This window comes from Mus caroli, unplaced genomic scaffold, assembly GCF_978045245.1.
Source record: "Mus caroli unplaced genomic scaffold, Mus_caroli_1 scaffold_8, whole genome shotgun sequence".
Taxonomy (NCBI): Eukaryota; Metazoa; Chordata; class Mammalia; order Rodentia; family Muridae; genus Mus; species Mus caroli.
The window spans coordinates 94,749,718-95,038,075 of NW_028227263.1; positions in this window are offsets into that span (position 1 = coordinate 94,749,718).

Here is a 288,358-nt window from a genome sequence, read left to right on the forward strand (position 1 = left end):
TCAGCTACAGAAAGACATAAAAGTACTGACACAAATACATGAAGAATTTTTAAAGAAAGGAATATTGTTAAAGAGAGAAGAATATCAGTGTCTATGGAGAATAGCCAAGACTGAAACTTGGGCTACAATGTTTAAAAGCAGCCATGGCAGAATTGAGAGGTTGATATACATGAATCACAGAAAAAATATATAAGAATGATCTACAACTTGCACCAAGTAAAAGGGACACATAGAGAATGGGGTCCTTTTTTGTTTTTGTTTTCTGTTGGTCACATTTTAGAATCAGAATTCCACATAGGTGCAGGAATTAGTATACACAGCCATGTCTGGTATAATCACTTGTGACACATCTGTGGATTTTTGGGTTTACCTAAGTAATAGAGAATATGTCTGGGTGAAAAAGTGGCTTAGATATTTGTTCAAGCTGAATATTGTAGAAAAGATCTGAAATACCAATGTTGAAGAGTCTGAGTCAAGTTGATTGCAAAGAGGGCAGGCTGATTTCCTCTTAAAGCGCTAGACCAAGCTAGGCTACATAGTGTAAAGGGGAGGGAAGAGGAAGGAGGAATGGGAGAAGGAAAGAAGGAGGGAAGGAGGGAGGGAGGGACGGAAAAAGAGACAGACAGACAAACAGATGCAGAGTATGTGTATTCAGTGTATACTTGAGACACTATACTAGGCTCATGTGTTGATCCATAGGACATTTCCTTCAGTGGAGTCAAATGAAAGCCAGTCTCAGCATTGGTGTTAGACCTAAAGCAAGACACTGAGTGATCAAGACCTTGAGAAGAGTCAAAAAGAAAGAATTTGGGACACTATTTAAGGAATAACTGGTTTATAAAAGATTTATAAACACAGGTTTCTAAGCTTCCCTCAAGAGAACATGCAGGTAGCAAGGGCTCCAGCAGTCAGGTGGGTAACCAGTTTCCTTTCTATGAAGAGATAGAGTGTGAAAAGTCATGAAGTTATGACTAAGGCATCTCCATTTCTGGCTTCAAGAGAATGGAAAAATGCATACACTGGCATGGTTCTAAAATTCTGACAGTTTTTATTCCAAGGTCATGGAGAACAGCAAAACAGAACACTCTGTAGTAGAACACACCTGGGAAATCTTTACAAGGAGCATAAACTCATATTGTGTCCCATGTGTTTTGTGCAGCTTTAGAATGAGAAGGAGGAAAGCTATCATACTGTCATAGCTGCCAAGCCTTTTTAGTTGTGCTTGAGTGTGTTTTAAGGTCATTGCTTTGAAGTTTCAATAGTAAATCCTGAAGAGTTCTGAAAGTGACATAATTTTCAAGAGGAAAAAAAAAAGGAAGTTCAGCCAAGCAGATTTGCACACATTTGTGCTTTTGTATTTGAGGAAGTAGAGAGTCAACATTCTCACAGGCATCATTATTAAAAGAAGACACTGTCCAGATTTGAAGCCTAGAATTCTCCTAGGCTCCACGCCTCAAGCCTCCCATGGAAAATACAGCAAACCTCATATCCACACCTTACAGTTCTTATTTAAATAAGAACTTTCATAATTGTATGAAGGAAAATAATTCCTTTTAAAGAAAACTTAAAGGATGAGTAAATTAGAACAGTCATCAACTTGCATGCGGAGATGAGGAGTTTGTGTGTTATCATGGCAACACACAAATGTGCCCACAAATGTATGTGGACATGTGCATGTGGAGGCCTGAGGTTCACGATATGTGTCTTCCTTGATGTCTCATCAATTTATTTCTGGAGACAGGGACTGCCCTAAACTCAGAGAATATCACATTGGCTAGTCTGGCTAGCCTATGAGCTGCAGGGATGCACCAATATCTGCCTCAAAGAGCCCTGGGGTTGGAAAATTATTCTACCACACTCAGGTTTTTTGCACTCCAATATAGGATCAAAATCTACATTCTCATGCTTACATAGCAGCCACTTAACTGACTGAATCATCACTTCACTATGGTGCATCAATATTTTTCTATGAGATTTATGTTAATTTCATTGAACACATAACAGACTTGTGTGGTTGTGAGAAGTATGGGGAAGAATCACAGAATGAACATCACTGAGGTAACAGGAAAGCATCACTTGAGTAAGCAACTGCTATTTTGTGCTACTCATTTAGAGGACACAAAATTTCCAACACACTTAATCGTTCTTTGTGTGCCTGGGTGGACCCACTGCCAAACCCAAGTGAACTGAAATGACTATTTAACCTGTGGTGGGTACAAGATCCACCTAACAGATACATACTCTCCCAGCTTTAAAGGGATACTTACAAGTGATCACTGCATTTATGTGCTATATATGAAAACTCCAGTTTTACAAGCTTCTCACATCTCTTCTCTGTATAATCTTGAGCAGAACTTTGACCTTTGAAGAGGGATGAGTAGGTTAAACCAATTTCCAAGACATTAGCTGTTCCAACTCGAAGCTAGAATGGGAAAAGCTAGAAGGCCCATTGGAGTCATACATTCGACAGTAATGTAAAGGGATGAAGACCATTCACAAGAGGGGCCACTGTCAATTTCTCCATAATGGAAGGATCCCATCACTGGTCAGGCTCTTTTATAGGATGCTAATCTCACCAATGTTGGTGGGCTCATTAGCCAATTGGATTCCAAAGACTTTACTTAAGGCCCCCTTCTTGGTAAATTTGAGTCAATAAACTGATTATAGTTGTTGAACAAGCATTCAGAACTTTGTGGGCTAATCTATCCTTTAAAAGCAGCCATTTTGCAGACTTTACTGAACAAATATTTGAAGTCTCTTTCCTTACAGTCTCAGATATGCATAGGGTCTATATGTAGAATATCTAAGTTCGTGGTGCCTGTCATAGAAAATTGCAGTGAGCAGAGAGAGGAATTTAATCTCTATTTATTCATAGTCAGTGATCTGAGAAGACAGTAAAATAACACCCTAAAAACTACCTTCTTGCAAGGACGAGTCAGAAGGAGAGATGGATGGGGTTGCCATCCCACAGTCACACCTCTGACCCATAATTGTTTCTGTCTGAAAGAATTACAGGGATGGAAATGGAGTGTAGCCTGAGGAAAAGAAGGTTCAGAGACAGGCCCAAAGTGGAATCCAGCTCAAGGGGAGGTCCCAAAGCCTGACACTATTACTTAAGATATGGAATGCTCACAAAAAAGGAACTACCATGACTGTCCTCCAAAAGACCCAACAAGCAGCTGAAAGAGTCAGATGCAGTTATTTGCACCCAACCAATGGACAGAAGCAGCTGACCCCTATTGTTGAATTAGGGAAGGCTGAAAGAAGCTGAGGAGAAGGGTGATTCTATACGAGGATCAGTGGTCTTAATTAACCTGGACCCCTGAGACCTTTCAAACACTGGACCACCAAACAGACAGCCTACACCAGCTGATATGAGGCCCCCAACACACATTCAGTAGAGGACTTCCAGGTCTGTGTTCATTCAGAGATGATGCACCTAACCCTCAAGATACTGGAGGCCACAGGGAGTTTAGAGGTCAGGTAGGCTGAGGGGTGAGGGGCATCCATGTGGAGATGGGGTGGGGTGGACAGGAGGTATGGGATGTAGAGCAGTCAGAGAGTGGATGGGGAGGGACAGGGAATGGAATATGGAGTGTAAAAAGTGAATTACAAATAAAATTAAATAAATAAATAAATAAACAGAAAAAAAGCAAAAATATCCTACCTTCTCACAAAACATTTTAATAAGTTAAAATAGTTTAATGGACTAGTCAGTCATACCAATACATGAGTATTTTAACTATATAACTACTTTAAATTACATTGTACCATTTATATATCTATATTTTTTGTAACTAATCTATGATTGCAATGATTCCATGTGTCATCTTTAAAAAAGTAAAGCTGGAAAGAACCACAAGTAATAATGACACTGTGTATAATAATTGGATAAGCACACCAGGAACAGATGCTACGTTTATTTTATGTGCTATGTTTTGTATGTACAACAACTAATCAAATTATAGTTCATAATATGTAGATTTTGATCTGAGTTCAAGGAAATTGAATTACATAAAGATACAAAGACATTTCTTAACAAGCAGAGGCAGAATCTGTGTGCTAATTTCCATGTTGTTTTCTTTCAGTATTAGTGACAACCTGTTGTGCTCATATAACCCCACTAACCAGGCCTCTGTGTGAAGTTACCACAGAGAGAGCAAGAGGAACAGCTTCTGTATAGATAAAGCCTGAGCCTGGGCAATTGAGGTCATGAAACTAAGGAAGACTGTAGTACCAGTAAAAGTATAACTCAGGGACACCAGCTATGATGCTTTCCTTTAGACCCAGGTTTTGGAATATTCATTGTTTAGACATAGTCTCCCCCCCCACCTCTCTCTCTCTCTCTCTCTCTCTCTCTCTCTCTCTCTCTCTCTCTCTCTCTCTCTCTCTGTGTGTGTGTGTGTGTGTGTGTGTGTGTGTGTGTGTGTGTGTGTGTGTATGTATGTCCTAAAACTCTTCAGTTTAAATGAAAATGGCATTTCGTTTTACAGGATAACCTGCAAGGTGATAAGACTGAAAGCCTCTTTGTAAAACACAGAGGAGAGGAGAGAATTTTCACACTTCACAGGGAAAGTCTGAAGTCAAGTCTGAAGTTCAGAAGTCAAGTGATTCTCAGCAAATTCAGTGAGGATGGTAAGCAAGAGGTGTAAAGGGAGTGTGCATAGGGAGTGTGGGCTGGAAGCAGTTATCAAGCTTTTGAAGCCATCAAGAGAAAGGAAACAATCTTTTGATGTGGGATGCTCACAGAAATAAAGCACCTATCATCATGTCATCCTTTCAACAGTTGAGTGAAGTCAGTGGGTGGGAGAGAATTCAGATCTCCAGGTCTGTCTTTATGTAGTCAAGGTCCCTGTTGAAAGTCTAGAGACCCATATTCTGTCCTCTTCCACTTCAATTTTAAATTTTGAATTCAAATTCAGCTTGAATTTTTCTGAAAGCAAAGCAATGGTATGTATGCAACCATTATTTTAACAGGTATTTCATGGTAGAAAATTGGTTTAATATTTTTGCCTTAAATACTTATTATGACTCTACAGACAAAAATAGGAAAATGGAGGTGGGTCTATGCTACACATAAAACATAATCTCTTTTTCCTCCCAAATAGACAACTTGTAAAATGAGCTTGGAAAGTATCAGCCTGAGGAATCTCTCAGGGCATCCATTGGTATCAGTGAATAATGTATGGGGGAAATCTAAAGTATGCAATGTCTTAAAAAGTCAGTACTCATTTTCTTTTATGATAATCTTGATCATTTATATTTTATAGAATATTATTATAAATCCTTTCAGGATGTAAGTGGTTTATAAATTATAAATTAGGGCACTGGTACTGCTGGACATGAGCATCTTTATGCATCACAGTTTTGCTGTGGGTCATTAAGTTACAAGCCATATCTCTGAGTCACCCTGTTAAACTCTAAGTTCAAGGATTAAACTTAGTAAGCTCTATTGGTCAGGTCACTGATATGCACTAACTAGAACAAAAATTGGGTGTATACAAATGAACTACACATTTTCCTCTCCTTAAAAGTAGGCCAATCCAGATGTCCCACAACAGAGGAATGGATACAAAAAATGTGGTTCATTTACACTTTGGAATACTACTCAGCTATTAAGAATGAGGACTTTGCTGAAAGGACCCTGATATAGCTGTCTCTTGTGAGACTACGCCGGTGCCTGGCAAACACAGAAGTGGATGCTTACAGTCAGCTATTGGATGGATCACAGGGCCCCCAATGGAGGAGCTAGAGAAAGTACCCAAGGAGCTGAAGGGATCTGCAACCCTATAGGTGGAACAACAATATGAACTAACCAGTACCCCCCGGAGCTCGTGTCTCTAGCTGCATATGTAGCAGAAGATGGCCTAGTCGGCCATCACTGGAAAGAGAGGCCCCTTGGTCTTGCATACTTTATATGCCTCAGTACAGGGGAACTCCAGGGCCAAGAAGTGGGAGTGTGTGGGGAGGGGAGTGGGTGGGGAGGTTATGGGGGACTTTTGGGATAGCATTTGAAATGTAAATGAAGAAAACACCTAAATAAATAAATAAATAAATAAGAATGAGGACACCCTGAGTTTTGCAGGCAAACGGGTGGAACTAGAAAATATCATCCTGAGTGAGGTAAGTCAGACCCAAAAGGGTGTTTCTGGTATGTACTCACTAATAAGTGGATATTTGCAAAAAAAAAAAAGTACAGAATACCCAAGATAGAGTTCACAGAACACACAAAGGTGAACAAGGTGAAGAGCCCAAGTAAGGCTGTCTCAGTCCCACTTTGGAGGGAGAAGAAAGCAATGACAAGTGGGAGGGAGGGATGGACCTGGGAGGGAAAGGGAATGGGAAAAGGGAAAGAGAAGAACATGATCTGATATTGAGTGCGTAGAAAATTCTAAAGCCCAGATGGCCAACGGAAAGAATGGAAACAGGCAACCTCTAGAGGCAGGAGGTAAGAGGTTGGGGGACCCTTCCAGAAAGTACCAGAGACCTGGAAGGTGAGAGATTCTCAGGACTCCAAGGGAGGAACCTTAAATGAAATGCCCTACAGTGAGGAGGAAAAGAAACTTGTAGAGCCCACTTCCAGCAGAAAGACAGGGCATCAAGTGAGGAATGGAGTTGCCATCCTACAGTCAAAACTCTGACCCTTAATTGTTTTTGTCTGAAAAAACTGCATGGATAGAAATGGAGAGGAGTCTGATGAAAAGAAGGTCCAGGATAGTCCCAAAGTGGGATCCAGCTCAAGGGGAGGTCCAAAGGCCTGACACTATTACTGAGGCTATGGAGCATTCACAAAACGGTACCTATCATAATTGTCCTCAAGCAGCTGAAAGAGTCAGATGCAGATACTTGCACCCAACCAATGGACAGAAGCTGTTGACCTCTGTGGTTGAATTAGGGAAAAGCTGGAAGAAACTGAGGAGGAGGGTGACCCTGTAGGAGGATCAACAGTCTCAATTACCCTGGACACTGATAACTCTCAGACACTGAACCACCAACTAGGTAGCATGCACCAGCTGATATGAAGCCACCAACACATATGCAGCAGAAGATTGCCAGGTCTTAGTTCAGTTAGAGAAAATGCATCTAACCCTCAAGAAACTGGGGACCCCAGGGAGTTTAGAGGTCTGGTGGAGTGAAGAGTAAGGGAGGGGGATGTAGGGACATTATCATGGAGACAGGGGCTGTGGAGGAGATATGGGGTGTAGAACAGTCAGAGGGTGGACCAGGAGGGAAATAAAATCTGGATTGTAAAAAGATTAAAAATAAATAAAAATAAAATGCTAGTGTGGTGACGCATGCCTTTAATCCTAGCACTTTCGAGGCAGAGGCAGGTGGATTTCTGAGTTCGAGGTCAGCCTGGTCTACAAAGTGAGTTCCAGGACAGCCAGGACTATACAGAGAAACCCTGTCTCGAAAAACAAAACAAAACAAAACAAAACAAAACAAAACAAAACAAAACAAAACACAACAACAAAAAAAATGCTAGTTGATAAAGCAAAAGCAAAACCATTTAAAATGCACTGTTAGCAGCTCTTCCATCTCTCACCAAAAAAAGATGACTGTTGATGATTTCAACAAAAATAACTGGGCAGAAAAGAAATGGATTTGTTGAAAGAGTCTTGGAATCTGTCTTTTCAAAAGCTGTCATTTAACTATGTATGGAGACATGATCCTCTGCAGGGATTAAAGCAGTGCTGATCAGCAGCATCATGGTAAGGTTTAGCTCACGATCGAGACTATGCTGGGTTTCATTCTGGCTTTAGCCATTCTTCCCTCTATTGTCTTGTTTAAATGAGTTCATTTTCAGTTGGCTTGACTCAAATATAATATGAACATGGTCATATTGCCAACCTTGTAAGAATGAGATGCAAATTAACCTGAAAATGCAAAATGGATTTGACACAAATGGCATTAAATGTTTCACTTTATATATCTCTGTGTGTTTGATGTGAAAATTAAGTGTATTTTGTGTGACTTTACGCTTTTTGAGCATTCTTGCTTTCTAACAATAAGCTGCTTAACAGCTCCAATTGTCAGTTCAGAATCCCTGATGTAGTCATTTCAGATATATCTGGGGAATTCCTTTCTATTCTTTGAATTTCAGATTTGTTTATTTGAAAACTAAAGATAGACCCAGTAGATTGAATATACATGTGCTTTCATATACATACACATGAATAAGTATATACATGTAGCAATAATAAAGAAAAATCATGAATTTAGAAGAAGGATACAGAAACACAGAAGGGAGGGATGAGTGGGACTGACATAGGTACAGTGCTCCATTCTGAAACATAAAACTAAAATAAAATGTAACATTTCTGGAAGAATGTCAAAAAATTCAAAATCCATCAATAACCTATGACAGGGTTGTGAGCTTTGCTCAATTAATTCTTTGTCCCCTCTGTTCTATTTGCTAAATATAGTCATGAGGATTCATCGCTAATGACTTAACAAATAGAGCAGGTCAATGGAACTGGAAATGAACTCATATTATTTTCACATGAGCATAAAATTTGTCTTCCTTCATTAGAAATGTCCACCTGATGACTTTCTTGCACCCTAGTGTAAAATGGAGAATTCTTCTGTAGGATTCTAGTGATTTTTGATCTCAGCAAGTGCTAGACCACTGATGAATAAGAATTATTTTAAATTATAAGAGACCCAAAACAACACTTGGTGACCAGAACACTGCTGGTACAGGCTGGAGACCAAATCTTTCCTCTTTACCACAACAGGAACCACAGCTAGACTGCTGAGACATTTCCTCTCTGCAAAAGGCCAAAAGCTCTGCCTCCTTACTCAAGGAGCTCCTACCACATACAATCTGCACTTTTCCTCATTAATGTACAAACCATCTTTCTGATGACCTCACGGTTGTCTCTATCATTTCTAGAAAACAGGGAGACAAAGCAGGTATGTCTCATCAATCTTTCCCCCCTGTTAAGACACCTTCAGAAGTGATTCTGAAGACATAAGAAGTATGCTATGAATTCTTCAGAAATTGGACATGAGACAACTTGGTCAAGACTTTCCCAGAAGCTGGAGGTATGACATGTTCTGTCAAGACTCTTTCAGAAGATGAGGTATGACTGGACCACTGGTTCCTCATAAGCACCCTCATTTAAAACAGAAACATGGAAGACAAGAATGGTGGACCACTGATGGAGAAGCCATCCCTCCTCCTGAATAGATTGTCTTTCATGCTAGTGGCCAGTACAATAGGGACCTACAGCTGGCAAGCTCAACTATGTCTTTGACATTTATAGAATGATTTCCAAAATCCAAGCTAAGCCACAGTGTCCACATCTCTCTGCCTCATTTCCTGGCAAATGCACCTTGACATCCCTGCTCAAGCAGAAGCCATTTTTCAGGTTTTTGAGTGGCCTCCACCCACTTCTCTCTGAAACATACTCAAATTTCCGGAATCAGTGGAAAAGTCATGACTCAATAATTTTGAATTGACATATGCAGCCTTCTTTTCCTTTTCAATTTTTTATGATGGTTTGCCAATATGTTTTTCTGAGACTGGTGCAAATCGCACCATTATGTAGCAAGGACTTCTTTGAGGCTGGGATTGAATCACCCTTGGATTTTTTTTTTTCAAACCAAGATATCTAGTTAGCTCATAAGTTTGTTGGTATGACAAGGTTTCTATCATTATTATTATTATTATTATTATTATTATTATTATTATTATTATTATCTTTATTTCCATTTCAAATGTTAACCCCTTTCCTGGTTTCCCCTCTAAAAACACCCTATCCCCTCTTCCTCCCCTGCTCACCAACCCACCCACTCCTGCATCCTAGCCCTGGCATTCCCCTATAAGGTTTCTAACTTAGAACCATCTACTCTGTGCTGAGTTACCTTATCAAAAAGAACTTGTCCTGGCATTACTTACTCAGTACACCCATGGAAATGAGCAAGGATTGTAGAATTTTAGAAAGGCAAAAAAAAAGAAACAGATTTATCTAATTTTAGGAATTTCAAATATAATTGAGAATAAACATTGTGTTATGGATACTGTTGAAATTATAGTAGGTAGAAGGCTGTACAAAGCTCCAGTTAGTCAACCATGAAATAGCTCCATTTTAACTATTTTCTGGTGTGTGTGTGTGTGTGTGTGTGTATGTGAGTGTGTAATTGGTTCTTTGAGATGATCTATTTTATTATATTAACTCCATGTATTTGTACATATTTTACCATTTCTTCCTGACTCAATTTTTTTTTAAAATCTTGATATTTCTCCATTGGTCTATGTATTATTTATATATTTAATGCTCAATATTTGTGTCTTAGGGTCACTCAACTGTTTTTACTATTGATATCTAATTTTCCTCTATTCATTTTCCAGAAGCAGATGCTGTATATGTCTTTCTGGTTAAAATTTCAAAAGATATAGTTACATGCTTACTAAAAAAATAGATAATAAAACCACAAAACTGCTGACCTACCCCTTGCTACCAAACTTTCATATTTTCCCATTATAAGCATGTGATACATTAGTTAAAACTGCTATGCTCTACTGACCTGTGATAGTCATATTGCATTCAATATGTTATGCTCTGTACCTGTCACTTATTATATCACTCAGAATGGCTTTATGCCCCACAGTACTGTTGTGTATCAATTTTCCCTACCCTTCAAAAGAGTTTGTCAGTTAATGTTATTTTCAGTATTTCTATAGCACTTCATAGACCAAGCTGTCCTGGAATTTGGAGATTCACTTACCTCTGCTTGGATTAAAGCTATGTGTCACCATCACCTGGCTTTTGCATTTGTTTCATTTATTTGGTTGGTTGGTTCATGTTGATCAATTCTGTTGATTTCTATTTCTGGTTCAATTGGTTTTCTTCTCTAATTGTTTCCTCTATTGCTTTGGATTTAAGCTGTTGTGGTTCCATATAGTGGAAACACAGATGATTGATTTGAGAAGTCTTTTTTAAAACACTCAGACAGATGCAGACACCCACAGCCAAACAGTGGACATCTGTTCAATGCTCAGTATTTATGCCTTGGGGTCATTCAGTTGTTTTTCCTATTGATGTCTGGTTTTCTTATACCCATGTTCCAGAAGTAGATACTATATACTTCTTTCTGGTATAAATTTCGAAGATATAGGTCATGACCCCTAATAGGATCTGACTTGCTGAATAATTCCTGAATTTGAGAAAAAAAATGTATATTCCCAGCCACTTGATAGGTAGTGTGAATATTTTATATCAAAACCAATAGCTATAAATTATTTAGTAGCCAGTAGCTTTTAACTATATCATAGTTGAATGATAATGATAGTCTGTAGATGGTTAAGACCCAATTGACCAGTGGTCTTGTTGGTTAATTAGGTCTCTCCTCTTGATTATCTTGCTGCAATCTTTCTGACAGGGGTGTTTATACCTGAAATTCCATTGACAGATTTACCGACTTTTGTTGAAATTCCAGTTCTTGGACTCTATGCTGTCTGAAATCTTCTTGTTAGACAAGTTAAGAATTGTGCCACTGTTTATCATTTCATGATGCCTTGCTTCATCCCTGATAGCTGTTCTCTTTGATGTCTATTCTTTCTGAGAATGATATAGATACTTACGCATTCTTGTAATTGGGGATTGCAGCATTCATTTTTCCAGTGACATTTTGATATCTCTGCAGCTGTATTTAAATTGCCTTTCCTCAGAACAGACAGTTGAATCTTGTTTCATCATCAACTCTAACTATTATGTTTAGACTGTAGATGTTCAAAACAATGATTACGATAATTGGATGCAGCTCTATCCTTCCTCCTGCTTTTGTTGTCCTACATTTGCTCCCTTTTAATTTTGACTTGTCTACATGGACCTGTAATTTCCTTTATTCTTTTCATACCATATCAATTATATTATTTATATTGCATTTTATGACAGCTCTAGTATACATGATAAACTTTTCCTTGCTATCCAGGAATATGGTCCTTTTTAATAACATCCTATCTTCTTCCCTCCTGCCCACACTTCGTAACATTCCTGTCATTCATTTCATTTAGAAATAAGTATCTATGCATAAATTCATATATACAGACATGGCATTGATAGGCACATACAGACCGCATACATATACATATGAATGCACCCATACCCCATATCATAAACAGAGAACACACTACACATGTGCAGTGTGCACCACACAAATACCTATACTATACAGTAAACATACATATACACTTGTGTGTAGACATAGTTCACAAACATACACACATACTAGGCAAAGACATATAATACACCTAAATACACACAAACCACATAAGAACACAACACATTCAGATCAATGCATCCACGGGGAAACAGATTATTTCAGATAGCATCACATGAGCATGTCTACCCTTAAAGCAGGTAGTTCTATGAGGGCAGGCACATAGAAACTGATGAGAACATGGGGGCAGAGAATTTATGAATGGGTCAGTGTTATGAGATAGATCTAATGGGGTTGATGGGCCTTTCTTCAGTCTTAGAAAGCAATGAGAAGATTCCTTCTATGAAAGAACAGGCATCCTCATCTGCTGAGGTCTGATTCAGGAGCTCTCGACCACTGGAACTATAATATGCATATGCCTGTTGATTGTGGCAGTTGGTTTGCAGCATCCTGAAGGACCAGCCAAGGGAACACGTAATTTGACTTTTGCTTCTTAATTTAGTAATGTGGTTTCCAATATGTGAGTGACTACTCCTTTTGGAGTTTAATGAGGATTTCACAGAGGTGGCATATCAGATATCCTACATGTTAGATATTTATATTACAATTCAACAACAGGTGCAAAACTGCAGTTATGAAGTAGCAGGGGCAATAATTTTATGGTTGTGGGTCACCACAATATGAAAACCAGTATTGAAGAGGTGGAAGTTTGAGAACGACTGATTTAGGGAGTTCATCCAGTCTGATGAAAACCTGCAATCGTTGAGCTTCTAAGTCTGTGGTTTACAGTTCTACACTGTTATTAAGAGTATCCACAGGCCAGGTGTGGTGGCGCACGCCTTTAATCCCAGCACTCGGGAGGCAGAGGCAGCCTGGTCTACAGAGCGAGTTCCAGGACAGCCTGGGCTATACAGAGAAACCCTGTCTCTAAAACAAACAAACAAACAAACAAACAAACGAATATCCACAGGGTTGGGGAGCAGGGTGGGGGGAGAATATAGGGGATTTTGAGGATAGCATTTGAAATGTAAATGAAGAAAATATCTAATAAAAAAGAAAAACCTATTCTTTAAAAAAAAAGTATACAAAATAAAAGTTTTAAAGATTGTAAAAAAAAAAGGAATATCCACAGTTACCATGTTTCAGCATCTCTGTTGTTGTGTTCTCTCTTTATTTTACCTCAGCCTTTCTCATTATGTATGTTGTGGTTTAGGCAGTGTTCTGCAACAGTTTGTGTTTAGCCTCCCCCATTTATTATTAAGTTTTCAGAATTTCTAGAGATCATAGGCTTTCTGCTATTGATAGACGATAGAGTCCCTTTTCAGAAGCTCTCTTCATTTCTGGTGAAGTGTTTCAGTCTCCGATGTTGCCACCACACTGCTGTTAGTCTTTTCATGGGGTTCACTTTAGTCTATTAGATTTTGTATCCTGTTAATTATATTTGTATCAAATTACCACCTTGGGATTCCAAAAATCTTTATTATGTCTGGCTCGAATGTTAATTTGCTTAAATTGTGCTTTGCTGTCTTGGCTTGCCTCAAAATTTTACTGACTGTGAGACATGATAACTTAGATTAAAAACTACTTCACAGAGCTTGAAGTGAATTGGTGGGAAGGGGGTAAAGTGCTCTAATTCTCTCTTAAGACTCAGTACTCAGCCTATTCCCTAGACAGTAAACTTTATGAGTGTTTCTTGCCAAACCCCATGAATCATAGGAAAGTCATAGTGGCCTAGAGTTGAGTGTATCCCATCCTAAACATGTCTGCTGGGGCTCATAGACCTGCATATGTGTATATTTAATCTTACACATGACTGTCTAGGGCTCATAGACACGAAGATGATGGTCCCTTCTTGCACATAGCTGACTGGAGCTACTAGACCTGGGTATTTCCTTTCCATTTGTTCAGCTTGATTCTTACGGGGTCATAAAAGGTTGGGATTTGACTGACATTTCTCCTGAGGGCACATCAAGTTAAGGAGTACACTCTGACCTCTCCAATACCAGAATCAAAAGTGGATTTTTCAATGAATTTTGGTTTAGGAATCTGCCAGGTTCTGGACATATGTTTCATATTACTGTGGCCATTCACCTCCTCTTAAAGTCTGTATGACTGACTTTTCCTGAGGTGTTTTTGTTTGTTTTATGTGTTTTGTTTTTATTCCTTTTCAGGAAGGAATAAGGTGATTAAAAGTCTATATTACTATGAAATATTTTTATTTAATTCTTCTTTAAGAATTTCATATATGAGTACTCTATATGATTTTCACTCCTTCTCTTTCCCATTTTTACAGTGTGCTTCTTTTTAATGGAGAATTTCACACGTGAGAATAAAAAGTTTTGATTGTCTATCATTCCTTCCCCTCCAATTCTTCCCATATTCCCTTCCCTGCTCTTCCCATGTGTAATCCTTATCCTATTAGTGAGTGGGAAAATTGATAAGTTATCAAAAGACACTAGTGAGATTGTTAATGAGAAGAATGGGAAACAAATCTGCATGGTCTCTGTTCAGAGCAATATTGGTCTTTACAGAACTGCAGAATTATAAGGGCATTACACAGAGCACGTGTACATTTTCCAGGCATGTGACAGTCATATTACCACAGTTTAAATGACATACAACCAGACAATAGACACACATGCCTCCTTGCAGGTGATTTTTTGAGTCTTACTTGTCATAACTAACCAACATTCTAGTGATTAAAAATAATTTTCATTTTAAAACTTAATTTAATCTAATTTAATAATTAATACAATTTTAAAATAATAAAAAATTAATGATTAAAAATTTTATGATAGAAACTTGTCAGATTGTTGGGTTTATTTTAATTTTTCAAACTGTATGATAAAGCATTTAATAGCTGTGGTCATGTAATATAAATTCTAGCTCTTATTAATTTCTGAGGGTGACCATTTGGCCACTTAATGTCTCAGTTTCCTTTTGTGTAGTGTAGTGGTAATGCCAGTACTGTGGTGAAGTTTGTAGAGTGACTTGACACATACCACAAACTGGAGATTCGCAGCAGCAGCAGTGACTGTTGTCACAGTTGAATTTAGAGTAAAAGCAACTCAGTTTTGGCAGTGCTCATTCTTCGTGAATCTAGATCCCCTTCTGCCTTCCAGAGTACCACTTACAGACAACATCAGGCAAAGGAGATGCTTTAAGCTTCAGTTACTGAGATTTCTACAGAGACTTTTCTATTGTTCACTCATCAAAAGCCAGCAATTGCTTCTGCTGCCTCTGCATTGCTCTACATGCATAATTGTTGGTCAGCACAAAACATACTTCCTCTCTGTTTCTCTCCCTCTCTCTCTCTACGTGTCTTTCTCTCTGTCTCTGTCTCTCTCTGTCTCTCTGTCTCTCTGTCTCTCTGTCTCTCTCTCTGTTTGTGTGTTTGTGTGTGTGTGTGTGAGAGAGAAAGAGAGACAGAGACAGAGAGAGAAGAGAAGAGAGAGAGGAGCTTTTTGTTTTATTTTGATTTGATCTTAATGATTTTTTTCTTTTTGCTTTTTTGTTTGTCTCATTGCCATGGGTAAGCATAGATGTTTATAATTCAGTTGGAGATGGGATAGAAAATAGACTGGCTGCTTCAGTCTCTTCATATATGTAGAGTCTGTCTTGAGCTAGCAGGAGTAGCCAACAAAAGGTGAGGGGGCAATTTTGCACCACATCATATTTTATTTCTCCTGTCTTTCTTTCCTGAGTCAGTCATTGCCAGAGTTTGGACCTTTATCAAAGCAAGTCACTTTAATTTGTGTCCAAAGAATAAAAAGAAATTTTCTCCAAAATTAAAATTGGGGCACAGAAAATAATGTTTTCTACAAGAAAGTTATTTACAAATGTGAATCAAAAGAACAGTTGTACTTTTGAGATATGGAGACAGTCCATTTCTATCACCATTCACCTGAGGACTACATATTCCACTGGTTTTCAAAGATTCGTATTTGTTATTTTTATGAGTTATTTGTCTATATGGATTCCTGTGCACTGTATGTTTATAGTGCAAATGAAAGCTCAAAGAGCATGCCCAGTAACTCAGGACTGGAGTTACAGACAGATGTGAATGGCCTGTGGGTCCTGAGATCTGAACCCTTGTTCTCCATAAGAGCAGCAAGTACTCTGAACCACTAAGTCATCTCCACACTTCTGTGAAGATTTTGCCTTTCACCTACTTATAGGTATTAAATGTGTCTTTAAATTATTTTATTCTATTTTATTTTATGCATCATCATGAGTGTACCTAGAGACCCCAGAGTTCAGAAGAGCACATCAGATCCTCTGGAACTGGAGTTACATTGTTTATGAGATTCCATGGTTGCTAGGAACCACACTTGTGTCTTCTGCAAGAACAGTGTCCATTCTTAATCCTGCCCTATCTCCCCAGCCTCCAGATGTATTTTTAAATGAAATCATCATAGTGATGACAAAGACCCATTATTTTACTGTAACTAAATTTTTGCTTAAGTTCAATTAGGCCAAATTCACATTTTTAAACTCCTGAATATTTCATAGCAGATACAACATGACTGTGCATTCATGTTTTCCTCAGTACACATTTCTGAAGCATATGTTCAGTTTGGGAACTATGTCTTAAAATGAGAATTATGAAATAGCAAAGACATAGGTATATATTCAGAAGTGATTTTTTCATACAGATTAAGTAAATAATAATTTCAAATAGCATTCTTAAGATATAAGCAGGTGGATTTCTGACATTTTAAAAATAAAACAATATAAAAGAAATGAGCAATTAAGGGTTGTTATAATAGAGATTTCCAGCATGCATTAGCTGTCTAATTTACTATTCACAACTGTTATATAGTGTAGCTAAAATTACTTCTAATACATAATGAAGAAATGAGGCTCAGTCTACATAAATGGGACTAAGAGCTGAGACTGCACAAGCATATTTATTCTAAAGCCATCGCTTCACACACCTTTCCTCTGTTGCTTCTCCTGTAAGAAGAGGGCCTTGCAGGATGATTTCACATTTGCAAAACATAGCTTACCAGAACTATGATTCTGGAGAATTAAAATATGTCCCAGCACTTTGGGATTGAGATGGTGACAAAATAAAAGGTTCAGATACATGGGTATAATCACGGAGTGAGGAATGGTGAGAATTTGAAGAATCTGATGAGATCCTTCCAAGATCCACTGGGAGAGCAGCGTGACAACTACTCATAGTAAATCGGTGTGAGGATAGAGGCGAGAACTGAGTGGAAATGTATTAAGAAATATGGGTAGGTAGGGTGTGAGGACACAGTTCGTACAACGGATCAGGAAACCCAGTGTGGCTCCCAGGTGTGTAACTCAAGCAGCCAGACAGTATTAGCAGCACAGGCAGAGCACATGGAGAAAGTAGCTTTCCAAGCAACATGTCCACAGCCCTGAGGGTTTTAGGTCTGCGCTTCACCCACAGTAAATGGGTCCGAATTCAATGAGTGACATTTACAGACTTGTTAAAAGCACAAGCTATTCAGATCCATTTTCTAGGTAAGATCAAACACTAAATGGCTTCATGTCAGAGTGTAAAGAGAAGACCACATTCACTGATGTGCAATACAGTGGGAGGTATTCAGAGCACCTGGTGCTGGGGAACAATAAACTCCGAGAGGAGACAGAGAATTGAGGGGGAAAACAAGCTGAACAGTTTATTCCTGTAAGCCTCTCTTCTGATTTATGATTCTCTGTCAACATGAATTTCACCATTATATTCTCCACCAAACACACATCTAAAGCAAGAGTCTCTTCTGTATAAATGAGCGTTTATGTTTTGGTTACCCAGTGTTCTCTCTGGTCCCCAATAACGCTGCATGAGGTTAAGCTGTGAACCTCAACACTCCCTGCTGATAAAATGTAATTCCTTCCAATTCTCTTCCCTGTCTCAGACCCATATGTGCAACTGATTATGTAATTCTCAGACAGCTAGGAGGTTTCTCAAAATTAAACCCTGAGTGATTGTGTCACTTGTATTCATTTCCTCCCATGATTCTTCAGTTATTGTTGCAGCTCTGCTCTTCATTGCTCAGGACACTTTCAGGTCATCCCGTGCCTCTCCTTTATTCAGATATAAAATTGCCTCTGATTGAATTCTATGACCTGTCCTGAAAATCTGTTTGTATTTCAACTGGCTCCAGGATCAATGCTTCTGGATGAAATTATCATAGATTTCTACCTTGCATCCTATCTGAATGTTCTTCCATATTGTTTCTCACATAGTTGCAGAAGTCAATCTTCTCAGATGTGACAGCACACTGCTCCTTTAAAGAAACACTCCAGCCCCTTTTCCTTCTTTGCCCACAGATGACAGTATCACCAACACAATGTCCAAGTTGGTGTGGTTCCTACACCTAGTGGAATTTCTTTAATGTTCCTTGAGCCAGTCTTTTTTTTTTAACACTCTTTTTCCTTTCTTTTTAAATTATATATTTTCTTTATTACATTTCAAATGTTACCCCCTTTCCTAGTTTCCCCTCAGAAAATCTCCTATCCAATCCCCTCTCCTGCTCCCCAACCCAGCCACTCCCATTCCTGGTTCTGGTATTCCCCTATATTAGAGTGTAGAGCCTTCACAGGACCAAGGACCTCTCCTCCCATTGATGACTGACTAGGCCATTCTCGGCTACAAATATAGCTAGAGCCACAAGTTCCATCATGTGTTTTCTTTGATTGGTGGTATAGTTCCAAGGAGCTCTGAGGGTGCAGGTTAGTTAATATTGATGTTCCTCCTATGGGGCTTCAGACTCCTTCAGCTCCCTGGGTATTTCTCTGGCTCCTTCATTGAGAATCTTGTGCTCCATCCAATGGATGACTATGAGCATCCACTTCTGTATTTGACACGCACTGGCAGAGCCTCGAAGGAGACAGCTATATCAGGCTCCTATCAGCAGGCTCTTGTTGGCATCTGCCTAGTGTCTGGGTTTGGTGGTTGTTTATGGGGTGGATCCAAGGGAGGGGCAGTCTCTGGATGGACCTTCCTTCCATCTCAGCTCCTAAGAATGTGAATTGATCCATTCTTATTTTCTTGTACAAAGCTCAAGTCTAAGTGGATCAAGGAACTCCACATGAAACCAGAGACTCTGAAATTTATAGAGGAGAAAGTGGGGAAAAGCCTCGATGATATGGGCACAAGGGAAAATTCCTGAACAGAACAGCAATGGCTTGTGCTGTAAGATCAAGAATCAACAAATGGGGCCTCATAAAATTGCAAAGCTTCTGTAAGGCAAAAGACGTTGTCAATAAGACAAAAAGGCCACCAACAGATTGGGAAAGGATCTTCACCAATCCTAAATCTGATAGGGGACTAATATCCTTGAGTCAGTCTTGTCTCTTTGTCTGTCTTAACTCCTTCATACAGGACTGCAATTCCTGCTTCAGGGCCTTCCAGTAGGATAAGTCTGTCCACAATAATATTTCACAGCTACTAATGTTACTGTTCCTCCATATCCAATTAATTCATCAGGGGCCCAATTGAGGCATTCCAACTATCTACTCAAGACAAACACTCTCTCTTCCTTCTCTGCCTTAGCTTCTGTCTTAGCTTCTGATGTTACTTGAGCTGTTTAATAGTCATGCAACATAAGATGATGTGACATGCTCAGAGATCTGCATTACAAACAATTTCATCTTAGACAAAGACATCACGATGACTTCAGTGCCACTGGGCTATGTGATCTATGACACTAGCATCATAGGAGTGCTGGATCATTAAGGTAAATGGCACTGTGCAGCCCACAACTGCATTTTATTTGCTTTCATTACTTAGTTTATGGCACACTAGAATTTAAGAACCATGGAAGCAGGTTTATCATTTTTCGATGATAAACAGAAATAGAGAGCTACAGGAAATACATAATTTTTATACAGATGATAGGCTATTTGTTTTATACTTTAAAACTGACCTATAACTTTGAAATATGAATGAATCAGAACTTAATAATCAGATTTGTTTGGACTCAGAAAAATACATAAAGTTGAAATATACAAAATAGTCAATATTGGTTTTTATAACAGTTCAAGTAATACAGATAACATTTCCTCTAATTGCTGACTACTCTTCTTGAATTGTATGAGAGTTTATGAATATAATAAGTCAAGTTATTATACCTACTCTATGTAGTATTAGTAGTAATACACAGGTCTGATCTGCTGCATGTCTCAGCGTGAGCATGTTTACTACTGCACAAAGCTTAGGAGGGAAAGCTCTGGGCTCTGCTACACCATTGAAGCCTCATGAGAAGCAAGTCCTGGAAGAGCTTTGTGTAAAACGTTGTATAGATTTCAAAGGTTAAGTCATTATCTTCTACTGGCAGTGATGAACAGCAATATCAACCAACCAGACCCCCCAAAGCTCCCAGAGATTAAACCAACTACAAATGAGTACACATGGGGGGTGCATGGTGCTAGCTGCATATGTAGCACAGGACTGCCTTATCTATCATCAGTGTGAGGGGAGGCCCTTGATCCTATGGAGGCTCAATGACCCAGTGTAGAGGAATGCTAGGGAGCTGAGGTGGGAGTGGGTTCGTGGGAAGGAAGCTTCCTCATAGAAGCAGGGGAGAGAGGGGGTTTGTGGGGGGAAACTGGGAAGGGGGATAACATTTGAAATGTAAATAACCAAAATAACCAATAAAAATAATTTAAAAAAAAAAACCTATTGATCCATCTCTCACTTCACTGTCAGTATTTAATCTTTTTAAAATTGTTGAACAAATGTCTCCATTTGTTGTTGTTCATGAAAATTTAAAACAGAAACAAGAGGGGGAAATTTTTAAAGTGCTTACTTGTTATATATCTATTTCAGTTATTATGTATGAAATAACTGATGTTTATATATAATGTATGTACACATACATATATGCATATATCATATATATATATACATACAAATGTACATATATACACATATATAATATATAATAACATGTATATGTACATATACATAAAATAACTGATGTTTAAACATACATTGCATTTAATTATTTGTATAACGTGTTCTTTTTGTGGGTTTTGTACACATGTATATTGTGCTTATGGGGGGTAGACTAGATTCCGGATTCCCCTGGACCTAGAATTGTCTGTGCGCTGGGAACTGAACACTGGTCCTTTACAAGATCTGTAAGCCCTCTTATTGCTGAGGTTACATAATAAACACATTATAGTTTACCATAAAGGTGTCCTGTGTATATGATGTGTGCAACTGTATATAAGGTTCTCTGAAGATATTTGCCATCCTTTTCCTGAGAACCTCATTATCTTTCTATATATGACTTCCACAGAAGGTTCTGCCTCCCTGGCTGAGAATACAACTAGTGCAAATTCATATCCTCAAATCTCAAAATCCAACGGAAGCCAGCTCAGAAACACCTGTGGTCCCTTACAATTCAGGAGGTGTGCATCACTAAGTTCTTAAGTTACCCATGGGGAATCAGCCTCCTGTCACTCACAGTAGTAAGTGGCCTGAAAGGATAATCTTTTCTTCTTGTCTCATCCACTTCCTAAAGGTGCTACTTGCTTTTGAATCCTTGCCTCAGGCATACCTCTAAGCAACACAAGCTCAGACAACTACTGTTGAAATGTCTGTGTATCTTGCTATGCTTTCTGATGACCCTGATAGCTTTCTGGTTAGTGATCGATCACAGCTGCAATTTCCTCCACCTGGAGCTGCTTTCACTGTGTCGTTGTCCCCTTCATATATTGTAACATAATCAAGCTTGCTGATTCTTCTTCCTGGATTTGCGTGTCTGGGTTCCCAGAATTCTGTAGTAGCAAAAATTGCTCTGGGTGGAGGTAAACAGAAATGGGTCCCTTTGTTTTGGCCTGTAGCAAGGGGAAGAAGCCTAAACTCATCTCTGCACAGAGCACAGCAGGCTTGCGGACAAGCAGTGGGTACCCACAGGACCTGGAGAAGCACACTCACCCACTCCCAAGTGAAGACTTGTTTGTATTTGCTTATTGTTCTTCTTGATATAATTGCATCATCCCTGCTTCTCCTTTATCTAAAAGACAGACAATTATATGTTTATATTTTCAGTACATTCTTCACAGATAATTCTAAGGAATGTATTTGGCTTCAGAATTACAATAGTTAGTAGAAATTTTGTATAAGTTTGAAAACGCCAGAGAAAGAAATCTTATTAGTAACCACCCTAAAGCAATTATTCTTTAGGGGAGAAACAATTCTAAATTTTAGTTGAAATAAGTAAAGTAGTAAGGAGAATTTTATGGCCAGGTCTTTTCTAATAAACTTTGAAGGAAGTACTTCCTGTTGTTTTTCCTTTCCTTTCCTTTCCTTTCCTTTCCTTTCCTTTCCTTTCCTTTCCTTTCCTTTCCTTTCCTCTCCTCTCCTCTCCTCTCCTCTCCTCTCCTCTCCTCTCCTCTCCTCTCCTCTCCTCTCCTCTCCTCTCCTCTCCTCTCCTCTTCTCTTCTCTTCTCTTCTTTTATTGTTGTTGTTGTTGTTGTTGTTGTTGTTGTTGTTGTTAGGGTGGTGATAGCTGTGGTGGTAGAAAAACAATATCACAGGCCTCATCCGGCCGGATCAGCGCCTGGGTAGCTGGAGCACAGGGTTGCCTGACACCCACCAGCTACCCACGACCCCTGCCGCAGGGTTTTGGGACTGCTGGTGAGTGGAACACAGCTTCTGCTCCAGTCCAATCACGCGGGACCTGAGACTGCTCTGGTTGGGGAGAGAGAAATCCGGCCTACATAGGGCCACAAGCCTCATCCGGTCAGAAAAGCACCGGGGCAGCTGGGGCGCAGGGTCGGCTGACACTCGCCAGCTACCCACAACACCCGCCACAGGATCTTAAGACTTCTGGAGAGTGGAACACAGCTTCTGCTCCAATCCAATTGCGCGCGGGACCTGAGACTGCATTAGTTAGGGAAGCAGAAACCGGCCTGAGTAGGGCCACAGGCCTCATCCGGCCGGATCAGCGCAGGGGTAGCTGGAGCACAGGGTTGCCTGACAACCGCCAGCTACCCACGACCCCCGCCGCAGGATTTTGGGAATGCTGGTGAGTGGAACACAGCTTCTGCTCCAATCTTTAAACAGTGACAACGATAACAACTAACCCCAGAGATTACCAGATGGCGAAAGGTAAACGTAATAATCTTACTAACAGAAACCAAGACCACTCACCATTATCAGAACCCAGCACCCCCACTTCGCCCAGTCCAGGGCACCCCAACACACCGGAAAAGCTAGACACGGATCTAAAAGCATATCTCCTGATGATGATAGAGGACTTCAAGAAGGACTTTAATAACACACTTAAAGAAATGCAGGAGAACAATGCTAAACAGGCAGAAGACACTAAAGAGGAAGCACAAAAATCCCTTAAAGAATTGCAGGAGAACACTGCTAAAGAGTTACAAATATTAAAAATCAAAAAAAAAATAGAAAAACAATATCAGTTTTGGGAGAACTGTCTGGAAGCCAGGAAAGTGGAGCAGTGTTGGGTTTCCTACACCCTCTTCCTGACCTGTAAATATTCCTGGTATTTCTTTTAAGTCCTTTGAAAAAGCCATTTCTAGTAGACTACCATCCTGTCCTTTGACTGTAGAATTATAAGTTCTTTCTTGGAGACCCATGTCCAAATAGAGTCACGTGTGTTATTAGGACTTCAGATCTTGAGTTTAATGAAAAGATAATTCAGTCCCCATCATATATTTCTGATCTTAATAAGAAACTAAAATTGTAAATATCACTAACAGCTATAGAGAAGTTGAAGCTTCCAATAGAAAAGGGTAAAATCATAAAAGATTTGGGGACAGACAGTGTCATTCCTAATGTATGTACATATGTTTTGTTTTGTTGTTGTTGTTTTTTTTATGGGAGTCTGTGCACATGGGTATTGCTCCTATGAATTCCAGAAGGTATCTGATTCCCCTAGAGTTTGAGTGGTGTGGATGCTGGGAACTGAACTCAGGTCCTTTTCAAGATCTGTAAATCCTCTTAGTGCTTATGTTACATATACAATCACACTATAGTTTACCCTAAAGGAGTTCTGTTTGCATTGGTGTAAGGTGCTCTGAAAGATGAGACTCACATGACATCTTTTAGTAAAAAATAAGTTATAAAATATGCCTAGCCAGTGCCTTCATATGGTAACTTTTAATTTGCCCTTGTATGCTAATATCTTCTTTTGTGATGTAAATTTGAAGAAAGAAATAGTTTCCTAAAGAAAACTGTAGCATAGCAGTTAAGCATCTGACAAAACAAAATAAAAACCATTGAGCTGAGTAATGTTAGAGTCTAGTCTGAAAGTGCAACGCAGGCAGATCCACTCAGCCTCATGATATTGTAACAAAAGTGGAATGAACGCACACCCAGCAGTTGTCTTTAGAACTCTGGAAGATAAGACTGCAACCACAGAGCAAATTCAACTAAAAATACTACTGATAATATACATATTTAAGACTTGCTGGGGAAAGAAAATTTTCTGGCACAAAAGTAACTTTAATGTTCTTCTTAGCATTTTGAAACCTCTAATGTAAAGGAATTTATAAAACCCTTTGAATTTCACATGTGCCATGTTTTTCTGTACACAGTGTAATTTGCATTAGGACCAAGTATTCTGAAATCTCTGAGGCTAGAATGGGAAGAAATTCCACATTAACCTCCCAGATTATTTGATGAAATTAATGGAAGCAAAAGGTGGCTATGTACACTCCTTTGGTGCATTCAGTCAACATTGCTGGATCTATCCTAACAGGAGCTTTTCAGCCTTTATCCTTACCTGACAATCACATGAGACTAAAGAGTCATTGCTGTCAAGGAGATGGTACAAGTCCAGTGCTGAGGTGAAACATGGCTAGGGAAGTTTGTTGGGGATAGGGGAGGTGTCATAGGCAAGAAATGTTAAGAAATACTTGGATATAAGGTTCCATGATGCATATATCCAGAAGATGTCCCAACCAGTAAGAAGGACACATGCTCCACTATGTTCATAGCAGCCTTATTTATAATAGCCAGAAGCTGGAAAGAACCCAGATGCCCCTCACCAGAGGAATGGATACAGAAAATATGGTACATTTACATAATGGAGTACTACTCAGCTATTAAAAAGAATGAATTTATGAAATTCCTAGCCAAATGGATGGACCTGGAGGGCATCATCTTGAGTGAGGTAACACAATCACAAAGGAACTAACACAATATGTATTCACTGATAAGTGGATATTAGCCCAAAACTTAGGATACCCAAGATATAAGATACAATTTGCTAAACGCCTGAAACTCAAGAAGAATGAAGACCAAAGTATGGACACTGTGCCCCTTCTTAGAATTGGGAACAAAACACCCAGGGAAGGAGTTACAGAGACAAAGTTTGAAGCTGTGATGAAAGGATGGACCATCTAGAGACTGCCATATCCAGGGATCCAACCCATAATCAGCTTCCAAACGCTGACACCATTGCATACACTAGCAAGATTTTGCTGAAAGGACCCAGATATAGCTCTCTCTTGTGAAACTATGCCGGGGCCAAACAAACATAGAAGTGGATGCTCACTGTCAGCTATTGGATGGATCACAGGGCTCCCAATGGAGAAGCTAGAGAAAGTACCCAAGGAGCTAAAGGGATCTGCAACCCTATAGTTGGAACAACATTATGAACTAACCAGTACCCCGGAGCTCTTGTCTCTAGCTGCATATGTATCAAAAGATGGCCTAGTGGGCCATCACTGGAAAAAGAGGCCCATTGGACTTGCAAACTTTATATGCCCCAATATAGGGGAATGCCAGGGCCAAAAGAATGGGAATGGGTGGGTAGGGGAGTGGGGGGGGGGTATGGAGGACTTTTGAGATAGCATTGGAAATGTAATTGAGGAAAATACGTAATAAAAAAAAATAATAAGATTCCATGATGCTTGTGAGATGATAACATTCCATTGTCTGAATAGTGGTGTTCTCATTTTGTATTGTTAGAAAAAATTAAAGCCACAGCCAGGGAAAACATAAAAGGGGCAAGAAAAAACTAAACAAAACAAACAACAAGCTACCTCCCCCAAACAGAACAACAACAAAAAAATTCTAAGAAGCAGCTTGTGGGGTTGTGTGATCCTGAACCAAACATCAGGAGTCCCTGTCAGCTGGCTCCTTTATACCTTCTACATTGGTTATCACACTAGCTAAATTTTATGAAACATGTCCATTGACATCTTTAGTACTGCTTAGTCAAGAAGCTTTCATCTATAAGGAGGCTTCAGATTTGATTAATTTTGTACCTCACCAATTCTCACATGAGTATACCCATTAATTATTATAAAATATGTCCTCCAGCTAAAATTTCCTATCAATTCTCACACTTAGATACATTCACTTTTTCATGATCATTTGTTTATAAGCTTCAAATTAACAATACATTTGTTATTAAGGGAGTTCTATTTTATGGATGGGGGAGCTTTGAGTGCTTGTTACCTGACCATACTCCTAAAGTTAAAGAATCTATGGTTTTAACTTCCATCTGATTCCGTCATTACTTCAGGGAGGCAATCAAGATGAATTACAAAAAAAAAAAAAAAAAAAAAAAAAAGGAACTCTGTTAAATGCCCTAGTCTTGGATTTTCTGCAAACTCATTGTTTTCTTTGTAAACATTTACATATGAGTTTCCATCTTCATTTCCCAGTTTCTCTGCAATTACATAAAGATAAAACTATACATCTCTTTAAAACAGTGACAGTGTTTTGATGCACATGGAGAACTCTGATATGTGATATTGCCTATGAACAGCATTTGCCATAAGATACTGTGATGACAATGGGTGGGGCTGAAGCTGAGAATTTATTATTTATTGTAACACACTATTTCCAGGATTGGAACAGGGTACTCCTCCATGGGTGATGTTTCTATCCTTGGATGAAAACATTTGACTCAAAGCCTTCAAATATAACAGATTCATATGAGGAGGCTATTCTAACCCAAAGGAGTCTGTACCCTATCTCTGTTCTGTCTGCTGTCATCGCTTTAGCAACTCCAAATGTATCAAAATGTCCTCCACTAAACAAAGACATAAAATATTTCACTGGGTTTTGTCTTTTACCCATTTTCACTGCTTTTCTACTAAACTTATTTTAAATTAGGTATTTTCTTCATTTACATTTCCAGTGCTGTCCCAAAAGTCCCCCATACTCTCCCCCTGACTCCCCTACCCACCCACTCCCACTTCTTGGCCTTGGCGTTCCCCTATACTGAGGCATATAAAGTTTGCACAACCAATGGGCCTCTCTTTCCACCAATGGTTGACTAGGCCATCTTCTGATACATATGCAGCTAGAGACATGAGCTTTGGGGGGGTAATGGTTAGTTCATATTGTTTTTTTTTTATTTTTAATATTTTTATTACATATTTTCCTCAGTTACATTTCCAATGCTATCCCAAAAGTCCCCCATAGCGGCCCCCACTTCCCTACCCACCAATTCCCATTCTTTTGGCCCTGGCATTCCCCTATATTGGGGCATATAAAGTTTGCAAGTCCAATGGGACTCTCTTTCCAGTGATGGCCGACTAGACCATCTTTCAATACATATGCAGCTAGAGAAAAGAGCTCCAGGGTTCTGGTTAGTACATCATGTTGTTCCAACAATAGGGTTGCAGATCCCTTTAGCTCCTTGGGTACTTTCTCTAGCTTCTCCATTGGGAGCCCTGTGATACATCCAATAGCTGACTGTGAACATCCACTCCTGTGTTTGCTAGGCCCCAGCATCGTCTCACAAGACACAGCTATATTTGGGTCCTTTCAGCAAAATCTTGCTAGTGTATGCAATGGTGTCAGCGTTTAGAAGCTGCTTGTGGGATGGATCCCTGGAAACGGCAGTCTCTAAATGGTCCATCCTTTCATCACAGCTCCAAACTTTGTCTCTGTAACTCCTTCCGTGGGTGTTTTGTTCCCAATTCTAAGAAGGGGCACAGTGTCCACACTTTGGTCTTCATTCTTCTTGAGTTTCATGCGTTTAGCAAATTGTATCTTATATCATGGATATCCTAAGTTTTGGGCTAATATCCACTTATCAGTGAATACATATTGTGTGAGTTCTTTTGTGATTGTGTTACTTCACTCAAAATGATGCCCTCGAGGTCCATCCATTTGGCTAGGAATTTCATAAATTCATTCTTTTTAATAGCTGAGTAGTACTCCATTGTGTAAATGTACCATAATTTCTGTATCCATTCCTCTGTTGAGGGACATCTGGGTTCTTTCCAGCTTCTGGCTATTATAAATAGGGCTGCTATGAACATAGTGGAGCATGTGTCCTTCTTACTGGTTGGGACATCTTCTGGATATATGCCTAGAAGAGGTATTGCTGGATCCTCCGGTAGTACTATGTCCAATTTTCTAAGGAACCGCCAGACTGATTTCCAGAGTGGTTGTACAAGCTTGCAATCCCACCAACAATGGAGGAGTGTTCCTCTTTCTCCACATCCTCGCCAGCATCTGCTGTCACCTAAATTTTTGATCTTAGCCATTCTGACTGGTGTGAGGTGGAATCTCAGGGTTGTTTTAATTTGCGTTTCCCTGATGATTAAGGATGTTGAACATTTTTTCAGGTGCTTCTCTGCCATTCGGTATTCCTCAGGTAAGAATTCTTTGTTCAGTTCTGAGCCCCATTTTTTAATGGGGTAATTTGACTTTCTGGAGTCCACCTTCTTGAGTTCTTTATATATATTGGATATTAGTCCCTTATCTGATTTAGGATAGGTGAAGATCCTTTCCCAATCTGTTGGTGGTTTTTTTGTCCTATTGATGGTGTCTTTAGCCTTGCAGAAGCTTTGCAGTTTCATGAGGTCACACTTGTCAATTCTCGATCTTACAGCACAAGCCATTACTGTTCTATTCAAGAATTTTTCCCCTGTGCCCATATCTTCGAGGCTTTTCCCCACTTTCTCCTCTATAAGTTTCAGTGTCTCTGGTTTTATGTGAAGTTCCTTGATCCACTTAGACTTGACCTTAGTACAAGGAGATAGGAATGGATTGATTCGCATTCTTCTACATGTTAACAACCAGTTGTGCCAGCACAATTTGTTGAAAATGCTGTCTTTCTTCCACTGGATGTTTTTAGCTCCCTTGTCGAAGATCAAGTGACCATAGGTGTGTGGGTTCATTTCTGGGTCTTCAGTTCTATTCCATTGGTCTATTTGTCTGTCACTATACCAGTACCATGCTGTTTTTATCACAATTGCTCTGTAGTAAAGCTTTAGGTCCGGCATGGTGATTCCACCAGAGGTTCTTTTATTCTTGAGAAGAGTTTTTGCTATCCTAGGTTTTTTGTTATTCCAGATGAATTTGCAGATTGCACTTTCTAATTCGTTGATGAATTGATTTGGAATTTTGATGGGGATTGCATTGAATCTGTAGATTGCTTTTGGCAAGATAGCCATTTTTACAATGTTGATCCTGCCAATCCATGAGCATGGGAGATCTTTCCATCTTCTGAGATCTTCTATAATTTCTTTCTTCAGAGACTTGAAGTTTTTATTATACAGATCTTTCACTTCCTTAGTTAGAGTCATGCCAAGATATTTTATAATATTTGTGACTATTGAGAAGGGTGTTGTTTCCCTAATTTCTTTCTCAGCCTGTTTATTCTTTGTGTAGAGAAAGGCCATTGATTTGTTTGAGTTAATTTTATATCCAGCTACCTCACCGAAGCTGTTTATCAGGCTTAGGAGTTCTCTGGTGGAATTTTTAGGGTCACTTATATATACTATCATATCATCTGCAAAAAGTGATATTTTGACTTCATCTTTTCCAATTTGTATCCCTTTGATCTCCTTTTGTTGTCGAATTGCTCTGGCTAGGACTTCAAGTACAATATTGAATAGGTATGAAGAAAGTGGACAGCCTTGTCTACTCCCTGATTTTAGAGGGATTGCTTCAAGCTTCTCACCATTTACTTTGATGTTGGCTACTGGTTTGCTATAGATTGCTTTTATCATGTTTAGGTATGGGCCTTGAATTCCTGATCTTTCCAAGACTTTTATCATGAATGGGTGTTGGATCTTGTCAAATGCTTATTCCGCATCTAACGAGATGACCATGTGGTTTTTGTCTTTGAGTTTGTTTATATACTGGATTACGTTGATGGATTTCCGTATATTGAACCATCCCTGCATCCCTGGGATGAAACCTACTTGGTCAGGATGGATGATTGTTTTGATGTGTTCTTGGATTCGGTTAGCAAGAACTTTATTGAGGATTTTTGCATCAATATTCATAAGGGATATTGGTCTGAAGTTTTCTATCTTTGTTGGGTCTTTTTGTGGTTTAGGTATCAGAGTAATTGTGGCTTCATAGAATGAGTTGGGTAGAGTACCTTCTGTTTCTATTTTGTGGAATAGTTTGTGAAGAACTGGGATTAGATCTTCTTTGAAGGTCTGATAGAACTCTGCACTAAACCCATCTGGTCCTGGGCTTTTTTTAGTTGGGAGACTATTAATGACTGCTTCTATTTCTTTGGGGGATATAGGGCTGTTTAGATCATTAACCTGATCTTGATTCAACTTTGGTACCTGGTATCTGTCTAGGAACTTCTCCATTTCATCCAGGTTCTCCAGTTTTGTTGAGTATAGCCTTTGGTAGAAGGATCTGATGGTGTTTTGGATGTCCTCAGGATCTGTTGTTATGTCTCCTTTTTCATTTCTGATTTTGTTAATTAGGATGCTTTCCCTTTGCCCTCTAGTGAGTCTGGCTAAGGGTTTATCTATCTTGTTGATTTTCTCAAAGAACCAGCTCCGTGATTGGTTGATGCTTTGAATCGTTCTTCTTGTTTCTACTTGGTTGATTTCGCCCCTGAGTTTGATTATTTCCTGCTGTCTACTCCTCTTGGGTGAATTTGCTTCCTTTTGTTCTAGTGCTTTAGGTATGTTGTCAAGCTGCTAATGTGTGCTCTCTCTAGTTTCCTTTTGGAGGCACTTAGAGCTATGAGTTTTCCTCTTAGAAATGCTTTCATTGCGTCCCATAAGTTTGGGTATGTTGTGGCTTCATTTTCATTGAACTCTAAAAAGTCCTTAATTTCTTTCTTTATTCCTTCCTTGACCAAGGTATCATTGAGAAGAGTGTTGTTCAGTTTCAACGTGAAGGTTGGCTTTCTATTATTTATTTTGTTATTGAAGATCAGCCTTAGTCCATGGTGATCTGATAGGATGCATGGGACAATTTCAATATTTTTGTATCTGTTGAGGCCTGTTTTGTAACCAATTATGTGGTCAATTTTGGAGAAGGTACCATGAGGTGCTGAAAAGAAGTTATATCCTTTTGTTTTAGGATAGAATGTTCTGTAGATATCTGCCAGATCCATTTGATTAATAATTTCTGTTAGTTTCACTGTGTCCCTGTTTAGTTTCTGTTTCCATGATCTGTCCATTGGTGAAAATGGTGTGTTGAAGTCTCCCACTATTATTGTATGAGGTGCAATGTGTGCTTTGAGATTTACTAAAGTTTCTTTAATGAATGTGGCTGGCTTTGTATTTGGAGCATAGATATTCAGGATTGATACTTCCTCTTGGAATATTTTACCTTTGATGAGTATGAAGTGTCCCTCTCTGTCTTTTTTAATGACTTTGGGTTGGAAGTCAATCTTATCAGATATTAGAATGGCTACTCCAGCTTGTTTCTTCATACCATTTGCTTGGAAAATTGTTTTCCAGCCTTTCCTTCTGAGGTAGTGTCTATCTTTTTCTCTGAGATGAGATTCCTGTAAGCAGCAAAATGTTGGGTCTTGTTTGTGTAGCCAGTTTGTTAGTCTATCTCTTTTTATCGGGGAGTTGAGTCCATTGATATTAAGAGATATTAAGGAAAACTAATTGTTGTTTCCTGTTATTTTTGTTGTTAAAGTTGGCATTCTGTTCTTGTGGCTGTCTTCCTTTAGGTTTGTTGAGGGATTCCCTTCTTGTTGTTTCTAGGGCGTGGTTCCTGTCCTTGTATTGTTTTTTTTCTGTTATTATCCTTTGAAGGGCTGGATTCGTGGAGAGATAATGTGTGAATTTGGTTTTGTCGTGGAATACTTTGGTTTCTCCATCTATGTTAATTGAGAGTTTGGCTGGGTATAGTAGCCTGGGCTGGAATTTTTGTTCTTTTAGTGTCTGTATAACATCCGTCCAGGATCTTCTGGCTTTCATAGTCTCTGGTGAAAAATCTGGTGTAATTCTGGTAGGCTTGCCTTTATATGTTACTTGGCCTTTTTCTCTTACTGCTTTTAGTATTCTATCTTTATTTAAGCATTTGCTGTTCTGATTATTATGTGTCGGGAGGTATTTCTTTTCTGGTCCAGTCTATTTGGAGTTCTGTAGGCTTCTTGTATGTTCATGGGCATCTCTTTCTTTAGATTTGGGAAGTTTTCTTCTATAATTTTGTTGAAGATGTTTGCTGGTCCTTTGAGTTGAAAATCTTCATTCTCATCCACTCCTATTATCCGTAGGTTTGGTCTTCTCATTGTGTCCTGTATTTCTTGGATGTTTTGAGTTAGGATCTTTTTGCATTGTACATTTTCCTTGATTGTTGTGCCGATGTTCTCTATGGAATCTTCTGCACCTGAGATTCTCTCTTCCATCTCTTGTATTGTGTTGCTGATGCTGGTATCTATGGTTCCAGATTTCTTTCCTAAGGTTTCTATCTCCAGTGTTGCCTCATTTTGGGTTTTCTTTATTGTGTCTACTTCCCTTTTTAGGTCTAGTATGGTTTTGTTCATTTCCATCATCTGTTTGGATGTGTTTTCCTGTTTTTCTGTAAGGACTTCTACCTGTTTGATTATGTTATCCTGTTTTTCTTTAAGGATTTGTAACTCTTTAGCAGTGTTCTCCTGCAATTCTTTAAGGGATTTTTGTGCTTCCTCTTTACTGTCTTCTACCTGTTTACCAGTGTTCCTTTGTATTTCTTTAAGTGTGTTATTAAAGTCTTTCTTGAAGTCCTCTACCATCATCATGAGATATGCTTTTAGATCCGTGTCTAGCTTTTCCGGTGTGTTGGGGTGCCCTGGACTGGGTGAAGTGGGAGTGTTGGGTTCTGATGATGGTGAGTGGTCTTGGTTTCTGTTAGTAAGATTATTACGTTTACCTTTCACCATCTGGTAATCTCTGGGGTTAGTTGTTGTCGTTGTCACTGTTTAAAGATTGGAGCAGAAGCTGTGTTCCACTCACCAGCAGTCTCAAAATCCTGTGGCGGTTGTCGTGGGTAACTGGCGGGTGTCAGCCGACCCTGCGCTCTAGCTACCCAGGTGCTGTTCCGCCGGAAGAGGTCTGTGGTCCTACTCAGGCCGGTTTTCTACTTCCCTAACTAATGCAGTCTCAGGTCCCGCGCGCAATTGGATTGGAGCAGAAGCAGTGTTCCACTCAACAGAAGTCTTAAGATCCTGTGGCGGGTGTTGTGGGTAGCTGGCGAGTGTTAGCCGACCCTGTGCCCTAGCTACCCCTGCGCTTTTCTGACCGGAGAGGCTTGTGGCCCTATTCAGGCCGGATTTCTGCCTCCCCAACCAAAGCAGTCTCAGGTCCCGCGAGATTGGACTGGAGCAGAAGCTGTGTTCCACTCACCAGCAGTCTCAAAATCCTGTGGCGGGTGTCGTGGGTAGCTGGCAGGTGTCAGCCGACCCTGTGCTCTAGCTACCCTGGTGCTGGTCCGGCCGGAAGAGCTAGTTCATATTGTTGTTCCACCTATAGGGTTGCAGATCCCTTTAGCTCCTTGGGTACTTTCTCTAGCTCCTCCATTGGGGGCCCTGTGATCCATCCAATAGCTGACTGTGAGCATCCACTTCTGTGTTTGCTAGGCCCCGGCATAGTCTCATAAGAGACAGCTATATCAGGGTCCTTTCAGCAAAATCTTGCTAGTGTATGCAGTGGTGTCAGCATTTGGAGGCTGATTATGGGATGAATCCCCAGATATGGCAGTCTCTAGATGGGCCATCCTTTCGTCTTAGCTCCAAACTTTGTCTCTGGAAACTTTTTTTTTCAAGATTTATTTATTTTATGTAAGTACACTGTACCTGTCTTTAGACACACCAGAAGAGGGCATCAGATCTCCTTACAGTTAGTTATGAACCACCATGTGGTTGCTGGGATTTAAACTAAGAGCAATCTGTGCTCTTACCCAATGAGCCATCTTACCAGCCCCTCTAGGAAACTCTTTGACTTGTGGTCTCCTATTAGGGTTTTGCCATGAGAGTGAAGGACAAACCTGGGCTCCTACAGCTCCACACAGTGGCTTTCAAACACAAATCTGATTCCTTCATTCTACCCAGGGCCTCTATGCTGTCTTCTCATGCCTTCTGCTTCTATGGTTGAATTCAGTATAGGTGAGAATTTTAAGGGATCCCTAGAGCTACTCTGTACTCTATAAGAGCACTTGCAAGCTTTTGAAGTAAACTTGCAAGAGAACCTAGCTATAAACCAGTTATTTAGATGTTTTGGAGGTATCTATGTGTTCTGGTTGTGTTATGTCTAAAAAATAATATTATTATTTCAAATAAACAATACTAACATTGAGGAAATTCATCCTATTTTCAGATACTGTCTTCACAATTACTCAATATCAAACCAAAGATAAAGTTTTACCTTCTAAAATATTAATAATACTTAAAAGAATTGATATACATTCTAGATACTTGTGTGGTGGTCCTTTGAAATAAAAAGATAAAATTATCATGTGGTCCAGCTGTGCCACTTTGGGTAAGAACTTAGTAGGAAAAAATAAAATGCAACATTCTGAATCTTTTTGTTTCACTGAAACACTTTGCACAATAATGAATTTGCAGAATCAACCTTGGTGCCATAAAAGAAAGTGTAATCTGCATATGTGATTGAATACTATTCTAAGAATAATAATGGAACTCTGTCGTGTACAGGAAAAATGGATGACACTGTAGAACATCATGTTAGATGAAATAAACCAAACACATTAAGAAAACATTATCTATTTTTCCTACAGACAGGATCTATAGTTTTAATATACAAAAATAGGAGGGAACTACTTTGGAAGAAAATGAAGATAAGTGTAAAGCATTAATATCATCACAACAAACCATATGCATGACTGAAAATGCAGATATTAAACACATTTTGTACAATGAATATAAGTTAGAGCAGTGCTTCTTACTCTGAGGGTTGAAAACCCTTTGGAAAACTTTTTCCAAAAAACATTATAACAGTAGCACAATTACAATCATGAAGAAAGTAACAAAAGATAGTTTTGTGGCTGAAGGTTACCATAGCATGAAGAACTGTGTTAAAGAATCACACCATTAGGCAGATTGAAGACCACTAAGCTATTAAAAACGGAGGGAATTGTAAGAGTTGTTATAGGTACTGAAGTTGTTATAGGTTCTGGTTAGTGCTCCTCCACAGTATCTGTTGGTCAGAGTTCAGCCTCTTGGGGAGGCATACGCTGGGAGTTTGACTGTGCTTATTGTCATTACAACTGTGTGATGTGGGAACAATTGCTTCAATCCTGATAATCAGGAAAATAGAACCTAGGCAGTCAATAATTGAACAGATCTCACATTTTCTGATGGCTGTAGCTTGAAGACTGTAGAAGCTCATATCTGGGCACCAGCTGCCACTCTTTCAGGATGCTGATATCCTCACATTTGATCTCCTTGAAATATAACACTGTGACAATTTGCATGCTCGAATTTAGTAATTCAAACACATAGGAGTGAAGAATGCTAAAATACATTGTAGTAATAAAACCTAATCTCCATGCAGTTCCAATGTTAGATATTACAGACATTACCCCCCATTTATCATGCATGGTGTAGTTGCATGGACGGCTCTGTCATGGTGACTATTTACAGTTCTTATTATCTACATAATTAATGGTTGAGATTCCAATTACACTGATGTGATGGGCACCTAGAGACCCATTTCTTCCAGGATCCTTGGCCTTGACTTAAAAATCTGAAACAGACTATTCTCTCATTTCTCTAATGACTTTGTCACCTTACTATAAGCTTTAATTTTTGAAACATGAAATTCATTCTGTGTTCAGTCTGGCAAAGAAAGTGATGATCAAGAAGAATCAAATGTTCTGGGAATAAAATAACTCTGCTCCTAATAAGATCTCAAACAAATAACAAATGTAAAGCAGTTTTTGCCCCTTCAAAGTAACTTGTGTTATCTTTAAATATCTTGAAATAAACTTATTACTTAGGGATTTAATGCTTTTCTCTGTATATTGTCATTGTACATCTAGTCTCATACTTTCATAATTTATTTTATTCAGTTGTTACAATCTCTTTATAAACCATCATATCAGCTATTATCAAAGACTGGTTTAGAAGAGAGAAACAAAGAGAGAGACGGATAAAACAACAGACAGAAAAGAGTCAGAGACAGAGGCACACAGAAGTTAAAAACGTGCATTTGAAAAGTGAAAAAAGAAAATAAATATATACTGATTCTCGGAGGGCTGTCTTGATAGTTTTGACTTGCTTATGGTAAGACTCAGAAGTAAGGAAAGAAAATAATGAAACAAAAAGAAAAGAAAAGATAAAATTAACACAAGGCTGGGAATATAGTTCATTGCTAGAGCACCTGCTTATCATGCCTGAGGCCCAGTGATTGCAGTCTGGGAAATTTCAATCCATGACTGGTTGATCCTGAGCTTTTAAGAGTAAGGTCACATACTTTAGTGGAAGCATAATCAGAGAGAAACTGTTCACTTTATGCTCAGGATGCAAAAGAAAAAGAAGAGGAGACAGAGAGGAAGAAAGAAGATGAAAAGCAGAAGGAGGAAGAAGAGGAACAGGCAATGACTGGGTCCTAAAACCCTGTCTCAGAGGAAATCACTGTTAATTTATAGCTCACCAAGGACTTCCCACCTTGTGAAGGTTTTATCGTTTTCCAAAAGCGTGACTTTGTGACCAAGCTTTTAACACACAGACCTCTATGCTATATTCAGGTTCTGAATTATCATGGGTATAAAGTTGTGAAACTGAAACATTTAACAGAAGTTGAATCTGGAAAACTAGGATGTTCATAGAGTCTGACACACCAGCTGCTAAGGCATGCACATGTTATGGACACCCTGTTAAAGCTAGCAGTATGCTGCCATGCTCTCCATCCCATCAGTGCACAGTAAACTGGCTATCACAAGAACTCTGTGGTATTTGAATTGAGTGAACTTGATGCAGAAGAAAAATTGTTACTAATACATATTCCATGCCAGGGCCCACTTAGTGAGTTTAAAATCTATTTTCTTTTGCATTCTTTGCTAATTTCACGTATTGTATTTTGACTATACTCACTCCCTCCCCTGTCAGACTCAGCCTCAATTTTATACCCATCCAACTTTATGTCTTTGTTCTTTTTATATTGTTGTTTTTCTTTTTGCTTGTCTTTTAGTTTTGTTGGTGTTTGTTTTTCCAGTGATGAAGATGTTTTATAACAGTTTATAAACTGTAATATTTTGAGTTTTACACATATGTACTATGTGATTTATTATGATTATACTCATTTCCCCTTATCCTGTTGTATCCCTTTTCCTTTCCCTCTGAAATTCTTCCCAACTTGTCCATCAGGGGTTGAGGCACTGAAAATAAAGCCACTCAATCCTACAGCAACAATTAACAGTAATGGGCTCCGCAGAAACTTGCAGGGGCTTCCTCTACCTATGATAAAATGCTGATGGTCAGGGCCTTGTACTGGTATCTGTCTATCAATTGCTGCTATGAATTCATTACTGAAATTTTACTGCCATACTTGGATGCCAGTGTGGCATAGCCCTTTTCCTCATCTTCTGGATCTTATAGTTTTTCTTCATCTTTCATGATGTGCACTAGACTCTCTGGTATATGTGATATAGATGTCCCATTTAGGGGTGAATGCTTAACAGTCATTTATTCTTAGTGTTCTTTTCACACTAAGTATAACTTTCACACTATCATTCTCCCTTTTATTGAAAATATTTTTTTCTTTTGGAAGAAACTGTAATTCTTTAATTCACTTTAGACCCTGAACACAGCCCCTTTCCCGACTCTCTTCCCAGTCCCACCCACGCAAATCTACCCCATTACTCTTGCTGAGGGAAAGAGAAGCCACCCTTGAGTACCAACCCACCCCAGGGTTTCTACTGCCAGCAGGACTAGGCATGTTCTCTCCCCCTGAGGCCCCCAACCAGGCAATCCAGGTAAGGGGAAAGTGATCTAAGGACAGGTAGCAGAGTCAGAGAGAGTCCACACTCTACTTCTTAGGGGGTCCATAGAAAGACATTTGCTACAAATATGTACAGGGTGCTCCTGCATGCTCCCTGGTTGGTGTCCCAGGCTCTTTGAATACCCATGGTCCCAGGTGAGTTGAATCTGTGGGTCTTCTTGTGGTGTCCTTGACCACTCCAACTTGCTCACTTATTTCCCCACTCTTCCACAAGACTCCCTGCGGTCTTTCTGATGTTTGGCTGCAGGTCTTTGCATCTGTCTCTATCTACTGTTGGATGAATCCTCTCAGGAGACAGTTAAGCTAGGTTCCTGTCTGAAAGCATAGCAGAGTATCATTTATAGGGGCCATGGTTGGTTCTCTCACATGTACTGAGTCTCAAGTTGTGGCAGTCATTGATTATTTGATCCCTGAAACTCTGTTAAGTTTTTTTATTCCTACAAATCAAGATAAATTCTTCTATCTCCCAGTAAATCAGCTAGTCACCAGAGATGCCACCCCACAAATTTCCATTATCACTCCCAGCCTTCTCCAACCCCCACCCCATACATGATGTCCATCTCTGTTCCCCTCCTCATCTTGTCTACTATCCAGTTTCCTCATTCCATCCATCTTTGATAATTATTTACTTTCCACTTCTGAGTAAGAGCTCACATCCTCACTTGGGACCTCCTTATAACCCAGTTTATTTGGGTCTGTGTATTTTAGCATAGTTGTCCTCTAAGTATGACTAATGTCCACTTATAAGTGAATGCATATCATTCATGCCTTTCTATCTCTAAATTACCTCACTCAGCATTTTATTCTCAAGTAGCATCCATTTGCTTGCAAAATTCATAATGCTTTTGTTTTAAATAGCTGAATAGTATTCCACTGTATAGATGCATCACATTTTCTATATCCATTCTTCAGTTGAATGACAGCTAAGTAATTTCTAGTTCGGGCTACTATGAATAAAGCTGCTTTCAACATAGTTGAGCAAGTGTCCCTGTGGTATATTGGGGGATCTTTCGGATATATACCCAGGAGTGGTATAGCTGGGTCTTGTCATAGGTTTTTGAGAAACCACCAAATTGATTTCCAAAGTAGTTGTATATGTTTTCACTCCCACCCACAATGGAGGAGTGCTTCCCTTGCTCTACATCCTCTGCAGCATGTGCTATCACTTGACATTTTATTCTTAGCCATTCTTACCTGTATAAGATGGAATCTCAGAGTTGCTTTGGTTTGCATTTCCCTGATGACTATAGACATTGAGAATTACTTTAGGTGCTTCTTGGTCATTCAAAATTCTGCTGTTGAGACTGCTCTGTTTAGCTCTGTACCACATTCTTTTTTTTTAATTAGGTATTTTCCTCATTTACATTTCCAATGCTATCCCAAAAGTCCCCCATAACCACCTCTCCACTCCCCTACCCACCCACTCCCCCTTTTTGGCCCTGGCGTTCCCCTGTACTGGGGCATATAAAGTGTGCAAGTCCAATGGCCCTCTCTTTCCAGTGATGGCCGACTAGGCCATCTTTTGATACATATGCAGCTAGAGACAAGAGCTCCGGGGTACTGGTTGGTTCATGTTGTTGTTCCACCTATAGGGTTGAAGTTCCCTTTATCTTCTTGGGCAAGGATTTACAGAGACAAAATCTGTACCACATTCTTAATTGCACTATTTGGTTTGTTGGTGTTTAATTGCTTGAGTTCTTTATACATTTTATATATTATCCTGCTGTTGGATGTAGGATTGGTAAAGATCCTCTCCCAATCTGTAGGTTCCTGTTTTGTCCTATTGAGAGTGTCCTTTGACTTCTAGAAGCTTTTCAGTTTAATGAGGTTCTATCTATCAATTGTTACTCCTAGAGCCTGAGCCATTAGTGTTAGCTCAGGAAGTTTTCTCCTTTACCAATGTGTACTAAGCTATTTTCCACTTTCTTTTTTATGTGATTTAGTGTATTAGGTTTTATGTTGATTCTTGAGTTTTGTGCAGGGTGACAAACATGGATCTATTTGCATTCTTCCATATGCAGGCATCCAGTTAGAATAGAACCATTTGTTGAAAATACTTTCTTTTTTTTTCCCCATATGGTTTTGCTTTATTGATCAAAAGTCAGAGTCTGTTGTTGTGGGTTTATTTCAAGGTCTTCGATTTGAGTCCATTGATCAATTTGCCTGTTCCCATACCAATACAATGCACATTTTATTACCTCTACTTTGTAGTACAGATTGAAATCAGGGATGCTGATACAATTTAAGAACTAGAGGCAGCCTTCCCTAATTCAACAACAGGAATCAGCTGCTTCTGTCCATTGGTTGTATGCAAATATCTGTGTCTGACTCTTTCAGCTGCTTGTTGGGTCTTTCTGAGGGCAGTCATGCTAGATCCATTTTTATGAGAGCTTCATAGCCTCAGTAATAGTTTCAGGCCTTGGCACCTCCCCTTGAGCTGGATCCCACTTTGGGCCTGTCACTGAACCTTCTTTTCCTCAGGCTCCTCTCCATTTCCATCCCTGTAATTCTTTCAGACAGAAACAATTATGGGTCAGAGGTGTGACTGTGGGATGGCAACCCCATCCCTCACTTGATGTCCTGTCTTCCTGCTGGAGGTGGGCTCTATGACGTTTGCTCTCCCTGCTGTAGGGCACTTCAGGGCATTTCATGAAAGGTCCCTCCCTGTGAATCCTGGGAGTCTCTCACCTTCCATGTCTCTGGTACATTCTGGGGGTTCCCCCCAACCTCCTATTTCCTGAGGTTGCCTCTTTACATTTATTCTATGGGTGATCCTGAAGGAGAACCAGTCTTCTTAATTAGTCTGGACCCCTGAGATTTTCAAACACTGGACCACCAAATAGCATACACCAGCTGATATAAGACCCCCAACACACATACAGTAGAGGACTTCCATGTCTGTGTTCATTCAGAGATGATGCACCTAACCCTCAAGAGGCTGGAGGCCCCAGGGAGTATAGAAGTCAGGTGAGGTTTGGGTGTTGGGGCATCCACATGGAGATGGAATGGGGTGGTTAGGAGTTGTGTGATGTGGAAAAGGTTGAGGATGGATGGGGGCACGGGAAATGAAATATGGAGTGTAAAATTTGAATTACAAATAAAATTAAATTATAAAAAAGGAGCTATAGGCAATTGATGCCTCCATATAAATAGTGTTTTCCAGACATAGTAGGGTAGTTAAGCATATGAACTCCCATGCAGAAGATATACACATGCTCAGTGCAGCAACATTCCAGAGGGGATAAAGAAATGGTTATGAAATTTCACCATACCCGAACAACTATGGAAAATTGATAAACATCTGTATAGGAGATGGAGCTTTATTTTAAGTATGCCACCTCTGGTAGGTCAACCATGCTCAAATGAAAGTTATATCACTTAATGATGTTTTACTGCTAAGATTTTATGCAACGGTTGTGGGTCATCTGAGCCCTATATTGTATGTATTGAAGAAACACTCAAATTGAATGAGCCTATTCACTGACAGCTTTCTCTTTGACATTATCAGTTCTATGATTTAAAATATTATGAACAATATTTTCTTGTCAAGATTATGATCATTTAAGTGTTGAACAAGCACAATACCACAGTTACTGTTAAAAACAGAATCCATATAGTTAGACTCTCAAAGCTTTCTCATTGCATTGAAAAGGATTTGTATTTTAGAAACAATTAATTTAGAATTCTAATAGCAGTTAAACATACTGAAAGTGAATTCTCCAGATATTTGTGAAATGCTCCTTAAAAACTGGCATTTATTTTTATTTATAATTAAAATAAAAGAATTTAACCGTAACACATTCTTCATGCAAAATAAGACTTCAATCACACTTTTATATACCCTCAGGTTAGGTAAATCTCACTTTTGACAAATGAGTCTCTAAAAGTGAGAAACAAAGTTGAAATCTGAACATTAGCATGTTGAATTGTTCTGGCTACACATTTGAAAACTGATGTTGCCTTAGCAATCGTTTGTGAATTTCCATTAATAATAAAGGTTTTTAAATGTTTGCATCTCAGTTATTTGTAAATGAACCAAAAGCTCATGAGAATTTTGAAGAGTGTTTTCAATAAAAAACACAGAACAAAATGAGGTCAGCAGATCTCTCTCCTGTTTTTTTTTCCTGGGCACATAATGAACAGAGAACCTCTATGTTCTAGCAGGGAATGGCTCACTCTATTTATTTCAATACACAAAAGTAAACAGGCATACTTTATAATTAATCCCACATTAATTATGAAAACACAGTTATTAAAATACTTAAGCATGAGATACCCAGTAAAATGTTTAAATCTTTTTTCTGGTTTGCTTTTGAGACAGGCTCTTATATATCCATCTCTGGTTTCAAACTGTGATAGAGCTTTTAATCATCTTGAATTCCTGATCCTTCTTCCTCCCACCTCCACCTCATTTTTTCTGGAACTGGATACACCAGTGTGATGAGTTCAGTAAAGTTTGTGTCAACCTCAGGTTCACTAAGGGGAAATGGACCTACCCCAGTGCCAGTGAGTCAGATTGGAACTGTCTATCCCTCTACTCATGGCTATTGCTATTTCTGACTCTGAGCCTCACTGGTCACTCAGGAACCATTTGTTCTAATCAGGTCCCTTCTATCCATTGTTCTGTTCTTATGTTTTCTTCATCTACCCATTCTCTTGTTGCTTCCCACTTTTTCTTAAAGTAAAGAAATCAAAACAGGAAGAAAACTTTGCAGAGGGAAGAAAACAGGAAGACAGACAGATAGAGAGAGTAAGATGATGGTGGAGAATATATATATGTATATGTATGTATATATATATATGTGTGTGTATGTGTGTGTGTGTGTGTGTATAGAGAGAGAGACAGAGAGACAGAGACAGAGAGAGAGAGGAGAGAGACAGAGAGAGACAGACAGAGAGAGAGAGAGAGAGAGATACTGAGAGTAAGGAACAGGCACATAAACAAAACTGAATTTAAAAGTTGTGGGACCATGAAAAATAACTTGGTTCCTGGTTGAGCTAAGGCTCAAAACCCCAGAGATCTTGAAGAGACAGTAGGTGTTTCATCTGTTCCCAGGCACCAGGACCCTGTCAATAGCTGCAGTGCACCCCCGCCCCCAATAAGGCCAATGCTGCAGCTGCAAGCCCCTCACCTTGTAGAGGAAGAGATCTGTAGTTAGATTCAAGACAGATCTCCATTTTAATGAGGTACCTAAAGGCCTGGAGGCTTTGACAATAAGCTTTCCTCCCCAGACTTCTCCCTGCAAAACTTATTTAACCTCAGGCCCACCCTGAGAAGTGGGATATGGTTTTACTTATCAACTTTCTGCCATGCCAATTAATGCCTTAAAGACATGGAGTGCCTCTTTTCATTGGGGTCTGCCACTGGGAGCCATGGAGAAGGCCTTTGCTTACTACAGATCTGCCATCTAATTTCCTATAGAAGGCCTCTCTGTTCTGCCAGCCATGGCCACCAAATCAAGACCAAGTGCAAGCCAAGAACTCTCCCTGAAGGACCAGTCGGAGCTCCCTCCTTCCCCTACCCTGGCCCCAGGCTAGATCCACCCTGTGAACCCCACTTTATCCTCAGCTCTTCCACAGATCCCAGCAGTGCCTGGGTGTCCAAGTGCCTGAGACCCAGACAACCCCAGCCTCACGGAGGGCCCAGGGACCTCTAAGTCAGCTTCGGTTGTTCTGCACTTCAGTCTATGCTTTCCCACCACAGGAGCAGTGTCCCATGCATGGCTTCCCTATGGCCTACCATCTGCCCAGTGACAGAGTGGGGTAAGCACAGTCAACTTCTCCTGTCCTGCCTCCCCAAGCTTCTGAGCCATAACCCTACAAAAAGTAGTCAATTTTGTTCATTCATTAAAAAGTTCTCAGGTCCAACTTCCCTTTACCTAGGTATGGTGGTAAAATCCTGTGATTTAAGTATTTGGGAGATAGAGAACACATCAAGACTTCAAGGCCACCATTAGCTACATGGAGAGCTCAAGGCAAAGTCTGTGTTACCCGATCCTCTATCTTAAGAACAAATATTGCCCCCTAAGACAGCAGCAATAACAATATTGCTTTGTAGAATAGCACATACCCTGCAGGAGGATCTGCAGTAGTCACGTGAGCTTCCTGGACAGGGTGCATTGCTTTGCATCGCTGCAATGGGTGAATCCTAAAAATGCAAGGCTCCAGAAGCTTCGTTTCAGGGTTTCTTCTTGCTGCTGATACGGCTTCTCATATTGTTAATTTCTATATCCCTCATTTTTCTCACATGATGTGATTGAGCAAAGAAAGACCCTTTCTGCCTGTAGTCTCTTATGACCAATTCCTGGGAATTAGCCCATCCTATTGGGCAAATTTCCTGCAGATCAACATGAATGTTAACTTCCCCGAAATAATGTTGTTTAGATATATTCATGATTTTATAATTTCTGATCAAGATTTTTACACGGAATTCCTGATTTGATTCAAATAATTTTAAGAGATCAAGATAGTTGATAGGAAGTTTAAATTTAGAATCAAAATTAGAAGGTGCCTGTGCCTGTAAAGTAGCAAAGCCTGCATAGTTAGAAAAGGAGTTCGATGGGCTTTCATGTACTACAAGCAAGCAAATTGCACTAGGAAGAAAAATAGGTTCAGAATAAATGAATGGTCAAAAAAAAAATACTCACTCTAGGTCAGGTCTGAGGATGAGACCACAAGTGTGCACCACGATAAAGTAAGGCCACAAACAAAGAGTTGATAATTCTACTACGTAAAAAAAAAAAAAAAAACTACTGAATTGAATATATAATGAACATATAAATTTGAAGATAGATTAAACTACTGCTTTGAACTTATAATAAAAAATTCGGCTGTAATTCCATCTTGTGTAACATTTTATTTATGATTGGATGAGGTAATTCTTCTTAAATAGAGGAAAGCTCATTGAACTCTTGTATGGGACATAAAAGGACTAAAGAAACAAAATTTTTGGAACCCGTTTTGATTCATCTGGTGTGTGTATGTGTGTGGGGTGTGTCTATGTGCACTTAACTCATCACCAGTTACCCTCATCAGCCTTTCCCAGGTGCCACAGGTGTGGGCTACATGTAAAAATACTGCCTCACACCCCAGTGTGTTCTCTCTTTCTCTCTCTCTCTCTCTCTCTCTCTCTCTCTCTCTCTCTCTCCCTCTCTCTTTCCAAGCCCTTAAGACTTTAAAGTGTTCAGACTTTCTCACAGATCCCAGAGAGGACAGCCCCAGGTAATTAAGTTTTGCTCTTGTCAGCTCTGGTAAATTACCTGACACTGTCAGTAGAGGCCCATCCCAGTTACTATAAGGAAGGACCCCAATCAACCGACTCCACATTTGCTGTCTTCCTCAGTTTACTATGTCCTGTCCCCTGTTGTGCTCCCTGTTGTGTCAGTGCTGGCCTTTGAAAGAATAATACTTATCCAACATAAAGAGTAAACACAGAAGAAGATCTAATTTTCAGCCTTGTGAAATCATTTCAAAACAAAATAGACTGGAGAAATAACATTAAATAGCTATTTCTGCTTCCAAATGGAACATTGTCAGAGAAAGTGATTGAGGCAGTAAAGATCCCAGGATTATGTATTTTTTCTAATTTTTGGCTAACCAGGCATGTTCTGAAAGTACAATTAAAACTAAAACAATTCCTTTAGGAACACAATAGAGAAAGATGTGTTTATATGACTGATGCTCACACTCCAGAAGGCAGATTGTTATAATAAGATTTAAATTAGAGTTCAAAATGTGTACTGCACAGGAATTTTCATTTTCTTGAAGTAAACAGAAATAATTATTTTATGTCCTATACACACTCAATGCTACTGTGTTCATCAGTGTTGTTCGTGCTAAGCTGAAAATAACCATTGGCCATTGGCAAGCACCGTGGGGGAAAAAATAGTCATTGCACAGCAATGTTTTGATAAAAGTGCTTTCTCATAGCCCAATTTCTTCTATCACCTGACTCATCATTTTGAATTATTTGTCGTTCTTTTTTGCCCCAATGTAGACCTGTAAAAAGTTCACAAATGTAGTTCACAATGTAGACCTGTAAAAAGTTCACTGTAAAAAGTTCACAAGCTAATAATTTAAAATTTCTAAGAAAATAAGAAATGATCCAAGACAGATGAATCCCATTCCCAAGATTATGACTCTGAGCATTAATGGCTGGAAACAACCATCGGGATACTTGTGCCAGAGTTAGAACCTTGAGTCTAACTTTTGGGTTCTCTTTCTCAGCCACAAGATCAATAAAAATAAACTGAAACTCACACAAAGTATGTTATTATGTATTTTGAACATGCTGTGTGATATTAAACTTTGTTCTATTACTTAAACTTAACCTTTGATCAAGTAAGTCAGCCCCCATTCACAATCATGTAGGACACCCTAGTTTAATGCAATGAATTTCAGTCTTTCTGTCCCTCTGTCTCTGTCTCTCTGTCTCTGTCTCTGTCTCTCTCTCTCTCTCTCACACGCACGCACACACACACACACATTATTGAAAAAGAGAAGATAGTTTCTTCTACTTATGTAGATACATCTAGATTATGGTTCAGGATCTTTGTAGATATTTAACTTTCAGTGGAATGAGAGTTTTTCTGCTACTAACACACATGGAAGAGTCAATTTAGAAACCCTGACCCAGCCTGGTGGACCTTTATTTGACCACCTGGATCCAGCTCTGCTTGAAGCTGTTCGTGCTTAAAATCCATACATGATCATTTCCTGCCACCTCCCTGTCTCCCCTGATGTTACTTCAAGTGGATCACACAGATCAGTCAGTCCTAGATTTCCTCCACCTATTAATTACTTTATCCCAGTCCCTAATTCCAGCAGGCATTCCTGGGGAACCCTCATGCCACTCTACTCTACAAATAGACTAATTATATAGATTTTAACTTCTCCCTCCATTCCTCCAACTCCAGTCTCATTCTCAGCCCTGTAGCAGACAACCTGCTATGTCCTCTCTTTACTTTCTGATTCCATTCCCAAGGAAATAAATAGATTCTGAAAGAACACTCTGAATTTCTCCCTCTGTGGACCCCTCAGGCTGTCTACCTCCTGGTTCATCTCCATTCTTAAGTGTCAACTGTCAATACCTAAAAACACAGAATACTTGGAAACTGCAGTACCCATACCTATCACAATCTCAGAAAAAATTTCAATCAAGCAACACACATTCTCCTAAAAGCAAAAGGGAAAGCAAAAACAAAGGAAGAAAATACCAGTCCAACAAAGACAAGACCGGATATCAGCACCTAGATTCAACAACAGAATACAAATGATAGAAGAGAAAATCTTCAGTATGGAAGACATGACAAAAGAAATGTTAGATCTAAAAAGTTCCTAGCACAAAACACCCAGGAAATCTAGGACACTATGGAAACACCAAAACTAAAAATAATAGAAAAGAAAAAAGAGAAGAATCCCAGCTCAAAGATATAGAAAATAATTTTAACAAAATCATAGAAGAAAAATTTTCTAATGTAAAGAAGAATATGCCTATAAATGTACAGGAAGCATACAGAACACTAAATAAGCTGGACCAGACAAGAAAGTCCCCTCCCATAATAATCAAAACCCTAAATGTACATAACAAAGAAATCATATTAAAATTGAAAGGAGAAAATGTCAAACAAAATATAACGTCATAACTATTAGAATTACATTTAATTTCTCAACAGTGATTCTAAAATCCAGAGAAGCCTGGACAGATCTTAAACAGAGTATAAGAAGCTGCAGATGCCAGCCAGACTAATATATCCAGAATTTTTTCTAATCACAATAGATAAAGAAAATAAAACATTACGTGATAAAACCAAATTTAATCAATATCTAACTACAAATTCGGCCCTATAAAAAGTGCTAGAAGGAAAACTGTAGAGCTTGGACATAGCCAAGAAAACACAAGGAATAAAGAATCAGACACCAGCAATTCAAAATCGGGGAAACACACACATCCCACATCAGAATACCTGGAACCAATAAACACTGCTTGTTGATATTATCCAGTAGCAATGATCTCAATTAACTAATAAAAAGACAAAGACTAATAGAATGGATATAAAAAAAAAGTATACTTACTCTTCTATCCATGAAACATCCCTTAACTGTTACCTCCTTCCAGCCTAGCTAGGCTGGCTCAGACCATCCTCCACTGAGGTGGAGCCACCTGCTGTGCTGCTTCTCATCCCTCTCCTTTGATGTGCCACTACCTGCTACCTGCCTGAGGCTGAACAGGTTCTCCAAGATCTTCCAGAGTTAACACCAAACTGTGATTTTCCCAGATTCCTACTAAAAGGCTGATCTGACAACTTCAAAGGAACTTTGTGTGACTGGGAATGGGTCTCCCCTCTTCTTTATAAAGCTTGTTTGCTGACATTAAATTTGAACCTTGATCAGAATATTGTCTTGGTTCCATTTCTCTCTCAACCCACTTAGATTCCCTCTTTTCTTTCAATTTCAAGATGCATCCCAGGCTCCAACCCAGACATGAGAGTGCAGGCCAGCCCCAACACTTAACATCAGGGAGAGACATCACTTTAGGAAAAAACAATGGATTGGGAAGCAGGGCGGGGGCAGGGTATAGGGGGCTTTGGGGATAGCATTTGAAATATAAATGAAGAAAATATCTAATAAAATATTAATAATAATAATGATGAAAGACAAAAACTATTCCAAGAAAATGGACCAAAGAAGCAAGCTCTTGTAGCCATCTCAATACCTGACAAAACAGACACCAAATCAAACTATTAGGATGAAATAGGGAAGGAAATAACTAACTCATGTTATAAATAAAATGAACCTAACAGATTCTTATAGAACATTGCACCTAAACATAACAGAATATACCTTCTTCTCTGAAGTTCCCGGAGCTTTCCCCAAAATTGACCACATACTCACACAAAGTTTCAACAGATAGAAGAAAATTGACCTTCATTTTACATCCTAGCTGACTATCACAGTTGAAAATTAGATATGAAAATCAACAGAAGCAAAAGAATGTTTACAAACACTGAACATCTTACTACAAAATGATAAATGGGTCAAGACAGAAATTAAAATAAACATTAAAGACTTCCTAGAATTGAATGAAAAATGAATACACACAATACATACTCAAACTTGTCTGAAGCAGTAAAGGTATTCTAAAAGAATATTTCATTGTGCCACCAAGTGCAAACCAACCAACCAAACAAACAAACAAAAAAGGAGAGGTATCATACTGAAAATTTGACAGCAAACCTGAAAGCTCTAGAATAAAAAGAGGAGATCACACAGAAAAGAAGTAGATGGCAAAAATACTTTGGACTGAAATCAACAAAATTGAAACAAGCAGACAAAAACAAACAAACAAAAGAAATAATAATAATACAAAAAAAGCAATGAAACAAAGAGTTAGTTCTTTGAGAAATAAATAAGATTAGAAATCCTTATCTAAAATACTTAAATCCAGGGGGAAAAGGTGCAAATTAATGATCTGAAAAGAGAAGAGGGATACAACAGACATATATGAAATTCATAGAATCATAAGGACATACTTTTAAAATGTGTTTTCCACCAAGTTGAAAGCTCTAAAAGAAATAGATAATTTTCCATTGTCAAAGGTACTCTTAGAACTTATCAAAGTTAAATAGAGATCATAGTTTACACAGACCTATAAATCCTAGTGAAATAGAAGCAGTAATTAAAACATTACAGCCAAATCAAACCAAACCAAACAAACAAAACAACAACAAACCCACAAGGCCCAAGACTAGATACTTTTAATGCACATGTCTACAGAGTTTCAAAGAAGTGTTAATGCCAATACTCCTCAAAATAACACACAAAATAAAAACAGAAGAATCATTGTCAGATTTATTTGACAATATCCTGATACCCAAACCACATAAAGACCAAAAAAACAGAAAGTGAATTGCAGATCAATTCCCCTTATAAACATATATGCAAAAATACTCAGTAAAACACTCACAAACCAAATTCAAGAATATCTCAGAAATATCATCAACCATGATCAAGTAGGCTTCACACTAGAGATTCAGGACTGGTTTTACATATGTAAATCAATAAATTTAGTCCACCATATTTAAAAAACCTAAATGACAACAAAACAAAACAAAAAGTAAATGGACAAACATAAAAGGCAAACATAGCTATCTCCTTAGATTCAGAAAGGTCCTGTCAAAATACAACACCCCTTCATGATAAAACCCCTAGAGTGATTAGGGATACAAGGGACATACCTCAAAGTAACAAAGGCACTTTATGGTAAGCCCATAGCCAACATCAACTTAAATGAAAAGAAATTCAAAGCAATTTCACTAACATCAGGCATAAGACAAGGCTGTCCACTCTCTTCATATATATTCAATATAGTACTTGAAGTCTTGCCTAGAGCAACAGGAGGACTGAAAGAGATCAAGGGGATACAAATTAGAAAGGAAGAAGTCTAAGTATTTTTATTTGCAGATCATAGTATACATAGACTACCCTAAATACTCTACTGTTTGCTCCAACATATGATAAACAACACTTTTAGCAAGGTAGCTTAATATAAAATTAACAAACAAACTTCAGTAGCTCTCCTATATAACAATGACATTCTAAGAAAGACATCAGGGATACAATACCTTTCACACTAGCTTCAAATAATATAAAATATCTTGAGGTACCTTAATCTAGTAAATGGAAGACATGTATGCTAAACACTTAAAGCCATTAGAAAGAAATTGAAGAAGCTATCATAATATAAAGAGATGTAGCATTTTTATGGATTTGTAGGATTAATATAGTGAAAAATATCCATATTATTAAAAACAACCACATTCCCAATGCATTCCCCACCCAAATTCTAACACAATTCCTCACAGATTTTAAAATGACAATCTTTAGATTCATATGGAAATACAAAACAACAACAATAACAACAACAAAAAGCCCAGGTAAGCTAATACAATCCTGACTAATAGATAAATTGCTGAATATATCAAAATAACTAATTTCAAGTTGCACAACAGAGTTCTAGTAATTTTTAAAAGCATGGTATTGATACAAATACAGACAGGTTAATCAATGGAAATAAGCTGAAGACCCAGAAAAAATCCATATACTTAGGGATACCTGACTTTTTGCACAGAAGCCAGAAATACCCACAGAAAAAGAGAACATCTTCAAGAAATGGTTCTGGTCAAATTGAATAGCTGCATCCACTAGATCCATAATTTTCACCCTGCACAAAAATCAATTCCAAATGCATCAAAAATGATAAGATGGAGAATAATCTCAAGTTAATTGATACAGGCACTAAGATCAACAATTAATAAATTGGACGTCATTATATTGAAAAATTCTGTAAAGTAAAAGACACTGTCATTTTCATAAAACAGCTGCCTACAGAATGGGAAATATACCATTTTTTACCAACTGCACATCCAGTAGATGGTTAATATCCAAAATATATAAAGAACTCAAGAAATTAGATATCAAGAAAACAAGTAATTTAAAAATTTTACAGGTTTAAACAAAATTCTCTAAAAGGGAAATTCAAATGGATAAGAAACATTTTAAGATGTCAAACATTTTATCAGGAAAATTCAACTCATAACTATGCTGAGATTTCATCTTTCATCTGTCATATTAACTAAAATAAAAAAAAAAAGTGACAGACAGCTCATTCTGGCAAGAATGTGAAGTAGGGGGAACATTCATCCATTGTTTGTGGGTGTGCAAACTACTAGAACCACTATAGAAATCAGTGTGGCAGTTCCTCGGGAAGACGGAAATTATTTTATCTCAAGATCCAGCTATACCACTCTTGAGCATTGTCTTAGTTAGGGTTTTACTGCTATGAACAGTAAGTCTTAATAAAACAACATTTAATTGGGGCTGGCTTACAGGTTCAGAGGTTCAGTCCATTATCATCAAGGTTGGAGCATGGTAGTATCCAGGCAGGCATGGCGCAGGTAGAGCTGAGAGTTCTATGTCTTCATCCAAAGGCTGTTAGTGGAAGACTGACTTCCAGGCAGCTAGGGTAAGGATCTTATGCCCACACCCACAGTGACACACCCATTCTGACCAGGTCACATCTATTCCAACAAGGCCACACCTCCAGATGTTGCCACTCCCTGGTCCAAGGCTATACAAACCATCACAAGCATATACCCAAGGATGCTTCATCCTACCACAAAGTTACTTGCTCAAGTATGTTCATTTCTTATCTATTCATAACATACAGATATCAGAAACAACTTAGATGTCTCTCAAGAAAACAATGGATAAAGAAGTTTGGTACATTAACACAATGGAGTATTACTTAGCTCTTTAAAAGTGAAATCATGCAATTTTCAGGTAAATAAATGGAACTAGAAAAAATAAATCACTCTGAGATAATTTAGACCCAGAGGAAAAAAATATGTATTTGCTTATGTGGACTTCAGATGTTAAGTAGTGATGACCAATGTACAATCTGAAGAAACACCATGGTTAGGTATAGAATAAGGGAATAGAGAATATGAATAGATAGAAAAAGGAACGGAAAATAGAATAGATAGCTATGGATGGATGTGGTTTCTGGAACAAGAGAAACAAGTGGGAAGGAGAAGAAAAGAGGAAGATGTGGGAGGCAAAATAAGGAAAGACAACTAAAATTAGAGGTAATTTAAGGGATAGTAATAGAAACATACACAGTTGAAGCTCTCTAAAATACATTTATATATTCAAGTGATCTAAATGAAATTACAAAATAATGGGAAATACAGAGCCCCAAGTGGAGCAGGGGTATTTGAAGTTAGAAAGGGTAGTAGTTCAGACTAAGATACCGGAATATGATGGCAAGACAGTCTTTTTTTTTCAGATATCAGAAATGACCATTTATTGTGTTCAGTGACCAAAATAATTTAACATCCCATTGTTTCAGTCTCTTCATTTATATAATAGGAATACTTTTATTGTAGTACAAATTATAGCTGATACCACAAGTAAAAGGAGTAGAACATCCAACTGTAGTAAGTAGATGTTTAGAACACATTATTTTCCTATCCTTGCCTCAAATTTTTGCCAGAAAACATATGAAAATGTCTTAAAATGTCATAATTCAAGCAGTTTTGTAGATGCAACCAACTGTAGCTGACAGGTGTTAGAGCTAATGGACCAAACATTGAATTTATAGCCTCTAGGATGCCAGAATATGAAAATGTTTCCTCTTAAAATTCCCCAGGAGGCAGACAAACTCACCTTACTAGACATATGTTTCTGGTGACTTATGCTGTTAAGGCAGGATTTCAGCCTCTACGCTGTGTACATTCATGCTGTTAGCTTCTACAGCACTTTGTCATGTACACTGTTCTGATCTGGCTGTAAATACTCAACACTGTTTAATGACCACCGTACTCATGTCACTCCCCAGACAACCAGAGTCATCCAGCATCATGGGGCTGGGGGTTGGGGTTGGTATGAAGATCAAGCCTGCATTTATTATTGCCATCACAGCAATAATATTAACAGTCTCCTTCCACTTTCTGTAGGTTCTGGAGTTAGTTACACCATAAATGGGAAAAAAAGAGCACATTGGCTTATCTTCTCTCAGTGGTCTCTGTTTTCTTACAAGTGTCAACTACTTATTAGAAAGAAGATGGAATAAAATAGAAACCAAACAACACCTCTGCTGATTTTAATGCTGCTTTTACAATAGTATAATTGATAATCGATGAATTTTTTACCCAGCTATTACTTAAACTATTTTTCCTAAATTTCACAAGTATTACACGAATAAGGTGATATAGATATGACTTTTAATTATCCATACATTTTATTGATAATAAAGTTTAAAAGTGAGAAAATGGCAGAGCATTGGGGTGCAGGTTTGTTCTCTCTGGTACTATGGATGCTAAGGTTGAAAGATTCCAGCAGCTCATGAGTTTAATACTTCATGATATTCCTGTGCCATCATGAGGCCATACAATCAAACTCATGTGCATGCATACATCCACTAGAGCCAAACACACACACACACACACAGAGAGAGAGAGAGAGAGAGACAGAGACAGAGACAGAGACAGACACAGACACACAGACAGACAGACAGACAGACAGACAGACAGACAGACAGACAGACAGATAGTATTCAGGTACAAGGTACAAGGTACAAAGTTGCATTTGAAACTTTTCTGCAACCAGAACTTAGTTTATCACCTGAAGCGTGAGAATTGCTTCAAATGTGTGTTCAGTATAATTCTGCCTCTCCACAGCCCATTCCAGTCCACACTGCTGTCAGATGTCCTTCCCTGGAGTATTGCTGCAGCCTCCTCACTGCTTGCTGTGTCCTTCATATTTTTCCGTGTCTTTTCTGCAGGTTCTAATCTCTATAGCTTGTGTGATTCTTATGGAATTTCTAACATATCACATGTATCCTTGATATTGGATCACCTCTTAATTAAAGTAAACTCCTTAATTTTCTATTAACTACCATCTACTGTGACTTCTCTGCCACTAGGGATCACCTGCCAATAGCAGTCTTGGAGCTGAGATGAAGGAAGAGAGTGTTGGAATCCCTGTAAGTATGTTAATGTAATGAGAACACTAGGATCAGCTAAGGGAAGATTGGGGTTAGGGGTGTTAGAGTACCCAGGATGGAAAAAGGTCATTGACTAAAGGCTTAATGTCCCAAGTAGCCTCATTATCATGGGGAAACATTGCAGGAATCTCAGATGCTAGATGAACAGGACCTTATCTAGAGAAAGGAAGTTGATCCTCTAATCTAACTGAGGCTACAGATAGAGATGTGTGTGAGTTCAGGTCCGAGAAGGGGAAGCCCTGCTAGTAAAGGGAGTTCAGGAAGTCTATCAGGATCTTAATTAGCAGGGTTTTCCCATATCGCCCCCAGATTAATTTTATAATGGTAAAGGTTCATTGTACCCCTCAGCCTCTATGCTGGGGGTGGCTTGGTACTGAACCAGATCCCAATTAGCAGTGATTTTTGCAATGCTACTTCTCTGCCATTTTAAAAATTGGACAAGACAGGGTGTGTGCATTGAAATAAAACACTACAAAAGCAGAGGAGTAATGAGGGGTGGGAACCAGGGAGATAAGGATTATTGAACTAACTTAATTTTGAGAGTATAAACATTGTTCTCAAACAATATTTGATTCATTTGCATAGACATTTTTTCTCAATACTATGTATGTCCTCCCAAGTTTTAGCAGTCATGAGGCCTGGCAAGAGAGTTCGTATATCACTGGAGGAATCAAAGGCTGTCATGTGTGGATGCTATCATGTGTTTGTTTCAAAAGTCTTCAGTTAAAGGACATATGTGGACAAGAGCAACTTCATGGCCTGAGCAGGTCCCAGGGACACAGTGGGTCTTATTCCTCCCAGCAAAGGAAGGAACATCTCTGAGACCCCATTAGGGCTGCAGCAGCAATGCTGTCATCCTTTTCTTGCAGAGATAATCCTGTGGAGTAATCATTAAAAGGTTTCATAACTCTGGCAGAGGGATATCCCAGGCTGACCTTGAACTCAGAAATTTATCCTGCCTTTGTAAACACAAACAATAAGTTTAGCTGTTTGGGATCTTGCACGGTGATCCCCTCTTCCTAAATCACTCTATCTTCTTCCGTCATGCAAAATGTTGCAGAGTTGAGAAATTATAAATTCTTGAACTCATGTTTTCAGAGTTCTTCCTCACAATCTCAAGAGCTGTTTTTAAGGTCACAGATTTTACCATTTTGCTAAAGATGCTAGACCCACCCTTGCCTCCTGGGCTTATGCTGATTTTAATATACGGAGTAATTTACCTTAGCAGGTAGAGCATCTCCAAAAGGAGAAGCATAAAGTAAACCATGCACATTATTGTACAAAGAACACTTGAGCCTAGTAACCATCAACACTTGTGGAGACCTATGCCCTGCTGACTCTGCTCCAGGGGCAGGAACTGTCTCACTCTATCCCCTCTGCAGGTGCCATGCATGATTCAGCATAGAAGTATTAGGAATTCCAGGGAAGCCTGGGATACACAGAGCGTTGAAGGACAACCCATGATATATATTAAAAAAAACTTAGCTAAAAAGTTAAAAATACCTAAATAATCATTATATGCCATGACATCTTGAATATATTTTCAAACAAACTTGGTGTTGTAATTCAAATTTAAATTAAATATAATATATGGACATTTGGTTCCACATTTAAAAGTAAATTACTTGATGTACAATTACCATATCTTAAATAATACAATATATGTAATATTTTATAAAACAAGCAAAGTGTTATAAGAATGCTCACTTTAAATAAAACAATAGAAGACCATCAAAGTAGCTAAGTATAATTTAAGAAAGAAACACTACTATATATAATGAAAATTATAAACTTTCATTTAGGGATATAACATTCATGAGGCTGACAATCAAGCTTAGTGCCCATTCTTTTAGCCCTCAGAAAATGGCCATTTGATTAGAGGATGAAGTCCCTTTGGCCACATGAAACCTTTTAATGGGTAAGTGTATGCATAACTTTCCTATGAATTTAAGCCTTATATACAGGTGATATTGATTAAGACTTGGGAAGTCAACAAAATTTACACAGTTCACAAAATAAATCAAAAATCTCAGGAAGTTCTTGAAACAATGACAAATTCTGTTTTTCCTCTTATGCTTTGTGAGCTCTCCTGACAAATATCAAGTACAAAGTGAGCTTGCAATTCCCTCCTTTGGAGGGCTGCTCTTCCATTCTGCCTAACTTTCAGATGTCTGCTTCAGGACTGTGAAAGTCATCTTGCTAAACACTTCCTCCCTTCTCTTTTGGTATTTTCACACAATATAATTCAGTGGAATATAGTTATCAAAGCATAAAAAGGATAATAAATATTAATCATCTGCATGAAAATATTATGATAGTTTTCCAAGTCTTTATATTGAAATTTTAAAACAAAACTCTGCAGTGTACTCATGTAGTTGCCCAGAAGTTGCATTATGTTGGGATAAAATATAATAACTTGAATATACATACTTCAGTATAGCCACTGACTTTGTATTGGCAAAATAATTACAAAAACATCAAATTTGACAATTACATATTGTTATTGTACTGTCCAGGTTAAACTGTGAAATCATGGTAGAGGAGCAAGGGTCTGTATAAAGTAGTGAAGATAATCACATCTTAAGTTACTCAGATTTTACAAGATAGTAAGATTCATTGTTCATTTGCCATGATTTTCATTGGTCAGTAATTTGATTTACAAAGAATTCAGAACTAGAGAGCTGCTGCTGCTGGCATGGAATAGCCTGGTTCCTTCTTGTCCTCTTGAAGTCACCAAGCCAATGGGATTGGGTGAGCTGCGGGAGTGTTTGCCTCCAGGAATGCCAGTGATGCCTCCAGGAACACTTAGCTGAGTTTCTTGCATGCAAACAAGGGTGCTTGCACTGGGTCCACAACCCTCTTTGGGTCCACAGAGAAAACAAGAAGGTATAAATTGGACAAGGCTCAGTCGGTAGATGCTGCCCAGAATTGAAACGGAAATTATTTAGGTTTTGTGGTTTTGCTTTTTTTAAAATTTTTTTATTAGATATTCTCTTCATTTACATTTCAAATGTATCCCCTTTCATAGTTTCCTTTCTGAAAGTCCCCTATACCCTCCCCTGTTCCCCAACCCACCCACTTCTGCTTCCTGGCCCTGGCATACTGGGGCATATAATCTTTGCAAAACCAAGGGCCTCTCCTCCCATTGATGGCCGACTAGGCCATCCTCTGCTACACATGCAACTAGAGACACAGGCTCTGGGGGGTACTGGTTAGTTCATATTGTTGTTCCTCCTATAGGCTTGCAGACCCCTTTAGCTCCTTGGATACTTTCTCTAGCTCCTTCATTGGGGGCCCTGTGTCCCATGCACTCACTGATAAGTGGATATTAACCCAGAAACTTAGAATACCCAAGATACAATTTGCAAAACACATGAAACTCAAGAAGAAGGAAAACCAAAGTATGGATACTTCGATCCTTCTTAGAATGGGGAACAAAATACCCATGGAAAGAGCTATAGAGACAAAGTTCAGAGCTGAGATGGAAGGAAGGACCATCCAGAGACTGCCCCACCCGGGGATCCATCCCATAAACAGTCACCAAACCCAGACACTATTGTATATGCCAGCAAGATTTTGCTGACAGGACCTGCTATAGCTGACTCATGTGAGGCTATGCCAGTGCCTGGCAAATACATGAGTGGTTTTGCTTTTTTTTTTTCTGGAAATTAAATTGTTTCAGGGGAAAAATGAATTCAGAACTATGCACTCATTAGTTAGTTAGGTCGGTGAGTATCCCATAATCATCTAAAGAGGCAAACCTGCTCTCACCGTATTAAATATGAAATGGGGTCTAAGAAAGGCTTCCATTCTAGAGGCTATAAATACAGAAACAAGTCCATATAGGACACTTTAGGTTCACTAGAGAGAAATGAGAAGATAGATAAATAGAGAGTAGTTGTGTTAGTGACTCTTCTATTGCTTGGATAGAACTACATGAATGAGGCACCTTAGAAAAGAAAAGGCTTGTTTAGGGATGGTGTTCTAGGTGCTTAGAGCATGTGATGTAAGCTCATAGGTACAATAGGAAACAGGCAGTTGGGGTCGCTCCTGAGAGCTCACATTCTGAGACACGAACGGGAAGCAGAGAGCACTGATGCAACATAGAGTAAACCCTTTGAAACCTCCCGTTCAATACTCAATGGCATACTTCCTCCACAAGGTCAAACCTAACCCTTCCCAACAGCAGCCAACTGGGGGCTAAGTATTCAAAGACTAGGTATTATGACAACATTTATCATTTATTCACCAGTGTAGCCATTTAAATAAGAATGTTATTTTATATAATGGAACGCATGAGAAATCTTCCTGAAAATGAAAAAATAAACCATTAAGCTAGATTAAATTGTGTGTGCATCCCACATAATTGATAAATTGATTGAAATATTGAAGTTATGTGAAATTTATTCAGTTTCTTTGGATAAAGCAACAAATATATGTACATATATATTTGTATATACATGTACATACAAATTCTCCAGGATAAATTTTGTATTCATATATTTATATGATAATATAAAAATACATAAAATATAATACTTCTTGCCTTTACTTATACTTCTTAGCTGAAGGATTGTGCCCCACTTCCTTTATCTGTTCCTGTATCTTTACCTATTATTTATTATCTTTATCTTTTTACTGTAAAAGTTGTTCTTTGCATCCTCAGAGCCTTGAACATGCAAACAGAAGCAATGTGAGTTGCTGGGAATTTCTTCTATCAGCAGGACACTGAAACTCTGCCATAATGTTAAATGAGGACTTCCCACTCCAAAACAAAATTTGGCAGCTGTAGAAGTTGTGTCCAAATGTTTTCACAGCTTCAAGTTTCCAAGACAAACAAAAACACAGTGTGTTCAATAAATTTAATTAGCAGGTTGTCCTTTAATTTGGTTTCTTAACAATCTGTCAGTTTTCCTTAAAATAGCATTTTAATGAATAAAAATTGCATGACTTAGCCATTTTTCATTATAGTGATTCCACAGGAACTATTTTAACAATAATACTAGTATATTTTCCCAAACAATCTATCTGCCAATATTGACTACTATTTTGAAAGATAGTGATAAAAATGTATGCATGTAGAACTTGAATGCATATCATAAACATATACTCATATGAGGCATATTTTATGCATATATATGTAAACATAATATACTATTTATTATATTACATACAGCCTTACAGCTTTATGGAACAAAACTCTAGATAAACCTATTTTTACAAAGAATGTGAAGGATTCATCATTACTCATTAGTCCTAGGACACAGATTGAGATGATTACAGGGAGAGTTTCTGTAGCCCATGTCAAATGCTTCCCCTGCTTATTATGAATCAATTTTTTCTTGGATTCCTACTTACATGCTAGAATACCTCAGAAAAATATTCTATACGATGAGATTGGGAACTATATTTGCTGCAGCACGTTGCTAACATGATTAACAGGGCTTTGCCTGTCCTTGTAAGAGTCCAATAAACATCATTGCCTCTTTCTGTGACTATGCTTATTGACTGAGCTCAGAGCAACTGTATTAGAAATGAGAAGGATATGCATCAAAATGTCCTTTAAAAGAAGTAAATGAGGCTCTATTTGACATTTAATTTAACAAACAATTATTTGCAACAATTAAGGTTGTACTTGTGAGCATCAGAAAGCATTGCTGATCTTGAAGCTGCAGAACCACTTTTTTCTCCTGCTATAATTGGGGAGCTTTACAATTTCTAGCCTGTGTTTAGCTGCATGGAGGAGTTGTCAGAGAAGATGCCTTCAACTCTAGCATTTCCAAGACAGCCTGTGCTCTGGTGCAGATCACAAAAGCATTCAAGGGTGGGATGGAGCTGGGAAGGGGTAATACTTCATCTTCTTGCCTTTCTATCATGAAACAAATATTTCTCTGACATTCTATTGGTGTATTGCTGATACCTTACTCCTATTGTCTGTATCAGGGTGTTAACCTGGCTCCAAGATGTTCTAAAATATGTAAGTGGGACCTTACTCTCTCCAACAAATTCAAGGTTATATTAACAGGAAAGAGGTACAAGGTAATGTTTTATGGTCTTTTATAATAGTCCTCATAGGAAACACTGTAATTTGGATAGAGTGTTCTTTTCTTAATTTACAGCCTAGTATTTATTGTTTTATTATTTATTTGTCTCTGTGAGTATGGTGAGACAGGCATTTCATTGCTTAGATCCCCTGAGGACTAACAAGAAGCTGCCGTAAGATTTATTTGTAACTAGAAATTGTTTGTGGTTTTGTTTCACTGGCTTTCTTAAAACAGAAGTAGACGCTGAGCAACTTGAGAAGTTGGCCATCACTGTACACCTCACTCAGTGTGTTCTAAATGTGCTGCTCTTCCTTATTTTCTCAAATATTTACACCTCATGTCTAATTCATCTCCTTTCCACCATTGTTTTTCTACTTTGCAGATCTCTGAAAACCAACATCTCCATGTCACTGCAGCTCTCTTAAACCTGGTTCTCCATGAGGTCTAGTGCAAGCCTCTCTTCCTTGGGGCAGCATATCTGGTTCAAAGCCTTTTCAAGAATACCTTATATCTCATTAATTATATGGATTTGTTGATTTTCCATTTTTAACTTGCCTCATGTGAACTGGCGACTGTGCCAGTTAGTATATAACCAAACATGTCCAACGTTAAAGTAGTCCCTCATGTTATTTCCCTGACTCATTCTGAAATTTTCTGAAATGAAACCAGAACTAAATACAACTATTAAGAGTGTGTTAAAGAAATGGAAAAATCACTCTCCCTCCTGACTCCATCCTTCCTTACAATGGAAAGAAATAATAAAGAGAAAACTTTTTTAAACATAGAGCTCTTAGTCAGGAGTTACTTTAAAAAAAAAAAAGAGTCCTGTTATATACTTATTTTTTTTTGTTTTTTTCTTATTAAATGCAAATGTCTTATATCTAGCTGAAGTAGATTGACCATTCTATTTGATCAACTGGGAAATTATTCAGGTCATATATTCTGATACTCCACATTGCTTGAATGGGAATCAAAACTCAGGATTTTTAATGAAAATATATTGTCATGTGCTTCAAGTTTAGGGTCCGATTATTGATCAGATCTTACTGTTTGTACATCATGATACTTGATTTCTTATAGCTTTTCTGAGATATTAAATATCAATTTTAAAGACTTACTTAAAAACTATAAACATGTGTGTGTTTCTGTATATGTGTGTGGCTATGTGCATTCAACTGCAGGTACCTGCAAAGACTGGAAGAGGATGTCTGATCTCCTGGAGCTAGAGTTAAAAGTGGTGGTAAACCACTTGGTGTGGATGCTGGTAAATGAACTAAGAGTCTCTTCAGGACTAGTATACATGCTTAACCACTGAGTCACCTGTCCAAGTCCTAAATATTAATTATAAAAGGTAAATTTTCCTTATTTTAAAAAATAGGTAAAAGGCTATAAGAGGCTCCTCACCAAAGAAGATACACAGATGAGTAAACAGTACATGAAAGGATGTTCAGTACTGTATCTTCTGGGAAAAGCATTGAGAGACCAAGTATGTGTGCTCAAGAGCATCCTTTACAGAAGATGAATGCAGAGTCTCCAGGAAACCAAGTGCTGCTAAAGATGGAGAATTAAGAACATCACCCAATGCTTAAAGAAGTACAAAATGATATGGCTGCTCTGATAGGGTTGAGTGATTCTAGGTATTCTTTTCCATTTTAGTTATAACTGCTGTCATATAGTATTTACTCAGATTTACTGGAAATATATGTATTCAAAAACTGTATATAGAAGCTTATTCCTTATTGGCAAAACTGGGAGTAATCAAATTGCCTTCAGTAAGTATGTGGTTATAGAAATTGTTTATTTTCAAGATACAGTATAAATTATCAATAAAATCTGGAAATAACAAATTATTTTATATAATTTTCTATAATTAATCTTATTAGAGCAATCTAATAAGATTAAAGAATGTAAGTTTTAAAATTTCCAGTGAATACGGACATCTCTGCATTTGAGTTATACATTCCACATCATCATGTTTGTTGCATCCTGATTCCCAATTCTATACAACACACTGAGGTGGTCCTTAAAACCATCTGAAGATACCCACTAAATGGAGCCTTCCTTAACATTATCAGGGAAAAGGACCATTATCTTCATATCTACACAGTTTGTTTTGTCCTCATCCCTCATTTGCATATTGAAATAACCAAAAGTCAAGAATATCTTCAAATGATATTTAAGTCATAAGAGTCAGTATTTTTATCAAGATTCTATTTATAAAGGATTTTCATGTTTGTTAATCACACAAAATATCAATCTTGGCAGTGGTATCTTTGGTTTAAGAAACTTAATGTAAAGGTAATAATTATAATGAATTTATCATAGCTAAACTGAATAGTATTCAGGGTTTCATTTTTGGTTTGTTCTCTTTAAAAATTGTACTGAGGAAGGCCAGGACCAAGAAGTGGGAGTGGGTGGATAGGGGAGCAAGGCAGAGGGAAGGTATAGGAAACTTTCAGGATAGCATTTGAAATGTAAATAAAGAAAATATTTTTTAAAATGTACAAAAACCCTTTATGAAGCAAAATAACTCTTCACTTTCTGTCCAAATTGAAGTATGTGCTTGTGTGACTCATGAGCATGGAACAGCTACTCACTAAACATTTACTGTCTCAGTAGGAAAAGAAATGCTTCAGGACCACAGCCCCAAGACTTATACCCATAACCAGTTCAGACTCTTGTTCTAGTTGGAAGCATTGCCTTTTTCAGTTGAGCTGTCTCTCCAGCCGTCTGGGTGTCCATGTTATCCCATATGTCAGGTTCATAGTTCCCATAGTTGATTTTTCTCACAATCTGATATGAACCTGACTTGAATATTAAAATAATGAGAGATAAACTTTATCAATCAATGTACTTTAACAGTGGTAGGACAGTGTTTTCAACTACTTTTGTGTAATCACAAGAATGTTACCTACTCCTTGTTAAGACTTCCAATGTAAATTGAATTATTGAATTCAATTCAATATATTATATTGAATATATAATTCAAAATAAACTGAATTATTTTCTTTTATTTGATTTTCCTAATAAATTTCTCTCATGAAGCCTAGATTAGGGATCATGAAGCCCAGGCTGTCATTCACAAAACCTGAGGGATTCAGTGATTGTTGGTCTCCTCACTCTTCCTGGCAACTAGCTCAGAGGTTATATTTTCTTACTGATGGAAGAAACCTCGAGGTGACCAGGCAATAGGGTTTATTGATGAAATGTCTAAGGGTAAAAAACACAGTTAAGATTGGTGTGACATTCTAATTGGGAATCGGTTTTATCCTTCACAGTCAACAGGCAGCTCAATTTGTTTTCTCTTGTAAGCCAGTGCTTGAACACCACTGGTCACTGAAGGAAATGTCAGTGGTAGATCAAGGGTTCCTTTCCAGATGTGTAGATGGCATAACAGGAGCACAGATCTTCTCTCCAGGACTTTCTTACCAGACTGGGCCTGTTTTTCCAGGGCCACCTGCATCTTTAGGTCTTCTTGTGAGGAAACAAAACCTCCTGTTTAGGCAGTCTCACCAACTGCTGAGGTAAACATCACCATCTCCACTTTAGAGCTTAAGAATCTGAACTTCAAGATATCAGGGAATATATATAAATTAGTTGTGGGGTTATTTGAACACCATGGTCCTCATTTCATTGTGTAATCTGTAGATTGAACCTGGAGCCTCCTTGGTGCTAAGACTATTCTCTAAAATGAGATGTAGTCTTGTTTTTCTCTCCCTCACTAACGTTTCCATTCCTCTCATTCTCACAGAGATGTATTGCTAAAATTCATAGGTGTTGCCCCTCCACCACGCTGGTTCTCATTCATGCTTTGGTTATATAGTTTCCCATGCTGCACTATTCCACAGATCATCTTGCTGGTGTCATTCTCTAAACTAATAGTTTTCTAATGTACATGGTGATCTCATATTTTTGTTTTTTGTTTTGTTTGTTTATTTTTTTTGTTTTTGAGACAGGGTTTCTCTGTATAACCCTGACTGTCCTGTAACTCACTTTGTAGACCAGGCTGGCCTCGAACTCAGAAATCCGCCTACCTCTGCCTCCCGAGTGCTGGGATTAAAGGTGTACGCCACCACACCCGGCATGATCTCAGTTTTAAACCCAACATTTCTTCATGACTTCTCTGAGCTCCTTCCAACCTCTTCAGAATGCCATCACTAGGGAGGTGTGAGAGTGTTCTACTCCATCAGTCTTCACGAATTGACTGTGAAACTAATTGACAATTTTGGTATTATCTCACATCTTTGCTTTCTCATCTAACTCCCCAAGTATTCTTGCTCATTACCTCACTGTCATTATGGTGACCTGCTTCTCTACCCACTAGCTGATTTAGATTTTTGTCATTCATCTCTGCGAGCACTGAGCCACCACTCTTCATTCATCCGCCATCTGAAATCATACACTGAAACAATCTTCTATATTAATTAAGATTCTTGATGTTGGTTTGAAATATTATTTATATTTATATGTATTACTTAGATAGAGACATTTTAATACTGTGTTTGAATGGTATGTGAATGTGTTGAATTTGCTTTCACTAAGAACTTTGTATCATTTTCTTGGATAGTTATTCCTATCTCTTTATTCACTATTGGGGACTCAGAATTTACAGGGTGATCTGTCCTGTCTATTTTGCTTCATGTTCCTGATACCATAAAAAAATTTAAATACTCACTTCTTACTGTGGCTGAACTAAATAGTTAAGGACTAAAAGCTCAAGGTTTTGAAACTCAAATGAAGGACTATGTACACAAATTTCCTCCCTTTACAATCGGTGTGAAATAGTCTAGTCTATATCACATCTTTCCATGTTTGTTTCCTTATCTGTAAGTTAACAATAATATTGTCCACTGGTGCTTCATTGTGTAGCATAATGGCAAGTAATAAGTATGAATTTGCTTGACAAAGTACAAAGTGTTGCCATTATTGTTTGAGTGGTACCCTACAGTCATTACATACAAATCCTAAGAATTAATTAAAGTCAAAAAAGATTTATTAAATATATATTATGATGTCCCAGGATCTATCCATGGTACCAGAGATATAACAACAACCACATAATTGGCTCCAGGTATACAGGACAAATGCACAAGATAGATGTGTTGGCAATTTTTTTAATGCCTCAGGAATGTACTGCAAAATAGGTAGATCAATCTAATACAATCCAATGATAAGAGACCAGATAAACACTGGTTACATACTCAAGAGCAGCTGCAATGAAGTTGGCAGTTTCTCTTTTGGAGGTATTCAGTTTTATACCTATACATTCTATCTACTTCCCAGAATCTGCTTGCTTCTCTGTGCCCTCTTCATCCTCAACACAGCCATGCTGAGCTTTCTTACTACCCCACACCCAGTTTCTGACAAGAAAGTCTCTGCATCTCTCCTCCCCTCACTAGAACACCAAGATCACATTGGATAGACCCACATTGTGCCACAGAACTTCTTCCTGTGGAGTCAGCTGATAACCAGCCTTAGCTCCACACAAAATCTAACTTTGCTTTCCACAGAAGACACATTTTCTGATATGCCAGGGAGTTACAGGTGGGATGTTTTAGGAAATACCTATCTACCTACAACAACAGAAACTAATAATGTTTTTTTGCTTGTTTGTTTGTTTTTTATTTTTCCCTGTGAAAATGTATGGTATGAGACCATACCAACCACATGGCAAATCATGAACTAAATTGAACTAAAGTCATCCATGACTATGTTACTATACACTTCATTTTATTAGCCATTTAGACATGGATAACCTTTAATGATATTTTTAATTAATGAATATTTCTCCTAAACTGCCTATAGCAATAGTTTGCTGTGTATCAGGTGGAAATTTTTGCACATTTTTATTTTCTAAACAAATTAATAGTAAAGAACCTGGGGTTCATTTATACTCTGACCAAACCTAAAATAATTAAAATACAATTTAACAACATTTAAGACATTTTTTTCAAAAATTTGGAGTCAGTAAGATGGATAAAGATGGGCAGGTAAATGTACTTTCTGCCTGAATACCTTAGTTGGATCCCTAGGGACAATGTAACAAAAAGAGAAAGCTAATTTCCAAAAGTTATCCTTGACTTCTACATATATACCCAACAGATACATGGAAATACTCATACATTAAATACAAAACTACATATTTGAAATTCATTTTATTAATTTATATTTAGAATCTATAATCTATTTAATTTTGAACATCACATATATAGTAGTTACATAAAAATTATTTATTAATATTCCTTTAGATCTAGAGAAATTAAGTATGCATATATATATATATATATATATATATATATGTCTAAGCAAATAAGCATATATATTACTTCTATTCCTTCCTGGAAAGTGTGCAAGCTGATGCACAAATGTTGTTAATTTTTGACATAAAAGTTATGAGACTTTAGGGGTTAGGATCCAATCACATCAGTCCTTGGTGTTGGCTGCTATTGACCACAGAAGAGGAAGGAAGAATCACATGACCTAAACTCTCTTCATACATGGATTTTATTTTTATAAATTGCAATAAAAAACATTACCATTCAGAAACAGCAGAACAAATACCAAAATACCAACTTAACCAAACAAATTTTGGTTTATAGCAGCATGAGTTAGCTTTTTAACAATCTGTAATTTAAGAAAGCATATTGCCAGAGAGAGAGGTTTGGAAAAGTATTCTCCATAGTATATTACTAGGTAATGACATACCAGGGCAAATTATGGGACTGATAAAGTGTTTCAAACTGCAAAACACAGAAAAAAATCATAGATCAAAAGAAAGCAGTGATGCAAGGAAATAATGTGACATAAAGCCCATGAATAAGAGTTTACTTAACTAATGATACAGGAAACTCTAAATCTCAGTGGAGTTTGAATTTAGCTACTATGTATAGAACTATATCTGAGTGCCAACGATTCCTATGGAACAAATCTTTTTAGAAAGTACTTTTAAAATTGTCTGATCCCAGTGAGAGAATGCATGGTCTACACAAGAGAACAGCTACTCAGTAAATTGCAAATGCTCCTGGGTTGATGAGGCTCTACAGAGGCCAGGCAGTGGTGGCACACGCCTTTAATCCCAGTACTTGGGAGCCAGAGGCAGGTGGATTTCTGAGTTTGAGGCCAGCCTTGTCTACAAAGTGAGTTCCAGGACAGCCAGGGCTATACAGAGAAACCCTGTCTCGAAAAATCCAAAGGGGGAAAAAACCGAAACAAACAAAAATATGATCTACAGAGAAGAACAGATTAACTCATTACAGAGAGAGTCAGATACCAAGACCACGTAAGGAAGTGGGTGCTAGACACACTCTAATGCATCCAACCATCTTTTTGTCTGTGTCTCTTAATGTTCTTTAATCTAAAAGAATAAATTAAGAGAAATCCATAATGTGTTCAGCACATGACCTGTTAGGCACTAAATCACAATGTATTTACTCCTTTATTTGGAATCCATGTCCTGGGAACTGGAGAATGGAATTTCTATCCCAAGGAACAGAAATCAAAGAGGTAGGCAATGCATTCTTGGTAGAGAAGTATATCCTGTCACTGAAGAACATGGCTCTCATAGTAAACAAATAGAAAACCCACTTAACCCTGCCTGAGGACAAACACAAGGCTTCTGAAATAACAGCCTCTCATCTGAGATGCCAAAGATGATACAAAACAATGCGTGACATCATGGGATATTGCAGATGGAAAGCACATGTTTAGGCACACAGGACAGCCCCCAAAGTCTATGCAGAGATAAGAGGTAGAAAACACAAAAGTTGGATACTAAGGTGAAATAAGGAGATTGCAGAAGAAATGGATGCAGCTGCAGCTCAGTTCCTGTAGGGATTAAAGGAGTTTGTGTCCAATTCATGTCTCATTTACTCTCCAACCACTTTGGTGGATGGAGTTACATATTGTTAAGAATAAATGTGTCTGAAACTCAGGAAGAACGAAGACCAAAGTGTGATCACTTTGCCGCTTCTTAGAATTGGGAACAAAACACCCATGGAAGGAATTACAGAGACAAAGTTTGGAGCTGAGATGAAAGGATGGACCATCTAGAGACTGCTGCACCCGGGGATCCATTCCATAATCGGCCTCCAAATGCAGACACTGTCGCATATGCCAGCAAGATTTTGCTGAAAGGACCCTGATATAGCTATCTCTTGTGAGGCTATGCCAGTGCCTGGCAAACACAGAAGTGGATGCTCACAGTCAGCTATTGGATAGAACACAGGGCCCTCAATGAAGAAGCTAGAAAAAGTACCGAAGGAGCTAAAGGGGTCTGCAACCCTATAGGTGGAACAATAATATGAACTAATCAGTACCCCCAGAGCTTATGTCTCTAGCTGCATATGTATCAGAAGATGGCCTAGTAGGCCGTCATTGGGAAGAGAGACCCCTTGGTCTTGCAAACTTTATATGCCTAAGTACAGGGGAACGCCAGGGCCAAGAAGTGGGAGTGGGTGGGTAGGGGAGTTGGGGGGGGCAGGGTATGGAGGACTTTTGGGATAGCATTTGAAATGTAAATGAAGAAAATACCTAATTAAAAAAATTTTTAAAAAAGAATAAATGTGTCTATCAAACTGTCAACAGCTCAGAGCAGTATCCGTAACCATGCTGCACCACAGAATTGAGGAATAGGATGTCGGATAGAAGGAGTCAGATGAGATGGAAGCATGTACGACACAGTGACTCAGATGTCATTTCAACAAAGGACTGCGAAATAGTCATTTGCATTGACTTTTCCTTGAACGAACTCTGTGTCCAACGCCCCCTTTCCTCACATATGTGTGTGCTCACACACAGGTACTTGCAGACTCTCACTTCTCCCATTTTCATTCACTGGGTCACATGTTCAAGCACAAGCCCTCCAGGCTAACTGATAAAGTTGTTCTTGATCTGGAAGTCAATAACAGCTGCCACAAATATAAAATGAGAAAATACCATGTGCAATGGTCTCTCTAACTTCAAAGCAATTGTCTATGTTCAGTTTTCGGAATAACAAAGTGTGGCGTGTAAGAAAAAGAACTTGAAATATAAGTCATCAGGGTGACTTCCAATAGTTGTGGCAGGAGACTAGTATAAAGACCTAAACTCTAAAGATGGAGAAAGTAAGAAGGAAAGAATAAAGAAATGCCGACAAGTATGACACAGCATCTTTGCCTGTCATAATACATTCATATAATATATATTTTGAACATAGAGGAAGGGGGTCACATTCCAAATGAAGATGGCATGATTGGCAAATGCAATGTACTAAGATGCTCTTCACGTTACATTGCTCCTTAGTGAGAGCCTCAGGTGACTTACAGGCCAGTTGGCTGTATTTAGGGTCTAAAAACAGAGAACACAAAATTAAGCATTGTTTGAGGCCAATCGATTTAACAGAGCGAGAGGGGAAAGGTTTCCTAATAATCAAAATAGCATGGAAATAAGATTGGTTTCCACACAGAAGGGAGCTAAACTGTCAAGGCAAGTGAGATGACCAACTGATTAAAGGACAAAAGGAACTTATTGGTACTCTGTGAGCTGAAGTGATCATCCATCATGCTTCACTAGGCCACTGAATTTATGTCAGTAGCAAATCAACTTTCCTTTAGCCTTTAGGAGCCCAGCTGGTCTTTGGAAAGAGAGTTCACTGAGTATTCTCCTTGTTTTAGGATGGAGACGCTAAGTCATTCCCACTATCTGACAGCAAAGAGCTCAGAAGGGAGTTCTAACTCTTCAAAGAAGTTAGCTCACTGCCAATTCAGAGCACTAGCTGTGCCCAAAGCAAAGTTGGCTGAAGGTGAATTATGACCTCTTCAGCTTCAACACCCAACTTACTGAGGAAAGCTTTAATTGTGTGCAGGACATTTCTCTCTTCCCTTCTGTTCCTAGGCTATAATTCAACTTGACCATTTTAGGAAAAAAAATTTAAAAATTTATTTATTTACTGCTTGTTTTGTTCTGTTTCCATACTCTTTTCTTTTTTTAATTTAATTTTGTTTTTCATTTATTTTTTCACTCCATATTCCATCCCCCACCCCATCCACCCTCCAACTGCTCCACATCCCACACTTCCTCCCCACCCCACCCTGTCTCCATGTGAATGCCCCCTCCCCCGAACCTCACCTGAACTCTAAACACCCTGAGGCCTCCAGTCTCTTGAGGGTTAGGTGCATCATCTCTGAATGAACACAGACCCGGAAGTCATCTACTGTATGTGTGTTGGGGGGCTCATATCAGCTGGTATATGCTGTCTGTTTGGTGGTCCAGTGTCTGAGAGATCTCGGGGGTCAGATTGAGACTACTGGTCCTCCTACACAATCCCCCATCTCCTCGGCTTCTTTCAGCCTTCACTAATTCAACAACAGGGGTCAGATGATTCTGTCCATTGACTGGGTACAAATATCTGCATCTGAATCTTTCAGCTGCTTGTTGGATCTTTCTGAGGGCAGTCATGACAGGTCCCTTTTTGTTAGTGCTTCATAGCCTCAATAATAGTGTCAGGCCTTGGGATTTCCCCTTGAGCTGGATCCCACTTTGGAAATGTCGCTGGACCTTCTTTTCCTCAGGCTCATTTCCATTTCCATCCCTATAATTTTTTCAGAGAGTAACAATCATGAGTCAGAGATGTGACTGTGGGATGGCATCCTCATCCCTCATTTGATGGCCTGTCTCCCTGCTGGAGGTGGGCTCTATTAGTTAGACAATAAGTGATTGAATCAATAAATATTCAAGCACTAAAAATATGTATGCAAGTATTCAGTATTCATTGACTGCAATATACATCAGCTTTGGGCAAATATGTGGTATAAAAATCACAGAGCAATGGGTAAAAAACTGTTTACAAATGTCAACTGAATAAACATTAGAGGAAGTGATGAAATGATACATGAAGGTGAACAATGAAGAGATAGTGAAAATTATTTCATATAGTCATATAATATTAAAATAATGTTGAGACATAAAATGAAAAAGAAAATCAATGCAATGCATTAATGCATTAATTGATCACAGTGCAATATCCGGGCTGGAAAGGTGATTCAGTGGATTAGAGCACTTGCTGGTCTTCCAGAGGAACAGAGTTTGATAGCTAGCCCCATATGGTGACACATAATTTTTGTAAATCCAATTCCAAGGGACCCCACCCTCTCTCTCTTCTGATCTATGTGGACAAGGCACACAGTTGCTGCAAATGCATAAATACAGAGAAAATATTAATACATATAATAAAGCTAAATCTTTTTTTTTCCTTTGTTTTGCTTTGTTTTGTTTTTTGAGACAAGATTTCTCTATATAGCTCTGGCTGTCCTGGAACACACTTTGTAGACCAGGCTGGCCTTGAACTCTGAAATCCACCTGCCTCTGCCTCCCCAGTTCTGGGATTAAAGGCGTGTACCACCACGCCTGGCATAAGCTAAATCTTAAGAAAACAAATAAAATATATAATTGAAGGAATGGAACACACTTGAGAGAGTACAGAAAAGGGTGGCTAACTGCTCAGGCTTGGAAGTTATGTTCATGTCAGAAAGATGGGATGAGGCTTCAGACCTGTGGGCTATGAGGTCTAGAAGGAAATTTAGTAGGATAATGAGCAGCAGATCTACCTCAGGAAGTTCATCCATGCAGTGCTTTCGAGATTGGATAGGATCATGAGCCTCAGGACTAAGAATGGCTGGAAAGAACATCACTGTCATCTAAACCAGCAGACACTAGGTTTTGAGTGCCATAGGCCCTAAGAACTTGCTGTCAGAAGTATGAATACACAATGCCTTATAAGGATAATTATATATTGTAACAGTTACTACATGATAGCTTTCTATCAGTATTCCCCATGCAAGATACTAAGCTCAAGAAAAAAACAAAGGATCATGCTGGAAATCACAATCAAAAGTCACAAAGAAAATGCTAAGGGCATTTTGGGGTCATTGAACATTGGATATTGGCAGTTGGACTGAGAGGAACTGATATGTGATAACCTTCTAAACGGAGCTCATCACACTCCTGATAAACTGATCACCCCTGTACCGCTATGCCTTTTTTTCTACCTCTGTAATTATGCAATTTTCACTTTCCAAAAGACCGTTTTATTACCTTTGCTCATAATGGCAACCCTGTCGGATCATCATGGTTAAAGCATTTAGAGGATCATTTCTGTCATAATTTCCTTCAGCGAAGAGAGGGACATACACACAAAAGGCCTCCCACAGCATGCTGCCATTGTTCTGGTAGATTGCTCAGATTTTGTAAGAAAAGTGTCCTCTGCAAGAGGTTTGTATTCAGAGGAACCTGTCAGTAGCTCTAAGGGAGGCAAAGAGAGAAGGTGCTGGAACATTTAAAGACAGCAACACTGAACAAAGCCGGCTGAGGTATTTTTAGAAGGAACATAATAAGGCCCATTGCTGTTCTTAATCCACACTCCTCGTGCTTTTTGTCAGCAAGTTAAAGTAAAGCATTTCATTTAGAAGCATTCTACTCCTGATAGTACTCTTCTGGGGATTGCTGGAAAAGGAAAGACTCAAACCAAGTGTGAGATATTGCACAATTTCTAATCAGCAACCCCCTTGAAAAGAAACTCAGAAGCTAAAACCAAAAGACTTGTACATGCTATATTAAGAATAAGTGCTGTCAGGTAGGATGACACAGAACCAGTGTACAGCTATTATGTTCCCTTTAAAAAGACTGTATAGGACATACTTGATAAAACTCAGAAAACAGCTGTTGAGATGAAGCTTTGTGGATGCCATCTTGGATTGTTCTGTTTCTTTGCATCTTCTCCTCCTTGCCAGCACTGTAACAACACAATTAATTTTAGGAGGGCATCTGCTAAATCTGCACAGAAAGCAGCAGCCATGGTATAGTAAATCATCCTTTGCTGGTTGGGGAATAAGAGGTAGCAGATCTTCTTAGATAGTTGGACAGTCATGGGAAATCAATGCACACCAAGACAGATACTAAGCCAGTGATGAACTTTGGTGGTAATGGTGCTCAATATTGTTTCACAGATCTTATTAAGTACAACACTGTAGCAAGAGGTGATGTTAACAGAGAGAGCATGTTTGGGAGCAAGGAAATTTCCACCTCTTCCACACAGGGGTTGAGAACCTTAAATCGGTTATAAACACAAGGTCTAGTAAATAAAATTTCTTTAAATTGACTCACCCAACTCTAGTGTGCTCACAATTAAATCACTTTAAATTTAATTATATAAGTAGAATAACTATAATGGTATATATATGTGTGTGTGTATGTGTGTGTGTATGTATATATGTATGTATGTGTATATATATATATATATATATATATATATATATAACTATATAAATTTCAGATAGATAAGGCAGATTTTGAAGCAAAGTTACAAAATTGAAATAAAAAGTCTTAAAAGCATAAATATACCTGGAAGATTCACCCCAAATATTCATTCAAGTTTAATGTAGAAGCAAAAACTGAAATGAAAGAGCTGTGAGTCAGTAATCAAAAATGCTCATGTCAACATCTCTAGTGTCTCTCTCTTTCTGTGTGTGTGTGTGTGCATGTGCTTGCATGTGTGAGGGATTGTCTTTTGTGAAGACTCTATGAATGATTTTTGCAAGGTTTTGTTCCTTAATTTGTCTGGATTTTTTCACTCTTAAGTTCAACCCTTTTCTAGCACCTTTCATGGAGTAGGCAGTTAATCTTCAAAAAGTCTTTGATTTCCAAATCTTGTTAGTGATGTTTTATGCCCTTCAAGGCTTAGCACTAAATCTGTCTTTGAATGATGGTTTTCTTCTCTGCCTTTCTTTTCAGGGTAAAAGTTGGTAAATTATTGAAGATTCTCTAGAGGAAGTAACCCTAGAGAACTGATATATATATATATATTATGAAGGGGATTCACTGTATTGTTACAGATGGTATAACTGGGTAGTAAAAAGATGGCTGTCCACACACTGAGGAAAGGAAAACATATAGTTTATCCAGTCCAATAGGCTGGGTGCAGTTCTAGTTCAGTCTAGAAGATAGATTCTTGGTGAGCCACCATCCCTCAGTTCATGTTAGAAGCCCAGGGAAGCTGAGTTCTCATGCCAGGAAAGGAAAGCAGACACAGAAGCAGTGACAGAATAGGTACTTTTACCAACAAATAGAAAAGTTGGGCAGGCAAAAATAAACGCTTTCCCTTTAGAGTTCTTTACCTCCTGGCTTCTGCATAAAGTCCTGCCTGATCATGGTGAAGGTCTTTCTTCTCCATTAATTCTTCCTGGAAATGGCTTCATAGACTAACCTAGCGATGTCTGTTAATGGATCCACTATCCAGTCATGTTGGCAGTGTTTCATAAGCATTGTATCTGGAATGTCTCTGGCAGCAACCTCCAAAACGCAGAGGCTCAGCAATGCAGGAGTCATGCCAGTTGCTTGAGTTTAAAGTGCAGAAAAGCTCACTACTGCATCCACATACCAATGTTCTTGCTTATTTTGACTAAAAGATCAAATGAGAAAGCTCACTACAAAATGTGACTATCTGTTTGGACACTGGTTATATTGCCTCAACCTCTTCCAATTCCTAGTGTCCTTGCCAAGATTAATAATATATGGGAATCCCATTTGATTTGATTGATTGAGAGAGAGAGAGAGAGAGAGAGATTCAAAACTTGTCTTAGAAATTTAGTACTATTAACAGACACGATGGCCAAGGCAACTCTTAAAAGGATAACTTTTAATTGGGGCTGCTTACAGGTTCAGAGGGTCAGTGCATTATCACTAAGGTGGGAACTTGACAGCATCTAGGCAGGCCTAGTGCAGGAGTTGCTGAGAGTTCTAAATCTTCATCTGAAGGCTGTTAGCAGAATACTGGCTTCCAGGCAGCTAGGACTAGGGTATTAAATTCCATGCCCACAGTGACACACCTACTCCAACAAGGTCACACTTATTCCAACAAGGTCACATCTCCAAATAGTGCTACTCCCTGGACCAAGCATATACAAGCCATCACAAAACCTATATTTATATATTTTTGCATAGGGTTCATACACATATTTGTGAAGTTTGTATGAAAATTCTCTTTCTCCTGTGGCTCTGATTGCATCTATTTACATCAAAATCTGTGAAGTAGAAACACATTTTGTCTTGCCATGATCATGTCTGGCTTCCTCTCTCCTCCTTGGAAAGGGACTTGAGTTTACTTATTAAGTTTCCTCTTTAGATCACATCAATCATTTCATGGAGAATTAGAGCAGGTAAGAGTTTATAACAGAACTATCAATAGACTTTTGTCTGGATAACATTCCAAGTGGTTTCCATAGAATTAAAACCAGAATTTATTGTTACTTTTTTTTTTTTTTTTTTTTTTTTTTTTTGGTTTTTCGAGACAGGGTTTCTCTGTGTAGCCCTGGCTGTCCTGGCACTCACTTTGTAGACCAGGCTGGCCTCGAACTCAGAAATCCGCCTGCCTCTGCCTCCCAAGTGCTGGGATTAAAGGCGTGCGCCACTAAAGGTTATGTTCTTTATATATTTTGAATACTAGCCCTCAATCAGATATAGGGTTAGTGAAGATTTCTCCCCAATTTATCAGTTGCCAATTTGTTCCATTGACTGTGTCCTTTGCCTTACAGAAGCTTTTCAGTTTCCTAAGGTCCCATCTATCAATTCTTGATCTTAGAACCTGAGCCATTGGAGTTCTGTTCAGTAAATTTCCTCCTGTGCCAAATAGTAAGAAGCTTTTTTCCAGTTTCTCTTCTAATAGATTCAGTGAATCCGCTTTTATGTCGAGGTCTTTAATCCACTTGGACTTGAGCTTTGTGCAAGGTGACAAATATGGATGTATTTTCATTTTTCTACATACTGATTGCCAGTTAGACCAGCACCATTTTTCTGAAGATGCTTTCTTTCTCCATTGTATATTTTTGGCTTCCTTGTCAAAGATCAAGTGTTCATAAGTGTGTGGCTTTATTTTGAGGTCTTCAATTCTATTCCATTGATTAACCTGTCTGTCTCTGTACCAATAACTTGGAGGGGATTTTTGTTTGTTTGTTTGTTTGCTTGCTTGCTTGATTGTTTGTTTTTTAATCACTATTGCTCTGTAGTAGAGCTTAAGGTCAGGAATGGTGATTCCCCTAGTTGTTATTTTATTGTTAAGAATTGTTTTTGCTATCATGAGATTTTTGTTTTTCCATATGAAATTGAGAATTGTTCTTTCCATGTCTTTGAAGAATTGTGTTGAAATTTTGATGAGGATTGCATTGAATTTGTATTTTTTTTGAGTTAATTTTATATCCAGCCAGCTTGCTCAAGTTGTTTATCAGTTGCAGTAGTTCTCTGGTAGAATTTTTGGGTCACTTATGTATACTATCATACAATCAGCAAAGGATACCTTGACTTCTTCCTTTCCAATTTATATACCCCTGATCTTCTTTCTTTGACTTATTCTTCTAGCTAAAACTTTGAGTACTATATTGAATAGATACAGGGAGAGTGTGCAGCCTTGTCTTGTCATTGATTTTTATGGGATTAATTCAAGAATTTCCCCATTTAATTTAATGTGGCTGTTAACCTCAAAAACAAACAAACAAACAAACAAACAACCCATTCAAAAACTGTGGTATCAATCTAAACAGAGAATTCACAGTAGAGGAATCCCGAATGCCTGAGAAGCACTTAAATGTTCAAAGCCCGTAGCCATCAGGGAAATACAAATCAAAGTGACATCTAGATTCTACAACATGCCAGTCAGAATGGCTGAGATCAAAACACTGCAGGTGACAGCACATGATACTGAGGACATGGAGAAAGAGGAACACTCCTCCATTGCTGGTGAGACTGCAAACTGGTGCAACCACTCTGGAAATCAATCTGGATGTTCCTCAGAAAATTGCAAATAGGTCTACCTGAAGACCCAGCTATACCACTCTTTGGCATATACCCAAAAGATGCCCACCATACCATAGGGGCACCTGCTCCACTATGCTCATAATGGCTTTTTCTTTGATAGCCAGAAGCTAGAAATAAGCTGGATGTTTGATAAAAAAAAATAATGGATACTGAAAATGTGGTTCATTTACACAAGGAAATACTATTCCACTATTAAATACTAGGACATCATGAGTTTTGCAGGCAAATGGATGGAACTAGAAAATATTGTCCTGAGTGAGGTAATTGAGACCCAAAAGGACATACATGGTATGTACTAATAAGTGTATATAAGCTAAAAATTCACAGAATACCTTAGATACAATCCACAGAACTCAAGAAGGTTAACAAGCCAAAGGGCCCAAGTAAGGCTGCCACAATCCCACTTTGGAGGAGAAGAAAGCATTCATGGGAGCTGGAGGGAGTGAGGGACCTAAGTAGGAGAGGGAAGGGGAAAAGGGGAGCATGATCATGTATGGGGGGTAAACAGGAGAGAAGCCTTGGAGGCCAGCAGAATGAATGAAATTATGCAACCTCATAGGGGTTGGACATGGTGTATCCTCTTAAAAGTTCCTAAAATGTACCAGAGAACTGGGAGGTAAGAGAATCTTAGGCCTCAAAAGGAGGGACTTTAGATGTAATGCCCAACAGTGGGGAGAGGGAATTTTTAAGAGTCCACCTCTAGTAGAAAGGCAGGGCATCAAGTGACTGGATGTGGGTTGCCATGCCACAGTCATACTCCAACCCAGAATTGTTCCTGTCTAAAAGAACCACAGGGACAAAAATGGAGAAGTGATTGAGGGAAACGAGGTTCACTGACCAGCCTAACTTGGGATCCATCTCAAGGGGAGGCTCCAAGATCTGACACTATTACTGATGTTATGGTGTGCTTACAGACAGGAGCCAGGATTGCTGTCCTCCAAAAGGTCCAACAAAGCAGCTGACTGAGACAGATGCAGATACTTACATCCAACAAATGGACTGAAGTCGGGGACTCCTGAGGTTGAATTAAGGAAAGGCTGGAAGAAGCTGAGGAGGAGGTTGATCCTCTAGGAAGACCAGCAGTCTCAACTACCTCATACGCTTGAGATCTCTCAGAAACTGAGCCACCAACCAGGCAGCATAAACTAGCTGGTCTGAGGCATATATATATATATATATATATACTGAGGACATGGAGAAAGAGGAACACTCCTCCATTGCTGGTGAGACTGCAAACTGGTGTATACTGTATATATACTGTATATATACTGTATATATACTGTATATATACTGTATATATACTGTATATATATATATATATATATATATATATATATATATATATATATATATATATACAGTAGAATATTTTCCACTCTGACCTCAGTGGGAGAAGATGTGCCTAACCCTTGAAAGACTTGAGGCCCATGGGAGTCAGTAGGACTGTCATGGTGCGGAGGGGTGGGGACATCCTTTTGGAGATTGCTAGGAGGAGAAATTGGATGAGGAGCTGTGGGAGAGAGGACCAAGAGCAGAGGTAACAACTGGATTGTAAAAAAAAAAAAAAGTAATTTTAAAAAAGAAAAGAAAGGTTGGGCTACACTATGTTCATAGCAGCCTTATTTATAATAGCCAGAAGCTGGAAAGAACCTAGATGTCCCTCAACAGAGGAATCAATGCAGAAAATGTAATACATTTACACAATGGAGTACTACTCAGCTATTAAAGACAATGATTTTTTTATTAGATATTTTCTTAATATACATTTCAAATTTCAAGTGCTATACCAAAAGTTCCCTATACCCTTCCTCTGCCCTCCTCCCCTACCTACCCACTCCTGCTTCATGGCCCTGGTATTCCCCTGTACTCCGGCATATAAAGTTTGCAATACCAAAGGGCCTCTCTTCCCAGTTATGGCCAACTAGGCCATCTTCTGCTACATATGCAGCAAGAGATAAGAGCTCTGGAGTTACTGATTAGTTCATATTGTTGTTCCACCTATAGGGTTGCAGACCCCTTCAGCTCCTTGGGTGCTTTCTCTAGCTTCTCCATTGGGGGCCCTGTGTTACACCCAATAGATGGCTGTGAGCATCCACTTCTGTATTTGCCAGGCACTGGCATAGCCTCATATGAGACAGCTATACCAGGGTCCCTTCATCAAAATCTTGCTGGCATATGCAATAGTGCCTGGGTTTGGTGACTGATTATGGGATGGATCCCCAGATGGGGTAGTCTCTGGATAGTCCATCCTTTCTTCTTAGCTCCAAACTTTGTCTCTGTAACTCCTTTCATGGGTATTTTGTTCCCTATTCTAAAGAGGAACAAAGTATCTGCCCATTGGTCTTCCCTCTTCTTGATTTTCTTGTGTTTTGCAAATTGTATCTTGGGTGTTCTATGTTTCTGGGCTAATATCCATTTATCAGTGAATACATACCTACTGACTTCATTTGTGATTGGGTTACCTCACTACAGATGATATCCTCCAGATACATCCGTTGGACATAATACTACTGGAAGATCCAGCAATACCTCTCCTGGGCATATACCCAGAAGAAAGCTCCAACTGGTAATAAGAACACATGCTCCACTATGTTCATAGCAGCCTTATTTATAATAGCCAGACGTTGGAAAGAACCCATATGTCCCTCAACAGAAGAATGGATACAGAAAATGTGGTACATTTATACAATGGAGTACTACTCAGCTATTAAAAATAATGAATTTATGAAATTCTTGTACAAAAACAATGAATTTTTGAAATTTTTAGGCAAATGGATGGATCTGGAGTATATCCTCCTGAGTGAGGTAACCCAATCACAAAAAAAAACACCTGATATACACTCACTGATAAGTGGATATTAGCCCAGAAGCCCAGAAGCTCAGAATACCTAAGATACAATTTACAAACCACATGAAACTCAAGAAGAAGGAAGACCATAGTGTAGATACTTCCATCCATCTTAGAAGAGAGGAACAAACACTCATGGAAGGAGTTACAAAGTGTGGAGTAGAGACTGAAGAAATGACCATCCAGAGACTGACTCACCTGAGGATCCATCCCATTTACAATCACCAAACTAGACACTGTTGTGAACTCCAACAAGTGCTTGGTGATAGGAGCCTGATATTGCTCTCTCCTGAGAGGATCTGCCAGTGTCTTAAAAAATACAGAAGTGGATGTTCACAGCCATCTATTGGACTGAGCATTGGGTCCCCAGTGAAGGAGCTAGAGAAGGAGCTCCCCAAGGAGCTGAAGGGGTTTGCAGCCCCATAAGAGGAACAACAATATGAACTAGCCAGTATCCCCAGAGCTCTCAGGGACTAAACCACCAACCAAAGAGTATACTTGTTGGGACTCATGGCTCCAGCGGTATATGCAGCAGAGGATGGCCTAGTTGGACATCAATGGGAGGAGAGGCCCTTTGTCCTATGAAGATTCTGTGCCCCAGTGTGGGAGAATGCCAGGGCCAGGAAGCAGGAGTGGGTGGGTTGGTGATCAGTGGGTGGGGGGGAGGGGATTTGAGGAGGGTGTTTTTCAGAGGGGAAACCAGGAAAGGGGATAACATTTGAAATGTAAATAAAGAAAATATCCAATAAAAAAAAGAAAGGTTGTGTACATTTAAAAGGTAGTTTTTTATTTAATGTTTACCAATAGTTTTCTTGTCTCTTTTATAACAGAAAAGGGACATTAGTCGATCTTCTAAACTCCTAATTTAGTTGACAATGTTTTTCTTTCTGTATTTAGTTTCTTATATTTTGAGGAGCAGGGAAAACAGGACATGTGTGATTAGTAGGCATGTAAATTAACTATGGTAAGAAGGCTACTTGTGATAAACACACTTAAACACAGGTACAGAAATGAATAAGAAAATTGTAAAAGTGCTGTGACTCACACCACCTTGTGCATGATGTAACATGGCATGAATAGATTGAGATGCTCATCCTGTTACAGAAAGTGTCCACAAGGAATCCTTTCTGTAAATTTGCACATTGTCTGACTTCTCTTAAAAGTCAACATTTTCTAAAATGAAAAGTTATTTTTCTTAGAGTGTGGAGAAACAGTGAACAGATAAAATTATCCCTGGATCTATTAAGAAGTCATTTATTTTTGGTTGTTTTAATTCTGAACGTGGCAGTCACAAATCTAGTCTTTGTTTTCTCTTAGGAGCCCTACCTTCTCAAACATTTCTGTGTCAGACACAAAAGAAGACTTGTGACTTTAGATTGCCAAGAGTTAGCTCTAAAAGATCAGAGAAAAGTGGAGTTAGTTTTCTTCTTCATGCTGCTGTCTTTCTTTCCCCTCAGCATCACTTCTAAAGAATGTTCACTATAACTTGGTACTTACAGCCATAAGCTCCTTTCACTCCCACACCCCATGGAGCGCCATGGTAGCCTTCATTTTTCCCTTGAAATAGAGAAAACTCTGTCTAGCGTAATTATAGGTAAGCAGACCTGTCCTTACAGAATGAGGACAATATGAGGACTATTTGTATTTTATTTAAGGGCAGAATTAACATTTGTTTCATCTCATCATTTCTCAAAAAATATAAGCCGAAATGTAATTTGGCATGAAATCAAAGTTGGCTAGCTAGTTCACTATAGCCTCTTGATCTTCCCCCACTGGCAAACACAGAGTAACTCAGTGGCAGTGTATCACATTTAACTTCCCATGTTACTATCATCATTTTGTTTTGTTTTGTCTTAATTTTGCCACAGAATTGTACACATGTTAATGAGATTCTCTAGCTGCTTAATTACAACTTTATTAATGTGAATCTTTGATTACCTAAATTGGTGTGATCAACCTTAGATGTCACTATGCTTTGTGCCCACAATAAAGACTTTCAGCACAACATTTGAAAGCTATAGGTAGAAAGGGTCTATGGAATACTCATTTTTAAGCCACTTGTTTGACTGAGTAGTCATCGAAGAAGAAAAACCCATCTTATAAGTCTCCCAGACATGGATTCTTCTTTGAATTGTCTGATTTAGAATTCTGGAGCAATGCTCCTCTAAACTGCACTGCTCTCAATGACTGGGCTATTTCTCATCGATGTAAATCCTGATAATTAGTTAAGTAAGGGCAGTATAGGCACAAGCTTAGAAGCTTTTTTGTCAATGAAGTGTTAGGCTTGCTTCATGAAGACCCTTTTTAGGATGAAGAATGTGATCCAGCCACCTGGGATATTTTCACTCTTCTAACCCTGTATCTCTAGCTGATGGACAGCTAAGGGATGGACATAGATAACCTAACTTCCCACGGAGACTCAAACAGCAAATGGTAAATCTAAGAGGCCATGTGCACACACAGTGCCGAATTCCAAAGGCATGACCTTGTCCTGCATTTTTTTGTGAGAAAATATAATCCCTACTTTCTTCAAGACATTATTTCCCTAACAGGAAGAGAACTACAGCTGCCAGCAGCTGTGCTAATTTTGCCATTATTAGCAGCTCTTATATTCAGAGTGAACCTACTTTCTGAACTTTTACTTTATTCATGAATTAAACAGGGACAGTTATAGTGATTACCTGAATAAATGTGAGGTAAAGGGGTTAAATAAGAAAATATATGGAGTATTTCTATAAATGCATGACAGAGGACTGCTACTCTTTAGAATATAATCATTGAGCTCACTGAATTCACTGACTCTCAATCTTAGTCAACAAACTACAGGCAGCTGTGGAAAGTAGAGAGCTGGACAAAGTGTTACCCCAATGGAGTGACTCCAAGTTAGTTCAGTCCAGAGCTCATATATGTACCATGTATGAACTGAACAAGTTGTGTTTATGTATTTGAGAATATGTAACAATATTCAATAAAAGACAAAGAGGTCATGAATTTGAGAGTAATCAAACTAGAAAGGGCTCGTGGTTGGATTAGAAAATGGAAGGTGAAGGTGGTAATAATGTAATTTTAATTGAAAAAAATATAAAAATATATAAAACATCCGTGAGTTGAGGATGTCAGTCCTTATTGTGGATTCAATACTTGAAAGAAAATGAAGACTTGATTAGCTGACTTTATTTTGGAATTCAAATAAACCTGAGTATTCACGTGTCTTTGAGATGAAATCACTGAACAGTAGTTAAACATTTTCTGAATGTAGTGACCATGGAAAGATCTCCTGGGGAACATTCTTATCCATCCTGAAAAGCAGGACCCATGCTTCAAACCTAGGTGTGTCCACGAGTATTCAAAGCAGAATGAAGAAACTCTATAAAGACATGCCATGTACTGAAATGAGTGAAGACAACTTGGGTAGTCTCCATAAAACTCTAAAATATCAGAGAACACTTTACATGAGACAGTAGAACTGTTTGAAATAAACAATGACCTAAAAGCTATCAAAAAGCCTGAAGGAATTAAAACTAGCCCTATAATGTAATGCCCAGCCAACCCAGGAAATATTTCACATATCATTAACTTTTAATTTCTATTTAAAATTATGTATCATTTATTCACAGTATTAGGTGACTTTTCTTTGAATGAAATATTAATTTCTCTTGATTTAATATGTAATTAAACTTCTTTTGCATAATTATATCACATTCATTTCAATTTGTAAGAAATATTAGAACTTCAAAACAGAAATCTTATTACAATGCTAATATTTGATACAGCAAAAGAATCCCTCTGCAAATAACCAAATTAACAGCTCGATTAATTCCTTTTATAGTGTTCTTCCTCAACTTTCACGAGGACATTTAATTTTTTTTCATGGATTCGCTCAGGAAGTTAATTCTTCATAATTTATTCTAAAGTAAATATTGTTCCAGTTTTTTCCAGTGAACCTGTTGCTATATATTAATTTAGTAGCTTCTAATTTCTCTGCTGTCAATTATTTTATAAAAGCATTTTTCATCAGACAGAAACTGTTTAATTACTATGAGTCCAAGTCTCAGGCCGGACCTGGTGGCAAATGCCTTTAATCCCAGCACTCCGGAGGCAGAGGCAGGGGGATTTCTGAGTTTGAGACCAGCCTGGTCTACAAAGTGAGTTCCAGGACAGCCAGAGCTATACAGAGAAACCCTGTCTCAAAAAACCAAAATAACAACAACAACAACAATAATAATAATAATAATAATAAAAGAGTCCAAGTCTCAGCTGAATTTTCTTTGTTCCCTTGTCTCCAGCAGAGAAAGAAAAGAAAGAGAAGAAACAAAGTTTGAGCATGTGCAGAGAGAAAATAAGTGTAAGGAGGTAAGGAAGACAGGTACTAGGTGCTTACTAGGTAAGGAAGAACACAGTCTTATCTCCAAGCCAGCTTCTGCATTTAAGAAAAGCATGCCCTGGACCTCATTTTCCTCCCTGGATTAATACTGTTCCATGCTCCTTATGGGGACTGCTCTACACAGTCTGGCATGGAGCAAACACTCAAGGTTTTGTAGTAGCTGAATCTGTCAGAATATGCTCATATAGCATATGAGTCCCAGTCTTGAAGAATGTCAATTCCTGTATTCCTGTTCATAGTTTGAATAAAACAGCGAAAGCCAAGTTGACCCTAGATGACAGAATGGTAAATTCACTGAGCTAAAATTTAAAATTCAAAAATGAATCCTCCACTTAGCAGAGAGAATAATTGACCAGTAAAAACAAATCCGAGTACAGATTAAGGAAGAGCTGGCTGAACAAGTGTTAAGCATGCCTCTAAGAAGAGGGAAAGGAAGCAAAGACGAGGAAGAAAGGACAGGAGAGGCGAGGGAGAGCCAGTTACCTCGTCCACTGTAGACAAAGCTAAGTGTAATTAAAAGCAAGCACAAGCAGATGCCAAGAGACTGCTCAGCAGTTAAGAGCACTGGCTGTTTTTCCAGGTTTGATTCTTCCCAGCACCAACATGGTACAACTGTCAGTAACTCCAGATCCAGAAATCTGACACCCTCTTCTGGATGCTTTAGGTACAAGGCACACATACGGTGAACAGCTGGGCCTACAAACAAAAACATATATATAATAATTAAATGATAATAAAATAATTTTAAAAATAAGCACAAGTTTGCATGCATGACAACTTGGAAGTCAATTTTTCTTCCATTTTGCATTAGACAGACCCTCATTCCAATACTGGTTTACTTTAGCCACCTCATTTTGAAAGGATAAACTAAAGCTAGAAAGTATTAATGAAAAGTAAACAGATGGATCAAAACATTATAAGGAAATTAAATATTTTATTTTAAGCTCTCAGATTTGAAAAAATAAGTAGTCCTGTTGATGGTGGTACTATTTTTCATGCTGTTTATAGGCAATAAATTTGGAGTGTCAAGGATATATTGTTTTAAACAATATCCTCAGATTTTTCTGTACCATTTTTGCTGTCCAGTAACAACACAAGTATGTAATACTTAGCTAAGAATACCTCAAGTAATAGCACAATTTAAAAAACCAAATAAATGTTTAAAATATCATATTAGCAAACAAGATGCAATGAGCAATCACATTACTGAAAACTGGGTTAATAAAGAATAGACCAATGAAAACACTGAGGTAAGCTGATTACATGCCTTAGTCTTAGAGAGTTTGCCTAGCAGGCATGAAGATATGCCTACATAAACATAACACAAACAACAAGTGCACATAAACATACCACAATACCACAACACATACAGACAGACAGAGAGAGACAGAGAGAGAGACAGAGGGAGAGAGAGAGAGAGAGAGAAACAAGATTTACATTCTCCACACACAAACATGTACACACACCACAACACCTCCACATGTACACACAACCTTATGTCCCAAGACAGAGAAACACAAAAATAAATAATTCAAGTTTGAAACATAATTTGTGTTCCCAGGAAAACAATGAAGATTTTACAACTGTATACAGAAAGACTCAAAAGAATGAAAAAGAATGGCCAACGATATATCTTTTAATGGAATACTTGTCAAAATTCATAAGATGCATCAGTTCACGGAACTTGAGTCTCAACAGTCCCCAAGCATGAAACAAAGAAAACACACATAGTCACACCATCACAGGAGGAAGGAGAATGATAAAGACAAGAAATGAAGGGAAAGGAGGAAGAGGAAGAGAAGGGAAAGACAAGGAGAATTCAAACTAAGACATTGTAACAATGGACTACACTGGAATCCAAAGTGGGAAAGAAATAGAAGAGATAGCAAGGATGGGAGAGAGGATGAACTAATAGAAATTAGAGGTCTTTGTTTCAACTGTTGATCTCTACCAACAGCCAGCCTTGTGAGTGCCTCCTGCTGTTAACCTACACTAGTATACTTTTCTCAGTGTATTCTATTAAAAATGCAAGCATGCTCTCATTACTCACAGTAGCCTTCCTTATCTGATCTAATGTGAGACAAAAATCTCCAGTGCCTGGAACTGCTAGGAGTATCAATCTTTATATCTGCAGTACTCTGTGTTCCCTAAAGAGAACATATGTGTCACGGGGAGTTCTAATGTTTTCTATCTTATGCTGAGACTAGCTGTCTGCTTCACACTTATCACAGAAGATACATACACACACACACGCACACACACACACAACATACACATTTTATTCTTTCTGTATGAAGAGGAATTGGTCACTGTTAGACCTAGACACTATAAAACATTGCTTCACTCTCATCATTAGAAATCCTTAATAAGAACAAACAATTTCACAAGAATCTTCCTAAATTTCTCCTTTGGACATTTAAAATTAGGCATTATTGAAGTTGTCTCTGAACACATTTATTGCAGTTTGCTTGTTTGTTGTATTCCTTCTAGGGGAAGGCAAAAGGAAGCTTCTCTCTAATCAGAAAATCTGCAGTTAGCTTCCCCCATTTGGTAAAATCAGAGGGGTCAGCACATCTGGGGTGCAATGAACATAACCCCTACTGGGAAACCAACTTCTAATCACACTATCTTCCCTAAGACTTGTGTTCTTAGATGATTTTCTTCTTAGAAGTTGGTTATTTTCTGTAGTTTCTAGTACTTCAATTTCTAGTTTGTAGACTTGACAGTGAACTCCCATTAGCACTTCATCTCATTTCACGTTGCTAGCATTTGCTTCCTGGGTGTATTCATTGGATCCAACTTCCATGTCTTGCCTCTGTGAAGAGCATTGAGGATGCATTTGAAAGTCAAAGAGAAGCTCACAGTGTGTGTAGGCCATCAGCTATTAAAAACAATTCTTGGACAAATGGATATATCTGGAGGATATCATCCTTAGTGAGGTAACCCAATCACAAAAGAAGTCATTAGATAGGCACTCACTGATAAGTGGATATTAGCCCAGAAACATAGAACACCCAAGATACAATTTGCAAAACACAAGAAAATCAAGAAGAGGGAAGACCAATGGGTGGATACTTCATTCCTCCTTAGAATAGGGAACAAAATACCCATGAAAGGAGTTACAGAGACAAAGTTTGGAGGTGAGATGAAAGGGTGAACTATCCAGAGACTACCCCACATGGGGATCCATCCCATAATCAGTCATCAAACCCAGACACTATTGCATATGCCAGCAAGATTTTGATGAAGGGACCCTGGTATAGCTGTCTCATATGAGGCTATGCCAGTGCCTGGCAAATACAGAAGTGGATGCTCACAGTCATCTATAAGATGGAACACAGGGCCCCCAATGGAGAAGCTAGAGAAAGCACCCAAGGAACTGAAGGGGTCTGCAACCCTATAGATGGAACAACACTATGAACTAACCAGTACCCCCAGAGCTTGTATCTCTAGCTGCATATGTATCAGAAGATGGCCTAGTCAGCCATCACTGGGAAGAGAGATCCCTTAGTATTACAAACTTTATATGCCCCAGTACAGGGGAATGCCAGGGCCAAGAAGCAGGAGTGAGTGGGTAGGGGAGCAGGGCAGAGGGAGGGTATAGGGAACTTTCAGGATAGCATTTGAAATGTATATAAAGAAAATATCTAATAAAAATATATTAAAAAAAGAAAAGTTGAACACTCTCAACTTTGTAACAAATCAACATCAAAAAGGAAGAGCTCTTACCAAGGCACAGTGTTTTGTTCATAAGTAATGTAAAACATACACAATGTATTTCTTACGTGTGAATAAAACCATTATTGACATAATATAATCCCCTCCTGGGCCAAATGTACAACCAAAATACTTAGTGCACATGTGTATAGGCATTTAAAACCTTAGATTCTTTATAGGTACATATATACATATAACTATATAGATATGCTTTATGTATCATGCATATGCACATATGTATCTTTCAACAATCTGTGTTTATGGTTCAGTTTTTATTTTGTGGCTTTCTTCTGACATGTATCTCTTTTATCTAGATTTTATAATTTGTTGACCTACAGTTATTAAAAATACCCACTCATTGAGTTGATTTGTTTATTGTCAGCTTGGCACAACCTAGGGTCACCTGCAAAGTGTCAACCTCAATTGAATCACCTAGATTAGATTGACCTGTAAGGAACGGCCCTGGATACTGATTATGGAGGACCCAGCCCACCGTGAGTAGTTCTGCTCCTAGGAGGATGGTCTTGGGCTGTAAAAGGAAGGGAGCTTAACATCAGACTGGGAGCAAGCACAGAGGGAGCTGGCAAATAATACTTCTCCATGTTCCTGCCTCAGGGTTCCTACACTGAGTTCCCGCTCTAATTTCCCTCAGGACAGACTGTGACTGAGAAGTGTAAGCTGAAATAAACTCCTGTGTCACAAGTTGCTTTTTTTAATGTATTTATTTCAGCAACATATATGTAGCCAGAACACTAATAAAATGTTAGTATTATGTATATTTATGCCTTCTTTTCTGTGTCTGACCATTTTTGTCTTGTCTAAGTTTGTCAACTAACCCTGTATGTCTTCTAAGTCTCTTTTAGTTTATTTCTCTACTTTGATATTTGTTATGCCTAGCCTTGTAATATTTTGGATTTGCTTTAACCTTTCTGTCTGAAATCCCCGAATGACATTGTTAGGTTAACTATCTGAAATCGATCCAGGTGTTGATACAAATGTTTATCAGATAAGTGCTTTGCTGTACTCACATTACATCCCAAGGATTTTATATATTGTGTTTTCATGTTATTTGGTGTGAAAAATAATTTTTGTTTCTTTAACACCATTTCAATAGCCTTATTTTTCATTCTCCAAATATTTTTACAGTAGCTACATAGTATGCTAATTGACTTAGCTCCCTGTTGTATTCTACTGAATCTCAATGATGGTTCTTCATCATCCTCTTAAATTTTTCATTGATTCCTTTTATTCTCCTTCCATCTGTGATCTCTCATAGAAAATTACTCGATATGGCAGTATGGTCGTTGATAGTTTTTTCAGCTGAATCAATAGTGGTCGTTTGATGTGCCCGGCGAAGATGTCAGAGAACCTGTGAGAAGTTAGTTCCCCTACTGCCCCAGGCAGAATGCTGCCCACCCAGAGAATGCTGGGAGCTGTTTTGTGGTTTCTTGGCAAGGTGACTGAAACCAGCAGGAAGATGGAGGTTGTGATTACTCCCTCCACAGTGACTTTAGATTAGACTGTGGTTAGAATATGCTAGGCTCAAGTTAAGGTTTAGGCAAAGGTTTGCCAGACATGTCCATGATGATGGGAGGCATCAGGACTGAGCTATTTTTTCCTTAGGTACATAGACTTTTGTGTACAGAACTCCATGGATACTGTCTCATTAGACAAGGAGTTAAACTTTTCAGCTGAGTTAGGAGGAGGGAATGCTTGAAACCAGCCTGTGGAATAGTGAGAATACATTAAAAAGAGAAAGAGCTCAGCTATCCCTGCTTAGTGGTGTCACCTTGGATGTGTTACTTAGCTTCTTTCAGTGAAAGTCATTCATCTGTGAAATTTGAGTTATGTAAATTATTGATCACATAGATGTGGCTTCCTGAACAAGTAGCTCTGACATGGAGAGTGCTCATATGAAATACATGTGACCAAACTGTAAAATGTCAGAAACATGAATAGAAACTTATAATTTCTTGGGGCAGAACAGGTCAACTATCAGAAAGAGTTCAGTAACATTAACAGAGTCCATGAAAGGAATTTCACATCTTCAGGAACTGCAACACAGACATGAATTTATTTTTGTCTTGTCGATTATTGTCTTCATAGCTTGGATTTTTGACTCTAGGAAAGTCATCCAAGTTATCTACTTTCAATTATCTGCCCAAATCAGAGAGATTATAAAGAGAGATCATAAAAAGATGACAGGATGTGCAGTCAATGAGAAATGTTTACAGGAATCATTCAATTCTTAGATGAAAAAATAGCTCATGGGTTACATGATATACGTGACTATTACACACACACACACATACACACAAACCAAATATTTTTCTAGGACAACAAATGTGGGGAGAAATAAAAGAATCTGATTTATTACAAGACTTGACTCTTGTATGTGTAGAAAAATCATGAATTTTCAAGTTTTATGGAGTACATTTGCCATGCTTTATTGTAGGTGCAGGCCACACCAGCCAGAAGTAAGATTTCCACCTTCCCATGGGAACCCTTCCAGTCCCTTGGTCTTGAGCCCAAGACCCAATCAGCTGACCGAATCCCTGGCCCCACCCACTACATGCTCCAGCTGTGATACCTGACCCTTTTATTGGTGGGTACCTGCTGCACAAATACAGGCCACACCAATCAAAAGAAGAGTGATCTGCTGGCTCACAAGTCATGCTACCTACAAGAAATCCAGCCTCCAACACTGAGGAAGACTCCTTTCTGGACCAGAAATCACCCAGGGCACCAGAAATTTGATAACACAAGGACCACACTCAATCATACCTGCAGCACCACTCTTTGTTTCTTCCTGCTGAATTCTTACTCCAATGTTCTAATGTCACATTTCCCTTAATACCTTTAGCACCTGGTATCTACCTTTCTGATTCTTGACAACTCCCAACCTTGACATTTCTCATTCTTACTAATCTTTCCTTTGAAATCATCATTATTAACTTATTTATCCTATAGGTTTTAATTCCTGACTAGAACACTTTCATCAAAAAAGAATGTAGCTTTCTTAGGTTTGGACAAATGTTGTGAAAATGCAAGATTTAATATCAGGGAATGTATTCTAGGGCAAGTGCTTGAAATATCACATCTCAAACCTTATTAATCCCCCTGCATCCCATTCACTGTCTGGCTCAAGCAATTACTTCAGTTGACACATTTGGAGTATTTAACTGTCTTAAAGCATAATTAATCATTGATTTCTCTGTATTCCTATGTTAACTGAGATGTTCCTTGAATGTATATTTATAATCTTAGCTCCCAAAGAATCTTGCTTAGCAGTAGACAACAGCAACATATATAAATGTTTTTTTGTTACTATTTTGAGAAAATAACACACCTCAATAGTGAAAACTCATCAGTTATGAAAAAGCATCATTAGTGTTACTGAGCACCTGAGAGCATAGAGCTGTAGAGAGGCACTTCTGAGGAGGAACATGTTGCATCCTTGAATAAATTAGTCTCTGCTCTCCTAGCCCCATCATTTAAGATAACACCTTAGTACATACACCACAGCTGATGGAAATTTGTATCAAAGAGGATTTTTCTCCTGTTTCAGAAAATAAAGAAGTTGGTTCTCACTGTTTTAACCACCACCACCACCACCACCACCATGCAGCTGAGGTTGGGATTAGTATTTGAGATCTCTGCTACAGGACTTCATACTATAGGAGAAATTCATCTGACCAGTGACAATACTTTTGAATTAAACTAACATTTTAAATGTTCTAATTTTACTTCTGAGAAAGTACATTTTATGATGTACTTAAGATATGATCACTGTCACAAGCACATACTCAAATATACACAGAGATGTAAACACACACACACAGTCACAAACACACCAATTCTCAGACATATAAACACACACAGTCATAGACACACTAACACATGCACACACAAATGAACACGTAACCTCACACAAAGACACAGACAGTCAGATATACATTTTCAGACACACACACAGTTATATACACTTAAATGCACACATACACACATATACCCACATAGACTCAAACACAGTCAGAAATATATACAGCAGACATGCACACACACACACACACACACAGAGACATGCAAGCACACACACACACAAGGATGCCAATAGAAACCTGAGAACTAGAATAGGTCCACATGCAATTGTGTCCCTGACCCAGCAGTCAACCTGTGTTCAGGGTTTGCTAAAAGTATTGGAATGAAGGTCACATTCTTCAAGTATTTTATCAGGAAAGAAGCAGGAACTCATGAGTAGGACACTTGAAGATCGCATCACTTTGTGCTCTGACGTAGGATCATTGGGTTAAAGAGGGAGACATTGTCTTATTTATCCACACAATAGCATTTTCTCATGGTGTTGAACTGTGTGAGATCACCTGTTTTTTTAGAGAAAATATTGGTCAAGATTCAAAATCACCTCAGCCTGTGGAGAAAAATTCCAGAGAAGACTATCCTCTCTGCCTCAGTTTCAAAGCCACTCCACATCTGGACCACAATTTCTATATTACTTTGGTTTAGAAAAAGTTTTATCTCTAATATTTGTTTTTTTACATACATACACACACACACACACACACACACACACACACACATACACCACATACAATCACACACACTATATATTATAAACATATATATATATATATATATATATATATATATATCCGTCAGTCTCTCCACACCAAACTTCCTGGAAGTACACAAAAATATAAGCAATGCTGATTTGTTTATGTATATTTTCCTTTTAAAATGTATTATTTTGGATCATGAATGTGTGTCTGTGTGTGGTGTGTACACAATTAGTTTCAGGGAGACCAGAAGAGGCAGTGCATTGAAGTTAGAATCACAGGCGGGTGTAAGCTGCACTATGTGGGTAGGAACCCAAGCATCAGAACAGCTTTCAACCTGTGGGTCAGGAACCCCTTGGGACAGGGAAAAGGACCCTTTCACAGGGGTCATTTAATACAATTGGAAAACACAGGTATTAACATTACAATTCATAACAGTAGTAATTTTACAGTTATGAAGTAGTAATAAGAATAATTTTATGGCTGCGGATCACAACATGAGGAACTTCATTAAAGGGTCACAGTACTATGATCATTGAGAACCACTGGCTCTTTTTGTTTTGTTTTTTGTTTTGTTTTTTGTTTCTTTTTGTTTTGTTTTGTTTTTCGGATTTTTAAAATTTTTTTTTTTGTTTTTTTTGTTTATTTGTTTTTGTTTTGTTTTTCGAGACAGGGTTTCTCTATATAGCCCTGGCTGTCTTGGAACTTACTCTGTAAACCAGGCTGGCCTCAAACTCAGAAATGCACCTGCCACTGCCTGCCTAGTGCTGGGATTAAAGGCGTGCGCCACCTCAGCAAGGGGAATCAGCACTCTTCTAGGCTGAGCCACTGCTCTGGGACCTTTTTTTCAATACCACAAATATGGCATCTTCTCTTATAGCTCTTTTTTATTTCACAGGAATAAAATCCCTAAATATTTACTTATGAAGTTGATCATAAGGAAAATGTTTACTTAGCTAACTAAAGAATGGCATCTAAAATTATTGTCCTCATGCTGTGGCATGCAGAATTCTTGTTGACTTCTCACAAACCTGACCATAATCAATGTATTTTTGTGAATGTTTCACCTCAGATTATAGTTTGAAGAATGAAGAAGTGAAGGAAAAGAAAACTCAGGCAGGGGTAAGGATGAAAATGCAAAGGGATCTGGGAGCCATTTGGACCAGGGGTGACTCCTACTGTGGAATTTACATCAGAGAAAGCAGACAATGTCAGATTAAATCCTGTAATGACTGCCCAATAAACATCCTACTAATGGCTTTTCTTGAAGAGTAATCACTACTATTCAGATGAGTTTAATTTTCTAATTTAACAACTTCACATAAAACCAATTAATGCATTTAAGAGCTCAGTGTCTGGTTCAGTTTTAGGCAGGAATACTTGCACAAATTTACTTGATTATACTGCTTTTAATCTAAGAATATTAACAGAAAATAAATGAGTTGTTTAGCATATTTTAATAAGCCCATAATGTTAAATATCATTCTTCTTTTACTTAAAAAGTAGTTTCTCTAATAATTGACTTGAGAAATGCAATGTAACACAGACTATAGTGTGGACTATAGTGAAATGGACACTGCATGTGAATAGAATGACTTGGATATGTATAAAAATGTATCTGGGCACTTTCACAAATAGTTCATGGGAATTTTTTCTCCTGATTTTATTAATTTATGTCATACAGGTTTTTTGTTTGTTTGTTTGTTTGTCATGTCACTTGCAGCTGATAGGATGTATACATCAGGCAATTTTGTCATCATTTAGAGGTGTTTTCTTTTTTTAAGATGGAACTTGAAATACTATGCAATTTGAATAAGTTGAAGGCAGGTCATTCCTTGGTGCATATGTGTCTTTTCATTGGATCTTGCTATTGGTTTTACATTTGTTACATTTGTTCAGCATTTTCATATGACTGTCTCCTTTTCTCCAATCAGTCTATGAAGCAATTAAAAAGTGTTGTAGTTGTAATGAGTAAAGGTTTTCAAGTGCTAGCTCATAATAGCTCTCACCAAACTCAGGTTAAGCCAGCTCCCTATCTGTAGCAGAACTTTTGGTTATTCTGTGGGTTCTTTTTTTCTTTTGCTCTTTCAACCCCCTAACACTACATAGGAGAGGAAAGGGGGGAATAAAGGATAAGGGAACTTATTATCATTAGACTATTTCCTGCTGATTAGGGGCTTGAGTTCATTGGTCAAAATTTGATCTTCACTGATAGGGTATCTAACATATTTTTCTTGTTGTTTCTTCTTTGCACACTACTACTTAACAACCACAACCAATAACAATCAACAGCAACCCAACAACAACCCTCCCCCACCCCCTGAGTCCTAGCATACCCTCTGGAGTCCTAGAATTCCAATAGTAACACACTTGCAGAAAATATCTGCAGTTGCCAAAATCATGCTGCTTCTATAGCATGAGGCAAATCATAGCTGCTGAGGGCAATCTGAAGCAGCCTCACACCCCACACCTAGGTTTAAAATAAAAACTTATTCTTAGAATATTTGTAATATTTTTTAAGAAATCAAAATTCTCAAAAAAAAAAAAAAGAAATCAAAATTCTCACAACACCTATAGCATATCTGCCAGCTCTCTCACTGTTATCTGTAGCTCATCACAGTGACCTATGAAGACTTTGCTTTAGATAATCAAGATGGGAGTTGCTAGGATAGACAAACTGACCAAGAATAGATTTCAGACTACAACTAAGCTCACAGATAGATTTATGGAGAGATGTCTAAAAGCAAGTGGCAACCATGTATGGCTATACCTCTAGAATTGTCAAGAACATCAGAATGTTACACAAAAATGAAGAGTTAAAAAAAACTGCAAAAGACATTACAGCTTCACAGATGAAGGCATCAAACTCAAGCTGTGACCTAAATTTAAAATGAATTAATCTTAAATAATCTGAATATAGGTCATAGGGGAATTGGACAAGAAAGTCTTGGGAAGACTGTATGGACAGCTTGTTCTGTAGGAACTGGGTGATGGATGTTGCATATTTCACTTTAATTAAGGTCAGTTTCAGGTTTTTCATTTTTAATCTAGAAATAATTTTTCTATGGTTTTATTTTCTGTGATTTTTGTCTGCTAGTATTGGCATAATACAGAGAACAATCTCTACTCTCAGTCTTCAAATAGTCTGTCTAGCCTTACAAACATGATAGCCAACCTGCTTTCTTTCTCTTTAGTCTTGTTCATCTTATGGTGTGTCATATATTTAGGTCTCATTAAACTTCTCAGACATTCAAGAGAACAGCACTTTTGACTTTGGCAGCCTTTAGGACATGCGGACAATTAGATGTTCCTTTATCCAAGGAAAAGGAGTTTTCTGGGAAGTTTTACTCATTCATTCTCATTGAGCTCTGTGGTTGAGCTGAATGAAGCTAGCTCTGTTGTCTTCAATCTCATTCAACTCCGTAGAAATAATGTCTGTTTGGGCTGTTAATACTACAAGGCAGGGTTGACAGTCACATTTTTTGAGTTGTTAAGTAAATCCTGATGCCCCTTCTCTGTTCACTGATATGTTCTAAGAACTTTTTTTTCTCATTTTTTCGACACTCTTTCATAATCTTCTTGGATATTATATACTGATGATGTACTTGTCAAAAGTACTTTTAATTTTAAGTAGCCCTATGGTGTACTGGAACAATAATGTTTGTGTGTGTGTGTGTGTGTGTGTGTATCATACATAGATCTATTATAACTTACATATCTTTTCTTCAATATTGTATTTCAACTCTCATAAGAAGATCACTGCCACCTAAGCATGTTGTTTTCATTTCCTATATTATATTCCTAGCACCATTAGAAGGTTAAAGATACATGTTCTTTATCCTCCACCCACAGAGAGAGAGAGAGAGAGAGAGAGAGAGAGAGAGAGAGAGAGAGAGATTTACACATAACTGTGAACTTTGGTTTGTTTTTTTATCAAAGAATAAAACATTTAATTTTTAAGAACAGATTGGTAAATGTTTAACCACATTTATATATGAAAATGATTTTATTGCTTAAATTACACATTTATTAACACATTAAAGGCACATTCCTTCAATATAATCCTGCAATTTATTTCCTGTGATCCTTCTACAGTGATTGACGTTGACTAATTAATTAATTATATGAAGATTGGAATCTCTTCTCAGATACAGGAACAAGGTCATTTCATCTCAGATTTTCTGGTAACAGCTGTGGATGTGAAATTCCCTTGCCATAGCTGAGCTTATTTTACTATTTTAATGAAGAAACAAAGAAAACAGGAATTATGCTGCACACGGAAGCAGCCTTAGAAGCATGGTATTATACATTACAGTGTTTACTTTAGATGGAACTGTTAGTTGCCAGCCAATCAACTCTTTGTTTGCATGAGTACTGGAATATATATTTCCTCTATTTGGACAAAAGGAAATCCCAGCAAGTGAGAAAGCTGGAGGCTTGATGACATTTTAGAGATTTGAGTCATATCTCACCCTACTCAAGACTTGTTGATTTTAATTAGAAAACAAAAAGCTCCAGGAGATATTCCAAACAAATTGTTTTGCTACCTAAGACATTACATAAACACACAATTAAGGGTTCTCGGTGGACTGCTTAATTTGTTTGAACATTGCTTTTAAGTTAATATGTTTGAGACATTAAATAATTTTCTTGTGGTTACATAGTAAATTACTGTCAAAATTATTGTCCAGGTATGTAATACTAATTGTAATACCAAGAGTGACTACAAATGACTTTGTGTGTTTTAAATTTTTATTTGTAAGTCCACTGGTTTATAATAATTTCTAATTAATATTGTATAGGTTATTATTAAATAAAATGTTAAATTGCATGCCATTTTAACAGAGGTCTTGCCACTGTGGTTAGTATAATTTTTATTGCCTTCTGTATCCAGAGATATGACTTAAGGCTAAGTTACATTCAATTGCTCAATCGAAGAGACCACTGTCTGATCTGATGTGATTTGTTTTGTCTCCAGTAAACAAAGTCCCCAGTGTAGCTCAATGCATTACAGTGTAGCTCAATGCATTACAATGAGTTAGGATTTATTTCCCAACTCTGTCTCATCCTGGTTGTGAATAACACAAGAATAGTTTTCACAATTAAATTTCTCATACCAATTTGAAATTATTTGTTATTAAGTTCATGTCTTAACTATATGAATTATGTGTTTAGGGAACATAATTTATTATTGTCTATGTCTTCATCTTTAGACATATTTTCTGATTATGGTAAACAATGTTTGCTCAACACAACTGAAACATGAACTTGTGGTACACCTTAAATGATATCTATGTATGCTGTAATTACTAGGATTCAGAGAAAACAGGTAAGTTTGTGTCTATACAGCTGTATTTCACATATTAGTGCACTAAGCTATGACAGGGTTAAGTCAAGTTTCCAGGTTAGAACATGAGAAAGCTAAATTTGTTTTATTTTTATTGAATTACCATATAATATTTTGTCACATCACATTATGGGTCTGAAATCATCCTAGAACAGAAGATTTTTCTCATTAAGTACAGAATTCAGGTTCAGGTCTGAGTCTTCCTATCACTTGAATCATAGGATCACTATCATATTTTGAGTGATTTCCTATGTACCTTTTTATTGACGACATAAGCACACAACTCTGCTCATACATAGCTTCCACCCTGAAGGGTGCAGGAGCAACTTGTTTCAAGTCCATTTCAGAGCAGTTAGGAACTACTTTATTTAAGGGCTGACCTAGGAATAAAAAAATTAATCTTAAAGGACAAAAATACATTGGCTTCATTCTGTCCTTCCAAGTACCATTAAGAACATGGCTGATAAGTGACCTAGAATGACTAAAAGTAATTAAAATAGGTGAGCCTTATGTCATTTTTTTTATGAAGCATGACTATATTAGACACAGAATGAAGGCATACGTCTTGCCTTTGTTTTAGACACTCCATGGAAGCTGCAGTCACCTCATTATACATATGGCTGTGAACAGCATAAGTTTGGCTTCTGGCAACACACCATCTCAACCTTCTTCCAAACACCTCCACTGCCCAGAAGTAAAGGAAGAACTCTTCTGGGCACCTTCCCTGCAAGAAGAGAGCTTGCCTGCAGAGAATACTCTGACCACTGAAACTAAGGAGAGAGCTTGTCTCCCAGGTCTGCTGATAAAGGCTAACAGGGTCACCTGAGGAACAAGCTCTAACCAGAGACAACTATAACAGCTAGCTTCAGAGATTACCAGATGGTGAAAGGCAAACGTAAGAATCCTACTAACAGAAATCAAGACCACTCACCATCATCAGAATGCAGCACTCCCACCCCACCTAGTCCTGGGCACCGGGATTTAAAAGCATAGCTCATGAAGATGGTAGAGGACATCAAGAGGAATTTAATAACTCACATAAAGAAATACAGGAGAACACAGCTAAACAGGTAGAAGACCTTAAAGAGGAAACACAAAAATTCCTTAAAGAATTGCAGGAAAACACTACCAAACAGGTGATGGAATTAAATAAAACCATGCAAGACCTAAAAAGGGAAGTAGACACAATAAAGAAAACCCAAAGTGAAGCAACACTGGAGATACAAACCCTAGGAAAGAAATCTGGAACCATAGATGCAAACATCAGCAACAGAATACAAGAGATGGAAGAGAGAATCTCAGGTGCAGAAGATTCCATAGAGAACATCGGCACAACAATCAAAGAAAATACACAACGCAAAAAGATCCTAACTCAAAACATCCAGGAAATCCAGGACACAATGAGAAGACCAAACCTACGGATAATAGGTGTTAATGAGAATGAAGATTTTCAACTAAAAGGGCCAGCAAATATCTTCAACAAAATTATAGAAGAAAACTTCCCAAACCTAAAGAAAGAGATGCCCATGAACATATAAGAAGCTTACAGAACTCCAAATAGACTGGACCAGAAAAGAAATTCCTCCCTACACATAATAATCAGAACAACAAATGCACTAAATAAAGAGAGAATATTAAAAGCAGTAAGGGAGAAAGGTTAAGTAACATATAAAGGCAGGCCTATCAGAATTACACCAGACTTTTCACCAGAGACTATGAAAGCCAGAAGAGCCTGGACAGATGTTATACAGACACTAAGAGAACACAAATGCAAGCCCAGGCTACTATACCCAGCTAAACTCTCAATTACCATAGAAGAAGAACTCAAAGCATTCCACATCAAAACCAAATTCACACATTATCTTTCCACGAATCCAGCCCTTCAAAGGATAATAACAGGAAAAAGTCAATACAAGGACAGAAATCATGCCCTAGAAAAAGCAAGAAGGTAATCCCTCAACAAACCAAAAAGAAGACATCCACAAGAACAGAATGCCAACTCTAACAACAAAAATAAAAGGAAGCAACAATTACTTTTCCTTAATATCTCTTAATATCAATGGACTCAATTCCCCAATAAAAAGACATAGACTAACAGACTGGCTACACAAAAAAGACCGAACATTCTGCTGCTTACAGGAAACCCATCTCAGGGAAAAAGACAGACACTACCTCAGAGTGAAGCCTGGAAAACAAATTTCCAAGCAAATGGTCTGAAGAAACAAGCTGGAGTAGCCATTCTAATATCGAATAAAATCGACTTCCAACCCAAAGTTATCAAAAAAGACAAGGAGGGACACTTCATACTCATCAAAGGTAAAATCCTCCAAGAGGAACTCTCAATTCTGAATATCTATGCCCCAAATGCAAGGGCAGCCACATTCATTAAAGACACTTTAGTAAAGCTCAAAGCACACATTGCACCTCACACAATAATAGTGGGAGACTTCAACACACCACTTTCATCAATGGACAGATCGTGGAAACAGAAACTAAGCAGGGACACAGTGAAACTAACAGAAGTTATGAAACAAATGGACTTAACAGATACCTACAGAACATTTTATCCTAAAACAAAAGGATATACCTTCTTCTCAGCACCTCATGGGACCTTCTCCAAAATTGACCATATTATTGGTCACAAAAAGGCCTCAACAGATACAAAAATATTGAAATTGTCCCATGCATCCTATCAGACCACCATGGACTAAGGCTGATCTTCAATAACAACATAAATAATGGAAAGCCAACATTCACGTGGAAACTGAACACCACTCTTCTCAATGATACCTTGGTCAAGGAAGGAATAAAGAAAGAAATTAAAGACTTTTTAGAGTTTAATGAAAATGAAGCCACAACATACCCAACCTATGGGACACAAGAGGAGAAAAAAAGTACAGAATGGGAGAAAAATCTTACATAGGTATCTTAAAATTTTTGCCCTTAAAATATTTAATATTTTCAGATGGTGTCTGACATTGGATGGTTAACCAAGGAAGCCTAAGGAAAGAGGATCATATACCTCAGCATGCACAGTAAGGGAAATGATCCAGTGTTCTCAAGGTTTACTTTAGCTTCCACAATATGCTCATCAAACCACTGTTTGCTTTGAAATACATGTTTGCAAGTATCATTGTGAAGGGTACTGTCACTCTAACTTCTTTCTCAGAAGTTAACTTTGTATCCAGTCACTATGCTGAACATGTTTATCAGCTGTAGGAGTTCTCTGGTAGAAGTTTTGGGGTCACTTATATATACAACCATATAATCTGTGAATAGTGATACATTGACTCCTACCTTTCTACTTTGTATCCACTTAATCTCCTTTAGTTGTCATATTGTTCTAGCTAGAACTCAAAGTAATATGTTAAAGAGATATGGGGAAAGTGGACAGCCTTGTCTTTGTCCTGATTTTAGTGGAAATGCTTTAAGTTTCTCTCCATTTAATATGACACTGGCTATTGGCTTGCTATATATTGTCTTTATTGTGTTTAGGTATGCACCGTATATCCCTGCTTTCTCCAAGTCTTTAACATGAAGGAGTACTGGATTTTATCCAACACTCTTTCACCATTTACTGAGATGATCATGTGTTATTTTTTTCTTTTAGTTTGTTTATATGGTGGATTATGTTGATGGATTTTCTTATGTTGAACCACTCCTGCACCCCTGGGATGAGGCTTACTTGATCATGCAGATGATGTCTTTGATGTGCTATTGGATTCATTTTATAGTGTTTTATTGAGAATTAGTCCTGAAATTTCTCTCCATCTTACAGGACATGAAGACATGTAAGATGGTTAGATATCAATCACCACATACCCTTGGTTTCACTGGATTTTGCCTTTGTAGTATCAATATCTAATTTGTAGAATTACCTTTAGTCAGTGAGACATCCTATAGATTTATTTGTGCACTGAGAGTAAGTTGTTTGTGAATTTAGGAAACTGATCATTATTAAAGTCCTCAATTCCTTAATTCTCCACTGAGAATTTGAGCAAGATATTTCATTATGACTTGCTGACATTTCTTTACTGTTTAATCCAGGTAGAAAATATGTCCTTGACACATGGGGAAATTTGGTACCACACTGGTAAGTGCATAGAAATAAAATTTTTTTCCAACAATAAACCTTTATGCCCCCACAGCATCACAAGAAAACATTCTATAATAAAAATACTGCAATTTTATCACATATTAGTTCTTCAAGGCCCTTCTTTCTTTGGTTTTAATCTTTTTTTTTTTTTTTTACATCTTTTCCTCAATTACATTTCCAATGCTATCCCAAAAGTCCCCCATACCTTCCCCCCTACTTCCCTACACACCCATTCCCATTTTTTTGGCCCTGGCGTTGCCCTGTACTGGGGCTTATAAAGTTTGCATGTCCAATGGGCCTCTCTTTCCACTGATGGCCAACTAGGCCATCTTTTGATACATATGCAGCTAGAATCAAGAGCTCCAGGGTACTGGTTAGTTCATAATGCATAATGTTGTTCCACCCATAGGATTGCAGATCCCTTCAGCTCCTTCGGTACTTTTTCCAGCTCCTCCATTGGGGGCCCTGTGATCCATTCACTAGCTGACTGTGAGCATCCACTTCTGTGTTTGCCAGGCCCCAGCATAGTCTCACAAGAGACAGCTATATCTGGGTCCTTTCAGCAAAATCTTGCTAGTGAATGCAATGGTGTCAGCGTTTGGATGCTGATCATGGGATGGATCTCTGGATATGGCAGTCTCTAGATGGTCCATCCTTTCATCACAGCTCCAAACTTTGTCTCTGTAACTCCTTCCATGGGTGTTCTGTTCCCAATTCTAAGGAGGGGCATAGTGTCCACAAAACAACCCTGAGATTCCACCTCACACCAGTCAGAATGGCTAAGATCAAAAATTCAGGTGACAGCAGATGCTGATGAGGATGTGGAGAAAGAGGAACACTCCTTCATTGTTGGTGGGATTGCAAGCTTGTACAACCACTCTGGAAATCAGTCTGGCGGTTCCTTAGAAATTGGACATAGGATCCCGCAATACCTCTCCTGGGCATATATCCAGAAGATGTCCCAACCGGTAAGAAGGACACATGCTCCACTATGTTCATAGCAGCCTTATTTATAATAGCCAGAAGCTGGAAAGAACCCAGATGCCCCTCAACAGAGGAATGGATACAGAAAATGTGGTACATTTACACAATGGAGTACTACTCAGCTATTAAAAAGAATGAATTTATGAAATTCCTAGGCAAATGGATGGACCTGGAGGGCATCATCCTGAGTGAGGTAACCCAATAACAAAGGAACTCACACAATATGTACTCACTGATAAGTGGATATTAGCCCAAAACTTAGGATACCCAAGATATAAGATACAGTTTGCTAAACACATGAGATAAGATTTTATTACTTTCCCTGATATTTAAAAAGCTCCTAGACGTTTTCCTCATCATTTATATAAGATTTGACCAAATGGCATCAAGGGGAGGGGTCAAATTCTGATGTTTACACCATCCATAGTGATTGGCACTAAACATAAATGCAAAATATGAAATAAAAGTTATATAATGAAGAGAGAAGTAGAATTTCCTGTTTGGAAATATGTTTAATTGTTATTGTCAACTTGACTGGTTTTAGTAGCACCTAGGAAACAATAATTAGCACATGTGTAAAGGAGGTTCCATGGGTGTTTATACAAGGAAGGCCCAGTCTGAATGTGAGCATCACTGTTCCAAAGATGAGCATTCTAGACAGGTAAGATAAAGGGAAGGAGCTGAGTACCAACATTCTTTCCTCTCTGCTTCCTCATTGTGGATACTGTGGGAGAAGCCACCCAACTCTACTCAAATGCCTCTCTTTCCCTGAGGCCTCAACCTCTTCTTAAACTCTGAACCTCGGTAAATCCTTCTCTCAAGTTGCTGTCCATACATTGTCAGGGATGTGGAGAATGTCTCAGTAAGCTTAGTGAAAATTCATCCAAATTTGGCAAGATCAGTAGTGAGGTTCGAGATGGCTTCATGTCCTGATGGCGGGTGAGTCTGGAAGTAGATAGGAACAGCAGAAGGAGCCAGCTAAAGAAACAACAAATCTTGGTCTCACTTTCTGTGGAGGAAATGGTTGTGACTATGAAGTGAAAGCACACATTTGGATGTTCTATGTGTTCTCTTGTGCTTCGGATCTCCATGCACCTGCTGTCTACTAACTGAACATCACTCACTAGGGAGATCAGTTGTGAAAGTCAGACACCAAACTCAGGAATTCATTGTAGTGAGATGAGTCGGAGTAGGAACTTCCTGGGTAGTCAGCTCCTTGGAGTCTGTCACTCACCACTTGTATATTTAGCGCAATTAGGCTCAAGGTTCCTCTCTTAAAGAGCAGAGACTAAATGAGGTTTCTAATATTGGAACCTGGAGTGTCTTTTTTTTTTCCTAACTTTAGCCTTTGCTGCAGTATTAATGGTTTCTTTTTGTTTCCTTTTACTCTTTCTTTTTCTTTTTCTTTCTTTTTTTAACATATGTCTCTTTTATTTCAGACTGTGAGCTAGACCAAAGTCTGCCTATAAAATTTGATTCAAAAGAAAATAAGTGTTATTGTGTCCCACAATAAACATGTATCATAATTGCTTTTATCAGATCTCAAATCTTAATTTAAGAGTCTAACATTGTTTTCTTTTTCTCCTACTGAGGCAACATATGTGATTTGATCTATTCTTTTTTACCTCAAAAGGTCCTTATCTAGTGACATGTGGCTTCTATGTATCGTGTTAGTTTTCTGTAAATCTGTGATGACAGAAAGTTAAGAGGGCTCATTTATATACATCTGAATACTCCCATTGAAGATCTGCATTAGGAAAGAATAAAAGGTCACAGAATAAACTTGGAGAGGCACAATGTAATAAGAAGTAAGTAAAGATGTCCATATTAACTTATGTCTATTAAGGGTAAATGAATTAAATGTAATTGAATAGATTCTGATGATGGTAGGTGCTGTACAATTAAAGCTACAAATTGTAGCTGTTTTGAAGCAGACCATGCCAGGTGCTAAGCAGGGACACAGTGTGAAGCTTCAGGAGTTCATGCTTCAGTCTAATCCCAAGTCAGTACATTTTCTTATAATGTGAAGGAATCAAGGGTATTTCCACCAGATTGTTTCTACAACTCATATTCTAGATAAACACCTAGGGTCGCTTTCTTTATAAGGAATGCCACTGAATATTTTCCCAAGCTGTTTGGTATTATGTCTGAAAATACCATATTGTGCTGGATTCTCTGGTCTGATTCATGACAAAAAAAAAAAATCCATGTTTCTATGAGTAAAACATAGCTCACAAGTTTTAAAAAAGCATTGTGCTTGAGGGGAGCAGAAACAAGTGTAGCCAGCACAAACAGATAGTATTCCACCCCTCCTGGATGAAATCAGCTAAGGAACTATGACTTCACTTGACCACTAAAAACAAAGAAGCTCATCATTGTCCTAATTCTGCCTGATGTAGCTCACCTCCTGGCATCTCATTCTGTTCTTAATAGAGTTATATGACACTCTGTCACTTTTCACCTTTATCCTGGTTACATTTCTCCCGCACTACATAGCCTGGTTTTTGCTCATGTCACAAGTATAAATTCAAAAACTTCCCACAGCTTCTGAGGATACAACTTGATTATTCAAACAATGTTTGTGCACATTTTCTTTAAACATACATGTCTGTGAGGCCCACAGAAAAGCAAAAGCCTAGGGTCACTATCTGTGGGTGACTACTTGCAGGGTGCATTTAGTTCTCTGTCTAATGCCTCCCATCACATCCTGAGCATCTGTGTTTGACTTGAAATCTCTTTCTTTTTTTCTGCTTTTGGATATGTTGTTTTCCTTCCCTCGTGCTCTCAGGAGCAGCTTGTTTTTCCCCTGGGTGGTATCTTTCCAGAAAATGATTATCCTGGATATGCTGCTTTTGAAAGCAGTGTCAAGTCCCACCAAGAGAGAAATGACAGCAAAGGAACTGATAACACCCAAGCCACATACAATATTTTCAAATAACAAACCTCCACTGGTAACTGCACGTATGTGAGAGATGAACTTGGGTTCTGTGGACGTAAAAGCAAAATACAAATTAAATATTTACTCAAGAGAATCCTATTTTCTCAGAAATGACAGATAATAATATATATAAATAAATGAAAACAAGATTCACTATGAAGAAAGTGAATCTTGGCCAAAAAAAGCAGAATTCAGGTTTATCTGAGGAAAGGGCACAAAAACAGACTGATAAAGCAAGAGATTTTGGGTTGTGTTATTTAGAAGGAAGGTTTTATAGCTCACAGGTCAGAATGTGTAAAGGCATGGGCCAGCTCCACTCAGGTCTATTAAGTCCTTATGTTGTGGAGGAATATGCAAGGTGCAGTAGTACTACTGTAGGAGATTAATTGAAGGGGCCAAAAGGAAAGAACAGAAGACAGAGTGTGAGGTGAACTCAGACTTACTCTTTCACAATTGTATTGTAGCTAAGATCTGAAATGCTCTCTGTAGGACCCTGGCTGAAAGCTTGCTGATCAATCTGTGAGAATATTAAGAGATGAGGCAACCTTCAGGTGTTCATTGCTTTGATGACACTGTACCCCATCTACATGTGTTGGCTCTGTGCTGGCATCCTCTGTTATATTGACCACTATCTTCTTGTTACATGGTCCAGCCTATATTTAGATGAATGCAGCCTCTGCCTACATGTAATATCCCAAAGTAAGACATCTTCTGTTTCAGTGAATATTGTCCTCTCTCCATACATACCAGCTTGTATTCTGTTAAAAAATATTAGCCATGGGCAAGACATCTACTGTTTCAATGACTCCTTTTCTCTCTCCCTCCACATGCACCAGTTCCTCTTCTGTTGACACAAGGTCTGTCTACATACTCATTACCCTTAAACAAGGCAGTTTAAGTTCCAGTGATCACTGACCCTATCCACATACACTGTCTCTACTCGGTGTAGTTGCCTTCTGATGTTTGTAGGCAAACATTTTCCTCAAGCTACCACTGCTAATATACTTGATTGTTTTGTTCAACATGTGGTCACAGACTCTTGTTTTAATTAACCAGGATGATAAATAAAACCAGATGGTAAGGTGTAATGAGAATGAGCCCAGAGTTTATAAATCAAGAGAAGCACAGGAGAAAGGAAACAAGAGAGTTTTATATTATATATTCATGCTTAGCTGGTTCTGTCTTATTCCACATGGTCTGAATGGAGACCAGATCTGTGACTTCCTGAAAGTTGTCAGAGCACACCTGCTTCTCTATAGCACTTCTACACATGTAGACCAGGGGTAGGGTCATGGTAATGGAAACATCTCATCTTTCAAAGGTCAAATGAATTGTCCCTCAACATTTTCTTATATTAAAAAAGCTGTGCATTGACTAAAATTTCATTATATAATGATATATAAAGATTTATTAGGCATGTTTCTTCCTAATTCTTCTTTGATTTATACTGACTTTAACACTTTGTAATTTTTGTTGTATATTTTTATTTAGAGTCTATAAAACTTTGAAAACATATCCTTTACTGTAAGAGTCGTCTTAATCAATGACTTCCATTTCCTGGGTGTTCTTCTCACTTACCAGCCTCGGACTCCTTAGGACAAATAGTTATTACTCTTCTACAAAAGATGATCTCCTCCAGTAAAACACTTCTCTCCTTCTGATGCAATCTAAGTTACACATTCACATGTCCATATGAAAATCTTACTCCCTTTCTTGCTACAATGACATGTGTATAATGTGTATTTTCTATGTAAAAATATAAACCTAAAGACTACAATTTATATATGTAATTTGTTTTTTTTAACAATTCCCTGGATCAATGATGTCTGTATTTTAACAGAATGAAAAAGTCCCTCTTCTACAGAGTAATTCTGTGTCCTTGCAAGGTACTGTTATCAGCATAGCTTCATTAGGGCCCTTTTCTATAATTTAAATAAATAAGCACAATCTTTCAGGTCTACCTCAGTCATGCAGCATTAAGTTTTCAAGTTGCCTGAAATTCACTAATTCATCAGTTTCTTTGATGAATATTTGCCATCCACTTTAGAAATTTATTGCTGTTATTTAATTAATCTCTTGCTGAAGGATGCCTTTGCTACGTGGAAACTATTATAGAGTATCAACATCTGTGTATAACAGTTACTGTGAGTATACAGCTCCATCCTCTGCAGCATATGACTGAGTTACAGCATAGAAAACGCTCAAGTTAGAATTTTACAGACTCTAGAAATGACCTCATTCTCCTACTGGGCTGTACAAACATCTTTGGATGGCACATAAATGGATGGCACATAAATGCACAGGAGTCTCTCTGTCTCTGCCTCTCTCTCTCTCTCTCTCTCTCTCTCTCTCTCTCTCTCTCTCTCTCTTTCTCTCTCTCTCTCTCTCTCTCTCTCTCTCGTAAAGCTTTTTTTTATAAGGAAAATAGGCAGCAGGAAAACTTAGGTAGCTTGTTCAGGTGAATCACCACTTACCTACATCATCTCTAATGCTGGGAGTCATTTCCTTCCTTCTTCATTTCAACCAAGAAAATAGATGCTTACTTTTGCTATGACAACTGATAATATTGATTATGAAATCATTGTGGTTAGTGGCCAATCACATAGATTCTATCTCCAGTATCAGTTCAAACTTGTTTTCAGTTTCAATTGTGCTGTTTACTTATCAGGAAAATTGGAGGAAAAAAATGACAGATTTTTTTTTTTTTTGAGTGCACATGTGAAAGCTTTCTTCAATTTCTTCCTTTCTTTCCTCCTTCCTTCTTTCCTTTTTTTCTGGCCAATCACTGGAACTCCTTTCCCTTAGTCTCTTCTTTAATTTTGTTCCTGCAGTTCTTTTAAACAGGAATAATTCTGAGTTGAGTTGTTGACTGTGGGATGGCAACCCCATCCCTCCTCTTGATGCCCTGTCTTTCTATTGGGGGTGTACTCTACAAGTTCCCTCTCCCCACTGTTGGGCATTTCATCTTAAGGTCTTTCCCTTTGAGTCCTGATAGTGTCTCACCTCTCAGGTCTCTGGTACATTCTAGAGCACCCCCCCCAGCTCCCCACTCCACTGTAACCCGGAGGTTGCATATCTCCATTCATTCTGCTTGCCCTCAGTGCTTCTCTCCTGTCTCCCCTCAATACCTGGTCATGTTCCCCTTTTCCTCTTCCCTCCCCTCTCTTACCCAGGCCCCTCCCTCACTCGGCCTCTAGTAATTTCTTTCTTCTCCCTCCCATGTGAGACTGAACAGTCCTCACTTGGGCCCTTTGGCTTGTTAAGTTCTTGAGTTCTGTGGATTGTATCCTGGATATTCTGTACTTTTTCAGTTAATATCCACCTGATTTCCTTAGTGGTAGACCTTCATTAGAATGCATTAATGTTTTAATATTTTTGGAATTATAATCTAATTACATAGTTTCTCTTTTCCCTTTCATCCCTCCATCTTATTTACCATTCCTTAAAACAAATTATCTTATATCATCTCCTGTATGTATGTTGAGTCCATGCATTGTGACGTTTCTTAAGAGACTCTATAATGACTCTTCTATAATGTTATAGGTTTGATCTTAATGCAGACTTAATATTCAGGATAAGTTATAGTGGATCTCCATCTTCTTCTTTAGTCTGGAAGCAAATAAAGTTTTTTGTCAAATGTGTGATAATTAGGTAATTTTGAAGATTCCAAATTCAATATTCTCAAGATGTTGATATGGTTTTAAAATATAGAATCAATGTTGGATTTTTCTGAATGTTTTATCTTAGTTTACCATATAGCAATATATAGAGACTGATAAAAACCAGATCTACAACTGAAGTATCCAGTCTCTAGAGCCCATGATCTTTGTGACTATAAGGTTTTATGAGTTTAATAATAAATTAATATATATCTAAAACACATTGATGTGTTTCTGCTCATAAAATCACATAACTTGTAAAAAGACATGATCTCCTGGTTCATTATGAAAAATGATCTTCATTTTATTGGGAAATTTGAAAATATAGGCTACTGTCTGAGTTGGAGTCTTTCAAGGAAAACCTTATAAAACAGAGGGATTAATCATTTTCAAGAGCTCCTGGGATGAGCAAATACTGTGTGTGTGCCAATCCCTTTCCTTTCACGAGGTAAATGAATAAACAGCTATTAAAAAGAAGTTAAGATCCTGCATGACTTACTAGAGCAGAGTTGCTAAGGCATTAAAGCCTTTCAATTTGATGCTGACTACCCGCACAGCCAGAACTTCCCTGTACTTTCTGTGTTCAGACTCTAACTTAGTTATTTCCCAGCTGTAGTGATAAAATCCACAACACAGTTTAATGGAGAAGGGTTTGTTTCCACTCACTGTTGCAGGGTACTGCAATCCATCATGGCAGGGCATTTGTGGCAGCAGGTGCTAGAGGCAGCTTTGACATTGCATCCAAAGTCAGTGAGCAGAGAAAAGACAGCTGAGGTCACCTCACTTTCTCTTTTCAATTAGTTCTAGGCCTTGTCCCCATGGGAAGGTGATACCCACTTTGGATGCAATATATCCTCACCTCAGTCATCGTAATTTAGATAATCCTTCCTGGGCATGTTTCCAAGGTGAGTCTATCTCCTACCAAGTTGACCGTGTTAGCCATAGCAATCTTTTTATGATCTCTGATTACAGTCAGCCAGTCAGTGACGGAGGCTAACAACAGTGAAGAACTTTCATATTGACCATTCCAAGAACAATTGATATGAACACTTGCCCTTAAATTTATGTCTCCAATTTCCATTTCAGTGAATAACATTCACAATATACATAAAGGTGGCTGGCATGTTTATCTTATATGACAGGTTAATTTTAAGGTACAAGTAATATATTTATCCTTTTAGTGAATTATATATTTCCCAGTGGTGGTGATACTTGCCTTTAATCTCATCTATTGGGAGACAGTGTGTGTGTGTGTGTGTGTGTGTGTGTGTGTGTGTGTGTGTGGCCATGCATTTTTAATACATATCTCTGAAAAAAATATACAAACATAAACCCTGAACATTTGCTGTAGACCAGCCAGTATTGCCCTATTCAACACAAGTTAACAGGCTAAAAAAGAAAAGAAAAAACAAAGGAAGAAAAAAGGAAATAAAGAAAGAGAGGGGGGAAGATAGATGTCTAATAACATTCATATAAAACAAGAATTGTAACAATAATGGTGGAAGACTATTGAAAATACAAGAAGTCAAAACATTACTGGAGACATTTTTGAATTTTTTCCAGACATAAACAGAGCTTTCTATGTGAGTGTTTGATTAGATGTAATGTGGTGTAGGTTATTTCCACAGATTTAAGCGTACGGAGATAAGAACATGTTTGAAGGCCTGATTGTATTTGGAGACAACTGGTCTATAGTGACCATGCTAATTACACATCACCACTCATTCATCTGTCACATATATTATATACAATTGAAACTTCCTTTGCCCCATACTTTGACCTTGTGCTCCTTAGCAGTTGCTTGGCTTTGTTGTCTTAACAACAGCACACATAACTACTGAACCTTGAAAACAGATGTCGAACAACAATAATATTTCAATTTTTTCTTCATAATGAGAGGCTTTGTTCAACTAATTGTTCATAATAATAAATGTGGAAAATTATATTTAAGCTATGAAAAGTCATAGAATAACTGAAGACATATTTTGCTGGATGGTTTGGGGTAATTTAATGCTAATGATTGGAGGTTGAGGGGACCCTCCAGAATGTACCAGAGACCTGGGAGGTGAGAGAATCTCAGGACTCAAAGATGAAATGTCCTACAGTAGGAAGAGGGTACTTGTGAGGAATGGCGTTGCCATCCCACAGTCAAAACTCTGACCCATAATTGTTCCTGTCTGAAAGAAATGCAGGGACGGAAATGGAGAGGAGCCTGAGAAAAAGAAGGGCCAGCAATAGGCCCAAAGTGGGATCCAACTTGTGGGAAGGCCCAAGGCCTGGCACTATTACTGAGGCTATGGAACACTCACAAAAAGAGACCTATCAGGACTGCCATCCAAAAGGACCAATAAGCAGGTGAGTCAGACGCAGATATTTTCACCCAACCAGTGGACAAAAACTGCTGAACCCTGTGGTTTAATTAGGGAAAAGCTGGAAGAATCTGAAGTAGAGGGCCACCCTAGGAGGACCAGAAGTCTCAAATAACCTGGACCCCAAAGATCTCTCAGACACTGGACCACCAACCAGGCAGCATACTCCAGCTGATATGAGGCTCCTAACATATATATAGCAGAGGAATGCCAGGCCTGGGTTCAGTCAGAGAAGATGCACTGAGTCCTAAAGAGATTGGAAGCTCCAGGGAGTTTAGAGGTCTGGTGGGGTGAGGGATGAAGGAGTGGAGACATCCCTGTGGAGACAGGAGGGCAGGCAGGGAAGGAGATAAGGGATGTGGAACAGTCAGAGGGTGGACCAGGAGGGAAATAAAATCTAGAGTGTATAAAAATAAAAAATAGATTAAACAAAAAGAAGGAATATGCATTTCTCAGCCATTCAAGATTCCTCAGTTGTGAATTCTTGGTTTAATTCTATACCCCACTGTTGGATTGGGTTGTTTGGGTTTTTTTGTGATTAACTTCTTGAGTTCTCTATATACTTTGGATACTAGCCCTCTATCGGATGTGGGGTTAGTGAAGACTTTTTCCTAATCAGTAGGTTGCAGATTTGTCTTATCAATTATGTCCTTTGCCATATAGAAGCTTTCCAGTTTTATGAGGTCCCATTTATCAATTCTTCATATTAGAGCATGATCCATTGGAGTTCTGTTTAGGAAATTTCCCATTGTGCCAATGAGTTCAAGGCTCTTTCCCACTCTCTCTTCTTTAGATTCAGTGTATCTGGTTTTATGTTGAGGTCTTTGATCCACTTGGACTTGAGCTTGCACAAGGTGATAAATATGGGTCTATTTTCATTCTTCTACATACAGACAGCCAGTTATACCAGCACCATTTATTGAAGATGCTTTCTTTTTGTTTTTTTTCCATTGTATATTTTTTGGTGTCTTTGTCAAAGGTCAAGTGACAGTGTGTGTAGTTTTATTTCTGGGTCTTCAATTCTATTCCATTAATCAAAGTGTCTGTCTCTGTACCAATACCATGCAGTTTTTATCACTATTGCTCTGTTATAAAGCTTGAGGTGATTCCCCCGAGCTGTTCTTTTATTGTTAAGAATTGTTTTTGATATTCTGGAATTTTTGCCTTTCCAGATGAATTTGAGAATTGCTCTTTCCATGTGTTTGGGGAATTGTGTTGGGTTTTTGATGGTGATTGCATTGAATCTATATATTGTCTTTGGTAGGATGGCCATTTTTACTATGTTAATTCTGCCAATCTATGAACATGGAAGATATCTCTATTTTCTGAGATATTCTTTGATTTCTTTCTTGAGAGATTTGAAGTTATTGTCATACAGGTCTAAGGTGCTCCGCTCCACCCTGCTACAGGGGCACCTCATAGCAGCCTTATTTGTGATAGCCAGAAGCTGGATACAACCTAGATGTACCATGACAGACAAGTGGATAGAGAAAATGTGGTTCATTTACACAATGGGATACTACTCAGCTATTAAGAATGAGGACATCCTGATGTTTGCAGGCAAATGGATGGAACTAGAAAATACAATCCTGAGTGAGGTAACTGAGACCCAAAATGTCATGCATGCATGCATGGTACATACTCACTAATAAGTGTATATTAGCAAAAAAAAAAAAAAAAAAAAAAAAGAAGAAAGAAAAAAACATACAGAATACACAAGATACAGTCCACAGAATCCAAAAGACTCAACAAGCTGAAGTCCCCAAGTGAGGATGCCTTAGTCCCAATTGGGGGAACAGAAGAAAGCAAACACAAGTATACAAGTAGGGAGGGAGGGGGGAGAGAGGGAGAGAGGGAGGGAGGGACTTGTGAGGGAATATGGATGGGGTGAGGGGTAGTGGGGTGGGGGGAAGATAAAGGGAAACCTGATCTGGTATTGGGTGAGGGGGAAAAAGACTGAAGCCCTGAGGGCCAGCAGAAAGAATGTAAACAGGCAATCTTAGGAAATAGGAGCTTGGGTTACACACACCCCCACCCCCAGAATGCACCAGAGGCCTAAGAGGTGAGAGACTCCCAGAACTCAAAGGGAGGGACCTTTGATGAAATGCCTGAAAATAGAGAGAGGGAACTTATAGAGCCCGCCTCCAGCAGGAAGACAGGACATCAAGTGAGGGATGGGGTTGTCATCCCACAGTCACACCTCTAATTGTTTCTGTCTGAAAGATTTACAGGGATAGAAATAGAGAGGAACCTGAGAAAAAGAAGGTCCAGAGACAGAACCATAGTGGGATCTAGCTCAAGGGGAGGTCCCAAGGCCTGACACTATTATTGAAGCTATGGAATGCTCACAAAAAGGGATCTATTATGACTGCCCTCTGAAAGACCCAACAAGCAGTTTAAAGAGTCAGATGCAAATATTTGCACCTAACCAATGGACAGAATCAGCTGACCCTTGTTGTTGAATTAGGGAAGACTGAAAGAAGCTGAGAAGGAGGGTGATCCTGTAGGAAGACGAGCAGTCTCAATTAATCTGTACCCCTGAGATCTCTCAAACACTGGACCACCAACCAAGCAGCATACACCAGCTGATATGAGGCACACAACACATATACATCAGAGGTCTGCCAGGTATGGGATAAGCCAAAGAAGATGCACTTAACCCTCAAGAGACTGGAGGCCCCATGGAATTTAGAGGTCAAGAGGAGTGGAGTGGGGGTGAAAAAATATAAAAGCAAAATTCTAGGCCTTTAGGCCCAGGCTTGGGAATGTGACCTCTGTGACTCTATGCTCCAAGATATGCTAATCATAAAACAGATAGCGACATTCCTCCACCCACCTGCTTCCTGGGTTCAAAGAGTGTTCATTCAAAAAATGTGCTATTGTTAGGGGCTCTTAGAAACTGCCTTGAGAGATAACCTGAACCAGGTATTCCTTGTGACTCTTGTGACTTTGCACTTCCTTGTGACTCTTAACTGGTATCTTTGGTATTTTCCAACAACACCCTCCCCACTTCCTTGAATTGTGGTTTCTTCCTTTAAAAACCCCCTTACCCAGCTACTTAGCATGCCACGGTCCTCTACCCCTGCGTGGTGTATGACTGTGGGCCCGAGAGTGCTCTTTAATTAAAAGTCCTCTTGCAGTTTGCAGCAAGACTGTTTCTCTTGAGTGATTTGGGGTGTCGCCTCTCCTGAGTCAGAATGTGGGGGAGTCCTCACGTTGTGGGTCTTTCAGGGGCATCCACGTGGAAATGGGATGGTCTGGGGAGGAGATGTTTTATGTGGAGTAGTTGAATGGTGGATGGGATGGGGAGGAATGGAATATGGAGTGTAAAAAATGAATCACAAATAAAATTAAAATTTAAAAAAAGGAATATAAAAAAAGGAAAAAGAAAAGAAAAGGTATTTCCAACTCTGTAAAGAAAATAATAAAGATTTCCATGTGATTTTGTTTGTTTGCATAACCAGTTGCTATTTTGTTAACTATAGTCAAGATTAGCATTGAGGCTTCTGATGCTGGAGATAAATGATGTAGCCTGCTTACAGTATGATTGTAGCTCCCAGCAATGCCTGATCTAGAAGTGCCCAGTGTGTGGTTTTTTTAGAATATTAAAGTATACAGAAACCCATGAGTTAGAGGTCACATACCAGACAACTGTCCTTGAAAGTACTTTAGCCAGAAGGAATAAATATTTCATTCAGCAATTCTTAATCATAAAATCATGAAAATTCTTTAAGTATACCAACTCAAAGTCATATTTAAGATCTAATATATATTTTATATATAATTATCATATAATTTTATGGTTTTGTATGTGTATTTATACAAATTGTAGGACACACACAAGTATACACACACAGACACTCACAGACACAGAGGAAATGCTATAATTTATGATAATCAAAGAAATAATCTCTGAAAGCAAACAGCCAATTTTAGGGAATCATACCTGAACCTCTCAGTTTGAAGAATCTGAAAATAATTAGCCTTGACATTTTTCAAGCATCGTTTAATACTATGATGTTATCATAAATTTAAGTTTACTCACATTGTGCTTTTTCATACTGTGGAAATAGCGAGCACTTTAGATCTTGAGAGAATTTATTTCATAACCTAATAAGACACCACTAAATACCAGATAGGTCTAAATTATATAATCAGCTCAACTCAAGGACATTTTAAGGGAGAAAAATATATTTAAAGAATCTGGGACAAAATAGATCTAAGTCAGTTCCCAGATCTTAATTTAATAAAAGATGAGGAGAATTGAGAGAAGATCAAATTGAAAGATGTTTTCAGAAATTGTATGTTTTCCTTTGAATAAAAATAAATATTGATTAGTGAGTCCTTTCCTGTGTCACAGGATGCTGGGTGATGTAATCTCTTTTTAAGTGTATATTTAGCAAAAGTAATTTGGCTGTGACCTTGTATTAAGTAAGTTGACTTTTGCACAGCTTCCTGTCTACTCTCAGAAACGTTAGAACTGGATGGTATTGATTTTCTTCACCAGAGGGTATAGTTTTTATTAAATTAATAATACTAAATGAGATAAATGTTTCAGATATGAAAAGTCTAAAATTCACAAAATATTGTCTCTTGTGAGACAATGCCGGGGCCTAGCAAACACAGAAGTGGATGCTCACAGTCAGCTATTGGATGGATCACAGGGCCCCCAATGGAGGAGCTAGAGAAAATACCCAAGGAGCTAAAGGGAACTGCAACCCCATAGGTGGATCATTATTATCAACTAACCAGTACCCCAGAGCTCTTGACTCTAGCTGCATTTGTATCAAAAGATGGCCTAGTAGGCCATCACTGGAAAGAGAGGCCCATTGGACTTGCCAACTTTATATGCCCCAGTACAGGGGAATGCCAGGGCCAAGGGGTGGGGGTGGGTGGGGGGGGGACTGGGGGGGGGAGTGTATTGGGGACTTTTTGGATAGCATTGGAAATGTAATTGAGGAAATTACCTAATTAAAAAAAAAAGAAAAAAAGAAAATCCTTGACACACAGAATACTACAGAATTTAAAGGTCACAGATTCATTCATTCATACCAATATATTTTTAGAAAAAAAAAAACCTATTTGTTTCCATTGAAATGGTGACATAAATTGTTTCTGCACATGTCCTTTAGTACTGGTTGATCCTTCTTCAGGTTACTTAGTAACCTCATGAATCACTGAAGTACAAATTACTGTAATAAGTGTTAGTTGTATTTGACTGTGAGAACTTTATAAAACCAATTATGTATCACTTTTATCATCTTCAAGATGAGTGTGATCATAAAACACAGCTCATAATTGTTTTGAGATTCACCATGATAACAATTAAGCTTGGGCTAATAGTTATAAAATATTTAACTGTTCATTATTATACATCATTTCTTTGTTTTCTAAAGGTTCAGAAGCAGGTTTTTATAGCTCCGAAATATGAAGGGTGGAATGATCACCTACTGAAAGGGAGTGAATGTGTTTGAGTAGTTACTGCTGCTAGAATTTCTTATCTCATGTGGGCCCTACAGCTCAGAAAAGAAACAGCCTTAATGGGACTTCCTAAGCTTTAGCAAAGGGGATATGTGTCTTTACTAGAAAGCTCCTTAATTAATAGTCACTTGAAATTAATATTTCAAACTATCTGAATGTTAGATTTCAGGAGAAAAAAAAAGTCACAGTAAAAGCTCTTATATCACATCAAAGTTTTAGTAGCCTTCAGGTGCAAATTATATCACATTGGTCCAAGCTCCCTCTTAAAATTTAGTAGTCATACTTACTTATTTCCGTACAGTTGGTTTCCTTCATTTTAATAACGAAATCTTTTCCAAGACACCAGAAGGATTATCTCTCAATTTTCACATAGTTGAGCATATGGACTTTGTAGCCTCAAGCTACAACCTTGATGTTTTCTGTGGATCTGGTATGTTCTGTGTTGCTTCCAGATTATTGGCAGTCCTAAGTAAATGTGTGTGTGTGTGTGTGTGTGTGTGTGTGTGTGTGTGTGTGTGTGTTTGCTTTATAGACTTGCCTTGAGTTAAACTAAGTCCTTTTGTACATTCTGCATATCCCTTTGCTTGAGTGAACAGCAGGTAAACTGTTCCACACTAAACTATTACAGTGTGTCCTGTGTGCCAGACATCATGTTTTAAATGATATCTGATACTCACCTTTTCCTTCTTTTCTCAGATTCTATGGATATGTTTTAAATTATTAACATTTGTCCTCTGTGTTGGGAGAAAGAAGGGAAATAAAACTATCCTGTTTTATTTAGTGTTCGAGGATGTAGAGGCATCAGAGGGAAAGAAGTGCCAGCATTTCTGTGCTTTTCAGGAATTTCCTGTAGAGACTGCAGCAGTAACATTGCTCCCCTGGGAAGATTCATAGGAATTAAAATTAAGTGTTGTCTGGGAAGTTCATACTAGAACTTGCCCAGCCTTCTTGTTGAGACAGCCTTCCTCTTTCTTTTTTTTTTTTTATTACATATTTTCCTCAATTACATTATCAATGCTCTTTCCAGTGATGGCCGACTAGGCCATCTTTCGATACATATGCAGCTAGAGACAAGAGCTCCGGGGTACTAGTTAGTTCATCATGTTGTTCCAACTATAGGGTTGCAGATCCCTTTAGCTCCTTGGGTACTTTCTCTAGCTTCTCCATTGGGAGCCCTAACCACTGAGCCAACTCTTCCAAACCTGATGACGCCTTTTGAGGTAATTCTGTATTCCCTGCCTCGCTAGCTCAGCACAATAATCATCTATAGACTTGTAACAAGGATTCTTCAGATTACTCATTTCCTAGTGCCCCAAAAGGTAACTGGTGGAGTTTGGGAAATAAAGTGAAGCTACACCATGTTTCATGCAGTTAAGAACATGTGGACTTAGAATGCTGGGATTTAACATCTCAGTCTTGCCATTTATTAATTTGGTGACTTTGGAAATTTTTCTTACATCACTGATTATTATGTTTTTCCATCTATGGAAGAAACTAACAATTAGTATGACATTATGTCTAAAATTCCACTATCTTCTTGGCCTTTACTTCTTTTTTTATTCTAATTTTTGCATGATGTCTTGAGCACTTAACCATAACAAAATAATGGCCCACCCAGTATTATAGGAAATATTTTACTGAAATAAACTTTGTCTGATGAAAGATATAGTACACACACACACAGAGTTCATATATATATATATATATATATATATAAGGTATAATGCATGAATAATTTTACTGAATAGAAATAGTAAAAGATAAAAGAAATCATGAATGCCTTTTTTCATAAAATTAATGTGTGTGTGTGTGTGTTAGTATTGTGTATTCTTCAGGAGCAAACAAGAGAAAGGTTCCAAATAGTTGTATTGATGTGACAACTTCAGGCACAGCATCAAAATTGTCTGTACTTCTAGGTTAAAAGACATCAACAGAGGCTTGTGGAACAGAGGGAGTGGTCATCTTGAGCTTCCTGTGACTGCAATAAAGCAAGCTTTAAATATAACAGCATTGGATGAACTTGAGGGCTCTGATGACATCTTAGAAGAAAAAAAAAATCATGCTTTGAATGTTGCAATGCTGCTCCATGGAGATACAGAGACCTAACAATGGGTGATTTCTGTTTCCTCTGGCCGATGTTTGATTCAATTTTAGTTATGTGTTTTAATATGAAAATCAACAATGCATAATACACCATAATTACATCTTAGAAATTTATATTTCTTATTTTTACTTGTGTGTATCTATCTGAGTGTGTCAGCACACATATATGTGTGCAAGTGCCCATGGAGTTCAGAAGAGGGTGTCAGATGTCTTGAGCTGGAAGTATAAGCAGTTATGTGTTGCCCAGAATGAGTGCTGGAAAATGAACTTGGATCCTGTGAAAGCAGTAAGAACTCTCAACTGTGGAGTCCTCTCTCCACATTTTATATATCATCCTGTTATATTTGGAAAGGATTTAAGCTGTAAGAAAAATCATCTCCTTCATACTCACCTCTCCTGGTGTTCTTTCTTCCCTCCACTGCAGTCATAGTTTTATCTGTTGTCATTTCTTCCTCTGGTGTTTGTTCTAAGGAAAGTCTTATGGAATCAGCAATGCTAGATACAGCTGCATCACACGCTGTAACCCAGGCTTTCCCCAGTTGGAGTAAATACCTCACATGCATGAAGAACTTATAAATGCTGAAAGGGAAAACTTTCAGAGCCCACAGTCAAAAACACACACAAGTCTGGCACAGTTCTACTAGAAGATCAAATGCATTCAGTACCAGTGAGTCCAGGCTAATTGGGAGAAGCAGGAGATGTCAGCTTTAAAAGGGATAGTCACCAGCTCCAATGAGACATCAAACTAAGACATTTATGGGGACAAAATTTCCTTAAGTATTTCAGAATCAAAATGCATAATTTCAAAATTAGTAATAGCTCATATATTGTCTTTCCTTTGAATCAGGAAATCATTTCACTGTGAAATGTCATTACATTTTCTAAGCAAATGCTAAATTCTCCGCAAAGGAACCATTTCCACTCTTGTATAAACAACATAGTCAGAAGGTTCTGTTTTCTGCTTGCAGCTCTGAGGTAAGCCCTCCATCTGCTTCTTTCCTGGAGTCTCCTGTGAAGGTAGATGGAGCTTGCACCCTCACAATCATCTCTCTGCCTTTTCAGAGACTTGGTTCTCCCATGTGTTTGATAGATTTTGGTGAGGCATAGCTCTGCCATGTGAAATAAAAGTATGGAATGCAGATGTGTGCTCCAGTGTGCAGATGTGAATCTTTTTCTTATGTCCAAGTTTTTTTGCTGTGATGTAATAAGCCATACGAAACTTAAAATTTATTGCCAAAATGGAAAGTGTCAGAACAGAATGAAGGATTGTAGTTTAGGTAGTGGATATATTGCTTACAAATGCAAAGGGAGTTGCAATGTTTCATTAAGAGCATATTTATTTTCATTTAAGTCAATGCAGAAGAAATGGTCTTTCCACTTTCCAAAAACATCTTTCTCTTGACAATGAACTAAAAATATGTGGCCATTATTATAGTATCAACATTGAATGTATGCTTTAATAAACACCATTTTATAAATGGATTAACTTTAATATAAATGTAAGCAATGAATAAATCTGGCAGTTGTATTTTGTTACTTTATGCTAGTCATAATAATCACACAGAGAAACCAGATTTATTTCAAGCTACACTTCAATAGCTGAGCAGTTACATGATCTACCATAACCTTCTATGCTAATCTGGCCACCTTCCAGCTCTATCCCATGCTACTTGCATATTATTATTGATCTGCTTCTTTGGGCTTCAAATGGGTTTCCAGAATCTCTCTCTAGACACCTCATGGCTCTAATTCCTCCATCCTCTTGGCTGATCCAAAACACTCTTCTCTCCTCTCCTTTCCTTTCCTCTCCTCTCCTCTCCTCTCCTCTCCTCTCCTCTCCTCTCCTCTCCTCTCCTCTCCTCTCCTCTCCTCTCCTCTCCTCTCCTCTCCTCTCCTCTCCTCTCCTCTCCTCCCCTCTCCTCCCCTCCCCTCCCCTCCCCTCCCCTCCCCTCCCCTCCCCTCCCCTCTCCTCTCCTCCCCTCCCCTCCTCTCCCTTCCCCTCCCCTCTCCTCCCCTGCTCTTTCTCTCCCTCTCTCTCTCTCTCCCTCTCTCTATCTTCTTCCTCTTTCTCTTTTTCCTCCTCCTCCTCTTTTTCCTCTTACATCCTGGCTATCAGATACCCTAATCTCTCTCTATTGCATGATCAGTATTTACTGACAAGGCAGAAACTTGGGACAGGAGATTCTTAGTGTAAGAATTACAATGCCATGTCAGGATTCAAGCAGTCTATGAGGGCAGAAAAATCAGAATTTGAATAAGAGAAGGGTAAACTTTACACAGTCTACAAAATCAATATGCCTACACCATTTGTTTCTGAAGACAACTGAACTTAAAATCTTTTTTAGATTTTTAGGTATACTTTGAAATGATCCAAAAATTATTATAATCTTCTCACACAACACTTAAAATTTTTAGTATGATACCTATTTCTGATATTGACTGTCAACTTGAAATAACTTAGAATCAGCTGGGAGACAAGCCACTGGGAAAGTCTATAAGTGAAATTTTAGATTAGCTTAATTGAGGTGAGAGATCTACCCTAAATGTGGAAGATACCATTTCATAGGCTGAGATTTTGACTAAATAAACAGAAGAAAGAAAGCAGAGGACCAGAATTGTTCTCTCTCTGCTTCCTGACTGTGGGTGCCATGTGACCAGCTGCTTCACACTCCTGTCTGCCATGTGTCAGACAGGAGTGTGAAGCAGCTGGTCACATGGTCTCTTCTCCATGATGGATTATACCCTCAAACAATGAGCAAACAAACCTTTCTTCCTTAAGTTGCATTTGTCATGAACTTTTTCATAGCAATGAGGAAAATAATTCTATCATTTGTCATTAACCAACACTGAATGTCCTAACATACTTAGGCAATATAATAGAAATATGATTAATGACTTAATTGTTCCTTTAAAATGAGAATAATGAAAATTGCAAACCATTTGACTCTTAAAGTATGTGTATAATTAATTGTTTTGAAGGATCTGCCACTGAAATTCTCTGTTCTTTTATTCAGCTGAGGAAAAAAAAAAAACTATGTTGATATTGCCCTTGCAAGACAGATTAATTTTCAGAGCAGCTGTGCAGAACAGACCTCTTCTGAAAAGCATGTAAGTGCAGGCTGATTTTAAACTCAAGGGCAATGCTATAAGTAGTGAAACACACTTCAGATCATAGAAATGTCAACAAGCAATAAAGTCTTCTCATGTGTCTATGATTAGAAAGGCAGTTGGCCACATCAGTCTCATCTTATTTGTGAATGAGTGTTGAGGAATGTTTCTCCTACTGAGATCCAAGGCTGAATCTCAGATTATTGAGGGTGCAAAGTTCAAAGTGCTATGATGTGGGCAGATAGGAGCCTTTCCAGGAGACATTGTATGAACATATAGTGACAGATGAATAGAGTCTGGGAGATTAAAATAAGAAATACCAACTAGTTTGAGAGAGAAATAACCAGTCATGGCTGTGCAGAGGTTAAACCTGAAGATGCAAAAAATGTCTGAAGATGAAGAAAGCCAGTAGGTGCTGACTGGGAGCAGGTGAGAAAGGCATTTAGCATCACTTTCCTGTTGTGTTCTCTTTCATAATCTCATGGTGTCAATCTGCAAGGGAATGCAGCCTCTGAGGTCAGCATCTAAAACATCAAGACCTTTCCACGGACATGTAATTTCAATGTTTAATTATGGTCTCCTCTGTTTAATCACTTCGCTTGGCATTACTGTCATTAGCTTTGAGACATGGTTTCACTATATCGTGCCAGGATCTTCTCAAACTTGGGCTGATCCACCAGCTTCTACCTTCTGAGAGACGGGGTAAAAGTCAGGCCCCACCTTGCAGGATTAATTCTCTTAATCTTCTTTGTTTCCCACATTTGATTTTCAGATGAAACAATATGAAATCTGATTTCTAACAAAAAGGGTAACATCTAGTCAAAAATAGAAAGCATGAGTCATACAATCCTTCCTTAACACAGCTTACTGATTATCATGGAAACTGTCTTGTCTGAGGTACAGCTCCAATCTCTGCTGCTCGCAGAGCTCTCTGGGCCAGTGCGTCAGCCTCTGGCTTTTTACCAGATTGTAGAGCTCGGGAAAATAGCTCAAAGTAGGAATAGAAACCTCAGGTCTTTGATTGGCTGTGCAATCTGAAACTGAAAAAGCTTCTTAGTAATACATTTATTTTTCATTGTTAAAGATGATTCTTTTCATTTGCAAGGCAATATTATATTATCTGAGAATGTGTTCTTACAAATCCTCCACCTGAGGCAATCATTATACTTCCTTAACTACAATTTCTCACTTCACTTAAAATATTGGACATCACCTTCCCTGAATTCTGAGGACTTGGAGGTTAAAGAACATTTGTTTGGGGTCATGATGTTATTATAACAGATTAATAGGTGTGTGATGTCATATTCTGTTTGAATGTATTAGATAATACATTAGCCCAAAGCATAATCCCTGACCCACTTGATACATGAATTTATTTTACTCTCTGAGAAAAAATTCCAACCAGTCTTTCCTTCTTGTTGTCTTCTTCTCTTTGCTTGTCCCCACACCCCAACTCATGAGCACAGGCCTTTGCTAGACGACTCAACATAACTTTGTATCCATGGCGTTCCAATTTTCTCAAGTGTGCTATGACATACATTTCCAAATACTGGGAATCATTTTGACCTTATTAAGTGCAATAAGGAGTATTGGTACTGTAGCTCACTTGGCATATTCATTGCTTAAGGAGTACAAAAATCCTTACTTCCATCCTTAGCACTGTGTAGAACTTGCTTGGTGGTGAATGCTTGCAATCTCAGCATGCAGATGTGAAGTCAAGAGAAGCAAAAATCTTGAATCATCCTGAACTGCTCATTATGTCACCCTGTACTACAAACAAACAATTTATGTTCAAACAAACACTTGCTTAGACAGATATTAACGTTTATGAACAGATGTCTTGACCGCTCAGACATATGACTATTTAAAAGTCTAAAAATCTTTGTAACAGTATTCTAGACACGTTAGCTGATGTGACAGAGAAGTAAAGAAATCTTACATCTTCTGAGACACTGCAGATTGAGACATCCTGCTCTGATTTCAAATCGATTTCTTCACCTTCTTTCCTTGAAGTCCCAAGTTCGCATGGCCTTCCTGCTGGAACACCTAGAGACCATTCTGTTAAGCAACAATCCTCTCGTGTAAGGCTCCTTTCCCAGGTTACTTCCTGTAGCTCTCCTCAGAGAGCTGGTAAGCAGTACATTCTGAGAGCTTGAGGGGCTTTTAAAAATAGTTGAATCCCCCTGTGGATGCAGGTTGCTCATCTTCCCACCATGCAGATCCAAGGTGGCCTTGGAGAATAAAGAGTCCTTTTAGGTATCATCCTGGCTGCTAGCACATAGGCTAGGTCACTACAAGGAGGCCACCTTTCTGCTCCTGCATTCATGAGAACAAACATCTCACTCTCTTTCCTCAGGATCCAAGAGAAATGAGGGTGTCTCACCCTACTCAGGATCCCATCATGGCTGTCTGTAAACATGATACTATAATTCTCCTAAGGAAGTTCTTCTGAAAGGACTTGTTCCTAGTTTCTTTTGTAGAAAGTTATGTCACCTTTAATAAGTCACTTCATGCTTTCAGTCAATGAACAAGCACCATCTATTCCAATGCTCTAGAATAAGGAGAACAATGGCTTCCCTTTGGTTCTGGCCTGAAAGGGTCAGAGCAGTTAACTGGGAGAAAGTTCAGGGGTCGTCCCTCCTGAAAGGGAGGGATGTCCTAACATGTGTTTCTGTGAGCCAGAGTTTTTCCTTGTTCCTAGTCAAGAGTTAATATTTACCCTGAGAAGAGGATGTCCTTGGGTCTACAAATAATAATTTCTTCTTCTGAAGTTCATTCTTGTTATGAGAAAATGACTCCAAAAATGATAATATTGTCTGCCAGGTGCAACTAAGTAAAAATCTTATTTTTTGAGCAAAAATTGCAAAGTCATACCCCATGTTTTTAAGCTGTAGAAATCAGTAAAGCTTTGCAACTTGCCACCAGAGCGGTATTCTGTCTGTTTCTTTAAGGCGTTCGCGAAGCTGGTCTTTGTCACTAGAAGTCTCTTATTTATTCAAAGCCTAGACTCAAGTGCCTTTCAGGTTTGACTCCTCAACATCAAATCCATCATCAAGCCCTAAAGACTTTCTACTACAAAATAAAATCCACACTTATCCTAAATACACATGGTTGTTTTCAGCTTTATTATCTTCAGAGTCGATGATCTTTCTCTTCTGCGCTGAGCATCTGTCTTTGGGATAGCTATCAGAACTACAAGCATTCCATTCTCCACATCACCATCGTCAGCCTGCTTCAGTCATTCTCTATGATTTTTTTTGAAAGATAATAAATTAGGACTTATTGTTGTTTTACTTGAAATAATTAGACTTTTTTTCTTAGTCCTCTTGTCTTAGATGTTCTTTCTCGGTTGTTCATCATGTCTATGGCAACCTCCATGGAAACCTTCTCACTACCTTTTTAAATAAGAGTCACTGGCTCTCTGGGCACTTGCTTCAGAGACCCCAGCTGCTCTGATCTGTAAGAACTGCCTTTACTGTGGGAGGGCAACCCCATACCTCACTTGATGTCCTGTCTTCATGCTGGAAGTGGGCTCTATAAGTTCCCTCTCCCTACTGTCTTGCATTTCCTCAAAGGTTCCTCACTATAAGTCTTGAGAGTCTCTCACCTCCCAGGTCTCTGGTGCATTCTGAGGGATCTCCCCAATCTCTTACCTATAATTGTTTCTGTCTGAAAGAATTACAGGGATAGAAATGGAAAGGAGCCTGAGGAAAAGAAGGTCCAGTGACAGGCACAAATTGGGAAGAGCTCAAGGAGAAGTCCCAAGGCCTGACACTATTATTGAGGCTATGGAATGCTGACAAAAAGGGATCTATCATGACTGCCCTCTGAAAGACCCAACAAGCAGCTGAAAGAGTCAGATGCAGTTAATTGCACTCAAGCAATGGACAGAAGGATCTGACCCCTGTTGTTGAATTAGGGAAGGCTGAAGGAAGCTGAGGAGAAGGACAATTCTGTAGGAGGACCAGCAGTCTTAATTAATCTGGATCCATGTACCACTGTACCACCAAACAGACAGCATACACCAGCTGATATAAGGGCCCTAACACATATACAGTAGAGGACTTCAGGGTCTGTGTTCATTTAGAGATGAAGCACCTAACCCTCAAAGGACTGGAGACCCCAGGGAGTTTAGAGGTCAGATGGGGTGGGGTTGGGGACATCCAGGTGGAGATGGAGTGGGGTGGGGTGTTTGAAGCAGTTGTGGATGATGGGGAAAGGCAGGGAATGGAGTATGCAGTGTAAAAAATAAATTACAAATAAAATTAAATTAAAAAAAAAAAGAACTGCCTTCACTCAGCACTACTTTGTCTATTGTCAGTTATGTGGTCAGCACTATTGAGCATCACACCATAATTCTGGCCTGTTCTTGCATCTCTACAATCTGAGATTTTATTTTAAAATTATTTTACTTAAAAAATTAAAAGTCCCTTTCAGTCCACTGCAGCACCGGAGTCCCTGGCCTGGGGAGTCTCTGGACACCCACAAGGACCCACGCAGGATCCCCCATGGTATCCTAAGACCTCTGTTGAGTGGAACACAGTGTCTGCTCCAATCCAATCTCGCGGGACCTGAGACTGCATTAATTAAGGAAGCAGAAAACCCAGCCTGATCAGAGGCACAAGTCCCTTCCAGTCCACTGCAGCACCGGAGTTCCTGGCCTGGGGAGTCTCCCTACACCCGCAAGGACCAACACAGGATCCCCCAGAGAATCCTAAGACATCTGGTGAGTGGAACACAGTGTCTTCTCCAATCCAATCTCGCGGGACCTGAAACTGCATTAATCAGGGAAGCAGATAACCCAGCCTGATCAGTGCACACGTCACTTCTGATGGAGTAGCCATTCTAATATCTAATAAAATCGACTTCCAACCCAAAGGTATCAAAAAAGACAAGGATGGACACTTCATGCTCATCAAAGGTAAAATCCTCCAAGAGGAACTCTTAATTCTGAATATCTATGCTCCAAATGCAAGGGCAGCCACATTCATTAAAGACACTTTAGTAAAGCTCAAAGCACACATTGCACCTCACACAATAATAGTGGCAGACTTCAACACACCACTTTCATCAAAGGACAGATCATGGAAACAGAAACTAAACAGGGACACAGTGAAACTAACAGAAGCTATGAAACAAATGGACTTAACAGATATCTACAGAACATTTTATCCTAAAACAAAAGGATATACCTTCTTCTCAGTACCCCATGGTACCTTCTCCAAAATTGACCACATAATTGGTCACAAAACAGGCCTCAACAGATACAAAAATATTGAAATTGTCCCATGCATCCTATCAGACCACCATGGACTAAGGCTGATCTTCAATAACAACATAAATAATGGAAAGCCAACATTCACGGGGAAACTGAACAACACTCTTCTCAATGATACCTTGGTCAAGGAAGGAATAAAGAAAGAAATTAAAGACTTTTTAGAGTTTAATGAAAATGAAGCCACAACATACCCAAACCTAAGGGACACAATGAAAGCATTTCTAAGAGGGAAAGTCATAGCTCTGAGTGCCTACAAAAAGAAACTGGAGAGAGCACACACTAGCAGATTGACAACACATCTAAAAGCTCTAGAAAAAAAGGAAGAAAATTCACCCAAGAGGAATAGAAGGTAGGAAATAATCAAACCCAGGGGTGAAATCAACCAAGTGGAAACAAGAAGAACTATTCAAAGAATCAACCAAACTCGGAGTTGGTTCTTTGAGAAAATCAACAAGATAGATAAACCCTTAGCTAGACTCACTAGAGGGCACATGGACAACATCCTAATTAACAAAATCAGAAATGAAAAGGGAGACATAACAACAGATCCTGAAGAAATCCAAAACACCATCAGATCCTTCTACAAAAGGCTATACTCAACAAAACTGGAGAACCTGGATGAAATGAACCAATTTCTAGACAGATACCAGGTACCAAAGTTAAATCAAGATCAAGTTAACAATCTAAACAGTCCCATATCCCCTAAAGAAATAGAAGCAGTCATTAATAGTCTCCCAGCCAAAAAAAGCCCAGGACCAGATGGGTTTAGTGAAGAGTTCTAGGAGAACTTCAAAGAAGATCTAATTCCGGTTATGCACAAACTATTCCACAAAATAGAAGTAGAAGGAACTCTACCCAATTCATTCTATGAATCCACAATTACTCTGATATCTAAACCACAAAAAGACCCAACACAGATAGAGAACTTCAAGCCAATTTCCCTTAATTATCAATGCAAAAATACTCAATAAAATTCTTGCTAACCGAATCCAAGAACACATTAAAGCAATCATCCATCCTGACCAAGTAGGTTTTATTCCAGGGATGCAGGAATGGTTTAATATTTGGAAATCCATCAACATAATCCAATATATAAACAAACTCAAAGACAAAAACCACATGATCATCTCCTTAGATGCAGAAAAAGCATTCGACAACTTCCAACACCCATTCATGATAAAAGTCTTGGAAAGATCAGGAATTCAAGGCCCATACCTAAACATGATAAAAGCAATATACAGCAAACAAGTAGTCAACATCAAAGTAAATAGTGAGAAGCTGGAAGCAATCCCACAAAAATCAGGGACTAGACAAGGCTGCCCACTCTCGCCCTACCTATTCAACATTGTACTTGAAGTCCTAGCCAGAGCAATTCGACAACAAAAGGAGATAAAGGGAATACAAATTGGAAAGGAAGAAGTCAAAATATCACTTTTTGCAGATGATATGATAGTATATATAAGTGACCCTAAAAATTCCACTAGAGAACTCCTAAGCCTGATAAACAGCTTCAATGAAGTAGCTGGATATAAAATTAACTCAAACAAGTCAATGGCCTTTCTCTACACAAAGGATAAACAGGCTGAGAAAGAAATTAGGGAAACAACACCCTTCTCAATAGTCACAAATAATATAAAATACCTTGGCATGACTCTAACTAAGGAAGTGAAAGATCTGTATGATAAGAACTTCAAGTCTCTGAAGAAAGAAATTAAAGAAGACCTCAGAAGATGGAAAGATCTCCCATGCTTATGGATTAGCAGGATCAACATTGTAAAAATGGCTATCTTGCCAAAAGCAATCTACAGATTCAATGCAATCCCCATCAAAATTCCAACTCAATTCTTCAATGAATTAGAAAGAGCAATCTGCAAATTCATCTGGAATAACAAAAAAACCTGATACCAAACACTCTTCTCAAGGATAAAAGAACCTCTGGTGGAATCACCATGCCTGACCTAAAGCTTTACTACAAGCAATTGTGATAAAAACTGCATGGTACTGGTATAGTGGCAGACAAGTAGACCAATGGAATAGAATTGAAGACCCACAAATGAACCCACACCCTATGGTCACTTGATCTTCGACAAGGGAGCTAAAACCATGCAGTGGAAGAAACACAGCATTTTCAACAAATGGTGCTGGCACAACTGGTTGTTATCATGTAGAAGAATGCGAATTGATCCATTCCTATCTCCTTGTACTAAGGAAATCTAAGTGGATCAAGGAACTTCACATAAAACCAAAGACACTTAAACTTATAGAGGAGAAAGTGGGGAAAAGTCTTGAAGATATGGGCACAGGAGAAAAAATCCTGAATAGAACAGCAATGGCTTGTGCTGTAAGATCGAGAATTGACAAATACTACCTCATGAAACTGCAAAGCTTCTGCAAGGCAAAAGACACCGTCATTAAGACAAAAAGGCCACCATCAGATTGGGAAAGGATCTTTACCTATCCTAAATCAGATAGGAGACTAACATCCAATATATATAAAGAACTCAAGAGGGTGGACTCCAGAAAATCAAATAACCCCATTAAAGAATGGGGCTCAGAGCTAAACAAAGAATTCTCACCTGAGGAATACCGAATGGCTGAGAAACACCTGAAAAAATGTTCAACATCCTTAATCATCAGGAAAATGCAAATCAAAACAACCCTGAGATTCCACCTCACACCAGTCAGAATGGCTAAGATCAAAAATTCAGGTGACAGCAGACGCTGGCGAGGATGTGGAGAAAGAGGAACACTCCTCCACTGTTAGTGGGATTGCAAGCTTGTACAACCACTCTGGAAATCAGTCTGGCAGTTTCTCAGAAAATTAGACATGGTCCTACTAGAGGATCCCGCAATACCTCTCCTGGGCATATATCCAGAAGATGTTCCAACTAGTAAGAAGGACACATGCTCCACTATGTTCATAGCAGTCTTATTTATAATAGCCAGAAGCTGGAAAGAACCCAGATGCCCCTCAACAGTGGAATGGATACAAAAAATGTGGTACATTTACACAATGGAATACTACTCAGCTATTAAAAAGAATGAATTTATGAAATTCCTAGGCAAATGGCTGGACCTGGAGGGCATCATCCTTGAGTGAGGTAACCCAATCACAAAAGAACTCAAATGATATGTACTCACTGATAAGTGCATATTAGCCCAGAAACTTAGAACACCCAAGATATAAGTTACAGTTTGCGAAACACATGAAACTCAAGAAGAACGAAGACCAAAATGTGGACATTTTGCCCCTTCTTAGAATTGGGAACAAAACACCCTTGGAAGGAGTTACAGAGACAAAGTTTGGAGCTGAGACAAAAGGATGGACCATCTAGAGACTGCCATATCCAGGGATCCATCCCATAATCAGCCTCCAAACACTGACACCATTGCATACACTAGCAAGATTTTGCTGAAAGGACCCAAATATAGCTGTCTCTTATGAGTCTATGCCGGGGTCTAGCAAACACAGAAGTGGATGCTCACAGTCAGCTATTGGATGGATCACAGGGCCTCCAATGGAGGAGCTAGAGAAAACACCCCCAGAGCTAAAGGGATCTGCATCCCTATAGGTGGAACAACATTATGAACTAACCAGTACCCCGGAGCTCTTGACTCTAGCTGCATATGTATCAAAAGATGGCCTAGTCAGCCATCACTTGAAAGAGAGACCCATTGGACTTGCAAACTTTATATGCCCCATTACATGGGAACGCCAGTGCCAAAAAGTGGGAGTGGGTGGGTAGGGGAGTGGGGGGAGGGAATGGGGAACTTTTGGGATAGCATTGGAAATGTAATTGAGGAAAATACGTAATAAAAAATATTAAAAAATAAATGTAAATAAAAAATCATACATTAAAATTAGCCATACCCCAAATCCAAAAAAAAAAAAAAAAAACAAATTAATTAACAATAGAAATTGTCATCCAAATCAAAGCTATGAGGCTCACATTGAATTTTTCCTTCCATTGTTGAATATATTTATATACAGTTCCACCATCCATGCGAAAAATTCCAAAAGAATTAGAACTAGAAAAGCAGTTAGGTTTGTATCTTCTTTCATAACTCACTCAATCACGTGCATTCAGCCCTTCTCAGATTTTTACATTTAGCTTTTCTGCTTCTCTTTTTTGCATGTTATACTGTACCCACATGTGCATCTGTTTACATGGGCATGATATTATCCATTTATCTGTTGTTGGAGGGCTAGGTTGATTCTATTTTTATGTAGTTAATAAAGCATAGGAAACTAGAGATAAAATGGACTTTCTTTCTTCTAAATTACTCTGCTTCGAAAAGACATTATATTTCTTTGTTCTTATTCTTGATACTCCTTTTTGTCACTTATTTTTAATCAGATTACATTATCATGAAGTACAATAACATGTAGCCAAAATGACCTAACTGCTCAATGGAAGTCATAATATCTGGTGGTCACTGAAACACCTTCAAATAGTTTTGCTCCATACCAATGAAGAGAAAAGCAGAATAGCAACTTGAATTTGTTCTAGGTTCATCTCAGACTTTGAACTAAATATATATGGCTTGTGTTCAGTTGCTTATCCATTACATTTATTTATACCTGTGGGCATTTTAATTGGAATTTAATATTAAGAAATTGTAAGTTCTCGATGAGAATATTATAAAAATATCTTTTTTATGTCTTTGTGGTAAACTAAAATAAAATGTTTAGAAATTTATTTTCCATCCCTAATTTAATTGTTTATTGAAAGCAGTAAATTTATCTTTTCCATTTTCAATATTTGAACTCATAATTTCAGTGCCTTGGGGTGATATAATAGAATATTGGGGTAATTGGATAATGGTTTGCACTACTTTATTTTGGTAAAGGATAGAGGGAAGAGTCTATATTATTTGTAGAAGACACTAAGCTAAGACATCCACTCTCCTGGATGTCACCCTCATTGTATATCTTCTAAGAAGAAAATGATGAACTTACAGGAAAAAATATATCTCTGTCATCTAAACACCACAGCCATGCAAATCTTCGTCTCCTTCTATGAGACACATAGAACTTAGGATGGAACTATGGGATTGATTACAAGCTTAGAAACTGGTCCTCTGAGTGATAAATGAATCTATAAAACAGATTTCCACTTTGCTGCATTCTTGATCCATTTCGTTAGTCATAAATCTATAAGATGTGATGTTTAGGACTGTATTTGATTTTGCAGCAAGGAACAGTCTTTTTTCTGTGTCTTTTCCTCTTGCCAGATGACCTCAAGCATAAATTGAGATGTGTGTGTGTGTGTGTGTGTGCGTTTGTGTGTGTGTATGTGTGTAAAATATAGATAAATAGATAGATAGATAGATGATAGATAGATAGATAGATAGATAGATAGATAGATAGATAGATAGATAGATAGATAGATATAGATATTGATAAAATTGACAATAGATAAATTAGAAAGAAAGATGACATATAAGATAGATTGTTAGAGGATAGGCATCAAAATGGAAGTAACGTAAGTTGGCACTGTGACTCCGTGATGCTTTTTCAGCAGTGATATTATTCAGTTTTTTATTCTTTAAGAATGATTTGATTGCAATGTATTTCTACACAAGAATTCATTTCATAACCCTGTTTATAACAAAGGAAAATCTAAAGCTGTGCTTCCTACATACTTGAGTCTCCTTGCTTAACTAAATCTCTTGCTAAGTCATGAGTTGTTAAATGCAATCAACAAATGTCAAGAGTGCATCACAGTCCTCATCCATGAGAGTGTTGTCTCTAAGAGAGCCCTGTGTCACCTGGTGCTTCTTTCCTTTAATCATGAAGTGGGCATGAGTGTGTGTTTTACTTCTGTTGCAATTGGCATTGGAATTTCAACAAGTTTCTTTCCTCTCTGAACCCTGGTTTTTCTGTTGACCCAGACAACCATCCTCTAGTGGAACTTCCAAACTACCCTGAGATTACAGCTACAATGAGAAGAAGTTCACTAAGAGTAGTTGCTATGGCACTTCACTTTTACTCGCAGATCTATGCAGGCAGTGCCATCAATCAGGACGGCTGGGAAAAGCATGAGTGAGCGGAGAAATAAATCAAATCATGATGACAGTAACACACACTAAGAAAATACAATGAGCACAAGTAAACATCAAATTACATAATGGGCACAGTGGTGGTGGTAGTGCTGGTGCTGCTGCAGATGAAAAATGAGCTTAGGAACTGACAAGCTACATAAGCATCCTTTTGAAAATGCATTGAGACACAGAAATTTAATGAGGTAAGGAGTTTATTTATAAACCTAATGACAGTGAATAAAGATGAGATTAAAATTCTATCCAGCATTTATAAAAATAACTGGTTTATATTATATATATATATATATATTATAAAGACATATGCATATATATGTACATGTGTGTAGACATGTGTATATTATATATAATATATTATGTATACATATGGCAATAAGGAGTAAATAGGTATTTAGAATGGCTGTATAATTGGCTCTTTAAGTCATGTGATGTTACTAAAATATCTTGCTCTGTATCACATCTATATCTATATCATATAAACCACACACACACACACACACACACACATATATATATATATATATATATGTATATATATATGTATATATATATATATACACATACATACATACAAATTGCTTTTGAGTGATATTAACACAGAATAGCAGATGTACCAAGAACTTCTAAGGAGTCAAGGCCCAGTCATTCCACATAGCCTGTACCTTAGGTAATATACCTGAGAAGCTGAAAGTACGAGGGTGGGACTTGTCCACCTCATAAACATATATAAAAACATATGCATATATATGTATGTAAACGTGTATATTATATATATTCTATATTTCATATATTCTATATGCTAGATAAGGGATAAATAGGTATTTAGAATGGCTGTATGGTTGTAATAATTCATGTCTGATCTTTGCCATAAAAGTAATTTGTGCTCCTTTTGTCCTGTCAATCTATCATACTGGGTGTTTTTCAATGTGCATTGTAACAATTCAAGATAAGCATAACCATTTTGGGGGAATGCTTTTGTTGTTATATGCTTATGATTTTGGAAAAATTACTTCCCTGGAGTATTTTTCTGGCATCTATTTACCACTGACATAGTGACTCTAATATGGTGCAGCCTCTAATATTGTACTAAGTACTGCCTTGAGGCAAGTGCCATATTTAACACCCTGTGGTGATGGTATTGGACAAGGCTCTCCTTATCAACTCTGTCCTCTTTTAAGATGAGTGCTTTTGTGATATTGCTGCCAATCATCAATGTCACTGAGTGACAGATACCTGCCTATTCTCTGTTGTCACAATTTTTCTATATTTAGTCTGATTTCATGTAAGCTATTTCACTGAGGAAATTTTAGGGAAAACAGATTTCTCTTTTTATGGAAAAAAATAATAGCAGTTTCCTGCCTTAAGTTATTTACTTCAGAGACAAAAAGTCAATGCAATTTATAAGCCACTCTCAGCCAAATTACACATTAGCATTCCAGTCTTACATTTTCCCAGTCCCTAAGATGTAGAATGCGACTGTAACTAACTGTTTTACAGTTAAATATGTAGGAGTGATTTGGTGTTATGAAGTAACAAAGATGATCTATCATTTTTGTAAGCAAAACATTTAGAAACTGAAACTCAAAAGTATATGTTTTATTTTAAGGGAAAGAGTATTGAAACTTCATCTTGAGGTCATGGTGTCTGTCATGAGAACATGTGAAATTTTAAATCCCTAACGTACATCAATGCTTTTACATGTACATGAAGATCACAGAGAAATTTTGTTGCAATATTATGATTACTTCTGCCGTGCTATATAAGTGTCTCTTTTCCTCAACTACAGTGTTGATGACACATCAAAGAAACACTTTCAGTCAAGCCCAGGTTGCTGAACTCAAATCTATTGGGATTCTTTATATGAACATTGAGAACTAACAGAATAGCCACATAGGGGACAATTCTCAGTAGCTGTATTCTGGTAACCCTCTGCACAATTCGCAGGCACTTGAACTCGAGTATCCTCTTCCATCGCTCTCTTTCCTGATAATATAACCTCCAGAAGCTGCTCCCGATTCACATAAACTCCTTGAGAGTCCTTGTAACTTGCCACAATCCTTCCTTTAAGAAGTAATGCTTCAGGAAGGAAGACATAGATACACAGCAACACTAAATAGTGTTATATGAACTCCATGACAAATATATGTGTATAAGAAGCTGAACAGTGTTTTGAAAACTATGATATATGACAGAAATATATATGGATAAGTAAATATGTCAAACAAGATAAAAAATGTGCTAAACAAAATTTTTGATGGAACTGGAGACATTAGGGAATGCATCAGAACAGAAGTACACATTCAAGTTATAAGCATGGTGTTAAAAAATGGAAGGCACACAAAATAATATCTAATATTATTATGCTTTTATCCTTAAATATTTTTATGCAATGTGTAAATTCATGAGAGAGAGATAGAGATAGAGAGAGAAAGAGAGAGAGAGAGAGAGAATAGAAAGAAAAGAACAAAGAGAAATAAACACAGACTTTAAGGTTTCCATAGGCAGATGTTAATTCAAGTGCTGTGAATAAGTGATGCTTCAGTGTGGTCAGCGTACTGAGGTCAGGAGTAAATGAGTCAATATGGCAGTGTTTCTCAAGCAATGGGTGGCACCCCTTTTACACGGAATCCCCTAAGACTATCAGAAAACACAGATATTTATATAACAATTTATAAAAGTAGAAAAATACAATTATGAAGTAACAAAGACAATAATTTTATGGCTGTGAGTCCCTATAACATTATGAGCTATATTAAAAGGTCACAGCATTAAACAGGTTGAGAACCACTGTAATGTGGGATTGATAGTCTATCATATCTGACAACAAATATTGTTCTTAATTAATTTCACTGGACCACATAGTGTGCCAAATTAATTATCTGGGTTATCCCTATCTGTCTTCCTGTTTCTTAATGAACTTTTTAGACTCCAGAAAGACAATCCTGCTTTTCCTGCATTTTTTGTTTGGAGTTTTATTTTGGGCAAGGCCTCGAAACAGGGTTTCTCTGTGTAGGCATGACTGTCTTGAAACTCACTCTAATGACCAGGCTCACCTGAAAATCAGAGATCTGCCTGCCTCTGCCTCTGGCTTGCTGAGATTTTAGGCAGTGTGTTCCACCACCATCCTGCTTTTCCCTGCTTTCTTTGGACAGGTGTTTGTTTATTGGTTTTTCTTTCTCTTTTCTTTTTTTCTAACTACTGCAAACAGAAAGGTACCAGACAGCAAAGGTACACTTCTCCCCTTACAACTCTAAAGAATTTTGTACAGCTCTGGGCCTTGGTTGCCTGCTTGGCTATCTCATAAAATGTGGGATGTATGCCTTCTTAGCCTGAGCTGCACGCATCCTGGGAAGAGTCTTAACCATTGGTCTGATTTGCTTCAGAAGAGCCCTAGAAGGACCCCTGATATAATCCGTGGCATTCTACTTCTCTGAGCCTAGCTGTTCCCAAATCTGACTTGGCTTCATATAAGGCTTAGTTTCAGAAGACCAGCAAAATTGCTTTTGGGCCTATTTAAATTCAGAGACGTCTCACAAAGAATCTGTGTGGCAAAGGAAGAAACCTTTCCAAGCCTACATATCTTCAGGGACATGTTCCCTGAAAAGATGCTCCCATGGAAGAGAACATGCCTCTGGAAAAGGACACAGATCACACATATGTCAGGAATGCCAATGCTAGGAGCCAGAAGTTCCATAAAGACCTGAGATGTGTTATGTTCTCAAATATCCATTAATATAAAAGCTCTAGGGGCCTACTTTCCCTATGGTGACCTCTCTTCATAAGAATGTTTCCCACTTAGGAAAGAGAGAGGAACTTCTGTGACAACAGGCCAAATTTTCTTATCTTCTGGATTTGACATTGAGACAGAAGAAGGTGGGGGTATCCCAGTCATCCATACCTGCCCTTTAGTGGTCTGGGCTATTTTCACTGTCAGAAAGACCACAGAGACAAATAACAGCCATAGCTGGAACCCTCCTTGTTTTGTTCTTATCTTTAAAAGTCTTCCCAATCAATAGCTTGGTTTTACATGAGCATCTGGAATTGACTCAACTGAGGAAGAGAACAGAAAGGGTCAGGGCAGGTAACAGGTCTCCCTCCTCACCAGGTCTGCAATCTGTGGCTAGGGACAAATAGGAAGATAGCTATCTTCCACTTGTCTGTTTTAGGACCTTTCAGGTCATACATAGTCACTCCAGTACGTGATAAGCAAGACTTCTGTAGCAACCACACACAACCCATCTTTATGATGATAGGGTTTGGGAATGTGGTGTGGCTGTCCACTTAACTGAAGTAGCCACAGAAGACAAATGGTAGCATTTAAAGCCATCAGCCCAGTATCTATAATCCAGAGGAGCAGGCATTACTGCTGAAAATAGCTGTCAAGGCAAGATAACAGTAGTAGCAAAGCCACCAGCCTCCCATTAATCCAGCCTGGGTTCTGCGGTCCAACCCTCACTTCCAGCCCAGTCTGTGGTAAGTAAAGGCTCTAACTTTGTCACCACAATCAACATGTCCCTGGGGAGATGCCTCTTGGAGAGGGAGAGCCTTACATCTCAACCAGGTATGGGTTATCTTGACAAAAATAAACACAGACTGATTCAGATGTGTTTGAAGCCTTATATCTACAAAAGGTTCCTTTGTGGGGAAGGGTTTTATGGAAATTCAGAGTAAGGATGAAGCTCAGTGAGAGAGCATATATGCAAGGCTGTAGATTCAATCCCCAGCACCAAAGAGATAATGTATACACCGAACTCAAGAACTGAGTTTTTGTTTGACTTTTAAAGACTATGTAGCTTATCTGTCCTAAAATCCATTTATAGACACGGCTAGCCTTAAACTCATATAAATGTGCCTGCTTCTGCTTCAAAAATGCTGGGATTAAATGCATGCATCACTATACATGGCTTTAAAAAAATACTTCTAGAACTTAATTGTGATGGTTTCTATATGCTCAGCCCAGGGAGTAGCACTATTAGCAAGTATGGCCCTGTCAGAGTAGATGTGGTCTTGTTGGAGTAGGTGTGTCACTGTGGGTGTGGGCTTTAAGACCCTCACCCTAGCTGCCTGGAATCCAATATTCTGCTAACAGCCTTCAGATGAAGACGTAGAACTCTCAGCTTTGCCTGCACCATGCCTGGATGCTGCCATGCTCCGGCCTTGATGGTAATAGACTAAACCTCTGAACCTGTAAGCCAGCTCCAATTAAATGTCCTTTATAAGACTTGCATTGGTCATAGTGTCTGTTCACAGTAGTAAAACCTAAGACAATAATCAAAACAGGAAGGTCCAAAGGCTACCCCAGAGAGTAAAATAGGGTGGACCTCTATCACTGAGAAAGAACATGGCTATATATTTTCTATAAGATAACAGGAATACTCTCTGAGTAATTTTACTCTCTGAAGCTGTGCACAAGTGGCTCGCAGCTTGAAGATTTCCCAGAACACTGGAAAATGGTCACCCGGCCCTCATGAGCACCAGGAGATAGATATGCTTCTCCACCCACAAGACAATCACTCCACCCCTTTCCAAGTCAAATCTCCCCTTTTATCATCTCTGCTTCTTCCTTATCTCCCCTCTCAATCTTGTATCTACTGGGTACTCAGAAGCTTCCCAAAGGAGAGTCCCTCCTACAGTGTTTGTAATAGTCTCAGGTGTTCCCTGGAAAGCCCAGGTGTCTGTAGCTGGCCTAGTGGCCTGACTACTTAGAGGAGATGGAGAGCATGGTACCCACAGAGAACACCCAGAAGGCTGGGTACAGTGCATCAGTAAAGTCAACTGTGAACTTCTAAATCAAATAGACCTTTCCAGTGACAGCGAATAATAAATAAACAAATAAATATAAAAATATAATAAAATAAAAAATAAGAAGACAAAGTAATGGTCTCAGTTGAGAAGCATACTAATTCATGTAGCGCTTTTTCTACCTTGTTGTGCCAGGAGGTGATCTTGTTATTGAACCACTGTGAGCTGAGGTTAAGACCCAGCCAGCACTCAGGGCCTTGCTGTTCCATGCTGCTGTAGCAGATGCCTATATTGCAGAAGTTCTGCAGATACACCTCTCAGTATTAAATTCATTTCTTATAGCACTATAGCCCCAGGACCTGAGAGCAGTAGGTGAAACTCTTGAGATGTGACTGGTAATGATTCATCAGCCATGGAAGAAGTGGTATAGTGGTCTGTCAGAGCCACTTTGTTGTGAGTATTATTGTAGTCCTATACTCATAGATCAATGCCTAGCCTAATCAACATCTGAGAGCAAATGATAAGAGCAAATACAGAGTCCACAGCCAAACATTTGTCCTGTCTTGGAGAACCCTGTGGAAAATGGACAGGGAAGACTGTAGAAGCCAGAGGGGGAAAGGAGTATAAGAAAATATCATTTCATTGACTTTTTAAAAATTTGGCCAGACTCATTTAATTGTAAGTACAGGTAGCCAAGCACAGCCTGTTGCACATGCTAATGACAAAGTCATAACTTTTTAACAAGTAGAAAGCCATGTTTGATTTAAATCACAATGTAAGTCAAATTGTGCTTTTTGCATTTAATAATTTAGATGAGCTAGCCAATTCTACAAGTTCTGCTGCAGTGGAAACTCTCTGGAACCTACAAGGGTGAGCCCAGGGGAGACTCCTAGTAATGGGGGATAGGGAGCCCCATTTTCTGCAACCACGCAAGGTTTCCTGTGGTGAGATTGGGACACCAAACTCAGGCAGAAAACCTTAGACCTACAATTTGTCATGCCCACAAGATACACTGGGGTAATTGCGGTACAGGTCTTCCTCTTAATCTCAAAAGACCAGGATGAGGGTGAAAGAAAGCTATGCTTCAGACTGAAAAATAACCAAAAGGGTTTGTCCATTTCATTTTTCCAATTTTTCTATCTATAAATTCCTGCAGGTAATTTTTTGGAATCATCAGTATTGAAAACCAAATGCAGGATTTGGCACCAGAAGAACAAAAAGTAGCTTTAAAATCCTGCCAGATGGCATGTGTGAGTTGATATTAGAGCAGTTGTCAGTGGGGACGCAGTCAACTCCAATGAGCTGCCCTGTCCCTAACAATCTAAGTTCCTGGACAATCTAAGACATGATGTTGTGACTTGGGATCTCTGGGTCTCCTCTGATAAGCTTTGGATGTGAATCTTTCCAGTGTCGTGAAGACAACCCCAATGACATTGAGTGGTTTTCAGCTAAGCAGACTTAGTAGCTGTCAGGAATGGATGATGATCAGAGCACTCTTTCAATGAAAAGACAGAATAATGGAAGTAATTTTAGTATTCTGCTAAAGCCTAAAACTATGTTTGAGCATGTTCTAACATTTTTCTGTGTGACGTGTAGACTCCGTCTTCTCAACATAAGTGATCTAGAGAATTCAACAGTGTGTCTACATTATGTAAACGAGAAGCCAGAAGTATCAGAAAACATTTGTTTCTTTCAAAATCATTAAATTATTTTATATAATTTGGAAGAGAAAACTAATCTGTGAAAATATTCTAGCATAATTTAAATGTAGCAGCCCTTATTGTAACTTATGTGAAAATACAAATAATATGTAGATATAAAAAAAAATGCTAGTATTTTCAATACTGTAATGACCCCTCTCCACTCCTCTCTGTATGGGCAGAGCACACAGAGGCCAGGAGAAAGCATTAGTTCTCCTGGAGTTGGAATCATGGGTGTGAGCAATCCAAATGAGCATGTGGTTCAGAACTCCTGCCCTCTGCAAGAACAGCAAGAGCTCTTACCTGCTGAGCCATCTCTCCACCTCTCGACATTTTATTGTGTATTCTAAAAAGAATTAATATTTAAAACAAATGTAGCTTTTGCTTAAAATATTGTTTTACTGATATGCTTTAGCATATAACTTATAGTAAATTAAGTTTCAAAAAATTGGGCAGCATTATTACAAAGAATTTATAATGAGCCAGCAGGTTATCATTTCATTGACTTGAATCTGAAACTTTAATTCAATACATTATGATATTTTTTCCATTTAAGAAGATACAGAATGAAGAATTCCAATTTCTTCCAGAGACTCATGCTCAACACATGGGTATATTAAATGTTTGAAAAGATTAAGAATCAACATATAGACATGCTGGTGAAGATTAGTTTAACTGCATCACGGGAAAAAATAATTCTACTTTCAATCAACAAAGCAGTATATTTTTTGTGCTTCCCTTAGGATATACCTGACAGATCCAATAAACTCTGCGATCATGTATGAGCTGAAGGAGTGGCAGAAACTCCAGCACATGAAGTCCTACTGTGGAATCTGCTGTCACCTGTTCAAAACCTAAGTCCTCTCAAGTGTTGCATCCAGCATGCAATCATTGAGAAGATGTCTTTAGCAACTCCTGAACACAGGATGCTGCTCTTTTGTCTGGAGCTAGAAGTCATGAAGCAATCCACAGACCACGATAACAAGCTAGCTCTCTTCTTGGCACTGAGAGTGAATTTCAGGATGTATTTATAGTTTGTAAATGGATTTAATGCTTTTTATTTTAACACTACATATAAAATAGATACAATCACCTTGCCTTTTATTTGCTATGTCTTATTGACAGACAAAATTGAGTACAACAATGAAGCAGAACCTTAAAAATCTGCAAACATCAAAACACTAGGGTACTCTAATTGATTTACTTTCTGTCACTTTCAGCTATTATTTTCTTTAACCTTCCAATTATTAAACAAATATTTTCTCAGTAACTTATAAAATATTGGGTATATTCTTTCCTCTAATTGTTGTATTCATATCTTAACTAATTATACCTTTCTAGGTTTAAAAAAATTAAATCTTTCATATAAACACCCTAAAGTTCAACATACCTGACACATAAGTAACATTCTTAGGACTGCACAACTTAAATTTTCAGACATTCTCCCACCGATATTGTAAATATGTTAGAGCATCGTGATCACTTAATTTTCAGAATAAAGAACAATGTGTGAAGATTAGCTCTGTCACAGCAAAATAGAAGGGAACAGTAAAGATTTTAAAGTGATTTAGCCGTTGCTATTGTTGGTTTTTTTTTTTTTTGTGGTGAGTGTGTGTGTATGTGTGTGTTTGTGTGTCTGTCTGTCTGTGTGTCTGTCTGTGTATGGTGTATGATAAGTAAGGTATGAACTAATCACATTTTTAAAATGTTTGTAAAATTGGTTTGTATTGCTCCTTTTGTTCCCTTGCCAGAATATTCTAGCTTTTCTTTCCACTCTGAACCACATTTGACTGAAAGGTGATATAATAGGATACTTTACCCTCATGTCTTTTAAAATTATGCACTTTGCTTATTTTCATTCTGTTATTGATATGCTACTTGATGTATTTATGATATGAAGGTGGTCAGTAATCTTCTTGTAGAATTATATTGATTAGTGTTACGTGAACAAATACTTGTCGACTTGTGAACAATAGTCACAACCCATGATTTTTGTTTAAATGATGTAATATCATTAGAATTTAAGCTTACATAATTGCATAGCTTTGATTAGAATTAAGTCAACACCTGGTCTCTAGTGTCTCTAAGCACATTTCTGAAACTATTCCATCATGGTTTCTTAAGTGAGTAAAGAAGAGGCACCCATCATTGAAGTATCTGTTAAATGAGCACAGACATGGAGGGAATGTGCTTGAGCTGGAGATAAGGATCTCAAGATAAGGACACCACTTGCTTAGTTTAAGAGGTGAACTGGATCCTGAGGACTTCATCATGTAAGAATCATGATGTGAACTCCATCCAGTTATGAGTAACCTCAGGAGCCAATCTTGTTTATGCCTTTGACAGTAATCCTTCTTAAAGTTTTAATATGTATTATTTCATTGATTTTTATGAGAGTTTTACCATGAAGCTCAGGCTGGGGTGGAGCTCATGAATAGCTTAGTTTAGCTGTCAGTCCCAGAATGACAGGCTTGTGCAACCACACTTAGCTTTCTTAATTTTTATTTGACACACAATAATTGTGTGGTCTTAGGGGGTACAAGGCTATGCTTGGATACATTCATTCAATGATCCAATCAGTGGTCAGCACATCTGTCATCTCCAGCTCTTACTGTGAGACTTTTTGACATCCTCCACTGAACATAAACTGCACTTAAGATGGAAAATGCCAAAGGAAGTTTTGTACAGACTACATTGATATATTGGTTCCCCAAATTTAGTCAGAATGTGGTTCTTACAGAAGAAGCAGTGTCATGTTCTTGTAAATATTGGTGTATTGAAATTAACTAAAATAATTAATAATTTAAAACCATGTAGGTCCATAGTAACTGAATTATAGGGCTTAGAAAAATAAAGCCAGACATAGAAACAGAGATCGTTTAGCTCTCAGAGAACTCAGAAACTGGGAGCTAACCACTGGGATTCCCTGTATCTGAATTTGTGTGTAATGGACTTGATACTATCCCTGCCAACGCTGATGACCCTTGAAGCTCAACCCCCATACCTGTAAAGGATAGTAGTCTCAAATCCTACCCAGTAATAGAACCCTATGCTTTTTTATTTCCTTTATTTTCTTCTTCTGAATTACTTCGTCTCACTTCCTTTTTTTTTCTTCTTTCTCTTCTTTTCCACTAAGCCTCATTTTTCTCTTCATATTGGTTTGCTGCATGTATGTTTGTTTGTTTCTTTTTATGTGTGTATAGATTATGAGTAAAAGTGTATATATATACATATTTTACATATAAATATGTGTGGTGGGGGAGGCTGTTTTGGGGTTTCTGTAAGCATCATGGTTAAAAACCTTCTAGAATCTGACCAAGTAGTTTAGTCTTCCTAATCATTTATACAAAATAAAACCTTAGAAAAAAATTTGCATGAAGCCATGGCAACATAGAAGCTCTATTACAAAGTTTATCACCTATGACCATGGGTTCTATCAATTGGGAATGCAACATACAAGGAGCCTCTTTCATATGGATGGGTTCTATTCACAGACAAAGCTCAGGATTAGAACATAAACAATGCTCAGAATTTGGTGGGATTCAGGTGAAGAAAAGACCACCAGGTTGATAGATAACATCTGCTCCAGCCTTCCTGGTGAACAGGGGTCAGTCATTCCCTTCCTCTGAAGAAAAAGCCCACGTGATTAACAATTCTAGATTGTGTAATGCTTTCTGTGAGCAGTGCCTTCTACCTCCTTCTATGATAGATGTCCATATACCATTTGTCATTTTCAAAAGTAGGTGTAATGCTTGAGCATATAAAAGATAAGAAGTTAATATCCGGTTTTTAAATTGTTTTTATTAGATGTTTTCTTCATTTACATTTCAAATGTTATCCCATTTCCTAGTTTCCTCTCTGAAAATCCCCTATACCCTCCCCCCTCCCCCTGCTCCCCAACCAACCCACTCTCACTTCCTGGCCCTGGCATTCCCCTATACTGATGCCTAGAATCTTCACAAGACCAAGGGCCTCTCCTCCCACTGATTTTTTTTTTTTAATTTTATTGTCAACAAATTCATCATCAATTAATTGATAATTAATGATTAAAAATATAATGTGCTGTGATACTTTTATTCATGGCTATATGACTTGACTGACTTGAAATCTATAAGATTGATTAAGTTCATAAACACACATTCTGAAAGAGTAATATGCTGGCACTAAGTGGGATATATGATGTATTTCATCTCAAGAGTTCATTAAATAAGTCAGAAGTGCATTCTTACTCTTCATTGTCTCTGCTCTCCTTTGTTTTTAATACTCTGATATGACCTGTCTAATGAGACTTGGCTAATTCCTTCAGTGTGACAAGTGGCTCGGAAGAAGTAAAATTAGATCCTTCTTCCTATAAGTAAATCCTAGAGATGCCACTTGGTCTGTTTTGATGCAAAGCTATTTATTTTATAATTAGCATCTTATTGACTGCACTCATGAGAAGCTGATTGTAAGATCTTATATACTGTTTACATTTAGTGGCTGTGAATAGAAATTGGCCTTTTAAAAGAAGAGACAAAATCAAGAAGGACAAACTACACATGCACATGTGAATGTGCTTGTACCCATGAACTTGGTGTGTGATATGCACATGCTTTTATTTAAATGCTCGGTACTTGATTAATGATCCCTCTAAACTGTATGTGATCGCCCTCTTCTGTTGTCTCTGCCTCACTTTCAGGACTCCAACCTATCCCACTCAGAAGCTTCCTGCAGGGAAGGATTCTGTGCTTGTCCCTCTTTGCTCCTATTGTTTGTTCTGCAGTTATTCTCTCTTTTGTTTCTTTGGTTTTGCTCAGTGTGGTAATGGAGAAGCCTGGTTTTTAATGCTCCTTTTTTGATGCTCTTGTTCTATTGTTATTGCAAAATAATCCTGACTTTCTATGAAGCCACATCCTTAAGTACTCGCCTGCTCTCCCTCCCTTCCTTACTCACCCTCTGTTTTTCTTTTATTTATCTTTTCCATTTATAGCCATTTTCCTTCTCCAAATATATCCGTCAGCTGTGTTTCCCTTTGTGTTTATTATTGATGCTTGAAGTATTCATGGTCTCTCTCTCCCTCTCTCTTCTCCCTCTCTCTCTGCCTCCCCCATCCTCTGTGTGTGTGTGTGTGTGTGTGTGTGTGTGTGTTTGTGTGTGTGTATGTGTGTATTGAATACAATGTCTTTAACTTGTTTAATAGTGAAGGACTGACCAAGCTTTTTTTGTTCGTTTCCCTTTAGGGGGGTTATTTTTGTAAAGAGGGTCAAGTTGACAATGGGAACACTAGTGAGTGCATGAGTAAAACTTTGAGATCTCATTGCTAACTCTTAGGAATATGGAATTGAGAAAGCAGAATAGAAGTCAAGCAGTCCATACGATACTCTTTATTCTCACTTTTTCTCCCCATACCTGGGTCTCATTCTACACATCACCCAGAGGACATGCTCTCTCAGAATGGAGTGGTAGCTGAACTTTTGCTTACATTTATTTATGTAGAACTGAATAAATCTAAATTTTTCTCAAAAAAAAAAAAAAAAGACAAGGAAGGGCACTTCATTCTCATCAAAGGTAAAATCCTTCAAGAGGAACTATCAATTCTGAATATCTATGCGCCAAATACAAGGGCAGCCTCATTCATTAAAGATACTTTAGTAAAGCTCAAAGCACACATTGCACCTCACACAATAATAGTGGGAGACTTCAACACACGACTTTCACCAATGGACAGATCATGGAAACAGAAACTAAACAGGGACATAGTCAAACTAACAGAGGTTATGAAACAAATGGATCTGACAGATATCTACAGAACATTTTATCCTAAAACGAAAGGATATACCTTCTTCTCAGCACCTCACGGTACCTTCTCCAAAATTGACCACATAATTGGTCACAAAACAAGCCTCAATATATACAAAAATATTGAAATTGTCCCATGCACCCTATCAGATCACCATGGACTAAGACTGATCTTCAATAACAAAATAAATAATAGAAAGCCAACACACACGTGGAAACTAAACAACACTCTTCTCAATGATAACTTGGTCAAGGAAGGAATAAAGAAAGAAATTAAGGACTTTCTGGAGTTTAATGAAAATGAAGCCACAACATACCCAAACTTATGGGACACACTGAAAGCATTTCTAAGAGGAAAACTCATAGCTCCGAGTGCCTCCAAAAAGAAACTAGAGAGAGCACACATTAGCAGCTTGACAACACACCTAAAAGCTCTAGAACGAAAGGAAGCAAATTCACCCAAGAGGAGTAGAGGGCAAGAAATAATCTAACTCAGGGGTGAAATCAACCAAGTGGAAACAAGAAGAACAATTCAAAGAATCTACCAATCGAGGAGCTGGTTCTTTGAGAAAATCAACAAGATAGATAAACCCTTATCCAGACTCACTAGAGGGCATAGGGAAAGTACTCTAATTAACAAAATCAGAAATGAAAAGGGAGACATAACAACAGACCCTGAAGAAATCCAAAACACCATCAGATCATTCTACAAAAGGCTATACTCAACAAAACTGGAGATCCTGGATGAAATGGACTAGTTTCTAGACAGATGCCAGGTACCAAAGTTAAATCAAGATCAGGTTAATGATCTAAACAGCCCTATATCCCCCAAAGAAATAGAAGCAGTCATTCATAGTCTCCCAACCAAAAATAGCTCAGGACCAGATGGGGTTAGTGCAGAGTTCTATCAGACTTTCAAAGAAGATCTAATCCCAGTTCTTCACAAACTATTCCACAAAATAGAAACAGAAGGTACTTTACCCAACTCATTCTATGAAGCCACAATTACTCTGATACCTAAACCACAAAAAGACACAACAAAGATATCGCTTTTTGCAGATGATATGATAGTATACATAAGTGACCCTAAAAATTCCACCAGAGAACTCCTAAGCCTGATAAATAGCTTCGGTGAAGTAGCTGGATATAAAATTAAGTCAAGCAAGTCAATGGCCTTTCTGTACACAAAGGATAAACAAGCAGAGAAGGAAATTAGAGAAACAACACCCTTCTCAATAGTCACAAACAATATAAAATACCTTGGCGTGACTCTAACTAAGGAAGTGAAAGATCTGTATGACAAGAACTTCAAGTCCCTGAAGAAAGAAATTAAAGAAGATCTCAGAAGATGGAAAAACCTCCCATGCTCATGGATTGGCAGGATCAACATTGTAAAAATGGCTATCTTGCCAAAAGCAATCTACAGATTCAATGCAATCCCCATCAAAATTCCAACTCAATTCTTTAACGAATTGGAAAGGGCAATCTGCAAATTCGTCTGGAACAACAAAAAACCTAGGATAGCAAAAACTCTTCTCAAGGATAAAATAATCTCTGGAGGAATCACCATGCCTGACCTAAAGCTGTACTACAGAGCAATTGTGATAAAAACTGCATGGTACTGGTATAACGACACACAAGTAGACCAATGGAACAGAATTGAAGACCCTGAGATCAACCCACATACCTATGGTCACTTGATCTTTGACAAGGGAGCAAAAACCATCCAGTGGAAAAAAGACAGCCTTTTCAACAAATGGTGCTGGCAAAACTGGCGGTTATCATGTAGAAGAATGCGAATTGATCCATTCCTATCTCCTTGTACGAAGGTCAAATCTAAGTGGATTAAGGAACTCCACATAAAACCAGAGACACTGAAACTTATAGAGGAGAAAGTAGGGAAAAGCCTCGAAGATATGGGTACAGGGGAAAAATTCCTGAATAGAACAGCAAAGGCTTGCGCTGTAAGATCGAGAATCGATAAATGGGACCTCATAAAGTTGCAAAGCTTCTGCAAGGCAAAAGACACCATCAATAAGACAAAAAGACCACCAACAGATTGGGAAAGGATCTTTACCTATCCTAAATCAGATAGGGGACTAATATCCAATATATATAAGGAACTCAAGAAGGTGGACTCCAGAAAATCAAATAACCCCGTTAAAAAATGGGGCTCAGAACTAAACAAAGAATTCTCACCTGAAGAATACCGAATGGCAGAGAAGCACCTGAAAAAATGTTCAACATCCTTAATCATCAGGGAAATGCAAATCAAAACAACCCTGAGATTCCACCTCACACCAGTCAGAATGGCTAAGATCAAAAATTCAGGTGACAGCAGATGCTGAAGAGGATGTGGAGAAAGAGGAACACTCCTTCATTGTTGGTGGGATTGCAAGCTGGTACAACCACTCTGGAAATCAGTTTGGTGGTTCCTCAGAAAATTGGACATAATACTACCAGAGGATCCAGCAATACCTCTCCTGGGCATATATCCTGAAGATGTTCCAACCGGTAAGAAGGACACATGCTCCACTATGTTCATAGCAGCCTTATTTACAATAGCCAGAAGCTGGAAAGAACCCAGATGCCCCTCAACAGAGGAATGGATACAGAAAATGTGGTACATTTACACAATGGAGTACTACTCAGCTATTAAAAGGAATGAATTTATGAAATTCCTAGGCAAATGGGTGGATCTGGAGGGCATCATTCTGAGTGAGGTAACATATTCACAAAGGAACTCACACAATATGTACTCACTGTTAACTGGATATTAGCCCCAAAACTTAGGATACCCAAGATATAAGATACAATTTGTTAAACGCATGAAACTCAAGAAGAACGAAGACCAAAGTGTGGACACTGTGCCCCTTCTTGGAATTGGGAACAAAACACCCATGGAAAGAGTTACAGAGATAAAGTTTGGAGCTGTGAAGAAAGGATGGACCATCTAAAGACTGCCATATCCAGGGATCCATCCCATAATCAGCTTCCAAACGCTGACACCATTGCATACACTAGCAAGATTTTGCTGAAAGGACCCAGATATAGCTGTCTCTTGTGAGACTATGCCGGGGCCTAGCAAACACAGAAGTGGATACTCACAGTCAGCTATTGGATGGATCACAGGGCCCCCAATGGAGGAGCTAGAGAAAGTACCCAAGGAGCTAAAGGGAACTGCATCCCCATAGGTGGATCATTATTATGAACTAACCAGTACCCCAGAGCTCTTGTCTCTAGCTGCATTTGTATCAAAAGATGGCCTAGTAGGCCATCACTGGAAAGAGAGGCCCATTGGACTTGCCAACTTTATATGCCCCAGTACAGGGGAATGCCAGGGCCAAGGGGTGGGGGTGGGTAGGTGGGGGACTGGGGGGGGGAGTGTATTGGGGACTTTTTGGATAGCATTGGAAATGTAATTGAGGAAATTACCTAATTAAAAAAAAAAGAAAAAAAAGAAAAGAAAAAAAAATTTAAAACTCTTTTACTTTAGAGTGGCCACGCCTAACAATACATTCATCCTTCCTTCACAAAAATATTCCATATTTCCATAACCACTTGATATTTTTACCCAACCTTCATATATAAAGAAACAAAATTTTGATTAATGGGAAACTGATGCTTGTTCAAATCACTGGTTTTCTTGAACTTGTTTTGTGTGCTTTTATGTAATAGTTGGTAGTTTATTTTTCTTCTTGGAAAGACCTTTCTATAGAGCCTTCTTTTATTCATTTGTTGAATGGAGAACTTAATCTAAGCCAAAAAGATAGTCTGCACCATAGTCATAGAGAGTCCCACACTTGAAAATGCTACAGTTTTGAATCTTATACATTTCAGTAAAATGAGCATAGATCAAGTTGGATTAGGTTGAGGAGCATATTGAAATGATAGTGGGTCAGGAAAAAGTAGTATGTACATGGGAAGTAGAACTTATATAAGATCACTACCCCAGGTTTAAAACTTTGTTTGAAAATTTACTTTTATGCTGAACTAAGAACATTTCAGATAGCATCGGTACGAATTTGTTGATATATTTCTAAGAAAACGGATTACTGTCATTATGCTATACGAAGCACGCCTTTCCTTTCCCTTCCTGAGTAGCTTCCAGTTGCCTGTGATTTGAAAATCCTCTTTTCCTATGAAAGGCTCAGTGAAGACATTATGTGAGCGTCTTTTAATGTGAGCCTCTCTGGCTTTCTGTCCTGTGCTGCACAGAACTCTAGAAGTGAAGACACCTAGAGAGGATTATTGTCTTCAGCAGATAGGAATCACACTGTAGCCATCTTTCAGATATAGCTTCCACTGTTTCCCATTAAGTCTTAACAAGGCCAGTGATTAAAGGTGCCCACCTCTGCCCAGCAGGTCTGTAAACGAACCACTACAATTCTGTCAGAAAAATCACTTCCTGGGCTGCTTCTGCTAGAAGACACAGGAGGAGAAATATTAGACCAGTCTCTCAGACATGTACATGAAGAGACTAGCTGAAAGAAAGGAGGAAGAAAAACCAAACCAAATTTGAGCTTTTCTCCTGGAAGGTGCCAGCACCCTTCAGGGAACAGCGTGCTTTCCCCAGATTCTGAAGGCTCCCCAGGAGAAACTACAACTGCTAAGAAATAAGACTTTATATTTTGTTCCTCATATGGTACTCAGTATTATATAAAACTAAGTCTTTAAATTTTCTAATTTCTACCACCACCTCTCAATATAAAATATCAAATGTGAAATAAATGGTGATAAAAAATGTCCACATTAATTCTGATCTCCCCCCCCCCTTAATAAATTACATATAGCACCTTGAATACCCGATCTGTGGCCATTGTGTCTGGAAAAGTCCAAACATCTCCACTCACACAGATAATGCAGAGTCTTTCATTTGTGCACTGATATTTCTAGATGGACATGAACTTGAAGAATAGAAATCATGAGGTTACAGAGATACCTCAGCAGCCAAGAGTATCACAGCAAGTACCCTTCCACACAACTAGGATTCAACTCCTAGCACCACAGAGCAGGTCACAGTACTGTGTAACTCCCGGTCCAAGGGTCCTCTCAGACATTTTTGACCTCCAGAAGACAAAATAAAAGTGGTGTGCAGATATACATACAGGCAAAACACTCATACACATGAGATAATAGAATAATAATTAAAAATCATTTATTTTGAAACAATAAAAATGTTTGTTGGATTGTTTTAGAAATAAATACCTGTGTTTTGTATAACAATATGTGAAATCTTTAGCCTATTTTCTATGTTTTTAACTTTAAAATTATTTCAATCAGATGGATATCTGTCCATTTTGTGTAATAGTTGGAAAAATTTTAAGTCAGTACTATTTTGTGTTGCCATTAATAATAAATGCAATGAATTTATCATTGTTTCTTCTTTATATTACATGTGATCGGTGAAGCTGTTTGTATTCTAGTGTTAACTGGATCCCCAAAATTAGTTTGTATGAGACGGTCTGTACACAGACTCTGAGAAGTTGCCCCCAGTTAACTTTGATTAGTAAATGAAGATGTCAGTAGTCCGTAGCTGAGGAGGAGAGAGAGGTGAGATTTAGGGTTCCCAGGTTTGAGACCACTGAGAAGTAGGAAAGAAGGGAGATAGAGATGCCATGTCTAAGAAAAGTGTAGGAGAGAGAAGCAGAACCACCATCTAAAGGGGGCAAGAGAATATGGCTCAGTTGGGCCTAGAGCAGCCAAGACGGTGTCAAGTTGACAAGGGGTCAATTGTACTGGCTGGTTTTGTGTGTCAACTTGACACAGCTGGAGTTATCACAGAGAAAGGAGCTTCAGTTAAGGAAATGCCTCCATGAGATCCAACTGTAAGGCATTTTCTCAATTAGTAATCAAGTGGGAAAGGCCCCTTGTGGGTGGGACCATCTCTGAGCTGGTAGTCTTGGGTTCTATAAGAGAGCAGGCTGAGCAAGCCAGGGGAAGCAAGCCAGTAAAGAACATCCCTCCATGGCCTCTGCATCAGCTCCTGCTTCCTGATCTGCTTGAGTTCCAGTCCTGACTTCCTTGGTGATGAACAGCAGTATGAAAGTGTAAGCTGAATAAATCCTTTCCTCCCCCTCCCCCCCACCACCAAAAAAAAAAAAGAAATTAGCAAATAAGGCTGGGCATGGTGGTATACGCCTTTAATCCCAGCACTTGGGAGGCAGAGGCAGGCAGATTTCTGAGTTCCAGGCCAGCCTGGTCTACAAAGTGAGTTCCAGGACAGCCAGAGCTATACAGAGAAACCCTGTCTCAAAAAAGAAAGAAAGAAAGAAGAAAAGAAAAGGAGAGAGAAAAAGAAAGAAAGAAAGAAAGAAAGAAAGAAAGAAAGAAAGAAAGAAAGAAAGAAAGAAAGTTAGCAAATAGTAACTCAGAATTATAGGTGGGAGGTAAATTCTAACAACATGGTAGTTAGGTAGTTGCCCAGCTATTCTGCTATTTAAGATATATTAAAATATAAAGGCTGTGTTTCATTCAGGAACATGAAGCATTGAGACAGTTAGTAACCCCATACTGGGATTTTATTAAATATTAATGCTATACATAGGCTCACTGTTTTAATTATTTCTTTTACTTTTGAGATTATAACTACATTATTTCCCCCATTCTCTTTCCACCTTCGAACTCCCCCCACCCCACCCCCCCACACACAAATATTCTTCTTGCTCTGTTTCAGAATCATGGCCTCGTTTTGTGTGTGTGTGTGTGTTTTTAATCATTTGATACACGTATATACATATATATTCCTAAATATAACCTTCCAAGTCTATACAGAAATATACAACCAATCAAAATGCAGAGCTATGGATCTCAAAACAACTCCCACACCTAAGGCTTAGGGAATACTTTAGAAGAGGGAGTGGAAGAATTGTATGAGTCTAAAGAATATGGAGTTGGTTGTGACCACGAGTATCTCCCAGTAATGTTAGAAGCTTCATCCATTAAGTCTCACTAACAGGACTGCCTAGCCATGAGATGAACAGGAATAACATCAATCCTAGGAGAGGCCTTCAATCCTACACCTACACAGTGAACTACAGGCAAATAAGGAATGATGGGAGTGGGCAAAACATTCTTCTCCTGGGAGGAGCACACTAGTTGGTACCCAATATCAAATGATCAGCCCCAAAACATGCAAGTGTGCAATGCTACACAGGTTCATCGTTTGTAATCACTGTGCTTGGGCTATTTCCTCCATGGTTTAGAGCATCGTCTGATTTGGACAACAGGTTTCTTAATTTCTAGTTTATAAATGCATGGCCAGTGATCCCAAACACATTGTAAGAAAATGCTTATCCTTCCCTACTAGTTTCACATTTTCTTTTTGACAGTAATTTTTGTAATATAAAATACAAGGGTAAATAATGGCAATAAAACTGTGCATTGTAGATATGGTGTTAATAAGCTGAGAAACAAACTAGAAGAGGCTGCTATTGTGTAATTGATTTTAACTAATAATTTCTTCTCAATTTCCTTTTCAGAAAAGTCAAAGTTAATTTGCATTCATTTTGATATTTTCCAATACAGTCACTATGTTTCCTTAGAGATATGCAAATTACCACACTTTTTAAACAAGTAAGCAACCATGGTTGAACTGAAAAGTATTGTTTTTCTTTGTATAATGAACTAATGTTAACATGTCAATATAAAAGCTAGGTAGAATTTTTACATTGCTATTTATTCTTATGACAGACAGAAGACATTTATTTCAGACAGTATATAGGGCTAGTATTGATATTGGAAATATGAGCTGCATTTGAGACAGGCTGTCTAAAGACATTCTTCAATGTTTCTTTCAAGTCAGAATCAAGGTGAGGGGTAGAGACAGGTTGGATTTATATTTCTAGAAATACAGTCTTCTTATGATGAAGGCCTCTAGTACCATGAGGTTTTGAAGAAAATCTGCATTTGTGCACTTGTTTCTAGATCTGTGTCTCCAAGTGATTCTCTTAGAGCTGCAGCAAACTCTCCTAAAATGCTATGTGGATGGAGGCTGTCTGCTAATATGTAGAGTGCCAGTAGTCTCTGTAGGTGGCCATAGTCTGCCTTAAGGAGAGAATGGACTCCATCTGGTGGGGACATTTTACTTTTTTGATATGGTTTTCAAGGTGACAGAAGAAAGAGAGGATATTACTACTGTTGTGAACTTTTTATCATTTATTTAGTAATAGTCCAAAACTGGCCTTAAATCAATATAATGACAAAGAGACCCCAGTGCATTCAATGCTTAGAGAACACCTATGGTCATAGAGAAAGACCTCAAGTAGAGAGAGAGATATCAACTCGTATGTAAACTCACTTTCAAGTTTGAACAAAATGTGGAAAGAGAAAGCAGACTTCCTCTTTGGTTTTAGAAGTGATCTGTGGGGTTTATGAGATGAGCAGCTAGGAGGAAACATGGTATTTCAAAGTACTCAGAAAAAAAGAAGAGAGAAAAATTCCACTAGTCTACTTCAAAGTCTAAAATGCCACTAACTCTTATATTTGTCAATATAAGCCACAGAGAATAAAAGCACATATTAAATGTGCCATGAGTGGTGATGCATGGCTCACACATGATAAGTGGATTATACTGGTCTGTCATTCACACTCCCAGAAAGCTATCTATGAGCTTTGACTGAAGGCAATTCTTGGCTTTAATTTTAAATTGTGTTCTTATCAACCAAGGACACAACAAAGAACTTTTTTATTTTGGCCCTAATATTTCTGGGTCAGATGATCAGTAAAACCATTTACCTAGAGCAATGCAAAAAAATGCATTCAAAATCAAAACTTAGAAAGAACAAAGAAGCTTGTGGAGTAAAAATTGGAGTACGCTAAACATTTGAATATTAGGTTCCACAGTGATCAGACTTCACAGATAGCTCCTATGAGCCACTGCATGGATCAAATACAGTACAGAATGTTCAATGAGCAGGCTGGGGTTGCACAGAGCAATAATAACAATTTTTACACCAAGAATTTTTTCTTGCATATAGTGAATGAGAAGACTTACATTACTAAAGACAACATGCAAAGGGTACCTCAAAATACAGACTCTGTGTTTACTAGTGGATGGCGATGTGGCTTGGAGCTTCTCTTTAACGATGAAGACAACAGGGTCTGCATCCTCCATAGCAATGAATGCAAGCACCTGCTTAACCTGGTTCCATTTGTAAAGAAATGAAAAATGTGAAGAATCAGTGAAGTTATATTGCTGCTTGCTTTGTGTGACAGTCCTCTCATAAAGAGAGAAGGGGAAAGAATCAAAGGATGAAAACTTTTGGTAGACAAGAATAAAATTATAACTGGGGAGGGGGGAGTAAATATGTCATTGTCTTTTGAAAGGAAGGTTAAAGATTGTGTTACCTTCTATGTATGCTTACTGTTAGCCAAGTGTTCCTTGGTAGCTTTGATTCCTGTATAGACATGATGTTCTAATCTGAAGTCATATGTGAGATGTGTCTTTGTCACACTGAAGCACTTTAAGAACAAACACAGCAGTAATCCTAGGGTAGTTTTACATTTTGCCCCAACTCTGCAAGCTTTCTCTGCTACAAAGACCCCATCAGGAAGGTCGCCAGTGGAGACTCCAGTACCTAATTGAACACAGATGAAAGCTCAGAATTCACAGGTCACTGTCACCTCTTTATCTAGCTGTCACAGACATATCTGTATTATGTGCATAAGTACCTATGCATGTTCAAATATGATTACACTAGGAAACTCAATATCTAGAAAAAAACACTATTTTTTTTTCTGTGTGGATAGAGGGCAATAATTTTAAAACCTGTAAAATCTGTAGCCAATGTTAATGTGTTAATGTGCGAGTTGTGCTCACATATCTGTGACTTAGCATTCTATTTACAGAGCACCTGGGGAACCCCTCTTGTATAGCTACAGTGCATGGAGGTAAGGGTTATGCATTTGTCACTTCACACTGAACTCAACATTTAAAGCTTCAAAATACAGTTAAAAATAACTCTTAAAAAATCAAAAGGTGTATTAGATAAGTCAACTTCAAAAGGAAGCCTGAAACCTTTTAATATTAACTAAGTTAAACTGGAATAACATTGGAACTATAGCACTGGCTGAAACTGTCTTTTTAAGACTATATTCAGGAAGAAGTCATACTGGCTCACATGGCTTGATTAGAGAGACTATATGTTTATAGAAAAAGAAAAAATATCAAGTGTTTGAAAGACACAACAGGGGTTGAGAGGGTTAAATGAATTAAACAAATCAAGAGACAATGTAAAGGAGAAAGTGCACCCAGAAGACTCAGTGACACATGCCTTCGGGTGAGGAAATCAGCAAAACTCAATGGACAAGGATCTGAGATCCGTTAGTACATACATAATATTGCAGAATAAAGTTCAGTCTGGTCTAGTGTAACTTCCAATATCTTATATATAAAGAAAACATTGCACTTCCCGAGAGTGTAATTAGTCTGAACTAGAGACTGTAAAAGAGTCTGAGATTTAACTGGCTTCATAATTCTTCCATTTTCTCTTTTCCAGTACATATAGTTCTTGTCCCTATGTTTCTGTGATTCATTTGCTGTTATTTATTTATATTTATTTATTTATTTATTTATTTATTTATTTATTTATTTGCTCAGGATTGTTTGAACTTTCTGAGTATTTTGGAATTCAAATGACAATTTGGTTTTTTTTCCCCCTAGATCTGTGAAAAAGTAAGTGGAGAGCTGATGATCAGTGGGAATATAAACTATTCCATGGAGATCAATATGGTGGTGATTGAAAAGCTAAGGATAAAGATAAAAATCTGTCCCATTTTTCCATTTGTGCTCAAAGGACTGTAAGTCAGCCTTCCACAGAGAGAGCTCCCATCTGTTTAGTGCTGCACTGTTTCAAAAAGCCTGAAAATAGATGAGCCTGGTTGCCCATAACTGAAGAACAAAAGTAAAATGAGCTCATATTAAAATGTATCAGTTAGCCTTGAGTGATATCTTGACACAGACTAGAGTCACCTGTAAAGATTGTCTCAACTGTGGGAATGCCCAGCTTAGAAAGGATGTAGGGCACGTGTTTGAACAATTGTTAATTGATGTGGGAGGATCCAGCCTACTGAGCACAATTCCTCGGGAAGGAGGTCCTGGGCTTTGTACTAAATCTAACAAAGAATGGCTTGTAAGCTACCCAAAAAAAAAACTGTTCTTCCCGGCTTTCAACTCTAAGTTCATGCCCTAGCTTCTATCAACAGTGGGCTGTAAGTTGTATACTGAAATAAATCACTTCTTACCTAAGCTGCTTTTGGTCTAAGTACTTTATCCAGCAACAGAAAATGTGAAGAATAAAAATGCCTTTAATGCCAGCAGTTAGTGAATTCTCTTTAGTTGGAGTGGTCAGCCTGGTCTACAATGCCAGTTTCAGGAATTCCAGGAAAACTCTTTCTCAAGTCAAGAACACACACAGAGAGACAGAGAGAGAGAGAGAGAGAGAGAGAGAGAGAGAGAGACAGAGACAGAGACAGAGACAGAGAGACAGAGAGAGAGAGAGGAGAGAGAGAGACAGAGAGAGAGAGACAGAGACAGAGAGAGACAGAGAGAGAGAGAGAGAGAGAGAGAGAGAGAGAGAGAGAGAGAGAATAGAAGGAAGCTTGGCATTTATGGGAAAATCGATGGAACTGAAAACTGGTATGTTAAATCAAGTAAGCCAAACTCATACAGACGTGTGTGTGTGTGTGTGTGTGTGTGTGTGTGTGTGTGTGTGTGTGTATGTGTATGTTCTGGGAGTGAGGGTGATACAATATATTTGACACAGAATAAGCAATGGACTATTTAGAAGAACTGACATGCAAACATGTTGTGGGTGCACTTATAGATAGTGAGGACTAGAGATAAATAAGAAGAAGGACACTGATACATGAGAAATAAAATGCCATAATGAAGCCATTGCGGTGTATGCTCATTCAGAAAATTAGTGAAGAGGAGAGCCATTCAAAGGTAGTTCAGCACAGGAGCATGTAATATGTTTGTAGAACAAAAAAACATGGTTAGCCGAGAAGAGACTTGAGGGGGAAGGGACAGTTGGAGAATGCTGGTCAGGAGGCACTAAGTTCCCACAGGAGGTCACCCTGTCACTGTTGTACTGCAGGGCAACTCGGAGGAGTTTAGGGAGGGCAAATAATATGACCAAAACATAATGTGTGTGTGTGTGTGTATAAACTCTATAAATATAATTAACTATTATAATTAAGTACATATAAAAATACATATGTATATATATACATATATATATGTATATGTATATATATATTTGAAAGTTGCCAATAATATTGCAGTGTTTGTCATACCACAATTTGTTAATGAATTATATCATCATAAACAATCTGGTAATTATATAAAGGGACACACATAGAATCACAATGTTCAAAGATATATCATTTTCCTTTTATATCTCTTTTAGCATTTGTTTTCAAACCTGGTTCCTTTGCTGTGGACTAGATTCCTTCTTTGGTCACATAAAATTATTTGGTTTTATGTTTATTCTCAACAATGGACACACAAGGAGGTTACTGCAGCAATTTAGCCTTGCAGTGCAGATGGTTTCACTCCACATCCACAGGCCTGCCAACCCTTAGGTTTCCTGACTTTATGCATAAACTGATCACAAATGAATAGGAGCTGGAAATTTCATCTAGTCTTTCAATAATTTTTATCTGATATAATATAGTATCTTTAAAATGTAAGATTATATCTGGAGTCGGGCATGGTGACGCACGCCTTTGATCCCAGCACTCGGGAGGCAGAGGCAGGTGGATTTCTGAGTTCAAGGCCAGCCTGGTCTACAAAATGAGTTCCAGGACAGCCAGGGCTACACAGAGAAACCGTGTCTCAAAAAAAACCATATATATGGGTCAGCGATAGTTTTGTGACAACCTGACCTTTTATCAGAAGAATATAGTTCAGACAAATATGTGGATGTGAATTTTGTTACAGCTTGTCATAGATTTTGAGATAAATTATCACTCTTGGTAATCCAATGTAATTGTCAACCAATTTGCTTTGACTTCATCTTTCTTTGCTCAGTTTTGCTGGGATTATCCAGGAACTGGAACAAACACTGGATCAGTGTAATAGGAGGCAGCACTGCTCCCCCTGAGTCATCACACATCTAAAGTAACTGAGCGGTCCTAAGACTTAAATCTGAAGGAATAAGATCAGAGAAGACTGATGCAACAAAGGAAGACCAGAAAGTGTTTATCCCACTTCAGTGATTCCAAATAAAATGGCTGAGAGGAAGGAACCAAATATCTTCCCTTGGTAGATAGTCATATGTTGCTTCACATTCACTAGCCCTAGATACAGAACAAGTCTTCAGGCTTTTGAAATGTTCTGTTCAATAACATAGACAGATATTAGTCATGTGATATCCAAAGAAGTTAAAAGATTTCAGTAGCCAAGTGGACTGTTGAAAGGTTAACCTATGTTTCACATTATAATTACACTTTTTTTTTGCTATAAATGGGAAATCACTTATACAAGGTGAACGTTCTGGACCATGACATCCATGAAAAAGATATGTGTAGATATGGGTTGTAAGCAATAATTAATAACCTTTCCTTGGGAAGTCAAGCTATGTGACCCTGAAGACAAGGTCAAAAACACAATTAGCTTTCTGTGACTAGTGTCCATGAGACACTAAATCTAGGGAATAAAGGACCTAAACCAAGTTCTCTAAAAGTATTGCTTGGCTCAAGAAATTGGGCATTGAGGTCTTACATTTTAGTACTTCAGTTTTACACACTATAGTAGTGCTTTTGAACATAAATTAACCACCACATTCAAGGTATTATTTATTTATTTATTTATTTATTTATTTATTTATTTATTTATTGTTAACATAGATGATCAAGTTTCTGGTAGTTTCTATTAGTACAGAATCCTGGTTTGTGATGAGAATGATATTGGAGATATCAAATTTTGTTCTAATTAATATGTTCTAATTTTGTTCTACAACTCACACATGATCAGTTTCTTCTTCTCCCTATCTCTGAGGTAGGATCTCTTCAAACCTAAAACTAGAAGTCTCTTGACTCTGCTGAACTTAGGAACTTAGTCTGCACAGGTGAGAGTGTGCACCACAGGAACTGACAGCTTCTGGGACAGGTGGGAGCCACAGAGCCTCTGAGGCAGCGCCCTTTTTGGGCCCCAGACATCCAGCCACCCTCTCTGGCAGAGGACAGGTGTCTGCCCTACCCTGGAGCCCTTTGCCTCAGGAGCAGCGGGTGCCATCTTGGTTCCTGGACTCCACCGAACTTTGGAACTTAGTCTGCATAGGTGAGAGTGTGCACCACAGAAGCTGACAGCTTCTGTGCCCTGCCAAAGCAACACAGCTTCTGGGAAAGGTGCTGTTTTGGGCCTTCACCTTCGGCCAGGAGGAGGTCCAAACACCAGATATCTGTGCACCTTCCCTGTAAGAGGAGACCTTGCCAGCAGAGAGTACTCTGACCACTGAAACTCAGAGGAGAGAGCCTGTCTCCCAGGTCTGCTGATAGACGGTAACAGAATCACCAGAAAAACAAGCTCTAAACAGAGACAACTATAACAACTAACTCCAGAGATTACCAGATGGCGAAAGGTAAATGTAAGAATCTTACTAACAGAAACCAAGACCACTCACCATCATCAGAACCCAGCACTCCCACTTCGCCCAGTCCAGGGCACCCCAACACACCCGAAAAGCTAGACCTGGATTTAAAAGCATATCTCATGATGATGGTAGAGGACATCAAGAAGGACTTTAATAACTCACTTAAAGAAATACAGGAGAACACTGCTAAAGAGTTACAAGTCCTTAAAGAAAAACAGGAAAACACAACCAAACAGGTAGAAGTCCTTAAAGAAAAACAGGAAAACACATTCAAACAGGTGATGGAAATGAACAAAACCATACTAGACCTAAAAAGGGAAGTAGACACAATAAAGAAAACCCAAAGTGAGGCAACGCTGGAGATAGAAACCCTAGGAAAGAAATATGGAACCATACATGTGAGCATCAGCAACAGAATACAAGAGATGGAAGGGGGAATCTCAGGTGAAGAAGATTCCATAGAGAACATCTGCACAACAATCAAAGAAAATACGAAACGCAAAAGAATCCTAACTCAAAACATCCAGGAAATCCAGGACACAATGAGAAGACCAAACCTACGGATAATAGGAGTGGATGAGAATGAAGATTTTCAACTCAAAGGACCAGCAAATATCATCAACAAAATTATAGATGAAAACTTCACAAACCTAAAGAAAGAGATGCCCATGATCATACAAGAAGCCTACAGAACTCCAAATAGACTGGACCAGAAAAGAAATTCCTCCCGACACATAATAATCAGAACAACAAATGCACTAAATAAAGATAGAATACTAAAAGCAGTAAGGGAAAAAGGTCAAGTAACATATAAAGGCAGGCCTATCAGAATTACAGCAGATTTTTCACCAGAGACTATGAAAGCCAGAAGAGCCTGGACACAGATGTTATACAGACACCAAGAGAACACAAATGCCAGCCCAGGCTACTATACCCAGCCAAACTCTCAATGAGCATAGAAGGAGAAACCCAAGTATTCCACGACAAAACCAAATTCACACATTATCTTTCCACGAATCCAGCCCTTCAAAGGATAATAACAGAAAAAAAAAAAAAACAATACAAGGATGGGCACCACGCCCTAGAAAAAACAAGAAGGTAATCCCTCAACAAACCTAAAAGAAGACAGCCACAAGAACAGAATGCCAACTTTAACAACAAAAATAAAAGGAAGCAACAATTACTTTTCCTTAATATCTCTTAATATCAATGGACTCAACTCCCTAATAAAAAGACATAGACTAACAAACTGGCTACACAAACAATACCCAACATTTTGCTGCTTAAAGGAAACTCATCTCAGAGAAAAAGATAGATACTGCCTCAGAATGAAAGGCAGGAAAACAATTTTCCAAGCAAATGGTATGAAGAAACAAGCTGGAGTAGCCATTCTAATATCTAATAAGATTGACTTCCAAACCAATGTCATCAAAAAAGACAAGGAGGGGCACTTCATACACATCAAATGCAAAATCCTCCAAGAGGAACAATCAATTCTGAATATCTATGCTCCAAATACAAGGGCAGCCACATTCATTAAAGAAACTTTAATAAAGCTCAAAGCACACATTGCACCTCACACAATAATAATTGGAGACTTCAACACACCACTTTCACCAATGGACAGATCATGGAAACAGAAACTAAACAGGGACACAGTGAAACTAACAGAAGTTATGAAACAAATGGATCTGACAGATATCTACAGAACATTTTATCCTAAAATAAAAGGATATACCTTCTTCTCAGCACCTCATGGTACCTTCTCCAAAATTGACCACATACTTGGTCACAAGACAAGCCTCAACAGATACAAAAATATTGAAATTGTCCCATGCATCCTATCAGATCACCATGGACTAAGGCTGATCTTCAATAACAAAATAAATAATAGAAAGCCAACATTCACGTGGAAACTGAACAACACTCTTCTCAATGAAACCTTGGTCAAGGAAGGAATAACGAAAGAAATTAAGGACTTTTTAGAGTTCAATGAAAATGAAGCCACAACATACCCAAACTTATGGGACACAATGAGAGCATTTCTAAGAGGAAAACTCATAGCACTGAGTGCCTCCAAAAAGAAACTAGAGAGAGCACACATTAGCAGCTTGACAACACATCTAAAAGCTCTACAACAAAAGGAAGGAAATTCACCCAAGAGGAGTAGAAAGCAGGAAATAATCAAACTCAGGTGTGAAATCAACAAAGTGGAAACAATAAGAACTATTCAGAGAATCAACCAATCTAGGAGCTGGTTCCTTGAGAAAAATCAACAAGATAGACAAACCCTTAGCCAGACTCACTAGAGTGCACAGTGAAAGTATTCTAATTAGCAAAATCAGAAATGAAAAGGGAGACAAAACAACAGATCCTGAAGAAATCCAAAACATCATCAGATCCTTCTACAAAAGGCTATACTGAACAAAACTGGAGAACCTGGATGAAATGGACAAATTTCTAGACAGATACCAGGTACCAAAGTTGAATCAAGATCAGATTAATGATCTAAACAGCCCTATATCCCCCAAAGAAATAGAAGCAGTCATTCATAGTCTCCCAACTAAAAAAAGCCCAGGACCAGATGGGTTTAGTGCAGAGTTCTATCAGACCTTCAAAGAAGATCTAATCCCAGTTCTTCACAAACTATTCCACAAAATAGAAACAGAAGGTACTTTACCCAACTCATTCTATGAAGCCACAATTACTCTGATACCTAAACCACAAAAAGACACAACAAAGATAGAGAACTTCAGACCAATATCCCTTATGAATATTGATGCAAAAATCCTCAATAAAGTTCTTGCTAACAGAATCCAAGTACACATCAAAACAATCATCCATCCTGACCAAGTAGGTTTTATCCCAGGGATGCAGGGATGGTTCAATATACGGAAATCCATCAACGTAATCCAGTATATAAACAAACTCAAAAACAAAAACCACATGATCATCTCGTTAGATGCTGAGAAAGCATTTGACCAAATCCAACACCCATTCATGATAAAAGTCTTGGAAAGATCAGGAATTCAAGGACCATACATAAACATGATAAAAGCAATCTACAGCAAACCAGAAGCCAACATCAAAGTAAATGGTGAGAAGCTGGAAGCAATCCCTCTAAAATCAGGGACTAGACAAGGCTGTCCACTCTCGCCCTACCTATTCAACATTGTACTTGAAGTCCTAGCCAGAGCAATTCCACAACAAAAGGAGATCAAGGGGATACAAATTGGAAAGGAAGAAGTCAAAATATCACTTTTTGCAGATGACATGATACTATATATAAGTGACTCTAAAAATTCCACCAGAGAACTCCTAAGCCTGATAAACAGCTTCGGTGAAGTAGCTGGATATAAAATTAACTCAAACAAGTCAATGGCCTTTCTGTACACAAAGAATAAACAGGCTGAGAAAGAAATTAGGGAAACAAAACCCTTCTCAATAGTCACAAATAATATAAAATACCTTGGCGTGTCTCTAACTAAGGAAGTGAAAGATCCCTATGATAAAAACTTCAAGTCTCTGAAGAAAGGAATTAAAGAACATATCAGAAGATGGAAAGATCTCCCATGTTCATGGATTGGCAGGATCAACATTGTAAAAATGGCTATCTTGTCAAAAGCAATCTAGAGATTCACTGCAATCCCCATTAAAATTCCAACTCAATTCTTCAACGAATTAGAAAGGGCAATCAGCAAATTCATCTGGAATAACAAAATCCTAGGATAGCAAAAACTCTTCTCAAGGATAAAAGAACCTCTGTTGGAATCACCATACCTGACCTAAAGCTGTACTACAGATCATTTGTGATAAAAACTGCATGGTACTGGTATAGTGACAGACAAGTAGACCAATGGAACAGAATTGAAGACCCAGAGATGAACCAACATACCTATGGTCACTTGATCTTTGACAAGGGAGCTAAAACCATCCAGTGGAAGAAAGACAGCATTTTCAACAAATGGTGCTGGCACAACTGGCTCTTATCATGTAGAAGATTGCGAATTGATCCATTTCTATCTCATTGTACTAAGGTCAAATCTAAGTGGATTAAGGAACTCCACATAAAACCAGAGACACTGAGACTTATAGAGAAGAAAGTAGGGAAAAGCCTCGAAGATATGGGTACAGGGGAAAAATTCCTGAATAGAACAGCAATGGCTTGTGCTGTAAGATCGAGAATCCATAAATGGGACCTCATAAAATTGCAAAGCTTCTGCAAGGCAAAAGACACCATCAATAAGACAACAAGACCACCAACAGATTAGGAAAGGATCTTTACCTATCCCAAATCGGATATGGGACTAATATCCAATATATATAAAGAACTCAAGAAAGTGGACTCCAGAAAATCAAATAATCCCATTAAAAAATGGGGCTCAGAACTAAACAAAGAATTCTCACCTGAGGAATACCGAATGGCAGAGAAGCACCTGAAAAAATGTTCAACATCCTTAATCATCAGGGAAATGCAAATCAAAACAACCCTGAGATTCAACCTCACACCAGTCAGAATGCCTAAGATGAAAAATTCAGGTGACAGCAGATGCTGGTAAGGATGTGTAGAAAGAGGAACACTCCTCCATTGTTGGTGGGATTGCAAGCTTGTACAACCACTCTGGTAATCAGTCTGTTGGTTCCTCAGAAAATTGGACATAGTACTACTTTCCTGGGCATATATCCAGAAGAGGTCCCAACAGGTAAGAAGGACACATGCTCCAGTACATTCATAGCAGCCTTATTTATAATAGCCAGAAGCTGGAAAGAACCCAGATGCCCCTCAACAGAGGAATGGATACAGAAAATGTGGTACATTTACACAATGGAGTACTACTCAGGTATTAAAAAGAATGAATTTATGAAATTCCTAGGCAAATGGATAGACCTGGAGGGCATCATCCTGAGTGAGGTAACCCAATTACAAAGGACCTCACACAATATGTACTCACTGATAACTTAGGATACCCAAGATATAAGATACAATTTACTAAATACATGAAATTCAAAAAGAACGAAGACCAAAGTGGACACTTTGCCCCTTCTTAGAATTGGGAACAAAACACCCATGAAAGGAGTTACAGAGACAAAATTTGGAAGTGTGACGAAAGGATGGACCATCTAGTGATTGCCATATCCAGGGATCCATTCCATGATCAGCTTCCAAACGCTGACACCATTGCATACACTAGCAAGATTTTGCTGAAAGGACCCAGATATAGCTGTCTCTTGTGAGACTATGCCGGGGCCATCAAACACAGAAGTGGATGCTCACAGTCAGCTATGGAATGGATCACAGCGCCCCCATGGAGGAGCTAGAGAAAGCACCCAAGGAACTAAACCCTATAGGTGGAACAACATTATGAACTAACCAGTACCCTGGAGCTCTTGACTCTACCTGCATATGTATCAACAGATGGCCTAGTTGGCCATCACTGGAAAGAGAGGCCCATTGGTCTTGCAAACTTTATATGCCCCAGTACAGGGGAATGCCAGGACCAAAAAAGGGGAAGTGGGTGGGTAGGGGAGGGGGTGGGTGGGTATGGGGGACTTTTGGGATAGCATTGGAAATGTAAATGAGGAAAATACCTAATAAAAAAATGGAAAAAAATAAAAAATAAAATAAAATAAAAAACTAGAAGTCTCTCTCTAGCTCCTCCTGTTTAGTGCAGGGATTGTATGTAGGCTTCCTTTTCCATATTCATCTTTTCTGTGGAAACTAGGATTCAAACTCTGATCCTCAGGCATGTACATTACATAGCCTCTCCAATGAGCCATCTTACTAACCCCATCTCTGAATGCTTTACTAAAAATATGTGTTTTATAGGCATGTGTGGATGTGGATGTTTGTAAGCCCCATCTGAGCAGATGCCAATATAAGCCAGAAACAGTGTGAAGTCTGGAGCTGGAGTTAAAGAGCTTTAAGTCCCACAGAGTAACTATGGGAGCTGAACTTGAGTCACCTTGAAATGCAGTAAGTGCTCTTGACCACTGAGCCACCTCTCCAGCTCACACTCCTCATAGCTGAGGTTTCAGTTAGATATATCTCTCTTTTCACAGAATTGTAGCTACCCAAAGATACAAATTTAAACATCCTGAGGATATTACATCCATTCACTGTGGATTGCTTCTCTTTACTTACTTCAGCTTTTCTTTAACCAAATAGCTGAAGGAAATTTCAGTAAGATCTCCTTAAGATACAAGATTTTATATTTTCCCTTTGGTGAAGTAAATACAATAAAAATGAATGTCTATGATAGGTTGTTTTCTTTCAGTTAATAAATTAGAATTGCTTGCTGTATAATTATTTTCTTTCAGTTAAGGCCAGAAAATCCTCAATTCCAGTGGCGTTCACTGGATTGTTTAATAACTTCACATGTCTGTGTGTGAATAAAACTTCCCTACTAGAGGAACATTTGAATTCTCATCAAATGAAAACAAGGTACTAATTATTTTAATAATAAATATCAGCTCAGTTCCATGATAACTATAGGTGTAATATTCTGGAATAATTTTACCTGCCTACAGTATACTAAATTTCATTTAATATAGTTTCCTGTATTCAGGTCCAGTTAAAATGAAAAGTTTCCATAGCTGCATGTGATTTTACAAAAAATACCCTTCAGTATAATTATTTGAATAAAAAAATTAAACTGTCTTAATGCAGAAAATAGGATTGTCATCTTCAAAGGGAATAAAAAGTATTCTGGGGCCAGATATGAGTGTCCAGGGACTGGAAACATAGTTTGTTCCAAATTCCAAGTTCTACCATGTAGCAATTTCATGAAGCTTTTATAGTGCCAGAACAAAATAAAGCCATAGATCAACATGATTTTCAACTTCATGGTGGTGGAAACATTAGGTATGTGCATGACAGGAGAGCTAATAAAGCTCTGAGGCAGGCAGCAGGCTCCATCTGAGGACATTCTTAGCTTTGGGTTTACTGACAATTAGGGGACTGTTACCCATTCCAAAGAATTTACTTATCAGTCACAAGGATGTTAGGTCACATGCAAAGGTGGTCAATAAATGGCTATTAAAGAGGATAAAGATGGGCAAAGATGACTGGCTTTGACCTGCAACATCCCAGGTCTGCCACCTTACAGCAGGTTTAATGACAGGGACAAGCTTGTTTATAATGTTAAGCATTTGTCTTACATGACAGTGAATGCTATAGGATCTGCCAGCTTACACTTTTGCAAACTTGGGGTTATTGTGACCACTACAAATAACCTCAGTCACCTTATCTTCTTCAGTTCCCAAACTGGATACACACAGAGCACATTCTGAGGTGGAATCTGATGTCTTCTTCCTAGGAAGTCTTTCCTTTAATTATCAACTGATACCACCTCAGGACTCAGAGCTATACTGAAAACAGAATCCCTACACCAAGACCTGGAGTACATTCTCATATAATTCAGGTTCATTGCTGTTGCCTTTTGTATTTTATTTGTTTCAGTTAATCTTTTGGGGTCTTCATTTCAACAGTATATGGTATTTGAATTTTTAGAAAAAATAAAAATCCATCCTGATTTCATTTTTGCATCTTACTAACAAACTTAGAATTTTAGTAGGTGAAATGAACTGATTATCGTAATTATCATCACTTAACAAGCGATTTTTTCTTATTTTGTTTTTGTCTTTTGTTTGTGTTTGTGGAATTCAAACATATGAGAGAGAGAGAGAGAGAGAGAGAGTTGGATTTCAAAAATACTCACTAGATATAGCCAGCCATATTACAGAAGTAGATGGAAATTACATTACCACTGTATACAGTACCATGCACTGACAAAATCTCATTCAGAAACTGATGAAAACATTTTACCCATAACAATATTTTCATGATAGTTTATTTAATATTCACCAATTTTTGTTGTATGTCACATTAAATATCATGTCCAAACTGTGTGTTTTTTTTATTTACATGCCATCAGCTTTTTCCAAATACCTATGTAGAATAATATATCAAGTGCTAACTCCCTCATAGAGCTACCAGAAGAATCTGCTGATGTGCTAAGCTGCATGTGTCAACAAGCAGAGGATCACCCCTTCTCCTGGATGATGTCCCAGAATTGGAAAGGAAAAGGAACAATATCTATGAGGATTTGTTGGGGATCAGGACTATGGTGAATCTCTCACAAAGTGGTTTCAGTGGTTTTGCACAAGATCATGATATAATCATTTGGGATTAGTGAGCTCCTATCATGAGCAGTAAAAGGTGAGACATTTCAACAAAAGTTTCAGAGACTCACTGACACTTTATGCTATCTATTGAAACATTTAATAGTGTGTTTGATTAAACTTATAGTGACACCTAAAAAAAGTTTCTGTGAGGAGAGTGCAATATTCTTTCCAGTGTAGAGTGAGCTGAAATGCCTTTCACTGTAGTAAATGTATGTATGAGTGAACCAGTGAAACAGTATAAAGTGTAAAGGCATATTTTGCCTCATAGTTTGAACATTGCAGCTCATGGTTGGTTGACTTTGTGCTTTTTGGCTCATGGCAAGATTGTACACCAGAGCTGGAAGATAGCATGGAGCAGACTCATTCATCGTGTGTGCAGGATGCAAACGAGAGGAATGGGAAGTGTTAGGCCTTACTCTCTTCTCTAAATCCATCATGCAGTATCAGAAAAACTATCAGACTCTTCTTCTTAACATTTTTGTTGTGAGCCTCATCTTTAATGACTGAGCCCCACTTCTTAAAGTGTCTGCCACCTCATGTTGGCAACAAACTGAGGACCAACTCTTTAATACATAAGCTGTTGAAGACCATTAAAGACCCAACGACAAAATCAGGTAAAGAGTTTGTTGGCATAGCAATGTCATGTTGATGGCCAACAGGTTGTACAACGGAAGACAGTTTAAGATCTTGAATCATTCTAGTCGTATTAACCCTTTCTCACCAATATTATCTTCCTCTCATCTGTGATTACTCAATACCCTGACCTAAGAATACAATCAGCAGCATCTGAGGCTTTGATCCACGCAGCTCTTCTTGGTATTCGTTTTATGAAACTCATGCATCTCTTTGGTTTTCCTATTTTGTTGAGAGGCCCTTTTCAGGATCACTGGGTGTGGAATCTGTGACAAAAATAGAATTTAATCCTCATTGCATAGCCTGTCACTGTCACACAGGAGAGCTTGGATGCAGCCCCAGTTATTTCCTCTAAAATAGAACATACTATATTATTTGTGCAAGTTATTGTTGTAAGAAAAATGCCTCTGTTCTGAATAATCGACACCTGTGACGCTGTTATTTGATAGAAACTGCAGAGGTTGGAATGTTCTCCATCTCTACTATCTCAGAAGCCTTGGGAAAGACAGGATGGAATTTGGGGAAGAGATGGATTTATTTCTGGTCATGATTTTTATCAGAATTTTATACGCATATTTGTATGTTTAAGCTCCTCAAATTTTATATGTTAAACACATGCAAAGCAGTGACAAAATGTACCAAACTTAATGAGATAAATTTATAAATATATGAAAATTTTCCCTTTAAAACATCACTTTTCTACTTATATAACATAAAAATAAGATGAATTCCAAACTTACATGTGCTCAAATCCCCTGAATTCTGGGCCAGATTTTATTAAACATATCTTGATCTATGAAAAAAAAGATATGAAAACTACTTGCTTTTGATGGCATATTAAATACTTTCTCTATTTAGCTAACAATGGTGAGGAAGCCCTGAGATTTTTCTTTTCATAGTTGACAAAGTTCTGAGAAGCTGAAACTCAAAAGAACATTTTTTAGGACAATAAGAATGTGGAGATATGTCAATAGGACTAAGATAAAAAGAAAATATAAGTCAACTATGAAAAGAAAGTTAAGAAATAAACCATATGTTAAGAAAACCTTCCTTTTAACAAAACTAGAGTTGTTTTTAATAAAAGATTATTTATTTGTAAAAGATTATTTGTCTTATTGAGAGGACCTGCACGTCAGATCCATGTCTGAGGAGGAAGATGACTTTTCTGGGTCCCATGGAATTGATGTTGGAGTTGATTGTGAGCTGTCATGTGGTTGCTAGGATCAAACTCTTGCGTCTCTGCTTGAGCAGGGATTGTTCTTAAAGCTGATCCATCCCTCCAGCACCCAGATCTGTGTTCTTGGTCACGAAGGTCAACCTGTATTAGTAAATAGGATCTATAAGTTACTTAGTGTATTATGCTATAGATTTGATGATTTTCATAGAACATAAATTCTTTTTGTTAAGGTTCAAGAGTTAATTAATAACAAGTTATATCCAAAGTAAATGCTTAACCAAATCTGACTCTATTATTTAATATGCAAATCAATATACTTTTTAAAGCAATAAATGATCCTGCTAATGTGGGTGTGATGTTCATCTCATGCAGGGAAGTAATGAGAGGTATTGTCATGTATCTGGGGATTTAACCCTGGCAGGATTAGCAGTTCTAAAACATACAATTGAGTGTTTTACTCTGTGAACTGCAGAGGGTTCATGCCCAGAAGTCCATATGCTATGTATTTCAGATCAAACAGCATTCCATCCCAATCTTATATGTATTTAAATACTCTTAAATCTCTATACAGTTCATGTTATTATGCTTTATAAGCACTGTGAAGTCTAATCTATATTAACTTTACAATTGAGGAAAAGAAACCTGAGCTTAAGTCATCCAGCCCCTCTGTACGCTTGCAGAAGATTTGTAATGGGATTTGTTTAAATATGAGAGATTTGTTCCTCTGGTCCATTACGTTAGTCATCACAGTAACTACCCCATCACTACCCATGTCCTTGCAGGTGCTCAGGGGATGGAGGCATCTGGGGATTCCTTACAACTCCTAAGAATGTATTCATTTCAATTATTTCTATTTTATAAGTTTTAGATATAGATGAAAATTATACAAAGTGGCTGAGATAATTCACAGAGATATTTTCAGTGACAGATTCTGGAAAGCAGACCTTTGCCACTGGAGAGTTTTATTTTGAATTGCAAAATAAATTAGTGAGAAAATTTCTCTCATATGTTTATTTATTCATGCTTCAATAATTCCCACTCACTGAAAAATTCAAAGCTTCTTCGGGAACACATTCACACAGTGACAAATGTGACCTATTAATCACCAGCACCCAGTGATCTAAACATTCACCTCTAAACATCCATTGAAAAGGAGAATTAGATCAATCCCAGTTTTGAAATTGCATCTGGAGGGAAGCAAAATGTGTGTTTACCTTACTGAACTGAACTCATGTTTTTCCTAAAATTAAATTAAAATATTTATATACTCTGCATTCAAATTGAGAGACCTAAATATGAAAAATTATCCAGGAGAGAAAAGAATGCCTAATGAGATGGAGGAAAGGAAGCCAGTGAATGCATCAAGTTTAAATATTTATCAGAAGTATGGTGCATAGCTTTAGTTTTTAGGTACTTTACATTAAACAGGTAACATAAGATTGGTGTGAAATACATCAGATATATAAATCTATCGAGCTAACAGATTTTCTTTGGAAATTTTTCAAAATTATTAAAAATGTTGAGATTAATCAATATAAGGCTAAAAAAAAGATTGGTGCTAAAATGGTGATTCTAAGTGGTAACACTCTGTGCCCATCTTACATAAAAGTATTTACTTCCAAAACTATAATTTAAACTTACCTTGCAAAACAAGGTTTTATAATTTTGCTTCTGTATGTATCTATGTAATTTTTCCTTCAAATAAGGAATGATTAATTAACAAATATGTGAATACTTGCTCTGGTTAAATGGATAGACACATACATAGATTAGGAATATATATATAATATATATATAATATATATAATATGTATAATATGTATAATATATAATATGTATATATATATATACATATATATATGTAGTGGACTGATCTAATATACAGTATACTCACACATAGGAGACACATATTTGTGAGTATACTATATATTACTGATTTTCACCTTCATTGAATGGAGAAGAATCTATGAGTTTGCAAAGCTCATCTTTTAGTGTCACTCCAGAGAGTACTTACCAAGGAATAAGGACTTACCATAAATGTATGGGACACCATCCCATAGGCTGGAGTCTAAAATGGACTCAAAGGGGAAAGAGACCCTGAGGGTACAAAGGCTTATTCCTCACTCAGTTCTCAGGTTGCAGAGTTGTGAACTCCTCTGCCATGTCTCCTCTATCCTGGCAGGTGGATGACTCTTCTGGCATGCTGAGCAAAACTCAGTCTTTCATATCTTAATGTATTCATGTCAGATAATCTGTCTATTATCAGGAAATCTGACCTTCTACATGTGGGGATGGTTACTCAGTTTAATATTTAAATAATGGCAATGTTCTTCTCTTATAACAGATATTTACACTTGTTAGAATCATTAATTATATGTTAAAATAGAGGATTAACTAGGGTTGTGGCACATACCTTTAATACCAGAATTAGGGATCCAGAGGTATCTCTGAGTTAGAGGCAAGCCTGATCTACAGAATGAGCTCCAGGAAGGCTACAGCTACCCAGAGAAACCCTGTCTTGAGACACTTCCCAGAATATATGCATATGTATACATGTGTGAAAATATATATGTGTGCATGTATATATCAATAAGGGTCTAAAGATCTAATAATAAAGAAACACTACTAAACAAAAAAAGATTAAAAAATAGTTCCATTATTCTATTAGAAATAAAAGAGAAAATGCAAAATAAACTATAAATAAATAATGTAAATAATTAAAAGACAAACCGTTTTTTAATTTGATTCTATGTATGAAATTTTAAAAATATACTTTTCTGCATGACTGATATATTTTAGGAATAATTTCCAAGGCAAGTATGTCACACATCTCAGCTGCCTGGCTCAAGATGAGTTCCCTACTCTTAACCTGACACTTACTGGCACCTTGGCTTCCCAATCTCACTGGATCTCTGTGGGCCATGGTACTTTCTTTAACTGAGCTCCAGGCTCAGCAATAAATCAAAAGAGAAAACACTTATTTAACCTACTTTCCAGCAACATAGAGAAGCTAAGCAATGGCTCGATGTATTCATTATTTTCATAAAAATGCATGTAATAGCGGTGCTATTTTAACAAGGTATATAAAACCACAATCTTACATAAACTGAGTTAATATTTTCTAGACAGTGTTTGGTCTTCTAGATAAAGGTAAAATCGTTTATTCTGAATAGCCCTGCGTGTGGAGAATACAAGTTCAATGTCAATAACTCTTTCAAATTTGTTGCTCTTTTCCACCTGCTTCATTTTCTTGTCATGGATGGATTGGAAGTTTGGAGAAACGGCAGCAACTAAAGTGGCTTGTCTAGTTCAAGATGCAAATATCTAGAGTAGAAGATGGCTGTACATAGGTCTCAAATCAGAACTGCTCATGTGTCAGTTTTCCACATGCTTTTGAAGAGGGTCGAGACAGGGACAACTCTGGAACATGAGGTTTCTCTCCATGTGCTAGCTCCTTGCAGCAGGGGCCTGACACCTCCGAGGGAAACTATCAGTATACTGATGAGCCCTGATACATTGCAAATCACCTACCTAATCTGTATCAAGCAGTAAGAAATCTGCCCTGCTACTGAAACTCAAAGCTGAATTTTTACCATGAAGGAAATAGGCTACCTGATTTACCTGATTATTAGAGAGCTCACATAGTTCAGAATTTTTCCATTTCTTGGTAAGCAAAGAAAGTGCCATAAGAAAATGTTTAGAATGTTCTGGTTTTAGAACAATAATTTGAAAGTCTAGTATGGCAGTTCAGTCCTATAATCTCAGCACCTGCCAGGATATGAGCTAAAGAATGAGGCCACGTTTCAGAAAACAATAACAGACAACAAAAAATGAAAAATCAAAAATGAAAATCAAACAATAGATTGCAGCTAAGGAAATACTCCTGTAATGTGTTTATAGAAATTACAAAACAACTATAAAATGCATTTTTCTGTGCATTCATGTCTACATATCTAAATGGATAGCTTTGTGCATTTGTTACATTTGTGACAATATGATAGAATGCCTGTGATGATAAATTACTAGGTGGATTGATTTATTATGCTCAAGGTCTCAGAGGATTCAGCCCACATGGATGGGAGCCTAGTGCTGTAGAGTGTTATACCATCCAGCCAGACAGCAAAGATAACGGATACACTTCTCTGGAAGCCATCTCCCTTGCTAATGTTTATTCCAGTCCCAGATCCCATGTCAAGAGATGCATACCTCTCACATGTTGGACCTTTTCCATCTGCTAATCTTTTCTGTAAATTCTTTCACAGACAAAACCAGAGGTATGCCTCTATAATTACTTAAGTCATGCTAAATCAAGTGAAATTGACAATGTATTGGTCATGAAACCTTGTTAGACACTCCACTGGTCTGCTGTTCTGTCTTTCTTTGATATTGGCTTGAGAATTTTCTTGACCATGTCTCCTGGGAGCTATTACTATTAGCACCAATGCTTGCCCTAAGGGGAAAGATATCTGCTGTCAAAATGAAGTGATATAACTAAAAAATCCAATGTTCACATTTGAATTTTTATCCTCAGTTTCTTCTTTATAAGTTTTATTTTCATTTAAATGAAAAACAACAATTCTAAGCATTAATAAGATATGTTTTATTAAATGTGTGCATTATGAAAAGTATAAATCAGTTTAATTAGCAAATCTATTGTCTCAACTATCTGTCATTGCTTTATGTGAAAACAATTAAAAGCTCTCATTATTTTAAAACAAACAATGAGATGTTCCATTATTAACCATAGTTACAGCACAGTGCAATATAACTCAGAATGTGTATTTTCAAACTAAAATATTATATCCTCTGATAGTTAATCTTGATTTTTAACCTGGTTGAATCTAGGACCAATCAAGAGACACATCACTGAGAATTCTGTATTCCTACACTGACATCAGTACCCAGCTTCTTTAGCCTTTCAGTTGAAGCACTGAAGAACAGTGGGTCTCTAGGATTTCTCAAAGCTTCGGGAGGCAGATGGGATGTTCTAAGCCTGGGTGCAGAAAATTGTACCTAAAATTTTGAAGGTGAGTTGATGACCCCATTCCTCCAGTGGACACCCTTTCTAATTACTGGAGGTTTCTTCAGGTTCCATCTCCCCACTGTTGGGCATTGTGGTTAAAATCAACCCCATTGAGTCCTGGGAGCCACTCACATCCCAGGTCTCTGGGACTTTCTAGCCTCCAACCCCTACCACCTGCAGTTACATATTTCTCTTCATTCTCCTGGTCTTCTGGCCTTCTCTCCTTTCTCCCTCATACCTGACTCTGACCCCCTTTTCCTTTCCCCTTCATCTCTCACACCCACATTCCTCCCTCCCTCTGCCTCCCAGAACTATTCTGTCCCCCTTTCTAAGGGGGATTGAAACATCCTCACTCAAGCCTTTCTTCTTGATTAACTTTGTATAGTCTGTATGTTGTATACTGGGTATTCTGTACTTTTTGGCTAATATGCACTTATCAGGGAGTATATACCATGTATGTCCTTTTGGGTCTAGGTTACCTCATCAGGATGATTACTTTTCTACTTTCACCCATTTGCCTGTAAAATTCATGATGTCCTATTTTTAATAGCTCAATAGCATTCCATTGTGTAAATGAATCACATGTTCTGTATCCATCCTTTTGTTGAAGGACATAAGGGTTGCTACCAGTTTCTGGCTATTGCTAATAAGGCTGCGATGAACATAGTGTAGCACATGTCCTTGTAAAGAAATTACAAAAGAATTATAAAATGTATTATTCTGTGCATTAACGTCTTTGTGCATTTGCTACATTTGTGACAATGTGATAGACTGTCTGTGATGATAACTTACTGGGTGGGTGGATTTACTATGCTCATGGCCTCATAGAGTTTAACCCACATGGATGGGAGCCTGGTGCAGTAGAGTGTTGTACCATGCAGCCAAACAGCCAAGTAAAGGGATATGCTTCTCTGGTGGCCATCTCCCTTGCAGCTGTTGATTCCAGTCCCAGTTTCCATATATAGTGGCTCAAAGAAATGTGGGGACAAAAATGAAGCAAAGACTGAAAGAATCGCTGCTCTATGACTGACTCAACTTGGGATCCATCCCATAGACAGGAACCAAACTCTGACACTATTACTGATACTATGTTGTGCTTGCAGACAGGAGCCTAGCATGGCTGTCCTCTGAGAGGCTCTACCAGCATCTGGTTTATACAGATGCAGATAATCACAGCCAACTTTGAAGTTAGGTCAGAGACCACTATAATAGAGTTAGGGAAAGGATTAAAGAAGCTGAATGGGAGATCAGATGCTGGTTTGATCCATTCCTATCTCCTTGTACTAAGGTCAAATCTAAGTGGATTAAGGAACTCCACATAAAACCAGAGACACTGAAACTTATAGAGGAGAAAGTAGGGAAAAGCCTCGAAGATATGGGTACAGGGGAAAAATTCCTGAATAGAACAGCAATGGCTTGTGCAGTAAGATTGAGAATCTATAAATGGGACCTCATAAAATTGCAAAGCTTCTGCAAGGCAAAAGACACCATCAATAAGACAAAAAGACCACCAACAGATTGGGAAAGGATCTTTACCTATCCCAAATAGGATATGGGACTAATATCCAATATATATAAAGAACTCAAGAAGGTGGACTCCAGAAAATCAAATAACCCCATTAAAAAATGGGGCTCAGAACTGAACAAAGAATTCTCACCTGAGGAATACCGAATGGCAGAGAAGCACCTGAAAAAATGTTCAACATCCTTAATCATCAGGGAAATGCAAATCAAAACAACCCTGAGATTCCACCTCACACCAGTCAGAATGGCTAAGATCAAAAATTCAGGTGACAGCAGATGCCGGCGAGAATGTGGAGAAAGAGGAACGATCCTCCATTGTTGGTGGGATTGCAAGCTTGTACAACCACTCTGGAAAGCACTCTGGCAGTTCCTCAGAAAATTGGACATAGTACTACCAGAGGATCCAGCAATACCTCTCCTGGGCATATATCCAGAAGATGTCCCAACCGGTAAGAAGGACACATGCTCCACTATGTTCATAGAAGCCTTATTTATAATAGCCAGAAGCTGTAAAGAACCCAGATGTCCCTCAACAGAGGAATGGATACAGAAATTATGGTACATTTACACAATGGAGTACTACTCAGCTATTAAAAAGAATGAATTTATGAAATTCCTAGGCAAATGGATGGACCTGGATGGCATCATCCTGAGTGAGGTAACCCAATCACAAAGGAACTCACACAATATGTACTCACTGATAAGTGGATATTATTCCAGAAACTTAGGATACCCAAGATATAAGATACAGTTTGCTAAACACATTAAACTCAAGAGAACGAAGACCAAAGTGTGGACACTTTGCCCCTTCTTAGAATAGGGAACAAAACACCCATGGAAGGAGTTACAGAGACAAAATTTGGAAGTGTGACGAAAGGATGGACCATCTAGTGATTGCCATATCCAGAGATCCATCCCATGATCAGCTTCCAAACGCTGACACCATTGCATACACTAGCAAGATTTTGCTGAAAGGACCCAGATATAGCTTTCTCTTTTGAGACTATGCCAGGGCCTAGCAAACACAGAAATGGATGCTCACAGTCAGCTATGGAATGGATCACAGGGCCCCCAATGGAGGAGCTAGAGAAAGCACCCAAGGAACTAAAGGGAACTGCAACCCTGTAGGTGGAACAACATGATGAACTAACCAGTACCCTGGAGCTCTTGTCTCTAGCTGCATATGTATCAAAAGATGGCCTAATAGGCCATCACTTGAAAGAGAGGCCCATTGGACTTGCAAACTTTATATGCCCCAGTACAGGGGAACGCCAGGGACAAAAAAGGGGAGTGGGTGGGTAGGGGAGTGCGGGGCGGGGGGTTATGGGGGACTTTTGGTATAGCATTGGAAATGTAAATGAGCTAAATACCTAATTAATAAAATGGAAAAAAATTACTAAAAGAATCTGAGTGGGATAACAACCCCAAAGGAAGACCAACAGTGTCAACTAACCTGAACCTCTGGAACCTCCAAGAGACTAAGCCACCAACCAAAGAATATACACAGGCTGGTATGAGGCCCTCAGGCACATATGTAGCAGAAGGAGCCCTGTCTGGCCTCACTGGGATAAGATGTACCTAATCCTGTGGAGACCTGATGCCTCAGGGAAGGAGGCTGCTGGGGTTGGGGGAGTACCCTCTCAGAAGTGAAGGAGAGGGAGGATTGGCTGAAGAACTCTGGGATTGGGGAATGTGAGGGTAGGCATAAATAAATAAATAAATAAATAAATAAATAAATAAGGCATATAATGACCAAAAAAGAAAGAAAAATAAATAAATAAAAGAAATGAAACCAAAATCCCCTTTGTGTAGAATATCTGCCTTGTAGACACAGATGGTCGTTATGACTCAATTAGACCATAGCTTCCTTGAGCTTTGGAAGTGAAATTATGAGAACGATTTAAAAAAACATACTATTAATGGTGGAAGGCTATAAAGATATTAAAGTTATTTGAAGAACTTTCCCTGGAAGAAAGAAGACATTTGAGGCTCCTGCCAAGAGCTGCCTGCCTCTAAGGGGGGATTGCAGGTCTCTTTTTTGAGTGGTCCATGTCTAGACCTGGCATCAGAACTGGTCATCATCCACCAGTACTGAGTTGCAGGCATGGGAGAAACAATAATTACTGAACTGTGAAGGTTCCTGACCAGTCTTAAGGGTAATCTTTGGTACTAAAGCAGTGTGTGCCTGGATCCAGAAATGTTTCCTCTTCTTTCCTGCTCAGGTGTATTGTGACAATGCTGTAATGAACCTGAGGCAGTAGCATCACTTCCACAGCCTGACTTCTCCTTCTGCAACTTTATAGTCAGGAGTGGGATTGGTGGACAATGGGGTTTCTCAAATAAAGTAGTTTAATATGGTATGCTTTTCTGTTGAAATTCAGTGTTCCTAGGCATGAATACAAGTGCCCACAGCATCTTATATAGCAACATTCTAGCTTCCAAGGGTAATAAAGCATCTGACAATGTCACATTCAAAGGGATTAGTACAAACTTTCTATACTGTGAGAATGACACATTTAGCTGAGGCAGCTGCATATTTTCTAGAGACTTGGAATTGTTTTACCCTGTCGAAATAAAAGCAATTTACTCTCATCATTGTGTGTCAAAGCTACTTCCTTGGAGACTGAACTTTATCCACATTATTTCTATGTATGAGATAACATACTGCACTTAGAGAAGAGATCATTAACCTACAAAATTCATATCATCCAGGGAACAGCTGGAATGGATAGATATGTAGCCTGATGCAGTAAAATTATAACCTGCTGATTGATTGTTGACTTTATCAAGAGATGAAAATAAAGAGTGGCCCACACCTGCTGACCTGGGCAGTGCTTTTCCAAACTGTCCACTTATGGAAATGAAGTCTCTGTCTAGAGTTTTAGCCACCAGGTGGAAAATATATGCAAGGATATTTTCTTACAGTACAACTTGTTCTTTCTAATTAATATGCTAATATCTCCTAACAGTTTTCCCTTCTAGATTTAAAACAGAGTTGTCTCAGTCTAAGCACAGATTTAACTTTTTAATGAAACTTTAATAGCTTAACTGATTGAAAAGTACGCTAACATGAAGATGAAAACAAATGAGAGCCTAATATGAACTCCAATATTAGCCTAATTCTCCTTATAAATACTCCAGAGAACATTCTAGAAGCATGGTTCTCAGTAGCATTTTCTGGCTCTCTCTCTCTCTCTCTCTCTCTCTCTCTCTCTCTCTCTCTCTCTCTCTCTCTGTGTGTGTGTGTGTGTGTGTGTGTGTGTGTGTGTAGTTACTTGTTTATCAGCCCTCAAACTCTAATGAAATTTTAACATACAAGCAGAATTGACTTTGATTGTTACAGTAATATCCTTCCCACATTATACGTAACAAACTCCTTCATGAGTCTCACATTTTAAAATGACATTGTACAGAAGAGAAATTTTCAATGGCAAAGACTAGTGTCAGCTCTGTCCTGAACAGAGTGATCCCTGGAAGCCTATAACTTGTTGGATGGTGTGTGGATTTGACACATTTGGTGAATCTCACACTGGATAGCACGTGGAACTGGGCACTTTGGAGCTGCTTAGATGTAGAGAGTCTGTGGCCATGTTAGTTACACATCACTGACAAAGTGACTGGGTTTAGAATCATCTAGAGATACACCTATCAGAAGACATCTTAAGCCTTTTCATAGAGGTTGACCTGAGGACAGAAATTCACCCTGAATATGCACATATCATCTCATGGAATGGGATGCTAAAATAAATTAAAATTATGAAAAGGAGCAATCCAGTCAAGCAATGGTGCTAGCTGTATCTGATTGCCTCACTCCAGACACCATGCACCCAGGCTGATGCAACTAGACAACTCCCACTCTCACTACTGTGCTTTCTTGCCACATGACTATATTTGTCTTAAAATATGAGCCAAAATATATATTTCTCTTAAGTTATGATTGGCAGATATTTTATCATGGCAAAACACATAAGCTTACATTATAGGACTACTCCTCTTAAAAGAGATAAATCAAAGATTCTTCACTTCTTAGCATGTGAAGATATAGAAGGAAAATGGTCATCTTGTGAACATATTTTTACCCAGAAAATGGACTGCCTGCATATAGAACTCTTGCAAAGATTTTAATGTATTAAAATAATTCTTTTGTTTGTAGTTTAATAAATAGAAAATTCATCTACTATAAAGTGACTATGAACATTATTTTCTTATCTCATATATAATAATAAAATTTACCTTTGATATGTAATGTGTAATGAGTAAGGTTTGGTGACACTCATCTATAATACCAGTATTTACTATAAGTATTGTCATCTTATTTGTGAATGCGTGAATATTCATGAAAACATTAAGAAACTGAAATTTATCATTCATTTACCAAGCCATATAGAAAAGAAGAAAAAGAAGAGGAGGAAAAGATGGAGAAAAAGAAGGGGAAATCACTGGTGCCCTTACATAGCCCCTTGGCAAAATCTAACATAATAAAGTCAAAAATGTAATGTAATATTTGACTTATCAAAGATCCTTTAAGAAAATTTATTCTTACCTTGTGTAGCAATGTATTAATTAAATAATTCTTATGTCTCCACGAATACTTTAATCACCATTTCAATTATTCAGTAACTAAATTTTTTTTAATTTTTGACACTTAACATTTAGCAAGTCCCTTTGCAAATGTGGACATGCATTAATAGGCTTCAATGAATTTTGAAACAACCATAGCTTATGTTCTATATCTAAATGCCATCATTACTATGAGCTCCCAGGATTATAGGCTGTTGGTGTTTGGCTATCTGAAGAGCAATCTCTATGATCACAGTGCAAATCAAGGAACATTCTTGGGATTAACGATTAACACTATAGTATAAGAAGTGAGCAACCAAAACTGGGAATATATATAGATAAGAGATGAGACAGACAGACAGACAGACATACAAACAGAGACAGAGAGACAGAGAGATCTTGATTTATTAAATAAGGAATTCTGAACTTATGAGAATAATATGCCTTGTTCAGTGTAGGGATTAGACTCAAATAAAATATCACTTTTCTGTTGATCTACTATAATATACTTCTGCAAGACACGATATGATTTCAAAGATTACAGAATCTCCTGAAACACACCACCAGGTGGAGACCACGAGGCTCTGGATGACCCTTCACATTTTATCAGTGCTATCAGCATACTGGTGCTGTTGGACTCTTGGCGAGAGCTTTGAGATGGAGTGAGATGACTCTCAGTGAGGTTTGATTCACTTTCCCTGATGACTACAGATGTTGAACATTTCCACACATCTTTGACTGCTTTTATTTCATATTTTGAAAACTGCCTTTTCAATTTGTTTGCACATTTTCATCTTTATTATTTGGGGTTTTGTTTCTTTCATGTTCTTTATAAATTCTAGTGTTAGAATTAAAAAACTTATTTTCAGACCCTAGTCTTGAAAAACTTCTATGCTTGCTTTCAAATATCATTTTAATAGAAAATCAAAGTATGAACCAATAAAATCAAGATGGACAGTGAGAAACAGGTTTGTGTGAAATGATGAAGAAGGGTTGAAAAACTAATGCTGCATCTTCATTTCTCAACTATGCCCCTGTGCAAATTTTCCTTTTCAGAAAAGCACACACTGTTTATTTTTCAAAATAAGAAACACATTGTTTCTTATTTAAATAATCTGCTATATATTTAAAATAATTTTTTTCTATTATACAAAGTAAATAAGAAGTTGAGTTTGCTAAAACTATAGTATAAAAATTTAATAGTAGTAATAATAATTGCCATATGACTAAGGGAAATTAATATCCCATAAAATTTCTGGTATTAGATATTTTCCTATAAGAGATTGGGTAAATATTTGGATTATTTTTAAATGAGTAAGAATTTTTATTAAAAGGTATTTAAAACATTTTATTAAAAGGTATTTAATTTGCCTTTACTGAATCAAAATGTAAACATTTCTCTTATTCTTTATAAGAGGTGATTGATATATTTGAATATTTACAACTGGATTCCATTTCTCCTCTCAACATTTTTACTCAAAATTCAGAGGCATTTTGTTTCTCTATAAATTATCTGTGGTCATTTAATGAGTTCTCTTTTTTCCAAGTTTGAAAAACCAAATATATATATTGTGGTATATTAATTTCTTTAAAATGACATATACCCATAAAGGATGGGTTATGGGAGCATTAATGGGAAAGATACTTGAAAACACTAAGATCAACCCATAGCATATATATTCTAATAAATGACAAAAGCAGTGGATGTAGATCTGAGATGCCTTTCTTTCTTTTAGATTTCTTTTGTCATCACTTATGTGCATGTCTGTGTTTCTGTTTACATATACACTAGTGTAATGTCCGTGGTCAGAATAATGCAATGGGTCCTCTTGAGCTGTGGTTAGAGGTGGTTGGGGGCCTTCTGATTGGGTGCTAGAATTTGAACTGTAGTCTTCTGTAAGAGCCCTGCAAGCTCTTAGCTAATGGATCACATTCCAGCCCACCTCTTTGTTTCTTATTAATAAACAATCAATTAGATAATGATTTGCTGTTTGAAGATCACCAGCTTGGATTACTTAATGAGCTATGAGCCCGAGAGAAAAACACTCACTGCTGATGAAAACACCCTGTTTCCAGAGGAGTGTTTTATGCCTTGATACTGTCTTTTCTCCTACTGTAAAACCTCCATAACTAGCATGCTGTTAGATAATGACTCCAGTTCCCTCTGCAGTTCCCATATGTTCAATAAAATCTTTCTATTCCCAGCTTCCCTCTTGAATCTAGGCAGTCTCTAGGGTCATGTGTCCTTAAGTCAAAACCACTTCACAGTTTCTCAAAAGCAGGGCTTCTATCCACTTAGTTAGACTTACTGAAATGATAAAAATGAGAAACTCTGTAGTAAAGCATTTTGAGGAATGTACTCACTAAAAGTCTGGTTTGACTCAGTACAAGCTGCTGTGGAGATTCAAGGTTGGAGATGACCAGCAGTAGATTCCAACTGCCAGGATTTTAACTGTGTTTTGTTAGAAAAACAACCAAACAATAGGAAATCCTAAGGCTTCTCCTCTTTATTGGAAAAAAAGAAAAGAAAGAAAGAAAGAAAGAAAGAAAGAAAGAAAGAAAGAAAGAAAGAAAGAAAGAAAGAAAGAAAGAAAGAAAGAAAAGAAACACTGACTTTACTTTGCTACATTGTAGAAGTTAATTGCTGGTACTTTGAGACAACTAAAGTATACACAGGATACACTGGTCCCGGGTATATAGAGAATAGATTGCAGTGGAGAGAATGAAATGTGCATAATTTCTAAAACATGTGAAAACTACTGAATCCACTTTGTCACTAATACATGCCACTGCTGGATATTTACTACTCATGATCGAGAACTGAGTAGTAGCCAGAGGGGGGATGATTTGAAAAGTGACACAACACAAAAATACATTTGCATGTGAATTGTGTTTGTCTGTCTGTCTATTTATTTTTAAATAACAAGAGAGAATAAAGATGGAGAGGTTGCAAGGCTACTTGCTTTGGAGTAGGTATTCTAAGAGGTCAGATTCTGGGATGACAAATGGTTGAACGAGATCAGGCTTAAGGTTCTTGGGGAAATGACTGGGATATGAATAATGATAGACAGCATAGTATCTGCAGAAGGACATTGGGTCTCTACTCCAGAGAATGCTAAGAGGCTGAAGACAATTAATGGCCAGATGCACCAGAGAGATGGAACAGTGGCCAAAATAGTCTGATAAATGCTATGTCCCTCCTCATAGGTAAGCCAGGCAATGCGATCATTGTATACTATATTCTAAATTGTTCTAAATGTTCTCTATGGAATCTTCTGTACCTGAGATTCTCTCTTCCATATCTTGTATTCTGTTGCTGATGATCACATCTATGGTTCCAGATTTCTTTCCTAGGGTTTCTGTCTCCAGCGTTGCCTCACTTTGGGTTTTCTTTATTGTGTCTACTTCCCTTTTTAGGTCTAGTATGGTTTTGTTCATTTCCATCACCTGTTTGGATGTGTTTTCCTGTTTTTCTTTAAAGACTTCTACCTGTTTGGTTGAGTTTTCATGTTTTTCTTTAAGGACTTGTAACTCTTTAGCAGTGTTCTCCTGTATTTCTTTAAGTGAGTTATTAAAGTCCTTCTTGATGTCCTCTACCATCATCATGAGATATGCCTTTAAATCTCGGTCTAGCTTTTCGGGTGTGTTGGGGTGCCCAGGACTGGCTGAGTGCTGGGTTCTGATGATGGTGAGTGGTCTTGGTTTCTGTTAGTAAGATTCTTACATTTACCTTTCGCCATCTGGTAATCTCTGGAGTTAGTTGTTATAGTTGTCTCTGGTTAGAGCTTATTCCTCTCATGATTCTGTTAGCCTCTATTAGCTTACCTGGGGACTAGCTCTCTCCTGAATTTCAGTGGTCAGAGCATTCTCTGCAGGCAAACTCTCCTCTTGCAGGGAAGGTGCACAGATATCTGGCATTAGGACCTGTCTCCTGGCAGAAGATAAAGGCCAAAACAAGGCCTGTCCCAGAAGTTGTTAGCTTCTGTAGTCCACACTCTCTCCTGCATAGACTAGTCTTGGAGGGATCCAGGAACCAAGATGGCTCCCCCAGGTGCTCTGGAAAAGCCCTTCTGGGTGAGGTGGACACCTCTCCTCTGGCAGGGAAGGTGCCCGGATGTCTGGAGCCCAAAACGGGATCTGCTTCAGAAGCTGTCCTCTAGGGACCTTGGGGTTGTCCGCAGAGTCAGCGGCCAAGGTGACCCGGTGGTGGTGCTGACCAGAAGGGACTTGTGACCCTGGTCAGGCTGGGTATTCTGCTTCCCTAATGCTGTCTCAGGTCCCACGTGATTTGATTGGAACAGAAGCTGTGTTCCACTCACTAGAAGTCCTAAGATCTCGTGGAGAGTCCTCTAGGGACCTTGGGCATGTCCACTGACTCCATGCCCAAGGTGACTCAGTGCTAGTGCCCACTGGAAGGGTATAAGGTCTATTTTTAAATACAATTATATTTCATCAAAATACATTAGAGAGATGTGGATAATTTTTGTAATCTCTGTATAAACTTATTATGAAATTATTAATGTGTCATTGTTAATCATTGAATATATAATTTCTAGAGTGAAAAGTAAAGTGTGCTGTGCACAGATGTCTTTCATGGCATTAATAATAATGAAGTTTCCTTCAGTCTTTCACTAAACTCTTCCACTGGGGTCCCTGTGTTCAGTCTGATGGTTGTCTGCAATCATCCAGATCTGTACTGGTCAGGATCTGGAAGAGCCTCTCAGGAGACACCTATATCAGGCTCATGTCAGCAAGTACAGCTTGGCATCAGCAATAGTATATAGATTTGGTATCTGCATGTGGCATGGATTCCCAGGTGGGGCAGGCTCTGGATGGCCTTTTCTTCAGTATTTGCTCCACTCTTTGCCCCTGTATTTCCTTTAGACAGGAGCAATTCTAGGTTAAAAATTTTAAGATGAGTTAGTGACCCCATCCTTCAAACAGGGGCTGTGCCTAATATCTGGATATGGTCTCTTTGCTTTGATGAGCATTTCAGCTAATGTCATCTCTGTTTGGTCCTGGGAGCCTCTTAATTTCCTGGCATCTGGGACTTCCTGGTGGCTATACCCAGTTCCCATCAGATACTGTTAAATATCTCTGTTCAATCTCTTGACCCTCTGTACAACTCCCCCTGTGTCACCTCCCACACTTTATCCTGCCCCATTTTCCCTCTCTCCCTCCTCTCTTCCTCCCAAGTGTCCTCCTCCATCCACCTCCTGTTCGTTTAAATTTGTATATTTATTAAAATTAGAATGTTTAGGAATTTTATCATGCGTTCTTTAAAAGTTATGATTCTCTCTAAAATATATGCAAAGAACTGTGATATGATCTAGTAACTCTAACTCTAAGGGCAATATCCTAAAGAATTTAAAGCAGGGGCTTAAGCTGATCCATGCTTGTATACCCATACTTCAAAGAACATTTTATACAAAAGCAGTTGTGAGAGTTTGCTGGGTATCCATCAGTGAAGGAATGTACAAAATGAGTTATATGGAGTCTGCCCAGGTGAGAGTGTGGACTACAGAAGCTAGCAGCTTCCGAGACAGGTGGGAGCCACAGAGCTTCTGAGGCAGACCCCATTTCAGGTTCCAGACATCCGGGCACCATCCCTGCCAGAGAAGAGGTGCCCACCCTGCCAGGGAGGGCTTTGCCAGAGAATCTGCAGGAGCCTTCTTGGTTCCTGGATCCCCCCTAGACTAGTCTGCACAGGTGAGAGTGTAGACTACAGAAGCTAACAGCTTCTGGGACAGGCCCTGTTTCAGGCTTTCATCTTCTGCCAGGAGGCAAATCCAATGAGAGATATCTGTGCACCTTCCCTGCAAGAGGAGAGCTTGCCATCAGAGAGTGCTCTAACCACTGAAACTCAGGAGAGAACTAGTCTCCAAGGTCTGCTGGTAGATGCTAACAGAATCATGAGAGGAACAAGCTCTAACCAGAGACAACTATAACAACTGACTCTAGAGATTAACAGATGGCGAAAGGCAAATGTAAGTATCTTACTAACAGAAACCAAGACCACTTACCATCATCAGAACCCAGCATTCCCTCCTCACCAGTCCTGGGCACCCCAACACACCCGAAAAGCTAGACCGAGATTTAAAGGCATATCTCATGATGATGGTAGAGGACATCAAGAAGGACTTTAATAACTCACTTAAAGAATTACAGGAGAACACTGCTAAAGAGTTACAAGTCCTTAAAGAAAAAGAGGAAAACACAATCAAACAGGTAGAAGTCCTTAAAGAAAAACAGGAAAACACATCCAAACAGGTGATAGAAATGAACAAAACCATACTAGACTTAAAAAGTGAAGTAGACATAATAAAGAAAACCCAAAGTGAGGCAACACTGGAGAAAGAAACCCTAGGAAAGAAATCTGGAACCATAGATGTGAACATCAGCAACAGAATACAAGAGATGGAAGAGAGAATCTCAGGTACAGAAGATTCCATAGAGAATATCAGCACAACAATCAACGAAAATGCAAAATGCAAAAATATCCTAACTCAAAACATCCAGGAAATCCAGGACACAATGAGAAGACCAAACCTATGGATAATAGGAATAGATGAGAATGAAGATTTTCACCTTAAAGGGCCAGCAAACATCTTCAACAAAATTATAGATGAAAACTTTCCAAACCTAAAAAAAGAGATGCCCATGAACATACAAAAAGCTTACAAAACTCCAAATAGATTGGACCATAGAAGAAATTCCACCCAACACATAATAATCAGAGCAACAAATAATGATAGAATATTAAAGGCTGTAAGGGAAAAAGGCCAAGGAACATATAAAGGCAGGCCTATCAGAATTACACCAGACTTTTCACCAGAGACTATGAAAGACAGAAGATCCTGGACAAATATTATACAGAACCTAAGAGAACACAAATGCCAGCCCAGGCTACTATACCAGCCAAACTTTCAATTACCGTAGATGGACAAACCAAAGTATTCCACAACAAAACCAAATTTACACATTATCTTTACACAAATTCAGCCCTTCAATGGATAATAACAGAAAAAAAAAAATACAAGGACAGAAACCAAGCCCTAGAAAAAGCAAGAAAATAATCCTTCAAAAATCCTAAGAACAGAATGCCAACTTTAACAAATAAAATAATAGGAAGCAATAATTACTTTTCCTTAATATCTCTTAATATCAATGGACTCAACTCTCCAATAAAAAGACATAGACAAACAGACTGGCTACACAAAGAGGACCCAACATTTTGCTGCTAACAGGAAACCCATCTCAAGGAAAAAGACAGACACTACCTCAGAATGAAAGGCTGAAAAACAATTTCCAAAGCAAATGGTCTGAAGAAACAAGCTGGAGTAGTCACTCTAATATCTAAGAAAATCAACTTCCAACCTAAAGTCATCAAAAAAGACAAGGAAGGACACTTCATACTCATCAAAGGTAAAATCTTCCAAGAGGAACTCTCAATTCTGAATAAATATGCTCCAAATACAAGGGCAACCACCTTCATTAAAGTAACTTTAGTAAAGCTCAAAGAACACATTGCACCTCACACAATAATAGTGGGAGACTTCAACACAGCACTTTCATCAATGGACAGATCATGGAAACAGAAATTAAACAGGGACACAGTGAAACTAACAGAAGTTATAAAAAAATGGATTTAACAGATATCTACAAAACATTTTATCCTAAAACAAAAGGATATACCTTCTTCTCAGCACCCCATGGTACCTTCTCCAAAACTGACCATATAATTGGTCAAAAAACAGGCCTCAACAGATAGAAAAATATTGAAATTGTCCCATGCATCCTATTAGATCATTATGGATTACGGCTGATCTTCAATAACAATATAAATAATAGAAAGCCAACATTCATATGGAAACTGAACAACACTTTTCTCAATGATACCTTGGTCAAGGAAGGAATAGAGAACAAAATTAAGGACTTTTTAGAGTTTAATGAAAATGAAGCCACAACATACCCAAATTTATAGGACACAATGAAAGCATTTCTAAGAGGAAAACTCATAGCTCTGAGTGCCTCCAAAAAGAAACTAGAGAGAGAACACACTAGCAGATTAACAACACACCCAAAAGCTGTAGAACAAAAGGAAGGAAATTCACCCAAGAGGAATAGACTGCAGGAAATAATCAAACTCGGGCAAACTCAACCAAGTGGAAACAAGAAGAACTATTCAAAGAATCAACCAATCGAGGAGCTGGTTCTTTGAGAACACCAACAAGATACATAAACCCTTAGCCAGACTCACTAGAGGGCACAGGGACAGCATCAAAACTAACAAATTCAGAAATGAAAAGGGAGACATAACAACAGATCCTGAAGAAATCCAAAACACCATCAGATCCTTCTACAAAAAGCTATACTCAACAAAACTGGAGAACCTGGATGAAATGGACAAATTTCTAGACAGATACCAGGTAACAAAGTTAAATCAGGATCAGGTTAATGATCTAAACATGCCTATATCACCTAATGAAATAAAAGCAGTCATTAATAGTCTCCCAACCAAATAAATCCCAGGACCAGATGGGTTTAGTGCAGAGTTCTATCAAACCTTCAAAGAAGATCTAATCCCAGTTCTTCACAAACTATTCCACAAAATAAAAGCACAAGGTACTCTACCCAACTCATTCTATGAAGCCACAATTACTCTCATATCTAAACCACAAAAAGACCCAACAAAGATAGAGAACTTCAGACCAATTTCCCTTATGAATATTGATGCAAAAATACTCAAAAAAGTTCTTGCTAACCGAATCCAAAAACACATCAAAACAATCATCCATCAGGACCAAGTACGTTTCATCGTAGGGATGCAGGGATGGTTAATATATGAAATCCATCAACGTAATCCAGTATATAAACAAACTCAAAGACAAAAACCACATGATCATCTCGTAAGATGCAGAGAAAGCATTTGACAAAATCCAACACCCATTCATGATAAAAGTCTTGGAAAGATCAGGAATTCAAGGCCCATACTTAAACATGATAAAGCAATCTACAGCAAACCAGTAGCCAACATCAAATAAATTGTGAGAAGCTGGAAGCAATCCCACTAAAATCAGGGACTAGACAAGGCTGCCCACTTTCTCTCTACCTATTCAACATTGTACTTGAAGTCCTAGCCAGACCAATTCCACAACAAAAGAAGATCAAGGGGATACAAATTGGACAGGAAGAAGTCAAAATATCACTTTTGCAGATGATATGATAGTATACTTAAGTGACCCTAAAAATTCCACCAGAGAACTCCTCAACCTGATAAACAGGTTCAAAGAAGTATCTGGATAGAAAATTAACTAAAACAAGTCAAGGACCTTTCTCAACACAAAGGATAAGCAGGCTGGAAAAGAATTTAGGGAAACAACACCCTTCTCAATAGTCACAAATAACATAAAATACCTTGGTGTGACTCTAACTAAGGAAGAGAAAGATCTGTATGATAAGAACTTCAAATCTCTGAAGAAATTAAAGAAGATCTCAGAAGATGGAAAGATCTCCCATGCTCATGGGTTGGCAGGATCAATATAGTAAAAATGGCTATCTTGGCAAAAGCAATCTACAGATTCAATACAATCCCCATCAAAATCCCAAATCAATTCTTCAACGAATTAGAAAGGGCAATCTGCAAATTCATCTGGAATAACAAAAACCTAGAATAGAAAAACTCTGCTCAAGGATAAAAAACCTCTGGTGGAATCACAATGCCTGACCTAAAGCTGTACTACAGAGCAATTGTGATAAAAACTGCATGGTACTGGTATAGCGACAGACAAGGAGACCAATGGAATAGAGTTGAAGACCCAGAAATGAGCCACACATCTATGGTCACTTGATCTTTGACAAGGGAGCAAAAACAATCCAGTGGAAAAAAGACAGCATTTTCATAAAATGGTGCTGGCACACATGTAGAAGAATGCGAAATGATCCATTCCTATCTCCTTGTACTAAGGTCAAATCTAAGTGGATTAAGGAACTCCACATAAAACCAGAGACACTGAAACTTATAGAGGAGAAAGTGGGGAAATGCCTCAAAGATATGGGTACAGGGGAAAATTCCTGAATAGAACAGAAATGGTTTGTGCTGTAAGATCGAGAATTGACAAATGGGACCTGATAAAATTGAAAAGCTTCTGCAAGGCAAAAGACACCGTCAGTAAGGTCACCAACAGATTGGGAAAGGATCTTTACCTATCCTAAATCAGATAGGAGACTAATATCCAATATATATAAAGAACTCAAGAAGGTGGACTCCAGAAAATCAAATAACCCCATTAAAAAATGGGGCTCAGAGCTAAACAAAGAATTCTCACCTGAGGAATACTGAATGGCTGAGAAATACCTGAAAAAGGATGTTCAACATCCTTAATCAGAGCCGGGCGTGGTGGCACACGCCTTTAATCCCAGCACTTGGGAGGCAGAGGCAGGCGGATTTCTGAGTTCGAGGCCATCCTGGTCTACAGAGTAAGTTCCAGGACAGCCAGGGCTATATAGAGAAACCCTGTCTCAAAAAACAAAACAAAAACAAACAAACAAAAAAACATCCTTAATCATCAGGGAAATGCAAATCAAAACAACCCTGAGATTCCACCTCACACTAGTCAGAATAGCTAAGATCAAAAATTCAGGTGACAGCAAATGCTAGTGAGGATGTGGAGAAAGAGGAACACTCCTCCATTGCTGATGGAATTGCAAGCTTGTACAATCACTCTGTAAATCAGTCCTGTGGCTCCTCAGAAAATTGGACATAGTACTACCGGAGGATCCAGCAACACCTCTCCTGGGCATATATCCAGAAGAGGTCCCAACCGGTAAGAAGGACACATGTTCCACTTCGTTCATAGCAGCCTTATTTATAATAGACAGAAGCTGGAAAGAACACAGATGCCCCTCAACAGAGGAATGGATACAGAAAATGTGGTACATTTACCCAATGGAGTACTACTCAGCTATTAAAAAGAAGGAATTTATGAAATTGCTAGGCAAATGAATAGACCTGGAGGGCATCATCCTGAGTGAGGTAACCCAATCACAAGAGAACTCACATGATATGTACTCACTGATAAGTAGATATTAGCCCAGAAACTTAGGATACCCAGGATATAAGATACAATTTGCTAAACAGATGAAACTCAAGAATAACGAAGACCAAAGTGTGGACACTTTGGCCCTTCTTAGAATTGGGAACAAAACACCCATGCAAGGAGTTTAGAAACAAAGTTTGGAGCTGAGATGAAAGGATGGACCATATAGAGACTACCATATCCGGGGATCCATCCCATAATCAGCCTGTAAATGCTGCCACCATTGCATACACTAGCAAGATTTTGCTGAAAGGACCCAGATATAGCTGTCTCTTGTGAGACTATGCCAGGGCCTAGCAAACACAGAAGTGGATGCTCACAGTCCGTTATTGGATGGGTCACAGGGCCCCCAATGGAGGAGGTAGAGAAAGTGCCCAAGGAGCTAAAGGGATCAGCAACCCTATAGGTAGAACAACAATATGAACTAACCAGTACCCCCTGGAGCTCATATCTCTAGCTGCATATGTATCAGAAGATGGCCTAGTGGGCCATCAGTGGAAAGATGGCCTAGTAGGTCATCAGTGGAAAGAGTGGAAAGAGGGTCATGCAAACTTTATATGTCTCAGTACAGGGGAAAGCCAGGTCCAAGAAATGGGAATGGGTGGGTGGGGGAGTGGGTGGAGGAGCGTGTGGGGGACTTTTGGGATAGCAATGGAAATGGAAATGAAATAAATACCTAATTAAAAAATTTTTTAAAAAAAGAAAACTTAGGGTCATAAAAGGTATGGAAGAAGTAGAAGATAAAAAAAAAGGAGGAGGAGGAGGAGGAGGAGAGAAAAGTTAGAATATAAAATTACAATGCAAACTCCATAGTGATTTTTATTTCCTTTTTCTAAAACATCATAGACTATTCTTCAGAATGCAATTAAGAGTATGGTCTTCAGTGTCTGTTACAGCAGATTTTTGCCCTGATCTCTACTCACACCTCCAAATACTCCAATGAAGCATATTCGACAGTTTTATTGCCAGTGACATTGCTCTTTCCCTTTGTTTCACAGAAATAGGTCTGTGTGGACTTCCAAATGTTAAACGTGGCACTTAAATTAGAAAAGTAGACACAGATTTCTAAGTAAAGGTTGCATTACCATACTAAGACACAGGGAGAGCAAATGTTAGCTGAACAGCAAACAAAAGTGAGGTGTAAGGTGAGGCTTAGAATTGTTCCCAGATGAGAGAAAGGGAAAGAATAAAACGCCCAGGAATGTAAAACAAATTAAATTTAGTAATTGGTTTTTTTATTATATTTAACAGGTCATTGACTCCTTCTGAGTTATGTTCTTTCAGCAGATGGTTTACCAGCATCGCTCAGATGTAAAGAATTGAATTGGTGAGGAAAAAAGTACTTTGGACTTCTTTTATTTTCTCTCTCTCCTTTTTTTTTAAATTGGATATTTTATTTATTTACATTTCAAATGCTATCTCCTTTCCCAATTACCCACACACACACACACCGACCTGTCCCATCCCCCTCCTCCTGCTTCTATGAGAGTGTCCCCATCCACCCACCCATTCCTGCCTCCCTGCTCTCCCACCCTCCTACACTGAGGCATTGAGCCTTGAAGAGACCAAAATTCTCCCACTAATGCCCTACAAGGCCATCCTCTGCTACATATACAGCTGAAGCCATGGTTCTCTCCATGTATACATGTATACTTGCTTAGTAGTTTAGACCCTGGGAGCTCTGGTTGGTTGATATTGTTGCTATTCCTATGGGTTTGCAAACCCCTTCAGCTCCTTCAGTCCTTCCTCTAACTCCGTGATCAGTTCAATGGTTGGATGCCAGCACCTGCCTCTATATATTGTATCAGGGGACAGCTAAATCAGGCTCCTGTCAGCATGCACTTCTTGGCATCCACAATAGTGTCTACATTTGATAACAATATATGGGATGAATCTCCAGGTTGAACAGTCTCTGGATGGACTTTCATTCAGTCTCTGCTCTACATCTATCTCCATATTTGCTCCTGTGAGTATTTTGTTCTCCCTTCTAAGAAGGACCAAAGCACCCACATTTTGATCTTCCTTCTTCTTGAGCTTCATGTGGTCTGTGACTAATATCTTGGATATTCTGAGCATTTGGGCTAATATTCACTTATCAGTGAATGCATACCATGTGTGTTCTTTTGTGATTGGGTTACCTCACTCAGGATGATATTTTCTAGTTCCATCCATTTGCCTAAGAATTCATAGATTCATTGTTTTTAATCGCTGAGTAGTACTCCATTGTGTAAATGTACCACATTTTCTATATCCATTCCTCTGTTGAAGGACATCTGGGTTGTTTCCAGCTTCTGGCTATTATAAATAAGGCTACTATGAACATCGTGGAGCATGTGTCCTTGTTACATGTTGGAGCATTTTTTGGGTATATGCCCAGGAGTGGTATAGCTGGATCCTTCGGTAATTCTATGACCAACATTCTGGGGAACCTCCAGACTGATATCCAGAGTAGTTGTACCAGCTTGCAATCCCACCAACAATGGAGGAGTGTTCTCCTTTATCCACATCCTCGACAGCATCTGCTGTCACTTGAGTTTTTGATCTTAGCCATTCGGACTGGTGTGAGGTGAAATCTCAAGGTTGCTTTGATTTGCACTTTCCTGATGACAAAGGACTTTGAACATTTCTTTAGTTGCTTCTCGGCCATTAAAATTTCCTCAGTTGAGAATTCTTTGTTTAGCTCTCTGCCCCATTTTTAATAGGGTTATTTGATTGTCTGGAGTCTTATTTCTTGAGTTCTTTGTAAATATGTATATTAGCCCTGTATCAGATGTAGGATTGGTAAAGATCTTTTCCCATTTTGTACTATTGACAGTGTCCTTTGCCTTACAGAAGCTTTGCAATTTTATGAGGTCCCATTTGCCAAATCTTGATCTTAGAGCATAAGCCACTGGTGTTCTATTCAGGAACTTTTCCCCTGTGCCCATGTGTTTGAGGCTCTTCCCCACTTTCTCTTCTTTTAGTTTCAGTGTGTCTATCTGTTCTATGTAGAGGTCTTGATCCACTTATATATGAGCTTTGTACAAGGAGATAAGAATTGATTGATTTGCACTCTTCTTCATGCTGACCACTACTTGAACCATCACCATTTGTTGAAAATGTTGTCTTTTTTCCACTGGATAGTTGTAGCTCCTTTGTCAAATATCAAGTGACCATAGGTGTGTGGGTTCATTTCTGGGTCTTCATTCTATTCCATTCATCTTCCAGCCTGTTTCTGTACCAAATACCATGAAGTTTTTATCACTATTGCTCCGTCAGCTTGAGGTCAGGGATAGTGATTCCTCCAGAAGTTCTTTTATTGTTGAGAAAGTTTTTGCTATCCTGGGTTTTTTTTGGGGGGAGGGGGAGGGTTGTTTGTTTGTTTGTTTGTTTTTGTTTTTTTTATTCCAAATGAATTTGCAAACTGCTCTTTCTAACTCTATGAATAATTGATTTGGAATTTTGATGGGAATTGCATTGAATCTATAGATCGCTTTCAGCAAGATGGTCATTTTTACAATATTAATCCTGCAAATCCATGAGCATGGGAGATCTTCCCATATTCTGAAATCATATTCAATTTCTTTCTTCAGAGACTTGAACTTCTTGTCATACAGATCTTTCACTTGCTTGTTTAGAGTCATACTAAGGTATTTTATATTACTTGTGACTATTGTGAGGCTATCATTTCCTTAATTTCTTTCTTAGCTGTTTATCCTTTGAGTAGAAGAAGGGCTACCCTGGAGATAGAAAACCTAGGAAAGAGATGAGGAGTCAGAGATGCAAGCATCACCAACAGAATACAAAAGATAGAAGAGAGAATCTCAGGTGCAGAAGATACTATAGAAAACATTGACACAACAGTCAAAGAAAATGCAAAATGCAAAAAGCTTCTAACCCAAAACATCCAGATAATCCAGGACACAATGAGAAGACCAAACCTAAGGATAATAGGTATAGAAGAGAGCCAAGATTTCCAACTTAAATGGCCAGTAAACATCTTTAACAAAATTATGGAAGAAAAATCACTAAAGAAAGAGATGCCCATGAACATACAAGAAGCCTACAGAACTCCAAGTAGAGTAGACCAGAAAAGAAACTCTTCTTGTCACATAATAATCAAAACACCAAATGCACAAAACAAAGAAAGAATATTAAAAGCAGTAAGGGAAAATGTCAAGAAATATATATAAAGGCAGACCTATCAGAATTACACCAGACTTCTCACCAGAGACTATGGAAGCTAGAAGATTCTGGGCGGATATCATAAGGCCCTAAGAAAACACAAATGCCAGTCCACTCTACCATACCCAACAAAACTCTCAATTAGCATAGATGGAGAAACCAATATATTCCATGACAAAAACAAATTTACACAGTATCTTTCCACAAATCCAGCCCTACACAGGATAATAGATGGAAAACTCCAACACAAGGAGGGAAACTACATCCTAGAAAAAGCAAGAAAGGAATCTTCTCCAACAAGCCTCAAAAAAGATAGTCATACAGACATAATTCCATCTCTAATAACAAAAATAACAGGAAGCAACAATCACTTTTTCCTAATATCTCTTAACATCAATGGGATCAATACCCCAATAAAAAAACATAGACTAATGGACTGGTTGCATGATTACTCTAGACTGGTCACACATAACATAATTCAAAAAAATATCTTCTGAATTAAAAAACTCATCTATATGTGGGCGCTAGGGGGTGTAGGGGAAGGAGGGGGAGGGAGAGAACTCACATCCAGCCAGAGCTCCAGTGCTCTGGGCTTCTGGACACTTTCCACTTGGCCCTGGGTGGGAATCTAAGCCACTGACCCCACTCTTCAGGGGGTGGACAAGGGGCAGCCCCATTACCAGGGGCCCCGGGGCAACACCCTCATCCCTGGCGTTACAGGAGAGAGGGAAGAGGGAGAGAGGTTCCCACACAGGTGAGAGTCCTAGTCTGGTCTATGGATGGAGTACAGGAAGGCCTTCTGACAGGAAATTAGAAACAGCTCATTAGAGGACAGCCTATCCCATCATCCATGCACAGCTGGTCTTGATGAACAGAGACAATATATGGTTTTAGAGCTTTATTGTGGAAAGGCAGGGGGAAAGAGAAAAGGTAGAAAAGAGAGAGTGAGAGACCGATATGGCCAAGAGGAGAGAAGGGGGAAAAGGAGAAAGAGAAGAAAGGTTAGAGTAAGAGGAAGAGAGAGTCAGAGAGTGAGAGGAGAGAGAGTAAGAGGGAGTAAGAATGAGAGGAGAGAGTGAGGTGGGGCCAAGCAACCCCTCTTATGGTGGACTTGTTATTTTGGTGTTGCTAGGTAACTGGGAGGAGTCTAGCCTGAAGGTCAGAAGCTTGGGACAATGTCTATGTGACTACTAGCCACACAATTCTCCTCTGGGGGCTAGAGGGGCTGGGGGGGCAGTAACTTCAACAGGAGCCTTGAGTCCAGGAGACATGAGGAAATGCCTACTGTCCCATGTAGATGAATTATCACCACCAGGTTCTACCGGGGTTCAGACCTTAGCTTGACTGGAGAGTAGGCCATCGGTGTATAGCCCATTGCCCCACATCTATATATTGATAAAGTTAATTAATTACTACTGTTGGTCACTTAGTATCTCCTGGTATTAAGAGTAATCATCATCAATAATTTAAAGCATCACTAGATGCTGATGTACAGTTAATGTACCTTGGGAGTAGTATTTTCATGCTAAAGTTTGCCAATTTTTATGTCACTCAAAATGTTATATCTTAAGGAAACAAAGGCTAGGAGTGAGAAGAAAGAAGAGGGACAGAAGTGTGTACAGGTATAGAAGTCAGGTAGAAGAGCAGGAACAAATAATATTTTTAGCTGTTGTCTTAGTCAGGGTTTCTATTCCTGCACAAACATCATGACCAAGAAGCAGTTGGGGAGGAAAGGGTTTATTTGGCTTACACTTCTATGCTGCTGTTCATCACCAAAGGAAGTCAGGACTGGAACTCAAACAGGTCAGGGAGCAGGAGCTGATGCAGAGGCCATGGAGGGATGTTCATTTCTGGCTTGCCTCCCCTGGCTTGCTCAGCCTACTCTCTTATAGAACCCAAGACTACCAGCCCAGGGATGGTCCCACCCACAGGGGCCTTTCCCCCTTGATCACTAATTGAGAAAATGCCTTACAGTTGGATCTCATGGAGGCATTTCCTCAACTGAATCTCCTTTCTCTGTGATAACTCAGCTGTGTCAAGTTGACACAAAAATAGCCAGTACAGCTGTACTTCCATCTTGCAATATTTTCTTAGAGATACTCATTACAAATATATAAAAAATTTTGTTTTTCTCACTGTTTTTATATTATATATTCTTTGTGTCATTCTATTCCAAACTGTTGCATCACAGGTCAGAAATGTAAGTGCTTGCTTTCAAGGTGGTTAAAGAATAACACTGAAAAGTTGCTCAATTATTTAAAATACTAGAGATGTTGACCTTACATGGAATGACTGATTGTTGAGTGTAATGCTTTCAGAAGCCATGGTCTGTCCTGTGTCTATGTGCTTCTTACTTCCACCTGCATGCCCAATGACTCCTTAGAACACTAAAGGATGCTGGAATTCAATGTGAACTGCACTTGAGGATGCTCAACTAATGCTGGCACCTACCTGAGAGGAGGAAGAAAGTTGAGAGTCCTGCATTGATGTAGCCTGGACTCACTTGTGTTATGAGAAACTGGGTCTGAGACCTCCAAGAATTGGGACAAGTTGCTTTCTCCTGGCAGGTTGGAGAGGAGCATCACATTCCTCACATCATCATTCCTCTCCAGAAAGGAGGCCCGGATCTTTGTTATGCTCACAATGAGGAAGAACTCTTTTTTTATACAAGGAGAAATGGGTCTTCTTACATTAGGTTGGATTCAGGTGAGCAGATTCAGGTAGCTGGCACCTCTTGCCTGTCTCTTAGAAATGGCCTGCCCAAATCTTGCTCTGCACAGAGTCAATCTATTTCAGATCAACATCTTTGAGCACATACAGTCAATAATGTACAGTTTGAGTCAAAGCAGAATGTCCTAGTGCTTCTTACAGCTTGTGTAGTTTTATGTTTTATCAAAGTAATTCTTCAAAGTTCCATTTCTGTGTGAGTCTGTGTGGAGAACCTGAGATTGCCAGGATGTATGAGAACTATAGAGACCATGTACCTAAAGGTTGTATAAATGAAACTATTTTAAATAATCCAAGAGAGTTCTAATGGTTGACTTTTGTATTTGTGAAAGCACTTTGTTTGTGTACAGCCAAAGAGCTCCTATATGCAAGTTTTTTCAAGTGTTTTCACATGCCCAACACAGTACTGTTGATTTTCAAGGAAACATAGTAACTTGCCTAGAGAGTTCTTTGAATGATTCTCTCTTTTGTTTCTCTTGGAATATGACAGGCATAAGACACAATCAGGTGGTTTATTCCTATATTTTGAGATATCATGTATACTTGAACATAGAACTTGGAAAGTGCTGATGTGTGAAGCAGTCTTCTGTGACTTGAAACTTTTCAGTTCAATTGCATAAATTCTTGCTGCATTGCATAACTCAACAATATACTATTCCCAATAAAAAGTTAACTCTTTGTGTCAGGGCACACACATGTGAGATCACAGAGAAAATGAACACCAATACACATGAATGAATTTAAACATCATGATAGGGACAGTAGTTGAAGCTTCTGCCTTCCTTGGTGGATCAGGTATGCCTAACTGTGTTAACTTGAAATTTTTGGCTTCTTTTGTCTTCACAGACCCATCCATCCCTGACAGCCTTCTTATCATGTGTAGACTAATGTTGCGGCCCGCCCGCAGTCCACAACACGAACGGTTCACTGAGAAAGGCAGTTCAGGCTGAAAGAGAGGAAACTAGACGGGGCGGAAGAAACAATGGAGTCAAGACAACATTCTGATCAAGACTCAATTTAATATTTCCAGACACTCAGTTTATAAAGGAAGGGGGAGGGAACCCAATTTCCCGCCAAGTAACTCAGGGTCCAGTAGCAGGACGAACACGTGTGTGCCTCCAGGCAGCAAGGGCAGGTTCCAGCAGTGGGCGTGGCAGGACGAATGAGCCGGTAGCTCCACCCTTGAGCAGGCAGGTTCCAGGCTGGGGGGAAGGGAGGCCACATTTCCCCCCATTAGATAACAAAACAAAAATAAAAAAGGGGGTGGCCTGTGGCAGAAAAATTATCTATGTTCAATAGTTCTGCCTGAGTTCCTAGGGCTAAAGAAAAAACCTATTTCCGTGGGATTCCCTAACTATTCTAATGGTAAACTGTATCTGGCTGAGACTGTCTTAAAAGCACTGACTGAATACCAGCACTGGGCTGTAGGCTCTGACTTTATAATGCTAATTAGTGCTGAATAGGTAGCTACCTGTTTGCCTTTTAAGTAGGGCGTTGGAACCCTGGCTGAGTTTAGCTAAACAATTTTAGAATAACACTGAACTGATAATTATCCACAATTTTGGGTGACAGGCAGGGGAACAGTGAGAAGAGATTAAGACTGGCTGGCTCCTAGTACAAGGCCAATCGGCTTTTTTATTTTTTGGGTGGGAGGCAGTGAAGGGCTTGCCCTTACAACAGCAAGGTCTCCAATCTCTCTCCCCCCTATTAATTAAGTTTAAATAGGCAATGCTTAACAGAGGTGATCAAATGATTTTCTCATCCGTAGATGAGTGGGCCTTAACCTTGACTTGGGTGGACATTAGCCTGATTCCTCCCGTGAGCATTGTAACGACTCACATCTGTGGCTCTTGGTATCTTTTGGGGAGGGGAGGCAGAGCCTTAAGTATTTTTGGTTTTTAGCTGGAGTCAGATACCAACCTCTTTCAAATCAGGTGTGTCGCACAGGGAACTCAGAAACGGTCAAACTGGACCTTCCCTCCGCAGTAATCTCCTGCGCCAAGCGGTACCCATACCGTATTCATATGATTATGAATCAGTATCGCAATTCTGAGTTATTGCGAGGTCTCTATATGAGACTTGTCAACCTCAGATTTAGCAAGGCCTAGACAAGAATTATGTCAGTATTAACACCATTAATTTTGGTTAAACTAGGAGCTGAAAGTCTTTCCTCTTCATCCCTGTTATTCCCAGTAGCCTGAGGAACTAAGGACACCTTGCAGTAACAGCAAGGGTGAAAAGCCAGAGGCCAGCTAAGGGACTAAGCCTATATCTATCAAAATAAGAACTAATCTTTGTAAATATATATGAAATTTGTACTTCCCTAGCTCTCCTGGTAAATCTAAATCTTATCTTAGACTGAAAAGCCACATGCTGGGATGTCCCTGGAAGGGAGATTAGCAGAACCACCTGTTTGCTCTTAGGGGCGGGGCGGAGAACCGGAGAATGTAGATTGACCTGCTTGAGAGAAGGAAGAATACTAAACAATGAGAGTGTAGTAATGTAAATTTTCTGTTTGGAGAAGTCAAGGTACTTTATTTAGATGCAAATTGTAAAGCTAAAGTTAATCTCCGGCCTCTTGTAGGGGAATTGGCTCAGAGGAAACAGTGTTTTTTTTGAGAGCTTCCACTCCCAGCACAAGAGGAATTTCAGTCTTTAGAATGATACTTACGAGGAGAGACAGAATCTGTGTTTACCTGACGAATTAATCTCTCTGGTAGCCACCGTGCTTCATCTTCATCTCGTGAAAAAACACAAACCGAGCCTCTTCCCCAGATTAGAACTGGATCTGGACCCTTCCATTTATTAGTCAGGGCGTCCTTCCATTTTACCAATGCATAAGAATTAGAAGTAACTGGGTGCCAGTGGCGTCCCGCTGCAGACTGACCTTTAATGTCAGTTTGCAAAAAGTTTAGGACAAATAAGGTAAAGGCAAGGTGAGCCTTTGGTGACCTTGGGGGATATGCTCTGAATTAACTTTGTTAGGTAATTTAGAATATAGGAATTTCTAATAATTGAACTGAATATTAGACCAGTCTAAGATTGAGTTAGAATGGCTGGTCACACTGAAGAAGAGTGAAAAATCATTATGACTCTATTAAATGACTAATTTTACTAAGTCTGAATATACAGTCTCTGATGTACTATTGCCATAAAGTTAAAAGGCTAGAAGCTAGTCCAAACTGGAAAAATGACAAGCAAGGATGGATCTAAAACATGAATTTAATCTCTTAGTCCTTTTAATCAGGACACTGAGTTAACTTACCTGTCAGCTCAGCACACGAATTACCAATATGCTTCTGCAGCGTTCTGTGGAGAGAACCTGTCTTTCCCTTTCCTAATAAGGTAGCTGTTTTAGGATCAATCTATAAGCCAATAAGTAGACCCTTTTAAGATACTAAAAAGCATTTATTAAATTTGACATTTTAATCTCAAATTTTGAAAATAAAGGTAAGTTTTAAATAGTGTGCATGGAAATGCACTAAATAGTATATATGGGGATACAATTTTTCTTTTTTGTCTTTTAAGAGGTTAAAGTTTAAAATTTTACAATATCTAACCTTTTGAATTAATAACTTTTTGGACAAAACATTTAAATATTTGGCTGTAAAGGGGCAGTGACTAATTGCACTTTCAATTATTTTTCTTAAGGAACGGTTGTAACTAGAAGGCTAGAAAAGTTATTAAGAGTCACATGTGCATAATTTATTTATTTATTAACTAAAAATATGTATAAGCAATTGTAAATTTGAGAATTAATAGTATCTGAGGGACGAACAATTTTAAGTAATTATGAGCTCAGAGATATAGCATTGACTATTAATATATAAATTAAGGTTTGATTGTTCAGCATTTTAAAACACCATCTACAGCACACAACCAGATTATTTGTGCTGGAATAGGGGCAACTGTGTCTTAAGACTCCGCTCCACAGCAGCTAGTTGGGCCCACGTGGGCTAACGATCGGCTGGGAGGATGAAAAAAATGACTTTACAATAATGTTTTTTCTGGCCAAAGAATTGTCTTGGGCACAACTAATTTTTAATTACCAATTAACAACAATTATAAAAGCTTTCTTTATTTTTTGTAAAACCTTTTGTAGTAAACTAAAACACTAAATAATAAAAGGATACTGTCTCTGAATCTTTTGGGTGAGAGCAAGGATTTAAGGTAAACTTCCCTTGAGAAGCATTAGTTAATAAAATACTTTCCACTTAGGAAACAATATATACTGAAAGATTAAAACTTTTGGCTTCTTGTAAAGAAGCAGAAACAATAAACATTTTTCTTACATAATGTAAAGCTATATTAGCCATACGTAGAGGCAAAATTTTCTAGTGATTACCAGTTTACTAGAAGCAAAAATCTTTGAATTTAAGCATTATTTTAAACATCTGAATAGATCTGTAACACTGTTAAAAAGAAATTTTCTTGAATACAGGGAAAAACTTTTTTAGGCATTGTTTGCAAAACAAAAGAAAGGGCCACAAGCCGCTCTGGGACTGCCCAGAGCCCTGTATTGACTCAAAGGTAAAATACTTTTTAATCTGAGCATCAATCTTAAATTTGCAATCAAACTGCAAGCTGCAGTCAATGGAACAATGGCAGTTTTAACCATAATTTTTAAGTTTTTGTGCAAGGTTAGGATAATATCTACAACTTTGGGAAAGCAAAACCTATGTTTAAAACAATTTATCACTGTTAAAATCAATATTAGAAGCATTACTATCATATTACAAAGTTTGGATATCAATTAATACCTATGAATACCTATTAAAGCAAGCTTTAACGCTTTAATAAAGAGGCATTGCTTTATATCTTATCTTAAATTTTACTTTTTAGGATAGGAACCACATTAATCATTATCTAAACTAGAAATATCTTAAGAGACTCAACCTCTGAAGCTTAATCTCAAACTTTAACTCGCTTCAGGGCCTCACCAACTTTCTCCCAGGTTCCACAATCTATCGTTTCTTTTTCTTTGAACCATGGACAACAGCTATCTATCTTATCTAAAAAATTTCTGACTAATTGTACTTCAAGCCTTACTCCTTTTTCCTTAAGCAACTCCTGAAAACTAAAAACAATCGCCTGATCCATGATTTTGAACCCTTCTTTCTTCCACCTAAGCAGTTTTCTAAAAATCTGCGGCACACCGCCTGTCTCCGTATCTAGTTCCGATTAACGAACTGCTGACCCCAAGCAGAACCAGTGTTGGGTCAGCACTGCTTCAAACTTGATTCGTATCCTACCGCATCCTCAGCAACACTTTACAAAACTGAAATTTTTTTTTTGGGGGCTAGCGCTAGCATGTGTACCTGTCCGTTGCTCCGATGCTCCTCCGATAAGAAGATTCTTTCCTTTCTTGTGGAGCTCCACACAGCAGTCGTTTCTCTTAACATCCCTCTGCCATTCTTCAGGTCCCAGTTCTGGCGCCAACTGTTGCGGCCCGCCCGCAATCCACAACCCGAACGGTTCACTGAGAAAGGCAGTTCAGGCTGAAAGAGAGGAAACTAGACGGGGCGGAAGAAACAATGGAGTCAAGACAACATTCTGATCAAGACTCAATTTAATATTTCCAGACACTCAGTTTATAAAGGAAGGGGGAGGGAACCCAATTTCCCGCCAAGTAACTCAGGGTCCAGTAGCAGGATGAACACGTGTGTGCCTCCAGGCAGCAAGGGCAGGTTCCAGCAGTGGGCGTGGCAGGACGAATGAGCCGGTAGCTCCACCCTTGAGCAGGCAGGTTCCAGGCTGGGGGGAAGGGAGGCCACAGACTAAGACACCAATTTTTGATACCATAAGATGCTATCTGAAACCATCACAGTGGTGTGTGCCCTTAATATGAACAATGAGTATGTGAAATACAGGTCTGGAAGGTAAAATAACAAAATACTCTTGGGCTCAAAACTACTTTAAAACTACCTATCTATAGAATGTCTTAACTGACTGCTATAAAAGCCTCTCTGTAAGATGCATATTCTAATGATCACCAGGTGCTCTTGAAAGGCATATCTCAAGAGCCAGAGATTGAAGTAATTCAACCCCAAACACTGGATATCTGTGTCATTACTTTTCATTCCCAATATCATGTTATTCTGAATTCCTCAGCAGAGGTAGTATTGGGAAAGCAATGAATCATCATGCTTGTTTTGTAATAAATTGGTGTTCCCTGGATGATGCCTTACAGTGAATAGAAAACTCTAGTTTTAGTATTTTGTCTCTATTTCCTCTCATTCATTGCTCTGAATAGATTTAATTTATTGCATGATGTTTGTCCCTACTCATTTCTCTTGTGAGATCCTCTGTCCAATAAGTTGTTGTGCAAGAAAGGAATCCAGACAAAGAGTGTGTGTAAGAGAGATGGGGATGTATGCATACAGGGGCAAGGGGATGAGGAGGAGTTGAAAAAGGAGATGGAAGCAAAGGAAGAGAAGCAGGAGGAAGAAGAAAAAGAGGCAGAGGGAAGGAAAAAGAAAGAAAGAAAGAAAGAAAGAAAGAAAGAAAGAAAGAAAGAAAGAAAGAAAGAAAGAAAGAAGAGAGAGAGGGGGAGGGAGGGAGGGAGGGAGAGAGAGAGAGAGGGAGGGAGGGAGGGAGGGAGGGAGGGAGGGAGGGAGGAAGGAAGGAAGGAAGGAAGGAAGGAAGGAAGGAAGGAAGGAAGGAAGGGGAGGAAGGAAGAGAAAGAGAGAAGAAAGAGAGGGAAGGAGGGCTGGATGGAGGGAGAGGAAGAAAGTAATGAAGGAAAGGTGAGAGAAAGGAAACAGGAAATAGAACAAACAAAGAAGAACAAGAAGGAACAGAAGGACAATAAGGACTAGAGCAAAGAGGGTAAGGTCTAGAAGGAGGACAAAGATGACAGTGATGACTAGGAACAGGAGGAGGTCCACATGTCCTAGAAAAAGGAGAAAGCATTGTGGAGATATGAGGAGAGATGTAAGGAGAGATGGGAGGAGAGGAAATTGGAGGGGAGAGGTGAGAGGGAAAGAGAAAGAGGGAGAGAAGTCAAAGAAAAGAGAGGAGAGGAAAAGAATATGAAGAGGCAGAAAGGAGAGAAAGGTAGAGAAGAGAGCAAAGGAGACTTGGTAGCATATCTGCTTGAATGTGAGACTGCTTTTTCTCATTTCAGAATTAGAATTTTCAGACTGACACCTAGGGGATTAAAAGAAATATCCCATTGTCAGTGAGGGGGTTAAATTCCTACTAACAGGACACAGCCCCCTTTTGTGTATATATCTTTGTACAAGAAATAAAGGTCAGGTTCTCATTCAGGACATAGTACTTATAGGGTTTATCATTTTTCTGACCTACTTGGCAGTTCAGTCTTATCAGTCACCTTCCTGAAAATGTATAATGACCATGTATCAGGAAGCAGAGGCAGTGGAAATATATTTTCTCATATTGGAAACTTGGTCATTCACTATCTCTGAGGGTGCTGACCACTTTTTCTCCTTTACCCTGATAGCTGAGGATACTAATACTCTACAGGGCTCTAGAAAAGATAAAGTATGTAGGACTGGGGTGTATTTCAGTGTCAGAGGATGAGCACAGCATGCTTGAGGCCCTGGATTCCATCCCCAGGAACATGAGGAAAAGAAGTTACAAAGTATGGAATCCATTAGTTTATTCAATACTTATTCCATGTTACTTTCTTCTTCATCAATGTCAGTTACTAGGTTTCAGTCAGCCATCTGAATGCAAAGAAAAAAAAAGCCATGCAAAGTAAGTGATTAAGGATATTTCATTCTGGAATTTTTGCCTAGAAAAGTACAGTTCTCACCTTTCTAAGGAGGTGATGTCTTCTATCAGGTTGTGTTCCGTGATTACACAATTAGTATGATCAGATCTCAATGTGTCAAGTCAGCCCCAGATCAGTAGATTCCAGCACTTTACTACTCAACAGCCAGAACTCTTCCACTGATTTTAGATTCAGAGGAAATGAGGCAATATAAAGTAAAAAGCAGAACCTGTCTCATAAAATATATAAGAGCAAAAGATTCAGCCATGGAGATCCAAGGAAGTGTAAGATCTTGGATCAGAATACTAATTCAGAGAGATGTTCTCTCTCTGTCTCTCTCTCTCTCTGTATCTCTCTCTGTCTCTCTGTCTCTCTCTCTCTCTGTCTCTCTCTCTCTCTCTCTCTCTGTCTCTCTCTCTCTCTCTTTCTCTGTCTGTCTCCCCGCCCCTCGGCTCTCTTTCTCTTAGTCCCTTGACTTCTATGGTACATATGGTTTATATGTACCATAATAAATGTCTATGTATACTTATATTAGTTTGCATTATACTCCTGATCATAACAATATGAACTCCTAATGAACTTTCGGCCTTCTTTTGTAAAACATATATATTAATCACTATTTTTATTTCTGTAACTTCATTGTGTATTCTTTTAAAAACAGACACCATTCTCACTTTAATCTGTGTCTCTGTGGGTTTTTGCAATTGGGTTCAGTGCCTGTTGTGGTTAGAAGAGGTTGTCACATGTCTTAGACATGGAGTCAGGTGATTCTGCAGTGCCAGCTTCTCTGCAAGAGCAGTGGATGCTGTTACACATTTATACACTGCATCTCTTCTCCAGCCCCTTTTGTGTAGTGTCATGAATCAAAAGCAGATAATGGTTTTTAGTTGAATGTGAGGAAGACGTCTCTAACAAAGCTATTCAAAAATATATAGCTCTATCTTGAAATATAATAATGTTTAGGCCTTAGGATATTTAAAGGGATTACATAAACACACACACACACACACACACACAATGCCTAGTTTATCAATTCCTATATCCCCAGTAGTAAAGATGATTTCCAAAACTGGCCATGGTGAAACATACCTATAATTCAAGCACTATGGTAACTACAACAGGAAGATAATTAAGTTGGTGCTTTCTGAGGGTATATAGCAAGACTATGATTGATAAATCCTTAAAACTTTGTATGGCATATTTGAGAATCCTCTTAAAGACTATTAGGCCACCTTTACCATCTGATTGACACCCCAACTCCAAATCAGCACTAGACTTACTGGTCCTTTTAATAAAGGAATATTTCACAAGTGACTCCGGAAAATATGTGTCAAGATACATGGTGAGACACTGACTTTATGAGGTAGGAGTGTTGGGTACCAGAAACTTTGCCATAGCTGCCACGAACACTGCAATCTCACCTCTAGGCTAAGAACTATTGCACTACAGTGAGCTTCTTACATTAGAGGCTGAGTGGTACATCCACTCCAGTAGTGACTCACATGACAGGCCTAGAAACCTGGACACAGTTCCAAGGCGAAAGTTCATGGAAAGTTAGTCTTCTATAAAAGGAATGCTCCGAAAATGTCCTTGCTTTAATGTCCTTGCTTTAGCCAGTGAACAGATCTGTGTGCTTTTCCTCAATATTGTTTTATTATAAGAGCCTCTAAGGATTGATTTTGATATATAGCTAAGTTAGATAAGCCTCCACCAGTGTTCCAATGCCCTAGGCAGTCCTTGAGCCGACCCTGGGTTTGGATAGCAGAGTCACTCCCACACACAGGAATTTACAATGCCCTAGGAAGAAGGAAGGTTGTGGTCTAAGAAGGAACTAGACTAAATACTTAGAACTATAGATAGCTGAGTCATTCCCAAACACAGGAATTTACAATGGCCTAGGGGGAAGGTGGATTATACAATAGACTAGAATTGGAACTATGGCAAGGGCACGAAGCCCTTGCCCCTGGCTTCAAGATTAAGCTGACCTTAGGTGGGGCTGCTTTTGATCCCAGTTGGTTTCTGTTAGCTTTTAGTATGCATTCCTCTGTTTTGTTGTAAAAGAAATTTTGCATCAGATAACTTCAATGTACCTTGGATGGCCTTAATGTATCACTTAACTCTCTGTTTTCTGTAATACATAAGACTGATGCTCACTTTGACAAATTACATTCAGATACCACACTCCCTTGTGTCCGTGTCTGTTTGTCACTCTTTTCTCGCCTACTCCTGCCCACCTGTAATCGGAACCCTGATTTCTCCCGCAGATTGAGGGGGGCCGACTGAGGCTGGTCCGTGGCAGCTGAGGACATGGTTCAGGTGGAAGAGTGCTCCTGTTTCAAGCACTTAACTCCAGATTCAACCCCTAGCATATTTAGAATCTATCATAGTGCTGTTTGCCTATAGCACTGGGGAGAAGGTGGCAGGCAGGAGGATAAATTCAAGATTCTCCTGTGCTACCTAGCTTATATGGTCTAGCCCAGGTCACATGAGACTCTCCTTTGGTATAATATAAAAAGATATATTATTTCAAAACTGGAGTTTTCTATGCCTTAAGCACATTTCCTTTTCTCCAACTGCAGGACTGCAGCCATGTTACCATCCAGAACATCATGGTGACTGTCACAGATAAACAATGAACCGAATCCCACAGAGTTTCATCACTGGAAATGTGTGTGTGTGTAATGGTTTATATATCCATGTAAGTTCAGTAGGTATCATATGTGCCTTGCATGTGTATCATATATGTTTACTGGTGTGTTTAGATGTCACACAGTGTTTCCGAAGAAAGCACTTATGTATTCTCTACTGAGATTTATTTCAAGTTTGATCAGTATATTAGGAGTTTATAGCAATTAGAAATTGATTTTGATACATAGCATATTAGTTATCAGGTTAAGATAATATTTTCTGGCCAGGAACCAGTAAGGGAGTGAGAGCCCAGTGCACCTAAAGCTGGCATGCCTCACCTGCTTGGGGAGCCTAGGGAACAGGTTGTATTACTAATATTCACTAACCAACTACAGAAGAAAAAGGTCTCAATAGGTCCCAGACACCAGCCTACATGTCTATTTCACTCAATTTACTGCTGTGAGAGACAAGTGGCTTTTGGAAGAAATGAGGCACAGAACTTGACACTCACTGATATCAAATCAAAGTGAACTTTCTGACTCAGGTGAACTCTTTTGCCTTTGGATTAACTGTAAGCCCAGATGAGGTTTACCACCAATGTACAGTTCCTAATACAGAAAGCATGGTGACTATGGTGAGATGCTTTGGTACCCCAATACCGTGGAAACTGAAAAAAAATGTCAACATATACAGGAAAATATTCTATTGATGGTTGTTTCCGCTGGGTTCCTGGAAGAACATTTGGGGAACCTGTTTGAGGTTTATACCTGTAAAGTGGTAACTTTTGCACTTTGATGGACACTGAGTATTGAAGCCGTAGTGCATTGCAGATGTGAAAAGAGCTTACAGGACAAAGAGACCACCTCCCAAACCCTGGAAATCAAGAGGATATTTCTGGAGCTCTGTGGAAGGGGTCAGAGTTGTGTCATGTAAATACCATGAGGAAACCTTCCTCCCCTTCTCACACTCCATGTCAGCTCCCTCAGTTTGTCTAATCTCATATCCATGTAGTACTGATCGCTATCCTCCTGATTGACCAATCTGGCCACAAAACAACCTAACATACCAGGAGAGCCTTTCTGGCCTAAAGAGAGTAGTTGACTTGACTGAACATGTTTCCTCCAAATCTGTCATTCTTCTGAATTTTTAATGACCTCACCACTGAGGCTATACCTTGCATCCACCTCACATGAAATCAGTGTCCTATAGTAGGAATGACAGGACTATAGAACAGTCAGTGAGAGACTGGCAGAAAGAAGCTGGCTATGACCTGTGAGTGGGCGAACATTCTCTTCACCACGTCTGCTGGTTGCCCTGTGCAGAAATGAAGCTACCAAGAACACATTGTTATTCTCCATAAATGTCACAGAAAATGGTACTTTATTCATATGTACATTAATATAAGTGAATATAATTGAAACAGATTTGAAGTTCCTTAGAGATGCTATTTAATTGTAGAGTAAAAGTTGTGTCAAGCTCTTGTGTCTTCTACCAGAGGTCATTAAAACATGTTAAACGAGAGGTGTGACTGCGAGCAAATAGGATTCGCAGGTGCTGGTGTACAGCCTTGTCCTAGTTGCTAGTTATTTCCCCTTTCCCTCATTTCCCCCTTTGTCTGTCTCTCTTATTTGTGATTGTGACTGGATCTCAATGTGAAGCCATGTCTGGCCTGAAAGTCACTATGTAGTACAGGCTAGCATGGGACTTTCAAAAATCCATCTGTTTCTGTCTTCCAGGTGCTAGGATTACACTTTTTAACCACTGTGGCTGTAAAGTTTAAAATTTATCCTTTGACATTGTCCTGCATGTCTATGTTTACTCTTCACTGCCCTGCCCTCTGCTCCTCTAAGCCCTTCTGAAACCCCAATTCTAAAAACCACCGTATCATGTCTTCTTAATGTCATGTACAATGATTCTCTCTCTCTCTCTCTCTCTGTGTGTGTGTGTGTGTGTGTGTGTGCTGATATGTATTTTTGCTGTGTTTCTATGTGAGAGTGTATATGTTAGAGTCTCTTTGAAGTTCAGGAAAACTTAAAGGAATCAGGTCTCTTCCACAACTATGTGGGGTCCCATGATTAAACTCTACTTGACAGGCTTGGTGGCAAGGGCCTTGTACAATGAAGCCAAATGCCCTGCTCCATTTTCTAGTTTGGCTTTTTTTTTTTTTTTTTTTTTGATTGTTTGGGTTTTGTGTGTGTGTGTGTGTTTTCGGCTTTGTTGTTGTTGTTGTTGCTTTATTCCTGCTGTGTTCAATCAGGATGTCTTGCCTGTCTATACTTGTGATATCCTATTGGATCCTGGAAAATTGGACATTCTCTACACCCCTAAAGAAAAGTGATTCCTCCTGCTCCCAAAGTTACAATCAGTAGCTCTTCTACTAAGGTTGGAGCAGGAACTTCTAGCCTATGCATGCCAGAATACTGAAAGTACAGCACCTTGTGAAGCTGTAGTGGAAGTAATCACAGTTGCTGGGCTTTTGTGAGGACAATGGCTTATTCTGTCCAGAACAGTAGCTTTCATGGCACTCTTCCCGAGTTGCCACCACTTATACCATTTCTGTGTCATGCTATACCACGTACCCTGAGTGGTGATGTCTGGTATGTGTCTGTTTGATATAAATGTCTCATTTGAGGCCAAACACTCAGCAGTTGTTCTAAAGCCTTTGAAAAGAAGTTAAGTGTATGTATTACCAGTTCCCTGGGCAAAGGAGTTTCTCTGATTAACAAAGAAAGCAGCACTAATCTATGGACATAAACATATTTAGGAAGCAGTTTGACGTGTCCAAAATGACAATAGCATGTCTCCTCATAGTCTGTTAAGTACCACTATATGGGTTTAGGACCAAATTTAGAGCACCAGCTATGAATCCTATCCTGTGAAATGGAAACTCAACCAGAAAGCATCAGTTACTGTTATAGCAATAGGGCCATGGTTGCATCTGCAGGCGTATCCTCCCCAGCAGGTCAGCATTGAAGCATACAAAATCCACTGCTGGTCAGAACAGGACTTCTCTCCCAGTTCTATATGCATATTCACCACACTGGACAGAGAAACCTAGGCAGCAAGGGGTAAGTTGGTCAGGCTCAGATCATTTCTCTATGTGCCCAGACTGAACTGTGGTGTCTTCAACAGTAAGCACTTATATACTTCTGGTATATACCCAAGAAAACAGTACTGGCCTGTTTGGGGATGGAAGCCTCAGGCCTCCTGGTTAAAATTACTTTAGGGGTATCTCCTACCTGGGACTGAATGTGTCTGTGATCACGCATGGCTTGCAGAAACAGTGTGAGGTGTTCATTCAGGAGTTTCCTCCCATTTACTTTCTAAAGACTCACAGTCGTCAGCTTTTAAAGCATTTTCTAGGTCTCAGACTACATACAACTTAGTAGTTACATTGCCTAAACACCCAGCCTCCTAAATTAATCTGTTAAGTCTTAGGTCCTTGGTCCTTGCCTAAGTTGGTGTGAAGCTGGAGGCAATACTGAACTTTTCTTTAAGAACTGAGCTAGTTATTCAAAGGTTGCTCAAAAATTTGTGAAACTAAATGACAGGAGTGAATATCATGAGTAGAGAATGATTCTGGCTGGATCCTCAAGTACAGCAAGAGGCTCACTAGCTAGTCCCCCCTGAGAATAATGAGCTCTTATCCATTCCCACAAGTCAACGCTCATCAAATGAATCATACATGGAATCTGTACTGATAACCCTTCCATCACTATAGTGCATAGTTTTCTTACCACTGGATGTCTCTTACCCTTTGATGTCTCAGACTAGGTGAGGGTAGGAAGTGGATCTGTAGTTGTCCTCTCTGTAACCCTCCATCTGATTCCACGACTGCCTTAGAAACAGAAACCCTCTTTTTTTTCCATTCCCCTGTTCTATACTTCCCTATTGCGCTCGCCCCTGCTGTTTGCTTGTCTGATATAAGTGAAGATACAGGTTATATTTTTCCATACCACAGCTGGAGACACAGACATCCCCAAAACACCAGTCCAACATTCTGCAGGCCAACAGGATTTTAAGAGAAGCTGTTTTATTGCTAAAAGCCTAGGTTGAGCAGCCAGGTCATCACTCCTAGATCAAAAGACCAGAAGGAAAGAAAGCATTCTGATCTAGAGTGCTCTCCAGAGTACCACTTACTTTAAAGATAGTACTTGGGACTCAAGAGAAGGTTCAGAGCTAAAGAGAATCACATTCAGTCCTTGGATTGTATTTGATCTCAGCAGCTATACTGTGGCTTACAAGGCTCTGTATTCTACTTCTAGGGAAGCTAACTTACTATGGTGACCTCAGTTGTCATCGGAAATGCACATAACTACATGCAGACCAAACACTCACACTCATAGTCTTCTAAAAAAAAATCAAGAAAATAGAAATCCATAAGCACAGGATCTTGAAACTTTCACCTATTCATAAGTCTCACTAGGTTTGCTCAGTCTTGGGGCAGTGCCACACCCACTCCAGTGAAGTCTGTGTGGCAAGCCCAAAAGCTTGGATGCAGTCCTGAGGCAAAAAGTTTCATGGAAATTGATCTCCTGGAGCCTTGGCACAGGAATGCTCCAGATTTGTCCTTGCAATAGTCAATGTTATATTATAGATAATGCTACTCATTCAGACAAAATGCCTCCAGTATTGATAGACAGTGAAAGAAATCAGATATTGCAGTTTAGTGGATAAAAGCTAAAAATCTCAGGGCTCTTTCAACAAAGTAAACTTAGAATAACAGCTGAGTCCCTCCCATATGCAGGAATTTACAGTGGTCTAGGAAGAAGGTGGGTGGCCACAGAACCTCTGGGTCCCTTTGTCTGCATGGAATGAGTCTCTAGTTGCAGGTGGGCAAAGAGTCAGCAGAAATGACAGACAGATGCACATAGGAGATTATATAGAATCTGAATGTAATTTGTCAAGTCAAGCATCAAAACTTTTTATACAGAAGAATAGCAAAAAAAACAGGCAAGATACATCTACCAAGTTACAGTGACACAATACAAAAGGAATATATACATCAAAAGAAGGCAGGGACTAGGCTGCTGCCACTAAGAAGGGAGACAAGTGTAAAGCTAGTCTATTGTAAAGCCCACTACCAGGGGTTCTGCTTTAGCAGACCTTCTCATGAATACTGCAATACACAATCCCCCTATTTCCTGGGCCCTGATAATTTCTTGTATGAGTGTAACTTTTAAGTATCTGTGGAGAATCTCCATTTGTCAGAAGAATTCACCAACTTGCTTCTAATATGCAATGTAGCCTGTACTGAAGATTTCTATCTCAGTGGGATTCCCTGGCTCTTTCATGGTATTCCCATGTTTGGGTGAGACTGGCTACTGTCCTTAGTAAACACTCTGCAGACCAGCCCTGAGCTGCTGGCTCCGTCTTTTGTAATGCTTAATTAGTTACTGAATAGGCAACTTCCTTACTGCATTCCTACCAGATTCCAAGCTCCTTGGCTTCTGGAACATTGGAACACTGGTGGGAGGCTTTAGCTATGTCAGAATCCAATCTTAAAAGACACTTATAATAAAATAATACTAAAAGAGAGCACGTGGATTCATACACTAGACTAACGTGGGGATAGGGTGTGAGTATACGGGTTAATGAGAACGCCAAAGCTCCATGAGGTGAGTTCCTTTTGAAACTCTATGCCTTGTGAGTGCTCCTAGGCTTCTCAGCCTGTCAAGCAGACTTCACTGGAGTGTGCGTGGCAGTGGGTTGTGGTTTAAGAAAGAACTAGAGTATTGTATTGTTCATGAAAAGATTAGCAGAATAGAACTTCCCTGGTGCATGTTTTTCTAGGCCCAGAGGAATAGCATGATTAGGTATTTACTAAGGGAGCCCTGATGTCCCTTAACAATAGACTACCATTGCACCTGAGCATATTAGTCCTTTGACCTGGCTCCTGTGAATAACTGATTTTAAATAGGACTGATATTATCTCAGTTGTAATATTACCTGGTTCCTGCTAGCTTTTTTTCTTTCAATTTTTTTATTAGGTATTTCCTGCTAGCTCTTATGCATTTTCTCTGTTTTGTGTAAAGAGCCATTATGCATCTCGATGTACCTTGGCTGATGTATCACCTAACTTTCTTGTTTTTCTTCTGTGTTATAAGTCTGATGCTTGCTTTTGAAAAATTACATTCTGATCAACACTCCCTTGAGTTCATGTCTGTTTGTCACTTTTTGCCAACTCTTTGCCCATCTAAGTACTGAAACCCTAATTTCTCCTTGGGGTGAGGGACTGACTGAGTCTAGTCCATGGCAGGGCAGGTTCCTCATTGTGCATTTCCCAGCACTGGGACATAGGCAGAGAGAAATTACAGGAATGAGAACTGGAGATTTTGGTATTCTAAAGGAAGCTTGAGGTGACTGAAAATATCAAGCAGTAAGGAAGTTGGGAACATGGACATTTTTAGCCACGTGCACATGGACTTTGTCCTCAGCCACCACCTCTCTCTGATTTGTACTAGACAGATTACAATGGCACTCATTTTGTGGGCTCTTAAGGAGTTTGCCAGGTAGACAGTGAGGCTGCAAGTAGAGGACCTGAGGAAGAAATGGGAGATAGGAAACATTGTCAGTCTTCCTCTTGTTTATTATCCTGGGAGTTTAGCCTTACTGGGATGAAGTTTGTCTAAGCAGATATGTTTTTGGCTGCAGTAAATGGAGAATTTAAACAGTGTCTGAAGGCACATGGAATGAGAAAATTCAGAGCTGAGGGGAAAACAAAAGCCTTGAGCTTCATAAAATTTTAGGCAAAAGGTGGCTAATATCTTTTCCTTCTTTTTTACTGAGGCTCAAGGCAATTAGGTAACTCAGCCAGAAGACAAAAAGCAAAAGCATTCTGTGTATACTGTCTCACAACTTAAGTCCTGGTGCTTGGAAAGAGAGGCAGTAGTGTACCATGACTTTTAAGCTGTTTGGATCACATCCTGAGATCCTGACTAAAACAAATCCACCTCTAGAGAAGAGGGAGACACCCCCTGAGATGCTGGAACTTCTCCATCAGCAAAAGCAATGAACCACTCAGGTGCTTTCTTTAACACAGCAGACCTTGGAGCTGTTTATCCTCCCTGCTGCTCTTGACATTTTCCTGTTTGCATAGTAAGTGGCATTATCAGCCTATGAGACGTGAGGTGTATTGATATTTCTCCACAAATACTTAGTCATGTGTTTCTTTTTTTTTTAAAGATAGTATATGTAAATAAGGCAAGCTAGTCACAGATACGTATGATCCTTCTGCTTCTTCTTCACTAAGCTTTGAAAGACAGTGCTGTTGATGCTCTGTTTAGGTCAGAGATGGCAATTTGAAATATTCAATTTCTAGGGTACAAAAACTACAAATTAACACTGTAGCTGTCAGAAGCTGAAAGATAATAGATAGGTGGGGAGAGATGCAGGTAGTTGTAAAGAACTCCTTATTGCTCACAGCCTGGGTCAGTGCCCTGCTCTCTCTGGCCACTTACCTTCCAATGATTGAGAGAGATTTAGTGGGAGCAAAGGGATGAAGTTCTCCATAGATTGACTAGAGCCTCCTGAGGAAACAGAGATTCTAAGCTGAACAGGGGAATTAGCATGCCTGTCGCTCATTGTTGAGTCTTGTCTGCCTTGTAGGAACTCCATGCATCTACCCCAATCTGTGATGTGGGTTGCTTGGTAGCAGCAGCAGGCTGTAATACTGGCTACCATGTTGGTTATGCAGTTGACATTCTAGGACCCTCGGCCTTCTTATCCAGAGATTTCTGAAAATGAAAACATTATTGGAGAGATATTGGTATTCAACACATTTTGAAAAGGAGGAAGCCAGGGTTACCATGAAGTGAAACCCAAGCCTGGTTTCCTGAAGACAAGGGGCAGGTCCCCTAGCAAAAGTGTACATAATAAAAAAATTGGCCATACAATTATAAAGAAGCCCTTTGAAGTATGTGTGTATACATGTGTCTATACATGTGAATGAGGTGTCTACACTTGTGGGACATGTAAGTATGTATACAGGTGAGGTACTTTATGGGTGTGAGCATACACTTGTAGGTGTCAGTATTCATGCATGTGTGCTTAGGTGTATATGCCTGTGGGCTCACATTTATGTATTTGTTTGTGGGTGGATGTCTTTGGGCTTGGTGTGTGTGTGTGTGTGTGTGTGTGTGTGTGTGTGTGTGTGTGTGTGTGTGAGAGAGAGAGAGAGAGAGAGAGAATGTGCATGTTTATTTACACATGTCTATTTTTAGGTCAGATGACATTTAGTATTTAGGTGTTGCTTTTCTTCATCCAGATTTACATGGGCTAAAGAATTGACCTCAGGTCTTCAGGTTGGCACAGCAACTGCATCTTAACAATGTTTCCTGACCTGAGAACACCATTATTGGGATTTGGAAAGTTGGCAGATTAGAGAAAGACATCCAGTATTCTCTCCCCTGACCAGTCTTCCCATCACTCCTCCGTACTCTAATTCTGTGATACCTTTCTTAACCAGTCCTTTTATTTAGCCCCAGGATCATCCTTCCCTGACTCTATGTTTGTACCGTGCCTAATAGAGCAAGACTCCTATAGAGTCCTCTCAAGAGCTTTTCAATGGCTATACTACTTCCCTCAGCACCTCTTACCTCAGCTCAAGGACAGCCATCCTAGACTCCTGTCTGGAAGCAAAAGTGAGTTCTTGACAGAGGTGGTTTAGCCAATATGCTGCAATAAACATTTGACCCGTCCAGCAGGTCCAGTTATTCGAGGGTCACGAGGGGACCTCCTCCTAAGAACCAAATGGGGGGTAGAGAGAGACGAGGGCCTTGTACGAATAACGACACGGAAACCGTTCTGGAATGTATCAAAGCCCCGATTCTATTGAAAAAGGTCCAAGGCTTAAATGCACAAGCAAAAGGGGAAGTACAGTTTCTTATCAGTGGGAGGGGTAGGGCAATACAAGCAAAAGGAGAAGTACTTATGGGAGGGGGGCAATAGAAATTCTTTCTTTTGGCAGGTACACGGGGAAGCACGAACTTGGTATCAGGGTGTGGTCAGGACATCGGCAATGGCTTAGGGCTGGAACATTCTCGGAATCGGTATGTCGGTCCCGCTTTTGACCCCTTTTTCTTCTCAGGGGGAGAGGCCCAATTTAGAGATCAAGAGTTGTCTCAATAGCTCCCAACAAACATTTAAAACCCAAACAGTGGTTTCTACCCCACTTTCGATCACTCAGTTCCCAGATAAAAGACAGGAAACTTTTATATTTATGAGCCTTGTGCACTAGAGCTGCACAGATATCTACCCTCTAAGTTATTAGTTTCTACTTCCCTGTCTATAACCCTGAGTTATAACTTGCCATGTTCCATCTGGGCTGCTTTTACTCTAATTGGCCAGCCCTTGTGGCCATGTTTTCATGACCCACATACCCCATGGCATCTTTTCTTCTTTCCATTTTCTTCTCTCTCATCTCAAGGTTCTTATCAGACCCTAAGCCAGGTAACTGATCTCTGCCAATCTCTTCTGAACAACTATAGGCTGTAGCCATCCTTAATCAGGGATAACTGGGCGGAGAGGAGCAAGGTTACATAGCATCATTGATTAAGTGAGAACTCCCTGTCCATGGGAACAATAAGGCATAGCATTTATCATTACAATACATAGCAACAGACCAAACCTCAAAATTACATCTCTTGGTTAAGATTGAGAGTGATTAATATCAGGGCTGAGACTGCTCTGATCGTGTTTATAGAACATGCATTCCACTGCTATGCTTCTAAATGACTGACATTAACCATGTTCATGAAGAGGAAACCTCAACGCATGCACAGACTCACACTCAGAATTGAAATTCTGGCTTCTGACACAACCCCATTTCCTTCACTTTACTCATAGATGTTCTTGTCTTCCACTGGGGCTCTTCTGCATAGACTTAGGAGCTTGAATTCATTTATTGCCTTATATCATCACTATTCATAAGAAAAAAGAGAAATGTAGAATAATTCTCACATGCAGATAATCCTGTCAGCACTTAACATACATACTCTGAATTTATTCTTTTTACAACCACACTTTATAGATTTTATTATTTGGCTTAATTTTAATAAAGCATACTTGGTTTATTAAAGATTACTATCTTTCCCTTTATGTCTAATTTAATTAGTTTCTCCTTCAACAAATACCAATGTATAATAATTTCATATCAAGAATTGTTATAGGAGAACATCTTTTCTAGGAGGCAAAAACATTTTTAAAGCTACACTGAAACTTACATGCCTTCTACAATGTCTCATAGGAAATAGAGAATTTTTTTAAGTAACAAAAATAACTACAACATAAACCCTTTTATCTTGCTATGCCCTTCTCCACTGTGCATATCATCCTCCAAGCAGAGATCCCAATGTGTTACCTCCCATGCATCCACTTACTCAGTGTCTTAGTCACAGTTTCTATTCCTGAACAAACATATGACCAAGAAGCAAGTTGGGGAGAAAAGGGTTTATTCAGCTTACATTTCCTCATTGCTGTTCATCATTAAAGGAAGTCAGGAATGGAACTCAGGCAGATCAGGAAGCAGGAGCTGATGCAGAGACCATGGAGGGATGTTTCTTACTGGCTTGGTTCCCCTGGCTTGCTCAGCTTGCTTTCTTATAGAACGCAAGACTAACAGCACAGAGATGTTACCCACCACAAGGGGCCTTTCCCCCTTGATCACTAATTGAGAAAATGCCCCAGAGCTGGATCTCATGGAGGCACTTCTCCAACTGAAGCTCCTTTCTCTGTGATAACTCCAGCCTGTGTCAAGTTGACACACAAAACCAGCCAGTACAATTGACTCCTTGTCAACTTGACATACAAACACATCAGTATTAAGCCTCAACTCTTTTATTCTTATTCATCCCCAAGATCTAAATAACTTTAAAAGTCCCACAGTCTTTACATATTAAAAGTTCAATCCCTTTAAAATATCCAATATCTTTTAAAATTCGAAGTCTCTTAACTGTTGACTCCACTAAAATACCTTTTTTCTTCAAGAGGGAAAAATATCAGGGCACAGTCACAATCAAAAGCAAAGTCAGACTCCAACTGTCCAATGTCTGGAATTCAACTTGTTGGAGTCCGCCAAATGACCCTCTCACAAAGACCACAGAGACTGACATTGTTGCAAACCGAAAGATGATTTTTTTTTTTTTATTGATCCAAGGCATTGGGAACCCCCGTCAGCACACAGGCAAAGAGAGACCCCAAACAAACAAAGAACACACATTTTATACCTTGTAAGGGGCAGATTTAGGCAACAAGACTGGCTGGTTTATTCTAATTGGTGTAGCAAGTAACACTTTCAGGCATTGGTTGGTTTGCACAGGGTGACTACCTTTGGCCTAGTCCCTCACTCTGCCTGCCCTGATGTTTTTTTCTCAGCATTGTTTAGTCATCCAGCTTCCTTATCTGGCTCTGAACTTGGCCTGCTAGTATAGTTTGGAAAGTCCCTTCAGAGGGGGAAGGATCTGAGTGGTCTTGAATTTATTTATTTAGTAAAGGAATTTGTTGATAACTTACAGTCTGCAGTCCAACTCTCAACAATGGTCAGCAGCAACTGTGAATGGAAGTCCAAGGACTTCCACATGGCAAGCAGGCAAAGGATATATAGAGAGAGTCTTCCTTCGTCCAACGTCCTTATATAAGTTTCCAGCAGAAGGTGTAGCCCAGATTAAAGGTGTGTGCCACCATGCCTTTAATCTCAGATGACCTTGAACTCTGAGATCTCCCTGTCTTAATCTTCTGGAATTCATAGCTACTCAAGGTCTCCCAGCCTCCAGATTAGGATCACTGGTGAGCCTTCCAATTCTGGATTGTAGTTCATTTCAGATATAGTCAATTTGACAACCAGGAATAGACACTACACTCAGCCCTTACATTTCCTACTATCCAACCATCAAAACAGATGTTATCTTTCCTTGTGGTGAATATTCATATCCTTAAGTACACACAATCTGGTGTCTTTGTTACTTGGAATAAGTTCTCTTCTGACTTCTGCTTACTACACATCTTCCCAGCCTCCAGATATGTTCATATGTCTAGGAACTCATTCCTACCTTCTTTTCCATTGAGATCTTCAAATAGGCTTTGATTAAGCCTTCTATGGAGTCATTCTAATTAAAGCCACTCCCTAGCAAGGTCACTCCACTCCATTCGTATGCCAGGGAGAATATCAGAATGATGCTGTTTGATTTCTATATTTCTGTAGCATAATGTGAAATCCAAGATGATGACAACCTCAGAAATGGTTTTGAGTTATTCATTTGGTTCAAGTTAGGTTTTACTATCCTCAGTCTTCGGTTTCCTTATGAATTTTGATTTTTTAAGATTTCTATGAAGAATTGTGTTGGAATTTTGATGGAAATTGCATTGATTCTGTACACTGCTTTTACCATTTTCAGAATATTCATTTTACAATCCAGGAGCAGAAGCCAAGAGGACAAGAGGGTGTGTTGTGGTAGTTTGTGAGTCTGGACCACCTGGGGCTAAGTCACTAGACTTTGCAGCAGTCTAGGATGAAGATTCTAACAACAACAACAACAACAACAACAACAAAAATCAGGGTCTGGCACATTATAGGCAGCCTTGGAGCAGTCTGCTGTTGACTTGAAGTCTACTGTGACAGGAGGTAAAGTTAAAGAGCTTACAGGAAATTTTTATCTTGGGAATATATGTGAAATTTCAACACCCATCATCATGGGAGTTGCAGCAGGGGAGTCACAAGATCAGTGGAATGCAAACACACTGGGGGGAGGGGTGGCGTGAGGGAGAGAGAAAGAAAGAGAGGTGTTTCACAGTCAGGAATAGGCAGTAGGCAGGGAAATGGTGTTGATTGACAGCTAGAGCTCATTTAACCTGTGAGAAATTGATTTATTTGACTCCCTGAAATTCAAGTGACTTATTTATGGAGAAGGAGTTTCAAGTCTATACTTAGAAGACAATCAAATTTAAATTTTGAGCTTGTTGTCTATTATAATAGTAACAATATTTTACTAGGATAGGTTAATAGCTATTGGAACTCTATTGATGAACATTAAAACTGCTTGATTTAAAAGTTTTAATCTAACAATAGCATAGTCGAGGGATAAAAATCTGAAACATTTATTTGTTTAAATCACTTTCTTAAACCTATATAACTTATACTTCCACCTCTTAAAACACTTTTTATAAACCCTTATTACTTATTTAAGCTTTAACATCCTCAGACATTTACAACTTGTATTTACACACTTTTTTACTTAAACTACTTTTTAGACCCTCACACCTGGTTTTTTTTTTTTTTTTACTTTTCTGTTTTTATTAATTATTTTAATAATCTATATCCCAAGTTTTGCCCCATCCCCCCACCCCCAGCAAAGTTTTTCCCTCACCCCCTCTCCCATTATCCTCTAAGAAGGTGCCCTTCCCCAGGCATCCCTCAATCCTGGTACATCAGTTCTCTACAGAGTTAGGCACCTCCTTGTCCACTGATGACAGATAAGGAAGCCCTCTGTTACATGCATGCCAGGAGCCTCAGACCAGCCTGTGTATGCTTGTTGGTTGATGACTCTGTCTCTAGAAGCTCCCAGAGTTCCAGGTTATTTGACACTGTAGGTCTTCTTATGGGGTTTCCATCTCCCCTTCAGTTCCTTCAATCCTTCCCCTCACTCTTCCACAGGGGTCCCCAACCTCTGTCTCTTGCTTGGCCTTGAGTATCTGCATCTGCCTCAGTTAGATGTAATACAGTCTCTCAGAGGACAGCCTGTCTGCAAGCACAACATAGCATCAGTAATAGTGTCAGGGAGTGGTGCCTGCCTTTGGAATGGATCCCAAGTTAAGCCAGTCACTGGTCAGCCATTACTTCAGTCTCTACTCCAGTTTTGTCCCTGAAATTCTTTTAGATAGGAACAATTCATGGTTGAAAGTTTTGTAGGTTGATTGATGTCCTGATGTCCCCACTGTAGGTCCTATCTGACTACAGAGGATAGCCTCTTCAGGTTCCATATCCCCACTGTTGGACAATTAGGCTAAGGTCATTCCTATTAAGTTTGGGGAGCCTCTCACATCCCAGGTCTCTGGTACTTTCTAGAGCATCTCCCCTCCCCCCACATACACACACACCACCCACAGCAGCTGCATATTTCCATTCCTTCTCCTGCCCCTCTGGCACTCTATCCTCTCTCCCCCTCTTCATGAATCAGCCCTCCTTTCCCCCTCCTCCCTCCCCTCTCCCACTCAGGTCCTTCCCTCCTTCTGCCTCCCAGAATTATTTTGTTCCCCTTTCTAAGTGAAATTTAAGCATCCTTACTTGGGCCTTTCTTTTTGTTTAAATGTTTAGAACCCTGTTGCAGTAAATCTCCTTCCAAATATGCCCCGGCAATGAAAACACAACACAGTTGGTATAAATGCATGCTGTGCGCCTAGATTGGGCAGATCTACAGCTACTTTACCATCTTCCACATCTTATGAGACCCCTTAGAACTTGCAGATTCTCCGGGCCATGTGCTTATGCTCTGCTTTTCTTATTCCTCCTCCTCTGTGTCCTCTCCCTCTTCCATTTTCTCCTTCTCTCTCTCCCTCACCTTCTGCTCCACTTTCCCTTTTATCTGCCCAATCATCAGTTCTCCTTTATTTTACAAATTAAGGTGGGAAGCAGGTTTACAGGAAATCACCTGAGTCCTGACTTCAGTCACTCAACCACTCACCCTAGAATGGAATTAACATCAAATATAATTAGCCTCAGGGCTATCCACAATAGAACCCCACATCTTAAACTTAAAGCCTTTTCTCTCCTCCTTTCTTTCTTTCTTTCTTTCTTTCTTTCTTTCTTTCTTTCTTTCTTTCTTTCTTTCTTTCTTTCTTTCTTTCTTTCATTTTTTTCATTCTTTCTTTCTTTTTTTTAATCCAAAAAGTATTTCCATTCTGACACTACCATTTTGTCAACAGTATAAATGTTGGTCCCATGGTAAAAGTTCTTTTCTTGCTAAAATACACACACACACACACACACACACACACACCACTTTTCTTTTCATGGAGTAATTTTCCATGACTCAGATCAGATGCCTGACTACTGAGAGCAGTCATTGCAAAACTAGTTCCTTTAAATAAAGGAATAGTAAAAACTTGTTTTGTGAATTTATTTCTTTAACAGGAAAGTGGGTCAGCAAGGTACACTGTGTTTGTCTTTCTCAGCAGGAGGCCTTTAAGTTCTGGAAAAGTAAGGCCTGATGCCTGAGTTAAATGAACTAACAAGGCAGCTGCAGCTTTGGGGAAGGTTATATGTTTGCCCCTTTATAGCCACAATTAGTAAGTCAATATCATCACAAATCTGAGAAAGATAAATTATAAGTATTTTCCTTAGTGGAGGGAGTCATATGAGAAACTTGGTTCACAGTACCTAGGAAGGGATTTCATTTATGCCACTCTAAGTTTCAACACCAAGTAAGTGCGGAAGGAAGGAAGGAAGGAAGGAAGGAAGGAAGGAAGGAAGGAAGGAAGGAAGGAAGGAAGGAAGGAAGGAAGAAAAGGAGAAAAGACATGATTTTCTCTAAGCTTAGTTAAAGTGTTTATTACAGAATCATTTTTTTAAAATTTCTCATTAGATATTTTCCTTATTTACATTTCAAATGTTATCCCTTTTCCTAGTTTCCCCTCCAAAAATCCACAATCCCCTCCCCCCTCCCCCTGCTCCCCAACCTACCCACTCCCATTCCCAGTCCTGGCATTCCCCTATACTGGGGTATAGAACCTTCACAGGACCAAGGGCCTCTCCTCCCATTGATGACCTACTAGACCATCCTCTGCTACATATACAGCTAGAGCCATGTGTCCCACCATGTGTTTTCTTTGATTGGTGGTTTAGGAGCTCTGGGGATACTGGTTAGTTCATATTGATGTTCCTCCAATGGGGTTTCAGATCCCTTCAGCTCCTTAGGTACTTTCTCTAGCTCCTTTACTCCCTGAGTTGGGGAGTTCAGGATAGGATGGGGGTATGCCAGCCAGAATGACTCCATTACAGATAGGGACTGAGGAGTGCTGGGACAACTTGACAGCCAGTGGCCATTTTGATATTAATAGGAACCTCAGCCTTTTCTCTGAAGTTTAAGATCTACTATTTATCAGTTGTAAGGGATTCCTAATTAAGTCTTTAGGGTCTTTTAGGTAGAGTCATATCATTTTCAAAAAAGGATACTTTGGCACCTTTCATTTCTATTTATGTCCTTTGATTTCCTTCTCTGGTTTTCTTGCTGTAGCCAGGAATTCAGTTGTATATTGAACAAGAATTGTGAAAGTTTAAGTGCTTGGCTTGTTTCTGCTTTTAGTAGGAATGAGTCAAGTTCTTCTCTGTATAGTGGGGAGTTGCCTATGGGTTTGTTGCATATTGCCTTAAAGATACTGAGATAAGTCTCCTCTATTCCTTGAACTTTGACCATGAACATATCTTATAGTTTGCCAGAAGCCTTAAAAGGCTGTATCTCATGAAATGTGGTTTCTGTGCTTGAATGTTATTACAAATTTGAAAGGGACAATTTATTCTCTAACAACTCTAGTTCCCAAACAATTGAGTCAAAGACTATTAACAAGTTGATGGCACAATAACTGAGCAGATATTATTCTATTCCAATCCTTTAAACTAATCTGAATGCTTGCCAACCAAAATCCCAGAGGTTCTTATGTGGCTCTCTCTACTCCATATTGTTCTCATGGTGGCTTCTGTATCATTCATTACCTGTCCCGTCCAGCAGGACCTAGTTATACGTGGGTGCGAGGGGGACCGCAAACCTGGGAGAAAATGCGAGGGAGGGAAAGGAGAAGTGGAGACCAAGAAGGGGTTCCTATCAAGGTCTCAGTTTATTAGTCTGAAACGCCAGGATTTTAAACATACAGCAAAGGGAATAGTGAGGGGTTGAGGGGGAATTAACAAAGAACAAAAAAGTGGGCATCTGGGGACATGAAGGCCGAATTCAGGCTGCAGGCAGGGGGTGGGGGGGTGGACTCTCCATCTTATCTCCAGAATGTAGATCCTCCTTAACAGCCTTGGTTATCAGGCCAGGCTCAGCACGTAACTCATGTCTTTAGAAGTCTTGGGAGTCAGGAAGAGATAAGATAGATAGAGGGGACTATAATTCAGCTTTTTACAGCCTCAGGTGCCAGGAAGGGAATAGGGAGGAGGGAGTGATGACTCACTCCTTAGCACAAGGCCATTTGGCTTGTGAGGGTGGGAGGATGTGAAAGGCTTGGTTTCTCACAATTACCTCCTGCTGAATCTCCCTCTCCCCCCCCCCCGCCCCCAATCTCTTGGTTGAGATCAAAAGTCCATCATATTCTGTTCTCTGCTATTCATTGGCTGATCAGTTTTGTATCACCAGCCAGAAATAATTAGGGGGCAACACAGATTCTCAGAATAAGCATTACAATGGCATGTTCAGATTGTAACCAAATATGGGGCCACAGAAATCAACTGGTACAAGGATAATCTTTACAAAGTGCACAATAATGTTCTAACAAGACAAATCTATTTATGCATCTGCAGTTTTTGCCAGACATGACCGCACAATTGCAACTGTGAGCTTTAGACTCTGTGACTGTGCACAGTCCTGCAGCAAATCAAGACAGCCAAAATCCCAGCATTGATGTAGAAGGAGGTGGCAAAGTTCCATCTCTAGCTGAGGAGCTACTGGCAATTGATGGCTATTGTAGAAGGGAGGGTAAGCTTTCTTCTGAGGTGTGACTTCATATTCCAGTGGAAGTTTTCATGCCCAGGTAGAAACAGGCACCCATAATGGGACATGGTGATTTGTTTTGTTTTTTAAAAAAGAAGTGGAACAGACACATAAAAAACATGGTTTTTAGGGGATGAATTGAAGAAGAGAATATATGAGGTTGAAATTTATAAACAAACATCATATAAATTTTACCTTTACTTCCTCAGAAAAGACTGGGTTTGGGGGTTTGTGCCCATGAACCTATGACTTAGGAAAACTAAGCCGATGAATTGACAAGAGGGAAGGCTCAGCTACATACTGAGTTCCAGGGCAGAAGTTCCAAGAAAGAATGTGGTATAGAGCAAGAACCTAACTGAAAACAACACAGAATTATTCAATGCATCTCATAGCTCTATGATTGGGTTTGAACATGATTTACTCTGTGCTGCAGTTGTATTGATGCATTAATTCTGAGTTTCCATCTTGACAGTATTTTGTAAACCTGTTTCTACATTGCAAAAAAAACCAAAAAACAAACAAACAAACAACAACAACAACAAAAAACAGGCCTCTGGGACAAAGACAGAGTGCCATGCAAAGTGACACCCCCAGGTTTATCCATTGATCACAACAGCCCATTGAAGTTCATTCAACAGGCGAGCAAGGATGACTTAGAGAGCAGTAAAGAAAATGGATAATGGTGGGGATTCTAAGAGGCACAGACATGAAAGCAGTGGTGATTCTGAGAGGGATAGACAAACAGAGGTCAGGGGTAATCCTCAAGACAAAGCTTGTCACAGCATTTTATGTGTCCATAAAAATAACAGGATTATTTAAGCCTCAAAAAATGTTTGTGTGTTTGTTAACTTGTTTGTTTGTTTTGTTTGGAGACAAGGTCACATGCAGCCCCAAGATGACCTTGAACTTCTAGTCTTCCTCTTCCTACTTCTCAAGTCCTAGAACTACTGATGTGCACTCCCATTCTTGGTTTCTGCAGAGCTGTCAGTGAAGCCAATAGCTTTATGTGCCTGGGTAAGCCCTCTACCAATTGATAAATATCTTTGTACTAAAGCCATTAGTTTCTTGGCCCGTTTATATTACTTAAGCCTAATGTTGAAATAGGTCCCTGACACACATATCTATAGTCTACTGAGCTGAGAATCACAGAAGAAGCTGAAAGAAAAAGTAGTATACATCCACATAGTCAGTGGAAATTACTATTACCTTTGACAAGCAGGGGCAAGATTGAAACCCCTCTGATATTATGGACGTGGGGACCCCTTTTCTTCAAGCTCCTTCCTGTTGAGACACACTCCCAAAAGACTTCCCATTCAAGAAACTTTAAAAGCTGGTATGAATCTCAATACAAAAATGGACAACTCTTTAAGTTTATATTTACTTTAAAAGTTATAGCAAACTGTAACAATACGATTTTTAATTTCTAGTGAAAAAAATTCTTTGAAAGCAACTAGTGTGTTAGCTTCTGTTTTAGATCATTTTGACTAACATACAAACTGAATGATGAACAGAACTACAGTGTTGAGAATTACCCAAGAGAGGTGATGTGTGAAAGGGTACGGAGTAGGATAATTGTAATAAAAAGGGCTAAAAGCTACAAACAAGCTGGTAGTCTTAGAAGGCTTATGAGGAAGGGATGTTTTTTTCGGAGAGATTATTTCTAAACCTACACTATTTTTACTATAACTTTGAAAAATAAATAATTCTATGTTTAGTTGCCATCTCTTGCCATTATAAATTTTGCAAGCTGCAGTAACTAAATATACCTGAGTCTGGGTTTGGGGTTAGGTGGAAAGGACACATCTATAATTATCAATTTTTAGCTCTAAAATTTTGTTTTACGGTACAGGTTGTATAATATGTTCACTGCTTTACAGGATTAAGATCATATTTATGAATCTTGCCAATGGAAAAAAACCCTCTCCAGATACAAATATATGAATTACAATAATTATGATTGCTGTGTGCATATAGAACCAGGTGAATATTTATAGGGTTTTAGAAGTTATCAGTTAACACAGCACTTTTGTTCTTTTTGCGTTAATGAATTTATAATTTTTTTTGGTATACTTTGTAGAAGTTATTTTGGCTAGCTAAGTTTTAAGGTTTTTATTAAAGTTATTTATGGTAAAAGAATGATGCACACACACATACACATATGTAATACTATATATAATTTAGACTTCATATATATAATATATATAAAGTATATATGTAAGTCTAACAAAAATTCCACACTGCAGAAAGTATTATGAACTTTAAGCAAATGACACTCTGTAACATTTTACTGATAGAACACATTCCAAATATGTAATAGTATTTTTTTTGCTTTTATTAGAAGTAAATTCTGATATAAAAGCATTTTTAAGTTGTTAACTGATTTCAAGCTACTGTATGGTTTAGAATTGTTCATTTCTTTTAAAATTTTTTTTTTTTTTTTGGTTTTTCGAGACAGGGTTTCTCTGTGTAGCCCTGGCTGTCCTGGCACTCACTTTGTAGACCAGGCTGGCCTCGAACTCAGAAATCCGCCTGCCTCTGCCTCCCGAGTGCTGGGATTAAAGGCGTGCGCCACCACGCCCGGCTTTCTTTTAAAATTTGAAAGTGCAGTTATAGTACTAACCTTTTACTCTATTAGAAGAGACTTATGTGAGGAAAGGAAAGTTAAGAGAAATATGACTAAGGAGGCACAAGTTCCTGGGGAGACACTGGATGAGTCAGTCTCCTCCGGCTCCCTCTCCCTCTCCCTCTCCCTCTCCCTCTCCCTCTCCCTCTCCCTCTCCCTCTCCCTCTCCCTCTCCCTCTCCCTCTCCCTCTCCCTCTCCCTCTCCCTCTCCCTCTCCCTCTCCCTCTCCCAGCCCTCCTCTTAAGCTCCTTCCCTCTCCTGCCCACAACACGAAGAAAACAATACTTGCCATGTGTTTTCACAGACTCAGAATCAGCAAAATAAGGATCATATATAACTGGGAAACTGGGTCAAATGAACCCATCCTGCTTGTAAATTGTTTCTCTATGCTGCTTATTCATTGTTCAACAAACTCCTCAAAATTAGAAAACATTTGCTATTGGAGGGAGGAAGAAGTCTCATGGGCCTTAGAAACAAAACAAACAAACAAAAAGCATAGTTCAGGAATACTTAAGTTACAGGATGTACAACAACCTTCCCCCGAGGCTGTAGAAGCAGTAAACAACCTGGAGAGCTGTCTGAAAGCCCTACAGAGAGCCCCAGGGATTCAGTTGTCCCCAGTTGTCAACTAAGATGCTGTGTGCCTTTCATCTTACCCAACTGCCTTTGATTCATCCATGCTCCTGTAACTAAGTGAGCTCTTAGCCCTGTAAGTAGCCCTAAAAACCTAATCAGTTCCCCAGATCAGATGCTGGTAGAATTTTCACTTTGCTCTTCCATCGTTCCCATATCTGGGGTTAGCAGACCTCTATCTATTCATGTCTCCCCAAGATGAGATGCAAAATATTGTCACAGGGACAAGAGCCCTGAAAAAGGAAGCCATCTAAAAATCTATCAGTATATGAATGAATAAAGACTACATAGAATGCTGGATATACATGGTGTATGTGTGTGTGTGTATGATATACATAGACATAGTACACATGTTCACACATGTCATTAAGCTGAAAAATATATGAAAATTTATGCTTGTTATAATATTGAAAACTAGTGTGTGGTATATTGCAGTTTGTTCTATTCTATTTCAAAACATGAGAGCTATCATAAGCCACTGCACATGAATACCCATATCCTTCCTTTCTACTTCTGAAAAGCAAAATACAACAGATGTTCTGTGACATCTTGAAGGCTCTTGCCTGTAGCCTGTCACCAGATCAACGGCAGCCCTGTGTGCCTTGGGGGCTAAAGAGGAGCCATGAGAGCCTCACCTGTGCCCTCTGTTGGTGTGCTAATTTCTGGCTGGACTATTAACCACTAATCAGCCCTTGGTCCATGTGTGTGCTGTCCATTTTCCTAGTTCCTTAGGTTTCAGATGGACTGACCCTTAGACACCTGTGTCCTGTTACTGATAACAATTGACTTTCAGTTTATATGCTTTATGATCATTATTTGATGTCAATTTGCAGGTTTGCTCAGATGGAATGTTTGAAATGATCAACAGTTCAGAACTACAGAGACATGGCAGCATGAGATATTCTTCTCATCATTTATAATTGAATTGAATAAAATATTTTGGCATGATTTCATCATGCCATGTTTAGTAGCACTGAGATGCCATATTGACTGTGTACCAAAATGCTTAATCATTATAATCTTGAGACACTGACAATATGATTGAATAATACACGTGATAAGATGCATGAGATTATTTCAATCTTCTTGTATGTGTTGAGACTTGCTTTGTGACTGATCATATGGTCAATTTTGGAGAAGGTTCTGTGAGGTTCTGAAAAGAAGGTATATATTCTTTTGTGTTTGGATGAAATGATCTATAGATATCTGTTAAGTCCATTTGAATCATAATCTCTGTTACTTTGTTGTTTCTCTGTTTAGTTTCTGTCTCAATGTCCTGTCCATTGGTGAGAGCCTCCCACTATTAAAGTGGGAGGATTGATGGGTTATTTAAGCTTTAGTAATGTTTCTTTTATGAATGTGTGGTGCCCTTGAATTTGGGGCATAAATGTTCATAAATTGAGATGTGTTCTTGGTGGATATTTCCTTTGTTGAATATGAAGTGTCCTTCACACACTTTCTCATTTGATTACTTTCACTTGAAAGTCTATTGTATTAAAGATTAGAATGGCTAATCCAGCTTGTTTCTTGGATCTATCTGCTTAGAAAAACCTTTTTTTTTCAGCCCTTTATACTGACAAAATGATTATCTTTGTTGCTAAAACGTGTTTCTCATATATAACAGAATGATGGATTCTGTTTATGTATCTATTCTGTTAGCCTGTGACATTTTACTGCGGAATTGAGGCCATTATGGTTGTAAGATATTTATGACCAATGACTGTAACTTTCTGTTATTTTGATGTTGTTGTTGGTTTATAGGTCGGCCTTTATATGTTACTTGGCATTTTTCCCTTGCTGCACTTAGAATTCTTTCTTTGTTCTTCATTTTAGTGTTTTGATTATTATATGACAGGCATATTTTCATTTCTAATATAATCTGTTTGGTGTTCTGTAGGCTTGTTATACCTTTACAGGCATTTCTTCCATTAATTTTCTTCTGTGACTTTGTAGAAGATATTTTCTGGGCCTTTGAGCTGGGAATCTTCTCCTATTTTAGGTTTGGACCTTTCATAATGTCACAAATTTTCTGGATATTTTATATCATGACCTTTTTAAATTTTACATTTTGTTCAATTGATATATTGATTTTTTTTCTATCTTATCTTCTACACCTGAGGTTCTCTCTTCCATCTCCTGTATTCTATTGGTGATGCTTATGTCTGTAATTTTTGTTCTCTTTCCTAAGTTTTCCATATGCATAGTTGCCTCAGTGTTTGTTTCCTTTATTGTTCTATTTCTCTTTTCAGGTCTTGGACAGTTTTATTTTTATCCTTCACCTGTTTGATTCTATTTACCTGTATTTCGTTATATTTGTTTGTTTCATCTTTTAATGCCTCTACCTGTTTGAATGTATTTTCCTGTATTCCCTTAAGGGATTTATTCTTGCCCTCTTTAAAACCCTCTATCAGAGTGAGTTGAAGATCCTTTTCTTGTGCTTCAGTTTCATTATGGTATCCAGAGTTAACTCTAGCAGGATAGTTAGGCTCTAGTGGTGCCTTTTGCTCTGAGTCCTGCTGATTGTGTTCCTAAGCTGTCCTTTAAGCAATTGGTTTTTTCTGATGTTGGCTAGATGATCCTGATGGCAACAGGACTTCTCAGGAAGGTAGGGAGAGCTGTGGACCTGACAGTGGAGGTCAGGGTACCAAATTAACTTTGCTGATTATGCCTCAGGCTATATCCAGGGCAGACCCTACGTACTCTGCAGACTGTGTCCCAGTCAGACTCAACTGGTATGGCAGGTGGACCTGAGTCTGCAAACTGTCCCAAGAGGGCCCACTGCAATGGCAAGAGGATTTGACTAGCTTTCATTGCCAGTGGGATTCCAAGCTGGTTAGTTTGGAGGCCGCTGAAGGTTTCCACGAGGAGGTAGGATGCTATTTGTGTCCTACTAGGTTCCTCTGGACCAAAGAGCAAGCCCAGAGACAGACATGTGGATCAAGAAATCACTATGCCACTCAACTCTGCAAGGTATCCCAGACAGACCCACTCCCTTATTAAAATTTTTAAGTAGAACCAACTCAGGGTATCAGAAAGAAGGTGGACAATATGTAGCATGATGTTCTACTGAAGATCAGGATACTATTATAAGAGGTAGATTATTAAATATCTTTTGAAACAAAGGTAGCAAGGTATAGTTGGTGGGAAATTAGTGAGCAATACACCGTGTGCACTGTGATAATCTGGAATATCGTTGAGATGTGTGAAGTAATGATTTAAGAAATCATTCAGCAATGCAAATACTCTTGACAATGTGGAAAAAGTAAATTTCCAAGGACATGCACACTCCAATTTTCGTTCATCACTTTAAAATGGTGTAATTTTATTACTTCAGATATGCTTCTCGTTTTTACTTCCAGCAACTCTGTTCACTGAAGTAACATTAAACTAGACTAAGTAGATGGGTGACTCCTTTCACTGTTAATGCAGTAATGCATTATAATTAAGCTCTGGCTATTGGCAGTGCAGTTCAGCCTACTCATTTCTCAATGCTAAGACACCTGTACTTTCGTTGGCAGATGTTCTCCTTCTGGAACCCCTCTAACTACAGTAATTAGAGATTTTTAATTTAAATTAAATTTACTGTCTAAACGAGGAGCTAAAGCTATATAACATTAATTTGATTGGTTTATATAGGTTCTCTCTTTCTTAATTAAGGAGGTTAGGCTATTTTGAATGAAATTTTTATAAAATGATCATTCTTGTTAAAATTGCACTTATATAATTACACAAATTTACTGTAGAGAAACACCATACCCCATGAGTTAATCAATTTATTCTGAGCTATTACAGACATTTACATTCTACTTAAAATAACACCAAGTCTTAACTTTCATGAGGTAAAATTCTGTTAAGGAAAATAAAAACAGATGAAGTATTCACAGAAGATAATGTTTACCATTATTATGGATGTCTTTACTTTCTCAGGAAACAAAGAAAAGAGTTGAGTAACTAATTAGTAAACCAGGATCTGGGAGATGACTCAGCGGCTAAAACTACTTGTCACACAAACCTGAAGATCCTAAGAAGTCCCAGATCCAATGGTGGAAGAAGAGGATCACTTCCCTAAATGTCATCTCCCCATTCCACCTATGTACCTCCACCTGGTATACACACACCTGAACATGCATGCACACACATCATACTTAAATTATGTAATATGTACCATTTAATAAAGTGGAATACAGAGGACACTATTTTGCACACAATATTTTTTATGATTGATGATTGTTTAAACAAATTGATGACTTCTAACATTAAAGACTTCAATCAACATTAAAACTACAATAAATAAGCAGGAAATGCAGGGACAAAGAGTGAAGCAAAGACTAGAAGAAAGGACATCCGGAGACTGCCATACCTAGGGATCCATCCCATCTGCAGACACCATACCCAGACACTATTGCTGACGCCAAGAAGCATTTGCTGACAGGAGCCTGATATAGCTGTCTCCTGAGAGTCTCAACAACAACCATTCAACCAGGGCTTTTTACCAACAGGAGGTCTAGGAGTACAGAGTCAGAGCAGAAAGGACTCTATTATACATGTAACTTGGAGATCCCAAACCAAGTTGTGGGATTTTCATTAGAAGTCACTGACCAACCTGCAAACCAGGCTTATAAGATTACCTGGATCAATGAGTCACCTGTATAGGTAGAACAATGGCCTCTTAATGTAGGGGGGAAAATGCTGCTGCAGAACAGCTAGTGCAGGAGAAAATTGACATCAGTCATAATGAACCCTCCAATTCTCCTTGGAACTGTCCTATATTTGTGATTAAAAAGAAATCTGGGAAGTGGAGACTTTTACAAGATTTAAGAAAGATCAATGAAACTATGGAATCAATGGGGGCTTTGCAACCCAGATTACCTATGCTCTCTGCCTACACCTATACCTACCTATACATACCCTCTAATACTTATAAGATTATACTAGATTTAAAGGACAACTTTTATATCATTCCCCTTTTTCCCCAACATTGCAAACAATTTGCCTTTAGTTTTCCATTTACCAACTTTAAAGAACCTACGAGGAGATACCATTGGAAGTTTTACCACAGGGAATGACTAATAGACCTGATTCATACCAAAAGTTTGTAGCTCAAACAACTGTCATGATTAGATGTTTATATCCACATGTATATGTATATATAGTTCATTATATGGATGATATATTGTTAGCTGACAAAAGTAAAGACTCTTTGCTACAAGTCTATGCCCAATTATAACAGTCATTGAAGGAAAAAAGGTTGGTTATTGTTCCAGAGAAAGTTCAGAGTGAGCCCCTGCTATAAGTATTTAGGACATGAATTTTGTCCCAAAACTATTTTACCTAAAAAATTACAGCTGAGAAAAGATGGATTAAAAACTTAAAATGATTTTCAGAAACTATTAGGAGATATAAAATGGCTTAGACCATTCTTAAAGATAACTTCAGGAGAATTAGAGACACTATTTGATATCTTAAAAGGAGATTATGATTCTTTATCTCCATGGTCTATAACTGAGGAATGACATCAAACATAATCTATAGTCAGTAATGCTATAGAACAAGTAATTCATTATGTTGACTATACTAGACCATGGGGAGCATATATTTATCCACTTCATATACACCTATTGTGGTGTTGTGGCAGAGTGGACCCTAACTCTGGGTACATATACCAGTCTCTCCTGCTAAAGGAATCACTCCTTACTATGAAGCAGTTGCCATATTAGTGCAACTATATATGGAAGAATCACACAAATATTTTTTAGGAAGGATCCAAATGAAATCCTTGTGCCTCTTACTAAATTTTAAATTGATTGGCTCTATCAAAATATGGATGTTTGGCCTATGGTATTTGCTAATTTTTCAAGAAAATCGATAATCATTATCTGCTGGGGGTTAGACCCCGAGGAGTCTTCTTTCTTGTCAGTTCTCATTGAAGCAATGGAGGAGGAAGAGCATCAGCAGAGGGTAAGACTTTTGTCTTATGAGATACTTATGGTTGCTGTGTAATAATAAGTTTACTTACCTAAGTCTAAGTTATTATGTTATTGTAGCTGACCTGCCTTCTGTATTCTGAGACCAGAAACTGCAGTCTCTGGCACTTAGCACCTCATCCTGAAACAGCAGGAGATTAAGTAAAGAATTAATTGCTAGAGCCTTTTCCCTTTTGTCCAGATGCCTCTTGCTGGTCAGGCTATGGAGAAGTTTGGAGCAATGAACTTTTATTGAACCAGGAGAAGAGAATCATGCTCACAGAAGAAAAATGATTTACACAAGCAGATATGGATTAAACTCACATAAATTATAAATTTACATCTACAGATTCCAGAATACACATTTATACATTTTAATTCAAACCAGTTGTGCCCAACTTCATACTATTTCATAATTACATACTTAATACACACACATCTATACTTACATATGCATTTGGAGCAAAAGACCAAGTACCAGTGCAGAAAGAACTCACTCATTCTGGATGAAAAATGAGCTCCAATCTTTATTTCATCGAGAAAGAAAAAGCTTTAATAGCTTTAATAGTTTAATTTTATAATTGTTTCAGCAAATTCAGTTTAGAATAGGGAACAGAACACATCCATATTGTATGGGGCACATCAAGGCCCATACTGACCTCCCTGGCTCCCTGTCTCAGGGAAATTTAGCAGCAGATATATTATCTCATGTTGCTGCCATTTCTCTAACAAAGTTTGAGATTGCTCAATGATTACATGCTCTTCATCATCAAAATAGCAACAGTTGAAGAAAACAATTTAAAATTTCTCAAGAAGCTGCTCAAGCTATTGTTAGATAATGTTCTCAATGCCCACATCATCTTTCTATACAAAATTATGGTGTGAATCCATGAGAATTAGTGACTAATCCATTTTAGGAAATGGATATTACTCATATTCCTTACTTTAGGAAGCTAAAGTATATTCATATCACAATACATACATATTCAGGATACATCTGTGTGTTAACATTGACAGGAGAAGCTATTAAACATGTATAACTCATTCCTTGAAATGATTCACTAATTTAAGCATCCTTAAAATTATGAAAACTGACAATGGCACTGGATGTACTAGAAAAGCCTTTCAAAGCTTTTATAAGAAATTCAATATTATCCATATAACAAGAATTCCCTATAATCCAAAAGGGCAAGGAATGTTTCCTATGGAAATATCTCATGGAGTACTGAAATAACAATTACTAGAGATTAAAAAGGAGTAAAGTATACAGTCTTCCATACAACATTTTTTCATCATGCTCTAGGTTAAATTGTCTGACATTGGATGGAAAAGCTGGATCAGCTGCTGAACATTTCTGGCATCCTCAAACCCAACATGATTTTGCTTTTGTTAGATGAAAAGATCCTCTGAAATATTCATGGCATGTGTCCAACCCTGTATGGTTATGGGGATGAGGTCAAATATGTGTTTTTTCACACAATGCTAAAGGAGCATAGGTGGTTATCAGAGTGATTGGTGAGACATGCTGATGCTGATACAAAGAATGATGCAGACCATGATATTGCTTACTACTCCAATGGTGGCAACAGTGAAGCTGTACTGGGCATATTTTCCTGACCCATCTTTGTTACATCTTTCTGTAATGTCAAGGTCAGAAGTACTTGTGACCTCTAATAATACTCAACTGTTAGGATTTCCTTGGTCTGAGAGTAAAAAGTCTTTCAAATTAATGAATTACAGTGATCAATAATACTCAACTGTTAGGATTTCCTTGGTCTGAGGGTAAAAATATCTTTCAAATTAATGAGTTACAGTGCTTTGGGTCAAAGCCTACCAATATGTTTTACTATAAATAGTACCACGGATATATGTGCTCCTATGAACCCTCCAAATTGGAAGAAGAATATTTCTAAGGCTGTCCAAAACATTAAGATGGGAATGCCAAAAACTTAGACTCCACATGTTGCTTTGTCTAAGGTTTTTAGACCTTACAGGAGAGAGAACTCAGAGACTATGAAAAAATTAATCAAATGGAAACATTGTTATGATGACTCTACTCTTTTCTTTAATGGACCAGGTATTCTGACTCAAGCATGAACTGGTAATATTGGACAGAAAGGAAATGACAGTAGGCATTTGGAGGGCTGGTTCTGGACATTTTCACACATATATTTAAAAATTTGCAGCTGCCTTGTATGATGCTGTTTCCTGGAGATAAAAATGGAACAGGTGCTAGGGTTAAGGTAAATGTAAGATCCTGTGTTACCCCACCTAATCTTTTATTAATTGGGATTATTGTCTGCTGTGGGCGAACCTCAGTTGGGTCCTCGATCTGCAGGAAAGTTCGGGTTTCCGGTTACAGGTGGGCAAGGAGTTGGCATGGAGAGTGACAAACAGACATGGACACAGAAAGAGTATGTATCTGAATGCATTTTTTCCAAACAACATCAGAATTTTAATACAGAAGAAAAACAAGAAAGCTAGGTGAATATATCCGCCTAAGTACATCAACACAAAACCATGAAAATGCATACATAAAAAGATGGCAGAAGCCAGGCTGTGTTTATAACTGAAAATAGGAACAACCCTTAACTAAGATCAGCTAAACACAGGAACCTGGTGAATGCTCTGATGCAATGCTAGTCTATTGTTAAGCCCACCACCAGGGGTCCTTTAGTAAATTACCTGATTATGCTATTCCTCTGGGCCTAGCGAAAAACCTGCACAAGGGGAATTCTGTTCTACTAACCCTTTCATGAAAAATACTACCATAACCCACCTATTTCCTAGGCCATTGTGTATTCCTGTGTAGGGGTGTGACTCGGCTATTCTAAGTAATTACTATGTAGCCTAGCCCTGAGATTTTCTAGCTCTATTCAAGTAATTGTAATGCCTGATTAGTTTCACTGTCTCTACTAGAAGTAAATTTGAACATTACTGAATAGGTGACATTCTTACTGAATTCCAAGCTCAGGGTCGGCTTCAAGGACTTTCTAGGACATTGGAACACTGGCAGAGGCTTAGCTATATGTCAAAATCAACCCTTAAAGGCACTTATAATAAAACAATACTGAAAAGGAGCACAGCGATCTATACACCAGACTAATGCGGGGACAGGTTTTGAGTATACATGCTATGGGAATGCCAAGGTTCCAGGAGGCTAAGTTTCCATGAAACTCTTTGCATCGGAACTGCTTCCCGGTTTCTAAACCTGTGACAGGAGTCACTACTTGAGTGGATGTAGCAATTGTCTTTGTTTTAGGGTTTGATAATGAATTCAGTGTTTCTTGGTTCAATTGTCCTTTGTAGTTTCTGTACTGTATGATGGTCAACCTCTAATGGTAGTATATCAACCAGTTTTTATTATGATTCCTATACCTTTACATGAACTCTGGTATTTTAAAAAAGTTTAGAAGTATAGAATTATTAGATGATACTATAGCAAGGAGCAAAAATATGGTTGTCATTACTGGTGTTGTTGCTCTTATAACATTTAAAGCCAGAGCTCATACTACTGCATTAGCTTTAGCACAAGATGCAGAAACAGCTAGTTTTGTTAATTATCTTTCTGAAAATGTAAACAATGCCCAGAGCATACAAGAGGATTTAGATAGATGACTAAGACAAAGAATTAATGCATTATATGACATTGTGAAGATCAAGGAATAAAAGTCAGAAGCCATTTGGAATGTCATGCTCAATATCTATGGATTACTCCAAAAATATATAAGAGTCAGCATAATTGGACCAAAGTAAAAAGGCACCTTCAAAGTATATGATATGCTACTACTACTTCTTTAGATTTATAAACCCTGCATAAGGAGGTTTTAAGTTTAAGAAATGCAAAGTCTTTGTCTTTTTACACTGCTAATATTGCAAATGATATTCTGAAAAGTTACAGGCTATTTTTCCTTCATGATCCTCATTTACAACTCTATTATTAGTCTTGGCTGGACTTGGCCTTATGATCCTTTTATAGCATGTCTACTACCTATTATGAGAGGAATCATCAGAGCTTTTACGGGTGTCAAACCAAAGTTACATAAATTCAAGCTCCAATGTCATCCCTAGCAGAAGTTGGTAGTCAATGATAGGTAAGATTGTCGTGAAAGACTTCTCAACCTAAGACAGGTCATGAATACAAGATTATTCATATGCCAACGATGGGTAAAAGCTGTGTTTTCAGATGACAACCTAAGACAGGCACAACTTTCTGCTTGTGATTGAGAAGGTGCTTGGCCTTTATAGATGGTGGATCAACCAAAGAAAGGGCATGAATGCTAGTATTCATATATCAATGATGAGTAAGGTCCACATTTCTTGAGGAGATTCCTGTGACAGGCACAGTCTTTCTGAATCAATCACTGAGAGAGCTTTGGCTTGTACGGATAAAAAATAAATAAATAAATGGGGGGGGGGAGGACATGTGAGGAGCACATCCAGAGTTAACTTTGGCTGACTTGTTGCTCATGATTAATCATGAATGAGTCTGCTGACATCTGTCTTTGATTTAACTAAGACATGCGTTATATCTTGCCAAGTTCCTCTGCTTATGCATACATTCTTCAGAGACTTAAGTCTGAGAAAAACAGTCTTTGTCAACCATAGATACTGCATCCCTTCATTTTGACACATAAGGATTTATTGTCATTGTTTAACTTCCTAGAATTGGTCATGTTTTCTATTGCTTGATTTTAAAAACAACATTGAGAAAACATACTTGCTACTGGCAAGGTATTGACAAGTAGTACTCTCATATCTGTCTCTTGCATTTTCTTTCTGTTATTTCTATAATCATACTCAATTTTCCAGTTGTGGCTTTCATGTTGACTGACTGGCAGATGCCCGCACAATAATGTCTGGTAAGAAAAGGAATTTAAACATTTTTACATTCAGTTTCCCATATATTTTGAGAAGTTCAGACAGTGTATGGAAGCATGAGGAAGTTCAGAAGTATAATCTGGTGCCCTAACATCAGTCTTGGTCCTGATATATCTGGGCTTATGGTTTTGGATAGAGCATTTCCTCTTCCACTAAATTGATCTTCACATTCCATAATGGAATAACTGAAAGGCTGGCATCTGGGCTCACTGAGAGGTTGAGTGTTTAGAAGAACACATTGTAGAGAAAACACTTATGGAGTTTCTGACTTTTTCAGGTTTTCCAGAGAAGGAGAGACAGAGAGAGAGAGAGAGAGAGAGAGAGAGAGAGAGAGCTGGGGTGTAGACAGGAGCACTCATAGCCAAAATGCTTTACTATGACAGCCATCCTCCACTTCCACTCAGTTTCCACATTAGCATTTGAGTGTTAGTGCTTTTCATCAGTAGTTTTAAAATGTGAGGAAAATGGCTGTCACATCTGCCAACCCTCCATGAGCAGGATTATCCTAGCTGACCTGCCTGGCTAGGGAGCTGTGTCCTACTCATGAATCACTGTGTAACCCTCATGGACTTGGGGTTTCTGGTCAGAATGGGACTGTGTTTCCTGTGTAGGACACAGAGAAATTGTGTTCCCTGCTGTGGTCTTCCAGACAAACTCTCTAAAAGTAGTGTCAGTGTCAGGACTGTTTGTTCAGGTATTCCACCTGAGCAATTGTAGCCATGGAGATCCAAGCTTTTAATCCTGCAGTTCAGTGAATGAAGCAGGATGATAGTCACAATCTGCATTGCAGAGTAAAACACTGACAAGTAATTTTAATTGAAAAACTAGGATTATATCAATCCTTTTTTTCTCTAAGGATTTACAATGGAGGCAAATTTGAGATGTTGCGGTAGTTCTTACTTTAGCAATGCATACATTATCATAAATTAACATTCATTCCCAAAGAAGCAACGTCTTTTGACAGTAGGAAACTTTGTGATACCTAGGCACTCAGACTAACAGAGTCTAGGTAATTAGGGACCTTTTTCTACTGAAATAACAAATGAGATAAGTCTCATTAAAGTTGCTAGTAAAAATAATGTGCATGCAATCATATGTTGCATATTTAAATCCCAATGTCTTTTTCTGTGTTTAGACTACTGACACTTTCTTCACCCAAGTGGTCATATAACATTTTCCTTTACATTGCCAGTGAGATAACAGAAAACAGGTCAATGAGTTGATCAGGTAGTCCTCAGACTGCCCTCAAACACCACGACTCCCCAGAAAATTCAAGACAGGCTTCTGCAATGCTGAGGTTGGAGGTGCTCATAGTTCTCAAAGATTTCTAGCCTATTCTCTCTCAGCCTTAGTTCCTAAAATCCATATACAGTAAAAGCTGAGTTTTAATTATTATTTCCTCATTATTGCTCAAATGCTCTTGAAAACATGAGCATCCTGAATACTAATTAAATTCTAAGGGTCCATATCACAAAGGCTTTTTCTTTAGCTGGGATTGCATTGTCATAAATAGGGTTTCTTCCAAGCTGAGATGTTCCCCAGTTTCCCTGCTGATATCAGGAAAAAACTCTGTGGTGACTGCTGGGTTTGTGCATATGCACAACTGTCCAATGTATGCAAAACTACTCATAGCTTTATCTTTATAAAGGCTGTTTGTAAGGACTGCTCCTTAAGTTAAATGCTACCTGAGAACTCCTGTGCCTTATGGTGTTAATGGGCACAGAAATTCCTAGTTCTAACTCATCCACTTTACTACCATAATAAGGTGATCTCAAGTTGGGTTTGTTTACTAAATTTATTAAGCTGAATGACAAGGTGTGGTATTTTATTTGATATAGTTGATTTAGGGAGAGATGTATATGAGTACACACACACACACACACACATACACACACACACAGACATACACATATGATGTGCTTGACAGTTGGAATGGCAGGATGACAGGATATTTGTTTTGATGTTTCCTGTCTTCTTTTTTACTGTCTTAGACCATCTGAAGACATGCTGATCTACCCAAGAGCAGTTCCAAATCTTAAATGCTCTAGGGCAGAACATTGAAATCAATAATTTTTCATTGGCTTCTTACAATGAGCTTTTAAAGGGAAAAACCTCTTTAAAATGACAGATGACCTAGATAACTTTGTGCTCTATCATGAACTCCTCATGTGAGAAATTGCAGTTTCTATCTCCTTTCCTGAGACTCCTGCACTCATTCTGCTCTTATGTTCATTGCCAGGAGCCATCTAGGAGAAGCTAAACCTAGCAGGTGATCTTCTTGAAATGGTTCTATCCTGGACTGTAAAGTTATGATGGATTAGTTTCTTTATTCAAGGCTGAGGATGGTATATTCCAAGGTAGATTCCTGCTCTTAATAACCTTTTCCTGTTATTAAATATATATAACAATCACCAGGTATTAGTCCATCTTTGTGAGGAGATTTCCACAGAACAGTGAATATATATTGTCTTGTAGTGATGCTTTATAGACAAATAGATGATTTCTTAATTATTAATGATGATCCTACAAGAATTCCTAAAAGTATATTAGTAATTATTAAGATATTTTATAATAGGACTGCTAGTAAGTCCTTTATGATGTCAAAACTGCAATAAGAACTCTACCAGTCTTCAAGTTAACTGCTTCTGAGATAGGTAGCAGACATTTACAAATTAGATCACATTCCAAGAGGTTGTAAAACAATTAACCAGAGCTCATAAAAGGGGAACTAATAATTTATTGTCAGCATAAGTACAGAAGATAAAATTCACTGGGTTTATCTATACAAAACTTCAGTGACTTAGTTATGGTCTTTAACTCTCCATGAACCTGCAGAGCTAGTGACAGATAATGAGTGTTTAGTCAGATAATCACTCTTAATGAATATTCATGTAAATATTCTGTTGTGAACTTTTTATTCAATTTATTATTTGTATTTGTTTGAACTTATAGTGGACTTTGTTTAAAAAAAAGGATGTGCGGAAAAAGCATGTGATCTGTTCTCCCAGAAAATGAACAAAAGACTAGGAAATAATTCATCACATATCATTGGGAGCAAGGGCATTATCATTACATCAGAGCAGGAGGAAAGAACAAGATTAGGAGAAGAGAGCAGAGAGAACATTTTAGAGAATAAGAGAGAACTTTCTTAGAGAACATTTTTGGTGAACTTTTTAGAGAGCAAGAGAAAACTTTTTAGAGCGAACTTAGAAATAAAGGTAAAAAAAAATCACTTTTCAAAGTGTCCCCCCCCCCTTTTATTCCATAACTTCAACTAGCAGGCAGGGAGTTAGAGCCCCACAGTCAGAAATAGAAGAAAGGCTGCTTTACTTAAACCCCTGCTGTTAGGCTACAGGTGTTAATAGCCTAAGCCAGCAATTTTTAACCCCCAGAATAAGTAAGAGAATTTTTAGGACTTTTTATAAGTTATCAGCAAGCATTCAGTATCATTAGAGAGCTAGAACATGCAGGGCCCATCAGTCTCTAAAGCTACAGCTGCATTTGACTCTGTGTCCCATTTCAACCTATTCCAGGCCAGGCAGGCTCCCTGCATCTAAACTGGTGCCTTGAACAGGGGCATTGAAGAAGGTAAGTTGACACAGACAGGACTCTCAACTGTGTCTTGCAAACCCCTCAGTCAGGAAGTGCTGGGTTAAGGAGGGTTAGAAATCAGAGCTGAGATTGCCTACTGCCATCAGCAGAGACTGATATTGGGTACCATCTGTACCCAAGTTATACCAGGAGGCATCAATTCTGAATTAATTGCCTACTATCATCAGCAGAGACTGATATTAGGTGCCATCAGTGCCTAGCTGTTCTCTTGGGAGCTATGAGCAACTATCTTAAGTCAGGAGGCATCAGCTCTGGGTTGTGTTCATTTTGTGTACATCTTTTAGGATGGGATAAAAGGAATCTACAGACAGACAGTTCTTCACAGATGCTATTAAATATACTCTTAATGAAGGTTAGCACTAGCCAGCTGACTGATGTTCTGCAGTTTCTATAATCATTCAGTCCTTGGTTTCCAGCAAGAAGAACTTTAGATGTAGACACATGGGAGAAAGTAGAGTTAGATATTAAAAACTGGTTTACAGAGAATGGAGGAAAAGACATACTCCTTACAGTGTTTGCTATTTGGAATGTGCTTAGGAAAGCATTGGAAGATGACAAAAAGTGCTGTATGAGCTCTGGAGACATTAGATTTACCTCCTCATGAGGGGACACCATTACTATGGTCTCGCTCAGACTATAAGAACAATGTTTATACCTTGACAGAGAAGTCTGTCTGAGGAAGGTAGCTCAAGAGAGGATAGTGATGAAGCAGAAGAGGAATAATCAATCTCACAGGAGGAATCTGACTCAGAAAAGAAAGTACCAAAATACCATAAACATAAGTGGCCGACCATGCAGCTGCATTTAAACCAAAGTCACCCTGAAAAACATGAAAAGAAACCAAAGTTGCCCATGGGATTTGCTGCCCAGCAACAGGGTAAATCTGAAGACTGTTTCCTAGTGATTATGGAGAATAACGAAGCAAAGAAGGATCTCTTATGGGAACCCTACCATTTAAATTGCTTGTGATTCCTCATGCTTGGTTTAAAATAGCCAGAGCCTGCCTAGCTAAAGATGGCTTTATTAAGGTTGCTACTTCATATCTTCAAGGTGTACCCATTACAACAACCTCAAAAGATCAAAGCACTGTCCAAAAATCTTACTTATCAAGGAAAGAAAAAAAATTAATGAAGCAGGCTGGGCTTAACAGTTATTCAAAGAAAAAAACTGGACATTTCAGCAAGCAATGTCCCAATAAGACAGGAGGCTCTATAAAATATAATGCTCCTGACTCCTGCTCAGAAAAGAAACCCAAACAAACCTCTTTCTTTTGTCCCAGTTGTTACAGAGGATTTCATTGAGAAAAAGAATGCAAATCTTGCTTTCATGAAAACAGCACTCCCTTATCTGGTACTATTATAATTCCTAATAATACAGGAATCTTTTTTGTTTTGTTTTGTTTTGTTTTTCAAGACAGGGTTTCTCTGTGTATCCCTGGCTCTTCTGGAACTCACTCTGTAGACCAGGCTGGTCTCAAACTCAGAAATCCACCTGTCTCTGTCTCCCAAGTGCTGGGACTAAAAGCCTGTGTGCCACCACACCCAGCTAGGAATCTTTTCAAACTAGGGAAACTGTGTGAGGGACCTACCGCAAGCCCCTCAGACAATAGAGGTAATTAAACAGCCTTAGGCAACCAATCCATTTGTCAATGGAGGTCTATCTAACATCTGCAGTGGAGAACCCCAGACAGCTCAGGACTGAGCTTCCTTTCAGCCTCCACAACAATATTCATGACTCCTCAATCAACCTACCTTAACTATTAAAGATTATAAAGAAAATTTCTTCACACAAGAAAACTTTGCATAATAAATGAAGCTAATAACAATAGTTATTGTCTTTTAGAAACTAAGGACAAAGCCCTTAAAAAACAAAAACAAAAACCAACCAAACAAACAAAATACTTCACTGCTTTATAGCTGTTTCATAATTGATTTCAAAATTGCACATCTTGCTTCTATTTAAAAATTGCCTTTTCTCTATTGGACATGTTCAAGTTCATACTGTGCTTCCTGGTCCTGTGCATGAACATAAGGATAAAATATAATTCCTTGACAGAAGTTGTTTTTTCTACAAAGGCAATTTAGCAAAATCTTATAACACTCAGCCAAAAGGATCCTGCATCCCTGCAAAGTTGCCAGCTCCTTTGGGGAGTTAATCCCTGATTAGCCTGCATCCTTGTTATTTAAAACAGACAAATGTCCTGTCTTTTGGAAAGTTAGCCTTTATTCCTGTAATGTCTGGACACTTAATTCTCATTGTTATATATGCCTTTGCCTAACTTGGGAAAGCTTTCAAAGATATGATACAGCATTTGTCTCCTTAATTAGACAATTCCCTTGTTTAAACTTAAAAAGCCTTTTAAAAATTTGTATTTGACTCCTCATTTCTCATAGTCTATAGGGACATGCTAATGTCGAATGAGCACATCAGACTTTAATGATATAAACATCTAAATTACAAAATAAGATCATAATTATTCATCTCCTTATCATACTTTATAGAACAAAATATTTTTAACATTTCAAGCCTCTAATAAAATAAAGAGACCTAGCTTTACTGAAGATATATAGGAACTGAATAAGGTGTTTTTCACCACACCAGGGTTAAGATTCTATGCTGAGATGTCAGACCTGTACAAACTACACTTTTTATCTCTGTGCTGAGACTTTTCTTCCAAGATGTGAAGTATTAGCCTAAATCCTTTCTCTTCCTGCAGAAGAAGAAAGAAGAAGAACTAGCCCGGAAGGCAGCCTTCTTGGACAACAGGGGAGTAATTTTTGTAAAAGCAGGATTTTCCGATTGAGTTTCTTTACCATTTGGACAACTGTATTGTTCTGAAGAAAAACAAAAGTGGGAAGGTGGGCCCCGGTGCACCACTGGCATCCAAGGAAGCTCAACCTTCTTTAGTCCCAACCACAAGCTTCAGCCTACCAGAGATGTTCTCAGGAAAGGAAGCTGTGATGAAGCACATTAGCAGCTGCCACGGAGACTGGATAAAATGGCTCCATGGAAAAGCCAGGTAAGTCACCACAGGTTTCTGACTTGGACAAGACTTGTATAGTCATGGTCCCCACTGCATCTGAGTCACCCACCTAGGAAGGAGACTGAAGCTCACCAGTAAGGTAAGGCAGAGATGCTAGACAGGTGTCTCAAGTGTGGAACACTGAGCCCCACAGAGTATGTTGACTCTCTTGCCATTTCCAGTCTTCTGCTTCCATGGATCCACTTCCTCTGCTGTGGTAACAGAACTTCCTGTGATGAGTGCTGTCTTTTCCTGTCTTGTCACCCTGACTGTCTTGCCAGATTTTCAGCAATATTTCCCAATAACTTCTCTCCGTGGCTGCTAGGCTTAGTTCTTCTCAGGGACACTGGGTCCTGTTACCTCAGACTTTTCTCTCTTTTCCACTGCACTGCCAGGTGGCCCTCCCTCAGGATTTATGTGAGAAATTCCTCACCTCAGCAATAAAAACACCAAGAAAGGAATCATGACATGAGATCTTAGGTGGAACCCTGGTAATGATATAAAAACTCCTTCAGGTCTGAGGTTGTTTTTCCCCTGTTTGATTCCCATGACTCTCAGGAACATATCCAGGGCCTGAGTCCATACATATCACACCCTCCAGAAGGAACCATTGGTAACAAGACCTGGCCACCTTAAATTTGATGATGTGGTAGTTGGTTGCATTTCAGAATCCTTTGAATTAAACAATTTGTTTCAATGCTATCCTTAGAAATTTTCATTCTAGTGGTGGTTACTAACAGTAATTCAATTCATTGGCAAACTGAGGCTGGAGGCTTCCTGCTAGTTCTAACCAGCCTCACAGACAGAATGACACACTGTCTTTAAGGCAAAGAAAGCAGACAGCAAACAGGGCCACAGAGAGGCAGACAGGCAAGCATGAGGCATGGAGACAGGCCTGTTGACAAACTCTAATAGGAAAACAAAGGTTCAATCCCTTTTGGGTCCTAGTGTGAGAGCCTACTCTATTAAGACTTGAAATAATTATCAAAGCACCTCAAGAATCCTGAGAAGACTTGCTGACTGCTGCAAGGAAGACCCAAGGCCCAGGATGTGCCAAGATGGACATCTCAGGTTCATCTCAGCATCTGTTCATTATGTAGCATCCATCAAAGCACAAGAGCCCCAAAAGTTGTGAAACCCTGAGGGCAGGGTGAAGGATGAGAGTCACCCATTGGAGTGGCCTTGGGCTTTATGTGTGTTGTGAGGGAGGGGCTGAGACCTCCAGGAAATTGTGACAAGTTGTTTTCCCTTGGCATGTCAGAGAGGAGTATCACCTTACATCATCATTCCTCTCCAGAAAGGAAGCCCAGGTTTTTGTTATGCTCACAATGAGGAAGAACTCTTTTTCATACAAGAAGAACCAGGGCTTCTTACATTAGGTTGGATTCATGTAAGCAGATGGACCTCCCTGATGGTGGGTTCTTCTTTGTCTCTTAAAATCATCCTGCCTAAATCTTGCTCTGCACAGAGTCAATCCATCCATATCAGCATCTCTGGGCACACACAGTCAACAGTCAGTGAACAGTCACAGTCAACAGTGAGTGAAAGGAGCATTTCCGAGGGCTTTTACAGCTCTTCCTTCTTATTTTATGTCTTACTCAAAGTAATTCCTCAAAGTTCCAATCCTTTGTGACTCTTGGTAGAGTATCTTAGCTTGGCAGGATGTATGAGAACATGGTATTGAGACCATGAATCTAAAAGTTGCATAAGTACAACTATTTTAAATAAGCCAGGAGTTCTTTCTAATGATTGCATTTTGTAAGTATGAAGAAGCACTTCCTTTGTGCAAGCCGAAAGAGCTCCTACATTCAAGGTTTGTTTTCAAGTGCGTGCACATGCTGAACACACTTTTGTGGTTTTCAAAGAAATATGGTAACTTGCATAGAGAGGTCTTCTGAATTATCCTCTCACTTTCAAGGACTGAAGCACACAGAATAAGCAGCTTATCTTGGAATGTGAGATGTTTAAGGCACAACCAAAAGGTTTATTTGTAGATTTTGAGAGATCAGTCATATTTATTCTCAGATACTGGGAGTGCTGGTGTGTGAGGCAGTCTCCTGTGACTTCATACCCATCAGGTCATTTGCATAAATTCTTACTGTTTTGCCCAACTGAATAATATACTATGCCCAATCAAAATTTGGCCCTTTGTGTCTAGGACACAAATGAATAATCACAGAAAATGAGCATCAACATACATAAATGATTTTCAAAATCATGGAAGAGGTCAGTTGCTGAAGCTCCCTGGGCCTGCCTGCCTTGGTAGATCAGACATGGGTGGCTGTCCTCACTTGGAATTATTAGCTTCTTTTGTCTTCACAGACCCATCTAACCCAGACCATCTTCTTTTCAAGTGTAGACTTACACTCCCATAATGGATACCAAAAGATGCTTCCTGAATTTTCCACAGTGGTGTGTGTCCATAAATATGAACAGTGAATATGTGAAATTCAGGTCTGGAAGATACAATTAAAAATGCTCTAGGGCTCAAAACTATTTAAAAATTATCTATGTACAGAATGTCTTAACTAATTGCTATAAAAGCCTCCTTGTAAGGTGAATATTCTTATAATCACCAGCTGCTCTTGAAAGACATGGTGACACCACTGATGGTGTTCTAAGACAACCTCTCAAGAAGTGACCTTAGGAGCCAGAGATTGAAGAAATTCCACAGCAAACACTGTATATGAGTGTCATCACTTTTTGTTTCTGATGTCATATTATTATAAATTCCTCAGCAGATATTTGTTTGAAAAAGCAATTAATCATCCTATTTTCTTTTATAATAAATTTGTATACCCTAGATGTTGTCCTATAGGGAGTAGAAGATCCTGGTTTTAGCATGTTGTCCCTTGTTCTTCACAATGGTTGATCTGAATAGACTTAACTCATTGCTTGATTCTTGTTCCTACTCATTTCTCCCATGAATTCCTCTGCCCAATAAGATATTATGCAAGAAAGTGATCTAGAGAGAGTGAGACCAAGAGACATGGATGTATACACACAGGGTAAAGAGGAGGGGGAGAGGGAGGAGAAACTAGAGAAGGAGAAAAAACAGAAAGAGAAGAGAAGCAAGATGAGAAAGAGCAGGAGGAAAGAGACAAGAGAAAGAAAGAAAGAAAGAAAGAAAGAAAGAAAGAAAGAAAGAAAGAAAGAAAGAAAGGAAGGAAGGAAGAAAGAAAAAAAGAAAGAAAGAAAGAAAGAAAGAAAGAAAGAAAGAAAGAAAGAAAGAAAGAAAGAAAGAAAGAAAGAAAGAAAGAAAGAAAGAGGGAGGGAGGGAGGGAGGGAGGGAAAACAAAGAAGAAAGGAAAGAACAGAAGAACAATCAGGACTAGGACAAAGATGACAGCGATGAGCAGGAATAGGAGAAGGTCCACAGGTTCTAGAAGAATGAGGAAGCATTGTACAGAGGAGAAGGGAGATGGGAGCAGAGGATAGGGGAGGGGAGAGTGAGAGGTAAAGGGAAGAGGGAGAGATCTAAGAAATGAGAGGGGAGAAGAGGAAAGGAAATGAAGAGGGAGAAAGTAAGAGAGAAAGGTGGAGAAGAGAGAGGGAAGAAACTTAGAGACATCTGTTTAACTGTGAGTCTGCGTTTTCACATTTCAAAATTGGAATTTTCACATTGACACCTACTGGATTAAAAGAAATATACTATTGTCTGTGGAGGGGGTTATAATCCCACAAAGAGGACACCGCTCTCTTTTGAGTATGTACCTTTGTACAAGATATCAAGGCCATGTTTTCAGTCCAGACAGAGGACAGCTGAGGTTTATCAGTTTTCTGACCCACTTGGACATTCAGCTTCATCGGCCGCCATTCTAGAAGTTCATAAAAACCATGTGTCTAGGAAGCAGGGGGCAGTGGAAATAAGTTTTCTCATATTGGAAACCTGGTCATTCATTCTGTGATGGTGCTGACCCTTTCCATTCCTTTACCCTGATATCTGGGGATACTAATACTCTACAGGGCTCTGGAGAGGATAAAGAATATAGGACTGGAGTGTACCACAGGGTCATAGGATAAATACAGCATGCTTGAGGCCCTGGATTCCATCCCCAGGAACATGAGGAAAAGAAGTTACAGACAAAGTATGGAATCCATTAGTTTATTCAATGGTTATTCCACGTTAATGTGTTCTTCATTAATGTCAGTTACTTTCAGTAACTGTCAGTTACTTCAGTAACTGACATTAATGTAAAAAAATGTATGTATGTAAATACATACATAATTTACATTCATAGAAGGAAAATAAATAAATGTTGAATATATTTTTAATATAATGACTACAAAATATGCTACTTCAATGGCAACACAAAAGATGTGGGAGTAACCAAACAATCTGAGTTCAGGCCATGTCATATGAGGTACATGAATGTAAAAAAAAAAAAGCCATGAAGATATGTAAAGTATGCAAATTTCATTCTGGAATTTTGCCCAGACAATTGGGTTCTAACCTGCCTAGGGAGGTGGTTTCTTCTTCCAGGTTGAGTTCCATGATAACACACTATGATCATATCTCAGTGTGTCATATTAGCCCCAGATCAGTGAGATTCTGGTGAGGGAACTAAATGGGGCAGGGGAAGAAAGGGGGATGAAGGATAGCCCACGGTTGGCCAGAGTTCCTCCTATGCACTGGGCAGGCAGATGTGGGAGGGCTGCCAGATGTGAGAGGGCTGCTGGACGCTTCCCACTCAGCTCTGGGTGGGCATCTAAGCCACTGACCACACTCCACCGGGGGGTGGACACACACATTGGTTGCATAATGACTGGTTGGGGGGTCTCTGTATTTGTTTCCATCAGCTGCAGGAGAAAATGGTGGCTGAATAAGGTACTGATTGATGAGTACAGCAGAATCTCATAAGAAATAATTATATTGTTACTTTTATTTATTTATGTATTTAATTTTAGTTATGTAGCATTGGTTTTAATCTAAGTATCTGGCTACCTAGCCTCTGGGTTTTTGGTCTTTTTTGTTTTTGTTTTTGTTTTTTTTTTTTGCCATGTAAGCCATATTGGTTATGGGTATAAACCCATAGAGGCTCAGGAGCAGCCAGGCCTCTTTCCTGAGCACATCCAACTGCCAGGTTCTACCCACAGAAGACTCTAATCATCCTTAAGGCCTAAAGGCCCTACTTGAAATCCCACCGATCCTCACCAATCCCTGGAAAGTATGTACCCTGCCCCAAGAATAACTACATAAACCCTATTTTCTGCTCACTTCTCTGCTGCTTCTCATCTGGGCAGAGGCAGCCAACTCAGTAGAAGTAAGGTTTGGTCCTTCCTTCCAGCTCCACGATCCCAGAAATAAGACTCAGACTCAAAATATATTTACAAATACCTTGCACATATTTCAAGGTTCTCTGACTAGATCATAGCAAAAAATAACGCATTTATTCTAATCTACATTCTGCCATGTGTCTAGCTACCTGTGCTCAAGTACAATTTGCCTGTCTTGTCGCATTTTCCCAGATGAATCTTTCACCTGGCACTCTCCCAGAATCCTTTCTGCCTCCTATATGTCCCACATCTTACTTTCTGCCTAAGCTATAGGCTGTGATATTTTTACTGACAGGTGCCTCATCCATATAGACTCAAGATATTCTCTCCACACACCCCTCTGGGTTTTTGCCAGGATATCTTTCTATCCTACTGCACCATGTACCTCATATGACATGGCCTGAACTCAGATTGTTTGGTTACTCCCACATCTTTTGTGTTGCCATTGAAGTAGCATATTTTGCAGTCATTATATTAAAAATATATTCAACACTTATTTATTTTCCTTCTATGAGCATGAGTGTTCTGTTTGACTGAATGTCCGGACACTGATGGTATGACTGTTCGCTGTACAAGTCAATAGAAGGTATAAAATCCTTTGAAAAGGAAGTGACAGACAGTTGTGAGCCATCACATGATTGCTGGGAACAAAACCTAGGTCCTCTGAAAAAAATAGCCAATGCTCTTAAACACCAAGCCTTCATTCTGAACCTGATTCTGTTGTTTTTCTGAAACAAATGAATAATTGAAGCATAAGAAAAACATTTTTATTTAAACAAAATACCTGTGCTTTCCAGTGTTGGATCTAATGGGTGGAAAGGCATGAGTCTATGAGTTGGTTAAACTTAGGAGTGATGATCCATAAGAAAGAATGATGTTTATCTGTATCATGGATGCCATTTTTACTCTGTGTTCTTTATCAGTGACTAATAGCAGTGGATAGTTCATTCCATGGAGAAATTTTCTAATTCTTACTTTTCAGGAAGAAATGGAATAACGGGCCGGGCGGTGGTGGCGCACGCCTTTAATCCCAGCACTTGGGAGGCAGAGCAGCCTGGTCTACTGTGGCCTCCCTTCCCCCCAGCCTGGAACCTGCCTGCTCAAGGGTGGAGCTACCGGCTCATTCGTCCTGCCACGCCCACTGCTGGAACCTGCCCTTGCTGCCTGGAGGCACACACGTGTTCGTCCTGCTACTGGACCCTGAGTTACTTGGCGGGAAATTGGGTTCCCTCCCCCTTCCTTTATAAACTGAGTGTCTGGAAATATTAAATTGAGTCTTGATCAGAGTCTTGTCTTGACTCCATTGTTTCTTCCGCCCCGTCTAGATTCCTCTCTTTGCAGGGAACTGCCATTCTCAGTTGAACCGTTCGTGTTGTGGACCGCGGGCGGGCCGCAACAGTTGGCGCCAGAACTGGGACCTGAAGAATGGCAGAGGGATGTTAAGAGAAACGACTGCTGTGTGGAGCTCCACAAGAAAGGAAAGAATCTTCGTATCGGAGGAGCATCGGAGCAACGGACAGGTACACATGCTAGCGCTAGCCTAAAAAATTTCAGTTTTGTAAAGTGTTGCTGAGGATGCGGTAGGATACGAACAAGTTTGAAGCAGTGCTGACCCAACACTGGTTCTGCTTGGGGTCAGCAGTTCGTAAATCGGAACTAGATACGGAGACAGGCGGTGTGCCACAGTTTTTTAGAAAACTGCTTAGGTGGAAGAAAGAAGGGTTCAAAATCATGGATCAGGCGATTGTGTTTAGTTTTCAGGAGTTGCTTAAGGAAAAAGGAGTAAGGCTTGAAGTACAATTAGTAAGAAATTTTTTAGATAAGATAGATAGCTGTTGTCCATGGTTCAAAGAAGAAGAAACGATAGATTGTGGAACCTGGGAGAAAGTTGGTGAGGCCCTGAAGCAAGTTAGAGTTTGAGATTAAGCTTCAGAGGCTGAGTCTCTTAAGATATTTCTAGTTTAGATAATGATTAATGTGGTTCCTATCCTAAATAGTAAAATTTAAGATAAGATATAAAGCAATGCCTCTTTATTAAAGCGTTAAAGCTTGCTTTAATAGGTATTCATAGGTATTAATTGATATCCAAACTTCGTAATATGATAGTAATGCTTCTAATATTGATTTTAACAGTGATAAATTGTTTTAAACATAGGTTTTGCTTTCCCAAAGTTGTAGATATTATCCTAACCTTGCACAAAAACTTAAAAATTATGGTTAAAACTGCCATTGTTCCATTGACTGCAGCTTGCAGTTTGATTGCAAATTTAAGATTGATGCTCAAATTAAAAAGTATTTTACCTTTGAGTCAATACAGGGCTCTGGGCAGTCCCAGAGCGGCTTGTGGCCTTTTCTTTTGTTTTGCAAACAATGCCTAAAAAAGTTTTTCCCTGTGTTCAAAAAAATTTCTTTTTAACAGTGTTACAGATCTATTCAGATGTTTAAAATAATGCTTAAATTCAAAGATTTTTGCTTCTAGTAAACTGGTAATCACTAGAAAATTTTGCCTCTATGTATGGCTAATATAGCTTTACATTATGTAAGAAAAATGTTTATTGTTTCTGCTTCTTTACAAGAAGCCAAAAGTTTTAATCTTTCAGTATATATTGTTTCCTAAGCGGAAAGTATTTTATTAACTAATGCTTCTCAAGGGAAGTTTACCTTAAATCCTTGCTCTCACCCAAAAGATTCAGAGACAGTATCCTTTTGTTATTTGGTGTTTTGGTTTGCTGCAAGGGGTTTTGCAGGAAATAAAGAAAGCTTTTATAATTGTTGTTAATTGGTAATTAAAAATTAGTTGTGCCGAAGACAATTCTTTGGCCAGAAAAAACATTATTGTAAAGTCATTTTTCTCATCCTCCCAGCCAATCGTTAGCCCACGTGGGCCCAACTAGCTGCTGTGGGGCGGAGTCTTAAGACACACAGTTGCCCCTATTCCAGCACAAATAATCTGGTTGTGTGCTGTAGATGGTGTTTTAAAATGCTGAACAATCAAACCTTAATTTATATATTGATAGTCAATGCTATATTTCTGAGCTCATAATTACTTAAAATTGTTCGTCCCTCAGATACTATTAATTCTCAAATTTACAATTGCTTATACATATTTTTAGTTAATAAATAAATAAATTATGCACGTGTGACTCTTAATAACTTTTCTAGCCTTCTAGTTACAACCGTTCCTTAAGAAAAATAATTGAAAGTGCAATTAGTCACTGCCCCTTTACAGCCAAATATTTAAAATGTTTTGTCCAAAAAGTTATTAATTCAAAAGGTTAGATATTGTAAAATTTTAAACTTTAACCTCTTAAAAGACAAAAGAGAGAAATTGTATCCCCATATATACTATTTAGTGCATTTCCATGCACACTATTTAAAACATACCTTTATTTTCAAAATTTGAGATTAAAATGTCAAATTTAATAAATGCTTTTTAGTATCTTAAAAGGGTCTACTTATTGGCTTATAAATTGATCCTAAAACAGCTACCTTATTAGAAAAGGGAAAGACAGGTTCTCTCCACAGAACTCTACAGAAGCATATTGGTAATTCGTGTGCTGAGTTGACAGGTAAGTTAACTCAGTGTCCTGATTAAAAGGACTAAAGGATTAAATTCATGTTTTAGATCCATCCTTGCTTGTCATTTTTCCAGTTTGGACTAGCTTCTAGCCTTTTAACTTTATGGCAATAGTACATCAGAGACTGTATATTCAGACTTAGTAAAATTAGTCATTTAATAGAGTCATAATGATTTTTCACTCTTCTTCAGTGTGACCAGCCATTCTAACTCAATCTTAGACTGGTCTAATATTCAGTTCAATTATTAGAGATTCCTATATTCTAAATTACCTAGCAAAGTTAATTCAGAGCATATCCCCCAAGGTCACCAAAGGCTCACCTTGCCTTTACCTTATTTGTCCTAAACTTTTTGCAAACTGACATTAAAGGTCAGTCTGCAGCGGAACGCCACTGGCACTCAGTTACTTCTAATTTGAGACTAACTTTAGCTTTACAATTTGCATCTAAATAAAGTACCTTGACTTCTCCAAACAGAAAATTTACATTGCTACACTCTCATTGTTTAGTATTCTTCCTTCTCTCAAGCAGGTCAATCTACATTCTCCGCCCCGCCCCTAAGAGCAAACAGGTGGTTCTGCTAATCTCCCTTCCAGGGACATCCCAGCATGTGGCTTTTCAGTCTAAGATAAGATTTAGATTTACCAGGAGAGCTAGGGAAGTAGAAATTTCATATATATTTACAAAGATTAGTTCTTATTTTGATAGATATAGGCTTAGTCCCTTAGCTGGCCTCTGGCTTTTCACCCTTGCTGTTACTGCAAGGTGTCCTTAGTTCCTCAGGCTACTGGGAATAACAGGGATGAAGAGGAAAGACTTTCAGCTCCTAGTTTAACCAAAATTAATGGTGTTAATACTGACATAATTCTTGTCTAGGCCTTGCTAAATCTGAGGTTGACAAGTCTCATATAGAGACCTCGCAATAACTCAGAATTGCGATACTGATTCATAATCATATGAATACGGTATGGGTACCGCTTGGCGCAGGAGATTACTGCGGAGGGAAGGTCCAGTTTGACCGTTTCTGAGTTCCCTGTGCGACACACCTGATTTGACGGAGGTTGGTATCTGACTCCAGCTAAAAACCAAAAATACTTAAGGCTCTGCCTCCCCTCCCCAAAAGATACCAAGAGCCACAGATGTGAGTCGTTACAATGCTCACGGGAGGAATCAGGCTAATGTCCACCCAAGTCAAGGTTAAAGGCCCACTCATCTACGGATGAGAAAATCATTTGATCACCTCTGTTAAGCATTGCCTATTTAAACTTAATTAATAGGGGGGAGAGAGATTGGAGACCTTGCTGTCGTAAGGGCAAGCCCTTCACTGCCTCCCACCCAAATAATAAAAAAGCCAATTGGCCTTGTACTAAAGAGCTGGTCTTAACCCCTTCTCCCTGTTCCCCAAAATTGCAGAGGATTATCAGTTCAGTGTTATTCTAAAATTGTTAAACTCAGCCAGGGTTCCAACGCCCTACTTAAAAGGCAAACAGGTAGCTACCTATTCAGCACTAATTAGCATTATAAAGTCAGAGCCTACAGCCCAGTGCTGCTATTCAGTCAGTGCTTTTAAGACAGTCTCAGCCAGATACAGTTTTTTCTTTAGCCCTAGGAACTCAGGCAGAACTATTGAACATAGATAATTTTTCTGCCACAGGCCACCCCCTTTTTATTTTTGTTTTGTTATCTAATGGGGGGAAATGTGGCCTCCCTTCCCCCCAGCCTGGAACCTGCCTGCTCAAGGGTGGAGCTACCGGCTCATTCGTCCTGCCACGCCCACTGCTGGAACCTGCCCTTGCTGCCTGGAGGCACACACGTGTTCGTCCTGCTACTGGACCCTGAGTTACTTGGCGGGAAATTGGGTTCCCTCCCCCTTCCTTTATAAACTGAGTGTCTGGAAATATTAAATTGAGTCTTGATCAGAGTCTTGTCTTGACTCCATTGTTTCTTCTGCCCCGTCTAGATTCCTCTCTTTGCAGGGAACTGCCATTCTCAGTTGAACCGTTCGTGTTGTGGACCGCGGGCGGGCCGCAACAGTCTACAGAGTGAGTTCCAGGACAGCCAGGGCTACACACAGAAACCCTGTCTCAAAAAACCAAAAAAAAAAAAAATAATGGTAAATTCAGATAGTTTGAAAGGACATTTACTAAGAATTAGGGAATGGTATCAGGATGTTATTGTCATCAAATCACGCTAGGCTCCAAAGTGATGAAAGCAGCAGAGTCCTTGCCTTGATTTTACAATTTGACTTTCCAATGCAACGGAGTGTAGTTATTTTAACTGAGTGTAGTGTCCACATTATCAGCCCCAAACAATGAAACAACCACTTCATCAGCACATTTCTCAGATTGTGATTGAGTGTAATTGATGTCAGGGCTGACATTGCTCTGAGTGTGTTCACATAGCATGGATTCTATTGTTATGCTGCTAAATGACTGTCATCATCCAAGATCTTAAAGAGGCAAACATCACCCTGTGCACAGACTCACACTCGGATCACAGAATCGAAATAATGGCTTCTGACACAACTCTTTCCTTTACTTTATTATAGACTTTCTTTTACACTAGGACTCTTGTGCTAAGATTTAGGAGCTCAAATTCATTTTACTTCATTGCATTTCTTACTATTGATAAGAACGTGAAGTCATGTACAATAATTACCAAATATAGTCCTGTCAGCAGTTGGCTCATATTAATCTTTTTACAACTACATTTTAAAGATTTTTTTTTAATTTTGCTTAATTCTGATAAAGATTGCTTGGTGCTACAGTACTCTTGCCCATTATGTTAATTTAATTAGTTCTTCCTTCAAAAAGTATTAATGTATAAACATTTTATACCAGGCATTATCATGCTTGAACATCTTTGCAAGTGAGTAAAAATGTTTTTAAAGATACACTGAAAGTTAATTTCTACAATGTCTCATAGGAAAGAAAGGCACATATATATAAATAATAAAAGTAGCTACTACATGAACTCTTTTCTCTTGCTCTGTCCTTCTCCACTGTGCACTGAATCTGTACATTGCTTTTAGCATTGGCACACTATTAATCCTACTAATCCAGGAGCAGCAGTCAAGAGGCCAAACGGTTGTGTTGGAACAGTTTGTAAGGCTGGACCACCTGGGGCTAGCCACTTTGGAGCAGTCTAAGATGAAGATGCTCAGAGTAAATCTGTTTTTGACACATTGTAGGCAGCCTTGGAGCAATCTGTAGCTGACTTTAAATGTGCAGCAGGGCCAGAAGGTAAAGTTAAAAAGCTTAGGGGAAATTTTTATCTTGGGTATACATTTCAAACTTCCAGAGCCAAGGGCCTGGTAGTTGTAACAGTGATTTTTCAACTGTTCTGCTTTGTGCTCCCGACTAGCTGCACACACACACATCTGCCCAGAAGCTATCTGAATCTGCCAATGAAAAATACACACACGCAAACACAAGCTCATTTTTTTTAATTAGGTATTTTCTTCATTTACATTTCCAATGCTATCCCAAAAGTCCCCCATACCCTCTCCCACACTCCCCTATGCACCCACTCCCACTTCTTGGCCCTGGTGTTCCCCTGTAGAGGCATATAAAGTTTGCAAGACCAATGGGCCTCTCTTTCCTATGATGGCCAACTACGCCATCTTCTGATATATATACAACTAAAGACACGAGCTCTGGGTGGTACTGGTTAGTGCATATTGTTGTTCCACCTATAGGGTTGCAGACCCCTTTAGCTCCTTGGGTACTTTCTCTAGCTCCTCCACTGGGGGCACTGTGATCCATCCAATAGCTGACTGTGAGCATCCACTTCTGTGTTTGCTAGGCCCCTGCATAGTCTCACAAGAGACAGCTATATCAGGGTCCTTTCAGAAAAATCTTGCTAGTGTATGTCAAAGAAAGATGAAATTTCAAGACCTGTAAGTCATATAAAGTACTCAGAAATTGCTGGTTGTTTGTGAGCCTAGAGGCTGCCTGGGGCTGAGAATAAAGAAAAACAAACCAGGGTATGCCCCGTAGTTAAAACATTCCTGGGAACAGCTTGACCATAAGATAAGGAGGAATGTGAAGACATAACAGGGCTATCTGAACTGAGTCAACAACTCACAGAACTCTGACACCCTGCACATACATGTAGTTTTTCTGCTGATTTTTGAATAAGCCAATAGTGTGTCGCTATTCTGAATTCCACACCCCTAAGTCCCTTACCCCATAAAACCCCCTAGCTTTCGAGACTCGTGGCCAACATCCGTTATCTCCTGTGTGGGATGCATGTCGGTCCTCATGTAATTACAGCAAGATGGGTCCTCATGATTCTTTGGGTGCTCTCTCACACCCGAGATTAGAGTGGGGGTTCCCCAAAGGGGGCCTTATATATGCAATGGTGTCAGCGTTTGGAGGCTGATTATGATTATTATCCTTCATTTTGGAAGAGCTCACCTGCAGCTCTGACTCTGTTTTGACTCTCTCCCCAAGTATCTTAATTCTTCCTGCTGTCTCCTCTCTCCTAAGTCCCTCCATTTTTTTTCTGTCCAGCCATTGGCTGCTGGCATCTTTTTTGATAGATTAAAAACCAATTGGGGGGGCACGAACCTTCAGCCTCAGTAAACACAGATTTCCAATTTAATTTAAGCATCAGAACCACTCCAAGGAGAGTCACAAGGTCACAAGACCAGAGGAGAAAAAGACACTGGGGGGGGGGGGGGGAGACAGAAACAGAAACAGAGACAGAGTTCACCCTCTGAAATAGGCAATGGGCAGAGTAAACAGAGAATCCTAGGCTGTTGTACTTATCTGGAGTCCATTTAACCTGTGAAAAGTGGATTCAAGCTGAACCTCTGAAGCTTAAGTGAATTAAACTGCACGGAAAATAATTTTTAAGTCTTTACATAGAAGACAATCAAAGAAAATAAAAATTTTGAGCTTGTTGACTTTTATAATAGTAACAATACTTTACTAGGATAGATGAATAACTATTGGATCTCTATTGATGAACATTTAGATTGTGAGCTTTAGAAGTTTTAATCTAACTTAGCATAGGTAGGGAATAAAATCTGAAACATTTATTTCCTTTAAATCACTTTTGTAGACATGTGTAACTTACATTTACACACCTTAAAGCACATTTTACATACTCTCATTAGTTATTTAAGCTTTTTCATCCTCAGACCTTTAAAACTTGTATTTACACACTTTAATGCATTTTCTTAGATCCTCATAATTTACTTAAGCTTAAAACCTTTTTTCATCCAATTATTTACCATGAGACCTAGATGGCTGATTGCTGAAAGCCGTCATTACCAAATAAGTTCCTTTAAATAAAGGAATAGTAAAAAGTTGTTTTGTAACCTGTTTTGTGAGTTTCTCTCTTTAAGAGTGAAGCATATCAGCAAAGTACACTGTCTTTGCCTTTTGCAGCAGGAGACCTATAAATCCTAGAGAAGTGAGGCCTGGTGCCTGAGTTAAATGAACTAACAAGGCAATTGCAGCCTTGGGGAAGGAGCAGATGTGTTTGCCCTTCTAAAGCTACAGTTAGACCAGGAGAGGCTCTCTGGGGGGGGGGGTCAATAAAGAGAGAGGAAAGTGTCTTAGTAAGAAGAGATGCCCATACCATCCTAGTAGGCTTGAGGACCCAGAGACAGACATATTTACCAAGAACTTGGAGAGAGTAGCATGATTAGTGCAGGTGGAAGGCAAAGCATTGTGGGTGACAGACACCAGCAGAAACAAGTAGTATGTATACATCTTAGGACAGTCAGATCAGCAGCTTGGTCCAGCCACTTTGGAAGGCAGTTCATGTATGCCACTCCCCAGGTTTGAGCATCAGATGTGTGTGTGTGTGTGTGTGAGAGAGAGAGAGAGAGAGAGAGAGAGAGAGAGAGAGAGAGAGAGAGAGAGAGAATGAGAGAGAGAGAGAGAGAGAGAGAGAGAGAGAGAGAGAGAGAGAGAGAGAGAGAGAGAGAGAGAGAGAGAGAGAGAGAGGATAGACAGACAGGGACAGATACAGCATGACTTTGCTTAAGCAGTTAAATTTTCATTATAGAATCAAGGAAAAGAACAGAAAGAATCAGAGGCATCTTGGAGAGTTCAGGCAAATTGAGTCTGGCTTTGTGAGGAGAAGAGGGAAGGGAGCAAGGAAAGAGAGAATTCTCATAGAGACCAGAAAACTAGTTCTGGAGGTTGACAGGCAGCCATCCACCAGTGGTGGAGTGACTGAAGCTGTCTTCCCATCTGTCACAGCCAAATTCAATTGAAGGTAGGGAATCCCTGAAAGTGTGTCACCAGACTCTAATGGGAGGTTTCCATGCAGTTGTTAGGCAGACCCCAAATTTGTTTAAGGACAGTCAGGTAGTTCAGGGTCCTAATGAGACCCCCCTAAAAGGCCTAAGGAACCTTACTGCATCTGCTTGCTTTTTGTCCCAAAGGCTCCAGAAAACAGACTACTAGCCTGCTACCCAGTCTGCTGCATATATCAGGAGGGGCAGATACTGGAAGGATTTGAGGGAGAAAAATCCCTCCACGTTGATTGAAATAGCTACCAACGTCTATAGCAACCATGATGATTTGGAAGACAGATGGGCTTAGAGGACAGCTAGAATTATGATGGCTACATTCAGGCAGGGAGAGAATCCTTGACAGAGGAGGCCCTCAGAACTTCCCCAGGGTTGCCACCTCAGAACATTGCAATATTTATCATTATTAAAGAGAAATCAATGTGCCTATTACAAGGAAATGGGCCATTAGAAAGACCAATAACCAGCGAGAATGAAGAACTCCAAAATACTAGGCCTGGATAAGGACTAATGGCATCAGGGCTTGACCTCCCTCCCCAAGTCCTGGGTAACCCTCATTGTGGAGGGAAAACCGGTTGATTTCCTTATCGCCACTGGGGCCTAACTCTCAGTCCTGCAACAGACTGATGGTCCTCCAGGGGTGACTAGATCTAAATCATATTCCTGGACTTCCACTAGAGCTGTGAATAGAGATGGCATTAAAAACTGTTTTACTAGACATCAAGGTCAATGTGTTCTAGGAAGAGGGAACAGCTTCAGCAAGGATGGAGAGCCTGAGATGTCAAAGGAGAGTTGTAAGTCTTTGAGGCTAAAGGTCTCATTGTGGAAAGTGCACCTGGAGGCATCAGAAAGGTGGAGGAAGAGCCAAAGCTGAAGTGTGGGGCCAGGTTGAGGTTCGGATCTTCACCATTTGTTCAGAGACTGTTCTCAGTTGTATTTGAAAACCCAGGTGAGATAGCTTAAGGAAGGCAGTTTGAATCCTTGAAAGGGGTTGCATTGTAGCAGATATTTGTTATTGACTGTACCGTCCCAATCCAGCATCTCATGGGCAAGAATGTTCACAGGCTCTAAGACTGAACTTGCTCAGTTATAGACTCAGCAAAGTCAGTCATGACAGTGATATAATTAAAGCATCCTTCATAGAATGACAAGATATTATCAATTCCTGTGAGATAATGTTCTCTCAGTTAAGACAATAAGTAAATAAAACACTCCATCTAGGAAAATTAAACGTCGGCACCAGATGCCTAGTAAATAATGGAGGAGCAATAAATAGCACAAATAATTTAGAGCAGAAGTCTCATACAAAATGAGCAGTGTTCTTCTCATCCTCTGAACATACATCTCAGGATGACCTTGACTAGGATCATGAACAGCTATTAACATACAAATGAAAACTTTGAATAATTATGTATAATTCTTGATCTTCTCTCTTTTCTCCCTTCCCCTTTTCAATAGCGTATCTTTATCTAATTTCAGCTCTGAGTGGACAACTTCAATGAACTCCAAAGTCATTGTTCTTTATAGTGTTGTGTCTCTCCTGAAAACAAGCACCCAGAATACTCTTCCTACACATGAGGCAGGTTCTATTACTCGTCCTTGCTCAATTTTCCATTGCTGAGACAAAATACCTATGATGGTCAACAGAAGAAGTATAAAGGTTCATCCCTTCTCACAGTTTTATATGTTTCAATCCAGTGCCTAATTTTTTAGTAGCCTTTGCTACTCTGGTAGAATATTTCATCCAGGAGGCCAGGAAGCAAAGAAAATGGAAGATAGAGAGTCTGGACCCCATCATGCCAGTTATGTACAAATGCTACAACACTGCACAAGTGAGGACGTACCTTAGTGTCAGCACTTCTTAGTCCTCCACTGTGAGAAAAAAGTGCATGGGGACATTTGAGTATGCCAGATACAAACTAGAGCTAAATGCATAAAATCCTTTGGATCACCTCCAAACTACAAACAGAAAAAGCTTGTCTCTATACTGAAAGGTTGACCTAGTACCATACAAGAGTCTTCTTCCTCAGTGTCTGGGACATGATGGAACTCAATATTCATATTTCAGAGGGACAGCACTGACAGCTCTCCTGATAGGATAACCTTGTTCCTATTTTAGAGACCTAGAACATTTAACTTCTGTTCTGTGTCCATTGTGGATTTTTTCCTTAGGGATCAATTTCAAAGCCTGACTAACAGAAACACATTCTCAATATTTTACTGTAGTTTCCCATTACATTGATTCAAAGCCTTTGTTCTAACTTAGTTCACTTACATATTTTTCTTGTCTTGCATAGTAATAAAATTTCAGGAAGGTAAGAGATATGACTCTTAAATCAATGTCAAATAATTAAGTAAATAAAGTTTTCATATAAAAATGTTCCACAGAGCCACAGACTGCTTATGACTGACACAGAAATGGTTTCATTAACTCACAGCAGCAAATGCTCAGAGAACAAATGTTAAAAGCATTATAGGACTTTTCTTCAATTGACCTGTTTTCTACAGCATGTTGTAAGTGTAGAGATGCCAGTTGTTATTTCTTCCTGGTGTTATATTATTATTCCCAGCCTTCTTCCCCAGGATCCTTCCCTGTCTCTGCTAACTATTGCTCAATTCCATTCTTGTATGGCACCAATATTCACATTCAGCATCTGACTCTTACAGTCGGTGTGGTCGGTTTATATAATACCCCAAAGTCCCATCCTTGTTATTGCAGATGATAGGATTCATTCTTTATGACTGAATAGTATTCCAGTGTGTACATGACAGAAACTATGATCTCATAGATTCAGTTTTTATCTTAACTGTTGTGATCAATGGAGAAACAACATCTAGGGTGCATTATCTTCCTGGCATAATGGCCTCCTTGTATGTGTCCAACCATTAACATTATTGGACAATATGATTGTTCTACTATTAATGTTTAAGGAATGTCCATTCTTTTCCATAATAGCTGAATTTGTTTACATTTCTGTAACAATACAAAAGAGTTCATAATTTCTGTTTCTCTCTTGACATTTGTTGTTATTTCTGTTATTGAGATGAGAGCAAGAGATCTGACAGGGTGAGATGATATTTGGGCTGAGTTTGTGTTCCCCAAATGATTAAAGATACTAAACACATTCTGGATTGGCTATTTATATAAAAGGTCTTGAGAGACATTTTCAAACCTTCAGCCCTTTTGACTGGGCACTTGTGATTTTATGCTCAGTTCTTTGAATTCATTGTGTATGCTTTATGCATGAAAATCATGTGTGAGGCAGTAGGTTGGATTTTGTTGATTATTTCATTTGCATAACATCTTGATAGGATTGATTACATGTGTTCATTTATACCTCTGTTATGTCTGCTTTAACCCAAACAGCTGCCTGGGTCAAAAATTTGGACTCTCTCCCATGTGTTATATTTAATAATCTGATACTTTCAGATTTTATATTTGGGATGTCAGCCTATTTTGTATTGAGATTTTATGTATTTTGAGAAGGAAAATATTTCATTCTCCTGGTGGTTTATATCCTATTTTCCACCATTGGTTGTTGAAAGTCTGTCTATCCTGTTATATATTCTTGGCTTTCTATATAAATATCAGTTTAAATATGAATATGCTGTGTGAATTCATTTTCAGTTAATAATTCTGTTCCGCTGTCTTTGTTTATAATTTGGAGGTAGTGGTGTAGTGTTTTGGTTACCATAACTTCACACTATATTTTAAAGTCAGATAATGTTATGTTTCTGGGGTTTTTATTTGTTTTTCTTGTTTGGTTGTCTCTCTGGCCAACTCCAACCCCAGGACCAGTTAGTTTCTAGAATTGCTCCTTTTTGCCATTTCAGCCAAAAGATCATTACTACTTTGATGGGAATTAAACTAAGCCTATATCTAACGTTGTGAAATATCTCTATTTTTTTTTATTCTTTAAAACATACATTAGAGGGACAGGATCCCTGTGTCTTTACCTTTTTACCATCTTTACAATCTCATTCAACTTGTGATGAATATCCCAAATTGGTTCAAAGTTTTCTCAATGATAAATACATTTTCCTTTTTCTCTATCCCCATGAAAATAATTTTATGACTTTGCAGAGAACTGGATTATATTATTTCTCAATAGAAAATATATTGTATTTTTTCTGGATAGCTTTCTGTCACAAGTATAAATATGAAACCACGCACTGTAGTCAGCCACAGTTATTCAAAGATGCTTATGTTCTTCCATCATCTGGATATTTTCTGGGAGTGTAGCTATAAATAGGGTGAACTTTCATTATAGAAAGAACCAGGCCTCTGGTGGATCCATAGCTGGAGTCCTCACATATGCAAAAGAACCCTGAGACTCATCAAACTTTACAGTATTATATAATATAGCAAGTGTCTTCCTTGGTAAGGGTTATATTCTTTAATGTCAAAATCTTTGCTGATTTTTGAAGGTTTTGGAACTTCTGAACATGTTCCTATCAATAGACATGAATATTGAACACTCTCATATCTGAGTACTTGTGCTTGCTGTTATTTATATCTAAACTGCCCCCCAACACACACACACACACACACACACACACACACACACACACACACACACACATACACACTTACACTCTCTCCTGTATTTGAGCAGCTGGTTCCCAGCCTGAAGCATTATCTGGGAAGACTGTGTAACATTAGGAGGTAGAGTCTTGCTAGAGGAAGTGGTTTATTTGGGAGATCCTTGAGGTTTTATAGCTGTCCCTGCTTCCTTCTTATGCTTTCCTTCTCTGCTGACACAATGAGAACTGCTGCCTCCTGCTCCTGCCTGTATACCTTCCCCACCATTATGTACCGTATCCCCTGGTAAAACCAGAGACACTGAAACTTATAGAAGAGAAAGTAGGGAAAAGCCTCGAAGATATGGGTACAGGGGAAAAATTCCTGAATAGAACAGCAATGGCTTGTGCTGTAAGATTGAGAATCAACAAATGAGACCTATTGAAAATGCAAAGTTTCTGCAAGGCAGAAGACACCGTCAATAAGACAAAAAGGCCACCAACAGATTGGGAAAGGATCTTTACCTATCCTAAATCAGATAGGGGACTAATATCCAATATATATAAAGAACTCAAAAGGTGGACTACAGAAAATCAAATAACCCCATTAAAAATGGGGCTCAGAGCTAAACAAAGAATTCTCACCTGAGGAATACCAAATGGCTGAGAAGCACCTGAAAAAAAGTTCAACACCCCTAATCATCAGGGAAATGCAAATCAAAACAACCCTGAGATTCCACCTCACACCAGTCAGAATGGCTAAGATCAAAAATTCAGGTGACAGCAGATGCTGGCGAGGATGTGGAGAAAGAGGAACACTCCTCCATTGTTCATGGGATTGCAAGCTTGTACAACCACTCTGGAAAGCAGTCTGGCAGTTCCTCAGAAAATTGGACATAGTACTACCGGAGGATCCCACAATACCTCTCCTGGGCATACATCCAGAAGATGTTCCAACTGGTAAGAAGGACACATGCTCCACTATGTTCATAGCAGCCTTATTTATAATAGCCAGAAGCTGTAAAGAACCCAGATGTCCCTCAACAGAGGAATGGGTACAAAAAGTGTGGTACATTTACACAATGGAGTACTACTCAGCTATTAAAAAGAATGAATTTATGAAATTCCTAGGCAAATGGATGGACCTGGATGGCATCATCGTGAGTGAGGTAACCCAATCACAAAAGAACTCACATGATATGTACTCACTCATAAGTGGATATTAGCCCAGAAACTTAGAATACCCAAGATATAAGATACAATTTGCTAAACACATGAAACTCAAGAATAATGAAGACCAAAGTGTGGACACTTTGCCCCTTCTTAGAACTGGGAACAAAACACCCATGGAAAGAGTTACAGAGACAAAGTTTGGAGCTGAGATGAAAGGATGGACCATCTAGAGACTGCCATATCCAGGTATCCATCCCATAATCAGCTTCCAAACGCTGACACCATTGCACACACTAGCAAGATTTTGCTGAAAGGACCCTGATATAGCTGTCTCTTATGAGACTATGCTGGGGTCTAGCAAACACAGAAGTGGATGCTCACAGTCAGCTATTGGATGGATCACAGGGCCCCCAATGGAATAGCTAGAGAAAGTACCCAAGGAGCTAAAGGGATCTGCAATCCTATAGGTGGAACAACAATATGAACTAACCAGTACCTACCCCACCCTGAGCTCACGTCTCTAGCTGCATATGAATCAGAAGATGGCCTAGTCGGCCATCGGTGGAAAGAGAGGGCCATTGGTCGTGCAATCTTTATATGCCTCTGTACAGAGGAAAGATGGGGCCAATAAATGCAAGTCTCAATAAACCCTTTCCCTTAGTTACGTTTATCAGATACTTTGTCATATTAACAAGACAACACAGTGCCTGACTATTGGTCAGGTTAACGCTGGTCTTTTTCACCAAAATGGATACTATCCACCTTTTCTTATTTTATTATGAAGAACTACATTTCCAAAACAAAACTGCCCTTTGCTGTAACCAATACTTATGAGAATATAGCACAGCCCATTCAGACAATGGTGTCATTACTAATAGTTCCAGAGTTGGCTGCTTTGCTTCAGATGGAATTTTTCAATGTCCGTGGTGCATTATAAGAATAACGAGTTATCAGTTTCTGACTTTACTGTGGATCTGTAGGAATTAACAAGATAATTACTGTTTGAATAAAAACTTGAGGTGTTAACTGCCCAATAAATATTCCGTACAATAATGATATAAACATTTATATTCAAGAGATACCATTTGTCTTAGTTAGGGTTTTACTGCTGTGAAAAGACACCATGGCCAAGGCAAGTCTTATAAAGGACAGCATTTAATAATTGATCTGGCTTATAGGTTCAGAGGTTCAGTCCATCATCATCAAGGTGGGAGCAAGGCAGTATCCAGGCAGACATGATGTGGGCAGAGCTGAGAGTTCTATCTTCATCTGAAGGCTGAAGTAGAAGACTCACTTCCAGGCAGCTAGGATGAGAGTCTTACAGTCTACACCCATAGTGACTGTACCTTCTAATCATGACACTCCCTGGGCTTATCATATACAAACCATCAAACCATTTAAGCATTTATCTGGAAGAAACAACAACTGTGGAAATTAATAGGCCAGAAGTGATATACTCATGAGTATTTTAAATAGAGCTGGGAATAGAGCAATTAAATATATGAATAACTGGAGAGCCAAGGCAATGGGAATGAGTGGAGACAGGCTTTGGGAGAAAGGGGTATACTGGAGGTGATGCATAGAGACAGGAGAAGCTGGGGTAGGAGCTGATACCAATATTTGAAGTTAAGTCCAAGGAAAGGTTTAGGAATTGTAATAGGTCATGTAAAAGATTTTAGTTTCTTGAGGCAGATGACATTTTCTTCTCAAGCACTCAAACTCCATTCTGATTCATGTGTCAACCTGTGCATGATATAACAGGAATTGAGTCCACAGCTCACAAGTGACTGAAAAGCAAACATCATACTGACACACAGATCCTACTTCTTTTAATGTGATAATATGAATTTATTATTTTAGGAAACTAAATTTTTAATAAACATATTCCCTACAAAATTTGAATAGTTAAGTCTGAGATGATGCCTCTGCAATGCTTGTCTTGCAAGCATGAGGACTTGAGTTAAAATTCTGGGACACATGTAAATCCTGGCAGCACCACAGTATGCATTTGTAATCTCAGCACCAAGGAGACAGGGCAGCAGATCTATGGGCTCAGTAACTACCCAGACTTGTCTTTTTTGTGAGCAGCATGATACCAAGAGGTCCCAAGTCAGAAAAAAAAGGTGGATGACACCAGAGGAATGGTGTCCAAGGTCATTCTTTGTCCCTCATTTACATACATAACTGGTCACACATGTGCATTAACCCCCACCCAGGGACACATACATACAGATGGGCAACATACAGCAAAAGGGTGGTAAAATAACTGATGTTATTATAAAACACGATCCTACAATTTATGAATTATGTGAAATTCACAACATGAGTGAAGGTAGCTGCAGGTTTTCTTTCGACTTTAGCTTCATTTCTATTACAGACTCTGAAAGGGGTCTGTGGAATTGTCTTTCTCTTCTGGAATGTCCTAGGGAATCCCAACTATAAGGCCTGCAGAAGAACTGCAGTCAAGATAGATTTATTACAAGGAAACTCTATTTGTACCTTTCTCTTCTGCTTCTATAAATTCAGCCTGTTAGTCTAACCCTCTAGAAGAGAAAGAATCTCTTTTAGCTTTGATTTTTTACCTGCAGTTGAAAGTTTAATGACCTTTATTTCATTGTATGATTATAGGATAATGTTTCTTCGTAAATATGGATGATGTCCACAGACCTACCATTTATCCCGCTGCTTTTATTTCTTCCAGAAAGTATTGGTAATTTCTTTGAATTGATTCCATTCCATTCCAGGATCTGACCCTTATGTCTTTTTGTTTATGGAATTTAGTCTTACATTATCTGCCACATTTACAAACTTTCTTCTCTGTGTATTATATTTGCTGCTATAGATTTTATTAACATTCTGTCTTCCCATACACCCTCTGGCTCTACACACTTTAACTGTTTCATTCCTTTTCATTCCAGCAACTTTAATTATGTGCCACAAGGGAAACTGCATGTGGGCTAGTTTTTATCATGTGGACACAGGGTCCCTCAGAGAATCTTATCAACTCTTCAGATAGATTCTTCCTTGCACTTCAAGCATATGTTATAGGAAATGGGTACTTTTTACCTCAGTCCTAATGAACATAGAGGAACATTCACAAGGTAGCTAAGGATGCTTTAACTTTTGGGTCCACTCATATTCCAAGTCCTCTTCTCTCTTCTCCTGCTTTGAATACCCTCAATTGTAGACAACGAGAATCAGAGGCCCGGGAAAAGGCTGGAAAATGAGGATTCAACCTAGGCTGGGATCTTTTGTTACTTTTGTGCAGATCCTGGTGCTGCAGACAATGATGGCCATGAACACAATCTACACACACTCTTCACATGTCTCTGGAGGATGCAGAAATGTCCCTCTTCCTTTCTTGTTACACACAGATGTCCTGTGTGTGTTCACAAAAGGAACTGAATGAGGGAGTCTTCCACTCCTGGCTTCAGAGACAAATAATGAATACTTCCCCATGAGGATCATGGTTGCAGTGGGTGGAAATGAAATGAAAAATTCATAGTGATGAAGGAATGGCTGTCAGAAAGGGACTTGTGCCAAGTGGATGAGGCAAGCAGAAGCAGAACCTCAGAGGTGTCAGGAAGAAACTGCCCCTGCTGTTTCCAGTGGGTCCAGGCAATGCTAGGATGGCTCTTTTGAATTGCGATGCTAAATGATCAGTTCTGCCAAGGTACAGGGGTTCATTTCTTCAGTTCCTTAATATAGCAGATAATACACAATGTTGATCTATGAAATGGTGGTTGAGTTATGAAGTTTAAAAATTGGGAGGATTTTTAAGACTAAGGGGATAAGGATATCGTTTTGTTGCTGTTTTTGTATTCATTCACTTAAAGAGAATTCTCACATACTCATTATTTGAATCCCAATGGTTTCATCCTTCCATGTCCACTGTTCTTTCAAGCCTTCCATCCCAGGTCTAGGCTCACATCAAACTTAGTTTGAACTACTCAGCTCCCTCAGCCATAGTTTTTGTCATCTGTGCTTGGCATTTGATACTGTGGCTCTAACCTCACCATCCTCACATTAGGGATACAGAATAAGAACACAACCTAAGGAGCATTCTCAGATTCTCCCTTCATATGCAGGGTTACTTTAGCTCTCCAAAGAGTAATCTCCACCATGTGCTCCCACACCACACAGCAGTGCCTATCTATTCATGCATCATCTGACTAAACCATTTATATACATTGGTTGTTATTATTGTCTTGCTTGGTTGTTTTTTCGAAGGACAGTTGGCTTTCTGATAGAGTCTATTCCACCACAAGTGTTTAGTATTTCCTTTAGCAGAGTCATGACATCATATTTTGGAGTAAGCCTAATTATTACATGATTTTAAAGATCTTGCCTGACTATCTTACAAAACTTTATCTCTGACTCAATAGATGCATTCATATCTATTTTAAAAATTGATCTTGTAGAAGGTACCAGGCATTTGAATAGTGTCAGAGAATATGTAGCTGAATACAAATCAGAAATTTCTCAGGCTGTTTTCAAATGTAAATTAAAGACATGTTGAGATATCAAGTCATAAAATTAGTAAGCGACTATGAGAGTGGATTTTGACGGAAGTCAAGATAAAACACAAGTTATTTGAGGGGGACATAATAGAATGAGAAGGGTTAAAAAAAGTGGGACTGGGAAGTCAGGGGATTGGAGGGATTGGAGGATAATTAACACTAAAGACCTCTGAAAAAGCCATACTGAGGTCTCCTACTATAGATGCTTCCAAAACTATACACATATATACATGTAGACAAAGTTTAAATGGACTTTCCATATAATGTGAGACAACGTTTCTCCCTGATGCCATAGGCTATCTGATAAAAGACCTAGTGCCAGGTGTGGGTTGTTTTTCAGTGGGGTTCGACAGACACACACACACACACACACACGCACACACTATAAGGCATTGCCATGGCTTTGGTTACTCTTTAGACTTGGTGGTAAGGCATTATTACTGAAGCTTCTACATGCTTGAATCATAAGACATTGAGAAATTAAGAAATCAGGTTTGAAACCTCTACTTTCTAGCTTCCAGAGTAAAGTGCTACTTATATTACTAGAGAAGTAAAGAAATTATAACTCGACTATTATCCTGTGAGTCACAAGAACAAGTGGTCTGGCAAGATATGCCACTTATGCATATCCCATGGGTTTTATAGGTGTAACAAACCATTTTCTTTTATATATATTTTTTTAATTAGGTATTTTCCTCATTTACATTTCCAATGCTATCCCAAAACTCCCCCATACCCCCCACACACTCCCCTACCCACCCACTCCCACTTTTTGGCCCTGGCATTCCTCTGTACTGGGGCATATAAAGTTTGCATGTCCAATGGGCCTCTCTTTCCAGTGATGGCCGACTAGGCCATCTTTTGATACATATGCAGCTAGAGACAAGAGCTCCGGGGTACTGGTTAGTTCATAATGTTGTTCCAACAATAGGGTTGCAGATCCCTTTAGCTCCTTGGGTACTTTCTCTAGCTTCTCCATTGGGGGCCCTGTGATCCATCCAATAGCTGACTGTGAGCATCCACTTATGTTAGATTTAAAATGCGCTACACCTTCTGTTCCACTCACAGGTGGTCCTAAGGTCACGTGGAGAGTCCTCTCGGGACCTTGGGGGTGTCCACTGACTCCACGCCCAAGGTGACCCGGTGCTGGTGCTGACCAGAAGGGACTTGTGACCCTCGAGATTGAGATTTTTAAACAGTGTTGAGACTGTGGTAAGACTGTGGGGACTTTTGAAGTAGGACTAAATGTACTTTGCCTTGTTATATGCCTACAAGCCTATGAGGGAAAGGGAGCCATGGTTTGAATGTGAATGGCCTCCACAGATTTGAATACTTGATCTCCAGGGAGCTGCACTACCTGAGAGGATTAGGAGGTGTGACCTTGCTGAAGGAAGTGTGTCACTGGGGGTGGGTTTTGAGGTTTCAAAAACAGAATTTCAAGCCCAGAGTTTCCCTTTTCCTTCTGCCTGTGGATCTGGATGTAGAATTCGCAGATACTTCCTCAACATCATGTCTGCCTGCCTGTATGTGGCCCTATTAAATATCATGATAATAATAGAGTAAACTCTGAAACTTGTAATCAAGTCCCAAATAAATATTTTCTTTCATAAGACTTTCAGTGTCATGGTGTCTACTCCCAGCAATAGAACACTAACTAAGAAATATAGTAAATTTTTAATAGTACAGAATATACAGGTCTGCTTCTCCTTATGTTTTTTACCAAAAGAACACATCAGTTTTGTTAAAGGGTACACTCATTTTGGGAAAAGTCTCTTCAACTGCCTCATTATGACTGTGGATATAGAATATGATTGAGGTATTCTTTTAACATAGATCACAATACAGAAGGATTTGCAGCTTGAAGATCAGATTTATCACCATCTTCCTTTTCCATGTTGTAACTTGTACCTCCATAGGAATTCTCCCTCATGGCTCACTGTTGATTCAGGCACTGAGCTTCACAAACTGCTTTTCCCACTTTTATTTTCTGTAGATTCTGATGGTGACATTTGAGGGCATCACATAACAACATGATGAACTCACATATCTAAAGCAGATTATTTTCATGAAGAGGCAGGGCCTCTAAATAAATACTTATTTGATTCTTGCCTCTGTTTTATTGGTGTGAGACTTGGGCAGCTATGGCCTCCAATATCCCCTCTACTCTTCTGCTTTAACATCTCACCCCTTTATTTTGTTATGTAGTAACTGGTGAGGTCTAAAGACATGGTCCACATTCTGAGTTAGATCCAACCCATTGGATTCTGAGCTAAGATGTTCCGCTAATAGGTTCATTTAGTTTCCATCTTAGCATTTATAGATGGAAGATATTTCTCTTGCTTGGTTAATGCAATGAGTCTCTTCAGTCTCCCCCCACCTGCCCCAGTAACCCATAACTGTGAGATTAGCTTATCTTGAATTCAATATTTTTCAAAGAAAATCCTGTGAGGATTATGACGGTTTTCTTGTGGCACTAAAGACTTACTAGATGTAGATGTGGTTGCTGATGGAAAAAAATATAGAAACAGTACCAGAGATTATCAGGAAAACCTTCCCTGTAAGCCTCTGAATTTCTCCTTACACAGAACAAACAAATATATTTACTTTAAGTATCCAAATAAATATGGTACAATACATTTGCAGTGCTATGATGAATAATTTAAAAATCAATACAGTGAAGCACCTGCATCTATAAATGATGTGTATTTATGAGGTTTTTAAGATAATGTGTTAGAAAGATCGTCTCCTTCCCTCTATAAAAGCAAAACTCCTCGGATGCTCCAACCCATGCCACTTTTTATTGACAGTTTTACTTTAGGAAATTATTCTTTATCTGGGTGATGTGAATGAGCTGGTGATCTCTGATTTGTTGATTTTGGATATTGTTCTATATAAAAAGAAATATCATTAACACCAAGTAACTATGAAATAGGCTGTAGCCTTCACTGTAGAAAACTGGGTTCCAACTATAGAGAAATTTATTGAGAACAGGTGAAAACACATTGAAATACAGGCCCCTCGAAGTCAGCTTAAGTGAATAATGGATAGTCTGATTGCTTTTTAGCTCTCTGTGGAAGGGAAACTAAATAAAATGTAATTGTATCCTAAGGATAACACTGAGTAAGAGAAAATGGCATATGAATTTGGTTGACTAGAAATCCACAATGAAAGCAGTATATGTAGAAGAGTGAGGCTAGAGAAAGAAATCAGCCACCAAGAGTGCTTGCTGCTCTAGCAATTTTGCTTCCCAGAACCCATAGCTTCTACTAACTCTATCTCCAAAGGATTGGACGGTGGTCTTGCCATGGACTTCTACACACACGCACACGCACACATGCACACACACGCGCGCGCGCATGCACGCTGTTTGTATTTTGATGCTAATTCCGCTATCCAGGGAGGGGTTGCAGACAAGGAGTGAGTCACATACTCAGGTGAGTTCTTGTGAACAAATCCCCTAATGAATAAAGGAGCCAATCACTGGGCAAGTAGGAGGGACTTTTGGCTTTGATAGTGGAAGAGAGGAGGAGGTGAGAGATGGGGTGTTTTTGAACAGGGATAGCATAAGGGCAAGATGTAGCTGCTAGAGTTTCCGGGCATCTTGGCAGATCCACAAGGATTCGCCACTACAAGATTAGGTTTAAGCTGCTGCACCCAGAGATTGAGCTACCATTGTTTCTAAAATAAGTTTGTGTTGTGGTCTCCTTCATGCGGTGGCTTGCCTGGGTTCAAGAGAGAAAGTCATGGTGGCAAAGCGTGGGTTTGCCTGATGTGCACCACAAAGGCCGTGGGGGAGTTCAAGCTTGGAGCTGGCATGGTAGCAACCCACCACAGGGAACATAGCGAGCTGGGTGGAGAGAGTTTGGAGATCTAAGTCAGAGAGTCTCCACGAAATAAAAACAGGTTGGCCATTGCCCACCAGCACATGGCTGGCTTGCCCACTGGGGCAGAGAGTTACTGGCAATAACATAGGAAGCCTGCCGGTCCATTATTTTATTATTTCCCATAACATGCATATGCGCATGCACACATACATTAAAATTATAAAAAAAGCATGTGATACAGGTGAAGCCACACATTAAATAAATAATAAAATAAGTATGCACACTGGAGGAAATGGACCTTGGGACAGCAGGCATCCACCTGGCACCTGATATTGAGGTAGGCTAGTGTCCAGTACTGACATTGCCTGGTTGGTTCAGTATTTTCACCTACTGAGTGGAATTGAATACATCTATCTTCAAAGATTAAATCCACTAACACAAGGAAACTGATTCTCTTATGAACAAGCAAACATTAGCTATTGATGCCATTTAAACATTGTAATTCATGCTTAAGCTACCTTCTAAAGATTAAAATATATCACTTTAGCTTTCTTCTATGTAACCATGCTAGCAATGGCTTTAATCAGTCTGTCTTTATCCTCGACATGAAGTGTTCCATATTTTTGCCTGAGGTGGGTAGAGCAAGCCTAAGACAACTCTCACCCAGTGCCACAGGTTCTAGGTGGGGCATAGCCCTCCTGAGAGGACCCGAGACACCCAGAGGTCCAGGGTGCCATTAAGATGAGCAAGTGTGTGGAGGAGAAATGGAAAAGAAAGAGAAGCCAAAGGATATGTGCACAATGAAGAGAGATGGAGACTCATGGTAGTGAGGAGCAGTCTGATGTGAGTTGCTGATGCCACCTAATGCCATGGTGAGGCCGTGGCCCATGTTGCTGGTGACAGCTATGTCTGGGTCCATGGCCCTGCAGCAGTAGAGATCTGTTAGCACCAAAGTCCAGTCTGCCATTCTTGATCTAGGCTGCTTGCTGCAGCCATGTTGATGCAGAGCCTGTGCAGAGCTGCTCCACCGATTACATGGGCATTATAGGAGAGCTGGCCCTGCCTCTAGCCAGGTACAGCTCTTGGAAGAGCAGGTATCTTACTAGCTGTGGCATTGTGTGGGCTATCCAGGGCAGTTCTGGAAAGCTCACCCTGGTGGTGTGGGTGCAGAACAGCTGATGGACTGACAAGTTCAGCCACAATCCAGGCCCATACCCAGGGCTTCAAGTTGGCCCACCTTAATATCTAGCCCACCTATGAACTGCTGGACCAGTTTCTGAAGATCCAGAGCTTCAGGATCTCCATGACACAGGGCAACAACAGTATATCCAAGCAGAGTCCTGGTGAGGATCCAAGATTGATAGTGTAGCAGAAGCCAGAGGCCTCAAACTAGACCAGTAACTCATGGCAATGAATATTTGCAAGTAAAGCTACATGGACAAAAGGGTGTGCTGTGTGACAGACACATTGTGCCATACTCCAGCTTCTCCAACAAGAAGGGCAGAGCGCAGATACAAAGGGACAGAGAGGTGAGTGGGATTGGGGACCATGATGTGAAATTCACAAAGAATCAATAAAAAGTTAAAAAAAAAAACTATTTTATTCTTTTTCCTTGAAACCAGTAGTGGTTTAGTCAAAGGGAAGCACAAAATATATGTAGATTTTAGATTGTTGTTTGCATAATTAATATATTAACATAATTAGATTCAAGCTTGCTTCTTCCTTGTTAAATTTAATCACTTAGCTTCCATTCAGTCACAATGATTTTACATTCAAAATTAGCTTAGTTGAAAAATCTGTGGCTACGTTTAAATCATAGTTTGTATAAACCCTTCCTTAGGTGTACACTTCAGCTGTTGTACCAGAGTTATTTTATGTCTAGGATCCTTATTTCATTTATTGACCTGCACCATGGTGCTAAAGTATTGCATAGCTGGAACAAGGTTTATCAGAGTAGTTGAGGATGGCTTTCAGTTTCAAATCCCTACATGAGTACGAATTTAGTAGAAGATGAAATATTTGTTGGGTACCTGACTGGACCCGATACCACCTATTAAGTCTATGGTCAATTTTATCTATCCTGGAAACAATTTCCCTTCAATGAAAACTCCTTGTGCAGACTTTGAGCATGACCAGTAAGACAAATGTATGAGCGTAGAAATTTCATGCATGTTTGAGGAAAAGGTGGAATAGAGGTAGTGAGGATAGAGAGTCAGGAAGTTAAGGATGAGTTGAGCATAGAGAAGCTTAGTGCACAGCAAGAGTTTTCAGGAACAGCCCCAATCCAGTGCTGTGCTCTAACCCTATAGAATACAACTCAGCTACAGAACTCCACGTATTGCAACAGAGCGTGTAACTCTCTCTTCCAACTATGCATTGTGACACTAGGAACCACCTGTGTAGGATAGATTACTACAGGGAAAGCTACACCTCTTATTCCAGAATCACCTTTGAGAAAGCAAGGCCAATTTGTGCAACAGCACTGGAGTTTCAGAGAGTAACTATTCCCCTAACTTAAGAGGCACTGTGTGCTTAACACTAACTATATTTTGGATAACAGTTAAGTCCACTCTGATGGAGAGTAAGGACGTTGTTTAATTCTTTGAAAAAGACAATAAGCAGTTTAAATGTAAAAGCATTCAAAAGGGTTTTTCCCCTTGTGTAATGAAAGAAATAGATGAATTAATAGAATGAAAGGTGGTGAGATGGCTCAGAGGATAAAGGTCTTCCACCAAGCCTGACGATCTAAGCTTCATCCTCATGTCCCACATAGTTAAAGTTGAGGACAGAGTCCTCATACTTGTCCTCTGACCTCCACTCCGGCACTATGGCATGTGCAGTAATGTGCTCATACATAGTAAATAAAGCCAATGAAAATGGAATATTTTTTATTTTTATTTTTAAAAATTCACCTGTGAGAAGAATGTGCAAATATATAGTAAAATGTTTGTTGTTAAAGTTTATTAACTGGTCTGTTTTAGGAAAAGAAAAAGTAGGCTTGGGACAAGTTAATGATCAAAGAAAACATTTCATTCTAGGTTAGGTCTGAGTTCTGGGATTTTGTGATCTAGGGATGTATCACAGGTTTTAGTGTGCACCATTAAAAGGCCAGGTTATGAAAAAAAAGTAAATTATTCTATTTTAAGTAAGGAATGGAGATGATTAACCAGTCTAGCTCAACAAGTCTTCAAAATAAGATGTAAACAGATGATCTGTTTCTTGGTAAATATAAACTGTCATTAGTTTAGCATAGAAAAAAACTTGCTACTATAGACTTGGCATGCTTAAACTTAGTTAATTGATGACAAAACAATTATTGCTTTGGGGTTACAATGAACTTGTGGAGAGAAACATAGATGGGGAAAGTTTAGTTAGGTATGGGTTTCAAAAGAATAAATGATCAATGATCCTGTCATAAATTGCTTTGTGGAATGATTTTAATCTGTTATTAAGGACTATGTTTTTGTGGTAATTACTTTTACAGAATTTTGAACTCGTGGCTAACTTTGTAGAGAATTTTGTCTTAGGTGACATGAAAAACCTAAAAGAAACAATAAAATCCTTGGAGCTTCAATATAAGCAGTTTCTTCTAAAGCACAAGGCCCATGCCCAGGGCAAAGGATGCATCAGGTCCTTAACCCATCCAGGAAAATGAGGAATGATCATATGGATGGATGCAGAACAGTGCTTAATAAAGCTCGATATGCACTCAAGGTAAAATGGTCAACTTCTGCCAAAGGACATGTTGGTTTATAAAAGACTATGATCAACCACATGCCTCATGGTGGGAGGAAGAAAAGGATGTCCTCCCTTGTCACTCCCTCCTCTTCAGTTAGTGCTGAAACTTAAACCATGAACAAGAAGAAAAATAGAAATTGGAAAGAAGACATGGAGCTCAAATGCTATTGTCTATGGAGAAAGTACCCTCAACAAAATAAAAGCCCTCCTGGAAATGCTAAGTGAATCTCCCAAGACCACAGATGCATGGCCACTCTAGAAAAGTCAGAAGCTCCGTTGTTTGTCTGTAAAGTGGTATATCAGTCAATATAACTGAGCAAGACACACACAAGCACACATATACACACATATACACACATATACATTCATGCAAAAGCACACATAAGTACACACGTACACAGTTTACATATGAAAATTTATACACACACACACACACAAGCACATGAAGGGATGCAAATATGCATATGAACACACACAAACAAAAACATGGACACACATACATGCCTAAATGTACATTTACCTTCATGCATATGCACACACAATTCATACAGATATGCATATGCACACTCAAAAGCACACACTAATATACACACATAATTTATATACACATGAACATACACATGTATAGACAGATACATGTTGATACATATACATAAATGTACCATACAAACACATAAATGTAAGCACACATAATTAGTTTCCATAGTGGGCACTGTATGCTTATTAAAATAATTGACCACATAATCATGACAGTTGAAAAACAACAGTCTGCACATGAAAACCAAGAAAAGCCTGAGGACCAGGGGAAAAGTCAGTGAAAATGGTGCTGCCCCAGCACACGGTAAGGCATTTAAAATATCCCCTCACAGAGGACTGACTTCAACTCAGAGGCAGATTGTGTTCAGAGCATGGGCATGAAAACAACATGAGAACTCTGGGTGGAATCCTCAGAGCATAAACAGAGGGGACAGTGTATCTTCAGTCACCACACCAGTGGCTTTCCCCTGGAGAGGATCAACCACTGCCCTCTGGATGTGCTGACTCCTGCAGTATCCACACATGAAGCAAACTCAACTACATGGTTTGTGGTAGTGGAGGCTGCCTTCACACATTCACCTGTAAAAAGAAAAGGACTGTGTGTAAAATCTACTGTGTGAGTAAAGTGGGATTTTATTTCACAAGAATGTATCAGATTGACTCATGTGTAATAAATTCAGCCCAAGTCAGTGAGTCACTCGAGTATGGCACCTGCACTAACATTGTACTGCATTTCTAAGACTAACACTAAGATAAAATAAAAATGCCTTTTGAAAGGGTTTAGAATCCTTCCCCCAACCAAGAGTAATGGTGACACAGAGTGTATTTCGGCAGCAGGCAAACTCCAAGGAAAAGGCCCACAGAGAAGGCTCTACTCATAGCAGCTCCTGGCCCTTTCCCTACTTAGAACACTCCACCTACTTTACACTGGTGATTACAAACTTGACAGCATATTGCTTTATGTCAAGATAAAAAATAACAAGAGTGCCATGTTTTGGAAGAGTAGCAGTGTGCAGTAATTGGTTATTTCAGCCAATAATACTTTGGAATTATTCCTGTTGGCAAGAATTCATTAGTTCACTGACTACATGGTAGGAAAATACCTAATTTTCCTTCCTGAAAGATAATTGTGGCTCACTTTTTTAAGTAAACTGGGTCAAATGTCAAACCACAGCAAAGCTAACCTGGGGAGAGGAGGCAGATCTATATTCTACTTTGCTGACTTTGCAGATATTTTTAATATGTTTACTTTGTGTTGGTCTGCAATTGACTGTCTATGTCAAAATAATAATCTGCCCTGTAAAACATTTCTAAAACAATTGCTGAGTATAAGATAATTTAATGCTAAAAAACACAATTCAATTTTTACTTTTGACTTCAAATTCAATTTTTCCCTAAAATCTTCTATAATGTTATAACCAGGTTTTTTCTGATTAAAGTACATTATATGAAATGTTAATATAAAATTTTTGAAAAAAATTGCAATTTAAAATTTATATCAAAACTTAATTCTAAAGTACATATTATAAAATTTCTGCTAAAACTTATTTTGCTCAAATTCTATCTTCAAAATTGTTAGACAGATAAGAAAACACATGCAAATAGAATGCTTTCAATTTTCTACATTCAACACACCTACAGTGTTCTCTATTCCTTGAGTCAAACACAAAGCCTGCCTCTGGCTGTTCTTGAACTCTGTACCTAGGACAAAGAAGAATGTGAGGGTTGAACTGTGCGAAATAATAAACACCTGCCCAGGTGTCATCTGTGTGTGTGTGTGTGTGTGTGTGTGTGTGTGTGTGTCTGTGTCTGTGTCTGTGTCTGTGTCTGTGTCTGTGTCTGTGTGTTCCTCTAGACCCAATTCCCCAATTTCATCCCCAGCTCTGCAGCAGAACACCCACGGCAGCCTTCTTCGCCTAGACCCATGCTCCCATCTCCTGTGGATCCCACAGATCAACCCCTTTTATCCTTCCTCCCACAATTTACGGCTTTGTCCCAGACCCCAACTCTAGCAAGCCCAAGGGCTTGCCCAATGACATAGCTTCCCAGGGCAATGAGTAGCTGAAGGCAGGCTGAAATATCTCTTAGTAAATCTGAGACCTAATGTTCCCAGTCTCATACTTAGTTCTGTAGCAGGAAATCTGATATGATCTCCCTTTCCTCTCTGACTCCAGCCCTATGGATCATGAAAGCCTTCTCCAACCTTTTTTCCTGCGACTCATTCCATTATGCTAGCCATCAACAGTAGCAAGTATTCCCTGTGTATATGCCAGCTGAACAGATCAGGGAAATAGGCAACATACAGCCATCAGACTTACCAAAAATCCATACAGGAAACAGAAAGAAAGAAGCAAAATAACCACCCAACAAAGACAAATCCTAAAATCAGAACCTTGACATAATAATCATCCCAAACACAATCAATAACAGCCAGGGCAACATGTCCTTACTATAGCAAAGCTGTCTTACAACAGCAGGCCCTAAATATTTCAACATAGCTTACACATAAGACAAAGACCTTAAAACCATCCTAATAGAAGAAAGAATAACAAATGGGGCCTCATGAAACTGAAAGCTTCTGTAGGGAAAAAGGATATTGTTGCTGGGACAAATCAGATATCTATAGAATGGGAAAATATGTTTACCAACTACACATCCAATACTGGACTAATATCCAAAATATAAAAAAATACAAAAAACTACATTATGAACTGAGTGTTGGTGTATTTATTAATAGGTATGAACACATCAGTGCTAATTGCCATAATTTGCTTTTTCAGAGGGTATACATGTATCAAGTCATCCTATTGTACGCCATAAATATGTATGACTGCAAATCAACACTTAGTTTCAAACAGAAAATATTTCCTTCCTCTCCTGTCTAATGCGATCTTGGCCATAAACTGAGTGGAAGGAGATTGACAGGCTCCATACAGTAGAGAAGAGGATAGATATGCATCAGGCCATACTTGAGGTAGATGATTAAATTGCCAAGTGACATCCTCTTCACATGCTTTGAGGCATGGATCACTACAAATGAGGACAGTTATTTCTCAGACTTGAATGAATGATGGCAGATTTTATTATCTCTAGTCAGAAAGTGTGTGCTATAAAACTGATACATGGGAACTGTTGAAGTCTCAAAATGGACAAAAGGTTAAAACTGAAAGGACAGATCTCCAAATATTTTATGAGTTCCTGAAAGATCAGCCTTTCACGTTCCATGGAATTGATAGTCAAGCCAGTCCTCGGAGTGAGAAGCCCATCCTCTGCCAAAAAAACAAATCTATTATAACTTTACATATCCCTGTATCTCAATGACCTATACACATGTCTTTTGACCAGAGGGGTTTCAAAGAAGCAGAGTCTTGTTTAAATACACTTTTTTGAGGACAGAGAAATGACAGTAGTAAGAAAATAATAAAAACTAGAACATTTAATATATAAAGATGTATATATCTAATGAATATTTCAAAATGACCATACAAATACCCTACAAGGTTGAAAGAATGAATCACTTAGACATGCCACTACATATTGCATGGCTGAATAATTCAATTCCTTGGTTGGATTTTTCCTATAACTGTTTTTGAAAATATGACACAGTGTCTGTAACTTCATCTTAGATCTTGTGATTGAGAGCTAGGCATGGTGTGTACCTGTCATCTTAGCACTTCAGTTAATGGATTCAGGAGGACCAGGTCAGTCTCAACTGCATAATGTGTTCAAGGCAAGCCTCCTGAGCTCAATGAAACTGAAAAAATAAATGATGAACTGGCAAAATGAATAAATTATGAATTATATTCTAATCTTGATTAATCAACATAAAAGAAATATTTGAAGACTATGCAAGTCTATGAATTATTATATGTGTACACAATTTAAGGACATAATAAAAAGTCAAGGAACACAGTTGACAGCTCCATTGTTTAAAATCATCTGCTGCCAATCACAGTGATGTAGACTTTTAATCCTAATATTCAGGAGTCAGAAGCAAGGCAAGCAAACAGATCTCTGTGTTCAAGGCCTGCTTGGTTTATTCAGAGTTCCAGGCCAGCCAGGATTACATAATACAACCTTGTCTCAAAAAACAAAAAGAGAAACACTTCTTCCATTATTTGATATTTCTGAGCATTGGATTTGCTTTCACTCTTAAGGGCAAAAAATAGAGATAAGAAAATGATCTGGTCTCAAGTTCCTGTATAAATCAAGTTAAAGTTACCAAGTGACAAGATTCTGTTTTCTTATGATCCTTCAACCGACAGGGCAACACCATAGGGGCCATAAAGGGAGATATGTCTTAGACATTTGTCCCACTGGGTGAAAGGCTACTTTAAGAACCACAACCAGATCCCCCAGAACTCCCAGGGTCCAAGCCATCAACAAAGGAGTACACATTGCTACAGCTGCATATGTAGCAAAGGATGATCTTGTCATACATCAATGGGAGGAGAGATCCTTGGTCCTATGAAGGCTCAATAAATGCCCCAGTGTAGGGAAATTGAGGGCAGGGA